The sequence below is a fragment of the Pan paniscus genome, chromosome 8 (genome assembly GCF_029289425.2).
Source record: "Pan paniscus chromosome 8, NHGRI_mPanPan1-v2.0_pri, whole genome shotgun sequence".
NCBI lineage: Eukaryota > Metazoa > Chordata > Mammalia > Primates > Hominidae > Pan > Pan paniscus.
This window is the reverse complement of record NC_073257.2, coordinates 101,556,026-101,844,383: the sequence shown is the minus strand read 5'-3', so window position 1 is coordinate 101,844,383 and position 288,358 is coordinate 101,556,026. Positions and strand designations below refer to the sequence as shown.

The following is a 288,358-nucleotide window of genomic DNA, read 5'->3' as shown; positions in this document are numbered from 1 at the left end:
TTTCTGTATTTCAAGATGTACGTCAAAGAAACATTTAACGGCAACTCAAACACTGCATTTTTCAATACTGGGTTAAATTCTTTTTTTTTTTTACAATCAGTAATTCATTTACTTCACCTGTATACCTATCACAACAGTCAATCCACTGTCTCATAATTCCTTGTTTGATCATCTGATGCTCCTACTAGCCTGTGAGCTGGGGGGCCGGGAGAGAGTCTGCCTTGCTCAGTGCTTTACATCTGCAGCCCAGCACAGTGCCTGATGGCAAAAGCACAAAGTATAAGTGATCAAATAAATATTCAATTATAATTGATTACTTGAAATTGTGAAAAACAAAATTCACCAGACAATTAAGGAGATGATTTTATTTAGGCTGTTGCAATGAGGAGAATGTTCATTTTGTGAAAGAAAGGGAAGGGGTTCTGGGCTTTTATAGAGTTGGGTAGACAAAGAAGCTATCCTTGAATCATGAGGAGGGATGGAGACAGTTCCTACCTTGGCAAGATGCGAGGACAAGGTATTCTTTTGCAGTTAACCATTTCCCGGGATACAAAAGAATGGGCAAAATTCTCAACAGGTGCTGCTTTCCAGAAACACAAGGCTCAGATAAAGTGCAACATTATCCAAATTAAATATGTAAAGCATAAAGCACAGAGACTAAGAGCACGCAATAGCATGATAGGCACTTCTAGCTGGCTAAAATGGTTTAGAATAAACAGAAAAGGCAACCTTTCCCTGGACACAATCACTAGAAGTTTCCTGGTGGCAGCTGCTCCCAGGAGTGTCTGAGATCCTTGCCCACTTCTCACTCCAGGCTGACCGCTAGGTTCCCAAATGTCAAAGATCCTCACTTGTCTCCTCCCATCACTCTCACTGCCTACTTCTCAGGTCATGTCCCTTGGAGGCTTCTTCAGTATCTAGCACAGTGCCCAAGCTGTCCTGTATAGTAGGTGCTCTCCAAACATATAAATTATATGAACTTACTTATATTATATATTTATTTAGTTATATAAATTTTAATTATATGAGTTTAATTTAATAAACATATAAATTATATGAATTTAATTTAATTCAATTATATGAATTTAATGAATGCATGGCCAAGAGCTGAAGTTTTGGAAAATCTAATGTCATACTGATTATCATGGTTTTCTGTCTTCACAGAGAAAACAATTACATTGGTGAATCTCTGTGACGGCAGATTTGCTCCACCCTGGAGTCTTTTTCCTGTGTCATATTTTAGAATCACCCTTTTAAAATATTTTGAATTTTTCTGTTCTAAATGCATTACACTGCACATGTCCACACTTAAGAGGTCCATGTCGTCCAGGCACAGTGACTCATGCCTGTAATCCCAGCACTTTGGGATGCCCAGGCAGCAGATCACCTGAGGTCAGGAGTTCGAGACCAGCCTGGCCAACATGGTAAAATCCCGTCTCTACTAAAAATACAAAAATTAGCCAGGAGTGGTGGCACGTGCCTGTATTTCTAGCTACTTGGGAGACTGAGGAATCAGAATCACTTGAACCCGGGAGGTGGAGGTTGCAGTGAGTAAAGACTGCGCCATTGCACTCCAGCCTGGGTGACAGAGTGAAACTCCTCTAAAGAAAAATAAAAGTCTATGTCTACTGCTTTCCTACATATTAGAACAGCCTCCTAAATTTTCCCTGCATTGGTACTCATCCACTTAGCTTTTCCATATCCAGAGTAGTTCAGCATTAGCTGCAGACTTTGGAGATTTCACTGTGTGAGCCCTTCTCTGGATCATTTATAAATGTTTTAAATAAGATTGAGCCAGACCAATGCCTGAGGAACCCCACTGTGTTTACCCTTTTCCTTCCAAACAAATGTGCATTTCTACTGATTCACTTTGTTTCCTGTCTCTAAGCCAGTTCTAAATCCGTGACAAAATACCTTTACCCATCCTATGGTGACAACAATTGCCATTAAGCAATACTTCAGAGGTCTCACAAAGAACAAAATGTCACCGGGGATACAGAGGCACTTTGTAGTGTGCTGATGTGACACTACCCTCCTCACAGTGCCATTTAAGAACCACTTAACACAAAGGTTAAATATTGTCCCTACAGAAATTCAGGCACAACAGATGATCAACAGATCTGGGATGCAACAGAATATTTCAAACCCAAGTTTCAACAAGAGTATTTATTTCAAATAATGTCAGCTTTTAGTTTAGTAGATGAGGTTTCAGAATTCTGAAGACTTCAGCATGAAGATATGTCCATTTAAGAATGTTGCCTCTTTTGGAATGAGGTTTCAAGCATTGTTTTATAGAAACTTTGGGAGGCTTTGCATGAACTTAAGACTTTTAATATACATGAATGGAAACAAACACTCTTTGGCTCAGTTTCTACCTGTGCTAAATTTGGTGTTCGTTAATTCTTCAGTATTCACTAAGGAATACTCAAGAGCTACTCTTGTACAGAGCCTTTTCTGCTATCTCCACTACAATGGAAACTTCTCAGACTCTAATTACCTGTTCAGAGTTTTTTGTTTGTTTGTTTGTTTTTTAAACAAGGTCTCACTCTGTTGCCCAGGCTGATGTACAGTGATGTGATCTCAGCTCACTGCTACCTCCACCTCCCAGGTTCAAGTGATTCTCCTGCCTCACCCACCCAAGCAGCTGGGACTACAGGCAGGCACCACCACACCTGGCTAATTTTTGTACTTTTACTAGAGATGGGGTTTTGCCACGTTGACCAGGTGGTCTTGAACTCCTGGCTTCATGTGATCCCCTGCCTCAGCCTCCCAAAGTGCTGGGATTACAGGCATGAGCCACCGCACCCAGACCACACATTTTTCTTTTTCTTTTTCTTTTTTTTTAAGAGAGACAGGATCTGTCACCCTGGCTGCCAGGCTGGAGTACAGTGGCGTGATCATGGCTCATTGCAGCCTTGACCTCCTAGGCTCAAGTGATCCTCCCACCTCAGCCTCCCAAGTAGCTGGACTATAGGCATAGGCCACCATGCCTGCCTGATTCTTTTATTAGTTTTTGTAGAGATGGAGTCTCACTATGTTGCCGAGGCTGATCTCAAACTCCTGGGCTCAAGTTATCCTCCTGCCTTAGCCTCCCAAAGTGCTGGGATTACAGGAATGAGCCACCACCCACGGCCTGTTTATATACTTCTTAACAACCAGAATAAAACTTTTTTTACGATAGGAATCACAATGTATTCATCTCTATATCACTAGAGCCTGACTAGTAGGTACCTACTACATATTTGAAAAATGTGTGAATGAATGAACGTATAATGTAAAATGTGTGAATGTGAATGAATGAATGACTATCCCCAGTAACCACCCCACTTGAAATAGGAGCCATGAAATGATATATGTTAAAAATATTTAGGTGTTCTGGAAAAAACAAAAAACAAAAAGCAAGGGAGATTAAAGGTGGGGTGTTGATATGGCTTGGCAGTGTCCCCACTCAAATCTCATCTTGAATTGTAGCTTCCATAATTTCCACATGTTGTGGGAGGGACCCAGTGGGAGGTAATTGAATCATGGGGTCAGGTCTTTCCCTTGCTGTTCTCATGACAGTGAATAAGTCTCACGAGATCTGATAATTTTGTAAAGAAGAGTTCCCCTGCACAAATTCTCTCTCTTCTCTGCCGCCATGTAAGATGTGCCTTTCACCTTCTGCCATGATTTTGAGGCCTCCCCAGCCACATGGAACTGTGAGCGAATTGAGCCTCTTCCCTTTATAAATTACCCAGTCTGTGGTATGTCTCTATTAGCAGCATGAGAACAGACTAATACAGTAAATTGCTACCAGGTAGTGGGGTACTGCTGTAAAGATACCCCAAAATGTGGAAGTGACTTTGGAACTGGGTAACAGGCAGAGGTTGGAACAGTTTGGAGGGCTCAGAAGAAGACAGGAAAATGTGGGAACGTTTGGAACTTCCTAGAGACTTTTTGAATGGCTTTGACCAAAATGCTGATAATGATATAGTCAATGAAATCTAGGCTGAGGTGGTCTCAGATGGAGGTGAGGAACTTGTTGGGAACTGGAGTAAAGGTAACTCTTGCTATGTTTTATCAAAGAGACTGGTGGAATTTTGCCCCTGCCCTAGAGATCTGTGGAACTTTGAATTTAAGAGAGATAATTTAGGGTATCTGGTGGAAGAAATTTCTAAGCGGCAAAGAATTCAAGAGGTGACTTGGGTGCTATTTAAAGCATTCAGTTTTAAAAGAAACACAGAGCATAAAAGTTTGGAAAAGTTGCAGCCTGATGATGTGATAGAAAAAAAAAATTTTTCTGAGGAGAAATTCAAGCCAGCTGCAGAAATTTGCATAAGTAACTAGGAGCCAAATGTTAATCACCAAGACAATGGGGAAAATGTCTCCAGGGCACGTCAGACACCTTTGTGGCAGCCCTTCCCATCACAGGTCCAGAGGCCTAGGAGGAAAAAATGGTTTCGGGGGCCAGGCCGAGGACCCCCTGCTGTGTGCAGCCTAGGGACTTGGTGCCCTGCATCCAAGCTGCTCTAGCCATGGCTAAAAGGGGCCATGGCCTTCAGAGGGTGAAAGCCCCAAGCCTTGGCAGCTTCCATGTGGTGTTGAGCCTGTGGGCACACAGAAGTCAAGAATTGAAGTTTGGGAACTTCCGCCTAGATTTCAGAAGATGTATGGAAATGCCTAGATGCCAAGGCAGAAGTTTGCTGCAGGGTGGGGCCCTCACAGAGAACCTTTGCTAGGGCAGTGCAGAAAAGAAATGTGGGGTTGGAGCCCCCACACAGAATCCCCAGTGGGGCACTGTCTAGTGGAGCTGTGAGAAGAGGGCCACGGTCCTTCAGACCCAAGAATGGTAGATCCATCAACAGCTTGCACCATGCCCAGGGAAAAGTTGCAGACAACATCAGCCTGTGAAAGCAGCCAGGAGGGAGGCTATAACCTGCAAAGCCACGAAGGCAGAGGTGCCCAAGACTATGGAAGTCCACCTCTTGCATCAGCATGACCTGGATGTGAGACATGGAGTCAAAGGAGATCATTTTGGAGCTTTAAGATTTGACTGCCCTGCTGTATTTCAGATCTGCATGGGGCCAGTAACCACTTCATTTTGGCCAGTTTCTCCCATTTGGAACAGCTATATTTACCCAATGCCTGTACCCCCTTGTATCTAGGAAGTAACTAACTTGCTGTTGATGTTACAGGCTCATAAGTGGAAGGGACTTGCCTTGTCTCAGATGAGACTTTGGACTTTTGAGTTAATGCTGAAATGTGTTAAGACTTTGGGGGACTGTTGGGAAGGCATAATTGGTTTTGAAATGCGAGGACATGAGATTTGGGAGGGGCCAGGGCAGAATGATATGGTTTGGCTGTGTCTCCATCTAAATCTCATCTTGAATTGTAGCTCTGATAATTCCACGTGTCATTTGAGGGACCCTATGGGAGGTAATTGAATCATAAGATCATGTCTTTCCCATGCTATTCTTGTGACAGTGAATAAGTCTTACAAGATCTGATGGTTTTATAAAGGGGAGTTCCCCTGCACATATTCTCTCTCTTCCCTGCCACCATGTAAGATGTGCCTTTCACCTTCTGCCATGATTGTGAGGCCTCCCCAGCCACGTGGAACTGTGGGTCCATCAAACCTCTTTTTCTTTATAAATTACACAATCTTGAGTATGTCTTTATCAGCAGCATGAAAACGGATTAATGCAGGTGTGAAGGTAGTTGGCAAAATTAAGTGGGTGGTCCCAGTAAGCCTTATTGAGAAAGTAACATTCTAGAAAAGTTACAAAGAAGGTGGGAGATTGGGCCAGGTATACATGTTGGGTGTAAAGAAATGCAAAGGATATGGTGAGGGTAAAGACTCACGGCCAGGGCACTACTGGCACTGGGGAAGAAGCGAGAGGCCCGTGTAGCTGGGAAAGAGATGGGGACACTAGAAGATGAGGTCAGGGAGGTAAGGAGAACAATGAGGATGGGTGTCAGTGGGCCATTGTAAGCCCCTTAGCTTTTACTTTTAGTGTAACTGGATTTTGAACAGAGAAACGACATGCTCTGACTTATATTTTAAAAGATCACTCTTGCTACTGTGTTCAGAAAACTTTATGGAGTTTTGAGTGGTGAGCTAAGGGGAGAACATTTAGAAAACTATCTTCTCCTAACCCATGTGAGACATAATTGCAGCTTAGCAGCAGAGAAGTAATGGGAAGTGATCAGATTCTTTAGCATTTCCTAGTGAATTAGATGAGAGGTGCAGAAGAAAGAGTAGAGTTGAGAAAGACTGCAGGAATTGGGGAGTCAGCAAAGGAGCAGTTTTTCTTTGTCCAGGGCTAGGGGCAGGGAGCAGGAGGTGGAATCAGAAATTCAGCTTTGAACATGTTGTAACTGAGATGGCTATTAGACATCTGGGGGGAGATGTGTACCAGGCAGTTGGTTATATGTGTCACGATTCAGGAAAGACATTGGGGCTGGAAACATAAATTCTATAGACAAATGGTGGGGTTTTTTGTTTTGTTTTGTTTTGTTTTTGTTGTTTTTTGTTTGTTTGTTTTTGAGATGGAGTCTCGCTCTGTCACCCAGGCTAGAGTGCAGTGGGGCAATCTCAGCTCACTGCAAGCTCCACCTCCTGGGTTCATGCCATTCTCCTACCTCAGCCTCCCGAGTAGCTGGGACCACAGACACCCACCACCACACCCGGCTATTTTTTTGTATTTTTAGTAGAGACGGGGTTTCACCGTGTTAGCCTGGATGGTCTCGATCTCCTGACCTCATGATCTGCCTGCCTCGACCTCCCAAAGTGCTGGGATTACAGGCGTGAGCCACCGCAGCTGGCCAGACAAATGGTGTTTATTAAAGGCATAAGGTAAACTGAAATCCCCAAGTGAGTGAGCAAGCAAGGAGACGACCAAGGACAGGGCCCAGGGCCCTCCAGCAGTAGGACAGGGGAGAAGATGGGGCCAGCAAGTCGGCAAAGAAGTGACAATGAAGGAGGCGAAAAAAGGCATGCACACTTCAAGTAGAGAAAGTATTAAGAGGAGGGAACCATCAATGTTTCTAAATGCAAATGGGTCAAATAAGTTGAGATGAAGCATTGGTAGTTGGATTTAGCAACACGAAAGTCATCCCACACTCAATGAAGACTAGTAGGCCCTCTCAGACTACACCCTTCCCTTGGGTATTCGCTTAATGCAGTTGAATTCCTAATTAGTGACACTTTGGGCATTTACTCATGTCTTCTGTGTGGGTCAAGCAGCAAGCTAAGTTCTGGAGATTCAAAGATAGTGAACATGGTTTCTAACCTTAGAGATCTGGTCTTGTGTTGACTGCAACTACTAGGTTACAATGTAGAGTGATGCAGAAGCCACAGTGGGTCCATGTAGCACAGAGAAAAAGCAGTCTGTGTCTTCTGGAGTCAGATTAGCCTGGGTTTGAATCCTAGATCTACTGCTTACTGGCTGGGTAACCTCAGACAAACTGACCTTCCTGAGGCTGTGTCCTCACCTGAAAAATCACATCACCTCAGAGCATTCTGGAGTTGATGAAATGAGATTATGCATGTAAGCACCGGGAAGATGCCTGACACAGAGGATGTGACCAATAAGTGTGACTATTCCTTCTATAGAGAACGAGCAGTGCACTAAGGATGCCCGGAAAAAAACAGAACGATCCTCGCCTTGTAACCCTGCCAGTGGAAATGGCAAAAATGTCATGAGGAAGGTAACACCTGAGCTGGGTCATGAAGGATAAATAAAAGTTTACCAGGTAGAGGAAAACAAGCTGCTCCAGAGAGGGTTTTCCTGAATAGAATGTGTTGTTTTTTGACTCTTGCCCAGTCTGGCCCCTCAAACAGCTTTGGACGGTGTCCCTGGGGTTCAGAAAGAAACCCCACTTCAGGGATCAAGAGAGCTAAGACAGGGCTGGGCACAGTGGCTCACGCCTATACTCCTAGCACTTTTAGGAGGCCAAGGCAGGAGGATCATCTGAGGCCAGGAGTTTGAGACCAGCCTGGGCAACACAGGGAGACCCCTTCTCTACAGAAAAATTTAAAAATTAGCCAGGCATGGTGGGGCATGGTGGTGCACTAGCTACTCCTGAGGCTGAGGTGGGAGGATCGCTTGAGCCAGGAGTTCAAGGCTGCATAGTGAACTACAGTTGCACCACTACACTCCAGCCTGGGTGACAAAAAAAAAAAAGAGACAGAGAGAGAAAGCTATGACAGCACAGGCCTCTCCACATACTCCTGACTATGCAGGAAACACACCCAGTGGCTAGAGGAGAGGAAAGTTCAAGCAGCCTTTGAAAGGAAAGAGAAGGATGTCAACCTGGCCAGGAACAGCTCCCAGGGAAGGGAGGGGCAGCATCCAGGTGTATTCTAAGTGCACAGCATCCTCTTAAGCCCTTGAGCACTGTAGAGGGCATGGTCCCTGGGGCTGAGCAGCATAGCAGCCCTGCAGAGGAGTACTCACTGCCTCCACATATCAGAAAAGCCAAGGCATGGGCTCCTACCCAAGAAGTGCCGTGACCCTGATCAGCAGATTCAAGGAGCTTGAGAATAGCTTTGGAGAAGCCACTGACTCTCCACCACCAGGAGCTGAGCATCATTCACAGGCCTATAGGTACAAAGGTAGACTGGATATACACCAGTGCATGGGCAAAAATCGGATGTTATAGATTTCTCTAGGTTGAAGTTAAATTTTCAGTAAGAATACTGCAAAAATATTTAAAAACCATTTTCTGTTACTCCCTTCAAACATTTCTCCTTCCAATTCCCTTGAGGTGACCACCTTTGTGGAGCTCTCTCCCCACTTTGCCTCAATTTTATTCACTGATTTGTTTTTGAAGTGGACTGCGCTTGATAATAAAGCTAGACCAGAAGAATGAGCTACCTTCAGTGGAACTTCAAGCATCCGTGGCTTGTCCGTGGCTGGAAATTTTTGAAAAAGGGGTTCTCCCAATGTATCCCAGTGAAGGAAATCAGACTATTTTACCTCAAAATATACTTCTTTGGCATATTTTTAGATAGCTAGTCAGAGAGGCTGCAGACCACAGGAACAGCTTTGAACAGCTGTCCTGTTCAAAGATCTGCAGAGAAAATCTACATTAGTGAAACAAACAGCAGAAGCAAACAGGCTTTCTCTGAGGCCCCTTTCATCTCCCTTATCTAGGTCTAGTGAAGATTAACTCAGAAGGTCTGACACTTTTAAAGGTCTGACAGAGAAACAGTGGCTCTGTCTATTCCATCTGAGGGCAGCTCCAAGATTACAAGAGAGATTTTTATCTGCGTAACAAGACAGCTTTGGCTTGTCACGCTCTGCTGCCTCACTCTCCCATAGCCTGGGATAAAGAACATGATGAATGTTAGTGCAAGGGCCAAGAGAAAACTTCCCCTTTGTCCTGTGAAGTTTCTCTGAAAATCACTGACGAATGGAGATTAATGGGAGGAAAGACATACCATTATTTGATTATAATTTTATGTGACACAATAGCCTTCAGAAAGAAGACCCAAAGATACAAAGTAACTTTCCATTTTTATGCTTAGGTTCGACAAAGTACAGACAGCAGGTAGAAATTATGATTGAACAAAGACAGTATAATCTAATGCTAGAAAACTGAGCGGGGAAACCCAGCAAGACCTGTCTGTTTACATGCTTCATGGCCTCTCTGTACAGCATTCCTCCCTTCTGGGTGTGGGGTAGAACCCTTTCTGGAATGGGGGTCTTATGACCCACAGGCAAACAAGGTAGTTCAGATGATTTCTCTATGCCAATTTTTATACAAAAATACAGGAAGGAAGTTAGAGCAATATTTTTAGGTTTTATGGCTGGCTTTGGGGGCAAAGAGTTCTGGTTTCTATGACTCACCTTAAGGAAGAGGGATTCTAGTTTCTATGGTTAGCCTCGGGGGAGAATGAGAGACCAGAGACAGGTGGGCAGGAGGTCAGAGAGAGCTGCTTCTGAGGTCTTCATTTTGGGGTTTCGTTTTCTGAGACCCTACATCAGCAATGGTTTTTCACTAGTGAGATAAATGGTCTTCAAGATGTGTGCATTGGCTAAAGTATTTAAAGGCTCTTTCTGTTCTTTGCACAAGTAGGATAAAACCAAAAATCTAGCACGAGCACTAGTCTGTATCTTTTGGAATGTGCCCCATGCTTGACTGCAGACAGAACAGCTACTGATTCAGGGGATTCTTGCTGTCTCTATCCAACTATAAGGTTAGCTGAATCCACCCATTTACAGACAATTTATTTTTGACAAAGGTACCAAGAACACACAATGGGGAAAAGACCGTCTCTTCAATAAATGACGTTGGGACAACTAGATATCCACAAGCAGAGAATAAAATTAGACCCTTATCTCACACCATATACAAAAATCAACTCAAAATGGATTGCAGACTCAAACATAAGACCTAAAATTGTAAAACTACTGGAAGAAAACATAGGCACCTCTAAGACACTGGCCTTGGCAGTGATTTTTTGGATATGACCCCCAAAAAACAGCCAACAAAAGTGAAAATGACAAATGGAATTTCGTCAAAGTAAAATGCTTCTGCACATCCAAGGAAACAATCAACAGCATGAAAAGACAACCTATGAAATGGGGGGAAAAATTGCAAACCATATATCTGATAAGGGGTTAATATACAAAATACATAAGGAACTCAATAGCAAGGAAACAACTGGCTAAAAGTAGGTAAAGGAACTGAATAAACATTTCTTAAACAAAGACATACAAATGTCCAATGGCCAATGGTATATGAAAAGGTACTCAACATCACTAATCATCGCAAAATACAAATTAAAAACCACAATGAAATATGATCTCACACCTGTTAAAATGGCTAATATCAATAAGACAAAAGATAACAAGCGTTGGTGAGGATGTGGAGAAAAGGGAACCCTTTGTGCTGTTGGTGGGAATGTAAATTGATACAGCAATTATGGAAACTAGTATGAACGTTCCTCAAAAAATTAAAAATAGTACTAATAGTATGATCCAGCAATCCCACTACTGGGTATATATCCATGGAATATGAAATCAATACATCAGAGAGATATCTGTACTCCCATGTTCATTGCAGCACTATTCATAATAGCCAAGATATGGATTCAACCTAAATGCCCATTAATAAATAAATGGATAAAGAAAATGTGGTACATATACACAATGGAATTCAGCCTTTAAAAAGAAAGAAATCCAGTCATTTGCAACAACATCGGTGAACCTGAGGACATCATGTTAAGTGAAATAAGCTAGGAATAGAGAGATAAATACATTATCTCACTTACATGTGGAATCTAAAAAAGACGGAGAGAACAGAATGGTGGTTATTGAGGAAAGGGAGGGTTTGATTGGGAATATATTGGTCAAAGGGTACAAAATTGCAGTTAGGAGGAATAAGTTCAAGAGATCTATCATATACATGGAGACTATAGTTAATAACAATGTATTATATTCTTGAAAATTGCTAAGACAGTAGATTTAAGTATTCTCACCATTTAAAAATGATGTCTGTGATGTAATGCATATGTTAATTAGTCTGATTTAGCCATTCCACAATATATACATGTTTGAAAACATCATATTACACATAATAAATATATATAATTTTTATTTTTCAAAAAATAACTATGCAAGTTACAAATTAAAAAATTTTTTAAAAAATAACATTAGCTACACATTGCCACATTTTCCTCTCATGGACCTTGCATACCAAATATAGTCAGAGAACCTCAAAGATCAGAGCTGATCATCTGGGGGCCTGCTTGCTACTAAATGTCACTATATATGGCAAAATTTGGCCTGAAACTTACTTCCATCATAACCTAGTAGAAAGTTGTGAGCAGAAGGCCCATAACCTTCACCAGCCTCTAATCCTTAGAGACGACAGACATTTCCCAAAAAGGACCTAACAGTTGTACATGAGGAAATTAGCTTGGTCATTTCACAACACCTGCCTCCATGATGCAGACTGGGGGTCACAATCTTGAGGATCTCTTCAGCTGCAACATCCCACAGCTTTTCAATTTACCTAAAATGTGTACAGCATCTACCTCTCATGCCTGGAAGCAGTTATATAACCATGAAACTGCTCCTGGACTTATAATCTTCATTTTAGTGTTGATCTTTTCCACCAACAGGAGATAAAGAAAGCTCCAGGGTTTTTCCAAAGCCAGCAATCCCTGTTTTCAAAGGTGCTATTAAGTAGTTACAGCATAATTGATGTTAGCAATCGCTGGAACTCAACAATAAGGCCCCAGGGAGCATGAAGTGGATTTGTTCTCTCCCTCCCTGGCCAAAGAGGCTTCCCTCAAGATCATGCCACCTGAGGGGAGGTATTGTTTGATGCATGAAGCTGCTCCACTCTTTTTCTCCTTGCTTGTCTAGATTGAAAGCCTCTTAGTGACAGCTCCCGCTGCTCTTTCAATGGAGGGTCCTTTCTCCTGCAGCAGAAGTTCTGGCACTGCAGGAGAAAACCAACTGGAGACCAGGAAATGGGATTTTAAACTCTCTTTGGGTACCTGGCACTGACAGGTAGTGGTGCCTACATGAACTGCTGGTTCTGTTTCCATGGAAACGTGAAACAGTTTGGACAAACAATGCCAGCATTAACCAGGACTGCCCCAGACAACAAGCTACCTCTCATTTAAAGAGGAATCCTAAATTCAATTCACACCAATATTTTATTGGGCCAAGCATTTTGCTGTTATGAATACAAAGGTAAATGAAACAGACACAGTCCTTGCCCTCAGGAAACTCCAGTCTAGCAGATTGGAGTGTATTCTGAAAAGAAAGATTCAAAGTACAGTAAGATAAACCAAGCAGATTTTACCATGTCTAAAAGGTGTTAAATGAAAAACCTAAAGGGTGAGTAAGAGTAATATAGATAGATAGATAGATAGATAGATAGATAGATAGATAGATAGATAGATGATAGATAGATAGATAGATAGATAAGTACATATACATATGTTAAAGATCTTTTTTTTAATTTTTTACTGCTAGGGCTCAATAATCAAAAGTGTTTGAGGATCACCATCCTAGAGCAAAAAATTTCACATTAGAGTCACCCAAGATGCCTTTTAAAAGGACATATTCCCAGTCCTCTCCTCTAGCAATCATGTTTGGTAGATTGGGGTGAGTTACAGAAAATTATTTAATAAACACTCCAGGTAATTTTGATGAATACTGCTCTGCAGATTGGTTCCTTAGAGGGTAATTTATTTACTCTGCCACCAGTCCCAAGGGAGATCTTTGATCCTAGTCCACATTAAACTTAGGATGGGGAGTGAATTTTGTTTGATTGTTTATGTGTTTTTGTGGCATTTGAATATTTTGCTTATTGGTTATTGAAAGTGGCCTAAGTGACCTCTCCATATTCTGGATTTCTCCAATAATTGAAGATTTCTACTTTGTGACTCTGGAGATCCACTTCTGCTATCTAAACCCTTACCTGGGCTTCCCTCAGCCTTGTCCCTGGCTTGTAGCTTCAGAGTTCATCAAAGTTGTGTCTTCCTTTACAATTTGTCTTGGCCCTTTCCAGTAGGGCAGCCAACTATCCCCGTGAGTCTGAAACAGAGAGATTTACTGCAACTTTGGACTTTCAATGCCAACTCCAGGAAAACTCCAGGTGGACCAGAATGAGCGTGTCATCCTAGCAAGAAGCGTGGCTTTCAATAAACAGCTGTGTATTTGATGTTAGAATAGTGGATCAGGGCCAAAAACAAAAATTGTTCATCCTTCCTAGAGGTCTGGTTTCTTCTACTCAATCATTTCTAAGCCTTCTTTGTGTTCATCCATCCAACTTCCACCCAGATCCATGGAAACAAGAACAGTCACAAGGCTATTAAATAAAATTTGAAAGTCTCTTGTCAATTTAACTGACTGACTGCAGTGACTTAGAAATGCTAAGTTATACATGACTCTAATGCTGTTTGGAGGTAGAGAATAATTAATAAACCAGTGTCCACATTCCTAAGCATTGTCCATTAACTCAATCAGCTCTTTCTTTTTCTGGCTTTAGATAATTAAGAATAATGTGTCTTCAGTCCTGTGGCTTGAAAGGTTGTAGCTGATCCAAATAGTAGGCCTCCTGCAAAGAACTGCTCTGTTCCTTGTAATCTGTGTTACAGCAAGTATTTTATAAAAGGTTATGTGTGAAATCCCTTCCCCTCCAAGTTGAGTCCAATTTCCCCATTCTTGATGGTTGCCTAGTGAGAAAGTGTCACTTTCTGCTCAGGCAAGAAGAAATGAACCAACATTCATTGAGAACCATCTATGCGTTAGGACCTGTCATAGCTATTTTATAAGCCCAATCTCCCTTTATCCTCAAATCAAACCTAGAAAGAAGGAATGTACAATTCCTTTTTACAAATGAGGAACTCAATGCGCAGAGCATTCAAGGCTACACAGTTAAAAGATGTGAGCAGAGCTCCAACCCCTAGAAACAGTCTGCACTGACTAAGCAACAGCTTCTCCTCCACCGGGCATGCTCTGAGTCTCCCCACAGGGTCCCAGCACCTTGCTCATGTTCAGTTTAATTAACATGAAGCAGGAAAGGGGGTATATTTTTAAAACCCAGTCTCAGTCACAGGAACTCTCAGGATCTCTCACTTCCTCTGAGCAGCATCTGGATTCTCAGACAGCTGGACAGCATGCAGGCACTCTCTCCACTTTGTCTCCCAGAAGCAGCTCATTTTTATCCTGCTGGTTTCTGACTCTGGTAGGGACTCAATACTGCCTTTCTCATGGGCAATCTTCCTTTTGCCAATGCCAGGCTCCTCTCATCAGTCCCAGCTGCCCTCCTAGCTATTTCGGCTGCTGGGCATTTCCAGGGGGTTCTGAAATATTTCCTCAGCACCTGAGGTTATTTCCTTAAAGAGTCCCCCACCCATTATTCCCCTGCTTTTGATAAATAAGGCTTATGAAGAAAGGGTGCTTCTTTATAAACTGACTGATGTATGGAGAAGTAGGCTGGTCTGCCTGTGGTTCTCAAGCTATATATTGTTCACTGGGGTCCTAGAGCTTACCCAGGAATTAGCCTATACCAACCCACAAAACACCACATCCACAAGCTTTCCCTAGTTTTTCTGTATGGCAGGCTTTTGGTCCTCCAACTCTGAAACTTAGGGTTTACTAACATCGCCTCCAAGGAGCTCATTCTCCTCCAGCCAAACTCAAATACCAACTAAGGAACCTGGAAAAAGTCTCCATGTCCTCTTGCGATGTTTCGTATTCCTCTTCCCCATAGAGCTGAGGTATAGTGCAAATGGCCTTTCCAAGAGGAGCCCTGCGTGCCCTCTTACTATCCCCAGTAGAAAACATAAACCTTTTTTTTGAGAACATGTCTCTCTGTCACCCAGGCTGGCGTGCAATGGGGTGATCCTGGCTCACTGCAGCCTTCCCCTCAGGTTTAGGTGATCCTCCCACCTCAGCCTCCTGAGTAGCTGGAACCACGGGCGCACACTGCGAAGTCTGGCTAACTTTTAAAATGTCTGGTCAAGACAAGGTCTCACTATGTTGCCCAGGCTGGACTCAAACTCCTGGGCTCAAGTGATACACCCACCTCGACCTCCCAAAGTGCTGGGATTGCAGGCACCAGCCACTGCGCCTGGCCAAAAAACCTAAATCTTAATTATAACCATGATTATAATAAAAATAAAATGTAAGTACAAGCCCTTTATTTCAACAGTCTCTTTTCAGTGCAGGCTAGGTCCTGGACTCTATAATCTGATAGGGAGCAGAGATTGTCAGGTTTTTATATTTTAAGGGCCATGGAGAAGAAAGGCAGAAAACATCTCCATTGGCAAAATAGAGGAAAAACAAGTAGTTTGGATCTCTTGGTTTTGGATAGTTTACTCTCTGTGATGACATATTAAGGTTGGAGGCTAGATGTCAAACCTAATTCTTAATTTAAACATTGTTCAAATTTCTAAAATGCATCCCAGCCTCTCCTCCCAAAATGAGGAGAAACCATGACATCAAATTACATCTGCTGTAAATTATCTGCTGTTCTTTTTAACTTGGGTGTATTTGATTCAAGCTGATTGCTTGTGTTAGCAGAAGATGCCCCAAAGTATATTTGATCTGTAAGTTGCTTCCTGAGCTACATCATCTGCTGTCTTTGACAGCAATGTCTTATTTCAGATAGCATCCAATTAAGAGCAAAGCCCCACTCCCTTGAACTTGCCTCAAATCACTCACAAGCCCAATACCTGTTAAGTCCACTCTACAGCATTTCTTTCCTCTGCCGTGTTTCTCCATGGTGTTCATTCTCCCTCACTGTAAGTCAATAAATCCAATTCTGTTTGGCTTCAGGTGTGTTCCTGGTGGCTGCCCACTGAAGGCACTGATGGAGTGAATGAGTAAATAAGTTCCAGAAACAACTCTGCTGCTCAGTAACACTAAATCCTTGAATAAACCACCCTTCTATAAAAGAAATCATTCTCCTTTTTTGGGCACCATTTATCATCCAAAAAATAGAATAGCAGATGTGACTTGGATAATCATAAATAGTCTACATGCAAGCATAACATTCACTTTATTTTTATAAATATTTTGATTTCTCTTTTACAAGTACTCGTTCATTCTTAGCAATGACAAAACTAAATATAAGCCAATGTGGAAAACTCTGCCCAGCCTAGTAATTCTCCTTCTATCATTTCAAGTTTAAATGTCATTTTCTTCAGTATTGTCATCCTTGTTATGAGTCACCATGCAGTCCCAAGTTTTCCACTTGACCCACCTGAGCCCTAACCATTTGTTTATAAACGTCCAGGAAACCTTATACTTCACTGCAGTGCCACAAGTCTATAGTGTTGTGGAGAAAAATCCAAACATCTGGAGGCACGGAGGTGATAGAGCATTATTCATCAAATTCTTGTTTGTTCCTCTGCTAATTGTCTCTCACTCAACGAGCTGTCATGGATGACCTCCAGAGGCAGCCCTGTTTCCTCCCCTATCAAAGTCAGAGTAGCCCGGCTTGCCCCACGGACAGCACAGGCCTCTGGCAGTGGTAACGGGACAAGACAGTCCCCACTCTCTACTCACTTTACAGTTCATTCTGGGACTGACACAAGCTCATGTGTCTCCACTATGGGCTGCAGTCTTTTCTCCCTCTTGCATCTTCTCAAGTGCACCCCTCTGCAGTCCTCCATGCTCAGTACTCACAAGGTTCCAGATGCCAGGCAGAATCAATCCAAACCTCCAAATTCATGCACAGCCTCGTGGCAGATTCCCTTGGGCCCCTGCCAGGTCCAGGTCCCCTGATCCCCTCAGAAAAGGGAAAAGGAGAGAGAGACTAGAGGCCTGCGCTCACCTCAGAAGGCCCCTCGCTTCCTCCTGGCACTCTTCATATCTTCTTTTCTAGCCCGCAGAAAAGATGATCCAGCTCAATTTCCCTCAGGCATCATTGCCTGCTGCTCTCCACAAGGAATAACCCCTGAGATAATGAGGTAGAATCCTAGGGTTTCACAGAGTCCATTCTGAAAATTCAGTTTCTTCTTCCTCCACTAAAGAATTTTTACATCATAACATAAAATGAGCCTTGAGACTTCCTGAAGTGACACTGCTCAGTGCCCAGCTTTCTTCTCACAGCCAGAGACAGGAACTAGCCTCCTCATAGGGCTTGATCTAGACTCAACTCCATATGGAAGCATCATTGGCAACTTGGAGCTGGGGTGTGAGTGGAGCTGAGGTGTGAGTGTGAGTGGGATTGGGCCATGTAAATAGTAACAATCATCACACAGACATTTTCTCAGTCTTTTCTCCTTCCTTTAGTTCTGTATGTGACTGTGTGAGAGTCTCTGTGGGGTGTGTGTGTGGGTGGGTGTATAGTCAGTTATATAATGGTTGCAGAGGTTTCAACCTCCATGAACTGCTGTGATGCTCAGGTTAGTTTCATCCTCTTCTGCTCTTAAGAGAGAGACTGAAGTAACACTAACATAGGAAAGAGAAAGGAATGAATAGCTCTTCTTTCCTTTCACGTATAGAATTGAAAAAATGAGTCATATTCGTCAAGTAAAATCTGCTAGCACAGCTGTGGTTTAAAAGTGAGAAAAGTGGGACTGCCATGGAGATAAAGCAGGTCTTAGATGGTTAACAGGGAGAGAACAAGGAATTGATTAGTTTTAGCATGAGAAACATTGAACAAAACACAGAGTAAAGCCTGGCTATAAAAGTGGGTTTATAAATAAATGTAAAGATTTTCTCTATTAATTAAGTCTAAGGGGAAAAGCACTGATGTGTGTTAATCTGTGGCTCCAATGCTGTTCAGTAGAGGGTTGTTTTTAATAGGGTAAACCTGGGAAACCTAGATGACCAAAAAATGTGGCGGGGTAAATAAATTATATAGTACATCTCTATGATGGAAGAGTACATAGTTATTAAAGACTATGTGGGAATACATGTAATAAAATGGAAAGATAATCACTATTTATTGTTAAATTAAAATGTAAGCTGCAAACTGGTATGTACATTTGCTTCTATTTTTGTTGAAGGAAAAAATATATATTCAGGTATAGGAAAAGTTTCAAGAGGATATACCTTAAATGTTCTACTTCTCTTCTGCCCCCCTGGTGAGGTAGGATTACAGATTACTTTCTTTTACTTTTTAAAAAATTAATATATATTTAAATTTCTATAATTAATATATTATTTTGTAATACATGAAAAAATAAAAATTTTTAAATTTTTTTCAGCTCTATTGAGGTATAATTGGAAAATTAAAATTGTACATGTACTTATTTAAGGTGCACAATATGATGTTTTGATACACAAAAACATAGCGAAGTTTACTACAACCAAGCTAATTAACATATCCATCATCTCACATAGTTACCTTTCTTCTTTTTTTCTAGTGAAAACAATTATCTACTCTCTTAGGAAATTTCAAGGACACAATACAATATTATTAACTATAGTCACCACACTGTATCTAGGTCTTTAGAATTTATTCATCCTGCATACCTGAAATTTTGTATCCTTTGACCAACATTTCCCCAATCCCCTCTGCTCCATCGCCTGCCCTTGTAACCCACCATTCTACTCTGTAACTGTAAGAGTTCAACTTTTTTATATTTCACTTATAAGTGAGATCATATGGTATTTGTCTTTTTGTGTCTGGCTTATTTCACTTAGTCTAATGTCCTTCAAGTTCATCCATGCTGTCGCAAATGACAAGATTTCCTTCTTTTTTAAGGATGAATACATTCTTAATAAATAGTGTCTGTATGTGTGTGTACACATATACAGGTATATCTTGTTTTATTGTGCATTGCTTTATTGTGCTTCACAGATACTGCATTTTTTTACAAATTGAAGATTTGTGGCAACCATGAGTTGAGGAAATTTATTGGCAACATTTTCCAAGCAGCATATGCTCACTTCATGTCTCTATGTCACGTTTTGGCAATTCTCACGATATTTCAAACCTCTTCATTATTATTATAATATCTGTTGTGCTAATCTATGATCAGTGATCTTTGATGTTACTGTTGCTTTTATTTTGGGGCGACACAAACTACATCCACATAAGACGGTGAAGTTAATCAATAAATGTTGTATGCATTCTGACTGCTCCACCAACTGACCGTTACTCCATCTCTCTCCCTCTCCTCAGACCTCCCTATTCCCTGAGATACATCAATATTGAAATTAGGCCAATTAATAAAATTACAATGGCCTATAAGTGTTCAAGTGAAAGGGAGAGACACACATCTCTCACTTTAAATCAAAAGGTAGAAATGGTTAAGCTTAGTGAGGAAGGCATGTCAAAAGTCCAGATAGGCCAAAATATAGATCTCTTGGGCTATATTTAGTTAGCTAAGTTGTGAATGTAGAGGAAAAGTAGTTTAAGGAAATTAAAAGTGCTACTCTAGTGAACACACAAATAAGAAAGTGAAACAGCCTTACTGCACATATGAAGAAAGCTTTAGTGTTCTAGATAGCAGATCAAACCATCCACAACTCTCCCTTAAACTAAACCCTAATCCAGAGCAAGAACTTAACTCTCTTCAATTCTGTGAAGGCTAAGAGAGGTAAGGATGCTTCAGAAGAAAAGTTTGAAGGTAGCTGAAGTTAGTTCATGAGACTTAAAGAAAAAGTTATCTCCCTAACGTAAAAATAAAAGGTGAAGCAGCAAGTCCTGACATGGGAGCTCAGCAGGTTATCCCGAAGATCTAGTTAAGATAATTGAAGATGTCTACACTAAACAACATATTATCAGTATAGATGAAACCGCCTTCTATTGGAAGAAGATGCCATCTAGGACTTTCACAGCTAGAGAGGAGAAGACAATTCCTGGCTTCAAAGCTTCAAAGGAAAGACTGACTCTCTTGTTAGAGGCTAATGCAGCTGGTGACTTTAAGTTGAATCCAGTGCTCATTTATCATTCTGAAAATCCTAGTGCCCTTAAACTTAAATTATGCTAAACCTGCTCTGCCTCTATAAATGGGATAACAAAGCCTGGATAATGGCTCACCTGTTTACAGCATGGTTTACTGAATATTTTAAGCTAACCATCGTGACCTGCTTCTCAGAAAAAAGATTCATGTCAACATATTACTGTTCATTGACAATGCACCTGGTCACCCAAGAGTTCTGGCAGAGATGTACAAAAAGACTAATGTTGTTTTTGTGCCTGCTAGCAAAACATCCGTTCTGCAACCCATGGATAAAGGAGTAATTTTGACTTTCAAGTCTTAATATTTAAGAAATACATTTAGTAGGATTGCAGGTGCCCCAAATGGTGATCCCTCTAATGGGTCTGGGCAAAGTAAATTGAAAACATTCTAGAAAAGATTCACCATTCTAAATGACATTAAGAATATTCACAGCTGGGTGCAGTGGTTCACGCCTGCAATCCTAGCACTTTGGAAGGCCAAGGTGGGCAGATAACTTGCGCTTAGGTGTTTGGGAGCAAGCAGCCTGGGCAACATGGTGAAACCCCTTCTCTACAAAAGATACAAAAATTAGCTGGGTGTGGTTGTGTGTGCCTGTAGTCACAGCTACTCAGGAGGCTGAGGTGGGAGGATCACCTGAGCCTGGGGGGTTGAGGTTGCAGTGAGCTGAGATCACGCCACTGCACTCCAGCACCAGCAACAGAGTGCGACCCTGTCTCAAAATAACAATAATAATTTTCATGATTCATTGGAGGAGGTCAAAATACCAAAATAAATGAGTTTGAAAGAAGTAAATTCCCACCCTCATGGATCATCTTGACAGGTTCAAGACTTCAGTGGAGAAAGTAACTGCAGATGTGGCAGAAATAGCAAGAGAACTAGAATTAAAAGTGGGTCCTGAAGATGTGACTGAATTGCTACAATCTCATGATAAAATTTAAACAGAGAAAGAGTTACCTCTTATGAATAAGCAAAGAAAGCAATTTATCGAGATAAAATCTACTCCTGGTAAAGATGCCAGGAACATTGTTAAAGTGACAGCACAGGATTTAGAATATTACATAAACTTAGTCAATGAAGCAAGCAGCTGGTTTGGAGAGGATTGACTTCAATTTGGGAAGCAGTTTTGTAGGTATAATACTATTAAACAGTATTGCATGCTACAGGGAAATCTTTCATGAAAGGAAGAGTCAACTGATGCAGTAGAATTCATCGCTGTCTTATTTTAAGAAATTTCCACAGCCACCACAACCTTCAGCAATCACCACCCTGATCTATCAGCAACCATCAAAATCCAGGCAAGACCCTCCACCAGCAAAGAAATGACAACTCATTGAAGGCTCAGATAATCATTAGCAATTTTTGGCAATAAATTATTTTAATTAGAGTATACACATTTTTTTGACATAATGCTGCTGTATATTTAATATACTACAGTATAGTGTAAACATAATTTTTATATGCACTGGGAAAATGAAAAATTTGTATAACTTTTTTTATTACAATATTCACCTCTTGTGATAGTTTGGAACCAAACCTGCAATATCTCCAACGTATGCCTGTGTGTGTTTATTTATTTATTTTTTTGACACAGAGTCTCGCTCTGTCGCTCAGGCTGGAGTGCAGTGGCACAATCTCGGCTCACTGCAAGCTCTTCTTCCTGGGTTCATGCCATTCTCCTGCCTCAGCCTCCCAAGTAGCTGGGACTACAGGCGCCCGCCACCATGCCTGGCTAATTTTTTGTATTTTTAGTAGAGACGGGGTTTCACCGTGTTAGCCAGGATGGTCTCGATCTCCTGACCTCGTGATCTGCCCACCTCGGCCTCCCAAGGTGCTGGGATTACAGGCGTGAGCCATTGTGCCCAGCCATGTGTGTGTATTTTTATATACATATGTATACACATATATACAATAAAATTCAGGATTTTCAGCCATTATTCCTTTGGACAGGTTTTTTTCCCCTTTCTCTCTTCACCCTCTAGGACTCTCTTAATACTCATATTGGTTCACCTGATGGTATCCCATAAGTCTCTTTGGCTTTCTTCACTCTTTTTCTTTTTGCTCCTCTGACTGGATAATTTCAAATGACCTGTCTTGTTCACTGATTATTTCTTCTGCTTGATCAAGTCTGCTTTTGAATCTCACTAGTGAATTTTTAGTTCAGTCATTGTCTTCAGCTGCAGAATTTCTGTTTGGTTCTTTGCATTGTTTCTATCTTTTCTCTTGAACTTCTTCTTTTGTTTATTACTTGTTTTCCTGATTTCATTTAGTAGTTTATCTGTGTTCTCTTGTAACTCACTGACCTTCTGTAAGATGAGTATTTTTGAATTATTTATCATGTAATTCACAGATCTCCATTTCTTTTGGATTGGTTACTAGAGATTCACTTTGTTCCTTTGATTGTCATATTTTCCTGATTCTTCACATTTCTTATAGGTTTGCATTGTTGTCTAAACATTTGAAGAAGCAGATACTTCTCTCAGTCTTTATGGACAAATTTTGATCGGGCGAGAGCTTAATTTGAGTGCTTAATTTGAAGCAACATGGTGACTGACCACTGAGGGAGTGCATTGCAAGACTAAAGCAAGGGTCTCTTCACTCCCTTCCCTCCCACCTAAAGGAAAAGCCTCGTTTATGGTTTTTCCCAATAAACAGAATAGTTCTGGCTTTAAGAGATGCCAGCCCCTTTTCTTAGTTACTAATTGTCCCAGGAGGCTGAGATCTGTCACATTCAGGATTTGCTATGAAGAGATGGAAACCAGCTCCATAGAGGGCAACCTGAGATGCTGCAGATAGACCCCCTTCACTTCCTTCCCTCCTTTGTGGAGGAAAAATATCAGTTCTGTGCCTATTCCTAATCTTAAAGAGCAGTATCAGGTGTAAAGGGCTCACTCTCTCAGGGAACCAGGCTCTACAGATCATCCAGTGCTTACTCTGATGCAAAATGAAAACTGGCCTTATAGAGGGTGCTCTGAGAGGCCAGAAGGCCAAACAGCCAGGCTCACCCTCCAAACAAATCCCCTGCCCCACAGGAGAAATCTTGGGCTGAGGTATCTTCTCAGTGTTTAGCTAAGGCAGTTTGCAGAAGTAACTGATGTGGGTAACGTGAAATTGCTCTTCTTAACCAGATAAATGTTACTGCTCTCTGTTTATGCTCCTGTCGAGTGCTTCTGCTTTTTAGTTGGGTTATGAATTTCTTCAAGGTATTTTTGTATCAACATCATTCTTTTATCAGTGTTTCTGTGGAGGAATGTGTGGTTCAGCTTCCTATGCCATCATCTGTCTGACATCTTCAGAAAAACCTTTTTTAAAAACCAAAAGAGAATGAAAAATAACTGATCTTTTAAAGCTGTGTCAAAATGTTGATATTTGTTCAAACGTGCACCTCAGAATTGTCAGTGGCAGGAACACAAAGACAAAGCAGTGGGTTCAAACAGCTTTGCTATGAGTCTAGGGGTTCCTAAGGAGAACCTATGCTGAGTCATGTAAAATATTAAAGGGAAGGATAAAAGAAAATAGCAATAAGGTAGGTGTTAAACAACCAGAACTTAGATGAGAAATTAGGCATGGCAGAAGAAGAAAGGAGAAAATATGGGGACTCCTGCAGAGCAAGAAATGGCAGGCCTGGTAACAGCCTCAGCATGTGATTGGGTGAAAATAAGAGTGATGTTTAAAATTACCTCTTGGACTGCCAACCTGAGGACACATCACACTGTTGGAGGAGATTGAGTCTCAGTAATGCATATTTGAGAAAAACTTGTTATGACTTCATCATCCTAAAGTTGAACAAAGACAGGGCTTCTAATAAAGAGAAATGTCCTATATCACCAAGACAGATTCAGAGATAAAAATGAGATGTAGAGGAATTGTTTCCTTGTAAGTTTTAGGAAAAAAAATCTGAAAGGAAGTAAGGCTTCAATGAGAACAAATGCAAAGGAACAGGAACTGTGAGTGGGACCAATGTTCAGGCAAATATTTTATAACGTTGTAAGCAGTAAAATACCCAGTACATAGTAAACCTCACAAAATAGCAGATACAATTACCTGTGCACAAATTTTAGCTCACCAACTAAATTAAGAGGTCATTCTAAAAATTGCTATTAATATTCTCTCTTCAAAGTACATAGTATATTACCTTGTCTTTAGAGACTGCTCAACAAATGTCTGTTGAATAAATGAAGATAGTTAGTAAGTCCATTTTATCCTTCCTAAATGCCACCTTCATTGGTAATAATACTTTTCTTTCCTTCTCTCTCTAGCCTTTTCAACTATAAATAGGAAAGAACAGGCTATGACTAACCACAAACTAGATTATTTCTCCCTATGAAATGAGTTCATTTGGACTCACAGACTGTTACAAGTAGAAGGAATTTTAGAAATCATGAAATCTAGGAGTTTTTAGGTCGTGCTCCATTATTCGACGTTGGGGTGGGGAAGGACCTATACTCAACTTTAATAAGTAACTCAGCTCTTATCTGTTTTATATATTGGTCTTTCTCGTAAAATTTTATTTGCTCAAAGCTTGTGAAGCTGAGCAAAATCTAAAAATAAAAATGATCGAATCTGAAACTCTCACTTCATAAAGAGATAGCAGCTAAGAGAGATGCATAGCTGTAACTAAAAAAGTTTTTCTGTATTAAAAACAGTATTTATTCCTAGCACATCAAGCAGCCCCTAATTTGGGATATGTTTTTTCAAGTCAATTTTATGTAGACTTGCCAGATAAAACACCAGATGTCCAATTAAATTTGAATTTCAGATAAACAACAAAAAATGTTTCATATAGGTATGTCTCAAATACAGCTGCACTTATCCCACTGTCCAAACACCTGGGTCCATAAACACTCCATCTTAGAAGCTGTTGTAGCATCTATGCTTTCAGTGTATTGCTATCAAGAGACTATTTCTCACTCTCAGTTTGAACTGTAAAAACTCAGCCCATAAATCATACTCTCAGGTGTGCTATCATGGACTGACTCAGGATCAAACAGCCATTACCACAATAATCCTGATCACACATTAGGGTAAAATGAGTGATTTCCTTTTGAAATTGGAAGGTATAACTGATCAGTGTTACCTTAAATATAATACTCTGCACATGTTCACAATTTAGTGGATCAGGTGGATGTGCGCTGATGAGAATGTACGTCTGTTTAAGGAAGTTGTAACATTTGTGCTGTTAACTTTTGGTGCCAACTGGACAATCAAACTTTAAATCACCCATTGCTTTCTTGTCATAGGCATCAAAATACTTTCCTTTCCAAGTAAACTATCTCTTCACTTCCAATTCCATTCAATAATGGGCTTCATTACAAATTCCATTTGCCAAGCATAGTGCTGGACATAAAGGTCTCCCTCCTTAATGTGCACTCATTCAGAAAAGGAGTCAAATGTGAAATATACAAATATAGTGTAATGTGCTATTCTGTGCAGGAGATGCGTGAAGAGAAAAGAAAAGGCACACACACAATACCTTTGAGGGTAAACAACCTTTATCCCACATAAATGGCAATGCAGATACAATAAGCAAATGATATAATAAGCAAATTGATATAATAAGCTAATTGCAATGGGAAGGGGAGAAGGGAAAACATATAGATACACATTCACCAGACTATGGAGGAATCATCACCAGACTGGGAAGCAACAGCCTGGGCTCCAGAGTCAGCCACCCATCCATGCACAGACGAGGAGAGGTCTCATGAAGATTCAGCATGGTCTGGGACCCTAGCTCTTTTTGTAATGAGTTGTTTGGCATGAGGCCCAGTCATGAGGGCCCTTCACGACTTGGCTCAAGGAGCACAAAAAGGTCAACTTGTTTTTGCGATTGTTTGTTGTTTTTCGATAACTAACATATAGGAATAGATTGAAATAGAGATTTCTCTGAAACAGTGCTGAATGAATGCCTCAAGGGGCTCACACAACCTGTTCCAGGACTTGGTGACTACTATTTGTGTCCACGTTCAATTGAGTTCAAATTTAATATTTAACTTTTCCTCCACATGTGCTGAGTGCTATAATGGGGTAAATAAGAACCACTATGAGCACAGAAAAGGCATGTGAGACAGAAGTAAAGTGGGAGTTAAACAAAGATGAAAGAAGAAAGTGGATCTACAGGGACCGTACAGAATAATCAAAGGCTCAGAATCATGAAATGCCATAGCGTGCTCAAGAAACTATGAATAGGTTGATGTTGCTCAAATGTAAAGTTCAAGAGGAAGAAGAAAACGACAACTAAGCTAAAAATCTAGAGTAACTTTACAACATAAAACACTAAATCACTAGAAAAGCTTTAGCCAGGAAAGTGAAATGGTTCTTTTCCTTATTAAATTACCCAGTCTCAGATATTCCCTTATGGCAATGCAAATGCACTAAGATAGTTTGGATATAAAAATTTGAGACATGGCCAGAAGCGGTGGCTCATGCCTGTAATCCCAGCATTTTGGGAGGCCGAGGTAGGTGGATGACTTGAGGTCAGGAGTTCAAGGCCAGCCTGGCCAACCCTGTCTCTACTAAGAATACAGAAATTAGCTGGACATGGTGGCACACGCTTATAATCCCAGCTACTGGGGAGTCTGAGGTGGGACGATCGCTTGAACCCGGTAGGCAGAAGTTGCAGTAAGCCGAGATCGCACCACTGCACTCCAGCCTAGGTGACGAAGAGTTGAAGAGTGAGACTCCATTTCAAAAAAAAAAAAATTGAGACATGAGTTTTGGATAAAGCTGCCTGGAAGCAGTATGGAAAAGGATGGAGGTTGGAGTAAAGGAAAGAGGGGAAAGTATATGAGGCTTGGCATCGAAGAGTAATGCATGGTCCATGTAGAAGATGGTGACAGTCTCAACTAAGATAATGAGGAAAGGAAAGGGAAGATAGGTTTGAAAAATATTTAGGAGGTCAATTAGGCAATATGTGGTGGTTGGTTTTATGTGACTGCTAAGAGAGAGAGAAAGGAAAGGATGACACCCAGTTTTCTAGTATGGGTGACTAGGTAGATAAAAAGTCTGCCAAATTAAAACATGAAGTTTCCCTGTTGACTCTCAGCTCAAGTCTGTTCCTTCATTATCACACATCAAAATACGTTAATATTTGTGTGCTTACTTGTTTAGCAGCAGTCTACTCCTCTAGACCAAAAACACGGTGGGGTAGAACTGTGTCTGGTCTTGCTCACCCTTGTATCCCCAGCCCTAGCACACTGAGTGGCACAGTGTAGGCACTCAATAAATAGTTGTCAAAAATACAGAATGAGAAACATAATGTACAGGAAGAAAAGACACTTTAATGAGTTTATTTGCAGATATGGTGAATTAGAAGTAACTGCAAAAATCCAGGGAGAGAACGCTGGAAAATTTGGAAGATTAGGTTTGTGCTACGGTTTGGATATTTGACTTCTCCAAACTTCATGTTGAAATTTGATCCCCAATGTTGGAGGAGAGGCCATTAATGGGAGGTGTTTGGGTCATGGGCAGATCCCTCAATAATGTCTTGCAGCCTGTCCTCACAGTAATGAGTGAGTTCTAGTGCTAGCTCTATTAGTTCCTGCCAGTGCTGGTTGTTAAAAAGAGTCTGGCACCTCCCCACTCTCTCTCTCGCTTCCTTTTTCACCATGTTATCTCTGCACACAGAAGCTCCCCTTCACCTTCTGCCTTGGTTGGAAGCAGCCTGAAGCCCTTACCAGAAGTAGATGCAGGTACTATGCTTCTTGTACAGCCTGAAGAACCACAAGCCAAGTAAAGCTCTTTCCTTTATAAATGACCCAGTCTCAGATATTCCTCTACAGCAACAGACTAAGACAGTTTAGAAATAAAAATCTGAAAGTTATCCAGCACATAGTTAAAGGCATAAAAGTAAGAAGTGTGTCAGAAACAGACCCCAATGAAATTCAACATTTAATGAGATTTACTTCCTTCTACTTCTCAGTCAATCACTTTTGCCTTACCTAAGTAGACCATCACTGTCCCCCATGCTGCTTACAGGACTGGCATATGACACGGCCCCAGGGGACATATTTCTATGTTTTGCTCCAGGGAAGGCCAACCTTTTTCTTTATGACCTTCCAAGGCAGAATCACGTGCCTATAACATATTGCAAGTAAAGGCAAAAACTGCAATTACTTTTGCACCAACCTAATATTTTCCCCCATTTGCCAATTCAGTTCTCTCCAGTTCTTTAAACAGCCTGTGAGCTCATGGAAATCCTCTTCCATGAAATTCTCCTGCTGTGAACCACAGAATAGCAACATTCCTGAATATCCTCACCATCAAATAACAAATTACCAATCTTCTTTTCAAAATGTGAAACTCTTACCCTTTCTCAGTTCTTTTTCCAATTAGATACCTTTGTTTGTTGTTTACCCTTTGGATCAAATTTGGCCTGTCATAATGCAAACACCTTGTTGTCTGTTGCTATTTCATTTATTGTTTCTAGTGATGTATTTGCTCTGACCTGGTGCCTACCCTGAAGAAATCACAGCCTGCGTCAAGTAGAACAACAGACAGCCTGGATTTTCTAGCACAATTCTGTTGAAAATATTCACCCCATAATCAGGTGTTATGTCAAACTGTGCCTTTGGCTCAGGAAATGTTGTTAGGGCATGAACACTTGGCAGATTGCCTGGTATTGACAATTTAGGCACTTAATACATGCTTTTTAGAAATAACAACAAAGAAGCTTAAACTTCTAAAGTCTTAGCTTTGTCTAAAGCCCACAGGGCTTCTTTAGAAAGGATAATGTCTAAAGTCAACATTATAAATATATTTATGGTCTATATGCCAATATAGTAACTTCTCAGTGATGGATCAGTTAGGAATAAAATTTATCTGAGAACAGTAGGAAGCCTGATCAACAGTTGCTTTTCCCCTCATAGCAAGTGCAAACATAGACAGTCCCCCGTCAGCATAGCAACTGCTCAGAGTTGCCATAAAAGAGGGACCCAGGCTGCTCTCACCTGTCCATTCTGCCCTTCTTTGTTACACTGGCTTTTGTCCTCACACTTGTCATCCCATGGACAGTGGTGGCTGCTCCACTTCTAAGTTTCATGTCTTCGGGAAGATAGTAGCAAGAGGTCGGGAGTGGAGGGACAAGGGAAAAAGACATTTCTTGTACTGAGGTATTGTCATTTTATTCAGGAAGGGAAGTCCTCTTTAGTGATTTCACTTACATCTCATTGACCATCTCTCCCTACAAGGGAACAGAGAGACGGAGTTTGTAGTTTTACAGCTTCTATGACAGAGCTAGACAAATGAGATGAAAGAAATGAAAGTGGGAGTTGCCAATCAAGTACTTCAGACTTAAGAAAAAATCAAAACCACATTATTGCATCTGCAGATTTCCTAAAATCCTGTGAGCAACACATCTTACGCTAATTTACTTGTGCTGACGTTGATTTCCATTTGCATAATTCTTGGAGTGATCTTATTTCAAAATTTTCCACTCTATAATATATGAACAATATTACACTTCTCATTTATATGGTCTATTTTATCAAAGTAAACTAGGAAAAGGTTTGAAAATATTTGTACATGCTAATTCAGGTAACTGGATGAAAAAATATATTTTTGGCCATGTGTTATTTTTTAATTAGTTCCTGGAATCTTCCCCACTGGTGGCAAGAATTTATTTGGTTGGCAAGCAACAGTACCAAAGACAATTTTACCTATCTTTCCACATTTTTGCCCTGTTTAGTATATTACATAAATTGGAGTTGCATATGTAAGGCCGGAGAATGGGTTTTGTCTGGGGTCTTTTTCATTGAGAAGTGCTTTGTCTCCATCTGGTGGACAATCATAACTTCACAATGTTAGCAGTTGGCGAATGCTCTGAAGCCTGGAGGCACATTAGGATCAGAGTGGTGCTTGTAAATAATCTAATACCTACCCCCTCCCCAGACCAACTGAGTCAGAGGGTGTAGGATAGATTCAGGCTTAGTATTTTTTTTAAGACTTGTAGGCAACTTTATTGTGTAAGTAAGATTAAGAACCACTGAGTTAGAAAAAGCTCCAGATTAGTGATGAATATTGGACAATTCCTTGTGTAAGACTGCTATAAAGTAAAAAGAGCAATCTATATAGGTAAACTACATAATCTTCCAAAGGCCCTTTTACATCTTCCAGAGCAGAAATCACCAATGAGCGGCTAGCAATGTAAGAATTCTAAATCTAAATCCAAATTTCTTCCTGTGCAACTCTCCCTATAATGAGGCAGAAAGTGCTGTCAGAGACATACAAATACACACACAATCAGACTTGTCCCTAGGCCAAACTGTCAAGTACAGTCCATCTTTCATGTCCTCGGGTTCCACATCCATACATCCAACCAACCACGGATCAAAAATATTTTTTAAATAAACTACGTAAATTTTAAAACAACACAGCATTAACAACTACACGTCGCATTTATATTGTATTTGGTGTTGTAAATAATCGAGAGATGAATTAAAGTATATAACGGGATGTGTGTAGGTTATGTCCAAATACTATATACCCTCTTATATGAGACTTGAGCATCCACAGGTTTTGGCATTTGCTGGAGTCCTGGAACCAGTGCACCAAGGAAACCAAGAGATGACTGCAGTTTCCATCTGATTTTGATACTTTACGTGTTAACAGGCAACTTTCTTATGTATATTCTCATCTAACCCTCCTTTCTTCCCGTGAATGCCAATACTTGCCAAAGAGCACAGGGCCCTCGAGTGCCTTCGGTGCCCGCTCAGGCACTGCTTTTTCCTCCATCTTCTCTTCATTAAAACTGATTTTGCCAGGATCTGCTTCTTTCTGAGCTGAACTTTAAAAAAAAAAAAGGTCACAGATTTACTTAATATTCACTTGTCAAACACACAGTTGATAATCTTGAGGGAAAATACATCCAAGGCAAACATACAACTATAGGAGTTATACATGTAGCGTGAAAGGTCCATTTTATTATTTATTACATATTCTGGAAGACACACAAATAAATAGATGGAAAAAGGTCGTTATCCTTTTTAAAAGTTTGTCAAACCAATTTCGATGGATAATGGCTCAATCTTCAAGATATATTTGTTCCTCTGCTTATCCATGGTTCCACTTTCTGTAGGTTCAGTTACCCGTGGTAAACCATGGTTTAATACAGTCTGAAAATATTAAATAGAAAGTTCTAGAAATAAACAATGTATAAGTTTTAAGTTGTGCCCCATTTGAATAGTGTGTTGAAATCCTACGCCATCCAACCCAGGATGTGAATCATCCATACTATGAACACTTCCCATTAGTTCCTTAGTAGCCCTCTGGACTATCAGATTGACCATCAGTTATCACAGTGCTTACTTAATAAAGGTCCCAAAGTGCCACAGTAATGATGCTGGCATATTGTTATAATTGTTCTATTTTATTATTATTGTTAATCTCTTACTGTGCCTAATTTATAAATTAAAATTTATCATTGGTATGTTTGTATAGGAAAAATGTAATATACATAGGTTTCAGTATCTGCAATTTCAGGCATCCATTAGAGGTCTTGGGATTTATCCCCCAAGGGTAAGAAAGGACTACTGAATAGCAGGAAAGCAACCATAGGTAACATGTAAGTGGATGGACATGGCTGTGGTCTAATAAACAGACCCCTGGTCTACTGGATCATCGGTCATAGATAAGTACCTTGTCTTAAAATTTCCACAAAACACTTGAGAAACACTTGAGATTTAAAATCTACTTTTCTTTTCCCTTAAAAATTTCAAAAATGAGTTTTAACTTTAGCTGACTAATAACCGATATATACATTACATCTGAAGTATGACTTTTTGGTGTTCTGATACTCATAGTCAATTTTTTATGAACATTTTAATAGCATATTGAAAAAGTCTTCTAAAGTAATGGTAAGAATTTATATTTTTCATGAAGAATCAATATGTCTGTCAAGACTAAGAGTAATAAAATTACTTGATGTAGGACTGAAACACCTGTTTTATTTTCCCAATCTAAACAAAATTTCCTTGACGTTAGAGTTGTCACTAGCAACAATTCTTTTTTTAATTGTTTTTGTTATTTATAACATGTAGCTAAAAGTATTCACAGATACATAGTTTAAAAAACAAAAAAAAAAGCCCGCAGAAGATATCTGCTTTTAGAAAATGCAGTTTGAAAAACATCAGGCAAATTTGGAGGATCATGTATTATTGTTATAAGTGAAGCAATGTAGGAAATAAAAACACAAAACTGGCATCTTGGTTCTGCATCAGTTTCTCTGACAAACTCTCAAAATAGATACTGTTTAGTAGAAAATGCACGTTTTACAACATTGAGTAACACATATGGGCTAAAGTGGGCTTAACATGCCACTGATGGACACACAAATTCAAGCCCTTTGTGTGACATAAATACAAATACCAATTAAAGAAATGACAAATAATTTTTTAAATTGTCATCTTAGGGCAAGAACAGTCCCAAAATAAATGACGTATAGAGTGATGATACAAGTGGGCTAAGTCTTAGGATAAAATTTTCCTTCTTAAACTATATACCGCTAGGACATATACCACCTAACTACTACTGTTTCACAGGACTCGCAACCATCAATCATCTTCTTGCTAATTGGTATACAAACTGCACAGAAATTATGTATCTGAAATTGGGCCTCTAAATTTGTCTCAAGATTCTATATAGAACTTAATCATGCTGAATCAACACCATGGGTCCACTTGTTATTTTACTTGGATTTATGCCCTTAATCTACATGGAATGTATAATAAGAGAAAATTTAAAATGTGTATTAGAACGAAAATACTTAACTAACGAAATTTTAGCTAACTACAGCCAAAAAGCAATCATTTTTATTGTATGTACTATTAATTAGAAAAGGCTATGCTAGTTCAAGACTTAGGTTCAGGAAGTCAAAATGGGCACCAAGTACTCTGTAGGCTGAGCAAGTCAGCAGGCAGCTGTTCTCCTTACAGTGCCTCAGTACACAGGTGCCACCGTCTCAATGCAAGAGCTCAGAAAAGAAGCTGCAAGGTCAGAAGGAGTCTACTCCTCAGGTTGAAGAGACATGTAAATGATGCCTCATTCCACTCAGAAGTTACTAGCCAGGACACTAGAAAAAGAAATGGTGGATAGGAGGCAGGACTAACCTGCAGCTCCCACTCAGACAGAGCAGCATGTGGAGATTCACCTAATGAATTTTTGCTCCAAGAACTACCACAGGAACATACCAGGAAAGCCCAGAGGATCCACGGATCCTTTGAAGGAAGCAGATTGCTGCTGCAGACGCCTGGAGACAGCCAAAACACTGTGAGTGCCCAAAGTGTGAAAGAAGGATCATCTGCCCCCAAACACACACCCTCAATGGGGAACCTGAAGGTCCAGATCACAGAAGAAGGATTTGACCTTACCTGGAGCTGAGACAAATTTAGAGAGCCAAGTGAAATACAGGTGTAGAAGAGGCAGCAGGAAGAGCCCTGTGGGCACGCTTGGTCCCCAGGGAAGCCATTTCTGCTTGGTCTCACAGGAGTCCTTGGGGAGGGCTGCCAGAGGAACTGGGAAAAGCCCACAGGGAGAAGGAAACTTCCCGCTGAACTCTGTAACTATTTTGACCAAACACAAAGTTTCCTGGACAGAACTTGGCATAGGAGGGTGAATAGGGAGTGCAGACACAGCACAGAAGCTGCGGCAGGTGGGGAAGCACAAAACATGGAAGCCCTGCTTGCTTTCTCAGCTGGGAGGCTGGTAGCCTGGGGCAAGTTCTCAGCCCTGTTCACTTGCTGACTGGAAATAAACTCAGTGCTATTGAGAGGGCACAGTAGGAGTGAGACTGGCCTTTTGGGCTGCGTGGGAGCTGGGTAAGGCCTAAAACTGCTGGCTCTCTCCCACTTCCCTGGAGACCTGCATGACAGCAGAGGCAGCCATAATATCTCTGGAAACATAACTCCATTGGCCTGAGAATCACACCCACATACCCGACAGCAGCCACAGCAAGCCCCACCCAAGGAAAGTCTGAGCTCAGATAGACCTAACCTTTCCCCAACCTGATGGTCTTTCTCTACCTACCCTGGTAGCTGACGACAAAAGACATAATATCCTGGGAGCTCTTTGGCCCCACCCACCGCCTGATCCTTCCTATACTACCAGAGCTGATGCTCTCTTGCAAGTGCCACCTCCCGGCTGGAGGCCAACCAACATAAAACGCACAATAAACAAAACCACAACCAAGAACTCTCACAGACTTCACTTCACTCCCCTGCCACCTCCACCGTAGGTGGCTGGTATCCATGCCTGAGAGACCTAAAGATGGTTCACATCACAGGACATTGTGCAGACACTCTCCAGTAGCAGCCTGGAGCCCAGCAGCTCTGCTGGGTGGTTAGATCCAGAAGAGAAATAACAACCACTGCAGTTCGGCTCTCAGGAAACCACATCCCAAGGGGAAGGAGGAGAGCACCACATTAAGGGAGCATCCCCGTGAGACAAAAGATCTGAAGAGCAGCCCTTGAGCCCCTGATCTTCCCTCTGACATAGTCTACTCAAAGGAGAAGGAACCAGAAAAAAACAATCCTGGTAATATGACAAAACAAGATTAACACCCCACAAAACATCGCACTAGCTCATCAGCAATGGGTCCAAACCAAGAAGAAATCTCTGAATTGCCAGAAAAAGAATTCAGAAGGTCAACTATTAAACTAGTTAAGGAAGCACCAGAGAAAGGTGAAGTCCAACTTAATGAAATAAAAAAAAATGATATATGATAGGAAAAGAAAAAAACTTCTGTGAAATAGATAGAATAAATAAAAGACAATAACAACTTCTGGAAATGAAGGACACACAGAAATGCAAAATGCACTGAAAAGTCTCAGCAACAGAATCCACAAGTAGAAGAAAAAATTTCAGACCTTGAAAACAAGGCTTTCAAATTAACCCAATCTGAAAAAGACAAAGAAAAAAGAATATATATTATATACATAATTATATATTATATAGTATATTATATATTATTATATATTATATAGAATATATGTTATATATTCTATATAATATATAATATATAATTATATTTATTATATATTATATTATATATTATTATATAATATATAAAATATATTATATAATATACGAAATAATATCTAATATATAAATATATTAAATTATAATTATATAATTATAATATATATAATTATATATAAATATATAATTATATATAAAGTTATAAAATATAATATATAATTATATATAATAATATATACTATATATTCTTTTTTCTCTTTTTATATATAATATAATAATATAGTTCAATATATTATATATTATAAAAAATATATATGATGGAATACTATGCAGCAATAAAAAGGAATGAATTAACAGTATTTGCAGCGACCTCTATGAGACTGGAGACTATTATTCTAAGTGAAGTAACTCAGGAATGGAAAATCAAACATCCTATGTTCTCACTGATATGTAGGAGCTAAGCTATGAGGACTCAAAGGCATAAGAATGATACAATGGACTTTAGGGACTTGGGGGAAAGGGTGGGAGAGGGGTGAGGGATAGAAGACTACAAATAGGCTGCAGTGTATACTGCTTAGGTTATGGGTGCACCAAAAGCTTACAAATCACCACTAAAGAACTTACTCATATAACCAAACACCACCTGTGTCCCAATAACCTATAGAAAAATAAAGTTTAAAAAAAAGAATAGAAAACATTTGCCTTGTTACCTACTACCCCCCAAAAAAAACTGGGCTAAGGACATGAATAGACAACTCTCAAAAGAAGATATACAAATGGGCAACAAACATATTAAAAATGCTCAACATCACTAATTATCAGGGAAATGCAAATCAAAACCACAATGCAATGCTATCTTACTCCTGCAAGAATGGCCATAATTTAAAAATCAAAAAATAAGAGATGTTGGTGTGTACGTGGTGGAAAGGGAACACTTTTACTCTGCTGGTGGGAATGTAAACTAGTACAGCCACTATGGAAAACAGTGTGGAGATTCCTTAAGGAACTAAAAGTAGATCTACCATTTGATCCAGCAACTCCACTACTGGGTATCCCTGAGGAAAAGAAGTCACTATATGAAAAAGACACTTGCACACGTATGTTTATAGCGGCACGATTCACAATTGCACGATTCACAATTAGCCTTCTGCTAAGAGAAGGCTAATTAATGGAAGGGAGTCGGGGGTAGGATTTAGAATAAATGCTTGTTGAAGCTCTCATGTGTTGGGATAAGAGGAACCATGCTATCGCTAAAATAAAGCCAATATCTCTGATGTGGTTTTGCAGAACTGCTTGGAGGGCTGCTGTATTAGCATCTGCTCAGCCATACCATCAGGTAATTAGTAAAAAAGACATGATTCCTATACCCTCTCACCCGATAAAGAATTGAAAGAGGTTGTTGGCGGTAATCAGAATTAATATTGTGATGAGGAAAATAAGTAAATATTTGAAAAATTGATTAATGTTACAGTCTGAGTTTATGTATCATATTGATAATTTCACAATATATCAGGTGACAAATAGTGCTACTGGGATAAATATTGCGAAGAAGTAGTCTAGTTTGAAGCTTAGTGAGAGTTTAAGAGTTTGGACTGTCATTCAATGTCAGTTTGAGATAATGACTTCTTGGTCTGTACATATAAACAGTTTTTTAGTGAATTCAATATTTGGGGAAACCAGGAACTTTAATGTGTATGCAAAACTCTGACAGAGGCCAAATATTTTTTCAAAGGTGTTAGTCACCTATAATAAACGAAGGACTTTGAGGAATCAAATCAGCAAGTAAGAAAAATTCCCATGGAATGTCCCAGCTGGTCACACTTTGGGATTTGGTCAAAGCAACCTATATGCTCATGCATAAGCATATTGCAGCCTATCTGCTTTACAAAGTATATGGAGAGGAAAGAAAATGCCCATTTTGATTAAACTGCAATCGCTGCAATTACAGCTGTAGTGATGGCTGAAAGCAGAGGTGAAGTAATATCTAAAGCACTTCTATCTTGATCCAATGTAGTGAAGGGAAGATCAAGATTAGGAAGGCCAGGCAGTCAGGAGGTGAAGTGCAATTTCATATAATAGATTAGGGTAACCAGGACATCTCATTTATTGTTTCTCCTTCGGGCTGTGATAATAGGAGACTCAGGTCAGTGAGAATATTCAGTATATTGGACTGTGACTTTACAAAAACCAATTGGACCAAGTGATGAACAAACTTTCTGAAAAACCATTGTGATAAAACATAATTTAACATGCCCACCAATAAATCATATTTTCCTGAATTTCTTTGAAGTTATTCTCTTGACTTTAATATTCTTAATCTCTCTTGAATGCTACTGAAGACTAAAAAATCATAATGAAAGAAGAATGCAGTAGCACATATCTTATTTCCATTTTTAGATATAAAATAAATGGCTTTCTTCTCTTGTGTTTTTAGATAGTGCTTATCAATTTTTGGTAAACATTTGCTAAATGACTTGTAATCATATACAGACATAACCTTCTGTAAGAAAAAAATAAAGTTTTAAACTTGTAAAACAGATTAGAAAGTGATTCTACTAATAATTAAAATTTATTTCCTTTACAAAAGGCTTCACAACAGGATTCCTCTAATGATCTTCCCCACGGCATTTAGAATTAATTCAACTTATACACCATTTCCAGTATCATCTATTGAGGTAGAATAGGGTCTGGAGGCAGGGAACCTAAGGTCGATTCAGACTTCCTAGAACTAAATCAAAAGTAAAACCCCAACTTTCCAAGCCCAAGTAACAAAGGGATCAGAGGCTACTCCTTCTGCAACCCCCGCCACTTTTTCTGTGTGGCAGATAAAAAATTGAAAGTACCTCTGATTGGTTCCCTTCTGCAACCAATCAGGCTTGTGGCAGGCCAAGTCTTCATTTGCATAGAGTGTAACTTTGTAACTTCACTTCAGCCTCTGATTGGTCATTCTCCACAACCAATCAGACGTTTGCATATGGTGTAACTTTGTCACTTCACTTCAGCCTCTGATTGGTCCCCTCCCTCAATCAATCAGACTGATTGTGGGCCACTACTTCATTTACATAGGGTGTACACCAAGTAATCAATGGGAAACCTCTAGAGAGTAAACTCCAGAAAATTCTGTAACTGGTCTCTTGGGCTGCTTGCTTGGGCCTGCTCACATCCTGTGGAGTGTACTTTTGTTTTCAATAAATCTCTGCTTTTGTTGCTTCATTCTTTCCTCACTTTTTGTTTTGTCCAATTCTTTGTTTGATATGCCAGGAACCTGGACACCCTCCACCCGTAACACTATGGAATTTCAAATTGTCCCAAAATCTGCTTCTCATCAATTGAAATTATTAAAACTTGTATTCTAAAGTGAACTTTAATAAAATGCTTCAATTATAAATTGTATTTCTAACTCACCACATCTTATAATTCTTTGTCAAAATATGTGCCTAAAAGTTTATCCACAACATGATCTCTTTTTATAATAAACATTAACTCTATAGCAAGGGGAAAAATATGTGCTACAAGCCAGAAAGTTTTACTTGGTAATGCCAGTTTTCTAATTTTAGCTTCTAGTCTCCAAGGAATAGTATCATGAGAGTGTGTGTGTGTGAGAGAGAGAGAAAATATTACCTTTTTCGGCTTTCTATTGAGGTAAAATGTCATACAATAAAATTCCCTCAATTCAAAAGGACAGCTTAATTTTTATTAACTGTATACACAACAATCAAAGTATAGGATAGATCCATTTCCCTAAAGGTTCTCATGTCCTTTGATCCCACATCCTGACCCCAGCCTCCAGGAAATTCCTAATCTTCCTTTTCTCCCTATAGATTTGCCTCGCCTTATGGCTTTAATTTGCATTTCCCTGATAACTAATGACTTCCAGTATCTTTTCATATGCATGCTGACCATTGCCTGTATCTTCTTTAGTGAAGCACCTATTCAAGTCTTTTACGAGATTTTCGTTGGACTATGTTCTCATTACAATTTTAGGAGTTCCTTATGTATTCCTATACATAAATCTTTTGATAATGTATTGCAAAAAATATTTCCTTCCAGTCAGCAGCTTGTATGCAATGTGTTGTGTTTTTTTCAGGTTGCTGGAGATATACCTAATGCTAAATGACGAGTTAATGGTGCAGCACACCAACATGGCACATGTATACATATGTAACAAACCTGCACGTTGTGCACATGTACCCTAAAAGTATAATAATAATAAAATTCAAAAAAAAAAGATATTCTCTTTATGGGGTTTTTAGCAGTTTGACAATAATCTTCCTAAATGCAGTTTTATTTGGATTTATCCTAGTTGGGATTTGCAGGGCTTCTAAGTCAATACATCCTCATAGGAGCTGGAAAAACTGTGGGCCATTATTTCTTCAAATAGTTTATCCTGCCTTATTTTCATTATTTTATCCTTCTGAATCTCCAACTACAAGTGTTAGCTCTTTTGATATTGTTCCACAGGACCCCAAGGCTCTTGTTTTTTCCCTTCAATCTCCTTTATTCAGATTGTATCAGTTGATCTGTCTTCAAGGTCACTGACACTTTCTTGTGACACCTCCAATGTGTGGTTAATTTTATCTAGTGGATTTTCCATTTCATTATTTTACCATTCTATTGTACAATTCCATTTGTTTTTATCTTTGTACTTTCCATTTCTCTTTCCTTATTGCTTTACTCATTAAGATGGCATTTCCTTTATATCCCTGAACATGTGCATAATAGCTCCTTTAAAGATTTTGCAAAATTCAACATTTAAGCAATGTTAAGGTTTTTTCTTGACTGCCTTCTGTCTTTACTGTGGGATTTTCCTGTTTCTTTCCATACCTAGTAATTTTTGACTATATACCATACATTTTAAAAGACAGTTGTCGGCCGAGCACTGTGGCTCACATCTGTAATCTCAGCACTTTGGGAGGTCGTGGCAGGCGGATCGCCTGAGGTCAAGGGTTCGAGATCAGCCTGGCCAACATGGTAAAACCCCATCTCTACTAAAAATACAAAAATTAGCCGAGTATGATGGTGCACATCTGTACTCCCAGCTACTTGGGAGGCTGGGGCAGGAGAATCACTTGAACCCAGGAGGCGGAGGTTGCAGTGAGCCAAGATTGCGCCACTGCACACTAGCCTGGGTGACAAGAGTGAAACTCCATCTCCAGAAAAAAAAAAAAGATATGTTGTCAAAAATCTGCTTTGTATCTTCCTCTAAAAGTGCTGGTTTTTTGTTCCAGCAGGCATTTTTACTACTAGCTGGTTGCTTTCAACTTAAGTAGGCTTAGTTTTATGCTTTGTTAGTGTAGATCTGTGAAAAGCTCAAGGTGTTTCACAAGTCCTTTTAATTTGGCAGGACTCACTCTGTAAATTCTGACTCCCTTGTGGATCAAGGCTTGATTTTAACGCATATTCTAGAAAGGGACACTTATTTACAGTATAATAGCTGAAACAAGAAGGTAGAGTGTTTATCTTATTCAATCTCAGCTGGGAATGTGCATATTGGGAACCTCAAATTTTTGCCACTGTGCACATATCCACAACTACAAAAGCACTGCATTAATTTAGGGGTTACAAATAGATTTTAGCAGGTCAGCAAATTTACAAATATAGAATCTATGAATAATGAAGACCAACTATGTTTTTCTAGATAGCATAATGAAAACATTTTAATGCTTTTAAAAGGCTGTGTTGATATAATGACTTTAATGGAAAATTTCCCTAAATATAATGTGTAGAGCTCCTAAACAAGAATCGAAGATAACTTGCCTTACTGACTCAGGGTCATCATTTTAATAATCAAGTCAACAATGCTAAAATTCAATAAAACCTTTGTTTTAGATGTATAAATGTATGTTCTTAAATTTAAAAGCCCCAGTTGGCAACAATTCTTAAGGTTTCTGCTTTATTTACCTTGTGTTTTTTGTCTCTTATTGGTGTTTTTTTAAACCAACAGCTCAATACATCTTGTTTGTATGACCTTGCAGAATTAAGTAAAGTTTACGGCTCTGGGTTTTCTCATCTGCAAAATGAAGAAACTGTATTTCTAATGTCCCCCTAGGTCTAAATTCTATTTCTTTTCTAACTGTCACTGTTTTGGCTTCTAGATGCTCTCTCTTCTTCCTAATTTTCTATGTCTAATCTTCTGTGTCCTGAAAAAAAAATCAGAAAGCCAACTGTATTATTAAAAAATAAAAGACAAGAGGGGGTGGAGCAAGATGGCGAAATAGAAAGCCCCACCAATCGACCCCCGACAAGGATACCAAGTTAACAATTATCAACTATCTACTCAGAAAAAAACACCTTCATTAGAACCAAAAATCAGGTGAGAACTCATAATAACTGGTTTTTAACTTCATATAGCTGAAAGACGCAGTGAAGAGACAAAAAAAAAAGTAATCCTGAATCACCTATGCCACCCTTCCCCCACCCCCACCAGCAGCATGGTGTTGAGAGCTTCTCTGGGCACTGAGGAAGGGAGAACGCAGAAAATTATGAGGCACTGAACTCAGTGCTGTCCTGTTAGAGCAGAAAGGAAAGCTGAGCCAAACTCCACTGACAACCACCCATGGAGAAAGCAATCAAACCAGCCCTAGCCAGAGGGGAACCACCAACATCAGCAGTCAGAACTTGAGTTCCTGCAAACCTCACCAATGCCAGCTACAGGACTCTGTGATTCCAAGTAAACCTGAAAGGCAGTCTAGGCCATAAGGACAGCAACTCCTGGGAGAGTCTTAGTGCCAAATTAGGCCCAGAGACACTGGACAGAAGGGGCACGTGACATCTGGGGCAGCCAAGGGGATGCTAGCATAACCCCTCCCCTAACACCAGGCTACACAGCTCATGGCTCCAAAACAGACCCCTTTCTGCCACTTGAGTAGAAGTGAGAAAAGAGTGAGGAGGACTTTGTCTTGAATCTTGGATAGCAGCTCAGCCACAGCAGGACAGGGCCCTAGTCAGAGTCATGAGGCACCCATTCCAGGCCCTAGCTCCCAGAAGATATTTCTAGACACACCAAGGGACAGAAGAGAACCCGATGCCTTCAAAGAAAGGACCTATCCCAGCCAACATTCATCACCTGCTAACTGAAGAGCCCTTGGGCCCTGAATAACCAGTGCAATACCCAGATACCACAAGAAGACCCTGGGTGAATCTCTTGAGGCTTGCTGGCTTCAAGTTGAGACTCAGCACATAACCAGCTTTGGTGGGTATGGGGTAAAACTTCTGCTTGAGAAAGCACAGGGGAAAGTAAAGGGGACTTTGTCCTGCACCTTAGGTACCAGCATGGCCACAGTGGGATACAGCATTAAGTGGACCCTTGGGGTCCCCAATTCCAGGATTTGGATGGAATTTCTGGAACTGCCCTGGGCCAGAGGGGAGCCCACTGCCTTCAAGGGTGGCTCCCAGGCCAGGCAGCGTTCAAGACAAGCTGACTTAAGCGACCCTAAGCCTTAAGGGAACATCCGTGATACTCTGGCAGTACTCCTTGTGGCAGGGGGTGGTGAGGCTATGGGGTGAGGCTCCGCTCCCTTTGGAAAGGGGACAAAAGAGTGAGAAAGATTGCATCATGTAGTTTGAATGCTGGCTCAGCCACAATACAACAGAATACCTTGTAAATTTCTAAGGTTTTTGACTCTAGTCCCTGATTCCCAGACAATACTTCTGGGCCCATCCAGGGTTTAGGAGCCCTCACCGCCTTCATGGGAAGGACGCAGGCCTGGCTGGCTTTGCCACTTGATGATTGTAGAATGCTGGGGTCTTGAGCGAACATAGGCAGTAACCAGGGAGAGGTTACAGCAGGCCTTGGGCAAGACCCAGTGCTGTGCTGGCTTCGGGTATGACCCAGTACAATCACAGTGGTGGTAGCCACACGGGTGCTTCTGTCATCCACTCCCAGCTCTAAGTGGTTCAGAATAGAGACAGACTCTGTATGTTTGGGAGAAAATAAGAAAAGGGAACAAGAATCTCTGCCTAGTAATCCAAAGAATTCTCCCAGGGCTTGTCCAAGACCAGCAAGGCTATACTGCTATAAGCCTGGAAGAACCACAGTGTTAGTGGGCTTTGGGTGCCCCCTAAAGTAGATACAGCTTAGATCACAACATCCAAGCCTTTTCAAATATCTGAAAAGCATTACCAAAGGACAGATACAAATGAGCCCAGACAGTGAATACTACAATAAATACCTAACTCTTCAAGGCCCAGACACCAAAGAATATCTACTAGCATCAACACCATCCAGGAAAGCATGACGTCAACAAATGAACTAAATAAGGCACCTGGGACCAATCCTGGAGAAACAGAGATATGTGACCTTTCAGACAGAGAATTCAAAATAACTGTGTTGAGAAAACTCAAAGAAATTCCAGGTAACACAGAGAAGGAATTCAGATAAATTCTGTAAGATAAATTTAACAAAGGGATTAAAATAACTTTTAAAAATCAAGTAGAAACTCTGAAGCTGAAAAATGTAACTGGCATAGTGAAGAATGCATCCAAGTTCTTTAATAGCAGAACTCATCAAGCAGAAGAATTAGTGAGCTTGAGGACAAACATTTAAAATACAGTCAGAGGAGACAAAAGAAAAAATAAAAAACAATGAAGCATGGCAACAGGATCTAGAAGACAGCCTCAAAAAGACAAATCTAAGAGTTACTGGCCTTAAAGAAGAGGCAGAGGGATAGAAATTCAAAGGGATAATAACAGAGAACTTCCTAAACCTAGAGAAAGATATCAATATCCAAGTACAAAAAGGTTATGGAATATCAAGCAGATTTAACTCAAAGAAGACTACCTCAAGGCGTTTAATAATTAAACTCCCAAAGGTAAAGGATAAAGAAAGGATTCTAAAAGCAGCAAGAAAAAAGAAACAAATAATATACAAAGGAGCTCCAATATGTCTGGCAGTAGACTTCTCAGTGGAAATCATACAAGCCAGGAGAGAGTGGCAAGACATATTTAAAGTGCTGAAGAGAAAAAACTTTTATACTGGATAGTATATCCAGCAAAAATATCCTTCACACATGAAGAAGAAATAAAGACTTTCCCAGACAAACAAGAGCTGAGGGATTTCATCAATACCAGACCTGTCCAACTAGAAATGCTAAAGGGAGTACTTCAATCAGAAAGAAAAGGAGATTAATGAGTAATAAACAATCCCCTGCAAAAACAAATCTCACTGGTAATAATAAGTACACAGAAAAACATAGAACATTATAACTCTGTACCTATGGTGTGTAAACTACTCTTATCCTAAGTAGAAAGACTAAATGACAAACCAATCAAAAATAACAACTACAACAACTCAAGACATAGTCAATACAATAAGATATGAATAGAAACAACAAAAAGTTAATAAGCAGGGGTATGAAGTTAAAAAGTAGAGTTTTTATTAGTTTTATTTTTGCTTGTTTATGTAAATAAATAATGCTGTTATCAGGTTAAAATAATGGGTTATAAGATAGTATTTGCAAGCTTCATGGTAACCTCAAACCAAAAAAAAAACATACAATGAATACACAAAAAATAAAAACGAAGAAATTAAATATTATCACCAGAGAAAAATCACCTTCACTAGAGGAGGTCAGAAAGACAGAAGACCAGAAAACAAACAACAAAATGACAGTAGTGAGCCCTTACTTATCAATAACAACATGAAATGTAAATGAACTAAACTCTCCAATCTAAAATACAGACTGACTGGATGAAAAAACAAGACCCATTGATATGTTACCTACAAGAAACACACTTCACCTACAAAGACACACACAGACTGAAAGAAAGAGAGGGAAAAATATATTCCATGCCAATGGAAACCAAAAGAGCAGGAGTCACTACAGTTATATCATACGAAATCAATTTCAACAAAATAACTATAAAAAAGAACAAAGTCATTATATAATGAAAAAGAGATCAACTAAGCAAGAGGATATAACAATGGTAAATATATATGAATCCAAACTGGCACATCAGATATATAAAGCAAGTATCATTAGAAGTAAAGAGCAAGATAGGCCCCAATACAATAATAGCTGGAGACTTCAACACCCCACTTGCAGCATTGGACAGATCTTCAAAGAAAATCAAAAAAGAAACATCAGACTTAATCTGTACTACAGACCACAAGGATCTAATATTAAACAGATATTTACAGAACATTTCATCCAAGAGCTGCAGAATACATATTTTTTTCTTCGGCACATGGAGCATTCTCAAAGACCACATTTTAGCTCACAAAATAAGCCTTAACACATTCAAAAAAATTGAAACATCATCAAGCATCCTCTCTGACTAAAATGGAATAAAACTAGAGATTAATAACAAATTTTGGAAGCTGTAAAAATACATGGAAATTAATATGCTCCTGAATGACCAGTGGGTCAATAAAGAAATTAAGAAAGAAACTGAACAATTTCTTGAAACAAATAATAGGAACACAACATACCAAAACCTAGGGGATATAGAAAAAGCAGTTCTCACAGGGAATTTATAGTTATAAGTGCCTACATCAAAAAAAACAGGAAAAACTTCAAATAAACAATTTAACAATGCACCTTAAAGAACGAGAAAAGCAAGAGCAAACCACACCCAAAATTAGTAGAAAAGAAATAATAAAGATCAGAGCAGAAATAAACAAAATTGAAATTAAAAATACAAAAGATCAATGAAACAAAAAGTTGGTTTTTGAAAAGTTAAACAAAATTGACAAACCTTAAGCCAGACTAAGAAAAAAAGAGAGAAGATTCAAATAAAATCAGAAATGAAAAAGGAGATAATACAACTGATACCACAGAAATTAGAGGCTACTATGAGCAACTACATGTCAGTAAATTGAAAAATCTAGAAGAAATGGACAAAATTCCTAGATAAAAAAAACCTACCCAAGATTGAATCAGGAAGAAATCCAAAATCTGAACAGACCAATAAGTAACGAGATCAAAGTCGTAATAAAAAGCCTCCCAGTAAAGAAAACCCCGGGATCCAATGGATTCACAGCTGAATTCTACCAAACATTTAAAGAAGAACTAATGCCAATCCTACTCAAACTATTCCAAAATACAGAGGAGGAGGGAATACTTCCAAATGCATTCTACAAGGCCAGTATTACCCTGATACCAAGAATAGACAAAGACACACCAAAAAGAAAACTGCAGGCCAATGTCTCTGATGAATATTGATGCAAAATGACCTCAACAAAGTACTAGCAAACTGAATTCAACAATACATTAGAAAGATCATTCATCATGACCAAGTGGGATTCATTGCTGGGATGTAAGGATGGTTCAACATACACAAATCAATGAACATGCTATATCACATCAACAGAATGAAGAATAAAAACCATATGATCATTTCAATTCATGTTGAAAGGGCATTTCAACATCCCTTCATGATAAAAGCCCTCAAAAAAAATTCAACATCCCTTCATGATAAAAGCCCTCAAAAAGCTAGATATAGATGGAACATACTTCAACATAATAAAAGCCATATATGACAGACCAACAGCTAGTATCATACTGAATGGGGAAAAACTGAAAGCCTTTCCTCTAAGATTTGGAACAAAAGGATGCCCACTTTCACCACTGCTATTCAACATAGTACTGGAAGTCCTAGCTAGAACAATCCAAGAAGAAAAAGATACAAAGGGCATCCTTGAAAAGGAAGAAGTCAAATTATCCTTGTTTGCTGATGATATAATCTTATATTCGGAAAAACCTAGAGACCACAAGAAAATTATTAGAACTGATAAATTTAGTAAAGTTGCAGGATACAAAATCAATGTACAAAAATCAGTAGCATTTCTATATGCCAACAGCAAACAATTTGAAAAAGAAATTTAAAAAGTAATCTCATTTACAACAGCCACACATAAAATTAAATACCTAGAAATTAACCAAAGAAGTGAAAGATATCTATAATGAAAACTATAAAACACTGATGAAGAAAATTGAAGAGGACCCCAAAACATGGAACAAATATTCCATGTTCATGGATTGGACAAATCAGTATTGTTAAAATGTCCATACTGCCCAAAGCAATCTACAGTTACAAGGCAATCCCTATCAAAATACCAATTACATTCTTCACAGAAATAGAAAAAATAATCCTATAATTTATATGGAACCACTAAAGACCCAGAACAGCCAAAACTATCCTAAGCTAAAAGGACAAACCTGGAGGAATCACATTACCTGACTTCAGATTATAACATAGAGCTATAGTAACCAAAACAGCCTGGTACTGACATAAAAGCAGACACATAGACCAATGGGACAGAATAACCCAGAAACAAATCCACACAACTACAGTGAACTCATTTTTCACAAAGGTGCCAAAAACTAACAATGGGGAAAAGACAGTCTCTTTAATAAATGGTGCTGAGAAAACTGAATATCCCCACGTAAAAGAATGAAACTAGACCCCTATCTCTTGACATATACAAAAAAACAAATCAAAATGGATTAAGATGTAGATCTAAGACCTCAAGCTATGAAACTACTATAAGAAATCATTGAGGAAAATCTCCAGAACATTGGCCTAGGCAAAGACTTCTACTAGAGCAATACCCCACAAGCACAGGAAACCAAAGCAAAAATGGACAAATGGGATCACCTCAAGTTTAAAGCTTTTGCACAGCAAAGAACACAAACAACAAAGTGAAGAAACAACTCACAGAATGAGAGAAAACATTTGCAAACTATCCTTCTAACAAGGGATTAATAACCAGAATACGTAAAGCGTTCAAACAGCTCTATAGGAAAACATCTAATAAACTGACTAAAAAAAAAACATGGGCAAAAGATTTAAATAGACATTTCTCAAAAGAAGACATAAAAATGGCAAATAGGCATGTGAAAAGGTGATCAACATCACAGATCATCAGAGGAACACAAATCAAAACTACAATGAGATATCATCTCACCCCAGTTAAAATGGCTTATATCCAAAAGATAGGCAATAACAAATGCTGATGAGGATATAGAGAAAAGGGAACACTTGTACACTGTTGGTAGGAATGTAAATTAGTACAAACACTATGAAAAACAGTTTGGAGCTTCCTCAAAAAACTACCATATGGTCCAGCAATCCCACTGCTGGGTATGTACCCAAAAGAAAGGAAATAGAAAGATATCTGCACACCTATGTTTGTTACAGCGCTGTTTACCATAGCTAAGATTTGGAAGCAAGTTAAGTGTCCATCAACAGATGACTAGATAAAAAAATGTGGGACATAAACATTCAGCTATAAAAAAAGAATGAAATCCTGTCATTTGCAACAACATGGATGGAACTGGATATTACTATGTTAATAAGCCAGGCACAGAAAGACAAAGACTGCATGTTCTCATTTATTTATGGGATCTAAAAATAAAATCAATTGACCTCATGGGCATACAGAGTAGAAGAATGGTTACCAGTGGCTGGTAAGGGTACTGACGGTTGCAGGGGGAGGTGGGGATGGTTAATGGGTACTAAGATAAAAAGAATGATTTACTATCTGATAGCACAATAGAGTGACTATAATCAATAACTTACTTGTATATTTTTAAATGATCTAAAGAATGTAACTGGATTATTTGTAATTCAAAGGAAAAATGCTTGAGGGGATGGATACCTCATTCTCCATGATACACATATTTCACATTGCATGCCTGTGTCAAAACATCTCACATACCCCGTAAATATATACATGTACTATGTACCCACAAAATGTTTACAAAATAAGTGAGACATTCTAATTAAAGACTTGAGATCTTTTCTAAATAATGTATATACATGTTTTGTGATCTGTACACACTTATTCTCCAAATCCTAGCTATGATCCAAACAGATATGTAAAATCAGTTGTATAACAGATAAAGTAAAAAAAAATTCATAAGACATTGTTAAATATAAGTAAACCAAATACCTGACCTATTACATCCTGTATAGCAAAATAAATGAGAATAACAGCCTCTTTCCTAGGATCTTCACTGATCCAATGTCTGAGATAATAGGGAAATACAGTTTGAAAGAAGCTATTATAAAAAAGCCTTATAAAAATATACAAATTTTGACTCATTTATTGAATTAAAATTATACTATGTATAAAACAGCAATCTATATGCAGAGTGATTTAATGCATAATATATACATTTATATTTACAATACAGGATGCAAGTTCCAATGAATATGACTATAAAATTTATATTAAACATTTCCATAAGTGATTTATTTGGCTGTTTTTGTTCGAAGTCGTCGTTTGATAATCTGGTGATCACTCTCCTTCATTTTCTGGTCCATTAAAATCTGAAATTAAAAATTTCATAGTTTTTCAAAGCTTGTAAGTGAAAATAAAAATAAAAGCTTGTTTATAATGAGTAAGACATGTTCATGTGCTTAGTAACTGAAATGATACATTGGAGAATTTTTTTACTTAGACTACAGATATGCCATCTTCTATAAAAATTTATTTAAAAAACAGACTTTGTAAAAGATTCAACACTATCAAATTCTAGAAGTAAAATAACCTAGACTCCATATTGAATTCAAGGCAGATATAACTTAAAATAATTACTAAAATATTTGGAGACAAGTGCCTCAAATAATTTTTAAGAAATGATCTTTCGTGGCAACAAATGTATAACTTAGAAAGTAGAAAGCACATTATATAGTAACTAAGAAAACAATTTTCAGCCAAGGGAAGAAATCAGGTACTAATCAAACAGATGCTCAAAAATGACTGACAGAATGGTACTTACAACACCATGCCCTAATTTACCCTAACTCTTTACATCTTGCATTCAAGTATCAATCTCATATCTGAAAGCTCTTGTGGCAAAAAAGGTTTCTCCTGATTTTTCTTGGCCACTTCTTTTTAATTTTTTTAATTTCTTTTAATTATTTTTTTACCTTCACTTTCATCCACTAAGCAAATGCAAGCATGACAGAAAATTTGAGCTTTCCCTGTGACAGCACATACTGTTCTGAATCAGGAGAATGAATCATAGAGTCAGGGTGATAACTACAGTCTCTTCCTAATAGATCCTCAAAGGCTTAGGGGAAAGGTGGGAGGAAATGGCTGAATGTCAGTTTTATATTTTTACCAGGAACACTTGGGCCCAGATTTGTGCAACTCCCGTGATTTAAAAAAGAGAAAGAAAAAGAAAAAAAGATTGTGGAGGCAAATAAGTTACTAAATGGTGACAATTCTATTATTGGAAATAAATTCCTCTGATGCATTTTCAAATGCAAATGCATGACGCTTATATACATTTAATACAGTATTTATATTTAATTAGTATAAACTTAACACATGTGAGACTAAAAGCATGACCTTTATAGCATGTGTTTTCAGAGATCTAAAGAATCGAAATTCAAACCACTGTAAAAAATTAAAAAGAACATGAACAGTTCTACATTGATGAAAACAGAAATACTAGCTTACCACTTGGCCTGATATATCAATAGGAGATGAAATTTCACTTGTGTATAATTTCCGTTTGGCTCGTTTTGGTTGAGAAACATTTTCTTTACTTGCTTCTACATTTGAGAGCTTTGAAGAGCTCATTGTTTCAATTATCTTCTTTGCTATAAAATAAAAATGTTAATTAGTTCCTGAAATAATTTTCTAATTGCAAAGGTGATTTGAAATCCTTAATAAAGATGGTTTGAAATCCTTAATAAAGAATGAACATACACAAACTAAAAACACTGCAATATATATATGGTGAAAGGGCATGAATAGACAAATCACAAAGAAAAAAAGTAAATGTCAAGAGAACATGAAATAATGATCGACAGCAAAAAAAAAAAGCAAATAAAGTATCATTTGATTAATGTTCAATGTAGTAAAAAATCTCAGGCATCTTTAATGACTTGGAAAATGTTTATGCTATGTTAAGCAAAAGAGCAGGATATATACATAGTGGATCATGCAGCATTAAAAATAAGGTGGTAGATGATCTAGTTCAATGCTCATGCATAAAGTTATGCACAATGAATGCTGCATGAAAATACTTTGTAAACCCTTTACTTCAAGTCCACACACAAACGGAGAGAAACCAAACTGTTAACAGCTGATTGCTTTTAGGGAAGTAGAATAGGAATTTTTAAATTCCTTACTATGTACATAGTACATAGTACTTTTTTTTAATAGAAAACATATTTCCATGTGGGAAAATTCCTGGATAGAAATTCACACACATGTGATATCAAATATTTTTTTTTAAAATAGAAAAAACATTTAAGGCATTAGACTAAATTGAGAAGACTACTTGTTAAGGGCTGAGCTGGGCTTGAGAGAGCTGAAAGTCCAGGTATCGGAGAAGCCAGTTAAGACAACAAGCCAAAATGAAAGTAACAACCCAGCTTTTTAACCACTTATTTCAACAGTATATGCAAGAGGCTAAACCTGAGAAAGCACCAGCTCCTACCCACCCTCTTCTATAGTCCACCACAGAATAATACAGATCAGCATAGAAGTGGTGGTCATTTTACCACCCAGGCAGCCCCAAACAAAAGGCTCTCGCAGTTTTATAGACCTCAGGGCTGGAGGTTGGAGGGAGCTATACGTGGAAAAGTACCGAGTTACAGTGGAGAAAAGCGTCTTCAAGGTTCCCCCTCCTGTTCCCCTCCATAAGAAGGCCTCCACCAAAGGCCTCAATAAAGAGGCTCTGAATGGAGGCACTCAGGCTAAATATGCAAATATGAGTAAGAGCATGACTAGCTTGGGGGATGCTGGATCCTTGACTATAACTCCCTTAAGAGATTATAATGCATTGGCTATGCATCAAGTCTGGTGTAGGAAGGGAAGCTTGTCAGGTAAGTCTTTGTAATTGCCTATGGTACAGCCTAAAAAAAATAGAAATGTTTAAAAATCATACATATGTTGGCCTAGAGCCAAACTCATCACTACTATGTGCTAGCCACTATACTAAGAGCTGACAGTATGAACTAGACAGACATTTTGTCCTGTGCAGATTATATTCTAGTGTAAAAGATAATAAGAAAGCAAAGAATTACAGTTTAAAAAGTGCTAAGACAAAAAATAGGATTGAATAATAAAGATTAAGTGATGCTGGGGATGAGGGGTAGTGACAGGGTGATGAAGGAAGGTGTCTCCCTAATAACGTTCCATCAGCTATGAGGGCTCAAGGGTAAGGGGCCAGCTAAGACAAAAGCCAGGGTGTGTTCCAGATAAAAGAAAGCACAGGAAAAAGCAAAAGAAATCAATGATATGAAGGTAAGAAAGGAGCTGGCAAATTCTAGGAACTGTCAGAAGTTAGCAGGATTGAAGCTGGCTAGTTATCAAACCGTAGAATAATAAGAGATAGATTGGAGAGAGTCAGAAATCAGGTCATTCAGAAGAATGAGAAATCATTAAAGGATCAGAGGAGTAATATAATTCAATCTGCACTTTGAAAAGAACATTCTGTCATGTATGAATGGATGGGAGATGACAAGAGGGGCAAGCTGGGAGACCAGTGATACTAAGTGATGGATTAACAGTGGTTATCAGAGCAGCAGAATTTTAAAAACTAATCTCCATTTTTTCTTTTCTCTCTATATTTCCAAGTGACCCAAAACAACAAATATGTATTACAGTTACAGTTCAAAATAGGGATATCTTATATTTCTAGAAATAAGTAAAAACAAAAAGAAAAAAGGAAAAAAAAATGTATGTCAAGTGCATTGGTAGGGAAGCTGTTAAGGAACCAAGTCAATGAAGTAAGAAAATCATTACCCTTATCTGATTACGTACTTATTATAGGTACCTACCTCTCCTTGAAAATATATTTCTTTTTAATATAAAAGTGGTAGTCAGTAAGCCTAAAGGACTCTAAAGAAAGATGTCCCTCCTCTCCAAATTTAGATATTTAACAGTTTGCTGTTTGTCCCTCCAGATATTTTCTGTTTATACAAACACATTTTTTAAATGTACATATTTTTTTAAATGTATGTAAATATACAAATGGGTCTGATAGGTCACAAGTTCCCAAACTGTGTACTAAGGCATGCTGCAGCAAACTTACAGAAGCACCTCAGGATATTTTCAATCTTCAGGGAAAATAGTGATGCTCAATAGCCCAAGGTAGTTCAATTTCAAAACGATACTGAATTACATTTCTTTTCATTATGACATTATCTTTGCAATCTGGATTTTCAGAAGCTGAATTTTCAGTGGTTGGTCTTAAGTTCTAATGCATGAGACTACTAGTGGTTCTTTGGGTGCAGAGGCAAAATGGAAATTAATTACTGAGACATTAAGGGCACTGTGAACCAACAAAGTTTGGAAACGTCTGTGGTAAGCTTTCGACAAAAAGTATTTTCACACAACATATTTGATTCAATTTAACTGCCCCCTGCTTCTAGTTCCTTTCCTTCCCTATACCCCTCACTCTGGTCTCTAATTCATCCTATTGCTGTCATTCAGGTAACCTCACAAAAACCCACTACTCCATCTCACCCCTAAGATAGTCCTTCCACATTCTACATGCCAGATGTGTATTGCTGCCTGTAATTGCATGAACATTTCCTACATTTTTCTGATACTCCACCTGTGTTAAAACCATTCCTTCTGCATATGTGCACACATGTGTATATATCTTAACATATACACAAGTATCAATATGACATTATATTATCAAGAAAAAAAGCACTAAGCATACTGTTTCTGCAGCTAAACTCAATAGGTATTTATGAAAATAATGTGTTTTTGACATATTGTACATAAACAGATAATGTTTACATATGCACAGAAAAAAAAACACTAGGAGGATATATACCATAATACTAATACTGGCAAACTTGTCCAACCCACCTTATTTTGTTGTTGTTTTTGTTCTGTTTTGTTTTGTTTTGTTTTAGGCTTTTAGCGGCCTGAAGCCATGGTTTTTAGTTTCTGTCTCTAGTGATAAGCAGAAAACAGGGATGAGGAAGGGGATTTCCTGCCCCAACCAAAAACAGAAACTAAGAACCCATGACTGTATTCTCACCCTTGGACACCCTAGAGAGTGTAATCCTGCCCACATTTCAATACACAGGATAAATCCCATCTCTCCCATAAAAACCTTCCCAAAGCCCCCTAATCAGAGTAGCTCTTTTCCCTCCAATACTATCATACCTTTGCTTATACCCCTTTTACTATATTAAGTAGCCTGCTCTGGATCAGTTACTTAAATATAAGCCTTTCTCTTCTACTACATAGCGAACACCTAGATCTATCATCCTTTTACATGTTTCTTCCCACAGTATCTAGTATATCTAGTATAGGACAATGCCTATTTGAAGTATAATATTCCCTGAACAGCTGTTGAGTTTATATATCAATTAGGTATTAAAATATACCCAACATCTAACAAAAAAGGTCATTTAATTAATTTTCTGCAAACCTTTTGATTGAAGAATTGAGGGAGAATGTTGTAAGAAGTCTCCAAATTTCTGTAGTGTTCCTTCTTTTTTCTTAGTGGCCAGGTTTACACCAATTATGGATGCCTGACTCCGTAAAGAATATGTTTTCTTAGATGATGGACGTATGGCAACCTAATAAACAAAACATTTTTTGTTATTGTTGATGAGAAGTGTTAGAAGGAAATAGTTATGGCCACAGCTGAATTAAAGAGGCCAGAGACAGGTTATGAATTCTCAGGTAGGAAACTTTAAGTATATAAGGACAGGGATAAAAGGGTCAGACAATGGCAAAAAGAGTTTGACAGGCAGAGTGTTAAAGTCAGAAGTAAACACATAAAGTAGATGCTACTGGCCAAATGCTAAAGGTTACATTTCAACTGAATCAGATGTATAGGAAAGAGAAGATAAATGAGTTACAATTGAACACAACTGGATTTCTGGATAATTGCTACAATTTTGGACAAATTAAAAGACATACCTTTTGTTCCTTTTTGACAGAAGAATTTCTATCATCTGAAATAGGAAATTTCACATTAGTTCTGGGTGTAGCATTCTTCTTATTTTCACATTTCACCAAGTCCTAAAAATAATGAATTTTAGCACCAGTTAATTTCTTGACAATATTTTATTTCTCTAGACTCAAAAAAGGAAATATGTAAAAAGCTACATTATCACTTAAAACAGTGACTCTTAACCGAGGGCAATTTTGAACTCAGAGGACAATGGCAATGTCTGAAGATATTTTTGGTTGTCTTTGCCAGGGAGAAGGGGATATTATTGGCCACGAGTGGGTAGAGGTCAGGAATGCTGTTAAACATCCCTACAATGCACAGGATAGATAGCCCTTAAAACAAAGAGGTATACAGACCAAAATGTCAACTGTGCTGGAGTTGAGAAACCCTGACTGAAGGTGTGAATTTTTCAAACATATCACAAGTAATGAAATTACATAAGCTAAATGAAAAACATGGAAGGAATATCTTTTATTTGAAACTGAGCTTTAAAATACAGCATAGCAATATACCTACCTATTGCCTAACTCCCAAATAATACAAGCATCTATGTCTAAGTTCTCTCATTGACATTTGACAATATCAAAAATAAAATAAAAACAAAACTTCAAATAACCAAAGGTAAAATGTTAAAACTTTTAAAATATTATCTTTCTTCTCTACAACATGGGTATGGCATCTTACTCTTCTTTTCCCCAAATAACCTCACATAGGACAAAGCCCTTTACAGATATACTCACTGACTTGAACTGCTGCAAATCCTAGTTGTACCAAAGATAAAAGTTCGGGAAAAAGGGGGCAAGAAGAGAAGCAGAGAAAACATCATGACTGAACCTCAGAATCCAAATTACAAAGCAGAAGTTATAAGGGTCATAAGAAGCAGACACCATGACAGGGAAAAGACAGACGGTAATCATAGGATGCAAGTGAAAAGAGACCATGAGGCTACCTCCACACATAGTGGTCAGTAAGGAGCTCTTTGGAGTCTTCACTGGATTAGAATATAGCCTGTCGGTGGGTGGGGGGCTAGGGGAGGGATAGCATTAGGAGAAATACCTAATGTAGGTGACAGATTGATGGGTGCAGCAAACCACCATAGCATGTGTATACCTATGTAACAAAACTGCACATTCTGCACACATACCACAGAACTTAGTAATTAAAAAAAAAAAAAGAGTATGTGGAAGAAAAAAAGAAAATAGGATTGCATAAATGATTTTCATGGGGGCCCATGTACTTAGTTTATTATAGCAGTGAAGATCGAGTAAAATCAGTTAGAAAATTTAAAGTTTCTACATGATGTATCTACAACAATCTGTAAATCTTTTCTGAAATATACATGAGGGATATATGCCAATAGTAAAATTAATAAAATATTTATATTTTAACCTTCTTGAGAACTACACTCGGTGTTTCCTTCTTCGTTGAAAAAAAAAATGGATCAAGAAAAAGCCAACTAGATGATGAAACTCAGTGTTTTAATGTTATTTTTAAAAATTAAATAAATATAAAACAAAAGTTAACTAGTAAGACTCCATAAAACAATCTCTAAAGGTGTTACATGTGTAGCAGAAAAACTATGCTAAATAATATTCACTCAGCAAAATTATTACCTGACAGAGAGCCTCAGGAGTATAGTTAATACTATTTCTGCTCTTGCACCAGCTTGAAAATATACTACTCTTCAAAGAAGTAAAAGAAAGTTGAAGAAAAATTATTTTGCTAAAGAGTTTGTAATTAGTTTTAAGCTTACAACAAGTTACTTTAAAAATAAGTATTACTGATACTCTTTCTCCCAGTTGACTGCATCGGCTCCTGAGGCTTCTGCACTCTTCACGTAGTTCTTGAGCCTTGGCTTTCAGCTCCATCAGATCCTTTAAGCACTTCTCTGTATTGGTTTTTCTAGTTATACATTCGTCTAAATTTTTTTCAAAGTTTTCAACTTCTTTGCCTTTGGTTTGAATTTCCTCCTGTAGCTCGGAGTAGTTTGATCGTCTGAAGCCTTCTTCTCTCAACTCGTCAAAGTCATTCTCCGTCCAGCTTTGTTCCGTTGCTGGTGAGGAACTGCATTCCTTTGGAGGAGGAGAGGCGCTCTGCTTTTTAGATGAAATGAATGAAATGAAGCAAGAAGGGAAGTTTAGAGAAAAAAGAATAAAAAGAAACAAACAAAGCCTCTGAGAAATATGGGACTATGTGAAAAGACCAAATCTATGTCTGATTGGTGTACCTGAAAGTGACGGGGAGAATGGAACCAAGTTGGAAAACATTCTGCAGGATATTATCCAGGAGAACTTCCCCAATCTAGCAAGGCAGGCCAACATTCAGATTCAGGAAATACAGAGAATGCCACAAAGATACTCCTCGAGAAGAGCAACTCCAAGACACATAATTGTCAGATTCAGCAAAGTCGAAATGAAGGAAAAAATGTTAAGGGGAGCCAAAGAGAAAGGTCGGGTTACCCACAAAGGGAAGCCCATCAGACTAACAGCGGATCTCTCGGCAGAAACTCTACAAGCCAGAAGAGAGTGGGGGCCAATATTCAACATTCTTAAAGAAAAGAATTTTCAACCCAGAATTTCATATCCAGCCAAACTAAGCTTCATAAGTGAAGGAGAAATAAAATACTTAACAGACGTTATTTCTGAGGGCTGTGTTCTGTTCCATTGATCTATATCTCTGTTTTGGTACCAGTACCATGCTGTTTTAGTTACTGTAGCCTTGTAGTATAGTTTGAAAGTCAGGTAGCGTGATGCCTCCAGCTTTGTTCTTTTGGCTTAGGATTGACTTGGCGATGTGGGCTCTTTTTTGGTTCCATATGAACTTTAAAGTAGTTTTTTCCAATTCTGTGAAGAAAGTCATTGGTAGCTTGATGGGGATGGCATTGAATCTATAAATTAGCTTGGGCAGTATGGCCATTTTCACGATATTGATTCTTCCTACACATGAGCATGGAATGTTCTTCCATTTGTTTGTATCCTCTTTTATTTCATTGAGCAGTGGTTTGTAGTTCTTCTTGAAGAGGTCCTTCAAGTCCCTTGTAAGTTGGATTCCTAGGTATTTTATTCTCTTTGAAGCAATTGTGAATGGGAGTTCACTCATGATTTGGCTCTCTGTTTGTCTGTTATTGGTGTATAAGAATGCTTGTGAAATAACGCCACATATCTACAACTATCTGATCTTTGACAAACCTGAGAAAAGCAATGGGGAAAGGATTCCCTATTTAATAAATGGTGCTGGGAAAACTGGCTAGCCATATGTAGAAAGCTGAAACTGGATCCCTTCCTTACACCTTATACGAAAATTAATTCAAGATGGATTAAAGACTTAAACGTTAGACCTAAAACCATAAGAACCCTAGAAGAAAACCTGGGCATTACCATTCAGGACATAGGCATGGGCAAGGACTTCATGTCTAAAACACCAAAAGCAATGGCAACAAAAGCCAAAATTGACAAATGGGATCTAATTAAACTAAAGAGCTTCTGCACAGCAAAAGAAACTACCATCAGAGTGAACAGGTGACCTACAAAATGGGAGAAAATTTTCGCAACCTACTCATCTGATAAAGGGCTAATATCCAGAATCTACAATGAACTCAAACAAATTTACAAGAAAAAAACAAACAACCCCATCAAAAAGTGGGCGAAGGACATGAACAGACACTTCTCAAAAGAAGACATTTATGCAGCCAAAAAACACATGAAAAAATGCTCACCATCACTGGCCATCAGAGAAATGCAAAGCAAAACCACAATGAGATACCATCTCACACCAGTTAGAATGGCCATCATTAAAAAGTCAGGGAACAACAGGTGCTGGAGAGGATGTGGAGAAATAGGAACACTTTTACACTGTTGGTCGGACTGTAAACTAGTTCAACCATTGTGGAAGTCAGTGTGGCGATTCCCAGGGATCTAGAACTAGAAATACCATTTGACTCAGCCATCCCATTACTGGGTATATACCCAAAGGACTATAAATCATGCTGCTATAAAGACACATGCACACGTATGTTTATTGTGGCACTATTCACAATAGCAAAGACTTGGAACCAATCCAAATGTCCAACAATGATAGACTGGATTAAGAAAATGTGGCACATATACACCATGGAATACTATGCAGCCATAAAAAATGATGAGTTCATGTCCTTTGTAGGGACATGGATGAAATTGGAAATCATCATTCTCAGTAAACTATCACAAGGACAAAAAACCAAACACCGCATGTTCTCACTCATAGGTGGGAATTGAACAATGGGAACACATGGACACAGGAAGGGGAACATCACACTCTGGGGACTGTTGTGGGGTGGGGGGAGGGGGGAGGGATGGCATTAGGAGATATACCTAATGCTAAATGACGAGTTGATGGGTGCAGCACACCAGCATGGCACATATATACATATGTAACTAAACTGCACATTGTGCACATGTACCCTAAAACTTAAAGTATAATAATAAAAAAATAAATAAAAATATATAAATAAATAATACTATTAATATTAATAAATAGTAACTATTAATAAATAGTAATAATAGTTACATTAATAAATGTAACTGCCACTTGCAGAGCAAAAGCGAAGCATTTTCAACACATTAATCCATTGTTCCAAAAAGGAGAAAACAGGATCAGAAACCTCATCTGACTTGCCAAATCTCCACATCTAGGACATGGTAGGTTTGGCAACCCTTCAATCAAGAAACTGCAGTAAGAAGAGGTTAATAGCTTTTAGCCTACCACTACATAGAGGCCCAAATTTTAACACTGGCTGATGAAAAAAGAATTTCTCTTTTAAAACTTGCTAGGACCATACAGACAAGATTTTAGTTAAATGACAAAGATTATACACAAGCAAGTTAGCTATTTCAGTTTCTCTGATTTCTACATAACCCTCTTTTCTCTTCCAATACAGGGAAAGTGACTAAGTATGAACAGGACTGGTATACTGAAATGGCTCTCCAGTAAAATCCACCATCATTTGATGTATTATAGTTTAACTGAAGCAAGGACGCTATATCTTTTAATATACATAGCTTTTTATCTGAAGACCATTAAACCACAGTAATATTCTTTATTTTTCTGAGACAGTCTCGCTCTATCACCCAGGCTGGAGTGCAGTGGTGCCATCTCATCTCATTGCAACCTCCACTTCCTGGGTTCAAGTTGTTCTCCTGCCTCAGCCTCCTGAGTAGCTGAGATTACAGGTGTGCACCACCACTCCTGGCTAATTTTTGTATTTTTAGTAGAGACGGGTTTTACCATGTTGACCAGGTTAGTCTTGAATTCGTGACCTCAAGTGATTCGCCAGCCCCAGCCTCCCAAAGTGCTGGGATTACAGGCATGAGTCACCACGCCTGGCCCACAGTGATATCCTTAAAGGGTATAAAATATAGCATAAATTGTGATTTTGGTCTCTAACAGCAGTGCCTATGAACAGGAGGGCAATGTAGCAGTTTAACTCTATACTATAACAGCTTTATAATAAGATTTGTTCATTAAATTTACTCATCAGTTAAGTATTTACCTCCTCCATTTCATTACTCTTCCTCTTCCGAGCCTTGGGAATCTTAACTGTCACTGGTGTGGTACAACCAGGGTGTTTCACTGCCATTTTGTTTGGCTGTAAAGGTGTAAATTGAATCTCTAACTCAGGTTTTGGAAATCGAGTGCTTTGATCATTTTCTGTTGACACTTCACAAGAGTCAAGGACTACAGATCCATCCTACAACAGAATTTAAAAGGAAAAATATTATTTGTAGAGTATACATTTATAAGCCACAAAGAATTAATTCTCTCAAATGCCTATTCAAGACAATGCATTGGGAAAGACAAAAAGCATGCTAGATCACAGCAAGAACAGAAAGATTGAGCGATCATCTACTTTCTTCAGGCTCACACATGGTATGTTAAAATTAGGGGTAACATCGCTATTTCCCAAACTTGTATGATCATAAGAATTACTTACAGAATTTGTTTAAAAGACTCCTGGACTCTACCACAAACCCAGTAAATCAGAAATCTCCAAGGGAGGAGGCTGAGATCTTTGACAAACAGCCTGGTTATATTAAAGAAGTAGGCTGCAAATACTTTGCTACTCTTCCCATTGAGAGATGGAGTCTCTCATTCCCCTCTATTTGAATTTGGGCCTTATAGCCAATAGGATGTGGTAGAAATAACATTATGGTCCTCTAAGGCTCAATCATAAGAAGCATTACAACTTCTGTCCTGTCCTCTTAGAACACTTTCAGGACACTCACCCTCAAAATGCCCCATCTCAGACCAGCTACCATGCCATGAGAGGTCCAATCCACAGGGAGAGACCACAAATTAAGTCCAGCAGAATTCCCAGAATCAACTACCAGTTAACTGAATTAATCATTTTGGACTTTCAGCCCAGTTAAGTATATCGATTACATGAAGGCAAGAACATACAAAATAGCCTAACAATATGATTCCCCAAATTGTGGAATATACAATAACTGCTGGAATTAGAAAATTGGAACCAGGAGGTTTTAGGACAACATACATAAATTTATGGAGAAAGAAATGTTCCATTATATGTGTTTGTCCATGCAATCAAGAATTAAGCCTTGTTTATGGATAAACTTCAAACTTTTCTGTGAAATTTATGATTTGTATTAGTCCCCAAGGTTAGTGTTAATTATTTGAAACTACTAAGAACTGTCAAGGAAAAACCAAGAGAAAATGAATGGCTCATGTTATTTTCCCAGATTAAAATGTCCTTCTCAGTTGGCCATGGTGGCACATGCCTGTAGTCCCAGCTACTCAGGAGGCTGAGGCAGGAGGACTGCTTGAGCCTGGGAGTTCAAGTTCAGCTGCCAGAGAAACATAGTGAAACCCCATTTCTTTTTTTTTTTTAAGACTTTTTCTTCCCATTGTCTGCTTAATAAGCTTCCATTCATAAGATACAATATGGTATCACCTTCTTTAATCCATTTCCACAACCACTCAGGCAAAATTCATTTCATCTTCCTCAGTGTTCCTTGTAGTACTCACTTTATATTTCTACTATAACACTTAGCCCATGAAGTAAAATCAAACAAGTCATTCACTTATGTATCTACCTTACTAGATTCTTCACTCCTTGAGGATGACAATCATGTCTTATTGATGTTCGTATCCTCAGTGCTTAAAAAGGTTCCCAACTCTGAATGCTCCCAATAAATGTGTTTTAAAAAGAAATTTAAAAAGTAATTTTATCTTCAAAAATTTTAAGTAACACAGAATTTTTATCTATTTCATATCCAACCTAAGAATCTCTATATTATCCAAAGTTATTCACAGAACCCTAAGCCCAATACAAATTAAGGAAACTCACGAGTTGTTATTGAAGACTGGTGACAAAGCTACTAAATGGATACAATTCCAAAAAATACTATTTAACACAATGTTTATTAAAGCAACCTTTTATGAGAGCAAATTATCCCTATTTTCTCTTTAATAGGATTTCCTATTTCTGACCATCAAGTTTGTTTCTATTAACAGATCTACTGCTTTTAAGATGAGATTAACATCATTTGGGGATATAATCTCCCAAAAGAATTTCACCTCTCCTCAAAAGCCTCTAGTTTCTTTCACACAGCCCAGAGCACATACAGCTAATTGTGCAGTAAGGTATCTTCAGCAACTGACTTGTACGTGTTATTTAGTAATAGTGGATAAAGAGAATAAATAAGTGGACTGTGCTGCCAAATACCCACCTCTACTTTATTTCTGGAAATTTCAAAACTTGTCGATAGAGGTTCAGTTTGAAGTTTGTCAGGATCTGCTGAACTAATACGTTTGGGCTTGATATCCATGATTTGTGTTTCCTAAAGTAAGGAAATATTAAAGCAACAGGGCATTGTAACCTGAAAATATATTGAAGAAAACTTCACATAAAGAATATAAAATCAAGATTTGTGTGAAACTAAACAATGGAAATAAGTAAAGACACCTTTAATTACCACCTAGCCCTCCTATTTCTCTTTCAACCTCAGATAGGAAAGGCTGGGTCACTTTCCAGTTTATTGACTCTGATCTAAGGAGAAATTTGAAAGATTGCTTGCAACTTCCAAGTGTTCTGCCCACATTCTCTTGCTTTACTTTCATCGCAACTCTGCAGGTAGGTCTGGCAAAAATCATTATTCCTACTTTCCAGATGAGGAAATAGAGAACGACACACGTTAAATGGCATGGTCAAGGTCTGTACTGAGTTAGAATTGCTCAGTATCCCAACAGTTGCTTTTGATAACACAATTTTGAAAAACTGGAGGCTTCTCAGGAATGCAACTATAGCATTACAGTACAAAAGACCATAAGGAAAACTAAATCTTTTCTTGCAGCACATTCTTCCTCCTATTTTCTCAGTCATAAAGTTCTATTTCTAAACTCTACTTAGGCGATTTATAAAGAAATATATTACATTTTTAAACTTAATAAACTGTAACACAGACCTCCTCATCACAGCCATCAAAATCAAAAGTCAAGTAAACCTCTTATGTCACCTCCCCATTACTGCCAAATAAGAAAGACTCTACTGAATTCATAAAAGAGAAAGTAACTAGCATATATTGATTTCCACTGGAGTAAGAACTGTGCTACTTGTTTTACAATCTTCATTAATTTCACAACTCTGTTAGGAAAACACTATTACCTGTTTTAGATAAAGATCAGAAATGTTAAGTAATTCTTCTCAAAGGTCCCAAAACCACAGCGACAGCAGTTGATACCTAGTTTTTCTGACTTTCTAGGATATATTATTAAACAACACAATACTACCTCTTTTTAAAGCAAGTAATCTCTCTTACAATAATAGTCTTTTGATGTGACACACACATACATATTTTTCCTATTGTCTGAAGGCTTTAAAGCAGAAGATTTTTAAGTACAGATTATTCCAGAAAGACTAGCTTCAGATGTACCCAGATTCTATTTACTGGGAAGCAGCTATCTGTAAAAGGCAATTCTCTCCTCTTTCAGGATTTCCAGTCTCAAGGTAATATAAAAGTAACAGCTGAATGACTCATAATGTCTCTCTACCATTAGGCTCACTTTCAAAATAATTTGTATCTTTATAAAATAAAGTTAAGGATGGGCCCAAGTATTCAAAATCACCAAGAGTTCATGTTGAATCACATTTCCATATTTTAAACGTAGACTGGGGACTAAACCATAATTGTTGATTTTCTAATTACTCTACCAAAGTAATTAGAAATACTAATATTTTCTAATCACTGAGAGATATAACCAAAATATTGGAGAAAATGCTACATCTCAGTCATTGATTGACAAATCAATCTTAATGATAAATTTCAAAACTCTAAATCATGAAAAATTTCCACATTTTAAATACTCTGATTCCTTTTTGGTCTATTGAGACTTACACTTTTTTATTCTTTAAGAGTTAGTCAATTAAGTAATTACTATGTTCAATTAAAAAGGCATAGCAAAAAAGACTACTGACTATTTTAGAAGTCTCTGATATGATCCTTTTTAGTTGTTCAATTTCATTATCTTTCTGTACATTACTGGATATCAGTGCTTTTAGCTGTATTTCTAAAGCTGCAACCAGTTGATCTCGTTCTTCTCGCCACTTTTGAAGGTCACTATCTTTCTCTGTCAGCTGGGCTGTCAGTATTTCCTAATCAGGAAATAAAGAAAATATTAAAATCAACCTTGATATATTATGAATCTAAGAATGTTTAGAAATTATTACATGTAACACCATAAATATAGCTGCAAACAAGATTACAAGACAAATTAAGTAGTCTAGATAAAATATTTAACTATAAAACAATACATATCATTTTATAAATTAAATGTCCATGTTATTTTTATCCATATCCCATCTCATTCCAAAAATCAGCTTACTGGTAACTTCTTTCAATACACAATTACAGCTATAGCTTTCAAACTAGTATCAACATTTCTGCCAACGTTTGGAAAATTAGTGGGTAAAATTACAGTAACAGCAACAAACAACAGAAAAATGAAAACAGAAAACAAGACCATTTACAATAGGTTCAAAAATCATGAAATACTGATAAAGAAAATGTATAAAACCATAAAATACTGCTGAAAGAGATTAAAGAACACCTAAATAAATAGATTGGTCTGTGTTGAAGGATCAAAATACTCAATATTGTTAAGATGTCTCCCCCAAATAGATCTAGAGAGTAAAAGCAGTTTTCATCAAAATCCAGGTATGTGTGAATGTGTGTGGAAATGGAAAAGGTGACTCTAAAAATTATATGGAGATGCAAATCATCTAGAATACTCAAAATTATTTTGAAAATGAAGAACAAAATGGCAGCAATTATCTATAATTTCAAGTTAGCACAATAATCAAGACAGCATGTAAAGACAGATAGAGAAATCAATGGGACAGAAGAGACGATCTACAAATGCATGGTCAACTGACTTAAAAAAGTGGCAAAAAAAATTAAATAAAAGGAAGGACAATCTTCCCAATAAATGGGGCTGGAACAACAGAATAACCAAATGAAAAAAAAAAGAACCCCAACCCTAATCTTACAACACATACAAAATTAACCCGTGGGCAAATGATTTACGACAAAAGTGGCACAGCAGTGAGAAAGAAACAGTCTTTTCAATAAATATTTCCACGTCAATTGGTAATTCACATTAAAACAAACATCAAGAGCTTTGACCACTATCTCACACCAACACAAAAATCAATTCTAGTATTTAAATATGAAAGATAAAAAACTTCAAAGCTTTCAGGAAATAATATAACACACCATCTTCAAGTCCTTGGGCTTCATAAAGAAAAATATTGGGACAATTATCTACAATAATACTAATAAAATTATCTACAATAATTGTAATATCTACCATATCTACAATAATAATTTATGAGAACTCCTACTCATAAAAAGGCAGTAAGAAAGAAAAAGCAAACTGGAGATAGAAAGAAGGTACTTGCAACACATTACAAAAAGGGCTTCTATCCCGAAAAGTATGAAGAATTCCTACAAATAAGAAGCTAGATAATCCAACAGAGAAACAGGTAAGGGAACTTGTATAGGCACAGCCAATAAACAAATGAAACAATCTTCAACTTCATTAGTAATTAGGGAAAAGCACATTAAAACCATTTTAAAAACTGACTGACAATATCATACCTTGGTGGGACTATACAGCTACTGCAACACTAGTTGGGGTATAAATGGGTACAACTGCTTCGAAAATCAGTGCAGCATTCTACTAGAATTTCACATATATATACCCTATCATCTAGCAATTGTCATGTATATATATATATATATATATACACACACACACACACACACAACAGAGATATATGCAAATGTCACCAAAATAAATGTATAAAAATGTTTATAGGAAAATTTATTCATAACAGCCAAAACCAGAAAACAATCCAAATATCTTCAACATTAAAATGAATTAGCAGTGGTTTTTTCATACACTTAAATATTCTGAAATGAAAGTGGACTAACTCCAGATACATGCATGGAAACATGGATGATTCTCACAAACATAAAATAGTGAATGAAAAGAAGTCAGGTACAATCAAATGTATTCATATATTTCAATTTACATAAAACCCAAAAACAGACAAAACTGAAGTGTAACACTGAAGGACAGATTAGTTATTACCACTGGAAAAGAGGCAGAAGAAGAGCTTCTGGGGTGGAACAGTGTTCTCTTCTTGAAATAGGTATTAGTTAAGTGGGTACTGGCTTCACAATAACTCACTGAACTATGTTCTATTTCCTTTCCATGTTATATGTTACAATTTTACATCAAAAATTAACATTACATCAAAAATGTGTTTCTTAAGTATGGCAGACACATACACAACCTAAGTATGATTATAAAGAAACATATGAGAGAAAAGAGTAAACTAGCTTTCCCTAGGATTAAAAATTCAAAGTGGGATTACTTGCTGGCATTGCTACCAGAGAAATCACTGGTTTGGAATTGGAGCAACTGTGACAGCCTTCTGTTTTGATTTTACTTATTGCCTCTTACTACTGGGTCAGGAAGGTTGGGTGATAGGTATAGAGGAATTCTATGTGCTAGTTCTGTAACTTTTCTGTAAATAAAATGATTTCAAAAAATTTATTCTGTAAATAAAATGATTTCATGAAAAAGTAAACTTTTTTATGGGAGCAAATTTACACCATGTGACATGAGGACAGAGCATTCAATGGTAGACTCTCTAGCTTCAGAAAGGACACACACTTCAACCAAGGGCTTGATTTCTGGAGTAGAATACATGTATCGTCTGGAGTTTAGCAAGCATGCTGGAAAGTTTAGCTCACAACAGCCTCATTTTAATAAAAACTGGCCAACTCTGTTCAATATTCAATGTTAAAAGCAGCTTTAAAGCTAGGGAAGAAAAAAAGTGGAAAAACCGTCCTTACCTTATTGAAAATTAACATTTCAGGCCGGGTACAATGCACAGTGGCTCACACCCATAATCCCAACACTTGGGGGAAGCTGAGGCAGGAGGACTGCTTGAGACCAGGAGTTTGAGACCAGCCTGGGCAACATAGCAAGTCTCTGTCCCTACAAAAAAAAAAAAATTTACCTAGGTGTGGTGGCATGTGCCTGTAGTCCCAGTTACTTGGGAGGCTGAGCTGGAAAGATTGCTTTTGCCCTGAAGTCTGAGGCGGCAGTGAGCCATGACTGCACCACTGCATTCCAGCCTGGGTGACAGAACAAGACCTTGTCTCTTTAAAAGAGGAAAGAAAAGGGAAAGGGAAAGGGAAGGGGAAGGGGACAGGGAAGGGGATGGGCACGGGGAAGGGAAAGGAAAAAGGAAGGAAAGGAAAGAGGAGGACAGGATGAAGAAAAGGAAGAAGGAAAGGAAAAAGGAAAGGGGAGGGAGGGGAGGGGAGGCAAGGAAGGGGGGAGGGAAGGAAAGGGGGGAGGGAAGGAAAGGAGGGAGGGAGGGAGCAAGGAAGGAAGGAAGGAAGGAAGGAAAGAAGGAAGGAAATCTTCCAGTTTTTATAGGAAAGTTTAACTGTTTTTAGTCAAATGCAGTCATAAAAAAAGGAAATGCCAACAGATGACAATATAATACTGCGAAGTTACTATTTTTATAGACACTGGTTTTTCATTTTAAAATATTTGTTGCTCAATAGCTTTCCTCGGATTAACGATAACGTTTAGCTTCTTTTTTCTGATTGCCAACATTGCATGTTAGACTAAGTGCCAATTAGAAAAAAAGAACAGGCTAAGACAATCATTACAAGACCTACAGCTAGTAAATGTAAAACTGAAGGTCATTTCTACTATATATATAGTCTTTTACAAACTATTTAGGTGACTTTATGTGATAAAATGTACACAGTATTAGAATCTACAGTTCAAAATGCAGAAAGTTTTAAAATATAATAGGGAATACTCTGTAACGGTCAAAAGGAAGAGATTTTTTACTTCAGTATCTAGACAGTAAGAAGCAATAAGGTATTCTCCCAACATGCTAAATCAACTGAAACAAGTTAAAACAAGAACATTAGTGAATGTCAAGATAAATTGGCTCAGAAGTTATCTTATAAAGATGACAACCTGCCTTTAAAAAACCAAAAACAGAAAACCATGTAGAAACTGTTAATTCCAGCAATACATTTAACACACCAAGGAAAGTAGGTGAAATACATCAAAGATACAATTGTTACTAACCATTTCATTCTGTTGCTTAAAAAAACGCTCCCTGTCCTCAGCATATTTTTTCATCTCTTTATTTCGTATATTCTCTGCTTCTTTCGCTTGAGTTATAAGCATCATTTTTTCTTCTAACCATTTCTTTCTATCAGCATTATATTTCTGTTCAGACTCCTGTATATATAAATGGTATAAGTTATTATCGCATGCCTACAAAGTAGTCAATACATGTTTCTATAACATTTTCATACAATCCATTACTTTTCACCTCTATACAAACTTTAATGTTTCACTTTAAACAATGACAAGATCAAAGCTTCAGATTATTTCAAAAATAATAAAATAACTGGTTTGCTTTCCTAAACGCATTTCATTTATAAGTTTATTTTGCTATGAAGTCCATTTAAATACTTTTATCAGTGACCTTAAGAAAAAATAAATAATTCAAATTTCTGAAACAGTTAAACTGACTCAAATCTTCCTAAATGCCAAGAGAATAAAAAAGACTTTGTTTGTGGTGGTCATTTCTAACTGGATGGTTCTAAAAATAAAATATTCCTGGGCCTACGAGATGCCAAATAAAAAATAACTTGTGCAACAGGATATTTATTAAAAGAACATCCAGAAGAGCTGGACAGAGAATACTGCTGATCAGTAATTTTCAAACTGGTACCACAGATTCTTTGGGTTCAGAGGCATTTAATAATATATATAAAAAACCCAAGTAGAACTTCATTTGAAATAAAAATAATAATACCACTTAAAAAACTTCTAGGCTGGGTGCGGTGGCTCACGCCCGTAATTCCAGCAGTTTGGGAGGCCAAGGTGGGCGGATCACGAGGTCAGGAGATCAAGACCACCCTGGCCAACATGGTGAAACCCCATCTCTACTAAAATACAAAAAAATTAGCCGGGCGAGCTGGCGTGTACCTGTAGTCCCAGCTACTCGGGAGGCTGAGGCAGGAGAATCGCTTGAACCCAGGGGGTGGAGGCTGCAGTGAGCCGAGATCACGTCACTGCACTCCAGCCTGGCAACAGAGCAAGATTCCGTCTCAAAAAAACGAAAAGAAAACTTCTAAAATCACTATATTACAAAGTATGGCAGTCCATTCCAGGATTACAAAGTTTATAATCTACACTAATGTGATTATATCATCTTAGAACAATGCAAAATACACAAATACTTTTTAATGCAAACATTCTCAATACGGTTGATATACTTTTTTCATAATATTTATTTTGTTCTAACTGCTTTTGGAATTTCACAATGAAAAGGGTAAATTCTAGAATATATAATATGTAACAAAAAAAGTAGTTTTTGTATTTGTTTTCAGCATATGTTTAATATACAGCCAGAATTTTAAAAAATTTAGAGGCAGACAATCTCCCAAAACTATTATGTTTCCTTCAATCCTACAGCTTCTGTTATGAATGCCACTTCTAATAAAATGTACAAAATAAAATAGTATTTGGTAAATCCTATGAAAAAAAAAGTTTCCCCCATATGTTGTATGTTAAAGCTGAACAAGAAAAAAACACACACACACAAAATAGAATACCTTCTATATAGTATAGTTTTATATGTGTTCAGATATACAATTCTATTCCAATAATTAAACTTTGAAGAGATTTAAAGTAATCAAAATAATTCTCCTGATGGTCATTTTCTCCACAGCAGTATTTGATGAGTAAGAAGTTTAAGGAGTAGAAAAATGGGCACAAGGACATTAGAAGCAGTGGTTTACGAATTAAATATGTGAAACATAAAACTAAGGACCCAATCACTATATTTCACTGGCACTTAATAGGCTGTATCTTGGAATTTCTTCCCCATGTCATTTCAATGTGCACTGAAAAGTTACATTTACATATTAACATTTGCCAGGTATTATTTCACCCATATCTAAGTTAATTACTAAATATAAAATACTGAATTCTCCTCTTATTAGAAATATAATGAAGACAGATACATTCATACATAAAAACATACATAAAGTCATACCTGTAACTCATCTTGAAGATTAGTGAGCTTTCCAAGCACATCTGTGTTGTTCTCATGTTCTTTATTTGACCTTTGATTGTTTTTGGTTTCCAAATCATTGCATTTTTCCTTCCATTTTTCCAATTCTGATTTGAAGACATAAAATTATGTTTTAAAGCATATGCAAAAGTTATACCATGTAGAGATACACTTGACATGGGCTATAGACACAAATCAGTAGAGCCCAGATAAAGAACACAGACCAAGATGGAACTGAGGCTATTCTATAGTTTAACTTTTAGGAGTTCTTACTAAATTCTTAGTGAAGAGGAACTACAGGGACTTCTCAGGAATCCAATGAATAGTATTCACAGTATAGTATAATAAATTCATTGTCAACCTTATTATATAGAAAACTTCATGCAGTCCTCAAGAAAAAAGTTTTCTATGTCCATGAAAGTGGCTAGAAAAGTATGAAGTCACACAGACTCACTGTCCTCATTCTCATCATAATTTCATCCACCAAAATACAGTTATAATAGAGTTTTAGGGTTTACAAAGTACTATTACATTTTTTCATCTCATCTGATCTTGATAAGAATAATGTACAATATGAATCTTCAAGTCAGATGATTTTAAAAAAAAGAATAATGTGCAATAGTATATATGGCATTATCATCATCAGCCACATTTTACAAATGAGGAAAATTAGGCTGAGTAAGCACAAGTACCCTGCCAAGGTTATATATAAAATGGCATAGACAATTTCTTAATTCTAAATTTCTTGCCCTTTCTACAAGAATCACACATAACATTTTTATTAGTAAATGTTATATTTTTCCATATACTCTAGAAAAACTCTGATGGTATTCTGAAAGCAATGAAATCAAAGTATTTATTGAGATCAACATACAAGATAATACTAAAAGCCTGACAAAGGTGAAACTCAGTTGAAAACTTACTCTTAACATCTAGGGAACACTGCAAGTTATCATCCATAACTTGCAATATATAATTCGTAAGTTATCATGCAGTGTCCTTACTCCTTCTTTACTGCATATAATTTTAGTGAAACAATTTTCATCACAGTGGAAAATGACAAGTAATAGGACATTCAAAAAACACCAAATACTTTTCCATTATCAATCACTGAAAATACGTACTACTTTAACAAGGGAAGAAATCTAGGAAAATTTTTTTTTTAAATGAAAAAGTATATTTAGAGAAATGTAAGCAATCTTGTTTTACCTGTGGCCAGCCTTTCAACTTCCTCTAATTTAGCCTCAAGCACTTGATCCTGTTCTACCTGAGTTTGTTCCTGTTCTTCTAGTGTCATTCGCATGTCTTCAATTATTTTCTCTTTAACATTTAGATCTAAAAATCAGGGGAGAACATTTTAGAAATTAATAGCCTCTAGATATCCAATTTTTCTTAAGTTCTTCTAAAATTAAAATACATTTTTATTAACTGTAATAGAATATTAGTTCCATATAGGCAGAAACTTTGTCTTATTCATCGCAATATCCTCAATGTCTACAACAGTACTGGTATATATGACATACTAAATATATATTTGGTGTAAAGATGGATGCTTGGATGATCGCAAGAGTGGATGAATGGAAAAAAGTTTTTTCAGGTAAAATTAACAATTTCTAATACAATTAAACTATTCCAATACAACTAACTATTACTATGAACATAAATCTTAGGATTTAGGGGGAAAAACCATTATTTGGCAAAATACTTATTTTCAGTGTTAATATTCTCCAATCAAACTAAAACCTTTACCTCCTAAAACTAAAAAAGCTCAATCCCAATTTGAACTATTTTTTTTTAACATCAAGTAGTTACTTTTTCTAGAAAAATATTCAGTCAAATATTTATTTCTATTTTAAATTTTTATTTAAAACCAGCTCCTCAGAAATGGCTTTTGAAAAGCTAGTAATAACAGCCTTCCTAAAATTGTTTCTGGCCCTTGAAGAATGACTACAGCAATTACTTGTAAGCAACTATATATTAACCCTGTCTGCAGGAAACGGATAAAGAGAGAAGATCAGTTTGTTGCCTCTGGTGATGGCACCTAGTAGCAGGGCTCATTTCAGAGAACTCTTACCAACTATTACTGATGTCAGAGGTGATAAAGCTATAAATGCATAGCTCAATCGCAGGCTGCTTTTAGTAACACAAATACCCAAAGATGGCTCCCTCAAAGTGCACATAAAACAAAGGTAAAACAAACTAAACAGTAAGAGAAAACTGTATGAGCAGTTTCTAGTATTTTTCCATTGATGCAGGCTTTCAGGTGTGCTAGTAAAACAGAATTCCTCCTAGGATTAAAGTCACCTTCATATTATCATATAAATCTCTTTCAAAAAGCATGATTTTCAAATATATTCATATTACACAATTAATTATAATTTTATTCAAAGAATTCCCTCCCTCTTACACTTTGCATTTTTGACTCTAAACTGAGGACTAGAAAAAGAATTTACAAATCTAATTATCAATTAAAAAATTTCCAGAACACCAATGATAACCTCACTAATGGCTACTCACCTATTATTTGAAAGCTAGCAAACTAGAGCAGTAAAGGCAAAAAGATAATTATTTAATCAGTCATTGACTCCAGTAATTTACATTTTATTTCAGGAAAGAACCCCAAAATACACACCAAAATGATAAAATGGAAAATAAAGCAAAGAAGTCTGAGACAGATATCTCATCATAGCTATCTAAAGATATTATCTAAGGATAGTTATGAGCAATCATAGTGAAATAAATGACTATTAAATGAACAAGCAATCAAGTGCTGCATATTCAGCACTTGCTTACCATCCCCAAGAAAATTAAAACTATAAGTTTACCCAAAAACTTGCATATAAATGTTCATAAAAGCCAAAAGTGGAAACAACCCAAATGTCTATCAACTGATACATAAAATGCGGAATATTATTCAGCCATAGCAAGGAATAAAGTACTGATACATACACAATATGGATGAAACTTGGAAACATTATTCTAAGAAGAGTCAAACACAAAAGGCCGTATATTGTATGAACTGACTTAACATGAAATGTTCATAATAGGCAAATTCATACAGACAGAAAGTAGATTAGTGGCTGATAGGAGCTGGAGGGAAGGGGTGAATGGGGTATGATTGCTGATGGGTACAGGGTTTCTTTTTGAAGTGACAAAAATGTTCACTTGTCACTTTACGTTACTATAAACACACAGTAATTAGATAGTGGTGATGGTTGTACAATTTTGTGAATAGAAAGTACTAAAGCCCACTAAACTGTACACTTTTAAAAGGTAAATTTTATGTTACATATATTAGATCTCCATTGTTTAATAATTCAATATTAAAGATAGGTAAGTGAAAGGCATTCCGTGAATAAATAGAAATTTAGGAGCCAGGGAAAGCCTTAAGAGTTAAAGATATAGTTTTGTTTGTTGTCTATTTGTAGGGAAATGTCTCATACACAACTAAAATCACAAGAGCATTTTCTCTCTAAAGGAAAAAATAATTTTAAAATAAGATAACGACATCTTAATCAGGCAAGTTACCAAAGTGGCTGAGACTCATTCTGAGAGAAAAGTGGTAACTAGTACAGAATAGATCATAAAAGCTGAGACAAGAGAGTTTCAAAAGGTGGGAGGAGCTATAGATTACCTTTATATTTAGAAAAAATACACATACAATAAATACTACTTTATAAATATAACTGAGGAAAAGAAGAGTGTACAATAACACCAAAATAATAAAAAATAAAAAGCAGGGATTGCAAAATGCTGACAGATTTTAACATATGTAGGTTACAAGTGACTTAGAAGCATAGAAAAGGTGGAAGTCAGATTAAAATAGTCACGGTGGGCCTATGCCATACTTCTCCATATTTGGCAAAGAAAACAAAAATTAAAATATGATAAAAACTATAGGGCAACCTGGTCCAAGGGTAGACTTTTCCAGAATATCTAAGATGTGTCCACATTCACCAAGAGGGACAAAGGAGCCAAAGTAAAGGGGAATCCTAAAAGATAGCTATGAACTATTTCCTATGAAATAGGAGATGTTAGGGTGACAAGGCCTAAGAAAGGCAGAAGAAAACAGTACTGTGTGCAGAGAGATATTTTCACATCCAAGTTACCCATCCAAGTTAACCCCACCAATGTATAAGTCAGCTAAATAAGTAATAATCTGGTTGTCTTACCCTTTCTTTTGTTGGCCAAGTACAAATAACATGGATTAGTAAAGAGAGTCTGAGACTTAAGAGTGAAGCACACCTGGGTTCAAATCCTAGTTCTGTCACTCACAGAACAAAGAAGTTAAGGGGTAATGAGGAGGAGAGGAGTCTGTATCATTTTAAAAACAGAAATATGTATCATCTATAAAAGAAATTTTGTGGCCAGGCACGGTGGCTCAAGCCTGTAATCCCACCACTTTGGGAGGCCAAGGCGGGTGGATCACCTGAGGTCAGGAGTTCAAGACTAGCCTGGCCAACATGGCAAAACCCCGTCTCTACTAAAAATACAAAAATTAGCCAGGCATGGTGGCTGGTGCTTGTAATCCCAGCTACTCAGGAGGCTGAGGCAGGAGAATCACTTGAACCAGGAAGGCGGAGGTTGCAGTGAGCTGAGATTGTGCCACTGCACTCCAGCCTGGACGACAAGAGCGAATCTCCGTCTCAAAAAGAAAAAAGTAATTTTGTAATATTTCAAACAACAAATCAATACAATCTGAGTAAGAAAAGCATAATTCATAATTCAGCACCTAGGATTTGAATCTAAATTATTAAGCAGCTTTTTAAAAATTTTTTTATTATTATTATACTTTAAGTTTTAGGGTACATGTGCACAATGTGCAGGTTAGTTACATATGTATACATGTGACATGCTGGTGTGCTGCACCCACTAACTCGTCATCTAGCATTAGGTATATCTCCCAATGCTATCCCTCCCCGCTCCCCCCACCCCACAACAGTCCCCACAGTGTGATGTTCCCCTGCCTGTGTCCATGTGCTCTCATTGTTCAATTCCCACCTATGAGTGAGAACATGCGGTGTTTGGTTTTTTGTTCTTGCGATAGTTTACTGAGAATGATGATTTCCAACTTCATCCATGTCCCTACAAAGGACATGAACTCATCATTTTTTATGGCTGCATAGTATTCCATGGTGTATATGTGCCACATTTTCTTAATCCAGTCTATCATTGTTGGACATTTGGATTGGTTCCAAGTCTTTGCTATTGTGAATAGTGCTGCTATAAACATACATGTGCATGTGTCTTTATAGCAGCATGATTTATAGTCCTTTGGGTATATACCCAGTAATGGAATGGCTGGGTCAAATGGTATTTCTAGTTCTAGATCCCTGAGGAATCGCCACACTGACTTCCACAATGGTTGAACTAGTTTACAGTCCCACCAACAGTGTAAAAGTGTTCCTATTTCTCCACATCCTCTCCAGCACCTGTTGTTTCCTGACTTTTTAATGATTGCCATTCTAACTGGTGTGAGATGGTATCTCATCGTGGTTTTGCTTTGCATTTCTCTGATGGCCAGTGATGATGAGCATTTTTTCATGTGTTTTTTGGCTGCATAAATGTCTTCTTTTGAGAAGTGTCCGTTCAGAATACACATTTTAATTTTAAAGATATTTTATTTGAAGTTTATTCTTTACACAATTTCGTCCAGAAATCTATGCCATTCATTGTGACCTACATAAAACTTTGACTGGCTTTATTTTTCACGAAATACTGGCCGTTACAAGAAATCAATGTTGCTTTGACTACTTATTTTATTTTTCTAAGAATAAGCTTTAAGTTAACAAATTATTCATTAGAATCACTACTTTTCACTTTTGATAAAGCTGCATCTTATGTTGCCCCCACTTCCCTTCAGAATTTTCAAAGGAAATGTTAACCAGTTGTTATTGCAACTACCTGTTTTGTAATTTTAGTACTGGAAGTGATATGGGAGGCAGGCAGGGAAGTGCTGGGTACAGAAAGGCAGGGTCCCTGGTGAAGGCTCCACCCTCGGGCCTGTGCCCACAGACCTAAGTGAGGACAGGCACTCCTGTTTTCACACCAAAATGTTGCATTTTTCAAGACCACCCTGGCCTGCCACGCCCCCATCCTGTGCCTATAAAAACCCTGAGACCCTGGCAGGCACACACACAAGCAGCTGAACATCTAGAGGAACACACTGGAAGAACACACCAGCAGATACCAGCAGATGCTGGCAGGCCATCTACTGTGAGATGACACGGAATTCGGTTGCGGGCAGTCAGAGGAGAGTCCGGCTGCCCAGGGCAAGACCACCTTCCCGCTCCATCCCCTTCTGGCTCCCCATACATCTGCAGAGAGCTAACTCCACTCAATAAAACCTTCTCCACGCCCATGTGTGATCCGATTTTTCCAGTACACTAGAGCAAGAATCCCGGGATACAGAAAGCCCTCTGTCCTTGCAATAAGGCAGAGGGTCTAATTGAGCTGATTAACACAAGCCGCCTGTGGACGGCTAGGCTGAAAAAACACCCTGTAGAACACGCCCACTGGGGCCTTCAGGAGCTGTAAACACTCAACCCTAGATGCTGCCACGGGGTCAGAGCCCACACTCAAGACCTGCCCGTCTGCATGCTCCCCCTAGGGGTTTGAGCTGCAGGGCACCAATGAAGCAAGCCATACCCCCATCGCATGCCCTGCGAGGGGAATAAGAGAACTTTTCTGGTTCCAGAAGTACAAACTTGTTCCTGACCTTTGCATGCTCTCTCATACTGTTGTATAGCTTCTTCCACTTTCTGATTATTTAACTGCTCCTACAAATTGAAAGAATATAAATTAAATGCAAATTAACTTAAAAACACAATATTTAACAGTGGATCTTGAAAACAGGGCTCAATATTAAGTTTGAAATCAGTCTCCTATATAGCTGGTATACCAGCTGGTACCAGTCTCAAGCTTCCAGCTGTCTTTCATCTTGGAGAAAAGGGTAGGGTGAGAGCAGGGGAAAGAAGAAGTAGAGATTGCAGTGAGCCAAGATTGCAGTGAGCCAAGATCGCACCACTGTACTCCAGCCTGGCGACAAAGCGAGACTCCATCTCAAAAAATAAAAATTAAAATTAAAATTTTTAAAAATTAAAAAAAACACTTTATATGTCTTTATTTATTTATTTATTTATTTATTTTTGAGATGGAGTCTCCCTCTGCCACCCAGGATGGAGCGCATTGGCGCAATCTTGGCTCACTGCAACCTCCACCTCCCGGGTTCAAGCGATTCTCCTGCCTCAGCCTCCTGAGTAACTGGGATTATAGGCGTGTGCCACCACGCCTGGCTAATTTTTGTATTTTTAGTAGAGACGGGGTTTCACCGTGTTGGTCAGGCTAGTCTCGATCTCCTGACCTTGTGATCCGTCTGCCTCGGCTTCCCAAAGTGCTAGGATTACATGCGTGAGCGACTGTGCCTGGCCTATACCTTTAATCTACGTTATGACCCGGTTATTTTACTTACTCAACATTTTAGATAAATGTTTTCTTACAAACCACAAAAAGCAGAAACAAGGGAAAATGAAGTTCTACTGTGTATTTAACATAGAAGGAACAAGAAAAACCATTAAAAGCTTCCTCACTGGTAAACTTAAACTCAAAATGAGGGAAAAAAGAGCTCTCCACCCCTTTTACCTAGAAAGTAGCTGCAAGATTGGAAAAAAATAAGCCTTAAGAGGCAAGATTAAATTATGGGGACCAGATATCCTACAGTTCTAATTTTAACTTATCATGTAATCCAAACTTCACCCCCAATCTCATCTAATGTCACCACTATCTCATCACTTTGTAAGTCTTAAGAGTGAATCATTATAGAACATGGAGATCTCGAATCCTATTGTTATAGAATGCTTTATTATGATTACATTAAGTTAAGAATTAAAATCATGTATTTATACCTGAATATTCATTAGTTTGCTTCATTTAAAAGCAAACATGAAAATAATATACCAAATGCATTTTTTTTTATTGTTGCCTCTTCCATTTGGTTGATATCAAGCAAAAAATAACCATATACAATAAAGGGATTTTGCCTTTTAAATATCATTTTTAAAAGGAATTTGCTGTAAGACCTCAACTCTTTTTGTTTTTTTGCATTTTATTTCAAAATAATTTTAGCTTTGCAAGAGTTCCAAAGAATTTAGCTTCCCCTAATGTTATCATATTACACTACCATGGTACATTTATCAAAAATCAAGAAATTAACATTGGTATACTACTATTAATTACACTCCAGACTTCACCATCATTCACCAGTCTTTACTTGTCTTTAATGACCCTGACACTTTATACTTCATACTGGTCAAGCAGTAAGTATAACATCCTCCATTTGGGTTTGTCTAATGTTTTTTCGTGAAGAGACTGAGGTTATAAATTTAGGGAAAGAATACCAAAGAGGGTATGTGCCTTTCTGGTCACATCAAACCAGGAAGCACACAGCATCAATATGACTAATGGTAATGTTATTCTTAAACACTTGGTTAAAGTGGTATCTGCTAGGTTTCTTCACTATAAAGTTATTATTTTTTCTTTTCCATAGTCTATTCGTTAGAAGAGAGTCACTACTGGCCTACTTAATTTTATCTTTTTTTTTTCTTTTTTGCCTATTTAATTTTAAATAATTTATTTCTAGATTCTAGAAAAAGTCAAAACAGGATGTTATTAAAAACAAACTTGTACATTTTTGTACACTAAAATATACCAAGAGAATGCATTTAAATCATCTTTAAAAACAAAACTGTTTACCTTGAGTTGCTGAATGGTTCGCTGTTTCATATCTAATTCCTGAGAACACTGGTTTTTCTTTTTCTCCAGTTCATTAATTTTAATCCTCAGTAATTTATCCTCATCACGCATTACAGATACCTACAAAATAATGTTTATAAAACAAATGGAATATTTTAAAAATACTAACTGCTTTTTGTTATTTAAGATTCATGGCAACTATGTTCAAAGATTCACATCCTTTACAGCCTAAAAGAAAAATGACAGATTTTAATATACTACAAATCAAACACACTATAGCTTCAAATTATTAGAAAATGTTTTAATACTCTAATGAAGAATGCATATGAAAAACTCAATTTCTTGTTCCATTATTTTAAGAATCTCAAACTTTTTAAGTTCTCTCAAAAAAGAATTATCATAACATCTATACATAATAGGGAAATAATTACCAAGGAAAAATCAATAAAGATATTGAGAGAAAAATACTGATTCAAATTTCCAAAGTTTATTGAGTAATATAATCCAGGAATACAAGAAAAACTTTAAAAGCTAATAATGATATGCAAGGAAGAAAATGGAACAATCACAAAATCAAAAGGTACCCACGCAAGTGAAGGTCAATTGATTTCTGCTGTTGCCGGTAATCTAATGCCATAAACGTAGGGAAATCGAGGTACTATGGACTAATATATATATTAATTTCTCACCCAAAAAAGCTAATATAGGTACATCCTTATACTAGTTTCCATCATACCAACCCCCTCTGAAACCTTTCAGTACATCTTGCCAGGATTTCCAGAGGGAAGTTATCTAACTGGCAGCAGAGCCTTCTCTTCTATTCCCTTGTGGAGCTTTACTGCCAAAACTCCATTTTCACACTCGCTAGAGAGCTCAAAAACGGAAGGAAATTAAATGAAAAGATGCCCCATAAAAAGCATAGAGAAGGCCGGGCATGGTGGCTCATGCCTGTAACACCAGCACTCTGGGAGGCGGAGGCAAGCGGATCACGAGGTCAGGAGATCGAGACCATCCTGGCTAACACAGTGAAACCCCATCTCTACTAAAAATACAAAAAACATTAGCCGGGCATGGTGGCACGTGCCCGTAGTCCCAGCTACTCGGGAGACTGAGGCAGAAGAATTGCTTGAACCCGGGAGGTGGAGGTTGCAGTGAGCCGAGATCACGCCACTGCACTCCAGCCTGGGCAACAGAGTGAGACTCTGCCCCAAAAAAAAAAAAAAAAAAAAAGGCTTGAAGATGCCCTTATTATAGTAGCTCAGAGTGGTATGGTTTCAGAGGATTCTTACATTGTTTTAAGCTTTATGTTCCAATAATACATACATGATAATCACATATTCATAATATTTGCTTATTTTGTTTAAAAAAATGAGGCTTCAAGTAATAAACACCATCTTCATCAACTATATAACTAACAATAATAGAGGCTATGTGCTGCACAAAGATGCATGTAAGGACTGCCTCAGTTTCCATTCTGGCTCTAGCACTTACTACTGAGTGAACTTAGACAAGTCTTATTAAAACTAAGACAAGTGAACTTAGACAAGGACAAGTTCCCCCTTATCCACAGGGGATATGTTTCAAGATCGCCAGTGGATACCTGAAACATTGGATAGTATTTCAAGATCCCCAGTGGACAGTATTGAACCCAGACGCCATCAATCGAAACACACTTCTGTTTGCATCCTCCACCCACAAATTTAATGCTTTTTCCATCTTAGCTAAGCAATTATCATGAATTGTGGCCATAACTTTTGCAGTGAGGTGCACCAGCAAAACTAACATAAATTTCTTTTTTCTTCTTCGCAATTTCACAGATGGAAGATTTGTTCTTACCATAGATCTTAGCAACCTCAGATTACAATTTTTTTCTTTATTTATTAAGTTAAGAACTTTTACCTTTTCATTTAAAGGAAGCCCTTTACAACAACATTTTGGCTTATCTGAATTGCCAGCATCACTACTTTTGCATGTTGAGACCATTATTAAGTAAAATAAAAGTTACTTGAACACAAACACTGTCCCTGATACCATGACAGGTGATCTGATAATTGAGATGACTAAGTGATTAATAGGTAGCACTAACAATGTGGATATGCTAGGCAAAGGGATAATTCTAACTCCAGGCAGGACAGGATGGCACAAGCTTTTGACCCACTACTCAGAATGACCTGCAATTGAACTGTTTATTCCTGGAATTTCTATTTAGTATTTTCAGCTCATGGTTGGCCACAGGTAACTGAAACCACAGAAAGCAAAACTGCCAGTAAAGGGAGACTACTGTATCTCTCAATGTCTGTTTTCTTATCAACAAAATGGAAGTTAAAAACAGTGTCTATACCCGATATTGTGTGAGGATTAAGATAATATGTCAACTCAGCATAGCAGCTGGCCTAGACTAAATTGCTACAATTATTATTATTTGCTTTAAAACTACACATTTGAGAAATAGAAAATACTTTTAATACCCATCATTAGAGTAATGTTAAATAGTCATCTATATGAGGAGGGAGCCTCAACCACCTGGCCACAGACAAGTACTGATCCATAGCTTGTTAGGAACTGGGCCACACAGCAGGAGGTGAGCGGCAGACAAGGGAGTGAAGCTTCATCTGTATTTACAGCCACTCCCCATCACTCACATTACCGCCTGAGCTCTGCCTGTCAGATCAACAGAGGCATTAGATTCTCATAGGAGTGCAAACCCTATTGTGAACTCTGCATGCAATGAACCTAGGTTGCGCATTCCTTATGAGAATCTAATGCCTGCTGATCTGCCACTGTCTCCCATCACCCCCAGATGGGACCGTTTAGTTGTAGGAAAACAAGCTCAGGGCTCCCACTGATTCTACATTATGGTGAATTGTATAATTGCTTCATTATATATTACAATGTAATAATAATATAAGGTGCACAATAACTGTAATGTGTTTGAATCATCCTTAAAGCAGACAGCCCCTACCCTGGTCCATGGAAAAATTGTCTTCCACAAAACCAATCATTGGTACCAAAAAGGCTGAGGACTGCTATCTATACTTGAAAAGAGATACCTCTATAAGTAGCAATAAAAAAGACTTTAACAATACAATAAATTTAAAAGGAGCTAGGGCATGGTGGCACACCTGTAGTCCCAGCTACTAGGGAGGCTGAGATGGGAGGATCACTTGAGCCCAGGAGTTCAAAGTTACAGTGAGCTATGATCACGCCACTGCACTCCAGATTGGGTGACAGAGTAAGACCCTGTCCCAAAACAAAATAAATAAACTTAGAAAAAAGAGCCCCCTTTTAATCACACCTGAATTTATGTTAATGAAATAGCTTTGAGTGGAGGCTCCTTTGAAATAGCTTAAGGGTAGGGCTACTCACCAAAAGACCAAAAATGATTAGAGTTGGAAATTTCAGTCCCACCCACCAAACTCTGTGGAAGAGAGGAGGGTTGGAGATTGAGTCATGAGAACTATTGTACAGTGAGGTTCAGAGAGTGTCCCACTTGGTGAGCACACTGAGGTCTTAGGAGGGTGGTACACCCAGAGAGGGCACAGAAGCTCTGCACCACCCTCTGTCCCCCTTAATCTGTCCTGTGTATCCCTTCTATTTGTCTGTTCTTGAGTTGTATCCTTTATAATAAACCAGTAAATGTTTTTTTAAATAAATAACAATAAAAACTACATACTCTTTTAAAAAAAAAAAAAGACAGCACAATTAAAATGAACAAATGACTTCAACAGAGCAGAAACTGGGATAGACAAATAGAAATAAAAATATGAATAGAAGCTGTACTTCATTAGCAATCAAAAGAATGCAAATTAAAACTACCATGAGATAACACTTCATATCCTCTAACACAGTAATTCCCCACTTGGTATATAAACTTTTGCATATGTGTGCCAAGAGCATATAGAAGATATTTGCATTATGGCTATGGGCAAAAAATAATAAACAATCTAAATGGTCATCAACAAGAGACTAAATAAATTGCGCTAAGTCACACAACAGAATACTATACAGAGGTGAAAATGATTAATTACGACTGTACAAAATCAATCTCAGAAATATGATATGAAAAATAAAAGTTTGAGAAGAAAATACTGCTTAGAGATTAAAAAATATGGTTAAATTATATTTTTTAAAGTTTAGATAAACACAAAATTCAGTAGTCACTTTTATAGTGGTAGAAACAGCATTTGTTGTATTAATATTTGTCAGACCTTACACATTTAAGTATTATTTGGTAACTACCTCAAAGTTTAAAAAAAAAAAAAAAAAAGTGCTCCAATCTTTAGAGAAGGTCTAAGTACGACAGAAAATGAAGTGGTCATACAAGAAAATGGGAAGGAGGGAGAAGTGCAGAAAAAGAAAGAAATTGGTAACATTTGATGCTGTGAAGGTAAACTTGACAGCTCGAAGGAGTGGGAAGTATTTCCTTCTCATTGTATACATCTATTATATTTCAAATTTGGAATAATGTGATTGCATTCCCTTTTAAAAATTAAGTTATAATAAAAACTAAAAAATCATACTGCACATTCTCCTAAGTACTATCTGTAAACAAGTTGCTTTCCACTTTTTTGTAAGGACTTACATTTAGCAATTCTTAAAGAAGAAAAAGACTAATCTTTCATAAGGCACATATTTCTCTTAATGTTGGACATTCTTCAGCTTGTTTAAATCAGCTAAATTTTCCCTCGTGAAGTAACTGTTCTTGTAATTTTAAGAAAAATTATAAAGTGGATAAATGTTCTATTCAATCCTAAGATTAATGTCTAAGTTTGATATATAAGGAAAACAATCTTTATCATAAACTGGCCACATAACTTTTCAAATAACCTACCTCTTTCTGTACTTGCTCAATCTGCTTTTTGGCATCAGTCAGTTTCTCTTTCAGGTCAGCATAATCTTCTTCCTTCCTCTGAAGATCTGCTTTCAGATTCTGGGTACGAGCAGAGCTTGCAGAGAGTTCCTCTTTCAATCTAAAAAACATAAACCACTTTTCTATGGTAATGCATCATTAACTGCTTAGGACCATACATGTGAAATGGTAACTATCTTTACAAAATTATATCTTTTCACAAATTTGGAATATCCAAACTATGAATGAGTTCTGCAGAAAAGATTTCATATGATTTTTATAAGCTGATCTTTTCACATAACCTATGGTCCAAAGGTTTATATGGACAAAGTTCAAGTTCTTCACTCATCATACATGCTACGCTTTACCAGATTAAGTATGACTATCTAATTTTTTTAAAGCTGCATAGCAAAATGAATGCTTTGTGTATTTTAAAATATTTTGAATAACATTTAGCTTACTTTTCTGTTTCTTGCCTGTTGGTTTCTTCTTCTTCTTCTTTTAATTGAAGTAAATGCTTCATATCTTGCAAATTATTTGTTAATTGTGTGATTTCTTCTTTCAGCTTGAGTTCCTTTACACTTAAATCTTTGGTGTTTTTGACAGAATCCTGAAGATGTTCTTGAAATTCCTTCAAATTTCTTTCTAGCTTTAAGATGATAGATTCCTTTTCCAAAATGTCTTGTTCTAACTTGGCTGAATGACTACGTTCAACTTTCTGAGTCTCTAAAATTGTTTCAAGTTCCTTTATTTTTGCCTTATAGCAAGTAACACCTTGTGTAAGTTCTGAAAGCGCTCTCTTTCCTTCAACTACATGCTGTATTTGAACATCAAGAGTAACATTTTTTTCTTGCAATTCTTCTTTCAGCTGCTGTATAAGAGTTTCTTTTTCTTTTAGTAGGTCATCTTGGTTTTTATGCTCCTTCTCCTTTACTTTTAGTCTATTGTTTTCATCCTTATAGCCTTTTACTTCTGCCTGCAATTTTTCAATTTGTTGTTCCAGTTCCTCAATCTGATGACTTTTTTTGGAAGAGGCCTTCACAATCTCTTTACATTCTTCCCAAATAGCTTCAATACTAGAGTGGAAAGAATTTTCCCTATTGGGTTCTTGAATTCGATATTCTTTAACTTGCTTACTTACCAAATAATCATTACCTAAAAGGTGTAACTGTGTATTTGGCAAATTATCCTCCTCAGAACCATTTGACAGATCCCTGAGATTGAGCAAATCTATGTTTGAAATCTGAGAAACTGAATCAAGAGTACGTAGTTCGTCTATTTTCGTGTGCATTAATTTTATTTGTGAAACATTATTTGTAATGCTTCTTGTAGCAGTTTCTATCTCATTTGACAATTTCATGATCTTTTCCTCCTGTTCTTGATTTTTACTTTTCTGCACATGTAATTCAGCAATTGCAATATCATAATTTGACTGAATTTGTTGGACCTCTTTACTTAAAGTTAAATTCTTTTTTTCAGAAAGAGAAAGTTCCTGCTGAAAACGAACAATCTGTTTATTTAATTCTGCTTTTTCTTCCTTTTCATTTTTAAGTTCATTCTCAATAGTGAGTAAAAATGCTCTCAGTCCTTCATTATTTTCTTGTAAAACTCTGATGTCTTCAATTTCTGCAATGTTCGGTCGCACTTCTTCACTTTTCTTTTGGTCTTCAGTGATAGCTGAACTAACATGGATAGACCCTTTAAAAATAAGAAAATTGTTATTAATCTGGCAAACCTTAATAAAACCAAAAAGTCACCATATAAGCCAATATTCAAACATACAAAACATGTAAAAGTAAACTTCTAATTTAAAAAAAAAATGAAATAAGCTGTTGAGAAAAAAAGAAAAAACAGGTTATAAAACGTGTGGTATGAGCCCATTTATGTAAAAATTATTATTTCACAAGGTAATACAAAGTTAGCAAAGGAAGTACACCAAAATGATGGCAGCTACCTACCTCTGAGTAGCATTACCAGCTATTTCTAACTTTCAGTATTATTTAAATTTTGTACCACAAATCTTTATTGTCATTTCAATATGGGACAGAGAGGAGGAGATGACGAGAAACCCTAGGCAGACATTCCATATCCTAACGAACAGTTTTAAACTACAATTATATTGTGGCTTTTACTATATTAGCAATAGGCAAATGGAGTATCTTAAATTTTCATAGCTAAAATTAGAAGGGACATGTTAAAACTTTGGGAATTCATATAATATAGCCTTACTAGCTGTAACCATTAATAAACTGCTTCATACTACGACTGTTTCCTCAAATGTGATATAGGAATAATACCACCTATCTCAAAGTTGTGAAGATCAAGATGACAAATGGGTTGACGACACTGTGCATTGGATAGATTTAACTATTAATAGAACCTGAAAATCTGTACAGAAGGATTCAACTAATTGAAAATGCATAAAAGTTTGCCTTTTTCAGGCTTAATATGTATATTGCTAGAATAAAGATACCCTTACCTGCCCAACTTACTCTACAGAATAATGCTAAGAGACTAAAATGAGTTAATACGTAATGTAAGTTAAATGACTACGTAAATGTTGTATACATGTAAGAACTTTAGCCATTATAATCAGTACAGATCAAATTATACCCAGAACAGATACACTATTAGCTACAATTTAATTCATAAGTTCACTCTGACAAATAAACTCACCCCACGTAAGTGCCCAGTATAAATTATATTCTTTTAAACTTTCCTCATAGATTCCATGATTAAATCTTGAAATATAATTAACAATCTTCTAGATATATAAATTTATATCTACATATCTTTTTATATTTCATACAATTTCCATTAAGGGTCAGATGAGTGTCTCAGATCCTCGAAACCTTACTTCAAAACAGGCCAGAATCTGACTCTTCGTTTTTAGAAATTTTTTCCTGTTTTGTTATACTTCATGGTTTGATGTTTATATCATGTTTGCAAGTGGACTTTACAACATTGTTCTGGTACAATTTTTATGTGAATTTTCTACACGACTTTGCTCTAATACAATCAATTCCATATGTTCTTCTGACCGCCATTCACTCCCTCACTGACCATTTTTGTTTAATTAACCTGTATTTTTATGTGATATCCTCACTATGTAAGAATCAAACTCTTCTTGTTTAATGATCCCAGATATAATATGAAGTACAAGGGTTACTAATCTATAAGAGCAGAAGACAATTATAATGTAGGTTTGGCTTGAAATCCTTCTAGTTAAGAAACCTACTACTTTCTGGCCGGGGACGGTGGCTCACGCCTGTAATCCCAGCACTTTGGGAGGCAGAGGCGGGTGGATCACGAGGTCAGGAGATCGAGACCATCCTGGCCAACATGGTGAAACCCTGTCTCTACTAAAAATACAAAAAAATTAGATGGGTGTGGTGGTAGGCGCCTGTAATCCCGGCTACTCGGGAGGCTGAGCCAGGAGAATGGCTTGAACCCAGGAGACGGAGGTTACAGTGAGCCAAGATCATGCCACTGCACTCCAACCTGGTGACAGAGGAAGACTCTGTCTCAAAAAAAAAAAAAAAAAAAAAAGACACTTACTACTTTCCATTGGTATCTAATTGACTCTAAAAAGTATATTGTACATTTTTCTTTTTAATGAATCCCGAATATTATCCTATGCATCTCAGCTCTTTATATTTTATTGAAATATGTTTGTCTCTCTCATCTACTAGATTTTAAGCTCCTTGATGGCAGACTCCCTGTATCTCACTCATCACGAACAATAAACCTAAATAGAATAATAATCCTAAATGTAATATTTTTGAAACTTAACTATACCACATATGTTCTTCTTTTCTATCTCTAAGACATATCATGGTATAGAAAACAAATAATCTTTGTGATTTTTGCAATAATAATTTATTCTGCTTCTAGATATATGTAAATTCATGAATCTGACATATTCCAGTTACATTAATTTTGTTACTTTATGGTAACTTTATGTTTAAAATTTTAATGTTCTCTCTTTAACACTGAAAAACATTTATTTACACAAGAGTGATTTTCTAGTTTTATTGGGAGGAATTATCCAGGGACCTTATTAAAATGCAGATTCCTGGCACCAAATACCAAAGATAGTGATTTGGTAAGTCTGGGATGTATTTTACATGCAACGTTTTGAGAATTAGTGTTCTGGGGTATTATTTTTGAAAATTTCTAGAAGTTGACAGTGACTTCTGTAATACCTTTGGGATCTTAACATATCACTTTGTTACATTACAAAGCCCTTAATTGACAGCACTGCTGCATGTAATTGTTCCTTAAGAGCCAAACGTCAAACCTCTTGTAGTTATGAAATTCAAACCCATTAAGTTTTAGCCTGCCTCTCACAGGCTCTTGTGCATCCTAGTTGTGAGATGATAGTAGCCCATGGGATGATGCACATGTAATGAATCTGTTCGATGAAGAAGGCAGCACTTTTGAGATCATTACAAAGCTCATTAAATTGAAATCTGCCATGCCATATACAAATGAGTTTCTATACTCATTTCCGTATATACTAATCACAGTTGAAGTTATGAGCAAAATAAAGGAAAAGCCAAAGCATTTATGAAAGGTCCCTCAGGTACTACCATAATGTGGAGAAGAAAAAACTTATGTGATTGTTTGTTCTCAAGGTTTTTTAATACTATGACCCCCCACCACCACTTTCATTTTTTTAGACACAGTTTCACTCTTGTTGCCCCGGCTGGAGTGCAATGGCACAATCTTGGCTCACTGCAATCTTCGCCTCCCAGATTCAAGTAATTCTCCTGCCTCAGCTTCCCAAGTAGCTGGTATTACAGGCATGCACCACCACACCAGGCTAATTTTTTGTAATTTTAGTAGAGATGGGGTTTCATCATGTTGGTCAGGCTGGTCACGAACTCCTGACCTCAGGGAATCCACCCACCTCGGCCTCCCAAAGTGCTAGAATTACAGGCATGAGCCACCACGCCCGGCCTATGATCCCTTTTGATAAATTAAAATCCCCTAGCTCTCTCAAGATACTGATTTCCCCCAGTGAGAATATGCCCCCACCCAAGAATCACTATATAATATGGGAATCTTACCTCCTTGTCCCATCTAGAATTTATCTAGTTTTGCCTTCGATACTGTATATACAAAAAACCACCTGTATTTGTTAAGTCTTCATTTTTCAAATGCAATGCATGTTCTTTTTTGTTTCACTCAATTGTCTAAATGTTCTTGGGAAGCTGTAATTGTGCAATTTCATTACAGGATTCCAAGATCTCTTTTCTTCAATACAGATTAATTTTAAAAGCTCCGTGGACAAGGTTTTATTATGTATAATTTACACTGTCCAGCCTCAAAGAGGAAGGGGTAAAATAAGGCATTATGCCTGCTGTATTTTCTTAAAAGCTGCTGAGTTTCTTTTTGAAGCGTTTCTTATGTTTGCAATTTACATTTTCCTATTTATTTCCTCAAGATTTTCAGTTTATTCTAAAGAGTCTACCTCCTCTAAAATTCAAAGGTTTGCCCTTCTTTATATTTACAACAAACTTGCCCAGTTACTCTTAAAGATTTTTTAAAAAATAATCTTCAACATGTATTATTTTTCATCAGACTGTCTCCTGGTATCACAAATACAGCTTGAATACATTTATTATTAGTAATATTTAGCTCAAAGTCTTACTGTAAAATATCCTTTTCTCCAAATGAATAAAGAATGCAAACAAAGAAAACAAAATAATGTGCTGGGATTTAGGCAGAAAATACTATATTTATAAAATCAAAGTAATGAGTTTTAACTATTATAAGCACAGAAATTATTACATAGACATGCGAAAGAAATAATAAAAGCACAATTTCTAAAAGCATATTTATTAAGATAAAAGCTTTAACTATGCCCATCCCTAGACAATTTATAACTTTCCAGAATAAAAATTCAAGATGTTTAGATTTTCTCAAGATTTTTCCTTAGACAAGTGAATGCCCCTCTGTTTGCCTTGTTCTATTTACTGGTTTAGAAATTAGCTTTCTTAAACGCCTGCTGCTGGCAGCTGAAGTAGTACCTTTCTTTGCTGGTGGTTCATCTTGCTGAAGTTCATTTTCATTTACTCTTCTTCTTTCTGAACAGATTTTAGTTTTGCTGTCCTTAGGTACTTCAACTGTTTCATTACAAATCAATTTATTGTTTATTATTAAAGAAGATGTATCAGCCTTGTCCTAAAGCAAAATAAGTTAAAAATAATTCACATATAGAAAGCTACAAAAAATGTACAAATCACATAAATTACTTTCAATGGTGTACCATAAAAATTTTATTTTCAAATTTGTTGAGACATTTTCTAAGTTATTTCTTAAGTTTCGTCCTAAAATAACTGATGGCTCTAGCAAATAAGTAACATTTGGGGATAACTGGAGAATCTTAAGAAGATAAATCTCTGAAGTCACATGAGAAATGTGCTTTGAAAAGAAAAATATGAGACTCAACTATTTATTTTGTTTTGTAGCCAAAGCCTCTTAAAGATTAGTATTGTCTTAAACATTAACAACTCCTAGAAAAATAGTTTTGCCCTTAGCTTTAAGTCGATATATATTCAAAGATATACAGCCTACAGACAGCTTTGAAACTGAGCTTCTAGATACGTCATTTAGACTTTTTTTTTTTTTTAAGGCAGACTGCCTCCCTTAAAAAGGCTAGTAGCAACCAAGCACAGGGGCTCGTGCCTGTAATCCCAGCACTTTGGGAGGCTGAGGCCGGAGGATTACTCAAGCCCAGGAGTTTGAGACCAGCCTGGGCCACACAGTGAGAACCCGTCTCTACAAAAAATTAAAATTCCAGGTGTTGTGGTCCATGCCTGCAGTCCCAGCTACTCGGAAGGCTAAGGCAACGGGATCTCTTGAGCCCAGCAGTTCAAGGCTGCAGTGAGCCATGGTCACATCACTGCACTTCAGCCTGGGCAACAGAGTGATGAGACCCTACCTCTAAAAAGAAAGAAAGGGGGGGAGCTGAGAGAAGGGGGGAACTTCCAAAAAAAGGGTATAATATGGATTTAGAAGAAGGGTAAAACTCAGCATTTAAGCGCAAGTCTATAGAGTAATCAAATGTATGGTGAAGGCAGAAACTTGTAGCAATCAATTTGAAAAAACAAAGTGTATGATAGAGCGCCGCTTAATCAGCAAACATTGTATTAGCAGGAGATACAGATAAAAATAACCTTTTAAAGTCATAAAGTAATGGGTTATTTAAGAAAAAAGGCAAAGTTTTTCTAGCATCTCTAAACAAAGGATGTCATAAAGAACAATCTCCACGCTTTCTCACAATTAGTCCCTTAGTGTCACTGATAAATGACAAAATCATGGGACAGGCAGATCACACCTCTGACACAGCTCCATAACAAGTCCAAGTTGTTCCTTCCCCGATCCTTGGTACCTATCAGAATGATCCCGTCATTTTTCCCTGCTTCAAAATATACAATCCTCACCAAAAATCTATCCTTCAGAAGTCATAGTTATTGAAAGGAGGGTTTTCTGCTCCCAGGGTATGCTTGGGTAGAAAAAGCAAAGAATTCAAACTAAATTTTTTCATTATTGGAAAGAGTTTGCGCTCAAGACAAGATGTGGAACAGTGACCCTAGATCAACTGTTAATCAGGACAATTAGGTAAGTTCCAAACTACTTTTATATTTGTATGTATTTAAGTGAACAATTTAAATTTAGCACACTGTATTAAGTTAGTTGATAAAACAAGATCTAGAATCTATAAAGTTTATTTACAAGCAAGGACTAACTAATTTACAAATATTGATTTTTTTACTATCACTTCCTTAAATATTGCTAATATATTATGGTATGCAAACACACTACAGCAATAAATATAATCCCATGTGAAATTTCCAACTATTTTCTTTGAAGTTGTAGTCACCAGAAATGACCTGTCTCTGACTTTCCTTTTTGTTTTTATTTACCAAATCAAAGAACAGACTTAAAATCCAGATCAAGAGATGAGAGCAAAAAGCATGTGATGACTAACCAAATAAAAGTTTCGAGAGCCAGGAGGCCCAGCAATTAATTTACTGCCCCAAGTCTCAAAAGTTTTACATCCCCTTACTTCACAAATCAATTTCCTCTTCCTTAATCTCTACTACTACTACCGTAAATCGAAGTCCTCATCAACTATTAGCTGAACTCTTCCAAGAGGTAGCTATCTGGTCTCTCTGCCTGTAGTCTAATTCCATCTCAATCCTATCTTCCAAGTTTCCAACAATATCTACTCAAATGAAAAACTCCTCTTTGCTATTCCTCTGGTGAAAATGACTCCCCCACTGACTCCCCAAACTCTTTAATGCGGTATTCAAGGTCTTTCATCTTATCCTATTCTACTACTCCTAGCCTCATTTCTCACCTCTCCTTGCTTCAAACTTTCTTCCTAAACAACAAATTGTTTGTATTTTCCTGCACTCACTGAAAGATTTCTCATTTCCACGACTTTGTGCACTCTGATTCTGGTACATGGAAGGCCAATGTACCTTCTTGTCTCTCATGACTACCACTGTCCCCTTCCTCTACCTTCAAAAGGCTAAATTTTACTCACCCTTTAAGGCTCAACTTAATCATTTTCATCTCCACAAAGTATTCCTAACTCCCCACCCACTCACAGCTTCACACATTGACTACGACTGCACATTGTATTATAACTATATTTATGCTGTTTTTTTCTTATTGGGGGATTGTTAGGGTAGTAGATTTTATTAATCTGTATAATTCCAATAATCTAGCATAGTACCTGGCACACGTTGGACACTCCACAAGTGTTTCTTGCTCCTCCACCTTATTAAATACTAATTATTACTAAATAGTTTATTATTAACATATTAAATATTAGGATATTTCTCCCAGTTCAGGTACAGAAAAACCAGAGAATGAATCATGTATCTAATAAATACCAAAAGAAAGGCCTACTATAGGAGATTAGACAGAGTGCTCTTCTAGAATGCTCCTCATTTACCCCTGTGGTATCAAATGCCCATCTAAAGTTCAGATGAATCAGGGAATGTTGGTGGCTATTAGAGTTTGACTATCAAGATACAAAGGAAACTCAACAGTCACTTTTTATAAGATACCACGCCTGCTTCTTTTGGTCATAGAAAAGACATAAAAAAGCACCTTTCAACAAAGCAAGATGTTTGGCTCTAAGTTTACTCAGCTTACTACATTATTACCATATATTTTACCATTTCTAAATAAAAGAATAATTTGAAGGAGCTTACCCCAAAAAAAGAAAACCAAAAGCCATTTTAAAAGACATGGATTAAAAGACAAGCTGATCATTCTAAGCTGAACTGAATATGAAATTATCTAAATTTGTATGAAAGACAAGCCTTTAAGTCTTTACATGTCACAGTGTATAACTTTTTAGAAAAATTATCCTTGCTATTAAGCATATAAACAATAGCAACAATACATATAATAAAAACAAGCTTCTAGGGAAAAACCTAATTTTACTGAATTTCATGTTATAGTTCCCTGAAACATTATAATCTGGTTTTCTAAGTACACCCAAATTCCTTTCTCCTCAAAGCTCCCCTTCCAACTAGCTGAGGCTTAAATGTCCAAAGGCTACATATTCTCCTCCTTTTTACATGCAAAGCACTGCCAGCGTATCTTGTGGAAAAGTATGTTCAAAGAAGTCAAACACCCTCGTCTAAGTTCTCAAAAATTCAGATTTGGAAAACAGTAAATTGAGTTCAATGTTGCATAAGCAATTCAACATTCTCAATAAATTAGTCTTAGTTGCATAAGCTATTTTAAATTATTTCCTTTCAACCAAAACATATGCTTATCTAATTAATATAACACAAGGTTAAATTCTTACATTGCATTTAAATGTGTTTTCCATATGAGACTTTAGGTTCTGAAATTCGTTGATAGTATCTTCTTTTTGATCAATTATATTTATCAATTCTTTAATTCTTTGATTCTGTGTAATTATTTTCTTTGGAAAGAAGAAAAAGCAATGTTTCATGAATATACTTTAGGATAACTAGAATGCAAACATGATTAATAATGCAAACAGTTTTATAATTCCTTCAAATTTTAAAGTTAAATAAAGCTAATCAGTGGCAACATACTATGCACAGCATGATCTTATTTTTGCCTTTAAAAAAATTACATACACACACACACACACACACACACACACACACAAAGAAAAAAGAAGCTATATAGCATATAAGAGGAATTTGGAGCCAGACTGCCTGGGCTCAAATCCTAGCTGCTATCCCTTTTAATATGTCACCCTGGGCCAGGCACAGTGGCTCATGCCTGTAATCCCAGCACTTTGGGAGGCCAAATTACCTGGTGGGGAGATTACCTGAAGTCAGGAGTTTGAGACCAGCCTGGCCAACATCGTGAAAGCCCGTCTCCACTAAAAAATACAAAAATCAGCCGGGGGTGGTGGCCACCTGTAACCCTAGCTACTTGGGAGGGTGAGGCAGGAGAATCACTTGAACCCAGGAAACGTAGGCTGCAGTGAGCCATGCCACTGCACTCCAGCCTGGGCAACAGAGTGAGACTCCATTTCAAAAATAATAAATAAATAAAACTAAAAAAACTATGTCACCCTGGGCAAGTTACATCATAAAGTTGCTCTAACATTTAAATGAGTTAATAAAAAGCACTTAAAGGAGTATCTGGTAAATGGTAAGTGTTCTATAAATACACACATAAAGTAACAGTCTAAAGAGCTTCCAAATAAGTTGGGTTGGTTTTGTTTTAAATTTAGGAAGAACATTATGGGAAATTTTTTATTTTCTATTTATATAGCTTAAGGTAATTGGTACAACTAGTGTCTACTATTTTCATAAGTAGAAAAAATACAAGAAAAGATAGGAATTGTATAAACAGTAGGTGTAATGTCTTCTAAGTACATTTTTGTTCTTTAAATACTGGATATTAGATACCAAGATCTTGAATTATTTATATCTGATCATATTTTAAAATATTCAGCTTTTTGAAAGGATAAATATAAGTTGAAATAAGAAGACTCAAGCCAAAGAAGAACAGAAAAAATAACAGAATAAAACCAATCCCCCATGCATACCAAGAGACTATATTACTGTTTCTTTAATTATTTTTTAAAATAAACAAATCTAGTCATCATTCATACCCCTTTGTTAATTAAATACCTTATCAAGACAAAATAAAACTTAAAGCATTACCTTATTAGATGTCTCAAGCTCTTGAATCAATGAATCTGATTCTGAAAAAATAAAGAACATTGAAAATAAATATCTAAGCATCTAAAAATATGTATCACTGAATAACTATGAAACATATGCTGCTCTAGTGACACTTTACTGTTACATTCAATAAAAAGGATTTTGATAGCACTAGAAGCACACCCTACTCATTAAAAAAAAATCTGCTAATTCAACCACAACAGGGTAATGTTTCAGAAAAAGCCACTTCTAAAACTCAGGATAAAAATAGGTGGCATATGCTAAATAGTAAAGAACTGGCATAGCATCAGAGAAGAAAAGGAGCTAGTGCTTTTTAAGTACATTTCATAATGCAAAGGCACCACTTACATGTTATTTTCTACCCATCTTGTTTCACACAAAAAAGGGCAGAGCAGTTATTGCAACTAATTCTTAAAATGCAGATATTACAAACAATTCTATTTATGTATATAAAATGCCCTCAGCATGGTGGCACATGTCTGTAGTCCAAGCTACTCAGGAGACTAAGGTGGAAGGATCACTTGAGCCCAGGAGGTGGAAAACTGCAGTGAGCCATGATCATGCCTCTGCGCTCCAGCCTGGGTGACAGAGTGAGACCCTGTCTTTAAAAAAAAAAAAGGGGGGGAAGACAGAAAAAGAAAATGCCCTCCTAGTTAGAATGAAGCATCAAACTAACAAATTACTTTAAACCACTCCACAGTAGTCACTCTATCCCAACAGTGCATCTTCTATACTGCAAGAATTTATAAAGAATATAGAACAAGGCCAGGCACAGCATGGCTCATGCCTGTAATCCCAGCACTTTGGGAGGCCGAGGCAGGCAGTATCACTTGAGCCTAGGAGTTCAAGACCAATCTGGGCAGCATAGCAAGATCCCATCTCTACAAAAAAGAAAAAAAAAATGCAGCCGCTGTGGTAGTGCACACTTGTGGTCCCAAGTATTCAGGAAGCTGAGGCAAGAGGAGTAATTGAGCCCAGGAGGAGAAGGCTGCAGTGAGCTGTGATGCCACTACTGCACTCCAGCCTTGGTGACAGAGCGAGACGCTGTCATAAAAAATATATATATATAACAAAATTTACAGCTTTACTCATAAAGTTGACACTTGTTTTGATTTTTTTTGTTGAGAAGCTCATTTTCTAATAATATTGGTCTAAAATAAATGGAAGTCAAAAAATATTTTTAGTAGTAAATTACTACAAAGTCATACAAATGGTAAAATATTAAAATATGTTACCTAGATGAAAGAATTTTCTGGTCACTACGGTAAATGAGCTACATAAATCTCTTATACTTACCAAGAGTACTTTTTATGTGTTTACAATATCTAAATAAAAGTAAAATGTATCCACTTACCATCTTCTCTCTTTTTTAACTCTTCTTTGGTTTTGATTAATTCTCCTTTGGTTTTAGCTAATTCAGCTTTAATTTGATTAAACTTTAGTTCTAAACAAGCAGTAGCTTCCTGGGGGTCAGGAAGAGATGCAATATATAAGTGAGCAATTTCAGCCTGTTTCTTAATATCAGCAACATTATCTTGAAGAGAATCAATAATATCTTCAAATCCTACATAATTATGTGTTTCCTAAAAATAGCAAAAACCACATGCCTAATATTAACAGTAGGGTTCACCCTTTACATGTGGTACCATCTAATTTAGACAGTTTTTAAAAAAGCAAAAAATTCATCACTTGAAATTCTTTAAAATAAATTATATAGAAGCAACTCCAATTACGAAAAACCTGTGTTCCATTATTTATTTTCTGCTGTATGGACCATGAGGCATATTTTCGCATAAAAACAATGTTATAAACTGTGACAAGTCATTATAGAACAATTATGATTACCTAGTTCAGGTATACTTTCAATTATATAATGAGACTTAAAAGGTTTTGTTGGGATAGTGCATGAAACAAACCTACATTTTCACAACTCAGTCAATCCCAAACCACGTCAAGGATACATAAGGTTTGCTAGACAGCAGACGTCTGGACATCACTGTCACAGGCACTTGAACTGAGTGATTAAAAAAACTAAACAAAAACAAAAAAAAACCAACTCCCCCAAAAAACTGATCAATTTCAGCTTCAGTGGAAGCAGCAGAAAAGGATAATTTTTCTTATATTACAAGTAGAGAATAAGCTGAGCACAGTGGCATGCACCTGTAATCTCAGCCACCTGGGAGGCTGGGCAGGAGGACTGCTTGAAGCCAGGAATTCAAGATCAGCCTGGGTAACACAGCAAGACCCTAACTCTAAAACTATAATAAATAAATAAACAAATAAAATTTTAAAAGAGGAAGAAACGGTAGTTGCCCGGCAAGGGCAACTCTTTTTATACATAAACATTTTTGTTTTAATCAGAACAGCAAGTAAATGACGTCTTAGGTCTCTTACACCTTTAAAATTCTTTTTATTTAAAAATGTTAAGTAAGACAAATCTCAAAAAAGAATCTATCTGCCTACAACACAATGATTCAAGCAATACCAAAATAAGATATATATATATATAACAGAGGTATAAATTTTTCAAAACCAATCATTATATTTAAATTCTTGGTGCCTTACACTTCTAAAAAAACATGCCTAATTATAATAAAGCTACACACAAAGCATTGTTTTAATTCTAAACTATCTTGGTGTTTCTCATCATTGATGTGGTACACTAAACCCTGGTACCAAAACCTCACTGGATATTTTTAAATACTTCAATTAACATACTTCAGTTTCAACTTTTGTGGCACAAATGTCTTTCGCTGGTTCTTCTCCAGTGTCACATTTACCAACCAAATCCTTGAAGATAGCCAAACGACGTTCAGCATTTTCTTCTAATATCTCTCGTTCTTGAAGCAGAGTTTCCCTTCAAAATACAAATTAATCCCATTAAGAAACAGAAAATGAACTACTTTTTGTTTTTGTTTTAAACATCTAAGTTTAAGTATATTCTAGATTAAAAGAAAATTTAGTCCAGGTACAGGGGTTCACGCCTGTAATCCCAGCAATTTGGGAGGCGGAGGCGGGTGGATCACTTCAGGCCAGGAATTTGAAACCAGCCTGGCCAACACAGCAACACCGTCTCTACTAAAAACACAAAAATTAGCTGGACGTGGTGGTGTGTGCCTGTAATCCCAGCTACTCAGGAGGCTAAGGCAGGAGAGGCTAAGGCAGAAGAATTGCTTGAACCCAGGAGGTGCAGGTTGCCGTAAGCCAAGATCGCACCACTCAATACCAGCCTGGGTGACAGCACAAGACTCCAACTCAAAAAATTAAAATTTAAATTTAAAAAAGAGAGAAAATTTAAATAACCATGCATGGGATTAGTTACAGCTATATTCTTTTTTTTCTTCTCTGAGACAAGAGTCTCACTCTGTCGCCCAGGCTGGAGTGCAGTGACACAATCTCAGCTCACTGCAACCTACACCTCCCAGGTTCAAGAGATTCTCGTGCCTCAGCCTCCTGAAAGCAGCTGGGACTTCAGGAACATGCCAGTACGCCCAGCTAATTTTTCTATTTTTAGTACAGACGAGGTTTCACCATGTTGGCCAGGCTGATCTCGACCTCCTGACCTTGAGTGATCCGCCTGCCTAGGCCTCCCAAAATGCTGGGATTACAGGCGTGAGCCACCGCACCAGACCAGTAACAGCTATTTTCAAGCTTGTATAAAGAGATCAGAATTCAGAAGCCACCTAATATAAAAAGTAAATTAAGTAAAAAAAAAAACTAAAAAAGTAAATAAAATTCTCAATTTTTACCTGGACATGAAATAAATAACTTACTTAAAGTCAGCTTCCCGTTGAGCCCAATACTGAGTAAACTCCTGTGTAACTTCTTCTCGAATTTTAAATTCCAAGGTTAATTTTTCCTTTTTTTCATTTATCAGTTTTTTTTTCAAGTCTTCTATTAAGTCCAACAGTTTCTATTACATGTAAATGATAAAATTCTTATAAAAGAATAAATATATCCCAAGAGAAATACCGTCCAACTGTTCAAAAAATAAAACTTTACATTTAGTCAATTAGAATTCTGTGTCCTTTTTAATAGTGATAATGTTCTCACTGAAAATTATATGTTTGCAAAGATTTGTTAACTGAAAAATCAGGTTGGCCTTTCCACATTTTAGAAATACACCTTTGGTAACTCGTCTCACTGTCTAGCTATACTAAGAAAATAAGTAAAGTTAATTAGTGCATTTATTATCTATCAAGAACTACTCTGGGGAGTTCCATATTTGCTTCATTTAATCCACAACTTTCTGTGAGCTTGGTATCATCCATATTTCATAGGTGGGAAGCATAAGGATCAGATCTCTGGTAAATGCTAAAGGTTGAGTTTAAAAGTGGCCTGTAAAAGTCTAAAGCCCAAGGATTGCATACACCAGAGAAGTTGCTAAGAACACCCACTTACTAATCTGTCAAATAAAGATGTTACATAAACTTATATTAGGCTTTTATAACTATCCAGATGTCAACAGCAATTCTATAGCCTTTGAAACACATACATAATCATGAAAAATGTGCAATATATAAATAAAGCAATAAATAAAACACTTAACATGACCATTATACATTCATAACATAAATTGTAGCATTAAGGAAACAGCTACATATTCTTTTTAATGTTTCTATTTAAAGTTACTCAACAACAAATTAAACAATAAACTCTAAGCTACAGATCTTCCAATGTCTCAACTTTATATTTGAAAATAGTTCTACAGCTATCCAGACTTTGAAACTCTGCCTCCAAGAATTTATACTGAAAATAATTATAATATAACCCCATGTTCTGGTTGTATGAATGCTGATCACAGTGTTGTTGTTTTGTGATGGTAGTTGTGTTTAAATAATGAAAAAGTGAACCCAACTCAACCAACGTTAAAGGATTGGTTTAATTATGGTACTACCATACAGTAAACTACCGTAATCAATAATGATAACCTATATTAATAATTCATACTTTTCACAATTTATTTTTATATAAAGAATACCAGGTTACAAAACAGTAATATATAATAAAAATCCATTAACATTCGTGGTAGATTTGAGAGATCTTTATATTTAAATTTTCTTTTTCACTCTCCTATAAATATATAATACTATTTTAATAATTTTAAACTACATACTTTCTAACTGTGTAAAACAATAAATAATAACTATTGAAGGAGACATCAGAATGAATGTGGAAAAACCTTGGGAAGTTTGTTTATTTTATTTATTTATTTTTTTTGAGACGGAGTCTCACTCTGTCGCCCAGGCTGGAGTGCAGTGGCTCGATCTCGGCTCACTGCAACCTCTGCCCCCCGGGTTCATGCCATTCTCCTGCCTCAACCTCCCGAGTAGCTGGGACTACAGGCACCAGACACCACGCCTGGCTAATTTTTTGTATTTTTAGTAGAGACGGGGTTTCACTGTGTTAGCCAGGATGGTCTCAATCTCTCAACCTCATGATCCACCCACCTTGGCCTCCCAAAGTGCCGGGATTACAGGCATGAGCCACCGCGCCTGGCGGGAAGTTTAATAGTTTTCACTAATTAGGTTTTATCATTGTTAGCATCTGATAAAGTTTTTGCTGAAAAAATTTAGGCTGGCTATTATAGCTAAACGAATTTAAGTATATGTATGCTAATACCAAGGTATTTTATAATGGTTTTTAAAAGTCCCAATCCTTTAATTAAAATGTCAATAAAGGGCTGGGCACATTGACTCACATCTGTAATCCCAGCGCTTTGCAAGGCAGGAGGATTGCCTGAGCCCAAGGGTTCAAGATCAGCCTGGGCAATAGAGCAAGGCCTCATGTCTACAAAACATTTTTAAAAATTAGTTAGGGGTGGTATGCATCTGTGGTCCCAGCTACTCAGGAGACTGAGGCAAGAGGATCACTTGAGCCCAGGATTTCGAAGCTGCAGTGAGCCATAACTATACTATTGCACTCCAGCCTAGGTAACAGAGCAAGACTTTGTCTCTAGAAGAAAAAAATTAAGCATGCCAACACCTAATCATATTGATTTTTATATGTCAAATATTAGACATTTTGATGAATTTCCTTAAAATATTTAGTCAATCTTATATGATAAGCATTTACACTATATAATCCATCATAAACTATAGCATTAAATATTTTTCTCTAGTAATTTCAGAAATTTTACTAACCAACATTATACAAAAATTTCAACTTTGAAATGAAAAAAAAAAAAACTGGGTTTTTTGGTTTGTTTCTTTGTTTTAAGACAAGGTCTCACTCTGTCACCCAGGCCAGAGTGCAGTAGTGCAGTGATGGCTCACTGCTGCCTAGAAATCCTGGGCTCAAGCAATCTTCCCACTGCAGCCTCCCAAGTAGCTGGGACTACACCTGTGCATCATCATGCCTAACTAATTTTACTTTTTTGTAGAGATGGGGTCTCACTATGTTGCCCAGGCTAGTTTTGAACTCCTGAGCTCAAGCAATCCTCCTACCTCAGCTTCCCAAAGTGCTCGAATTACAGGTGTGAGCCACTGCACCAGCCAAACTAGACTATTAAAGGCTCCTTTCGTCACTGAGGAGGTACTATTTAATACATTACAGAAGCCCAAGTAACACGGTCTAATCACATAGTGACCAGATAAAATGGGACTTGTACTACATCTGAAGCTATCATTCTTGTTTCCAAACATATGTTCAATAATTGCTTTCAGGGACATGAAGGTAAATTATTAAAATGAGAGTATTTAGCCTAATACATCATCGATCTACTTATACTTCTGCAATCCAAAAGAGTACTGTGATGTGTGATGTGTCAACACCATTAAAGCACACCCATGAACACAGGTCTACTAGTGTTTGTAGGACACTGGTAAGAGGACTCCATCTATACTCACGGAGTTATGGCCAATTAAAGATGGGAATAGGTGGCCAGGTAAGGTGGCTCACGCCTGTAATCCCAGCACTTTGGGAGGCCGAGGCGGGCAATCGCAAGGTCAGGAGTTCGAGACCAGCCTGGCCAACATGGTGAAACCCCATCTCTGCTAAAGATACAAAAAAAACTTAACTGGGTATGGTTACGCATGCCTATACTCCCAGCTACTCAGGAGGCTGAGGCAGGAGAATCGCTTGAACCCAGGAGGCAGAGGTTGCAGTAAGCCGAGATCGTGCCATTGCACTCTAGCCTGGGCAACAGCGCAAGACCCTCTCTCAAAAATAAATAAATAAATAAATAAATAAATAAATACTATAATTGGACAGAAGCTAAAAAAACAACTGTTAAATCTTATTTATTTATCATAATAACAAGACGACAAACAATTAGTGTTTTTGAAGATATGGGATCATAGGTACTTGGTAGATATTTTTAGCACTTGTACTTGAGACTGCAAAATAAAAGTCTGATGGAATACATAAAATCACTTAGTGAAAGGATACTCACATGGTCTATAAGTAACACCCCACAGATAATATGGTTTTGCAATACAGATCTGAAATACTGTTATCTTAACCAAGTGAGCAAAACTTAGCATCTCTAAGAATGGAAAAATCAGACATCATGTGGCTCTTGGTGTGATGCAATGGAAAATTTACAACTTAACCTACATAAAAAGCTTCCCTAATATATTAAACCTAAATCATGAAGAAATAATCAAACAAATCTAGATTGCAGGTATTCTATGAGAAAACTAGGATCCACTTTTCAAAAATGTCAGTGCTAGATTAGAAATGATTAAAGAAACACAACAATCAAAAGCAATGTGTTAACTCTGGCTGTAGACAAAAACAAAGTGGCTATAAAGAACATATTGGGAACACTGGGGAAATCTCAATACAAACAGTATACGAGGTTATATTAGTGTATCAATATTAAATTTTTTGGGTATGAAAATTTCATGGTCTTGTGATCATGATGAAAATGCCCATGTTCTTAGAAAAATATGTTCAAATATTTAGATGTAAGGTGTCATTACGTCTGGATCTTATTTTCAAATCGTACAGACCAAAAGATGTGTATTCACATACTCATAAAATGGTAACTGGAGAATCCAGGTGAAGGATAAATGAGTATTCATTGTACTAGTCTTTCTATAGGTTTGTAATTTTTCAAAATATAAAGTTGAACACAAAAACTTCAGTGTACTGTTGAAAAAAACTGAAGAGAGAGAGCCTTAAGATTTAACCTTAACTTCAGAATAAGAAGACAAGCATAGAAGTATGAGTTCTTAATACATACTCTTTTCTCCTCGTGGCTAATGAAAGCCTTATTTTCCTCTAATGTTTTATCTAGATCTTCATCAAGAAGTTTAGTTTCCACATTTTGAGTTTCTTCAGTGTTTTCTAGCTCCTCAACCAAATCCTCGTCTTCCATCAAATCTTCTAGACTATTTTCCCATGAAATGGTGGCTCTTTTTACATTTAATATTTTACTGTTTGAATTACTGTCTAGTGATACATCTTGAGAAGATTTGACAGGTCCAAATAATTTCTCTTGAGAGGAATTTAAAGTGTCTGGGACACAAACCTGTTAAAATATTCAATGTGACTTTTAAAACAGAAAAGACAAGAACTGTCCACTAGAAAATGATTATTTTATAAATTTAAGTCAAATGAAAACTCAAGTGTTAAGGAAAAACTATTCAAACAAACATACAAACAGGAATCACCATCCCTAAAAGAACATTCTGATAGGAAAAAAGCTACTTACATATGTAAACTAGAGGAAAAATCTATCTTCCTGGGCTAAGTGTTCAGTATTAATCTTAGCAGAGGGTTTTCCAATCACCCAGAAGTACCAAATGAACAAGATGAATGGCAGAGCAGACAATTCATTCCAAAAATACTCATTAATTTATAACTGATGTTTACTACTAACTATTATTACTAAAGGTCATTTTAATCCTAGCATGGGCAACTTTCAATCCTTTCTCATGTCTTCCTACTTGGTTAAATATTTACCTTTTTAATTTTCAATTATTTCCTAGGCTTACAGTATTAAGTACAAAATATTTATTTCAAGAAAAACTGTTAATATTCTAATAAGAGGCTTAATAAAATAAATATTTACTTTTTGTGCAATGGCGGAGAACTTCAATACATTGAGTGTTTCATCATAGGCTAAATAACATTGGCTGATATTGACAATCATACAAATTTTCCCTTTACCATTAAAAAAACTTTGAAAATAGTGAGTCAGTTTACTTTCCCGGAAAGGCACATGCTGTTGAAACCTACAGAAAAAATTTTCAGAAAACATTGTAAGTTAAAAAACATCTCATGAAATCAGGGTGCTGAGACATTTTACAAAGAAATAATTAAGCCACCTATCATGAAATTAAACTTTAGGGTAGTGATTAGTTTCAGATGTAATAGTCCTTCTCAGTTTTCTTTTTATCTTTTCTTGTTTGTTTTTGTTTTTGTTTCTGTTTTGAGACAGGGTCTAGCTCGGTTGCCCAGACTGGAGTACAGTGGCACAATCATAGCTCACTGCAGCCTCAACCTCTTAGGCTCAAGCGATCCTCTCGCCTCTGCCTCCAGGGTAGCAGGGATTACAGGTGCCTGCCACCACACCTGGTTAATTTTTTTATTTTTATTTTTAGTAGAGATGAGGCTGGTCTTGAACTCCTGGGCTCAAGCAATCCTCCTGCCTCGGCCTCCAAAAGTGCTGGGATTACAGGCATAAGCCACCATGCCTGGCTGTTTGTTTTAACTGCTGCTACTTACTAACAATAACCCACTATGTAAATTATAAAGAAAACCACATTTAACTGGGTTATGTTCCCTAGTATAGAGCAAGTATATAAGAGATGTCATGAAACACCCTAAATAGAAATGGTGAAGGCTGATTTATATTTACTCAGCCTAAAATGCTAATTAATGTAAAAATCTATTGCATCTAGAACCACACACAATGCATTAATAAGAATAAAGTGGTTTTAGATCCTAAACCAGCATTAGAAGCTTCTCATTTACAGTGTCTATTGGTATAGATTTGCCATGGAAAATACTGACTTTACCTGATGAGTTACTGGCATCAACTGACATTTCTATCATTGTCTTTAATCCAAGATCTCTTAAGTACTTGAATCACAATCTATACACAGTCATTACATAAGAAGCAGTTTAAAAATCAAAAAAGAACGTTCTAAAAACAAAAAAGTTGAAAGTTTAAATACTGTAATATTTAATATGCTAATAACACTTTCAGAAACACTTACTTTGACTTTTCACTATTCTTCAAGACGTTAATACACTTTCCCAGAGTCAATAAAGAAGTGTTGATATTCCCAGTCTCTCTTAACCTTTCACCTTCATTCTGTGTCTTCATAGTTCGTTCTGAACCAGCAAGATCACATAAAGATAATCTGAATTAAGAAAAAAAAAGTACTTTAAAAGTTCTTCAAAACAATTACAAATAATTAAATTTAAAGAATATTCAACTTACTCACTGACTCGAATTACACGAGACATTTCAGAATCTTCAATCTGTAATATTTTAACAGTGAATATGCTGTGACTGAAATACAAAGATCAAATGTTATCTTATCATTTTTAATTTCTGCATTCTAAATAGGAGAGACAAGTATTCAAATCAATCTTATTTATACCCTAGTATAACTACAGTCCACCATTGCATTTTCCAATTAGCTGTTAAATATTTCAAGCCAGTGTTCTACTGTCACTTACATACCCAAATGCCTAAAATCATCTTTTGCCTAGCTCTAAATCCCTCAAATTATCTCCTGACAGTTCAACTTCTATTAATAGTATCATTTATAATAAAGCGACATTTTGTTTGAAAAGATAATATTAGTTAAAATGATATTATGTACAGCTAGCCAATACTCTGACTACATACCTAAAGCAAAGCATACATTTGACCTATAGATCCGGATCTTGTATTGTCCCATGCCCAACTGACTACGGAAACAGGGCTCCTTCTCTAAGAAAAAGCCTGCTTTAATTATCTCACTGCTTAAACTTATTTCCTTTGCCTCTCATCCCCCAATCCCATCAAAACTTCCTTCCTTAACCCCTTGAGATTATACCCTCACTGAGTATATTTATATAGTATTCAGGGGATAAGTGAGAAAGACCCAGAGAAAAGGCCACCATTATTACTAACTCCAAAAATACTGAGCTTAGATACTGACATAAAGAAAGAGTAAAAATACCTCAGAGATTTCCTATAAATTAATAAATCTACTGTCAGGACAGCAAACAGTATTGATAAACGTGTTTAGTGTTATTCTGTATACCAAATGTTTTTTATGCCTTATGAATTTATTTAACACGAGAGAACCTACTGCCCACTTTAATGTAAAATTAGCTGTGTTTAAATTAACATAGAATACTATCGGTGATTCGAGTTTACTCTTACAGAGTTTATTCTTTACCTTCTACTGGAAGCATTATTCAATTTTGTGAAGGCAACACTCTGGTGCTTTATTCCTAGTTTTAAAAGTCTATAGGCTTCTTTGGAATCAGATACTTGAATCCATTGTAGATCTTTAAAAAATAAACAGGATATATATTAATTTATTGAGACAAAGAATGTGTTCTACAATGTAATCTCTTTGAAAGTCTTTTCCTAGTGACATATAATGAAATCTTTCTTCTAACAACACATCCTAGCTGGAGTCAACTCAGCTATTTCAGGTTACACCAGAGAAGATTGTAACAATGTTCTAGAATGTAAATTACACAAACACACAAAATAAATGTTTGTCAACAGAGTCTGCCAAACGGAAAATTAAATACAGTAACAATTCCTTGGAATTAGACACTCAGGGAAAAAAAGAGAGGCAAAGTACAGTACAGATTAAACCTGTAAAATTACCTAGCTATTAAACACTGAAGATTGTAATTTATTAGTGAATCATAAAATCAGATTTATTGAATCATGACCAGTATTTTAATTTTTATTTATTTATTTATTTATTTATTTATTTTTTTGGAGACAGGGTTTCACTCTGTTGCCCAGCCTGGAGTGCAAAGGCCTGATCATGGCTCTCTACAGCCTTGACCTCCTAGGCTCAAGTGATCCTCCTGCCTCAGCCTCCAGAGTAGCTGGGACTACAGATGCATACGATCATGCCAGGCTAATTTTTGTATTTTTTGTAGAGATGGCGTTTTGCCATGTTGCCCAAGCTCGTTTTGAATTCCTGAGCTCAAGTGATCCACCCACCTCAGCCTCTCAAAGTGCTGGGATTACAGGTGCGAGCCACTGCATCTGGCCAGCATTTTGTAGAAATGACAAAGAATACAGAAAATATTACAGTGCATTCCTTGTAGTAAAAGTATAATTAACGAAACTTTTGAGTTGTAAATATTACATATGTATATATATACATGCATGTAGGTACTGAGTCATGATGTTATTAATATGTGTTTCCTACTGTGAATAATTGTTTTAAAAGGTTAGAAAAACCACTCCGGAAGAATAGTAACATTTCATAGCTCCAAAATTTGGACACTCTTACAAAGCAGGAGAATAACGTGAACATAACCATACACAGCTTTTCCCATCACCACAAATCCAATTAATGATACTCAAGCAAATACAATACCAAAATAGACCCTTTTATATTCAAGTTTAATAAATATACCAAAACATACTTCTAAAGCACAAAATTATCTTCTTCTCTTAATGTTAATAATTAGCATTACAATTTTCAATTTTCTATTTGCTTTAGTCTTACAGCTATCACAAAGCCCAGGAAGAGAACTTTGGAGCAATAAGATAAAAATATTCATTAGTATACCTTTTATAAAAGAATAGCCCTTTACGTCTTGGGAAAGGCGCAGCATCTTTCTCTTTTGGAATTTAGATGATACAGGAACAAATAAGTCATAAATATATTCATTGTAAATTTCAAAGAAAGAAACCCACACAGAAAATTTTATACTATTAGCCATATTCAAGTTGGCTTGTTCATAATCTTTTATGGATTCTTCAAACTCTGAGATATTCAAAGAGTTAGTTAAACTTCCTACAAAAAAAAAAGAAAAAGAAAAAACAATCACGAAAGTAAGCAACTGACTAAAAACGTGACAAAAGTACAAATCGATTCTCACACTTGAAAAACCAAGTATGCTTAATCTTTTGACCATCTATGTTAAACACTTTTTGGAACAAAGGAAGATGTAAATAATATGTGGATTAACCAAAGTTAGACAACTTCTTATAATTCCTTTCTTTTTGAAAATATGTTAATGAACCAATAGATATCAAATGTAAAGGACAAAGAAAAACAAGTGTCTTTCAAATTCAATATTAAAATTGTTACCAGTAAAAGGGATATCTGTAATATTTAATACAAACGAAACATTACAATGACTGACATTTCATATAAATATGTATCATTTTCCAGGTATCACCGACTATGTCATTATAGAAATTAAATCCTTAGTAACCAAAGAAGAGGTCTATAGAAAAAAAATAAATAAATACAATGTGAAAAATTTTTTTTTTTTTTGAGACAGTTTCACTCTGTTGTCAGGCTGGAGTGCAGTGGCGCGATCTCGGCTCATGGCAACCTCCACCTCCCGAGTTCAAGGATTCTCCTGCTTCAGCCTCCCAGGTAGCTAGGAGTACAGGCCCGCGCCACCATGCCCAGGTAATTTTTTTATTTTTAGTAGAGACGGGGTTTCATCATGTTGGCCAGGATGGTCTCAATCTCGACCTCATGATCCACCCACCTCAGCCTCCCAAAGTGCTGGGATTACAGGCGTGAGCCACCATGCCCAGCCTAAAAATTTTTTAATAATAAAAATAAAACATTAGAAGTGATTTAAAAATTAAAAGCTTTTCAAGTGTACTTCATATAATCGATACATCAAAGATAAGTGAGCAACAAAACCTTACCATAAAGAGTATCATCACTATCATTACGCACAGTAACCTAAAAAAAAGATTGTTTTAAAAAATTAAAAAAACATTTTCATTAAGGTTAAATAATCAAGATATTAATTACCTATCCAAATAAGTCACTACCAAATCACAACCTTTCATCTACTCAATTCAGTGAATTCTTTAATTTTTCCTAGTTAAATAATATAGTTTCATGGAAAAATACAGAGAACTATGAAAAAGAATATTATCATGTATAATCCTGCCACTCTGGTTGGTTACTATTAATATTTTAAAATATTTCCCTTCTATTCTTTTCCCCACACTTACGTTGTAAGCTTTTTCTCCCCATAATTAAAAATTGTTTACAACATTTGATGGCTATATAACACATGTGAAATGACTTAATTATTCCCTTACTATTAAACATTTAAATTATTCACCAAGTTTTGCCAAACATCTTTACATATTTTCTTCTGCATTCTTACTATTTCCTTAGAAATAGAAATAAACCCATTTCCTTGGAGTATACACCTAAAAGTGAATTGGTGGATGAAAAGATATAAAATATTTTAATGTTCTCACTCTTAACACACTATTGCCAATTTGCTTTCTAGAACCATTTACAATGTATGAAAGCACATTATCTCATTTTTTTTAACATTTTAATCATTTCATAGGCAAAACAGTATCATGTTTTAACTGGATAACTTGTTAGAATTTTTTTTTTTTTTTTTGAGAGAGTCTTGCTCTGTCACCCAGGCTGGAATGTAGTGGCGCAATCTCGGCTCACTGTAACCTCCACCTCCCGGGTTCAAGCAATTCTTGTGCCTCAGCCTCCCAAGCAGCTGGGACTACAGGTGTGAGTCACCATGCCCAGCTAATTTTTTGTATTTTTAATAGAGACGGGGTTTCGCCATGTTGGCCAGGCTAGTCTCCAACTCCTGGCCTCAAGTGATCAGCCTGCTTCAGTCTCCCAAAGTTCTGAGATTACAGGCATGAACCACCATGCCCAGTGAAAAATTTTTTTCATTATTAATGATTTTAATTTCCTCTATGAATTGGCTATGGAGTTATCCACCAATCCCCATAAATTTTGTTAAAACACTATTCTACTTTCAGAGACCATAGTCACAGACTCAACTTTGAACTCCACTGGTAACACACTTTTTACTGCCTTAAAACCCTGGTTTCTAAATGTTTTAAAAAAGAAAAATTTGCATTAATAATAATAGGGTAAAAATATTTACAAAAACAATTAGTAGTTTTTAACAGCCTTGAATAGAATAATGTCTGAAAATATACTACAAAATCCAGAAGGCACAAGAGGAATAAACAGACAAGTATAACTTCATTTTTAAAAGTTTATATGGTACCACCTTATATAAAATAATACCTCCTCACAGTATATTACATATTTATTTATTGTCAGTCTCCATGAGGGCAGTACCATTTGTCCTCAAAACTGAAAATATTGCCCGGAAAAAAAACAGATGACTTAATAAAATTTGCTGAGTAGATGAATACTGAAAAACACAATGGGCCAGGCTTGGCAGCTCAAACATGTAATCTCAACACTTTGGAAGGCCAAGGGAAGAGGATCTCTTGAGGCCAAGAGTTTAAGTCCAGCCTAGGCAACATACCAAGACCCCATTTCTACAAAAAAAATCAAAACAGCCAGGAGCGGTGGCATGTCCCTGTAGTTCCAGCTATTCAGAGGAGGTCGAGGCAGGAGAACCACTTGTGACCAGGAGTTCAAGACAGCAGTGAGCTATGATCATACCGCTATACTCCAGCCTGGATGACAAAGCAAGATCCTGTCTCTAAAAACTAAAAAAAGGAAGAAAAAAAAGAAAAACACAATGGGGGCAGGGGAGAAGCAAACAATAAGCCAGAAAATTTGCAACCCATACACTCATACATTAATAATGTATTCATTTTTTTAAATACATTTTAATAAATCAGTAAACAAGAAAAGTCATACAATACTAGATAAATGGACAAAGAACATATGTGACAATTCACAGGAAAAAATTCTAAGATGTACTAATCAACTAATTTACAATTAAAAAAATATAAAGTAAGCTCAAGTGAGCCATTTTTCACCTATCAAACCAGACATTATTAAATATCCAATCTTGGCCTGAGTTTGGGAAAATTAGCACCAAATATATTTGCAATGGAATGTTTCTTTACTGAAACACTGTTCAAAATAGTAAAACACAGAAACAATACAAATGTCCATCAATGGAGACTTAGTTTTAAAAGCTGATTTAAAATTTAAAAAAACAAGTTAAAGACATAACAGATAAAAGGCACATGATTTAAGGTAGGAAGAGATTTAAGATACGCTAAATGAAATACCAAGTCATAGAATGGTAAGCATAGTAAGATCTCTTTTTTGTTTAAAAAAAAAAATTATATCATACATATAAAAACAAAGGTATGAAGATATACACATCATATATATGACCATGTTTGTGTATATACAGATAGAAAGCTCTGTGTATGGATTTTATAGAGAGAGAGAAAAGGTCCAAAAACAATACTTCCCAATCTATTAATAATTTTTTCTTTAGGAATGAAATTAAAGGAAACTTTTACTTTTTACTTCTCACATTCCCTATTTTAAATTTTGGGTACATATTACTTTCACAATTAAAAAACAGAATTTTTAAAAATCATTACATAAAAAGCACAATGCTGGCTCTACAACAATCAAAAAAGATTTCAGAACCATTTACATTTGTATTGTTTAAACATTCTTGCTGTTGGTATAATATAAATACAAAAGATGTCTTCACACTTTAAGCTTTATTTTTCTCGAAAACATAAATAATAATAAAAAACACTACCACCACAAACCAGATTCCAATATATGGTGAAACAATCTAAAGGGTTTATAAGAAGTCAGGAATTATACATATTTTACATACTAAAATATTTCCATACCTCTTTAATTTGCCGAAGCAATGCACTTTTGCTAGCAATTTCTTCTTTCTCTTGTTCTGATGATAACCGTAAGTATTCTCTGGATCTATGTGGTTTAAGGTTCATCTTTGTATACAGTCTGTCTTGAAGACTATCAAATAATACATTCAAAGTTCGAGGCAGAATGCCAATATTTTCTTCTGTGCCTGCAAAAGGAATTTTTGTGTTATACTCTCTCAGTCTACTAGGAAAGAGGAAACTTTTCTTGTTTATTAAAGCTCCTTTTATACTACCAATAGGCAAGAGTCAACAACTGAAACGGAAATGATAGCTGAGGATTACTCAGCTTTCCATCACTTTGTTATTCACAGTATTACCAACATTTTATTGACTATTATTCTGATGTAAACATGAAACTTTACATTCAGATAATGCAACCATATTAAGATTTGTAACCACCCATAATCACAAACTATAAAAGTAAAATGAAATATAAAATTTCTTCTGGTCATTTATGCTTAATTCTCTGTATCACATCAATACTTTTTCTGGATTTTAATCATCATCTAAATCTCTATCAATGGGTAAAGTATTTTTACAAATGAATTAAATAAATTTGAATTAAAAGCCAATAGCAAGGCCAGGCATGGTGGCTCTTGCCTGTAATCCAAGCACTTTGGAAGGCCAAGGTGGGCATATCACCTGAGGTCAGGAGTTCGAGACTAGCCTGGCCAAAATGGTGAACCCCCATTTCTACAAAAATATAAAAATTAGCTTGGCATGGTGGCGCACGCCTGTAGTCCCAGCTACTTGGGAAGCTGAGTAGCTCAGGCAGGAGAGTCATCTGAACCCAGGAGGCAGAGGTTGTAGTGAGCTGAGATCACACCACTGCACTCCAGCCTGGGCAACAGAGTGAGACTCTGTCCCTCCCCCGCCAAAAAAAAAAAAAAAAAAACAGCAATACGTAATAATATGCTAGTACTATTAAAAATAGAGCAAACGCATACTAGGTAATAGCAACATAACTACATGTATGTATTATAAAAACACTGAGTGATTATTATTGCTTCCTTATCCTTTCCAACCAAAATAAAACAATATTTACCTTGAAATGTATATGTTTTTCCTGAATTGGTTAGCCCGTAAGTAAAAATCAGACGACTCTGTCCTTCCAAGAGGTCTTTTACTGGTTGCATAATGCAACCCTGAAAGAATTCCTTCTGTGTAGTTGCTGGGCCAAAAACCTAAGCAAACATTTTTTAAAAACTCTTTTTAGAAAATTCAAGTTAATAGTAATAGTGTGTTCCATCCCAACACTACTGTTTAAAAATTTAAAAGATTCATTCTTAAAATAGGTGCCACATCCCCACTCCCACAAATACATTTGATAGTTTTACTACCAGAAAGTTTTCAAGATAGAAATCTGTACCAGGGAATCAAGTATTCACCTAAGTTTTGAAAAGAATATTTCTTAAAAATATATTAATAATAACTTTAATAACACTACAGTGATCTCTTTACATCCAATTATATATTTCCAGACCTGAGATTTGAGTCTTATCCTTAAAATCTAAGTTGCATAAGCATAAAATGTATAGTTCATTATATACAATTATATAGCAATTTAGCCTAAGCCAAGTCTCTTTATCTTTAAAACAAAAAACAAAAACACTTCAGTTTTACCTTGGAAAAACTGAATTTCTGTGCCATCTGCCCTGAGCTTTTTTCACTTAACCGACCAAGGATGCATTGAGGCTCTTTCAGCACAACAGTCTGTGAATCCAGAATATGCACACAGCCCTAGAAAACATACCCCCAATAAATAAAAACTAGTATTTTGCCATTTTAAATGAAAGTAAAATATTAAAATTCTATTAAATTCAACACAAACCTCAGACTCAAGTTCTTTTTCTGACTGTGTAAATGGTCTTATTCGAAGACAAACCTGGAGATAATCTTTAGATTCGAAACTGTTTGCCTTAAAAAATAAAGGAGAAAAACATTGTGTTTTTGAAAGATACAGCTTTTCAGAGACCATTTTTCCTTAACATGGCTACTTTTTACATAATAATCTGAGATGATAAAGAATTTCTAAGCAGTCACTATCCTGCTTTTAATAATGTTAGAAAAACTCAATAAATCTATTTAAATAAAAACAAAATACACCAAAAAAGATCCAATTTCCTCCATCTCCTGTATTTATACTTGAAGTTTATAAAAAGCCTTTATTCCACAAAAGCCTAATATAATTAATGAGGCCCTAAGTCATTGGAAAATATAACTCTAGAATAAATCAAAAGTAACTAGAATATTCTATTATTCAAATGCTCAGTATTCAGAATTTTTTTACTATGTACCATTCTCCTTGTTACTTTTTCTGAGGAAAAAATGTGCATAGAAAATGTAATTTTAAAGAAATGTTTTAATGTTTTTTTAAAAAAGTAAAAAGGAAACAACTTGATAAATGCAACTTAATCAAAACAGACATAACTAGAAAATCTGAATAACCCAATTTCTATGAAGCAAACTGAATCCATTTTCAAACAAAATAATGCCACAAAAAAAAAATTCAGGCCCTAGTAGTTTAACGGTAAATTCTATCAAACATTTAAGAAAATGATCAGGCCAGGAGCGGTGGCTCATGCCTGTAATCCCAACACTTTGGGAGGCCGAGGCGGGTGGATGACCTGAGGTCGGGAGTTCGAGACCAGCCTGACTAACATGGAGAAACCCCATCTCAACTAAAAATACAAAATTAGCCAGGCATGGTGGTGCATGCCTGTAATCCCAGCTACTTGGGAGGCTAAGGCAGGAGAATCGCTTGAACCTGGGAGGCAGAGATTGCCGTGAGCCAAGATGGCGCCATTGCACTCCAGCCTGGGCAACAAGAGCAGAACTCCGTCTCAAAAAAAAATACAAATTGTACATAAACTCTTTAAGAAAATATAGGAAGAGAAAATACCTTAACTAATTTTGAGTTTGACATAAGCTGAATAACACAATTGACAAAGATATCCTCAGGAAAAAATTAGAAAACAAAATACCACATTAAGATATACGCAAAATTTCCCACACAAAATACTAACCAATATATAAAACAGGATAATACATCTGACCAAGAATGGTTTATTCTAGGAATATAAAGTCTGTTTAGCATTCAAAAATCAATCCAGGCAATTAACCATATTAAAAGAATAAATGAAGAGAAACTTTTATCCTACAGATGGGAAAACAGCATTTGACAAAATCCAACTTCCATCTGTAATAAAAATTCTCAGCAAAGTGTAATGAATGCAAACTTCCTCATCCTGATAAAGGGCACTTACAAAAAATCTATCGCTAACAACAAACTTAACAGGAAAGACTCAATTTAAGATGAGCAGCAAAATGAGTAATAAGAAGAGGATTTCTGCTTCCCCACTTCTAGTAACATTGTATTAAAAGTTCTAGCTGGTGTAATTGGGTGTGAAGGGGGAAAGGGGATGGGGGAAGAAAAAAGGAGGGGTAAGGGAAAGAAAAAGGGAAGAGAAAAGGAAAGGAAAAAGAAAGGTAAAAGGGAACGGAAGAAGGGAAAGAAAGAAGTGGAGGGGAGAGGAGGGGAAAGAAAAGGAAAAAAAATGGAAAGAAAAAAAGGAAATGAAAAGACAAAAGTCATCCAAATTGGGAAGGAAGAAATAAAATTTTCTTTATTTAGAAACAACATGAACATACGCATACAAAATCCAACAAATCTACAAAAAATTAACGTATACTAACAAAATGCTAATCAGAGGTTACCTGGAGGTGTGATGGGAGGGAGGACTTACAAGGAGCCTCAAGGAAACTTTTGAGGGTAATGGTTATACTCACTATCTTGACTGTAGTGACAGTTACATAAGTGTATGCACATGTCAAAACTTATCAAACTGCGTATCTGAAATATATGCAGTGTTTCATTATGCTTAAATAAAGCAACTAAAAATATTATTTACAATAGCATCAAATAACATAAAATGTTTATAAATATATTTGACAAAAGACGCAAAAGGCCTCTACATTGACAAGTATAAAATACTGCTAAGACATTAAAGACCTAAATAAAATGAAGAATACTGTGTTCATGGATTAAGACTCAATATTGTCAAGATGTCAATTCTCTCCAAACTGATCCACAGATTTAATGCAATCCCAGTCAAAATCCCAAGATGCTGTCTTGTAGAAACTGGCAAGCTGATTCTAAAATTTATGAATATGCAAAGGACCTAGAAAAGCCAAAATTTTCCTAGAAAAGCAAAACTGGAGAATTCACACTACCTAATTTCAAGAATCATTATAAAGCTACAGAAATAGAGAGTATTGTGTTGGAATAAGGACAAATAGGTCAAAGGAAGAGAATAAAATCCAGAAATAGATCCACATATACACAGCCGTTTGTAAAGCACCAAAACAACAGGGAAAGGAAAGTCTTTTCGATAGATAATGCTGAAATAACTATTTATGTAGTTAAAAAAAAAAATGTATGGAAGCTAAAAAGAAAAAGAAAAAAGTTAACCTGGGTCCCTATATCAACTGCACACAAAAACTGTTCAAAATGGACCACAGATATAACTACTCAAATGAAAACTAAAATTTCTAGAAAAAGTAAGACAAAAACTTTGGGGAAGGCGAAAGTTTCTTAAAGAGAACACACACACACAAAAATTCACCAAAAAAGAAAAGAAAATGTTAAATTGAATGTCTTTAAATTTTAAAATGTCTGATCTTCAAGACACTATTAATCTGATAAAGGATTTGTATACATAAAGATTTCTCACAAAACACTAATGAAACAACCTAATTTAAATGGGAAAAAGATCTGAAGAGACACTTTACAAAGAAAGTAGAAAAATGGCCAAGAATACTTGAAAGAGTGCTCATTAGAAAGGGCAAACTAAAACCACAACAGGATACCATTACACATCCACTAGAAATAAAAAGTTCCATTATCAAGTGTTAGCAAAGAGGTAGAAGCACTGGAACCTACATACATTGCCACTGCTGGGATAGCCACTTTGAAAAACAGTTTAGTAGTTACTTATAAAGTTAAACTTACACAGTTTGTATTCCTAGGTATTTACCAAAGAAAAATGAAAACACAAGTTCACAAAAAGGCTTGCACATGAATGTTCAAAGCAGCATTATTTATAATGACCTCAAACTGTAAACTACCTAAATGTCCATCAAACGACAAATGGAAATGTGGCAGATCTGCACAACAGACAACTATTTAGCAATAAAAAGGGAAAAACTACTGATGTATGACACACGACAAATCTCAAAAACATCATGCCAATCCAGGAGTCAATAAATTTTCTCTGTAAAGAGCTAGACAGCTAATATTTTAGGTTCTAGAGACCCTATAGTCTCCTCACAACTACTCAACTCTGCCATTATAGTGCCACAACGGATGTAGTAAATAAATAAACCAATAAGCACGATTGTGATGCAATAAAACTTTATGGACAGTGATGTTTGAAATTCATATAATTTTTATGTTATGTGACATTATTCCTATTTTGATTTTTCTTCCACTATTTAAAAATATAAAAACAATTCTTAGCTTGTATCTAAGTACAAAAACAGGTAATACAAAAACAGGCCATTGTTTGCCAACCCTTGCATTAGAAGGAGGCATGATAATCAACACAATACTTTTCTTGTACTTACCTCAGTGTTTGGAGCAACTAAGGAAAATTCATGAGACAGATCAAGCTTAATGCCATCGAAATTTATTTCTGAAGGCCTTGCAATTGGGTCAGCACTAAAAACATAAGATGGTCGAGGTACTCCCTCTTGATTAAAATTAGATTCCATTCTGCAAGAATAACAGCAACTTCTTTAACAACCTTAATAAGTCAGCATGTAAGCCACCCACACTTTCAAAAGTCTAGCCCACTACTTCCCTCCAAATAACTAGATTTTAGAAGAGAAACGCATTACATTGCTTCATTTATAACACAATGCCCTACAGGAAAGACTAAAGATCAAATTATATTTACAGACTCTGACAGCCTACTATTTTCATATAATATCCATTCAAAGAGGTTTCGTGAGTACAGGTAATCTGTAAAGATGGTATAAAATGTTTACTCTCTCCGTGAAATCCTCTCAAAACTCAAATAGTAAGGAGATCACAGGGTAAATTATAACCTTGTGTCATCTACTTAGTGACTCCTGTAGAATGTTACTTACAGACTTTGTTTTAGCATTTAAAAGTTAAAACTCAGTTATCTGGGTCTGGTGCGGTGGCTCACGCCTGTAATCCCAGCACTTTGGGAGGCCAAGGCGGGTCGATCACGAGGCCAGGAGTTCAAGACCAGCCTGGCCAAGATAGTGAAACCCCGTCTCTACTAAAAATACAAAAAAAATTAGCCAGGCGTGGTGCCAGGCACCTGTAATCCCAGCTACTCGGGAGGCTGAAGCAGAGAATTGCTTGAACCCGGGAGGCAGAGGTTGCAGTGAATCGCGATCGCGCCACTGCACTCAAGCCTGGGTGACAGAGTGAGATTCCGTCAAAAAAAAAAAAACAAAAAAAACAAAAAAAAACTCAGTTATCTGAAAAATTGCTTTCAATTTCAAATTCAAGTAAAAAGTAAAATAATATATGTAAACACATTCAAAACAGTACCTGACACATCACAGGTTTTAAGCTAAATAGGAATAATGCATCAGTAAACTATTACCATTGAATTAAACATCAAATCACTAAACTAAAAGGTAAACTTAAGGATAACCTTAACTAAAAAATACTAACATTCTAATATTTACTGAGAATCTACTAGATGTACAATACCAGAGAGAGGAGGAGGACTCTGTGCTGTTTTTTGACAAGATTAAAAAATATACAGATCAGTGACTCCCAAACTAAGGTTCCTAGCTCAAGAAAGTAGTAACGACCATCACCCACAGGTATTATATAAAATGAACCAAAGATGGCCCTTGCATAATAGCTCTACAGTGTAAACTTCTTCACAGTTGGTAGGGATCTTAGCTCAAAAGCCCACTGGATCAAGGACCATGAATGTTTAAAATAAAAATTAAAAAGCCTACGGCCGGGCGCAGTGGCTCACACCTGTAATCCCAGCACTTTGGGAGGCCGAGGTGGGTGGATCACGAGGTCAGGAGATCGAGACCCTCCTGGCCAACATGGTGAAACCCCGTCTCTACTGAAAATACAAAAATTAGCCGGGTGTGGTGGCGTGCGCCTGTAGTCCCAGCTACTAAGGAGGCTGAGGTAGGAGAATCGCTTGAACCCAGGAGGCAGAGGCTGCAGTGAGCCGAGACTGCGCCACTGCGCCACTGCGCTCCAGCCTGAACACAGAGCAAGACTGCGTCAAAAAAAAAAAAAAAAAAAAAAAGGGAAAAGCCTGCTGGGGCGCCAAAGTCAAATTCTGAAGCATCCATTTACTTTCAATATGGCCCAAAATAAGCATATTTTTAGCCATTTAGAGCCTGCCAGGTTTGAATGCCCCATGAAACTGCACCCAACATTTGCCAGACACATAAAACCCGGGATTATCAAGACCCCCAAGCCACTGCTGCCCTTGAGAGTTTCTATGATCCAGAGACTCTCCACTGTGCAACATCATTTAGGCATGTAAGCCCCTCTATGATTCTTTCCTCCCCGACTCCCCATTCCCCTTGCCCTCTTTCCCCTCTAGATGGTGGCCCCTCACCCTGGTCTAGAAAAGGTCCCAAACTGAGACGGATTTCCTTTGCCTACAATCCTGTCAAAATCCTTGTTTATTCCTGCCATCTTGTTGTCAATCTTTTTCCTTGATCAGGCTGAAATTCCTAAACGTATCACAAGAACATAGTTGACTTTTTTCCCCTAAATTGCAAAAAGACTAAGGAAAGCACTGATCTAGATCATGGGTAAGGGGGTGCAGAGGGGGGAGCATCTGCAAAACGTTAAAGTACTGGCTTGACATTTCATAACACAGAGTTCATGGAAATGCCCAGAAAACTAAAAAACACCTGTGGCTTCAAATAATAATTTTTGGTTTAAAGAAAAGTGTTGATAAATCTTTTAAATTGCTGAATTAAAAAGAATATTCCTATGTACTAAAAGCAGTTATAAGTATTTGTTCATATGCTCATTTTTCAATGAACAAACTACTTCCTAGCATTTCTAAAAGTGTTCAGACTTACTGTAACTTCTTGCGATTTTAGATGACTTCTACTTATACATGGGCTTCCCAACTAAACTGGAAACTTCTTGATGGCAAGAACCTTGCCTTATACCACTCTGTATCCCCTATAACAAATTCAGCGACTTATGCAGGGATAAAGACTACCTAATGACTTAAAATAATGGTTATAAAGAAAATACTCTTCCAAAAAAAAAAAAAAGTCGGTCCTAGTCTGTAATATTATCTTTCGTGACAGCAGGCTTCAAGACCTCATTTTTCATTTCAAAAGGCTGCTCTGACTGGAAAACTGCATATTTACCCTCTCTCCAATAAGAATCCACAATTGGAGACTTTGGTGAAAAATAGCAGAATCTGTTACTGAATGAGGTTTCTGAATGTGGTCTACAACACACAGCCTCAAAAAAAGTCTTCACAACTAATCGATGAGTATTTTATGTTATTTTTACAATTTAAAATCTGGAGTCTTGGGCATGTAATAAGATAAATACACTGTTACACTACCTAACCCATAAGGCGTGAACTTCTGTAAACTAGTAGTTTAGCAAGAAATATAAGAGAACTGTGCCAGACATGCATCACTGAACCAGCGAGCGAATCGAGATGGAGAAAGCCTTCTAAACTGGGGAATGACAGCAGGCACTGTGCCACAAACTCTTCAGCCTGGCACTGCAAAACCCTAGAAGGGCAAGCCCCAAGGACCAGTAGGAGTAGTCTGGAAATAAGTGCACAGAGGCTACCACAGGGCTCCCCCCGCAAAAAGGCCGTGTTACCTACCAGCCGAGCAAACTGCTCACCTCAGAGCTTCAGAAAACTAGGTGTGGCAAAACAGGCCTGTTCCTCAACAACAACAGAAGCAACAACAATAATAATAACTGCAAACATTTAGTACCTACTGTGTGCCAGCACTAACAACTTTACACATTACCATTTAATCTTCACAAAAGCCGAAAGAAATAGACACTTCATTGCAGCCTTTTAACTGATAAGAAAACTAAGGTACAGAGAGAGATTAAATGAATTGTCTTGCGTCACTCAGCTAATTAGCAGTGGAGGCGAGATTTAAACCCTAACCGAATTAGTATGACTCATTCCTCGCTGCGTACCCCGTGTTCGCATCGCTCCGCAACCCAGTTCCTGACAGTAACCTCCACTGGGGTACGAGCCCTGTCGGAACATGTCCACATTGCCAAAGCCGTTTCCCCACCTTAGGCCCCATACATGCGCAGTCACCCACCTCCTTCCCCACACCTTCCCGCGGGTCACCTCCTCACCTGCAAACGTCGCCTAACTAGCCGGACCCGCGAGCAGCACTGCGATGTTACCGTTTTCAAATTCAAACAATGGCGGCCAGGGCACCGCACTGAACGCTGGGAGTAGGTGGGGCGTCCAGAGCTCCGCCAGGGAGCGTAGCCGGCTCGCGCTGCGGGCTTTCCAGCAGCTACCGGAAGAAGCTCTCCAATATGGGGGCGGGTCTTGAAACGCGGGCAGCCAATGGGCGGAAGCAGGCGTGGGCCGCCCTGGTGCTGACGGTCTCGTTTGCCTCCCAGCTCTGCTAGCCGGGCTTTAGTAGTGCGCTTTCTCGCGGCTGTCATAAGTACCAAGCTGTTGACTGGGACACCGATCTCCAATTCTGTCCTCGAGGCAATAAAGATGTGGCGAAGGCCCGAGGTGAGGCCACTGCCACTGCACTTAGTCCTGCGACTCCCCTAAGGACGGGCCGAGGAATGGCGGACTAGCCACTTCCCAGTCCTGTCCCTACGGGGCAGAAAAAGGCTCGGCATCCCGGGATCCGGAGGGTCACTTCCCTCGCTGCATCCCCATTGTGCAACTGCCAGTGTAAAAATTGATATAGGTAAGCTTATGAATGCTAAAACTAATGAATGCAAGATGCTAAAACAAACAATTAACTGAAAGGTTGTTGGGAAGAGGATGTTAGTATCTCAAAGAATCACCCTACAGATCATTTCTTATTATAAAGGGAAAATAGAATTTTACACTGAAGAGATTTATTAGACATACCTTAACCAAGTGAAGATACTTAGCATCGCTAATATCACCCGATAGTATTTGTGCTAGAAATGTTTGACATTAATCATGAGGAAACAATCAGAAAAAAACAATGTAGAATATTCTACAAGACAACAGGCCTAGGCTCTTCAAAAATGTCAGTGTCATGACAGGAAAAAGAAAAAAACGAAGTGGAAAATTGCTTTAGTCGAGAGTCAAAAGAAACCAAATGAAATTTGTGAATCTTGGCTGGTTCATAGATTTAAAAAAAAAAAAAAAACTTCGAAAGACATTTGTGGACAACTGGGGAAATTTAAATATGAACTACATATTAGATGATATTGAATCAGTTTTAAATTGATTGCATGTGAGAATTAATTTGTGATTAAGTGGAAGAATGCCTTTGTTTTTGGAAGGCGCTTGCTAAAGTAATTAGCAGCAAAGTGTCACAGTGTTTGCGGCTTACCTTCAAAAGATATGGCAAAAAAATAGAGAAAGCAAATGTGGCAAAATATTAGTAATTGGTGAATCTAGTTGAAGGGTATAATGGTGTACATCGTACCAGTCTTGCAACTTTCTAAAATAACAGATTTTCTAAAATAAAAAGAGGAGGGGAGAAAAGGAATAGAATTCTGATCTTTACCATGGCCTCCCAGGTCCTGCACAATCAAGTGTCGGCCGACCTCACTCCCCACTACCTGTACAGTAAGTTGATCTGCTCTGGATACCTCAAACACCAACTTCTTTCCAGCATGCATGAACCTTTGCATGGGTTGTTCCCTGTACCTGAATTCTCTCTTCCCCATTCAACACGTGGCACTTCCCTTCATCATTTAGGTTACGTCTAAAATAGTACCTTCTTAAAGAAGACTTTCCTGACTACTGTATCTCAAGTGAGCACTCTTTTTTTATTTGCAGGTTCAATTTCATTTTTATACTTTTTACAACTAGCAATTGTTGTTGTTCCCCTACCCTGTAAAATGTAAGTTCTGTGAGTAGAATAACTGTGTTTTGTTTGGTCGCTAATGTATCCTCAATGACTCTCTAACACAAGACAAGCAAATCAATATTTGTTGAACAATGAATGAAAGCTGATGTGGCTAGGTAGAGACCATGGGGAGGAGTCAGGGGAGTGAATCTGTAGGCATGGGGCAAGGCCAGACCCTGTAAGCCTTAGCCAAGTTACTGACTTGAGTATTACGAAATGCTTACTGGATAACCAGTTTTAAGCATGGTCATGGTACACTCCAATGTGCATCTATCTTTTGAAAAGGTTAATCTCCTGGAGAAACTAGAGGCAGCCAGGGAGGATGCTGTTGAACCAGTTAGGAGGCTGTTGCAAGAGATTCCAGGAAAAGATAATGATAATGTGGACTTGGAAGATGGCAAAGGAGTTGCAGAAAAGTATCCAGATTTTAAAGGTACTTTTTCCGACGTTTTTCATTTCAGCACCAGCTGCTGGGTTTTTCCCTTAGGGAGATGCAGAGCCAGCTTGATTGGGAAGTGCTTAAGATTTAGTACCCATTCCAAAGAATTCCATCTGTGCCCTTGAAATGAATATTAACGTAAAATGAAAAATTTTGTAAGTTACATCAAGCTGATTTTTCTGCCCTGGCCACAGTCTCTACTGTTAGTAATAGCTAACTTTCTTTATGCCAGGTAGTATTCTTAGCACTTTATACTCATTTAATCCTAACAGTAACTCTGTAAGGCAATTTGTTGTTGTTACAGCCAATTAATAGAAGAGGAAACCGAGGCATGGAGCTAGTAAGGAAATAGTAAAGGTATCTACTAAATAGAAGTGTTGAAGATTAAATCAGATAGTAGTGTAAAGTATTTATAAAAGTATCTGGCATATGTTAAATAATAACTTGCTTCAATTTATATAACAAACAGAGAGACTGGAATTTGAATCTGGCTGATCCGGCTTCAGAGTCTGTGCATTCTTTGGCCTCTCAAAGTTTGGATCCAACACCCCTGGAATTCTCTTAAGAAAATACTAAGTGCTTAACTCCACCTGCAAAGCCATCTCTAGAAGCAAGACTGAAGCAGCTGACTTTTCAACCCCAAAATAATACTTTTGAGTGTGTATTAATTGCAAAGGTTTAAATAATAAGTTCAACAAAAATTTATCAGCCACCCACTAAGTGACAGATGTCTCTACCCTTGAGAGGCCCTTAAGAGGCCTTCATCTAAAGTAGCCCTTCTCAACCTGGGATTTCAAGAGACAATTAATCCCTAAATGCCTTTAGGCACCCATTGTATATAATGTATTAACTTCTTTCATATACATCTAGAATGGCACTGGTTCTACACCATCCTGAAAATAATTTTTTTTATCTCCTGTGGTTCATATGGGGAAATCCATATGCAAAGTATTTCAAAACATGACAAATGTTGTAATAGAAATGAACAAGGAATAATGGGAGCAGAGTGAGCATAGCTTAAAAGTAATGGCTGTGAAGTCAGACTTGAGATTGAGTATAAGCCCAGCCACTTATAGGGCTCATAAAATTGTTGTAAGGATTAAAATAGCATATGTAAGTTATTTAGTATAATCCTGGCACATAGTAGGTTTCATAATGGTAGGAATATTTATTAAATCTGTTTATTAGGTCATTAGAATGCAAACTCGTTACTATCTTGGTCCTCTATAGCCCCAACATCTAAAACCGTACCTTGCACAAAAACAAGTACTCAATAAATACTTTTTGATGTAATAAGGGGTGTCTACTAGGGAAGATTTCGTAATGTAGCATGTAGGCTGAAGAAAATGATTGGGATTTGCCAGTGAATTACAGGAGGAGGCCATTCCAGGCCATGGAAAGCTGTGAGACAATGATAAAAAGAACAAGAGTTCACAAAAGATTCCAAAAACTAAATACCTACCTCAGCATGACTGTGAACATTAGCTGAAGTGGATAATGGCAGGAGATAAGAAAAGTAGGCAGAGGCTAGATCATAAAGGGCCCTATATGACATGCTAAAGAAGAGCTAGAATTATATTCTGTAAGGCCTAGGTTTTGCTCAGCAGAGGTATGGAAGGAAGAGTGTAGGAAGAGAAGAAAGAAAAGGATTGAGTCTTATGTCTATAATACCAAAATCTTAACAAAGTGCAAATCAAGAAATGAGACAACAGGATGTAGAAGTTTAAGCATATTATTTCAGTGTGCAAAGGTAACCAGTACAGGAAAAAATATATGTAACTATCTAGAGCTAAGTGCTTGTCTGTCTTTGTAGGAAGTAAATAGATATCTATAATTGATACATGAAGAAATAATATTAGGAGGAGCATATCATTTAAAGATATGGTATTTATAGTATTTGGTATAGTAATTGCCAAAAATACTAAAAACAAATTATAAGAATAGTTGCCCCTGGAAAGCAGGCCTGGAGATGTGAAAGGGTGAGTTTTTTTATTATAAGATCTTTTTGAATTTGTAATAAACATTTTTTAAAATTTAATGTGTCCTAGCTGGGCTTGGTGGCTCATGCCTGTAATCCCGGTGTTTTGGGAGGCTGAGGTAGTAAGATTGCTTGAGCCCAGGAGTTCAAGACCAGCCTGGAAAACATGGTGAAGCCACGTCTCTACCAAAAATCAAGAGTTATCCAGGTGTAGTGGTGTGCACCTGTAGTCCCAGCTCCTTGGGAGGGTGAGGTGGGAGGATGGTTTGAGCCTGGGAGGCGAAGGTTGCAGTGAGCCAAGATCATGCCATTGCACTCCACCCTGGGCAACATAGGCAGAGCCTGTCTCAAAAAAAAAAAAACAAAAAACAAGAAAATTTAATGTGTCAGAAAAAAAAGCATTTCTTTGCTAATCATTTACTGTGTATTAGGCTATGAGATCCCATTACCTCCTTAGTGAAGGAATCTGACATATTTTTCTAGTTTGTAGTTTGCATGTGCAAAGTTTTTCCAAATGTAAGCTGTCGTGGTGATTTTTCTTCAGAGTCGACTTGACTAGCTTTAGCCTCAGGAAAAAGGCAGTTGGAAAAAAAAAAAAAGGTTAGCTGTAAAACAGCCTTAAACAGGTCCTTTAGGAGTTATTCCAGAAGAAGGCATTGTTACCATAGAAGAAGATAGTTTCAAGTGTGTTATTACCCCTGAAAACATTCCAGTAGAACAAAATGTGAATGTGGAAGATGGTGATATTGATGATCCTAACCCTGTGTAGGCCTAGGCCAATGTGTGTACATCTTAGTTTTTAACAAAAAAGTTTAAAAAAAAAATAAAAAAAATTTAAAATTAAAAAAAGTTCATAGAATAAGGATATAAGGGAGGAAAATATTTTACCCAGCTGTACAGTGTGTTTGTATTTTAAACTAAGTGTTATTACAGAGTCAAAAAGTTAAAAGTAAAAGAAATATAAAAGTTTACAGAGTAAAATTATATATATTATTATATATAAAATATATAATATGATAATATATAATGTATTCTCAATATTATACATTTCTCATATTTACTAGAATTTTTTTTTCTTTCCAACTTGTATTTTAGGCTCAAGGGGTACATGTGCAGATTTCTTACATGAGTAAATTGCATGTCACAGGTGTTGTACAGATAATTTTGTCACCCAGGTATTCCACGTAATACCCAATTATTTACTAGAATTGAAACACTTCTGAATTATACTAACTGTTAATGAAAAAGAGCCAAATTCTGGAAAATATTTGAGGGGATTTATTATGAGCTAAATATGAGTGACCAAGGCCTGAGGCACAGTCTCAAGAGATCCTGAGAACATGTGCCCAAGGTGGTTGGGTTACAACTTGATTTTACACATTTTTGAGGGGCAGAAGTTACAGGCAGACATCAATACATGTAAGGTGTCCATTAGTTCAGTCTGAAAAGGCAGAACAACTCGAATTGGGGGTGGGCAGTGCAGGGAGACTTCCAGGTCATAGGTGGATTCAAATGGTTTCTAATTGGCAATAGGTTGAAAGAGTTAAGTTATCATCTAAAGACCTGGAATCAATGGAAAGGAATGTCTGTGTTAAAATAAGGGGTTGTGGAGACCAAGGTTCTTATTACGCAGATGAAGCCTCCAAGTAGCAGGCTTCGGAGAGAATAGATGGCAAATGTCTCTGATCAGGCCTGAAAAGGTATTATGTAAGACCTTTAGTTAGTCTCTCCTGGATCAGGAAAAGATCTGGAAAAGAAAAAGGATTATCTATAGAATCCTTTTCCCCACAGGAGACAGCTTTGCAGAGCCATTTCAAAATATGTCAAAGAAATATATTTTGGGGTAAAATACTTCAGTTTCTTTCAGGGCCTGCTGTCATGTGATGCTGTGCAGGAGTCAGGTTAGAGTTTGGTATCTTATTGCTACAAAGTGTCTGTTTTGCCAGTCTTAAGATCTCTGTTTTATTGTTAACGCTGATCACTTGTGCCTGAATTCCAAAGGGAGGAGGGTACAATGAGATATGCCCAACCACCGCCCTTCCCATCATGGCCCAAACTAGTTTTTCAGGTTTATTTTGGAATGCCCTTGGCCAAGAGAGGGGTCCATTCAGTCAGTTGGGGGGGTTAGAATTTTGTCTTATAGAACTGTGCTTTACTCATTTTTGTAACAGTCCAGCCAAAAGGACTGCTCTTAAACCCAATAGAAAAAGAAAGAAAGACTTAGGAGTGAATCAGTAAACTTCAGGCATTTGTAGCAGTTCATATTAGACATTTGAGGAAGATCTAAACATATCTGGGGAAGATGAGAATGAGGAAGAAAAGCTGGCCTTCCAATAGGAACTTATAAAAGAGTACATGAAATAAGGCTCAAACCACAGAAGCTTAAAAGTCATGAAAAATGCTAATGAATTCTTTCTAAATTCTAAATTAAAAGAAACATTTTATTGGAATGTCTAAAATGTGTTTTAATTCTGAACTTGATTAACAATTCTGAGTCACAGTTGGGATGTACAATTTTCAGAACAGTTTAGAAACAAGCAAACAAAAAAGCCTTTTAAATGAGTGGATATTTAGGGAAAACTTGTGGGAGTGTTTGGGACATTTGCAGTGAGCTCTTTCATTTTTCCTGATTGCTCATTGTGAAGCAGTAACAGGCAGTAAGTACCAAACAGATCATTTGGTACAAAAAGAAAAATCTATATTCAATAACTGTAAATTTAGGAACTCTAACCTCTTGCCACAGCATCTCCATGTTATTCAGCATTGGGGCTCAACTACCGACTGTGTCAATCAAATAAGAGTATCAGGTTCCTGTGCTAAAAATATTCCAGCTCAAATCATCTTGGCAGACAATACCAGAAAAAACAAACATTTTTCTGTCTATTAAAGTGACCAAATGTTAGGAGACTAAATATAAGCAGAAAAGACAAGTAATAGCTGCATAACCTTGAGCAAGATACTGACTGAGCCTCAGTCTTTTCATCATTAAAATGATATTTTTAATGCAGGTCTACAGTCTTTACTCTGCAATTCCAAAACAGGACAAAAAACAAAACACTGTGAAACCCAAAGTGTTTTTGTAAGTTTGGCACCAGGATTATATGCCAAAGAAAACCTACTTTGAACAAATATGAAGCCTCTATTGTCTCAGCACTTGTATCCGTAAGTCACACATGCCTCTGCTATTTGCTGATATTTTCTGACTTGGGGATTAATTCCATGGAAAATGTCGAAAAGGGCTAAAGATATACCTATGGGTAACAGTGAGAAGAAGAAAAGGAAGCATCTGTCTTTATCAATATCTTAGAAAGTGGAGTTATTGCAGAAACTTGATGGTGGTATGTCTGTGAGGTGTCTTACTGAAGAATATGGTATGGGAACCACCACGATATATAACTTAAAGAAACAGACAAGTTGTTGAAATTTTATAGTGACAGCGATAACCAGGAACTAATGAAAAATAGAAAAACATTGCATAGAGCCAAAAATGAAGACCTTGACCCTGTGTTGATTGAATGGGTTCGACAACAAAGAAGTAAAGATACACCACTGACTGGTTTGTTGGTCGTGAAACAAGCTAGAATATACCATGAAGAACTGAACTTTGAAGGAGAGTGTGAATATTCAGGAGGCTGTCTGCAGAAATTTAAAAAGTGTCTTGGAATCAAGTATCTTCAAATCTGTGGTGAAAAAGCTTCTCCTGATGATGAAGCTACTGAAAATTACATTGATGAATTTGCTAAGGTAATATCTGATGAAAATCTTAGCCCTGAACAAATTTACAGTGCTGATGAAACAGCTTTGTACTGGTGCTATGTTCCTAGAAAAACTTTAACAATGGCTAACAAAAGAGCAACAACAGATGTCAAAGATACTAAGCAAAAGTTAACTGTTCTTGAGTGTGCTAATGCTGCAGGCACACACAAGATAAAATTGGCAGTGATTGGAAATAGCCGATATCCAAGGTGTTTAAAAGGTGTGCATAATTTACCTGTACATTATTATGCACACAAGAAAGCATCAGTAACGGGAAATCTTTTCCAACTGGTTTGATAGGCACTTTGTGCCAGCAGCATGAGCTCATTGCAAACTGGACTGGAAGACAATTGCAAAATTTTGTTGTTTCTAGATAACTGTTCTGCACAACCCCCTCCTGAACATCTTGCGAAGAGCAATGCTTTTGGCATTGACTTTCCCCCCAGTGTGACGTCTGTAATAGAACCTTGTGACCAAGGAATTCTACACGCCGTGAAGAGCAAGTATAAACAGTTTTTTGAAAAGCATCCTTGCTTCAGTTAACAGAGGCCTGAAAATCCAGGACATCCTTAAAGAATTTAATCTTAAGGATGCCATCTTCACAGTTGCTAATGCTTGGAACGACGTTGATAAGTCAACATTAACAAATGCTTGGCACAGACTTTGGGCTACAATTATGTTTGAAAGTGACCTAGCTGATGAAGATTTTGAAAGATTTCATGACTCTAATGAGAAAACAATGGTAGCATAATTCATTACCTATGCCAAAAGTTTATCAACCAAAAGTGTAAATAAGTTAGAAGAAGCTAACATTGAAGAAAGGGTTAACATTGATAATGATGAACCCATTGTGCATCCTAAGAGTGATGGGGAAATTGCTGAGATGGTGTTAAATGCAGATCAATATGAAGATGGTAGTAGTAATGATGATGACATGAATTTGGGTGAAAAAAATCTCCATAGATCATATGGTGAAAATGTGTGACCGATTAATTGCTGGCCTTGAACGATGTACATTTATCAGTGAGCAAGAGCTGATGACAATTTACTCAATTAAAGAGAAACTGCTTAGACAGAAACCTGTGTTAAGGAAGCAGGTGAAACTGGGAAAAGTCTTTAATAAAGCTCTCTGTGGTAATGCTGCTTCATCTCTTGACAATCCTGTTTCTGGCTCATCAGATGTCCAGCTCCAACCTGGTTTCATAGGCAGTGGTAATACTGGAACAACCTCTTCTCCAAGATTCTCAGGCAATCAAAGGTAATGAACATTCATTGCATGTATATGTGTTATGGGTTAGTTTTCATCAGTATAAGTTTTAAATTTTATTTAAAATTTCCTTAGAAATAAGAAGCTTTTTCACAAGTGACAAAACACATTAAAAGCTTATGGTATGTGTGGTCTATATTTAGCTTCCTATTTCATTTACCAATAAACGTATTTATTTAAAAATGTTATTTACCAATGAATTTACTAATATATTTTTGTAAATAAATTGTAATATTATTTATGGTTTTGTTTCACTTAGTGTGAATTTTCACACATTTATTCGCAGAAATAGTAAGATTAATGTGTTTCATTACATAGTACTGTCCTGTACCCATTTGGAATGTTACAAAATGTATGCAATTTATGTAGTATATTCCAAAGGATTCCAATTTCATCCTGAATTCCAAAAAATTCTCATTTCCGAAACACATTTGGTCCCCAGAGTTTTAGATAAGAGATTATAGACCTGTGATTCTTTTTTGTTGTGAATGATCCAGTGAAATGATCGATGTAAAATGTCTCGCACAAAGTAAATGCCCATTAAGTGTAGTTGCTATTATTAATATTGCGTTACTCTACTTTAAAAATGTAAGACAAGCTTTTTCTGACATTGAAGTTAGCAATAGCATAGGTAATGATATGCATTCTTCAAGTTTTATTACTCTAAGAGATGCTTTGGCAATGTGCTGCTGATAAAGTGTATTAGAGTATCTCCTAAATCTTCATCCAAGAATGGAAACATTTTGCAAATCAGAGGATAGAAAATGTTACGCTACATCAAATTAAATTGCATGTTGATAAAATATGAACACATCTAGTTAGCCCTTATTAATCAAAGAAATATAATATTTTTATCTGCTGCTAACTATCCCCTCAGCTCCGTGTGCCATAAGCACCACACAAACAATAATTTAATCTCCCTTGTGAGCAAAGATTGATTTTTAACCCTCTTCATATAATTTCAGCTACTATTATAAGACCTTGAACATAGCTGAATACATAAAATTGGTATTCTGTTTTGTAAAGAAAGCTGTTATTAGCCTGATGAATGTGAATTGATTCCTGTGGCCTTGTCTTCTTTGTTTTGTTTTTTTGTAATGTTTGTTCATTTAAAATATAAGATGTGTTGCTTTTCTCTCATTATAAAAGGCATACATCATTCTTGTAGAAAACATGGAAAATACAATTTATAAAGAAGAAAATAAACTCATCCCTAATGTGACAACCAGTGATACAATCACTCTTAACATTTGTTTACTTTCAAAGCTATCTATTGCATTAAAGTGTAAGCCTTATGGGGGCAGAAACCATGTCCATGCATTCCTGTTCTCCACCCTGTCCTTGCTATCTTACCGTAGTAGGCATATAACACATTTAAAGGAAACACACATTCACACACTTAGGGACCAAACTATATTCACAGGATTTTTGGCCACATTACTTTTAGTGAACACTATATTGTGAGAATTTTTCCGTATGAATTCTATTTGATTTGACAAAGCCAGATTTTCTACACTGCATTCAGCTTATCCTCTTTTCTTCTGGGACTTTCTACTCACAGGCCCAAGGGTAAGCATTATTCTGCAGTCCCTCTGCCAGAGTACCTACCTTCTTTATTGTTCTCACTATTTTTCCATCATAGTTGCCCCTCTTATTTCCCATTAGCTCATGCTGCAGCTTTCTGCTAGCTACTCTTACCAGGTATAAGAAACCTTCACCATCATGTAAACTCATATACAACCTGACTGGTGATTGGCTCCCATTCTCTACTCAACATATTTCTTCAATTGGGGTGAGCTAAATTTGCACAGGAGAGGCTTGACATGGAAGGTAGAGAGAATCCCAGACAGGATGGAACAGCAACTTCATCTTGTTAAGTAGGAATGTGGAGGGTAGGTCCTGCGTCCACAATATTATCCATTCCATTATCTTAGGATCAGTCATAGAAACAAGTCCCATTCAATTGGAAGATGCCTGGAATCACTATGCTGACCTGGAAATCTCAGCTACACACATGATTAACAGTCTGTCCCACCGATACCTAAACTAAAATGAAGAACCGGCCACCAGATGATACGAAACCTTATATCATGAGCCAAAATCTAGGAACTGGCCTCATGTCGTTGAATTTTTGAACATCATTGACCATGTTATGTCAGGCTTTTTCTGTAACTTGTGCAAAATCTAACAATGGATAATGTTCTCCCTCCTCTCCCAACTAATATGGTTTACATTAGCTGTTCATTTGTTTAACCTAGGGATAGGAGTCATCTACAGTGTGAATTCCAGTTGCTTAGTAGTGGCTGCCTGAAATGCATGTCTGCAAATTTGAAGCTATGTTTTTGCTTAGTCAGTGTGTAGTGGTCATGTGTTGATATCTGCCATTGGTACAGAAAGTAGAAATGGCATAGCATATGCCATCTGTCACTTATGGGGGCCTTAAATTTTCCTATTTACATTTGGTTCAGACCTTTTGCTTTGCTCAGCTAGTGTAATTTATAAGTCATCTCACAATCTCATATTCTTATTCTGCATTATATTGCTCTAGCCATGGACAGGGACCCCTTTTCCTTGACATACATACAAGCCATTTGTGTGTATGTTGGTCACAATTAAAAGGCTATAGTGATGGAAAGAGTACTTTCACATAAACCAGACATTTAACTTTGGACACTCCTGTCTTTAAAAGTCTTTCAAATGAACCCTCTGATATTGAATTGGAATCTGATGTATTAGTATGAACTCATAATTTTTATTATTTTAGGACCAGAGTCTCACTGTGTCACCCAGGCTGGAGTGCAAGTGGCATGATGATAGCTCACTGCAGCCTCAAATTACTGGGCTCAAGCGAGCCTACCACCTCAGCCTCCCAAATAGCTGGTACTACAGGTGTGTGCCACCATGCCAGGTGAATTTTTTGTATTTTTTTATAGAGACAGGTTCTCACTATGTACCCAGGCTGTTCTCAAACTCTTGGCCTTGAGAGATCCTCCCACTTCAGCCTCCCAAAATTCTCGGGTTACCGGCATAAGCCACTGTACCTGGCAACTCATCATTTTTAGTACATATACATGGTTAGATACAGAAATATAGAAGTGTATACACACAAGGATATGTACACAGGTCAGTGTATACTAACAGGGGTTAGTATACATGCAAATATGCCCAGTGATAGGGCCTAAAAGCAATGATACTCCAGTAATAATGAGCATGCCTAGTACCCAGATTTGATTTTTAAATACCATTCTTAAATAAAAGGAACTAGGGTTCCTTCAAGAACTTGTTGGTCCTAGGCAGGTCAGGGAAATTACAAAATGAGCCTGTACTATCTCATGGTGCCAGAAAGTAAAGAAATGCTTTAAAATAAAGTAAGATGTGTCAAAGGTACATAGGCATCAACCTAAAGAATCTCCAAAAGACCAAAGCTGGAACAATTTGAACAACAAGCTAAATAATAACCATATTAACCATAGTGGATTATAACCCACGTGGTAAAATAAATATTCCTGTGACGATATATTGAAGTAATTGATTAAATAAAGAAGTAGGGGAGAAGAGACAGCTCTTCCTTAGAGTAGAATTCTGTGGTGGCTAAAGCAGCTCCATCTTGGATGATGCTCTGCCATGTTGGCTTCTGATTAACCCCTGTTCTGGGAAGGCCACCAAGATTTCTAGTTTATCTGTTGCTTTTTGTGTAAGAGCAGGCACTTACCTTAAATCCTGACCTTAGGCTAAACAACCTTGATGTTATCATACTTCAATTACCCTACACATCCTTTCTGAACTACCCCTCCTTTATGGTGTATAAGACCTAGGTCTTGGGGGTAATGGCGTGGGGACCTACCGTCTCGTCTTGTGCCCATCTGAGACACAGACATGGCTTCTGTTCATTTAATGTTTCTAAGAAACTGGATGTTTTATTAACTGTTTCTTTCTAAGAAGAAACTGGATTTGTCAGCATCTTTGGCCTCTCAGCTTCCTCGGACTTGGGGGCAGGTTTGCCCAGACCTGGCCACTGCAGAAAAAAATCTAACTAATAAAGGTAGAAGGATAGAGAGAAATAGAAAATGACCACTAGGCAGACACCACAATGATAATTATAGCAGAAAGGATATATAGATGGATGCTAAAATCTGAGTGAAAGTTTGAGTTGAAACAGACTGCATAGTCTCTAAGCATTTTCTCCAGACATTTATTAACTATCCAGAGAAAAATAAGAACATTACAATGGAGAAACTCAGCAAAAACCTCCTTAATCAAGTGGTAGGTCAACATCACTAGTAATACAAGAATCATGAATCGCATTATATGATGCACACATCCCATTACATGAGAACGCAGTATCATTTCTGTGGCATTCTTGTCAAAAATGCATAACCTCAGTCCAATCAGAAGAAAACTTGTCGGGCACAGTTGTGCATGCCTGTAATCCAGTACTTTGGGAGGCTGAGGCAGGAGGATCACTTGAGGCCAGGAATTTGAGACCAGCCTGGGTAATGTGGCAAGACCTCATCTCTACTAAAAATAAAAATAACTAGCAGGGAGTGATAATGCATTCCTGTAGTCCCAGCTACTCAGGAGGCTGAAGTGGGAGGATCACTTGAGCCCAGGAGTTCGAGGTTACAATGAACTATAATCACATCACTGCACCCATCCTGGGTGACAGAGCAAGACCCTGTCTCTAAAAAATAAAGAAAAGGAAAGAAAATACAATTTGAGGGATGTTCAACAAAATAACTGATCAGTACTCTTCAGATGTATCAAGGTCGTGAAAGAGCAGGAAGGACTAAGAAGCTGTTACAGTCTACAGAAGACTGAGAAGAAATAACTAAATGCAATGTAGGATTCTGGAACAGAAAAGGGACACTGGTGGAAAAACCGACAAAATTCAAATAAGGGCTTATAGTATAATAAGTAATATTATACCACTGTGTATTTCCTGGTTCTAATAATAGTACTGTGGTTATGTAACATGCTAACATTTAGGGGAGCTGTGTGCAGGGTGTATGGAAACCCACTAAACTATTTTTGCATCTTTTTCATAAACTTAAAGATTGTTCACAGTAAAAAATTAAATGATGTTTTGAAAATAAAGAGCCCTTCAGCCACCCCATCTGAAGGGAATGCCTCCTTCCAAGCCACTGTTTTCTACAGGTTCAGGGTCCAGCCGTGATATGCAAGCCCATCTCACTCCACACCTCTCATCCTCCAGCCTTCCCTAGGGTCATCCTTCTCAATTTATTAGCAGAATGACTTGTCTCTCCACCACTAACTAACAAAGGCCAACCTTTGTACGTCAAAAACTCATTAATATGTTGAAACACGGGATGGTGTAGTCCAGGTCTTTCCTTTAGCAGCCCAGAGGAACCAGCAGAGGCTTCATAATTTTAGGCTTTCCTTTCTCCATTTCCCAGGCCCTGAGAAGAGAAGATCAGAATAAAGATTGGTTTCCTCATTGATGTGAATTTTGTCACAACCGCCATCTTTGGAATTCAGATGTTACTATGGTCAGTTTGGGTTTAAATAACACTTCTGTTTTCTCTATGTTATACTCCTAAGGTTGTTAGGATCCTATGAGCCTATTTAATTGTTTTCTTTAAATGATGGCATATCTAAAAATTATCTTTATACTTTGAGAATATTGTTGGATTATCTTAAAAGCCTCCATTCCTTTGTTAAGTAATCCATTTTTGTTTTACTTTGTTTTCTTTTCAGAAGTATTAAGATATTTCTCTTTAGTTTTCTGAAACTTTACCATGAACTGTCAAGGTATGATCTGGAGTCTTTCAGTTTGTGTTTGTATTTATTTTAAATAGCTCATGGGCCCTTTCACTGGCAGTTTTATTTCTTTGATTGATAATAAGATATTTTAAGGCTGGGCACAGTGGCTCACACCTGTAATCCCAGCAGTTTGGGAGGCCGAGGCGGGCGGATCATGCGGTCAGGAGTTGGTGACCAGCCTGGCCAACATGGTGAAACCCTGTCTCTACTAAAAATATAAAAATTAGCTGGGCATGGTGGTGCGTGCCTATAATCCCAGCTACTGGAGAGTGGGGCAGAAGAATGGCTTGAACCCAGGAGGCGGAGGTTGCAGTGAGCCGAGATTGTGCCACTGCACTCCAGCCTGGGTGACAAGTAAGACTCTGTGTCAAAAAAAAAAAAGTATTTTATTCTGTTATTCTTCGTATATTCCCTCTCTTGTCCATTCCCACCATTCTCTCCTTCTGGAACTCCTCTGCAATTTTCCTCAAATTTGTGGTGATTCTTGGTTGCGTCCTTAGGTTTACATTTTTAGTACCTGCTGATCTGCCTGTCTGTCTGTCTGTGAGTGCTTATCTGTGTATTGTGTTCTGCTTCCTGTGGTTACAGAGGCAAGGTAGGACATACCACCAAGCTAAGGGGGTCATCAGCTCATCTTCTGGGCATGGGAACCCCCACTTTCTTTTGGTGGTATATGCCCACTGAGTACTCCCGGCTTGTAATACACAAGTGTTCTCATTCACCGGGTATTGCTTTTGCTGCTTGCTGCATAGCACAAGTGGAAGGATGAAGGGAGGAACAGCCTAATTGTTCCTACTATTGTAACATTACAAAAATCACACTGAATATTGATTCGGGACTGCCTCTTGGTCCCCATATCTGCTTTGCCCAAGCTTGGAAAGGAAGAAGCCTGGGCAAATATGTATTTGTTTATATTATCAACTTGATCCAATACTTCTGTAGAAGTGTTCAAACATTTTTAACAGATACACTACTTTTCAAACAAAATGTTATGTAGAGGATCAATATATTAGGTAAGAGCAAAACTGATCTGCTTGAAGCAGAGGAGGCAGCCCTGAACGTGAACCGCTGGTCTCCCCTCTGTTCACTGCAGCTCCTGAGACCCTCCATGGAATCCTAGAACTCTGCAGGGCAGTTTAAAAACCACTGATAGGTTCTTAAGAAGTGGTAGTTATCATTATTATTACTATGAAAATGTTGCCCCTCATCCTTCCCTAGCCCAAGGCCAGCTATAAGCCCCGATACCAGCTTCTGCCGTTTGTCCTGCCAGTCCCATCTTGCAGAGAGAATGATAGAAAAGCCTGGGCACAGTGGCTCATGCCTGTAATCCCAACACTTTGGGAGGCCAAGGCAGGTGGATCACTTGAGGTCAGGAGTTCAAGACCAGCCTGGCCAACATGGTGAGACCCCGTCTCTACTAAAAATACAAAAATTAGTCGGGCGAGGTGGCGGGCACCTGTAATCCCAGCTACTCTGGAGGATGGAGCACCAGAAACGCTTAAACCCAGGAGGCAGAGGTTGCAGTGAGCTGAGATCGTGCCACTGCACTCTTGCGTGGGCAACAGAGCGAGACTCTGTCTCTCAAAAAAAAAAAAAAAAAAAAGAATAAACACCTGAGCTTCCACTAAATATGCCTAAGCACCATCCCAGGAACTTAACATGCTACCTCACTTAAGCCTCACAATGACCTATGAGGCAAGTGTTTTTATCTACAGGATAAGATGAAAAAATAGAGGCTCAAACAAGCATAGCAGGAATACATACAAATTCAAATGTGTAAGAAATGTACAGATATTTTATTTTCTTAAGTTTAATTAAAATCAACTACTAGCATGATTACATTGGAATGGCAGGAAATGACATCTCAGCCATTTGAGGGCTTCCCTCACAAGATGACTCAGGATTCTAGGATCTTGCCCAATGTGCCAAAGCATGGAGAATGCCTGTCCTGTCATCTGTCTTCCGTCTGCATGAGTATCTGCGGGATGTCCAGAAAAGCTTACTCTAGATGGGGCTGCTCCATGGCTTCTGTCTGACCTACAATGCCAAAAATATTTGAGAGGTTAGGAGAACACAGTATCTCAAGCTATACCTCAACACATAGCCCTCCTGTCTGAGCTTTCTCTTCTGGCCACTATACCAAGGGTATTCAAGATCACAGGAATCCTGTCATCCTCACACACCCCCTTTTTAGTGATAGGGAGGTATTTGTCTCATCCTTCTTGTTGCTCTCAACGTGTCTTTCTCCTCTTCTGGGAACACCTAGCCGAATCTAGAAGAGTTTGAACCATTACATAATAAAAGCTTCTCCATGATAACTTGTGCTTTCCTTGTGCAAAAAAACCTTGGGGGAAGAAAATACCAAGAGTCTCGCTTAGAAAAAAGATAGTGAGCACAGGATATGGAGAATATGAAGAATTATTTATCTCAATACACCTTCCTGCCACAAAAATTAATCCAATGCCCCCACAGTAGTATGAGGCAGAACTAAAATTCAAAATCACTCCTTCAGTTATGCACACCACCTAAATAGAAAACTCATGTGAAGGTTGAGCTCCAGCTGTCACTGGGCAGGTGCTCCTAGACAGGGAAAAGCAGCAGCTGCAGATTCTAGCTGAGAGCTGCCCTGTGACCACTCTGATTGAGATCACAGTTGGGCAAGATACACACACTTGAGTCTTAGGGTTTGCAATTCAAACCTAGAGCTGTCTCATCTACAGCAGGACATTCAATCATCTTACACGAGATAAATGCAGTGTTTCCGAAGGACAGAATCTAAATTATTCTGATCTTGGAATTTCCACATAGTTCATGGTTATGTAAAGATGTGCTTGCCAGAAGCAGAATGACAGCACTATTAAAGAGCACTTAAATGGAAGAAGTTTAGGCACCTTCTCAAATTGTAATATTAATACTTGCACAGGGGTTAGGGGCACCAACCCCCTACACAGTCAAAAATCCACACAAAACTTTTGACTCCCCCAAAATTTAACTACTAATAGCCTACTGTTGACTGCCTTACTGATAACATAAACACTTGATTAATACATATCTTGTATGTTGTATATATACAAACATACAAAATATATACTGTATTCTTAAAGTAAGCTAGAGAAAATAAAATATTAAGAAAATCACAAGGAAGAAATATATTTACTATTTATTAAGTGGAACTGGATCATCATAAAGGTCTTCACCTTCATTATCTTTACACCAAGTAGGCTGAAGAGGAGGAGGAGGAGGAGGAGGAGAGGTTGGTCTTGCTGTCCCAGGGGCAGCAGAGATGGAATAAAATCCACATATAAGTGGACCCAAACAATTCAAACTCATGTTGTTTAAGCGTCTACTGTATATCCCTTTGAACAATAATTTTCATATTTCCAGGTAGAAGACTTATTTTAATACTGTTTCAAACAATCAAGAAGCTCATTTTGTTCTAAATTAACTTTTTTGCAGTATAATATGAATTTGTTCTTACTCAGAAACAAAATTTTAAATAGCAAAGGAGTCAAGTCATTGAGAAAACAGAGCCACTTAATTTTAAATCTGTCTTTATTTTTGTTTACAGTAGTATTTTTATATTGACCTCAACTAATAAAAACACGTTAAAAATAAAAAATGCAGGATGGAGGAGGTGATGTGGATCCTCTGAACAGCCAAAAGAGAAGTAATAAAGTTGAGGTTTTCATAAGTGAGCCTTTGGACCCACAGTATTTTGTTTACCCCAGTCCATTTTTTTCTCTCAGTAAACATTTTAGATGTGTTACGGGGTATGACAAAAAACAAAGCAAAGGTAGAAAGAATAACTCTCCAAAGATACACCACCCAAAGACTACCACTGTTAATATTTTGATCTATTAAATATATTTCTTTTGGAGTCTTTTCCTACTTTTTTTTTTTTTTTTTTTTTTTGTCTTTTTGAGACAGAGTCTCGCTCTGTCACCAAGGCTGGAGTGCAGTGGTGCAATCTCAACTCACTGCAACCTCCACCTCCTGGGTTCAAGCGATTCTCCTGCCTCAGCCTCCCAAGTAGCTAGTATTACTAATTTTTTGTATTTTTAGTAGAGAAGGGGTTTCACCGTGTTAGCCAGGATGGTCTTGATCTCCTGACCTCATGGTCTGCCAGCCTCGGCCTCCCAAAGTGCTGGGATTACAGGTGTAAGCCACCGCATTGGTCCCTCCTATATATATTTTCAAATATTGACTATTGTTAATATTGTCTGTTTCCTTTTTTCTTCTTCTTTTTTAAGATGAAGTCTCCCTCTGTTGCCCAGGCCAGAGTGCAGTGGCATGATCTCAGCTCACTGCAACCTCTGCCTCCCAGGTTCAAGTGATTCTCATGCCTCAGCCTCCCCAGTAGCTGAGATGACAGGTGGGCACCACCATGCCTGGCTAATTTTTGTATTTTTAGTAGAGACAGTGTTTCACCATGTTGGTCAGGCTGGTCTGGAACTCCTGACCTTAGGTGATCCACCCACCTTGACCTCCCAAAGTACGAGATTATAGGCATTAGCCATGGCACCCGGCCTGTTTCTTTTATAGTCATGTTCAAACAGTATTTATGTAGTATTCTGTTTCTTCCTTTTTACTTATTTCCCCCATTTAATAAATAGACTCTTCATAATCCTTTTTAATGGGTAATAATCGTTCATGTGGCTACATTATTTACTTAACCAGTTCCCTATTGTTGTATATAGAAAGAATTGTCTTCCAGAAAATTCATTCCTGTGCTTTGCCTCTCAAATTAGCATTGGTGTATGTGGCTAAGTGCCAGGAGTTTCTGGATACAAGATAATAAGTATCTTCTTGCTGGGCGCAGTGGCTCACGCCTGTAATCCCAGCACTTTGGGAGGCCGAGGCAGGCGGATCACGAGGTCAGGAGATCAAGACCATCCTGGCTAATACAGTGAAACCCTGTCTCTACTAAAAATACAAAAAATTAGCCAGGCGTGGTGGCGGGAGCCTGTAGTCCCAGTTACTTGGGAGGCTGAGGCAGGAGAATGGCAGGAACCCGGGAGGCGGAGCTTGCAGTAAGCCGAGATCACGCCACTGCACTCCAGCCTGGGTGACAGAGCGAAACTCCGTCTCAAAAAATAAATAAATAAATATCTTCTCAGGCTCACAAATTTTTCACAAAATTGGAAGCAGAGATTCATCTAAAATAGACCCAATTCTGATATATTATGAAATAGAATTAGAAATGTGTATGAATTTTTATGATAAACCAGGAAAATAATTTTAAAAATTAAATGTGGTTGAAAACTATTTTGTGGATATATTTGTGAATTATAGATACAACCTGTGTGGAGAGAACTGTGTAGGGTCTTTTGTGATACTTAATTTTACATCTTTTGTAGGTATACAAAAGAAAGCAGTGTCTGTATGATTACATAAGAAAACAAACAAAACCTTGCCTTGCTTTCACTGAAGGATTCTAGAACTGTGTACCTTCACTCCTGCTCTATTTTGTCTATCCTTCAATTGTATTTTAGATAATAAAACAAGAAACTCTTTCTTGTTCAATATTTTGGCATTGTTTTCCTTATTTTTTCTCTTTTTGCATTATTTGAAATGAGTTTTATTCCTTTTCTGTATCGTTTTCTTTTTTATTGGAAACATTTTTTAGGTTTAAAATTGATTTATAAAGGGGCTTTTATAACTTCTTTTTCCATATTAAAATTTCATTGTGATTAAGAAGACACAACATAAAATTTACCACCTTAACCATTTTTAAGTGTACAGTTCAGTAGTGTTAAGCACATACACATCATTGTAGAACAGATCTCCAGAACTTTTTCATCTTGCAAATCCATTATACCCATGAAATAATAAGTCTCCACTTCCACTTCTCCACCTACCAGCCACTTCCCTGGCTGGCCTCTGGTAATAACCATTCTACTTTCTGCTTCTGTGAGTGTACTTCATATAAATGGACTCACAATGATTGTCTTCTTAAATCACTTAGCTTAATTCACTTAGCAAAATTACCTCTGGACTCATCCATGTTGTAGCACATGACAAGATTTCCTTCTGTTTTATAATATTCCACTGTGTGTATCTTCCACATTTTTCTATCCATTCACCTGTTGTACAGTTGGGCTGCTTCCACCTCTTCACTGTCATGAATAATGCTGTTATGAACATGAGTGTGGAAATATCTCTGAAATTCTGCTTTTAATTATTTTGGATATATATTCGGAGATGGAATTACTCAATCATATGGTGGTTCTATTTTTAATTTTTTGAGGAAACTACATACTGTTTCCCACAGTGGTATAACCCTTTTTTAAAAAGAGAGATATCAAAGGAATAATTCTGCTGGTAGAGGGTTCTGTTGGACCAACACTCCAGATTGACAGGGGTGGGAATTCACTTCCTCAGCTTCCATTGCTCTCATTCCTTTCCCTGACAAAGCCCTGGTTTTCTTTAGGTGTCCACTCTTCCTTCACAAGGCCCGTGACTCAAAAGAATTTAACCTCATCGCCAGCTTTAGGAATGTATCTTGCTTACTCTTAACCACTCATGGTAATCCCACCACCTTACCAGTGACTGGTTTTGAAACTCAGACTTCATTTATTTCATATGTGAGTTTCCCCTGGGCAGTGTTATTGGTAGAGGCGTGGGCATGTGACTTAAGTTGACCCAGTCAGACTGAAGGGAAAGGTTTCTGTAGTATGGTTAGGTAAAAGGTTTTTTCTTCTGTAGTATATGAACAAAGAAACGTGTGTACCTATTTGCTGCTGAAAGCCCTTGCTTACCAGTTAGGGCCTTAATGTGGAGACAAACCTGATACACCCAAGAGAATATCAAAGAAATGGAATGGAGCCCTTATAGCATTGGGCCTGGAACCCTTCTGAGCTCTGGATGGTCTGTTAGTAAACTTCATTGTTTAAGCTAGTTTGAGCTGAGTTTTCTGTTACTTGCAGCCCAAAGCATCCTACCTGATATAATTCTCCCCTGCTGTTCAGGACACTTGGGGGAAAGTTTTAGAATTATTTATATTACAACTCTGAGGTCTAACAATAGCTACTGCTGCATTTCCTCTTTACATATTGGCTGGTCAATGTTGTCTTTCAACAGCCAACCTGGGGATGTAACTCCTCAGGATATTTTAAAATCCTGAGAGAAGGTTTCCATTCCGTTGCTGAAGGAGGGATGAGGAAATTTCTTCTTGCCAGGAGATAGTATGTGACTAGATCTAATCTAGAGGAGTAGAGGTTGTACCTTGGTGGTGGCTTTGGAAGGGATAGAATGCAGGGCCACTGCTAGCCCATACAATTCTTTTATGTAAATTTTTTAAAGCTTCTTCCCAAGACATTACTTTCACATGACAGCAAACTGTCATAATATATTAATTTTATTAGAACAAAACATTTTTCTTTCATTTTCCAGAAACTTTGCATAATGAACATACAAATGTATGCTATCTAGGGTGTAAATAGCTCTCTCTCAGATCTGCCACCATTGAACATGGCACCCTATTAGAGGGAGATAGAACACAAAATGCAGAGCAGATGAGAAAGCTGCTGGAGATACACTTAGAGTCCATTTACTTTTAGTTCAGACATAATTTTAATAAGTAAACAAGTCAACTAGGAGATAAGTTTTTTTAACTTTTTATTTTGAAATAATTTCAGACTTACAAAAAAGATGCAAAAAAACCCATCAGCAAAGAAAGCATAAAACAGTTATCATATATTTTTCACCCTACGTAATAGTACAATTATAAAAACCAGGAAGTTAACTTCGATATCACACTATTAACTAATATACAGGCTTACTAAAATTTTACTAATTGTCACACTAGTGTTCTTTTTATGGACCTAGATCCAATCCAGGATTATGTATTGCACTTAGTGGTCACATTTTCTTAGTCTCTTTCTAAGACATTCCCTCATTTATTCTCTGCCTTTCATGACACTGACCCTTGAAGACAGACCTAACTAGTTGTTTTGTAGAATGTCCCTTAAGGTGGGTGTGTCTGGTGTCCTCACAATTAAATTCAGGTTACACATTTTCTATAAGAATACCATGTTAAGTGATGCCGTGCCCTTCTCAGCGCATCATTTCCGGAATCACATGATGTTGGTATGTCTCATTACTAGTGATGTTAAGGTTCATTACTTGGTTATGGTGATGTGTGCCTGATTTCTCCACTGTAAAGTTACTCTTATTCTCTTTGTAATTAATAAGTATCATGTGTGGAGATACTTTGAAAATATGCATATATTCTGTTTCTCATCCTACTTTTCCCACTAGTTTTAGAATTCGTTGATGATTCTTATCTACAACAATTATTATTGTGGTATAGGTCAAATAGTGAGACCAAGATTTGAAATTTAGAATAAAGTGTGGAAAGAGTCCTCAGAAGTAGGTGTTAGGCATCTTGCAAGCTGTTGGTATAATATGGTGACCAAGAGCGGGAGTTTTGCTATCAGACAGATCCAAATTCAAATATTGGCTGCACTGTATAGTTGCTATGTAATCTTAAGTACATTAACTTCTCTGAGCATCAGTTCCCTATTAGTAGGGTAGGGATTATGAGTCTACATTATGGAGTTTTCATGATGAACATAGTGAATATTTTGTACAATGTCTGGCACATAGTAAATTATCAGTAAATTTTTAGTTATTATGATATGAAAATGATTGTTGTTATTGTAGCAATCTTCAGCAAAAAGAAAACCCAAAATTACTTTCTTAGCATATCATATAAAAAATATCCTTTCTCTTTTTTTTTTAATTTTTAACTTTTTATGAAGATTACCTAGGAAGAATATACTTCTGATATACCAGCTAAATGGGCAAGAAACCAGATTGGATGTGCATGCATGTGCGCACACACACACACACACACACACACACACACACACACAAATTATATGCCCAGCATTTTGAATATTATGACAAGGGAGAGAGACTAGCTGAGATAGAAGTCATCATATAAATAATATTTTGGATTATTGAGCCCTGTGACAGATACTGCTGGTTGTTTTTCTTTGTTTTTTGCCCAGTAGCCAATTTCTCATTGATAGTATTAAAACTCTGCCATCCAGGTGAATGGAAGTGTACCCAGCTAAAAAAAAATCCTAATTTCCCAAGTTCCCTTGCAACCAATGATGGATAGCATGGCTGATAAGCAGAAGTCTACTAGGTGTGACTTCTAAGAAAGCTACTGAATTTTGATAAGGAAAGCACACTCACCTGACCTATGTCATTTAACCTTCACTCTTCTCCCTTCTTCCTGCCTAGAGCTCAGAAGCAATGCTTGTAGATGCAACAGCCACCTTCTTATCAAAGAGCTGGAAGTTCCACATTAAAGATGGCAGAGCAGGAAGATAAAAGCAGGTTGATTCCTTGAGCAGCTGTTAATTCTCTTTTTATAAGTGAGGAAACTGAGGATCAGGGACATTGATTATCCCTGGTCAGTTACTGCTTAAACAACAGAAGTTACTGCTTAAACAACAGAGTACTGGGGTTCAAATCCATATGTATATTACTTCAAAGTTATTTATTTTTTACTATATTTCAAAGTTTCCTAAAAGGATGGACATATTTAGAACCCTTTCTCACCACATTTACAGATTGTGATGGCAAAGCAACCTGTGATGGACAAAACAAAGTATCAATGTCTTTGACTCAGAACTACAAATATTTCTTACATGTTCTCTTTATTAAATACTAACAACTCCAGCCAGATTAACAAAAATGACCACACAGTTCTCTGGCATTCATCTTCTATTCATGCCAGTAAAAAATGGCTTCAGTGATAAGCAACTCGTGATGAGTGTCACCAACAAGTAGTTGCCACCCAAAGAACATATACAAGAAAATGGCCTAAGAGAGAGGTCACAAAGGGATGATAAATGTGGATTGGTTACCATGTATGTTTACTAACTTGCTTGAGCTCATATAAATATCACTAATAATTAAGGTTTCTTGCTGCTCTTTTAAAATTCTGGACCTGAATTCTTAGGTGGCAACAATTAACCAGAGCTGCTCCCTCCCAGTACACCATCCCATTCTATGCTCCTTCTCTGATTCTAGGCTAGAGTATTTGTTTCATCTATCATCATATTTTTCTATTGTTTTTCTTGTAATAGAAAAATATTCTATCTCTATCAAGTATTTGATCTCTACCTAAAATAAAAATAGATGGCTAGAGCTGCCTGTTTCTTATACCTGGCCCACTAAGGCATTTCAGCCACCTGCCAGAAGGCATAGAATTTAAACAGACACTCAGATGTATGCTTCCTAAATCTGTTTGGAGGACAATAATTCTTCCAGCTCATTCACAGACCCCCATTTCACATACCTTACTTCAGCAAGCCTCCGAAGCAACTACTGAAGTGAATATTATTATTCTCATTGGGATCCAAGAGGTTAGCTGATTTTTCTGAGATCTTGTTCTTGTGTAATAGCTGTGTTGTTAGAATTTTGATTGCTGTTCTGTTGATTAACAAAACTTTTCTCTGAATATCTGTTTTGGGAAAACAGGAATGAGTAAGATAGGTAGACTAATGGACCTTTCTCTTACCTAACTTGTCTTACCTAACATTATCACTTCTTCATTACCTTCTTCCTTTCTTATAAGTTAGCTAACATTATTGAACACTATGTACCAGGCACTGTATTAATTGCTTTACATACATTGATTAATTTAATCATAATAACACTCTGAGGTATGTTGAAGGATAAGTTTTTTAAGAGGAATCTTGATTCACACACAAATATAAAATAAGCATGTGTCTATGATTTTATGTCAATGACTAAATCAGTAAGATATTACAGTCAGTTTAAATGAGGATCCAAAGAGCAGACAAATAAAGTAACCCATCAGGAATGCTAAAATGAATTTACTTTATAGTTACAAAACTGATAGCCATAGGACAATAATCAATGGTATACCACTAGTTCTTTGTGGGTTATTTTGATTTGTTTTAGAGATGAGGTCTCTCACCCTGTTGCCCAGGCTGCTCTCTAACACCTGGATTTAAGGAATCCACCCACCTAAGCCTCCTGAGTGACTGGGATTACAGGGTCGGGCCCCCACAATTTGCATTCCTTTGAAAAAGAATTATTTGTATTACTCTGTTTTTTGCAATTTATAGAGTCATAAAGTAGCTCAAAGACAATGCAATGCAGAGAAAATCCAGAAGTATAAGCTAGATAGGACATCCACTAATCTTTTTTTCGTTCTCTTTTCAAAGTATTTCACAGATTTTCCTGAGTACTTTTATTGTTATTCCCCTTTTACAGGTGAGGAAATTGTTAAGTAAATTTTCCAAGGTCCCAAAACCAGTAAGTGGTAGAGACATATGTGAACACAAGTCTAACTGAATCTGGAAAAATAATTCAGTTTATTGAATCAGTTTTCCTCTTGGAGGTGGAGCTTGCAGTGAGCCAAGATCGCACCACTGCACTCCAGCCTGGGCGACAGAGCGAGACTCTGTGTCAAAAAAAAAAAAAAAAAAATTCAATTCAAAGCAAGTTTAGGTAAGAAAAAAACCCTTTTTTCCTTTACAATTTTAGGTTCATTGGCTGGGGCCCTGCAAATTAGACTGACAAAAGACAGATTAACAAGAGAAAAACAAATTTATTTACACATTTATTTATTAACACTCATCAGTGATGAGTAACTCAAAGGGGTGGTTAGAACTTGGTGCTTATCTAGCATCTTCACAAAAGAACAATAAACCTATAGAGAAGTGACAAGACAAAGGAAAGGGGCTTGCAGTTCCTAGGGGAACAAATTGTGCGAAGGAGAATATATGGGAAAACTAATGGAAGATAAATGCTGTTGTAGCAAGGTTTGTAATATAGATTTCTCTGGTGCCATTCTGGGCTGCTAAGAGTCTAGAGTTTGGTGATTAAGTATATCCTGCCCTGCTTGGTAGAGCAGGTCAGGGCAGAGAGTTTTTCTTGTCTGCTTTTTTTCTCAACTGCCTGCAGCTCAAAATGAATCCCTATACCACAGTAGCATACTTTGGGTGGCATTCTCTCTATAGATATTATAAACTGGCAACCTGAATTCAGGCCAAGGAAATTTTTTTTTACCAGCACAATGTTTAAGTGGTATAAATTAGTTATGAACTTTTATCAATACCTACTGCTGTGCAACAAATTACCTATAAACTTAGTGGTTTCACCAGCCTGGAAACATAGCAAGACCCTATCTCTACAAAAAATAAAATATTAGCCAGGTGTGGACACACTTATGGTTCCAGGTACTTGTGGGGCTGAGTTGGGAGGATCACTTGAGCCCGGGAGATAGGAGGCTGCAGTGAGCTATGAACACACCACTGCATTCCAGCCTGGGTGAGAGAGTGAGACCCTGTCTCTAAAAAAAAATAATAATTTATAAACAAATAAAAATAAAAAACTTCGTGGTTTAACATGACAATAAAAATCAATTATTTCACAGTGTTGTAACTGGGTGGTGCTGGCTCAGGGTGTCCCATGAGGTTGCAGACGTGAAATTGGCTCAGAACTGAATAATACAGCAAATCTGTGAGTGAGACTGCCTTGAGTTTCAGTTCTGGCTCTGCCACTTACTAGCCATGTGACCTTATACAAGTACCTTAACCATTTTAAGCTCTTAATTTTCTCATTTGTAAAATAAGGATAACAGTAGAACTTACCTCGTAAGACTGTTGTGATCATTAAACGAAATAACATCATTAAATACGTAACATAGTGTGTTGCAGAGAGAAGGCACGCAGTATATATTTTCATTGTTCACAGAGATTCTATCCTGTACAATGATTTGTTTATTTCCTTATACACCTCACAGGTAGGGAGGGTACTTGTGTTTTTCTTCAACTTAAAAATCAGGAAACTGGCTGGGTGCAATGCCCCATGCCTGTAATACCAGCACTGTGGGAGGCCGAGGTGGGTGGATCACTTGAGGCCAGGAGTTCCAGAGCAGCCTGACCAACATGGCGAAACCCTTCTCTACTAAAAATACAAAAATTAGTTGGGTGTGGTGGTGCATGCCTGTAATCCCAGCACTTTGGGAGGTCGAGGTGGGTAGATTACTTGAGGCCAGGAGTTCCAGATCAGCCTGACCAACATGGCAAAACCCCTTTTCCACTAAAAGTACAAAAATTAGCCAGGTGTGGTGGTGCATGCCTGTAATCCCAGCTACTTGGGAGGCTGAGGCAGGAGAATCTCTTCAACCTGGGAGGCGGAGGTTGCAGTGAGCCGAGATCACACCACTGCACTTTAGTCTGGGTGACAGAGCGAGACTCTGTCTCAAAAAAAAAAAAAAAGAAATCAGGAAACTGAGACTCAGGGCAGTTAAGGTACTTGCCCAAAGCAGCCACTTTTTAAGTGACTAAGGTAAGGCATGTCATCTGCACCAAGCTTAGAGTTCTTGCCATTTCTGTCAGTCAGGGATCAGGAAGTAGAGACCACTGCAGATATTAACACATTGAATTATTACATTGACTTAATATATTGAATTATTTGCATACAATTCCTCTTATTAAGGTTGGGGGAATTCTGCTTTCAATATTTTGAGTAACTAGGAGCAATGTGTGGACACTGGCACCCCACAACAACTAGATCCCAGATACAACACACTGTGTGAAGAATTTCTTATCTCAAGAAAGGTTGGAAAGGTCTCTAGCAATGCTCCTAAGTTAACAAATGAAAGCTGACCCCACAGCAGGTAGGGGGCAGCAACTGAGATATCTAGCAGTGGAGTTCTGGCAGAGTGAGATTGTAAAATTCATTTTAGAAATCATTTGACATGATCTTTTTTTTTTTGGAGGCAGAGTCTTGCTCTGTCTCACAGGCTGGAGTGCAGTGGCACAATCTCGGCTCACTGCAAACCTCTGCCTCCTGGGTTCAAGAAATTCTCCTGCCTCAGCATCCTGAGTAACTGGGATTACAGGCATGCACCACCATGCCCAGCTAATTTTTGTATTTTTAGTAGAGACGGGGTTTCACCATGTTAGTCAGGCTGGTCTTGAACTTCTGATCTCATGATCCGCCCGCCTCGGCCTCCCAAACTGCTGGGATTACAGGTGTAAGCCACCATGCCTGGCGACATGAGCTTATAATATTGAACTTTCACATATCTTGGGATACAGCAGCTGCACTCCTGTATACCAAAAGTGACTTTTATACATGCATAGAACCTATTTCCAATAATGTTCACAGAAGCATTGTTGATAACACAACACTCGGATAAATGCTGATTAACCATATATTGGGGTAAGAATTATGGTTTGTTTGTGTAATGGAATATTATACTGTAGTAAAAATAAATGAATTTCAGCTATATGCAACACCATGGACACAAGAATGGATCTGAATAATAGTGAATGAAAAAGACAAATCCCAGAAGATGGCATAGTATGATACCGTCTTTGTAAAGTACAGAAACAAAATTTAAACAATATTTTGTTTAGGATTACATACATATAAGATAAAACTGTAGAGTAAAAGAAAGGGAACTCAATATTGGCTTATCTTTGAGGTAGGGTAGGGAGATGGGCTGAAGGAAGAGCACATAGACAGGACATACATAAGTTATTGGCCATGTTTTGGTTATTGAGTTCAAGGTGGGTTCATGGATGTTAATTATGGATGTTAATTGCATCATTATAAACACAGAAATAAAAATAAATACATAAATAGAAGTAGGAAATAAAAAATATATATTTTATTAGAAGGACTGAAAGACTAGGCTCTCAGTGGAGTTTCCAGAAATCACTTCCAGAGCCCTTACCTAATTGACCACATGGGGGATCTCTACATGGGAGGCCAAGACAACTGAATTCAAGAACACTCCATTGTATCTGTGAGCTAAATATTGGAAATCACAAAGCCACTGCAATTGCCACTAAATCTTGATACCCAGAAAGCTGAAAAATGGACACTGGAGGTTGTGCTGCAGAAAAAATTATCTGCTTTTTATAATGCATTTACCAGTAGAAAGCAGCCAGAGGGTAAGATGGCCTTTGCCTCATTTCCTCCCTCCAGATTTCATTTGGGTAACTGGCAGAACCGAATTAGCAGACCCAACTTAGCCCCCAGAACTCTAGTGGCAAGGAGCCTAATAGTAAGTTTTAGCTTCCCAGCCTTGGAAGTATAGAAATGAATACTAGAAAGGTGAAATGGAAATTGAGCAAGCCAATTAATAGTATCTGTGGCAGAGACTGCTGTGTTTTCATCAAACCTATTTCATTTTCTTCTCAGACATACAATTAAATTTCCCATTCTCCCATGATGTTAGTAGTGCCATGTGATAGACTCTAGCAAGTATACAGAAGTGATATGCTACTCACAGGCCTGGCTCCTGAAACATGCCATGTGATCATGTTCTCTGTCCTCTCCCAGCTGCTGGCTGCATGTTGGTGAACCTTAGGAGTCATGCATTAAAGATGGTGGGGCCTCTGTTAGCTTAGTCTCTGCTTGACTGCAGGGAGCAGAGGTCCCTCTCTCCACCCCACCCCCCTACATTGGACAGTAGAGTGGGAACTGAACTTTATGTGTGTATTGTGTTAAGCCACTGAGATATGGAGATTGTTTTTATACAACTAGCACTACTATTATGACTAAAACCACAAATGGGACCTTGAAGTAGGTTGCTCCTAAAACAAAAACCTAAAATAGATGCCACTGGCTTAGCATACCAGTTGTGGGAAGAAAGGAACTAATGCCAGAGGCAGAAAAGGCAGCAATCCATGCTATGCAGCAGTAAAACATTTGGCAAAAATTCTCGCTTATAGTAACTTAATAGATGGGCCATATGTTTACTAATGTCAGCTCCAAGAGAAGCAGTTGGAAAGAACCAAACTGTTAGTGTGTATTGGCTACTACTGGCTGGCCAGTATAGGCAGTGTACAAAGAGAAATGAAAGAAAATAAGAAAATTACATAAATTTGGAGTCTTAAAGTAGACTACTACTTCTAGATCCCAAATAGAAGGAAATAAGATTGGGCAAACTCTGAGAAACCAAGGTCTGCTAGGTCACTGCCTTAGGGCAAAGATCACATTAAAGTTGTGGCCTTCCCACTCAGTCCTAACAGAATCAAGGTGGCTGCCAGTAGGTAGGCTGTCTCTTGGGAGAGGCATGGGAAAAAAGACATAAAGAAGATGAAGAGCTATGTCAGGAAAGTATTTGGGATGTTGTTTGTGGCACAGGATGTCTAGAAAAAAGTCAATGAGAAGCCTGTTAAGTTTCTGAGGAAATTTTATTTCCAAAGAAAATGTAAGTCTGGGACAAAGAATAGTCAAGGCATAAAACAACCACCACCCTTGGGCTCTCAGCTTTCCATGAGAAGGAAGTTGACTCCAAAATCTACATATCCCATAGATAGCTTACTCCCTATCACCCACTTCGGATATCACCACAGAGGATAATGGCAATGAAGAGAATTCCCAAAGAGTGGAGCCAGGGACCACAGAAAAATGGGCAAAATAATTTCTGCCATAGAACAGAAACAGTCCAAGTAAATTTCCTAATGCTTCTTGGTCAAGGAAACTTCACAGTGCCTACCAGACTGCTCTAGACAAGTGATGGCTTTGTGTCTTTGATCTTTCCCCTTTCCAAATGAGACACTGCAGTTCTTTGTCTCTGCTTACCATTGTATATTTGGTGATGGGAAAGGAGCAGGAGGTAGAAAGCTCTTCTTTTTAGTTTATAAATTACTCAACCAGAAAGAACCACATCTATACCAGATGGACATGCATCCCAGGGCTTTTAGCTGAACACAACAACTGGGAATAATCTCCAGGGGAGTTTGGTGGGGGAGTGTACTCTATTTATGAGAGGAAGAATAAAATAAGAATTTATTGACCAAAAGGGCAAGCTGTGGTAGAGACTGGCCATATGTTTTCCAAAATCATTTCTTTTCCCTCCTAGGCATTTGAACTACATTTTTCAGCCTCTCCTACAATTAAGGACCATGTGATTGAGTTCTGGCCAATTAGATGTGGGAAAGGTTGATGTATGATACTTCCAGACCTGGTCCCAAAAACATCCCACACAATCCTCTGTGCTCTCTTTTGCTCCTCATCTGCTAGCTAGATGTCAACACATAAGGTCCCTAAATAACTGCATGGTGCAGAAACCCTCAGCTGACCACACTGAACAGTTTGTGAGCAACTAATAAATCTCTTACTATACTAATTTAACATGACAAATTATACAAGAGAAAATGGCCAGCTAAATACTTATTTAAGTTTCCAGACCTATAAATGTCTTATTTCAGCTATTAGATGATTGCACTTCAGCCTATTTGAAAAATACATTTTCATTTTCTAACAGTTGCATTTCTGACACAAATATACCCATTCATATTAGAATAATGGATGTCATATCTAAATGTGCCTAAGGGTTAGACCAGAAAGGGATGCCAAGTGACGTGGTTAAAGCCTTAAAACTATCTTCAGGTATGTTCGTAGGTTTAACCTTGATATTTGGATCTGTGGCTCCACCCAAATCTCATACGGAATTGTAATCCCCAATGTTGGAGGTGGGGCCTGGTGGGAGGTGATTGGATCACGGAGGTGGATCCGTCGTGAATGGTTTAGCACCATCACCTTGGTGTTGCTGTCATGATAGTGAGTTCTCACGATAGCTGGTTGTTTGAAAGTGTGTAGCACCTTCCCCTTCTCTCTGTCTTCCTCCTTTTCTGGCCATGTGAAGTGCTGGCTCTCCCTTCACCTTCCGCCATGACTAAGTTCCCTAAGGCTTCCCCAGAAGCTGATGCCACCGTGCTTCCTGTACAGCCTGTGAAACCATGAATCAGTTAAACCTCTTTTCTTTATAAATTACCCAGTCTCAGGTATTTCTTTATAGCAGTGTGAGAACAGACTAATAAACATCCTGAGTCAACATTATAAATGGTCTGTCGTTCAAGGTCCAGCCAGGAAAACAGAAACCACCCTGGGTATTCAGGGGACAGGGAATGTGATGTAGGAAGAAGCAGACAAGCTAATTAGATGACAGCAACCCAGACATTAGCAACAGCAGGAAGCTGTTGGTCTGGCAAGGCAAGGGGTAAAGGTGATATAATCAGAGCCCAGGAGTTAGGAAGGCAGAGTCAGAGCAGACATGTCCTGTAGGTGCTAGAGACTCCAGAAGAAGGGCAGCAGCTGTTGGAGATGCTGTCCAAAGCAGTGAGGGAAGGAGAGAAAAACTTTGCTGTTCTCTCACCAATGCTCTTCTCTCACTGGCTAACGCCAACTGGAAGACAGCTGGCACTGGACCCTGAAAAACACAGCCTGCAAGAGTCAGCTCTCCTTCCTTACAGAGCAGGGTACAGTAAGGACGGGCAAAGGGTCTGAGCACACATCAGCTTAGGACCAGCAGAAACTGGTAAAGACAGTAAGACACTCTATTAAGTAATATCAAAGCTCAAGTATTAGAGCAACTTAAAAGAGTATTACAATCAAAAGTGGGGTATTTTACATTTTTCTTGCATTTTAGAGGTCCTGTTCTAGTTTGGGGATTTAAGTTATCACTTTTTTTCATTTTTATTCTAGGCCATGGAAGAGCCAGCATGTGGGGAAACTTCTTTATTCTGCTATCCAAATATAAAATATATACAGAAGTAGCTCCTTTGTCCCTTAACCTTAGTAAGCAAATTTGATTAAGCATTTGAACGCTATAGAGGTGCAAGGTGGGAGAAATTCTGCCTCTGCTACTTGGCAGCTCTATGATATTGGGCAAGCCATTCATACCACATTTATATTCCTTATATCCAAAATGGACATAATAATACCTTCTTACTTATCTCACTGGGTTATTAGAATGATCATAGTGTTTAGGTGGTTGGTTGTTTCAAGGAGGTAATAATGTATGTGAAAATAATTGGTATATGGAAAAGCATTAAATAATAGTGCTGAAACATTATACATATTAACATGCCTTTAAATCTGTCTCCCTACCATTCCATCATTTATTTTGGGGGTCGGTTTTACTGAGATACAATTAATGTATTAATATAAGTGTACAGCTTAATGAGTTTTGACAAATGTATACAGATATATGACTACTACCATAATCATGATATAGAATATATCAATGGCTCCCCAAATTTCCTCATGCCCCTTTGCATTTTTATACTTTAAAAGTCAATATATACCCAAGAGTGGTTAAAACATACCTTCCCAAAAACTTGTGCGTAAATATTCTTAGTAGCATTATGTATGATAGCCCCAAAGTGGAAACAACCCAAATAGCCATCAACTGATAAATGGATAAATAAAATATATATTCATGCAGTGGAATATAATTCAGCCACGAAAGGAATGAAGTACCAATGTCTGCTACAACATGGATGAACCTTGAAAACACTATGTTAAGTAAAAGAAGCCAGTCACAAAAGACCACACATTGTATGACTCCATTTTTATGAAAGGTCTGGAATAGGCAAATCTATAGAGACAGAAAGTAGTGTTTGCTTCACATTGGGGGCTAGGGAATAATGATGAATGACTGCTAATGGATGTGGAATTTCTTTTGGGGGTAATGAAAATGTTCTAAAATTGATTGTGGTGATGGTTGCAAAACTCTGTGAATATAATAAAACCATTGAGTTAATACCATTTAAATGTGTGAATTGTATGTTACATGGATTATATCTCCATTAAGCTGTTAATTTAAAAAGTTAAACAAAGAAAATCTAAAACAAAGGCAAAATTTCAAACAATATTTCATTGTAATTTTGCTATGCTAGTTTTCTCTTCAAAGTTATAAGATATAGTCATGAAGATTTTTATCTACAATCTTAATATCCTAAGAATCAAACTATTTTGATTATTTTTTGTCCCTTCCTCACCTCATCTTTGAATATATTTGCTTGGTTTGTAGTCATAATGGTGCAAACATGATTAGGGTGCTTTCATTAGTTAACATTAGATCATGAACATTTTCCCATAGTGTTATGAAGCCTTTATAATAATCATTTTAGAGATCATATGACATTCCCTCTAACTCCCAAGCCAGAAACCTGAGTTATGCCTAAGTTTCTCCTGCCACTGATTTACTTCAGAACAACATACTCTTTCACCTAGATTACTGCAAATGTTTCCTTACTGGTGCCCTTGCTTTTTGGTGGTCTTCTATCAATCTGTCAAACAGCATGCAGCAGCTACACATCATATAGCAGCCAGGCCTAAAACATGTTTCTTCAATGACTCCCAACCAACTACCCATTAGAGGCCAAACCGCTTCTAATGGTTCACACAGCCCTTTGGATATGGGCTCTTGCCTACACTTTCAGTCTCATCACTGTCCTCCACATTCCCTCCCCAGTGTATATTTCTTGTGTTCCCTGAAAAGCACACAGTGTAGTGTATTCTCTGCCCAGAATAACTCTCCCACTCCTCCTTCTGCTATTTAGTTGGCAAACTCCTACTTACCCTTTAACATTTAGTGTAAACATCACCTCCTATGGGAAGCATCTCCTCTCCTCCACAGAAAAAGGGAGGTGCTCCCACATCCACACTCCTAGATACCTTTGTACATGTCTCCATTTTGTTCTGTACTTCCCATGCATGCTCCATGCTTATCTTTCTCACCACAGTAGAAATTATGGTCTATTCAACTTGTTATTTCCAGCACTTCAGCATCTGGCACATAGTAGGTCCCAGTAAATGTTATTTCAATAATTTAATGACTACCACTAATTCAGCATTGTTTTCTAGCCACTGTTCACATTGCTTTTCACAGATTATCTCACTTAGTCTTCTAAACAATCCCATAAGGTAGATACTGTTATCATCACTATTTTAAAGATGAGGAAACTGAGGCACAGATTAGGTAACTTGCCCCAAATCATTGCACAGCTAGGAAGTGAGTGGCACAACCAGGATGTGAACTCATGCAGGGTGATTCTAACTCTGGAGTTCATGTTCATAATCACTACACTACATAAAAAAACTTGAATGTATAACCCATTATCTTATTGCCTAATACATAAGCTACTTGTACTCTCTCTCTCCTCCCAACCACCCCACTTTTCTTCTTTTGAATTTTTTTGAATTTGGCTTAAGATAAATTCCCAGGAGTAGAGCTTAAAGATGTATTTACAAGATGAGGACATTTTTCTGGATCTTCATAGGTCCAATGAGAACTTTACTTAACAAAATGTAGTGCATGCCAAAGAAGTGAAAGTTTCAAGGCCATCACCCATCCCAGGCTGATATGGTATGATCGGGCAAGTTGGATCAAGAACTCTGAAGACAGCTGCAGAACTAGTGCAAGAAGGTACAGACTGCTGTAAACTAGGCTTGGCCAGCAGTTGGCCTAGCTTCACAATACAGCTTTTAATCTAATTTTAGGATGAAAGAATGGAAAGCCCTTCTATGTTGCTGCTTCTTAAAAATCCCCAAATATTAATTTAGTGGCTAAACTGCAGCACCAGTTTTCACAGTAACATTTTTTATGCCATAAAATAGGTTAATCTAAACAGTATGACTATACATTTTTGAAGCCGCCCACCATGTAATTCTGGCTATCCTGAAATTGCTATGCTATGAGGAAGCCCAAGCTACCTGAGCAGAGATACCATGTGGAGAGAATGATGACCAGCTAGCCTAAGCTGCCCAGCCATTTCAACCTAGATGCCAGGCATGGAAATCATGAAGCCACCTTGTACATTTCAGCTTCAGTATCTATGACGTGAAGAAAACTGTGAAACCTAACTGATAGCCAGAATTAAGGCCTCCGTATTTGCCTTAGTTCATTCGGAGTGCTATAACAAAATACCATAGATTGGGTGGCTTAAAAGCTCACAGTTCCAGAGGCTGAAAGTCGAAGATCAGGTTGCCAGCATAATCAGGTTTTGATGACAGCCCTCTTCTTTCTAAGCTGCAGATTGCTGACTTCTCCCTGTGTCCTCACATGGTGGAAGGAGCAGGATCTCTCTGGGGTTTCTTCTATAAGGACACTAATCCCATTCACAAGGGCTCCACCCTTATGACCTAATCACCTCCCAAATGCTCTATATCCTAATACCATTACGTTGGGGGTTAGGATTTCAACATGAGAATATTGGGGGGCACATTCAAACCATAGCAGATATATGGTCCCAGTTAAACCATTCCAACCATTTATATCCTTTTGAGCCATCTCAGTCATCCCAGTCATCATGGAACAGACATGGGCTATTCCTTCTGAGCCCTGTTTGAATTCCAGACCGATAAAGTAGGGAGTGTAATAAACGTTGTTTAATGCCACTAAAAAATAAAATAAGTTCTTCTCCTACCCTAGCAACATAATTTGTTACTATGTTACAAAACAGTTGCTCACCAGTGGCACTGACTTTGATGCAGTCACGTGTATGACCTCTCCAGAGCCGCAGCAAGGATGGCAGCTGAAGGCTTATCCTGGCAGAGTTTTCTTCAGCTGCTTCAACCCAGAGGACCACAAGTGATCTATGAAAGCTGGTGTTTCTCCAACTGCCAGAGGGTGCTCTAGCCATTCAGGATGTTTGCCTGATACCCCCAACTACCAGCATGTCTAGGATGGTGATGAGAGCTCTGGCTCTAATAGTAGCTTAATCTGGGTTCAAATCCCAGCTCTACCACCTAAATTAGTTGCATGATTCCAGGCAGCTTAGTGAACTTGGGGTACCTGAATTTCGTCATCTTTAAAATGAGGATAACAACATCTAACATTGTAAGTTTGTAATTAGGATTAAATGAGCCTTACTTACTTAGCATTTTAAAATAATGATAGAGTGCCTGTAGTCCCAGCCACCTGACATGCTGAGGCAGGAGGATCTCTTGGGCCCAGGAGTTCGAGGCTGCAGTGGCACCACTGCACCCCAGTGTGAGCAACAGAGTGAGACCCTGTCTCTAAAAAAAAAAAAATAATGATAGCTAATGTTTTCTGAGTATCTCACGAATGACTTTATATTCCTTATCACTATCATCAATACAATATTATGCTGATGGCTTCCAAATGTATACTGATTGTTCAGGCCTCTCATTATCTCCAGTTTCACATAATTAATTGTCTAATTGACATAGTCACTGGGATATCCAATTGACACTTGATGGTTACCTTTTCTATTTTGTTGCTAAAACCTGAAAACAAGAAATCATCCTTGACTTTTCCGTTTTCTTAATCTTCCACATTCATTTAATAATTTGTTAATTTTACTTCCAAAATAGATTTCAAAACTGTTCACTTCTGTGCATCTCCCATCATCTCTCCTCTGAACAGCTGCCTCCTCTCTGGTCTCTCTATGCTTTCCCTTTAGCCCCTGCCCCAGTCCATTCTCTATGGAGCAGCCAGAGTTATTTTTCTAAACATAAATAAATCAATTCCTGTCATCTGTCTACTTCATAACTGTCAGCAGTTTCTTGTAACGCTTTGGATAAAATCCAAACTGCTTACCATGGACCACAATGTCCCAAGCCTTCAAGCCTCTGCCTATGCCTTAACCTGATCTCACCCCACTCATCTTCCTCATGATGCTCCAGTCACATGGGCCTTCTGCACGTTCCCAGCTCATTCCTATCCCTTTTGACTGTGGTGTCATCTAGCTTGCTCTTCACCTCGATAGCTCCTTTTCATATTTTGGATCTTAGCTCTATCACTTATGAACAGCCTTACCTGCAAATAAACCCCATCTAAGAGTGGCTTAAACACAGGAAAGTTTGTCTGTCTCTTATAAAATTTCCAGTAGGCATCCTAGGGCTGGCACAGCAGCTCCATGAGACCATAGGGACTTAGCTTCTTCCCACCTTTCAGTTCTATCATCCTTCAGGTATTGACCTCATGTCGTAGTCTGTTTTCTGCTGGTATAACAGACTACCACAGACTGGGTAATTTATAAAGTAAGGAAATTTATTTCTCACAGTTACAGAGGCTAGGAATTCCAAGAGCATACACCAGCATCTGGTGAGGGCCTTTGTGCTGTGTCATAACATGGCAGAAGGGCAAATGAGCACATGAGACAGAGCACGAGCGGTGGACTCCCTTTTATGACAACCCTCTGTCATAACTAAGCTACTTCCATGATAATATTAATCCATTCATGAGAGCAGTAGGCCCCATCTCCCAACACTGTTGCATTGGGGATTAAGATTTCAACACATAAACTTTTAGGGGATGCAGTCAACTCATATAGCCTCATATGCCTGACTTCATACTTGCTGCCTTATGATCACAAGACGGCTACTGCACTGTTAAAGCAGAAGGGGGAGAGCAGAGGGATAAAACCCACTTTTTATTTAACTTTGTATTATGCAGGATTTCAAATATTAAAAAATAGAATAGTATAGAGAGCCCCCCATGGATACACCACACAACTACAATAATTATCAACTTGTGGCCAATCTTGCTTTATCTATTATCCACCCCCACTTGACTCTCCCTCTCTTCTCATTATTATGAAGGAAGATCTAGACATTCTATCATTGTTTTCCAAAGTGTTTCACTACCTATTCTAAAAGATAAAGCTTTCCCTTTTTCAACATACTATTATCACACAAAAAATAGCAATTCCTGGCTGGGCGCAGTGGCTCATGCCTGTAATCCCAGGTGGGAGGCCAAGGTGGGTGGATCACCTGAGGTCAGGAGTTCGACACCAGCCTGGCCAACATGGTGAAACCGCATCTCTACTGAAAATACAGAAATTACCCCGACGTGGTGGTGCACACCCATAGTCCCAGCTACTTGGGAGGCTGAGGCAGCAGAATCGCTTCAACCCAGGAGGTGGAGGTTGCAGTGAGCCGAGATAAGTGCTACTGCACTCCAGCCTAGGTGAGAGAATGAGTCTCTGTCTCAAAAAAAAAAAAAAAATAGCAATTTCTTAATATCATCATATTTCCAATTATTCCACAATAATTCAAATTTCTAATTATTCAATAAAAGCAATATTTTTTTACAGTTTAAAGTATCCAAATACTTGCAAATAAGACACTTGCAATGGACATGTCCTTGAAGTCCCTTTTAATCCATAGGATCCCCCTTCATCTCTTTTCCTTTCCTCTTATTTTTTGAAGAAACTAGGTCATTTGTCCTGTAGAGTTTCCCACAATCTGGATTTTTCTGATTGCATCCCTATGGTGTCCTCTGTGTATCTTGTAAGTTAATAGTTGGATCTACAAGTTTGATTAGATTCAGATGTTTTATTGTTCCTTTTTTCTTCTTGGCAAGACTACTTCGTAGGAGGTATTATGTTCTGCTATCCAGAGGTGCCTAATGAGTGGTTGTCTCTCTTTTTGTGACATTAACAGCTTTTGATGATTAATGTCTAAATCCATTAATTCCTTATGTTATAAAATGATAATGTTTTAAGTCTATCATTCCTTCTTCAGTTGTTAGCTGGAATACTTTTATAAAGAGAAACTTTCCCATTCTATTTTTAAGTTACCCAATAGGTACAAACAATAAAGGAAAGATTAATGCTTCATACTTTCCCTTAGTTTACCAGTTTTCTTTGAGACAGAGTTTCGCCCTTGTTGCTCAGGCTAGAATGCAATGTTGTGATCTTGGCTCACCACAACCTCTGCCTCCTGGGTTCAAGCAATTCTCCTGCCTCAGCCTCTTGAGTAGCAGGGATTACAGGCAGGTATCACCATGCCCAGCTAATTTTGTATTTTTAGTGGAGACGGAGTTTCTCCATGTTGGTCAGGCTGGTCCCAAACTCCCAACCTCAGGTGATCCACCCGACTCAGCCTCTCAAAGTGCTGGGATTACAGGCATGAGCCACCGCGCCCAGCCACCAGTTTTGAAAACAGTGAATGGATTCACTAGCATCCTCCAGTGGTAACCAATCAGACTTTTAAAAAATTATCTTTGTGAACTCATTGATTTAAACATATTTGATGTGTTTTAATGCACTGCAGTTATTAGCCTTATTGATATTCAAATAGTCCAATTTTGGCCATTGGGAGTGTCCTCAAGTTGATTTATCAGTTCCTTTTTTATGAGAAAACCCAAAACTTTCCGGAAACATCACTTGGACAGTTTCTTCTCTTATCTCACTGGCCTGAGTTGTGTCAAATGGCCACCCTGAGCTGGAAGATGGCAATGGATGGAGTTTGGATCATTCATACTCTCCTCAAAGAAGTTTTCTCCTGATGCCCCACCTAAAGAATGCACCCCCTATTATTCTGCAGAATGATATCCTGTTTATTTGCTTTATACTACTAATCATAAACTGTAGTTACTGTATTTGTTCATTTGTTAAGGGTCTGACTCTCTCAGTGGGTTGTAAGCTTCATGATGTTTTCCCTAGCACAACATTCACAGGTGCTCATAAAATTTACTTAATAAATATATGTCGAATTAATAAAAGAAATAAGGTAGAGACCATTTTATTCCTATTGTGTCCACTCTCCAATACAGCATCCATTATTTACATGTTGCTATTTAAATTTAAATGTAAATTCATTAAAATAAAAAATTAAAAATCCAGTTCATTACTCCCATTAGCTATATTTCAAGTACTTGAAAGCTATGTGTGGCTAGTGACTATCACATTGCACAGTATAGATATAATGTATTTCCCCCATCACAGAATACTATTGGATAATGCTGGAGAGAAGAAACTGGCTATTAGATAAATCAACTTAATCAAGGTCATAGTTACTAAGATTACACAGCTACTAAGAGAAGGAGCTGGATTCAAACCTACGTCTGAATGACTTCAGAAATAGAACTCATAACACCATAACATAGTTATCACTGTTGTTATTACTTGATTAGTCCTGCTTTCAATTTCAGCCTCTCTAGGGGAATTTATAGAGAGATTCAAGCCTCATTACCACATAGGTTAACTGACTATCTCAGTTTGCCTGGGTTGAGGAAGTTTCCAGGATGCAGAAAAGTCTCAGCAAACCATGCTACCTAATTATCAAAATCTTTATTGAGGTTTGTGGCAGGTAAATAGATGGGTTCACTCAACTCCATTTCGACCACTTTCAATATGCCCTGTTGCATGCTAGAAGTGAGAAAGTTGAAGTCTTTCCCCAGATTTCCTTACAGCTTCGGTCCTGTACATGGGCTAGCTCTGCCAAGCAGATGCACTTGGGCAACATCTGGAAGGCCTGATTGAGGAGGAGGCTGCACTTCTGCTGCTTTGTCTGGGAGGCAGTGCAGTGGCAGCAGAGGTCTCAGTGTCCTGTCCTTAATATCATGGACTTGGAGAGGCAGAATATGGGGCATGCGTTTTGCGTGTATAGATTTGACCCGAGATGGTCAGTCCTGAAGCCAGCAACAGGAGCAGTGACTCCCTGATTTCTTGTTTTATGACTGGAACAGAAGTAGCTACTCCCTTAGTAAGATGATTCTGTTGTGGAAAGAATACCACCCAAGAGAGTCATTACTGGGAGCCAAGCCAGTAATGGCTGTTTTTAGCTTTTCCAGCGATTTTACTCACCCAATTTCCCATATTGATTCATTTTATGCTAAAACGAGTTAAAGTGGTGAGATATAGTGATATAAGAAATGTGTATTTGGTTTCTTCTCCCAGTTCCTGACACAGAGCTCCTAATCCTTTGGAATTTCCCGAGTGATAGGAGTGTCTTTTGTTCTAATGGAGCGAGTCTTGGATGGAGACTGGTCACCAGAAAGACTAAGCCATAATTAGAAACTTTGAACTTTCCAACTCACCCCCCATCCTTTGGGGAAAGCTGGAGATTGGGTTAATTGATCATGTCTACCTGATGAAGTTTGGCGAGCTTCCAGGTTGCTGAACATGTGGAGATGTCTAGATGGTGGTAAACCTGAAGAGATCATAGGAGCTTTGCTTTCCTTCCCATATACTTTGCCCAGTGTATCTCTTCATCGGGCTGTCCATCTGTATTCTTTATAATGTCCTTTAAAATGACTGGTAAGTATAAATAAATTGCTTTCCTGAGTTCTGAAAGCCATCCTAGCAATCAGACCTGAGGAATTTGTAGCTGGTTGGCCAGAAGTACAAGTCACAACCTGGGACTTATGATTGGCATTTGAAGTGGGGCACAATCTTGTGGGCCTGAGCCCTTAACCTGTCGGATCTGATGTTATCTCCAGGTAGCCAGTGTAAGAACTGAATTGTAGGACACCCAGTTGGTGTCGACTGGAGAATTGCTTGGTGTGTGGGGAAAAGTCCCCACATATATTAGTCACAGGATTGTTCTATGTTGTGTTGTGTATGAGAGGAGAAGGAGGAAGTTTGTTTTTTCCCTTACAAGTGGGTTTTTATTATTATATGCAGCTGATGACCCCTTACTATTCAGAGGGCATTTCATCTGGGAAACAAGACAGCTATAAGAAACCTGAATGAAATCTGAATATCTAGCATACTAGGCCCCTAATACAAGATTCTCCTTATCACTGCTATCATTCTTTAAGAACTGTGCATACATCCTATTCACCAGAATCCTGAAAATACTTGAAATTTGATTTCAGAAAGTTGACTATATGTGTATACACACACAAATACACACAAATACTCCTCGACTTGCAGTGGGGTCATGTCCCAATAAACCCATCATAAGTTGAAAATATCATAAGTGAAAAACGTATTTGCCACCTAACCTACCGAACATCATAGCTTAACCTAGTCTACCTTACGTGTGCTCAGAACACTTACATGAGCCTATAGTTGGGCAAAATCATCTAACACAAAGCCTATTTTGTACTAAAGTGTTGAATATCCCACGTAATTTATAGAACATTGTACTAAAAGTAAAAAACAATGGTTGTATGAGTACTTGAAATATAGTTTCTACTGAATGCCTACCACTTTTTCAGCATTGTAAAGTTGAAAAATTGTAAGTTGAATTATTGGAAGTTAGGAACTATGTATACAAAATAGAAAACATTATATTAATAGTTGGAAAACAATTTTAAGGGCAAAAAGTCTCTTTCAGAAACAAAAATAAGATAATAGGTTGAAGAATATCAATAAGAAATAAAGGAACCCAGTAATTTTTATGAAAGGTAATGCTATGCAGGCAATGGAATATTATACCAGGCACTTGCAACCATGGTGTAAAGTCTGCAGGTAAAGGGAGATACACCGTCTTTTGGGAGGTACTACAGCTGAGTTATGGAATGTATAGGTGTAAAGGGGAAAAAACTCTGATTTTCTCTCTACTCTCATACTCACCACACAGAACACGTTTGTGACCAGATGTGTGGGAGTTTTCCCCACATACCAAGCAATTCTCCAGTAGATACCAACTGAGAGTCCTACATTTCTACGTAGAGATAGTGTCAGATTCCAAAGGTTGAAGACTCAGTCCCATAGGACTACTCCCACTTCAGATAGCCATTGCAAGTCAAGTCCTAAGTTGTGACTTGTGCTTCTGAATAAGCATCTGTATTAGTCTGTTCTTACATTGCTATAAAGACATACCTGAGACTGGGTAATTTATAAAGAAAAGAGGTTTAGTTGGCTCACAGTTCTGTGGGCTGTACAAGCTTTCTGGGGAAGCGTCAGGAAACTTACAATCAGGCAGAGGGTGAAGGGGAACCAGGCACATATTTACGTGGCTGGAAAAAAGGGGAGTGCTACATATTTTTAAACAAGCAGCACCAGGGGGATGGTGCTAAACCCATAGATCCAATTACCTCCCACCAAGTCTCTCCTCCAACACTGAGGATTACAATTCAACATGAGATTTGGGTGGGGGCACAAAGCCAAACCATATCATTCCACCCCTGCCCCTCCCAAATCTCATGTCCTTCTCACATTTCAAAACACAATTATGCCTTCCCAATAGACCCTCGAAATCTTAACTCATTCCAACATTATCTCAAAAGTCCAAGTCCAAAGTTTCATCTGAGATTAGGCAAGTCCCTTCTGCCTATGAGCCTGTAAAATCAAAAACAAGTTAGTTATTTCCAAGATACAATGGCAGTACAGGCATTAGGTAAATGTTCCCATTCCAAAAAGGAGAAATTGGCCAAAACAAGGGAGCTGCAGGCTCCGTGCAAGTCCAGAATCCTGCAGGGTAGTCATTAAATCTCAAAGCTCCAAAATAATCTCCTTTGACTCCATGTCTCACATCCAGGACACACTGATGCATGGGATGGGCTCCCAAGGCCTTGGGCAGCTCTGTCCCTTTGGCTTTGCAGGGTACAGCCCTTGTGGCTGCTTTCACAGACTGGCAATGAGTGCCTGTGCCTTTTCGAGTTGCACAGTGCAAGCTGTTGGTGGATCTACCATTCTGGGGTCTGGAGGATGGTGGCCCTCTTCTCACAGCTCCACTAGGCAGTGCCCCAGTGGGGACTCTATATGGGGACTCCAACCCCACATCTCCCCTCTGCACTGCCCTAGTCGAGGTTCTCCATGAGGGCTCCACCTCTGCACCAGACTTCTTCTGCTTGGACATCCAGGCATTTCCAAACATCCTCTGAAATCTAGGCAGAGGTTTCCAGGCATCAATTCTTGCCCTCTGTGCTTAATAACACATAGAAGACACCAAGACTTGCAGCTTGCACCCTTTGGAGAAGTGGCCTGAGCTGTACCTTGGCCTCTTTTAGCCATGGCTGGAGCTGGAGCAGCTGTGATGGAGGATACCATGTGCCGAGGCTGCATAGAGCACTGGGACCCTGGGCCTGGCCCATGAAACCACTCTTCCCTACTAGGCCTCCAGGCCTGTGATGGAAGGGGCTGCCTTGAAGGTCTCTGAAATGCCATGGAGGCATTATCCCCTTTGTCTTGGCTATTAACATTCAGTTCCTCTTTACTTATGCAAATTTCTGCAGCTGGCTTGAATTCCTCCCCAGAAAATGGGGTTTTTTTTCTACCACATGATCAGGCTGCAAATTTTCCAAAATTTGCATGAATATAAGCTTATGCTGTTAGAAGCAGCCAGGCCACATGTTAAACACATTGCCGTTTAGAAATTTCTTCCACCAGATAACCTAAATCATCTCTCTCAAGTTCAAAGTTCCACAGATCTTTAGGGCAGGGCACAATACCTCCAACCTCTTTGTTAATGAGTAACAAAATGACCTTTACTCCAAATAAGTTCCCAATAAATTCCTCATCTCCATCTGAGACCATCTCAGCCTGGACTTCACTGTCCATATCACTATCAATATTTTGGTCACAACTTAACAAGTCTCTAAGGAGTTCCAAACCTTCCCTCATCTTCCTGTCTTCTTCTGAGCACTCCAAACTGTTTCAACCTCTGCCCGCTACCCAGTTCCAAAGTTGCTTCCACATTTTCAGGTATCTTTATACCAATTCCCCTCTTCTCTGGTACCAATTTTCTGTATTAGTTCATTCTCACATTGCTATAAAGACATACTGGAGACTGAGTAATTTATTTTAAAAAGAGGCTTAATCAGCTCATGGTTCTAAGGCTTCTGCTTCTAGGGAGGCCTCAGGAAATTTACAACCATGGCAAAAAGTGAAGGGGAAGCAGGCATAGCTACACATGGCTGGCAGGTTGCAGGGGAGGTGCTACATACTTTTAAACAAGCAGCACTAGGGGGATGATCCTAAACCATTGGAAACTGACCCCATGATCCAACCACCTCTCACCAGGCCCCTCCACCAACACTGGGGATTACAATTTGACATGAGATTTGGGTGAGGACACAAAGCCAAACCATATCACCAGCTATATATTAAGGTTCCCATGACTCCTCACCTTGGGTTCAGTAATTTGCTAGGAGAGCTCACAGAACGTAGAGAAATACTTTACTTACATTTACCAGTTGATTACAAAGGATATTACAAAGGATACAGATGAACAACCTGATGAAGGGATATCTTGATACAGTTAGGATATTTGTCCCTGCCCAAATCTCATCTTGAATTGTAATCCCCAGTGCTGGAGATGGGGCCTGATAGGAGGTGTTTGTATCCTGGGGGTGGATCCCTCATGGTTTGGTGCTGTCTTCATGACAGTGAGTTCTCGTGAGATCTGGTCATTTAAAAGTTTGTAGCACCTCCCTCCCAACTCTCTCTCTCCTGCTTGCTCCTGCTGTTGCCATGATGTGCCTGAGCCCCCTTTACCTTCTGCCATGATTGAAAGCTTCCTCAGGCCTCCCCAGATGCCGAGCAGATGCCAGCACCATGCTTCCTGTAAAGCCTGCAGAACCATGAACCAATTAAAACTCTTTCCTTTATAAATTACCCAGTCTCAAGTGTTTCCTTATAGCAATGCAAGAATGAACTAATACATACATAGAGCAAGGCATGGATGGGCGACTACCCTCCCAGCACCTTTATGTGTTCAGCAACCTGGGAGTTCATTAAATTGCATTATTCAAGAGTTCTAGACAGCTTAATCTCTAGCCCCCACCCCTTTCCTGGAGGTTGGTGGGTGAGGCTGAAATTTCCAACGCTCTAATTCCCTAATCACTTGATTTTTCTGATGTCTGGCCCTATCCTGAGTCTATCACAGGGGGCCCACCACAAGTCAACTTATTAGCATAAAGTCAGGTATGATAAAAAGAGACCATTATGAATAACAAAACACTCCTTTTTTTCCCCACACTCCGGGAAATTTTGAGTGTTTTAGGATCTCTGACAGGAATTGGGACAAAGACCAAATATATTTTGTTTTATACCACAGTAAGTTCTGGAGCCATCCAGACCTGTGTTCAAATGTCAGTGACACTATTATCCACTGTGTGAACTTGGATAAGCTAATGAGCCTCTATAAGCTCCAGTTCCCTAATCTGGAATATGAGGATAATAATAGTACCCAATTCACATGGCTATTGTGATAATTATTTTAAAAGAATGATATTTATAGTGTGCTTAGGACAGTATATGGCACATGAGGATTTAATACATGTTAGATAATATGACTGTTATAATTTTGCTAAACTCAGCTCCATTCTTGAAATTATGTCCAATACTTGGGGTCATTCTGATTACAGCCTATCAAATTTCTAGGCAGCCATGCACCATCCCCCTCCATATCATAATTAGTAGGTGCTCAAAATTATTAGTGCCTAACAGGAAGTTTATTCACGTGGGGTGCGTTTCACTCCTGCACACACAGTTATTACTGGTAGTGGCAGCTGCTGATGCTATATTTTCCCCTCTTTGTTGACCAAAATAAAACAAACAAAAAAATAGACAACAAGAGTATCTTGGGTATGTGTTTGAAGAAAGTACTCCATCACGAGAGAGAAAGAATTGTAAAGAGAAAGGGATTACTCTCATGTAGTCAATTTGAGAAAGCGCAAGAACTGGGCTTGGCTTCAGCTTGCCCCCAGTAGAGCATTCTTTCATACATTCCCACTGACCACAAAACCCACACCACTACCTCGCTGATGCTATACCTGCTAACTCCAAGGCTTTAGTCACACAAAGAACATAGCCATTCTTCTTTGCTCTCATAAGGTTTAACCATGTCTTTTACTTACAGAATTTCAGAAACTGGCTTTGGGGGATCCAAAATCAAACCAAGGTTGCAGAGTGTCCTACCTGGGAAGGAATGCTGAAAATCTGATTTAAACCCTCTTTGCTGCTCCCAGATAACCAGTTGGCCCATTACTCAAGAAAAACATAGCAACGCACTATGCTACATACCCTACCCCTCACATGCTTTGTCCAGCCCAGCCTGCATATCTTACCCCTATTGTCAATTCCAGCACTTTGTCTCATAAAAAATCCCTACCAGCTCTTTTTCAGAGAGTCACCAGAAGGTCCTTGTGCCTCTGCTGTCTCCCTTGCACTCAAGCACAAACACCAGATAAAAGCCTTGTCTGAGGAATCTGCTTGGCTCCATGTTAATTTTTATTACATGGGGAGCCTCTGGTCTGTAACAAATTATTGTGAAAGACTGATGATTAGACAAACTGGCCTAAACCTTCTCCAATGGTTTGTTCCAGTGAATAATTTTCCTTACACTTGATTTGCCCTATTGGGGGGATAGGTTCAATTCATTCTTGCAATCAACAAGTATTTATGAATTACCTACCACATTTATGATATGAGATACACTGTGAATACCTCTTCTACATCTACTCCAACCTTAGTTAACTTCTATTCAATATTCAGAACTCAGTTTAAATACCACTTCCTCTGATGAAACTTATATCTAGGCCAGGTCAGCGTGGTATGTACTCTCATGGCACTAGGGGGTCTTATATTTTATGCATTTTGAAGTATGCACTAATGTCTTTGCTTTTTTGGTGAGTGGGTGCTTAAGGCCTGTCTTTTCTGTAACACAGATGAAGACAGGGACTTTGCTTTTGCTCAAGATTGTAACTCTGGTACTTATCTTCATACTTAAGCGAGAGGCTCTGATGAATGAGTTATCAGAATCTCACTATAACACTACTCACCAAAGTACTTTTTGTTTGTGGTAACCTCTGACTGCCTGGGGCACCTACAGAAAGTACGGTGATGAAAATCTGTACCTGAAGGTAGTCTCTTGTATGAGGTAACCCCATGGTGAATCTCTGAGGAAGTTATAAACACCAATAACAAAAAAGCAGAAATGAAAAAATAAAAAAAGAAGTTCATCCTGGGTCAATATTATTCTGGTAGTCAACATTCTAATAATTCTTTTAAAACTATGTCTTGATGTGTGCCCTTTTTCCATGATCACACCATAGCTAATGTGGTTAAGCAGATAAAGACTTAGGCATGTTTGACTTTATTTTCACTTTAGCAAATAATTAGAATTTGTACCGTGAAAACATGCAATGATGTCATGGTAGAGAGGTTTTATCAGTGTGTCTTCAGAAAGTAACAATAAATTACAAGTCTGATGTAAAGTTATTAAAAACTAGGTTACAAACCCACATTGCAGACTTCCTTCTTTAATCAAGAGGAAACTATAAACCAAAAATAAAATTCTAAGCCCCTCAGCTGACTGAATGGATCCCCCTTGGCCAAAGGGATTCAAAAAACACCTGAAAAACTAGTTCAGGCCATGATGGGAAAGAGGGGGTGAAACATGCCTCATTATACCCTCCTTCCTTTTGAGTTTAGACACAACTGACCAGCACTGACATTAAAACAGGAATCTTAAGACTGTCAAGACAAAATCTTTGTAGCAGTAAGACAACAGATTCCAATCTGACTCTGGTATAACATCACGTGACAGCCAGTGGGCCCTGAAGGAAATCAAATTATTTTACCTCAAATTATATTTCTTTACATATTTTGAAATGGCCCTGCCAAGCTGTCACTTGTGGGTGAAAAAATTATGTTCTGTAAAGATTCCCTTATTAGGTCTTTTCCAGAAAGTCTGACAATTTTTAAGGTCCAATAAAAGACATTCACACCTATTCTCGCTGAAGCCTGGAGGCTTCATATACATGATAAGAACGTTGGTTTCCACAAAGCACCCCCTTACCTTAATTTAAGCTGACATCAACTCTTGGGGCAGAGCTTAACTCTGTCAACAAACTGCCAATCAGGAAATATTTGAATCCACTTATGACCTGGAAGCTCCTGCTTCTAGATGTTCCACTTCTCTGGGCCAAACCAATGTATACCTTGCATGTATTGATTTATGTCTTTGCCTGTAACTTCTGACTCCCTAAAATGTATAAAATGAAGCTGAACCCCAACCACCTTGGGTATATGTTCTCAGGGCCTCCTGAGGCTGTACCATGGGCAATGGTCCTTAACCTTGGCAAAATAATCCTCTAAAATTGAGACATGTCTCAAATACTTTTGGTTTACAAAACCTTTCCCAGAATCCCCCAGGCTTTCCCTCATATTTCATTGACCAGACAGTTCCTAAGTCAATCACAAACTTAGACCAATCAAAACTGCTCTCCTGAGACTGGGCCCACTTCCGCAGGGAGTTTTACTGTCCATGGTCAACAAAAACTGGGACCTCTGAGCCAGGAACTAGGAACCTACTTTGAAGACAGTCCCCACTGTCTGCTCCTGTGCTACTCTGCAGCCTCAGCTTCTTCATCTCTACAATGGGGGGAAATTGCATCCTTCATTGACTCCACACACACTTTTTCAGCTCCCATTTTGTGTCCAGTACTGCGTTGAGTCCTGGGGATTCAAAGATTCCCTTCTTCTTGTTTGGGTAGCTGAGACCTATCAGAAGTGCTTCAGGGGCCAGGTATTTAAATTTATACATCTAAGTGTATAAATTTATCCTACTTGCTTTCTAATTCAAACTTTTAATTTAAAACACACACACAGCTGGTCAAAATGAACACATTTTGGCTGGGGGGAGTGGGGGGATTTGGTTTCTTGTTTGCAGGTCCTTGAGGATCCCCCTGCCAAAAAAATTGCAATGAAACGTGTTAAGTGTAGCATTAGACTGAGATAGGCAAAGAGTGATATGGCTTACACCAGAGAGGCACCCAACCCAGCCTGGGAGTGATGCAGCTCAGGATGGAATGGGGATCTGCTTAGATCTGCATGTTGAAACCACATCCCCAGCTGCACGACCTGGAAACATAGAAATCAGCCCAGCCACACCTCTCCCTTACCCTCCCATTGACCAAGTCCTATAGATTCTATCCTTAAATAATTCTTGAATCCACCCAGTGCTCTTATTCCAACTGCTGTGTCCTTTACTCAGTCCCTTATCACTTCTTACCTGTTTTTTTCCAGTAGTCTTCTTGGTCTCCTTGACTAGGGATCTCCTTCCCCAATCTCCTTTCTGAGGCTGCTGCTGAGGATCCTCCCACAATGAAAATCTAGTAGTTCTTATGCTGCCTAAAACTCTTCAGTAGTTTCCCATGGCCCTCAGTTAAAAGCCCAAACTCGTTCCTATGGGATAGAAAGCCATTTGAGATTTGGATCCCATTCAATTGAAACCACCTTTGCAAGAAATATAACAGTGAGAAAATTATGACAGTTAAAGAGATCTGATCTAACCAACCGCCATCTTGCCTTTACCCTCCAAACTGCCTTTAATGATTCCTGGGCTTGAGCCAAGCTAACTTTGGGAGACGTTTAGTTTATAGTTTAAATGATAGTAGCCCTTCCCCAAAACTAAACCATCTTTATAGGTTAGGCAGGTAAGAGGAGCCTGAATTCTGGTAAAGTGTAGACATAAATGATTACTAGTCATTATTCCAGAAGTCACTAGATTTACAACTTTCTCAAATACTCCTGCAGATAACATTACTATTGTAGAACCTAAGATTGGCCTTTTGAGATGTCTTTTCAGGGTTTTACATTTTTGACAACCAGTGGCTCCACCTGGACCTGCCAACCCGTCCTGTGGCCCCTCCCAGAGGCAGACTCAGCACATATGCAGGAGGACCATTTTCCACACTCCTATGATTGCATCCCCAGCCAATCAGCAGCACTCCATTCCCTGGACTGCCAAACTATCCTTGAAAAACCACAGCCTCTGAATTTTCAGGGTGACTGATTTGAGTAATAAAACCCCAGTCTCCTGTTCAGCTGGCTCTGCATGAATTAACTCTTTCTCTTTTGCAATTCTCCTGTCTTGATAAATCAGCTGTATCTGGGCAGCAGGTAAAATGAGCCTGTTGGTTGGTTACACAAACTTTTCAGCCATTACTGCTCACCTTCTCCCTTCTCAGGCTGCTCTTCAGCCTTGTGGAACTCCTGGCAGTTTCCCAAAAATGCCAGGTTGTTTCAAATGCACCCACAGAGTCTTGGCTCCTTCAGTTCTGAGTAGATTCTTTCAAACCTTCCCTCCCTATTCACCTGAAGAAAGGCCAATATTATTCAAAATTCAGTTTAAGGGTCATTTCCTCCCTGAACCCTGTTTTAGCTTCCACCTCAGCACCACTCCCCCATAATCCCCCACCCCTGACTCTGTCATTGCTCACTCTGGGGTCTTCTGGAGTTACCTCCCGCAGCATAGATGGCATACTTTGCTTCCTTCATTGTTTCTCCAAGCCATGATGATCATCTGCATCAAATCCCCTGTTTTTGAAAAAGTTATTTTTTTAATTTTAAAAATATTTATTATCATCTTCGTTATCATCATCATCACCTACTGATGAATCAGTCTATGGGAACTGGACCCAGAATCTGTGCTTACAAAATATCCTGGGTTGCAAGTTACACTGCATGTTCATTTTTTGCAAAATACCTTGAGCTTTATGAGATATGCATACTTTTCTGTATGTATGTTAGTTTTAATACAAATTTAAAAAGGAAAAATTGCCTAGGTTATTCTTACATAATACTGATGCTGGAGAATCACTGACTTTTCTCTCTCTACTGAATTGTAAGCCCTTTGAGGGCAGTGAAGCCATCTATTTTGTCTTTGTATTCCCAGCATGCTTTAGTGCCTACAACATAGTACACACAATAAATGATTATTAAATAAATGAATAAGACCCAAGGGAGTGCACTGGTTTGTGGGTTCCCTTCTCCCTCACTCTCTTCCAAACATTTGTTGCATGCCCCTCCTGGAGGACATGACAGCTCACGCCTCAAAGTTACACCTCCTACACACACCCCTGAATAAACCTGTGAGATGCCACCTGGCTTCTTCCCTACCATACGCTGGGTGTAACTGATCCAAGCACCCAGCCTGACAAGGGTAGGAGAAAGGAAGCAGGTGGAGGACGTTCTGTCCCAGTACCAGTACTTTTGCCCTGCCTGGGTCTCAGCCACCTGGCTCAGGCCTTCCTCAGCAGGCCTGGGAATCCAGCTAGAAAAAATATGTCCTTGGAGATATTGCAATGCTAAAGCTTCTATTTGCATCTCTGATGTAATTTGCTTCCTAAGCCACTCAGCTCAATTATGTGGGAATTTGAAAATGATACATTTGAATATTTAGGAGTGGCTGGTGATTTTTAGCAAATTTACAGTAGAAAGTGAGGGGGACTCTGTGTGAAATATCATCTAAGTCAGGGGTGTCCAATCTTTTGGCTTCCATGAGCCACACTGGAAGAGGAAGAATTGTCTTGGGCCACACATAAAATACACTAACACAAATGATAGCTAATGAGCTAAAAAAAAAAAAAAAGTCACAAAAGTAAATCTCATGTTTATGAATTTGTGTTGGGCCGTATTCAAAGCCGTCCTGAGCCGCATGCAGGCTGTGGGCCACGGGCTAGACAAGCTTGATATAAGTCATTTATCCAGTCACAAATAATTACCAAGTGCCTCCTAGGGATAGAGTGATGAACAAGTCATCTGCCTTAAAGATGCTTACAGTGAAGTGGGGTACGATGGGCAATCAAATAATAATAATGTCTTTTTCTAGCACTTACAATGTGCTGGACACTTTACATATGTTAACCTTAAATAATGAGATTTAGAGAATATGATTAAGTATGAAGTTTGAGTGCAAAGCTTGAGGATAGCCACCTGGAAACACTAACTCCAAATGAGTGGGATCAGTGCTCCAAAGTGGAGAAGTTAAGATTTCACTTATACTGGCAGAGATGGAGAAGTTCCAGCAGAATTACATTTTCCATACAAGACCAATGCATATGCCACAGCGATTTGATTGGTTGCAGACTGCTGCATTCCAAGGAAGATTATTACTCTGTGAGGAGAGGCAGTGATCCAAGGGATTAGTATCTCTGGCCCTGCTCGGTCTTCCTAATTATTTACAAGGTTAAAAGGCAAGCCCAGGCATGGTGGCTCATTCCTATAATTCCAATACTTTGGGAGGCCAAGGTGGGAGGATCGCTTGAGCCCAGGAGTTGGAGGCTACAGTAAGCTACGACTGTGCCACTGCACTCCAGCCTGGGTGAAGGAGTGAGATCTTGTCTCAAAAAAAAAAAAAAAAAAAAAAAAGCAGAAGTTGTAGCTGCATAGCCACATTTCTCTCAAGTCTCACAATAAAGTTCCAATAGCTTGAAGTTTGAATTAATTTTACGCATGTGTTATGCATTTCATCAGTCTAACAACTCAGTGATGTCCTATTATTCTCAAGTTACAAATGAGGGAACAGATGCATGGTATAGTTACAAACTGATAAGGAGTCATAAACAGAGTACAAGGAGTAGGAAGAGGGTATGGCAGGGAGACCTAATGTAGCCCTAAGGGTCAGGGAACATTTCTCTAAATATGAGAAGTTAAAGAGGAGATCTAAAGTTGGAGTCTAGTAGACAAAAGAGGTCTTAGAGAAGAGACTTCTCTTCTCTAAGGCAATGGAAACAGCAGAATGTTGTTTAAGGAATTGAAGGCAGCACAGGGAGCCCCTGATGAGGCAGGAGAGGTAGGGAGGGGCCAGATCACCTGGGTTTTTTTCTTTGTCTTTAAATAGCATAAGGTTAGGGAAGCCAAGAGAGTTGAGATTTGGGGTTTAGTCCCACCTTTCCTCTTAATAACCTCAGCCATCTGTCTGCAGCTCAGTTTCCTGATACGAAAAAAGTGTGCAAGAGTGGATAGACCAGAGTGCTCCAGTGGCCCCCATGGTTCTCAAGCTCTGATTCTAGGTAAGGCTCTGCTGGAAGGAATTGCCAGATGCAAGCCCTAGATGCTGCTGAATGCACTGAAGCCCAGGGGCCCAGCAACCCAGTAGCCAGCCAGCACCTGCCAGACTCTGACTCCTCTGTAGATTAATTGCAAATCACGGAGAATATCACAAAATAAATCACACAATAAATACGGCTGTAAGCATGGTTTGTTCCCCTGTCGAAACAAAGGGTGAACTGCTAATCATAATAGCGTAATAAGGAAAACTAGCTTTCTGAGCATTTACTGTGTGCCAGGATTGTACCAGGTACTTTTAGTAGATTTTCTCACAACAGCCCCATTATGGATAGGAAAGTGAGGCCTCAAGAGATTGCATAACTTTGGGAAGGTATTCACCATCCAAATTAGTCCTGCATAGTGAGCATGGACAGTCCCGTTTCCTATTGCCAGAAGTGTTACCTTGAGCATTAACGTTATCTGGGTTTGCTCAGTGGCTGGGTTGGAATTTGAACCCAGTGCTAACTCCAAAGCTCATAGTGCTGGTCACCACGTGATGCCGCCTTCCCTTCTTAGAAGAGGCAACTCCTTACTCTATAAATAACATGACATTGTCTTTTGAAGTCCTTTCTGGGTGAGGAAAATGCTTTTTATAGCATGGAATTGCTCCTGTTTACTTGGTCTCTTTCAGCACCGATTAATCCTGCCTACAGTTTTGTCCTTCACTGTCCTTACACTGTATTCCTAGGTTTCCTCCCTGCAAAAGACAACTCTATGAGACCACATGGTGTTTGAGTGTGTGTGCGTGCCAGCAAAGAAATTTCACTCCCCTCCCTCCCCAAGTCTGCCAACTTTTCTATAAATAATTGTTCTCCTCCCTCCCCTCAGGCCTCTAAGTAGTTTGGTCACTTAACCAAACGCACAGGCACACACGCGCGCGCGCGCGTAAGCACACACTCACAAAGCGGGGAGGGTAACGTGAATGACCTTGCAAAGGTATCTTGCTCACTGGGGAAAGGATTAGCAAACCTGACACCTCTGCAAATAATTGTCTTCCTCCCGTATTCCTCCTGAAGCGGTTCGCTCCTTTCGCTGTCTCTCCCAGACCCATCTGGTTTTCACATCGCCATACAAAGCCCAACCCGCCCATCTCCTCTCTGCAAGCCCAGAGAACTTGATTCCCCATGTTGAAACTCGTCGGTGGCGGTGGCGGGCAGGACTGGGCATGCTCAGTGGCGGGGACCAGTCTGGGAGGCGAGGAAGCCGCGTTTGAAGTCGCGCGGCCTGGGGATCGGGGGAAGGCGGGCGGCGGGAGCCCCGGCTGGGGGTGCGCGGGGATCCCCGATTCCGCGCCCGGGGCTGGCGTGCTCCAGGCCGGCGCCGTGGGGCCGGCGCGCGGGGGGCAGGGCGCGGAGGAGGTGGGGGAGTCGGCAGGAGGAGGGGTGGAGCGCCGGGTTCGCCATCCCCAGGCGCCGGCTCTGCGGCTGCTGAATCGGAAGCCGCAGGGAGGATCCGGGGAAATAAAGACGCCGGAGAATGACCTCCAGCGAGGCCGCCTGAGCCGGGGCCCGCGCGCAGCCCCGCCAGCCCCCGGCATGGGCGACCGCAGCGGGCAGCAGGAGCGCTCGGTCCCGCACTCTCCAGGGGCCCCCGTGGGCACCAGCGCCGCCGCTGTGAACGGGCTGCTGCACAACGGCTTCCATCCGCCGCCAGTCCAGCCGCCGCACGTCTGCAGCCGGGGTCCCGTGGGCGGCAGCGACGCGGCGCCCCAGCGCCTCCCGCTCCTGCCGGAGCTCCAGCCGCAGCCACTGCTCCCTCAGCATGACTCCCCGGCCAAGAAATGCCGGCTGCGGAGGAGGATGGACTCGGGGAGAAAGAACAGGCCGCGTAAGTCCCGCTGGGAGGGGAGCGCGGGCGCAAGGCAGACGCAGCGTGCGGGGCCCGGGACTGGGAACGGCTGAGGCAGGCGCCGCAGCACGCCCCGTGCGCCCCCGCGTCTGCGGTCGAGGGACTGCAGAGTAGGTTCCCGGGACTGATTCTTTTCCCAGGGGACATCAAGCACTACAGGTCTTTGCCTGAGCCTGCCCTTTGCTCGCTTCTATCAGTAGAACGAGGATTGGACACGAAGCTTGAGCGGGTCCCTAGGTCAAGGATATATAATAAGCGAACGCTCTGTCCGCTCTTCTAATTGGTGGCTGGGAAAATGCAGGTGTGTGAACATTTGCTGGGGTCCAGGAGTGAGGATAAAGTGGGCGGCACACTGAGGGTGCTCTCTCCTTTCTCACCCCTCTCGCTTCTCTGAGCGCGTCCTACTGTGGTTGCCTGCCCTTTGAATCACAGAGTAGCCGGCAGCGTCTCGGGTCTATTGGAGAGCGCAAGTCTGGAGGCGTGGAGTTTAACTACCCCCCAAAATCACAGCCTATTAGACGCTGTTTCTTCACAGCCAATGAGAGGGTTTTTTGGGAGGGACACACCCACTGATACCATGTGGGCCGGAACTATGTGGACCAATGAGGATTGGAGGTGGATTTTTTTTTTTCAACGAGGGGGGAGGTTGAGTTGAGGGTTTGTAATTGTAATGTACACCGGAGAAAGCCGAAGTGCATTATTTCACAATCTAAAGCTTGTATATATAATGGTAGTTTGTAAAGTGTACCTTCCCCACAGGACGCTGTGGGATGTAAATTTGTAGGTCGAGTTTACGGCTGGTTTTTCTTGGCTGAACCTCATTCAACTGGTTACTTCTTTGTGGGTGTCTTTAATGAAGCTTATAAATGGCAAAAAGCAAAGTAAGTACAGTAAATGCTAATAAATGACTGCATTTGAACACTTACCATTTGCATAGAGGTTATGCTGTTCGATACAGGGAAATTGTTAAGTAGGTTTTGGATTTCTGTGAAAGTTTAATGTTTGGCAAATAACACCTTCACTTTTCCCTGTTTCTATGTCTTTTTGACTCTTAGCTTTTCTGTATTGGATTAAGGTTTCTAAGACCTTGGAAAGCCCTTTGACATGACTGGGTGACTCTGGTACTTGTATTTTGTGGGTTTGAAATGTTAAGTTTGTAGGTTAAGATTTTGTGTGGAACTTTAAAGCCAAACAGCAGATTTGGCTACAGTTGTAAGGTGTAAGGTTGTAATCTAGCACCTGAATTTTTATTTGCTTTTGTTTTTGATACTTGTTAGAAAATGACTTTCATTAGTATTAATATTTTAAAAGTCAGGACTTAATATTGATTACCTGTGATTTATAAACCTGTTTCACTTATTTTGAAGCTATATTTCAGTTATTTCTCTTATCTACATTGACAGATTGTACTAGAGTTTGCAATGAAAATAGCTAAAATATAATGAAAGGGAGCTTCTAGCTTAATCTTCTATGTTTAATTGAGGATATAACACCTCTTGAAATAACTTCTGAGGAATTGAAAATACACCCTCTAAGAATATCTTGAAGACAGAGAAAAACTAACCTGAGCCTTAACTTGTGCTTGCAAACCCACAGAAATTATTTTAAAATACAAGAAAGTGTAACTATCTGCCTGTGTGCTTTGTGTCAGAAATTAAAGTGGTTTATGTTTCTTACAGAATAAAAATCCTAGTTGTTTTAAGTTTCATGACCACGATTGTTACTTATAATTTTTAAAAAACGGTTCGTCAAAATTGGATTTACATTATTTACCATGTTTTCTTCTCTCAGATTTGAACAATCATTTCTGAAATAAATTTTACATGTTCCTAGGAGTCACATCTGGCCTTTTCACTACCAAAATTTCTTAGTTAAAAATGGCTTAACTTAATATCTTTGTGCCTTGCCTATTGACATTCACATATCTTTATAAAAAGAATATTGTCCAATCAGTTGATATTTAGTTACTCTAAGAGGAATTAGGTACTCTAAGAGGAATATTTAGGTACTCTGTGAGTATTTACATACTCTAAGCTTATTCCTATTTGCTGATGACTGACAGATTTTACAGGAACGAATTTTGCAAAGAGTAGTTGTGTGCTTTAAACGCAAACTTTAGTGTGTGCCGGTGGCGAAGCATCAAGCTAGACAAATAATTATTTCCTCCTGGTCAGTTACAACAATTTGGCCTCTGTCCCAACAAGATGTATGTTAAGATAGCCAGTGTTAACACTTGTAAATGCACCTGGAATGCATGTGTGGATAGGTGTGTTTCTATTTTGTAGTATTGTAGGTAAAGGACAATACACATTAAAATACTTCATGTTTGAAAATGATGGATGGAATAAAACAGATCAGTATTTTTAGATTACTTAACAAATTTTAATCTGACCTCTCAGTGCTGAGACTATTCACCATCCTGCAATCTAAAAGTCAGACCAGTGGCAGGTTAATTTTGCTAAACCAGGAAAGGAGATTGTTGTCCACTCTTTTCATCTAAAGTGCCATCACCTCACTCTACTTATTCTTGGAAGGCTTTTCTTAGACTATCTACTTAATATCAGGTTTCCTTAGGTACTTTACCCACCTCTGCTACTTAGCAGCAGTGTGATCTTAACCAAGTTACCAAGTCACATCTTGAACTGCTGGAGCTAGGCTAGGTGATCTCCAAGTGCTGTTTCCTGTACCTTCAGAATTCTATGACACTTCAGAGCTGACAGTTCTTCCTACTAGTTGATACTAGTTATCTGCTCTGCCACTGACTTAACATTTAATTGTGAATGGACTTTTTTGCCTTGTGCTGATTTTTTATTTTATTTTATTTTATTTATTTATTTATTTTGAGACGGATTGTCGCTCTGTCGCTGAGGCTGGAGTGCAGTGGCACGATCTTGGCTCACTGCAAGCTCCACCTCCTGGCTTCACGCCATTCTCCTGCCTCAGCCTCCCAAGTAGCTGGGACTACAGGCGCCCACCACCACACCCAGCTAATTTTTTGTATTTTTAGTAGAGACGGGGTTTCACCATGTTAGCCAAGATAGTCTCGATCTCCTGACCTTGTGATCTGCCTACCTCGGCCTCCCAAAGTGCTGGGATTACAGACGTGAGCCACCGCGCCTGGCAGCCTTGTGCTGATTTTATCATGTGTGTTATATGTGTTACTTGTCTCCCCAATTAAATTGAATGTCTGATTATAGACGATGCATTTTTTTTCTCATATGCCTTGCACCTTGGGTACAAGAATATATGACTCATGTCACAGAAAAAAGGGTACAAGTAACCCTATCACTACCTCGTTAAGGAAGCCATCTCCACCTCCACAACAGACTTTGATAAAAGTCCTTCAGTGGAGTTTCTTTGAGGTATCAGTAGGGAGATTCCTTTGGTCTGCTCCTTGGCATGCTGATTCTTTGAAGTACACTTAAGTAGCACCTCATAGGGTCACGTCATTTAACAAATATTTTGAAACTAATGATAGTTCTGAGGTGCCGTGAATGCCGTGTGTTGTAAATGGTGTGCTCATTCAACAGCTTGAATCCCAGCTGGATGATCTTAGCCAGTTACTTTACCTGTATGTTTCAGTTTCATATCAATAAAATGGAGATAATCTTACTACCTTGTGGGGTTGATATGAGGATTAAATGAGATAATATATATAAAGAATCCTGTTTGGCACATAGCACTTATTTATAAATGGCAGCTGTCATCATCAGTGTCACACTAAACATTGTCCACCATTAATCCATAGGACAATGCAATTAAGGTGGCACATACAACCTCAGGCTGACTTTCTTCATTTTAGAAAAATACAAGCCAGATGCAGTGGCTCATGCCTATAATCCCAGTACTTTGAGAGGCCAAGGGAGGAGGATCTCTTGAGCCCAGAGGTTCAAGACCAGACTGGACAACATAGGGAGAGCCCATCTCTACAAAAACTAAAAGTAAAAAAGTTTAGCTGAGCATGATGGCATGTGCCTGTGGTACCAGCCACCTAGGAGGCTGAGGCAGGAGGCTTGCTCGAGCTCCCAAGGTAGAGGCTGCAGTGAGCCATGATTGTGCCACTGCACTCCAGCCTGGGACACAGAGCAAGACCCTGTCTCTAAACAAATAAACAAACAAATACAGGCTTAGAATAAGAAAGACCAAAGAGTTGTATTTGATCAGCTATGATACTACTCCTATCCCACAATTCTTTTTTTTTTTCTTTTTTTTCCTTCCTTTCTCTTTTTTTTTTTTTGGCCTTTTTTCCCCCTGAATATAGCTAAAAATATTGGATAGCACAAAAAATGTAGGAAGAAAGCAGGAAAAAGTACTTGTGATCCCACCACTTAGAGAAAACAACTGTTTAAAATGTGCCATATTCTAATGCTAATTTTGGATCATACTAAGATAAGATGATAACCTTTTTATTAAAAATTTTAGTATAAGCATTTTCTTATGGCATCTAAACATCATCCTTAATGGTTGTATTATATTTCTGATATTCCATTATATAGATATTCCAAAATTTATTTAACCTATCTCTTGCAGGTTTAGGCTACACACAGGGTCTTTATATCACAAAGCACACACACACAAACACAAACTTTGAATCACTAATTCAAACATTGTAGTCTTGATTAGAACTTGGAGTATTTTGCTGTATTAGAAAGCAGAAGTATGGCAGCAACAACTTTTTACATAACTCTTTTTCCGTAAAGTTATTTTCAATAATATTGGTGAATATATACTTTTTAGAGGAGGAATAGAAATGACACAAAGTGGTATATAGATGTTGTCTGGAAAACTTGGATATTTTAGACACCAAGGACACTGTTTTAGAAAAGCCATAACACTAGGGGAGAGAGGAGAAGAATGCAAAGGAAATAATTGAGTCACTGAACACTACACTGCAGAAAGGCAAACATGTGAGTATCATCTGAAGGGCTCAAGGGCATGTGCTACCTTATGTGTGGCAACAGGCAGGAATAATGAGTAGATGCATGCAGTCAGCCTTCTGGTCGGAGGTTCTGACTTCTCAAATCATCCAGATAGCAGAAAATGAGTGAGAGTTCATTATGCAGGTAGCATACTGGTGGGTACAGACTGAAAAACCCCAAATCTGTTACCAGTTTTAGCCATCATTGTGAAAGTATAAGGCTTTAATTTCCTAAATATTGGGATGTTTAGCTTTGGAACTTGGACTTTACATTACCCTTGAATTGGGCTAATTAGAAAAACCAGTATAAAAAAGATAAATAAGGAAAATTGTCTGGTTGTATCTGCATAGAGTATGGATGCATACACTATTTTTAACAATTAATTTTAACATAATCAATACTTCTAGATGGATAAGAGACTTTGCAAGTTCAAAAACAAAAGACTAAAAGGGAAAGCAGGAGCACACTCTAGTATTGCTACCTTCTAGAGTGTGGTCAAATTCCCAAGTTTGTCAATTAAGCTATGAATTGTACAATACACATTTGAATTGATGATTAATAATTTAAGGCCCAAGTGTCCAGTGTCCAACTGGGTAAGGATCAGGATTCTATTAAGCATACAAACACTGCTTTTCCTCCAAAAGACCAGTAAGTGAATTTCAACATTAATATAATACACAGCATATTTTATTTGGCATGGTGACCAAAGACAGAAACAGTGTTGTTGGTTCTTGATATGTGAGACATTTAACAAGTGACTAAAAACCTTTCATGGTTTTGGAGACAGAATAAGTAGGGGAAACAAAGGAGTATTGGTTTTAACTGACAGGCTGTTTTGTGTGTGTGTGATAGCCTGCGTTTTAATATTTTGTGTGTATATATGTTAAGTATGAGTCAATTATCATGAAAATTAATCAGGGCTTGACTTCTAATATATTTAATTACATATGCTTTAGGTTTAATAGGTAAACCAGTATTCATCTTGGGACCTTGGGATGACAAGTATTTAGTGTATCCACTGTGGCATACAGAATTTCTAAGTAGACCTTTTCTCTAGATAATGCAGCTGTCAAGCTTGGTATCTCTTTACTTAATTTATAACACCTTTTAAATGCCTAGAGTTGTTGGGTAATCGTGTGTGTGTTTGTGTGTGTGTGTGTGTGTGTGTGTGTGTGTATTCTCTCCTTGAGAGTATATTTGAGAGTAGTAGATGATTCAAAGGGGCAAAGAAATATTATTTAAAGAGAATTACATCAAAACAATGACCTGAACCTCTAACAGATTTCTCTGTTGTTAGGAAAGAAGGTGGAAAAAGTCATGACAGTAGCTTCGATTTACCCAGTAATGAAAGTAGCTATTATTGAGTGACATCTCTGTGTCCATTGTTCTGTATGTGCTTTTACAAAAGCATGCAGTTCCCACTCCTACTCTCTATTTTAAAGATGGGCAAAGAGAGGCTCAAAGAAGTAAAGCAACCTGTCCAAAGACCTGTTATCAGTGAATGACAGGGCCAAAATTGTAACCCAAGTCTATCTTCCTTGCCAACTGGCTTTGTTTTCTATCACAATAAGCCTATTATTTATGTTGGGAAAAGAAAGTGTGTTCTGTAAAACTTTCGGAAAAGATAGGTGCATGTAATCTGTACACCTTTGGCAAAATGCTCATCCATGTGTCTGTGGAGGTAACAGTGGCCGACATTGAGGAGCACTTACTATGTGCTAGGCACTAAGTTAGACACATGGATTCTCTCATCAAATACTCCCAGCAGCCTGTGAGATAGGGGCTGTCATTCTCTTCCTTTTACAAATGAGGAAACTGAGGGCTCAGGACTCAGGGTAAAACTATTTAAGATTTTGACTTTGCTGGGCAGGGCCCTAGTGGGTTCCATGAAGCAAGTGTGGGTAGGGTTCTGTGGTGTAAAGAGCTTTGTTGCCACCAGGCCTGGATTCAGGTCCACATTTCCTACTTACTAGCAATGAAGCCTTAGGTGAGATTCTTAACTTCCTCAAGGCTCACTGTTGAATAGAGATAATGGTGGCCATCTTATCAGTTGTAGTAAGAACCCAATGTGGAAAATGTATATCAAGTATAGTACCATGCCTGGACCCTAGTACATGCATAGTAAAAGATATCTTACTATTTACCACGGTTTGAATGTGTCCCCCAGAACTCATGTGTTGGAAATGTAATCTCCAATGCAACAGTGTTAGAAGGTGGGGCTTAATGGGGGATGTTTAGGTCATGAGGGCTTCACCCTCATGTATGGGTTAATGCCAATTGTAAAAGGACTTGAGGCTGCAAGTTCAATCTCTTGCCCTTTCTCAAGCATGCTCTTTTGCCTTTCTGCCATGGGATGATGCAGCAAGAAGGCCTTCACCAGATGCAGTCCCTCGATCTTGGACTTCTCAGCCTCCAGAACTGTAAGCCAAATAAATTTCTGTTCATTATTAATTACCCAGTCACAGGTATTCTATTATAGCAACACAAACTGGACAAAGACAGAAAACTGGTACTGAGAAATGGGGCTGTTGCTATAACAAATACCTGAAAATGTGAAAGCGGTTTTGGAACTGGGTAACAGGTAGAGGCTGGAAGAATGTGGGGAAGCAGGCTATGAAAAGCCTATGTTGCTATGAACAGAGCATTAAATGTGGTTCTGGTGAAGGCTGAGAAGAGGAGGAGAGCTGTAGTAAAAGTCTAAATCTGCTTAGAGATTACTTATGTGATGGTGATGAGAATGTTGGTAGAAATAAGAGCAATAAAGGCAATTCTGATGAGATCTCAGATGGAAAAGAGGAATAAGGTATTGGAAGGTGGAGTAAAGACCAGCCTTGTTATGAAGTGGCAAGGAATTTGGCTGAATTGTGTCTACACCCTAGGCTTTATGGAAGGCAGAATGTAAGAGCAATAAACTACGATATTTGATGGAAGAAATTTCTAAGCAAAATATTAACTGCATACAGGAAAATAAGAGAGAAATGACTTAAAGATAAAATTTATAATTAAAAAGGAAACAGAATTTAGGGATTTGAAGGATTCTCATCCTGGCCATGTGGTAGAGAATGAAAGAACATTTTCAGGAGAGAAGACCAAGGGTGTGGGCAAGCAACCAGTTGATAAGAAGATCAGTAGGGATAGAAGGAAGCCAGAGGCTGTTCATTAGGACAATGGAAGAATGACTCTGAAGGCATTTTGGAAATTACTGGTGCTGTCCCTCCCATCACAGGCACAGGGTGCCATGACCTCGGAGAAGGAAATACAGTCATGCCCCACATATAGACCTTTTCACCAAGGAAGGAGCATATATACAAAGGTAGTCCTATAAGATTATAATGGAACTGAAAAATTCTTATTGCCCAGTGGTATCATAACCATTGAACATCATAATTCAATGTGTTGCTCATCTGTTTTTGATGATGATGGTATAAACCTACTGGCTGCTAGTCATATAAAAATATAGCACACACAATTATGTATAATACATAATACCTTCTAGTGGGACAAGATGTGGGTGTGGAAGACAGTGATATTGATGACCCTGACTTTGTGTAGACCTAGGTTAATGTAGACCTAGGTTAATGTGTGTGTTTGCGTCTTTGTTTTTAACAAATAAGTTTAAAAAGTAAAAAAAAAATTAAAAAATTTTAAAAATAGAAAAAAGCTTGTAGAATGAGAATATAAAGAAAATATTTTTGTACACCTATACAATATGTTTGTGTTTTAAGCCAAGTGTTATTACAAGAGTCAAAAAATTTTTTAAATTAGAAAGTTTATAAAGTAAAAATGTTATAGTAAGCTAAGTATAATTGATTACTGAAGAAATAAATTTCTTTTTATAAATTTAGAGTAGCCTAAGTGAACAATGTTTGTAAAGTCTACAGTGTGTACAGTGATGTCCTAGGCCTTCACATTTACTCACCACTCACTCACCCAGAGCAACTGTCAGTCCTGGAAGCTCTTGTATGTGCCCTATACAGGTATGCCACGTTTTGTCTTTTAGACTGTACTTTTACTGTACCTTTTCTATGTTTAGGTATGTTTAGATACACAAATACTAACCATTGTTACAATTGCCTGTAGTACTAAGCACAGTAACATGCTGTACAGGTTTACAGCTTAGGAACAATAGGGTTTACCATATAGCCTAGGTCTGTAGTAGGCTATAGCGTCTAGGGTTGTGTAAGTACACTCTATGCTGTTTGCACAATGACAAAATTGCCTAATGACACTTCTTTTCTCTGAAAATACCCGTCATTAAGTGACGTATGACTGTATATCAAAAGAGAGAACTAGTGTGCCCTCTGGATCTTGGAGTTCACTTCTCAGGGCTGCCTGAAGTCTCTGCTCGCCACATTTCATTACAGTGCTTCTTGCTCACCCCACCTGTGGCTCAACGGTGCTCAGGTGGGCTGGCTGCAGTGGCTGACGCCTGTAATCCCAGCACTTTGGGAGGCCGAGGCTGGTGGATCAGAAGGTCAGGAGATCGAGACCATCCTGGCTAACACGGTGGAACCCCGTCTCTACTAAAAATACAAAATAGCCAGGTGTGGTGGCGGGCGCCTGTAGTCCCAGGTACTCGGGAGGCTGAGGCAGGAGAATGGCATGAACCCGGGAGGCGGAGCTTGCAGTGAGTCGAGATCGCGCCACTGCACTGCAGCCTGGGCGACAGAGAGAGACTCCGTCTCAAAAAAAAAAAAAAAAAGGGGGGTGCTCTGGTGTGGCTCAGGCCACAGCTTTGGAATGTGCAAGCAGCAAATCTTGGTGGCATCCATGTGGTGTTAAGTCTACAGACATGCAGAGTACACGACTTGTGGAGGCAGGCTGGGTGCGGTGGCTCATGCCTGTAATCCCAGCACTTTGGGAGGCCAAGGCAGGCGGATCACGAGGTCAGGAGATCGAGACCATCCTGGCTAACACTGTGAAACACCGTCTCTACTAAAAATACAAAAAATTAGCCGGGCATGGTGGCATGCGCCTGTAGTCCCAGCTACTCGGGAGGCTGAGGCAGCAGAATCGCTTGAACCCACGAGGTGGAGGTTGCAGTGAGCCAAGATCGCACCACTGCACTCCAGCCTGGGTGACAGAGTAAGACTCCATCTCAAAAAATAATAATATGAGGCAGGAGAATGGCGTGCACCCCGGGGGGCCGAGCCTGCAGTGAGCTGAGATCGCGCCACTGCAAGCCAACCTGCACTCCAACTCCATCTCAAAAAAAATAAAAATTAAAATAATAATAATAATAATAATAATAACAATAACTGTGGATGCATGGCTTTCTCCAGCTAGATTCCAAAGGATGTCATAGACAGCCTGATGGCCCAGGCAGACACGTGTTGCAAGGGTGGAGCCACCCAGAGGGCCCTTACTAGGGCAGTGTGCAGCATAACTTTAGGGTAGGAGCTACCGCAGAGAGTCTCCTAGAGCAATGCCTAGTAAAGCCTAAGGAGTGGGCTCACACCAACACCCCAGAACTCTAGACCTACCAGCATGAAATATTAGCCAGGAGAGCCACAGGCACCTGACACCAACCTGTGAGAGCTGCTGCATGGGTAGCACCAAACAAAGCTGTAGGGGTAGGCCTGCCTACCTGAGGCCTTGGGGGCCCAACTGCTGCTCCAGTGTTCCCAGATGGTAGGATGTGGAGTCAAGGAAGATTACTCTGGAGCCTTAAGATTTAGTGTTGTTTGCCCTGTTGGGTTTTGGATTGACTTAAGACTATCCCTTTCTTCTTGCCTATTTGTGTCTTTTGGAATGGGAATGTCTATCCTTTGCCTATTCCACCATTGTATTTTGGAAGTAAGTAACTTGTTTGATTTCACAGGCTTACAGCTAGAGGGAAGTGTGCCTCAAGATGAATCCTGCCTTGAATCTCATCCATATCTGATTCAGATGAGACTGTGTACATTGAACTTCTGAGCTGATGCTGGAAAGTTATGACTTTTGGGGCTATTGCATGACATGAATGTGTCTTTTATGTGAGAAGAACATGAATTTGGGGAGCCAGGGTGGAATGCTGTGGTTTAAATGTGTCCCCCAGAAAGCACGTGTTGAAAATCCCCAGTGTAACAGTGTTGGGAGATGAGGCCTAATGGGAGGCATTTAGGTCATGAGGGCACCATCCCCATGAATGATTAATGCCATTATAAAAGGGTTTGAGGCTGTGAGTTCACTCTTTTGCTCTCTTGTGCACATATGCTCTTTTGCCCTTTTACGCTTCTATCATGGGATGATGCAGCAGGAAGGTCCTTGCCATATGCAGCCCCCCAATCTTGGCCTTACTAGCCTCTAGAATTGTGAGCCAGATAAATTTCTATTCATTACAAATTACCTAGTCTGAAGTGTTCTGTTATAGCAGCACAAAATGGACTAAGACACTATTAATACCAGTCTTATTTATATTAATAGAGGACATTTTATCTCTCTCTCTCTATATATATATATATATTTGCTAAATGATCAACCATGTAGACATTTAATATTAATATCATTGCTGTTATTTAATTACAGAGGCTTCCAAGACTCTGAAATACCAGGATTTCCACAAACTCATCTTGCCCTGACTGGGAATCTTTCGGAGATTGGATTTCAGAGTATTCCCCAACCTGATCGGATATCACCTCCTCAATGGAAGCTTCCCTAATACCCTCTGATGTTTCTAGAAGCAGGACACATGGCTTGTGTCATAAGTCTTGACCTGATTATCATAGATTGCCTCACCAAGTTTAGCATACCCTGTCTGAGAGTGATGCTGGCAAATTAGTGAATAAGAGGACTGTGGAATTTATTTGATTGCTAATCTTGTGTCAGGACATGGTTATTTTTAAAAAAAGAAGAGTCCTCTTTTGATCTTAACTGTTTGATATCTCAGCCCTTGAGTGAGGCAGTTATATGCAAAGGAGATGAGAAGGATGAGAAAAGTGAGTACTTTTCCTTTATAAAAGCCACATGAATTGAACAAGACTTCAGAATTCAGAAGAGCTACATCAAGTTCTTGGGTCATTTTTTTAACCCATTCTCCAAGAATTGAAAAAATGACCTTGCAAATATGTGCAAGACTCTGGAATCTTCCTCTGGCAGATGATGAATGAGATGAATATTTCCAGGTGCTTGCCTTCAGCACCAGCACATGCACATTCTAGTACTCTTGGCCTTGATCCTACCCTGAATCTGAGGGTGCAAGGACTTTAGATAGAGGCTCAGGACAGACTGGACCTGCATGAACCTCTGAATTGTAGCTAGCCTGGGCAGCCAGTTACTTGGATCCCTCTGGGGCTTCTGGACAAACAACTCTTTTATAGCCCAAGGTAGATGGTCAGGGGCGACCAGAGATAGCAATAGATTCGTTGACTTCAAGCTTAACATGAGTTAGCAGTATGGTGAGGCTTCCAGCAAAATGTAAGCACTCAATAAATGTTAGCTATTATTACTGTGGTGGTGTTAGATGTTCTTCCTTATACTAACTCAAAATCTGTCTCCCTATAACTTCTACCCCATGGTCCTTGACAATTCAGTATATCTAATTCATCTTCTACATAACAGCTCACGAGGTATTTAAAGATAGCTATGTTATCTTGACTCTTTTTTTGGGTTCTCCTCTTTGAAGAACCAAGACCAATATTCTTGCCTGCCAGATTCTACCCATGTGACCCAGTGCAGGTTGTATTGGGGTGCTGACAAGTATTTAAGCAAGATTGGAGGATGACTTCTTAGGGTAGTCATAAAGGAGATCAAGTAAGTATTGACCTGGGTTGCCTTGAACTCTGAGATTTAATGATTCCCATTAAACCTACAGGGACTAACCAGTTTTTAATTTATTTGGGCTAGGCACTGTGCTAGACTCTGCATGTGATATTTGGTTTCATGTGACTTTAAGCTAGAGTGTAACCTGAAGCCAGCTGTGTGGCTTGATTTCTTCACTCAGATGCTGTAATAGCTCCAGAAATCACTAAACCCTGTGTGTGAGTCAGTACCTGAACATTAGTGGAATCTGTTTACTATTCATACTCTCCCAACTACCTATGTTTGATTTAAAAAAAAAAAAATTAAAGGGCTGTTAATGTTTTTAGGGTGTTCCATACTAGGAAGTTAGTGTACATTTGACTAAGGAGATAATCAGATCTTCTTACCTTTTATGGAAGGTCTTATCCTTTTTTGTGGAAGGTTTTTAATTTGAGAAAGGGTCCCAAAGTGATTTATTCTTTGGGGTGATCATGTAATATTTCATTAACACTTTTAAAGAGTGGTAGGGGTACCATTAATTATGCTAGGACCACAGATATAGGCTGGGATTATCCTAGCAAACCAGGCATCTCAGTGTTGTGCTAAAGCCAACTTATACAGGCTATGGGTGTTGTTTATACACATGACTTCCCAACTCTGCATTTCAATATCCTTATGCTGATAACTTGAAACTGGCCATCATGGATATATATATATATATATACACCGTGGAAACTGGCAAACACTGAAAATCAGGGCTTTATTTTCAGAGAACCAGTTGTTAAACATTTACCAGCACACAGTGACTGGGACACAGTTCACAGAAGAAGCTCAGAGAAAAGTCCCAGCGGGTATCAGTAATACTAATTGAATTATTGATGCATTTGAGGTAGAGAAGGGGAGTAAAGGTCAACATGTCCTTTGCTAAGTAGGACAATGTCTGAAGATGAGAAGTTTGATGAGGGAGGCTTATTCTCAGGAAAGAAAGTATTCTACAAATACTTCAGGGGTCACTGTGGTTGGTATGAGGGTAGAATTTCTTTGGAATCACATCTTTATTTTCCTCCCTTCCGCCCTCCTAAATTCCTACTGTAAATGTAGTTGCGCTTAGTGCTGAATTACCCAGCAGGTAGACCAAGCAGGTGTTAACAATTCCATCAATGCTAGCAGAAGAAAATAATACATGTGCTTTTATGTGTATGGATATGTAGACATGCATGCACTTATGTATTAATCATGGGAAAATTATAAATTTGGACTTACACTTATTTCATAATTCATTATTGTTTTTGTTTTTTAATGACTTCAATTATTTTGAGTTATTTGTTCATTGTGGATTGAGGAACACCAAATTTTTTTTTTCTTAAATAGATATAAACCTGGCCTTAGTTGAGGCTTGTACCTTTCTAGGGTGATTTATAATTTATTTATTGCTGCTGAAATGTCAGGGTGGAGTTGCCAGAATATTTTCATTATATGTTTATGGTTAGGATAAGTAGACTGAAGTTTGTCCTAGCTAAAGGGAAAACAGTTTGATATATTTGGTTCCATAAGCAGGATCTGTGTGGCAAAAAAGGGACTTCCCCAATTCAGACTTGTGGTTTTTATTCCAAAAGTCACTGTGTTCCACTTGTCCTCTTATTGTCCTGAGTGAGCGTTTTGGAAAGTGTTGGGATTTTAACAACTTTTTCTGCATTTTAAACATTATACAAAACTAGAGAATATAGCATAATGAACTGCCAAGTACTTATCACTCAGCTTCTATAATTATCAAATCATGTCCAATTTTATAATATTGAAGCAGACCTCAGAAATCATATGTTTAGTATTAAATGTTACTGTCTTTATTTCCAAAAGAAAAGAACCCTTTTTAAAAAAAAAAACACACACACACACACAATCTGTTATTTGCTGTAAAAGTTAGCAGTGTATTATATCCAGTTGAGACTATTGTGTTTTATGATGCACAATTAGATAAATTCAGTTATCTAACCACAATTAAAATTGTTACATCTCATTTGTAGGTGGATAATTGAAAACCTGATTTGTGTTGCCCCTGGAGAATCCTTTCATTTGCCCATACCTGTTATTGTTTGTTTATGATTAATTTTTTACCATTTCTTCATGGTCTGAGATTTGAAACCTCATTCTTGAAATAGTCCTGTGCCAAAAAGCTGCTTTGGAATCACCCAGTATCACTGGACTAAGAGTGATTAGTATCTCCTACATAATTTTTGTCTCGAAATATAGATTAAGAACTAAAGAACAGTATTAAAAGAATTCCACCCCTCTCCTTTCCTCTGAAGTCATTTGGATGGTGCCAGTGGGAGCAGGCAAGCTAGCTCTCCTGAAGACAATTAGGGTGTAGGACTGGCCTCAGGCCTAGGAATCTGGAGTTGCTGGATTCAGGATTGAACCAAGGGTTTAAAGAAGGGGTGTTGCTAAAATTTGTAATTTCAGGCAATCTTTAGACCTAGGACTCTGTATTTTAATTTAGCCACAAGAGGAAAGAAAAAGATCCTGAATCCGTATCACTCAATTTATTAACATTCCTGGGATCAAACTAGTTAAACATCAGTGAATTTCTGTCTGTGTAAACTGCCAGAACTGGTTTACTTTTGTCAGCTTTATGAAAATGTGCTTCAGATTCATTTTATACATCGTTGCCTTCTTTGACAAGGGAGTCTCATTTAACATATTCTAATAATTTAGGGACATCATTAATATCAACTTTTATACTGGGTTGTAATACAGGAAAGTCTTAGGTAATGGTGTACAAGCATTTGGGTTTGTTCATTCATGGATATGTGTTGTGTAACAGCTATATACAGCATGTAAAAAGAAATGTTTAGAGATGCAGTTTTGCTGTGTTCCCCAGGCTAATCTCCAACTCTTGGGCTCAAGCAAACCTCCTGCCTCAGCTTCCTGAGTAGTTGAGACTACAGGGATGCGCCAGCCTATCCAGCTTGGGTGTAACTTTTAGAGGGTCCAAATGTTTAATTCAAAAATCTTAATTTTTTTTAACTATTTAAGAGCTATAATTTACAAAGCACATTAGAGCCCGGGCGCAGTGGCTCAGGCCTGTAATTCCAGCACTTCGGAAGGCAGAGGCGGGCGGATCACGAGGTCAGGAGATCGAGACCATCCTGGCTAACACAGTGAAACTCAGTCTCTACTAAAAATACAAAAAATTAGCCGGGCGAGGTGACGGGTGCCTGTAGTCCCAGCTACTCAGGAGGCTGAGGCAGGAGAAAGGTGTGAACCCGGGAGGCAGAGCTTGCAGTACACCAAGATCGCGCCGCTGCACTCCAGCCTGGGTGACAGAGCGAGACTCCGTCTCAAAAAAAAAAACAAAAACAAAAAAAAAAAAACTGCACATTAGAGATCACCTAATGTTTGAGGGAGTTCTCTGAGCCTCAATTTTGTAATCTGTAAAATGGGAATAATAATAGTGCCAACTTCATTGGGTTATGGGAACTGAATTAAATAATGCATGGAAAGCTGCTAGCACAGAGCCTGACACATAGTATGTCCTAAATGTTAATTGATATAATGTTGCTGCTGCTGCTGGATTAACTCATTTTTCACAGTCGTTGGAATAAACTTCTTCTGAATTCTTATAAATAAACTATTTATTGGCAAGTTTGTAGCTCTAAAGTCTTAACGTTTGGCCGGTATATATCTGTCCACATCAGATTGCATAAGCTAATATATACCACTTCAGCACACGTGTACCACACTCAATTAAATTTTAGTCAAGGCTTAGACATATTTTCTTGGCAAACCCTCTCACCCTGGCTTAGGTCAGTTACATAACAAGTAAATGGGTAACCTGTCAAGTCCTGGTAATGCTGTCTTAGAGTTTTAGCACTAATTAAAAGGTTTGGATGTTTTTTGTTTGATTTTTATATGTGTTGCAAGCAAAGTGAGTTGTTAGATATTTTTAGTATTCAGCAAGAAGCTGAAACATTTTCAGTAAATCTTTTCAAACTACTGAATCAGTTTTGATTCAAGAAATCCCTGAGTTTGCAAGGGAAGCTGTTCAAAAGAACAGTTATGATTTGCAGCTGCTGTCTCTGAATCAAACTTTTCTTCAAATTGTGTAATCCAAATAAAGTACAGAAATAAATGGGTGAAGTTCGTGAAGCTGCAGCTATCATCCGTAAGGGACAGTTTCCAGCCTTTATGTTGAACAAGCATCACTGTTCTCATTAATTAACTTTACATTAGATGTGATGTGATTTGTAAAATGAGACAGTGCAAATAAGACGTCACTTTTATCTCTTTCATATCTGGGATTCAGAATTAAGATGGAACTTTTAAAAGTTCCAGTGCTAAAGAATTTGAAAAAATCTCACTGTTCATGGTGTGGAAGAACACTATGCCCCCAAACTAAATGATCCCAGGCGAATAAAATATTTTGAATGTTCATATTTATATTTTATAAAGTTTTAATCCCTTTTCTCAGTCAGATATTACATCTAGCTGTGCCTTTGATAAAAATTATTATAGTAAAAAAAAATTCACTTGTAACTACAATGCCTGTCACTTCTAACTACAATGTCTATAACCTCAGGGGATGCCAGTGATAACCCCGAAGGCAGCTGAGCACTGGAAGGAAGCAAACACTTCTGAGCAATCAAAATCAGTGTTGGGAAGTAGATAAAGTCAGAGATGCTCATGCATCTTACACTTGAGAGTACTTCCTGTGATCTCCCTCAGAATCTATGTACTCTTCTTTTTTAATTTTATTTTTTAAATTGACAAATAATAACTATACATGCAGTTTTAATAGACTTGCTTTCCTGGTTTCTCTGCATTCAGACACAGCAGGTTCTGGATAGATATATTGCAGTAACACTGACAGCAGTGAGAAATTAACAGCTTTAGCCCAAAAGCAAGACATAGAAAACTATAATAGAGACAAAAGAAGATTCAAACCATAGCAGCCTGGGAAGCGCATGTTTACATGATTCCTGAGGACATCAATGTACAGTAAGCACAATAATTGATTCTCATTTGACTGTGAATCATCAAGAAGACCTCAAATTTCATTCAGTCTGTTTTGTTTAAGAGTATGGAGAAGTGGGTTGTGCATTTTAGAAAGATTATCTTTAAAACCAACCCAAATGTCCAACAATGATAGACTGGATTAAGAAAATGTGGCACATATACACCATGGAATACTATGCAGCCATAAAAAATGATGAGTTCATATCCTTTGTAGGGACATGGATGAAATTGGAAACCATCATTCTCAGTAAACTATCGCAAGAACAAAAAACCAAACACCGCATATTCTCACTCATAGTTGGGAATTGAACAATGAGATCACATGGACACAGGAAGGGGAATATCATACTCTGGGGACTGTGGTGGGGAGGGGGGAGGTGGGAGGGATAGCATTGAGAGATATACCTAATGCTAGATGACGAGTTAGTGGGTGCAGCGCACCAGCATGGCACATGTATACATATGTAACTAACCTGCACAATGTGCACATGTACCCTAAAACTTAAAGTATACTTAAAAAAAAAAAAAGAAAGATTATCTTTAAGAACTGGTATAATTGGCATTTATGTTTTAAAAATGCATCTTGAAATGAGAAAATTAAGATATAATTCACATTCACCATGTATTTCATCCATTTAGAGTATGCAATTCTATGGTTTTTAGTGTATTCATAGAGTTGTACAACTATCACAATTAACTTTATAATATTTTATCCCCTCCCAGAAAATTATTAGCAGTCACTCCTCTTTTTCCCCTACAATCCCCAACCCTAGACAACTAATCTATTTTCTGTCTCTAGAGTTTTGCTTATTCTGGACATTTCAAATGAGTGAAATCATATCATACGTGATCTTTTCTGATTGGCGGCTTTACTTAGCTAGCATAGTGTTTTCAGGATTCATCCATGTTGTAGTATGTATTAGTATTTTGTCCTTTTTTCTGGCCAGATAATATTTTATTGGGTGGATTTGTCACATTATTTATCCATGTTCATCAGTTGATTAACATTTGGGTTGTTTCTACTTTTTGGCTATTGTGAATAATGCAGCTATAAACATTCATGTAAGGTTTTTGTGTGGACATGAGTTTTCACTTCTCTTGGGTATATACACCTAGTACTAGAATTGCTAGATCATATAGTAACTCTTTGTTTAACCTCTTGCAGAACTGCCAGTTTTCCAAAGTGACGTACTATTTAGCATTTCCACTAGTGGTGTGAGGTTTCCTATTTCTCCACTTCCTCATAATACTTGTTTTCAATTTTTTAAAACTTGTAACCATCTTAGTGGGTTTTAAGTCGTATCTCATTGTGGTTTTGATGTGCATTTCCCTAATAGCCAATGATGTTGAGCATCTTTTCATTTGCCTGTTATGGGCCAGAGCTCTTATATCCTCCAACACTAATATCTTATTATTTTAAAACTTGTATAAGTTTTAGTCTCATATCTAGTGAAATTATAAGGTTCTTTGATGGCTAGGGAATGTCAGACTTGACTTTGTGATAGTTACTATGCTTAGGAGGGTGCCCTACATAGAGCTACCATTAGTAAATATTAAAGGATTGTTTTAATTAAGTCATGTCTGATTTTAGGACAATGTGGATTTCACTCACAGCAGAGTTTTCACTCCTTCCCAGACTGCTCTTAATTACTGACCAGTTTTTGTGTACTAGAATTTAAGTGCCAAGGGGGCTGGCTCATTGCCGCATCCTGACTGTTTAGCAGAGTGCCTCACACCGTCTAGGAACAAAATAAATACCTGTTCAATCAGTGAATGAATAAGCCTGTACGATTTTCCGTCAGTATCCATTGTATTGGTTCCAGGACCCCCATGGGTACCAAAATCCTCAGTTGCCCAAGTCCCTGTATAAAATGGCGTAGTATTTGCATGTAATCTACGCATATCATCCCATATACTTTAAATCATCTCTAGATGATTTAATACCTAATACAATACCTACACATCACTTTATTCACATGGATTCTTTATAGCACCAGCATGTGGCAAATTTAAGTTTTGCTTTTTGGAACTTCGTGGAATTTTTTTTTTTTTTTCAAATATTTTCAGTCTGCAGTTGGTTCAATACGTGATTGGAACCACAGATATGAAGGAGTGACTGTAGTTGGTCTCAGATTATTTAAAGCAAGTGTTTATTTCAGCTTGTGTTGCCATGTGAGCAGTTGGCATACCTTTCCTCAGTCCTCTGCCCCCCAGCTCAACTTCAAAGATTTGCCAGACTTTCATAGTTAAGAAATAAATGAACAAGGCCCATTTCTGGTAGAACTGTTGTTCCGCCTGGTTATGCCACCCAGCAATGCTGTTCTCCCTGAAGCCTCTTTAATTAACCATGCTCTGGTATTAAATTGTTAACAGTATCCTTAGAGTATGCAAGCACGCTCTGGTGACTTGTCAAGACAGAAAGCTAAACCTCTTGGTGGTTTAAATGGGGATTTGTTTAAGCAGGTAATAAGATTACCATCTTGAGCCTTAGTGCCGGGCATTAGAAGGTTGAAGGAGCCATTCCTGGGTGGATGCTGTGCTCAGCTCTGGTTGCTGAAATGATCACATTGGAGACAGCCACACAGATGCATGGTGGTCATGTCCCTTGGCACACCTGCATGGTCAAAACTGTGGACTCTTCTTTTTTGTCCAGGGACTACTTCTGATGAAGAAAGTGGCATAATTAAAGCTGAGGACCTCACGCCTGTAATCCCGCCACTTTGGGAGGCTGAGGCGGGTGGATCACGAGGTCAGGAGATCGAGACCATCCTGGCTAACACGGTGAAATCCCGTCTTTACTAAAAATACAAAATATTAGCCGGGCATGGTAGTGGGTGCCTGTAGTCCCAGCTACTCGGGAGGCTGAAGCAAGAGAATGGCATGAACCTGGGAGGCGGAGCTTGCAGTGAGCCGAGATCACGCAGCTGCACTCCAGCCTGGGCGACAGAGCAAGACTCCGTCTCAAAAAAAAAAAAAAAAAAGCTGAGGACCACACAGAAAGTTGATACTTATACTCATCTTCTATTGCCTCTAGATTGGGCAGAACTGGCAGCTTCTTGGTGAGAAATAGGAGTGATGACCATAGCTGTCTGTAAGTGTATTTTCCTCCCACCTCCTCTGCACAGCGTGAGAACTTAACTGTGGAATGGGAAACAAATTTCATCTGCCTACCATTTCCTCTCCTTAACCCCTGAAGCAGAAATACACAGCTTGACTGTAGGCATGAAGGGGAGAAGATGAGCTCACTGGTCCCTAGAGTGACGCTCATCTTTCTGTCTTGTTTTCTTGTAAGGGTGACATGGAGAGGTTTCAGGACCTTGGGAAAGAAACCACTCTCACTGAGCTACTCAGGGACTTAACGAAAAGACTGAAGGAAAAAAAAATTTTATTAACCTCATGGATTTGACATTTTTGGGTCTCCTCATCTCTAGCTTCATCTTATTCCTGCTTCCTCCTGGCCCAGATCCAAGCTAAGAATACACTTCATGGTGCTACCAGAATGACATGGCTTCCTTTGCCCCTGCAAGAGCTTTTTTTTTTCTTTTTTTTTTTATCTTAACCTACAAAATAAAATAAAAGCAACAGAGCTTTCATGTTGGTGTTTCTATTTGTTGTTCTAATTTCACATGGTTGTCTGTGTCAAGGTCAGCCACGTGGGTTGCAAATCAAAGAATGTCTGTCTGCGTGACCTAAATACATGAGTACTGTTGCTAGAGCTAACCTCTTTATGGAGGAATGCATGCTTACTTTTAAGATGGCAGTCAGGGGGAGAGAGGAGCCCATCTAGGGAATTTAATTATATGTGGAATGTTTCTAAACCACAGCCATGGGGTTTAGTCATGGCTGGATAATACCTAGTACTTCAAAAGCTGTATTTAAAATTTGAAAATCACCTATGGCACTCATGTTATAAATTGCCAATAAATAATTTCATTAACAAGCAATTAGATGTGTCTGGGAATGGGAACACCTGCCAGTTGGTGGCTGTGCATTGCCCTCAGCTGTCTGCCTCAGAGTTCTGTGCTCAGTTTCAAGCAAGAGCCACTCCTACAAACTCCAGTTTCTCACTTTTAAAACATAGTCCAAGCTGGCCGTGGTGGCTCATGCCTGTAATTCCAGCACTTTGGGAGGCTGAGGAGGAGAATCTCTTGAGCCCAGGAGTTCAAGGCCTGCCTGGGCAACATGGCTAAACCCCATCTCTACCAAAAAATGTAAAAATTAGCTGGAAGTGGTAGAGTGCACACTTATAGTCCTAGCTACTCAGGACACTGAGGTGGGAGGATCACTTGAGCCTGGGAAGTTGAGGCTGCAGTGAGCTGTGATGACACCACTACACTCCAGCCTGGGCAACAGTGAGGCCCCATCTCAAGAAAACAAAGAAATGTAGTCCAGCTACTTACAGTATTCATTTTGATTCAACTAGAATAGTAGTTCTGAACTTGACTAGTGAGAATTACAGGGACCCCTTGTTGAAAACATTTTCTGGGACGTGACTCCTATCCCACTGAATCAGAATCTCTAGGTGATGTCCTGGGAGTCTGTATTTTTAACAAGTGCCTTAGGTGATTTTTATGATTAGGCAAATTTGAGAAACCATGTTGTTAAATGTGGCCAGTCATTAAAAAAAATAAATATAACTAAAACTTTGACTTTAAAATTTAGTTGCACTAAATAGTAAAATTTAAGTTGCTTTATGGAAATGTGATTGTAAACAAGTCACAGAGACCAGGTTCACATTGCAAATGCAAAGTGGATGGTGGTATGGTATCATGTCAGTTTTAACCTGAAGATGGGTGTGGAGCAAAATGTAGAGGATACCTTTTATGGGCCTAGGTACTTTTGCCTTCATGGGCCCCCTTCCTCCATAAAAAATAAATAAAAGTTATATTTTATTATTGTTGGTGTAAAGATGAATGTATTAATATTATATAGTAAATTGTATTTTCCTTAACCTAAATGTTCATATATTTTCTTCTGATTTTAAAATAAATTATTTTCTTGGGTGCCTAAAAGTATGGCAGGCCCTAGCCACTGCGCCTCTTGCACCTAACAGATGGGTTAACCCCAAGCAGCAGAGGTGATGAAATTCAGACTTGAGTCTCTATGTGACTCCGGTGATAATACTTCTACATGCCTCAGAAGTTCTGAAAGGAATTCTTGCTGTTCTCTTTTTCCCTCTCAAATATTAGAATATGATCAGCCCATGTCTGGGCGAGAGGAGAAAGCTGATAGGAATCTGGGGCTGTGCCAGTGGAAGAAAGATTATTGTCACACAAGGTTGTGACAGTACACTGTCCCACAGCGATTCCATCCCACAAACATACATGTGTCCTCTTCAGCGTATTTTCAATTGCTAAGTTTAACATACAGTTTTTGCCCTGGCCGTGGTGCAGGTGGGTGAATCAGCCTCTTCCCACCCTGAGGGAACCCTTGTGGTATCAAACGTCTAACAGGCTGAACAACTTTGCTCTTGGGAGTTGGGCTTACTCCTGCCATTCTTGATGGCTTGCATTCAGTGGATTTTGATAATTGGTTTGATATGGGCAGGCTGTTGCATGAGAAGAGAAGGAACTGTTGTTGAGTTAGGGAATGAAAGCATATTATTTTCTATGGGCAGGACCACAGACCTGCTATCTGTTCACTGAAGCAAAGTTAAAATAATTTCATTTTATTTTGCATCATTACAGAGAAGTTTTTAAGAATTTAAAAATAGCTCTGATTATGAAGTTCAAGTGTGTTGATTATTAAAAAAAAAAAAAAATTGGGCCAGGCACGGTGGCTCATGCCTGTAATCCAGCATTTTGGGAGGCCAGGATGGGAGAATCGCGAGGTCAGAAGATCGAGACCATCCTGGCTAACATGGTGAAACCTCGTCTCCACTAAAAATACAAAAAAAAATTAGCCAGGCATGGTGGTGGGTGCCTGTAGTCCCAGCTACTCGGGAGGCTAAGGCAGGAGAATGGCGTTAACCCAGGAGGCGGAGCTTGCAGTGAGCCGAGATTGCGCCACTGCACTCCAGCCTGGGCCACAGAGCAAGTCTCCATCTCAAAAACAAAAACAAAACAAAACAAAAAAATAAGAAAAGTGTCAGAAAAGCCAGAGGAAGAAAAAAACATCACCCCAATCCATGATCCAGCTATTAACATTTTGGCCTAAAGTTTCTAGTTTTGTGTGTGTGTGTCCAAATAGCCATTTAATTTTTAGACAAAATTATAACCGCCTGAAATGTACCATTTAATCCCTGCCCTTTTCACCTAACGATAGATAATGAACATTTGTCTCACATCATTAAATGATGTCCTACAAAGTGATTTTAATGGTTAAATTAAATCACTTTGTGTTAATGAATAATTATTTGATTATTTGTTTAATTAGCCCTCTGTTGTTGGACAATAAATTAGTTTTCTTATTATAAATACAACTTCAATATTTTAAGTTTTTTTTTTTTTTTGGAATGGAGTCTCGCTCTGTCACCCAGGCTAGATTGCAGTGGCGTGACCTCAGCTCACTGCAAGCTCCGCCTCCCAGGTTCACACCATTCTCCTGCCTCAGCCTCCTGAGTAGCTGGGATTACAGGCACCAGCCACCATGCCCGGCAAATGTTTTTTGTATTTTTAGTAGAGACGGGGTTTCACCATGTTGGCCAGGCTGGTCTCGATCTCCTGACCTCATGATCCGCCCACCTCGGCCTCCTAAAGTGCTGGGATTACAGGCCTGAGCAACCACGTCCGGCCTATTTTAAGTATTTTTTTAAAGCTAAATTTTTGGATGCACACATAATTTCTTTTAGGGTAAAATGGAACCAACATATCAAAGGGTATAGGAATCTGGAGCTTTTTAATATGTATTTCCAAATAAACCCATAGAAAGATTATACCAGTTTACATTCCCAGTGGTAGCATATGAGCTTGTACCCTTGCCAACACTGGGTAATTACCTTATAACTAAAATTCAAACTAAGGAAATCTGGTACACATTAATTTGAAAGAACCCATGACTCAAATTTCTTTTCATAGAGTAATGTTCAACAGATTGCTCTGTGTGTGATAATTATGGGTTTCTTTACAGTATTAGGGAAACACTTTTATTAAATTTTATATTCACTACTTTCTTCAAGGTCCTTAAATAGTTATTAAGTTTTCAACTGTGTTTCATGCTATTAAAAGTATGGTTTTGGAGGTCTTCGCATATGATTATTTAGGATGATAGAATGTGAGAACTAGACAGAACTTTAGTGATAGGTTAACCTACCTCCATTTAAAGACTAGTAAATGGGCCAGATGCAGCGGCTCATGCCTGTAATCCCAGCACTTTGGGAGACCAAGGCAGGTGGATCACTTGAGGTCAGGAGTTCAAGACCAGTCTGGCCAACATGGCAAAATCCCATCTCTACTAAAACTACAAAAATTAGCAAGGCGTGGTGACACACCCCTGTAATCCCAGCTACTCAGGAGGCTGAGACAGGAGAATTGCTTGAATACAGGAGGTTGAGGTTGCAGTGAGCCGAGATTGTGCCACTGCACTCTAGCCTGAGCAGCAGAGTGAGGCTCCATCCCCCCAAAAGTAGAAATAAAGACAAGTAAATAGCTCAAGTAAGAAACTTGCCCACACAAATTCTGACTGTTGGGACATTCTCGGTTGTAAGCAACAGACACCTCACCTCAGACCAGCCTACCAAAATGGGGATTTATTGGTTCATGAAACTGAAAATGGCCTCAGATACCTATTGTGACTAACCTTGGACAATTCCTTGATCTTTCTAAGTCTTGGTTTTCTTATTTGTAAACAGGATGTTGGACTCGACCTAATGTTTCTTCCACCTCTTAACATTAAGTGTTTCTGTGAATATATTATCAAATAATTTTGTTATACTATCAACCAAATTTGTACATTGTGAAAGGAAGGTTCTCAGAGACAGGAAATTTTTAAAAAGATAATTCATTACACAATTGGATTTAACAAGGATTTTTTTTTTTTTTTATGAGACACAGTTTGTGCTCTTATTGCCCAGGCTGGAGTGCAATGGCACGATCTCGGCTCACTGCAACCTCCACCTCCTGGGTTCAAGCAATTCTCCTGCCTCAGCCTCCTGTGTAGCTAGGATTACAGGCATGTGCCACCACACCAGGCTAATTTTGTATTTTTAGTAGAGACAGAGTTTCTCAGTGTTGGTCAGGTTGGTCTCAAACTTCTGACCTCAGATGATCCACCCATCTCAGCCTCCCAAAGTGCTGGGATTACAGGCGTGAACCACCGCACCCGGCCTTAACAAGGAATTTTTTAAAACTTGTGGACGTCCTTAGGCAACTTGAACATAATTAATATTCATTTGGTGTAAAATATCTTTGAAGTGTATCGGGGAAACCAGCCCCAATATTTCAACGTAAGTTCTTTTCTATTTTCCCTAAGTGTTGGCCGGTCTGAGAAATAAAGAGAAAGAGTACAAAGAGACAAATTTTACAGCTGGGCCTCCGGCGGTGACATCACATATTGGCAGGTTCTGTGATGCCCCCTGAGCTACAAAACCAGCAAGTTTTTATTAGGGGTTTCAAAAGGGGAAGGGGGTACGAACAGGGAATAATTCACAAAGATCACATGCTTGAAAGGGCAATAAAAGATCACAAGGGCAGAGAGGCAAAGCAAGATCACAAGACCAGGGTGAAATTAGAATTACTGATGAGGTTCCATGTCCTGCTGGGCATGCATTGTCATTGGTAAACATCTTAACAGGAAACAGCGTTCGAGAGCAGACAACAGGTCTGACTAGAATTCGCCAGGCTGGAATTTCCTAATCCTAGCAAGCCTGAGGGCGCTGCAGGAGACCACGGTGTATTTCATCCCTTATCTTCAACTGCATAAGGCAGACACTCCCAGAGTGGCCATTTTAGAGACCTCCCCCTGGGAATGCATTCCTTTCCCAGGGTTATTCCTTGCTGGGAAAAGAATTCAGTGATATTTCTCCTATTCACTTTCTGCAAGAAGAGAAATATGACTCTGTTCTGCCCAGCCCTGCAGGCAGTTTGGCCTTATGGTTATCTCCCTTGTTCCCTGAAAATCGCTGTTATCCTGTTCCTTTTTAGGATGTCCAGATTTCATATTGTTCAAACACACATGTTTTATAAACAATTTGTGCAGTTAACGCAATCAACACAGGGTCCTGAGGGGATATACATCCTCAGTTTACGAAGATGATGGGATTAAGAGATTAAAGACACATAGGAAATTATAAGAGTATTGATTGGGGAAGTGATAAATGTCCATGAAATCTTCACAATTTATGTTCAGAGATTGCAGTAAAGACAAGCATAAGAAATTATAAAAGTACTAATTTGAGGAACTAATAAATGTCCATGAAATCTTCCCAATTTATGTTCTTCTGCTGCAGGGTCCCTCCATTCAGGGTCCCTGACTTCCCGCAACAGAAGTGTTTAAAGCTTTTTTTCTGTTGCTCACATGATCTTTAAACATTTTCCCCCTTGTTGATTTGCTTAACAAATCTTTACAAATATTGGAAAAAGAAATTTCAGTCCTGCTGCACCCTATTCATAGTAATTACACCTAACTCCAACTTGGTAGAACCTTGAGAGAATTGTTACTCTCCATGGCAGCAACTGGCTGCTGAGTCAGATCCATGCCCACAGAAGCTCATCTTGAGCCCTTGGGTGCCTGATTTACATTCAGGAAGACATTGGCATTAGGGAATCTCACCAGGAACACTCGCCAGGAACACTTGTGCCTCACCAGGAACACTTCTTAAGGCTCTGCAGCTGGTTATAGAGAAACTCAGATTTTACATTTAGTTTATACTGTGAAATCAAGAGGAGGTTGATTTTCTCATGCCATGCTCCCTTAGCTTTTTAAAATTGTTTCCTCGATTGACAGAAAATCTTTTCAGTTTTTTTCACCTCATGTCTTTGCTCATTTAGGCTATTTGGAGTTCACTGTGTACACTTGATAGCTACTGCAGGAAGCATAAATGACCCCCAGAGAGTATTCTAGAATTCTGAAAAAGCCTTCAAGAAATAGGCTTTGTTTAAAACATCAACTGCCAATAAAGTTTTAAAATGTTTTTGCCACAATATTTGAAATGCAGATTTATTTCAGTTTTAACTACTACCAGATAGACAATCTTGGTTTGTATTTTAAGAAATTTTTAGACAGAAATAAATATAACAGGACCTATATACCTTTTTAACACTCAGCTACCACATGTTTGTCTGTGATCATGACAGTTCCTATATATAGTTCTGCTAGAGAGGGAATTTTTCCAGCTTTAAAAACCGCAAAAGATTTTGATTTAGGGGTATATTAGTCAGCATAGGCAAGGTTATTCTGTAGTAACAAATAACCCTCAAATCTCTCTGGCTTAAAACAACAAAAGTTTATTTCTTACAGCACAAGTTCATTGAAAGGTGGCTGGAAGCTCCATTCTGACTCATCTTTACTTTGAGACCCAGGTGATAGAACAATTGTCTTAATTTTTGCTGGTTAAGGTAACAGAAAGAATCTGGAAGGGTCTCACACTAGCCAAGTATTCTCATTCTAGGCAAGTATTCTTGCCTGAAAGTGACGTACACCATTTCCATTCACAACTTACCAGCCAGGTTAGGAACATTGCCCAGCTCAAGTATAAAATGGCCAAGAGTTGCATTCTGACCCCATGGGCCTGGAAGAAAGAGACCAGAAATATTTGGCCAGCTGCACTAGTGACACAGGTTGCTCTTCTGGTTACCGGATATTTGTCTCACTCTCCCTCTTACAGGCAAAATACATTCATTCCTTCCCCAAAGGAGACTGCCCCAAAGTCTCACCCAGCACAGTATCTGGATGATGCCTAATTTAGGCTGTTACTCAGGGGATGATATAAAGTCATTTCTACATCAACTCTGGATGTGGTTCCTCTTGATCTAGAGACTTCTGAACTAAAAGTGGCAAGTTATCTGCTCTTCATCACCACCCCCCCACACACTGTATATTAGTATATAATGGTGAAACAAAGATTGGAAAACTTAATCTATACTCCTATTCAGAAAGGGGGTGAACGGGAGATACCCAGCAGTCACTGGTGCTCAGTCATTCTAAAATGCTGAAGCAATTCTGAAATCCCTCTGGGCCCCCTGCCTTGTAGGTGGAGAAGGGTCCTTTAGGGTCCTGATTCTTCTCCCTGGAAGAGCCTTCCCAGTCCATTGTTCTCTTCAGCCCTTGGCTCCACCCCTTGAGAGATATCTTTTATTTCCTAGTAGACTCTCTGATTGCATCTAAAGTGAACACTGAAGAATATGCCTGCGTTGGAGCCTGAACAGCCTTCTCAGCTGCTTCCTGACTTTAGAGAGTTGAGGGCTCCAGAGGTTTTTTAGGTCTTGAACAGTTTTCCCAGCTGTTTTAGGTGTGAGATTGCAGTTTCTTTGGCAGTACAATTATTTTTCAAAAGAAAATCGGTTTCTCATCTATTTTATTCCAATTTATTTCCATATACCAAGAATTAAGCCCTCAATTCCTTCTAGGCATACTTGTATTTGCTTATTCCTTTGTATTTGTGCTTCCATGCCTTTATTTATTAATGGCTTTGTTGAGACAGCTACAAGTTTAGCATGTTTTCCCTTAAGCTATTCTAATTGAAAGATTTAACCAAGAAGCCACAGTGTCAACTGTATCTTTATTGGAGACATCTTAACCCTTTCAGAGTGTTAACAGTGGGTGTGGTAGCCATTCTATTTGTTGGGAAGGAGAAGCAGCTGCTTTTTCCAGCCATACAAGTGCAACTTAATGGACTCTATTCCCTTTTCTTTAATCTATAAACCAGAGAGAGCTCATCTCTCTCTTTTTTCATTACACCTTTTAAAATGCAGTCAATAGTAATGAATACAAGCTACTAACATTAGACTTTCAAAGTCTTTCACTAGATCTGCTCATTCTTTAGGTGTATTATCTGCCTTCCAAGTTATCATACATGATCATTTTACCAAATGCTGTGCCAGTCTCCAGAATCCATTTCTTCACTCCCTGCTGCCTGGCTTCTAAGCCACTGCCACATTTTGTTGTTGTGCAGCAGCACTTCACTTTATCAGTTGGAATAGGCCAGGTTCTTTTGCAGTAACAAGCAACATCTTTTGCAGTAACAAACAACATCCAAATCTCAATGGTTGAAAAGAACAAAGGTTTCTTTTGTGCTTATGCTCTATGTTCATTGTGGGTTACCTGGAATGCTTCCCATCACAGTAGCAGAGGGAAAGCTCTGGAGGGTCTCATGCCTGTAATTAAATGCCCTGTCCTGGAAGTAACAATGTATCTATCACCTTTTTCAACCCTAAAGTTTTCCTTCAACATTGTTTTTCAGTTCCTATCCAGTAAGATACTCTTTTTTTGAGATGGAGTCTCGCTGTGTCCCCCAGGCTGGAGTGCAGTGGAGTGATCTCGGCTCACTGCAACCTCCGCCTCCTGAGTTCAAGCGATTCTCCTTCCTCAGCCTCCCAAGTAGCTGGAACTACAGGTGCCCACCAGCACGCCTGGCCAATTTTTGTATTTTTAGTAGAGATAGGGTTTCACTATGATGGCCAGGCTGGTCTCAAACTCCTGACATCAAAATCCGCCTGCCTGGGCCTCCCAAAGTGCTGGGATTACAGGCGTGAACCACCACACCTGTCTTTTTTTTTTAAGAGATGGATTTTCGCTTTGCTGCCCAGGCCAGAGTGCAGCGACTATTCACAGGCATAGTCGTAGTACACTACAACCTTGACCTCCTGGGTTCAAGAGATTCTCCTGCCTCAGCTGCTTCAGAATCTGGGACTACAGGCAAACAGCTCTAAAATGCCTTTTGAGGCATATAAATATAATTGATTCTCATAACTGTGTAGTATTCTATCATGTAAATCTGTCATATTTTATTTACATATGGATGAACATCTAGATTGTTACCATTTTTTATTATTACAGATCACTGCAGTGAACATTTTTGTGTATGTCTCCTCATGCAATGTATAGAAATTTATCTAGGAATTCCTTTTATTCTTTAAAACTTGTTGCTCAAAGATGGATGTACAGCCATTTTATCTGTAGCACTTGGTTTTATGAACATCAGTTTCACCAGAGTGAAAACCATTTTGAATGAGTGGGTCAGTTTATTTGTTTGCAAAAGTCTTCCTGTGAAGTTTGAGCCTGGTTTCCTGCTGTATGTTGTTGATGAATACTCTAGAAATATTTTAAAATGACATCTGGTTTAAGGAGGAGTAAGGGGTGAATACAGACTTCCTGTACCTAAAACCAACATCACTCCTCTTGGCAAACACAGAATAAGCTCTTATTAGTAGTTCAACTGAATTGATCAAAGCATCTGGGTATCCTGGAGTAAAGAAAACATGAGTCATGGATCATAGCTGCACTAGGATGTTCTTCCTTCCCCTTCTCTTCTGTCTCCATCCACAGCTTGTGCATGGGAAGCTTAGGTTTAGGCAGATCTTGATATCAGGAAGATGAATAAAATTGTACATTTAATATAAGACAGTGTACTGAAAAAGCAATAAATGTGACTAGAAGAGCATTAGATTTTTCATGAAGGTAAGACATAAACATAGGTAAAGAAAAGCCAATTTCTTTTGCCACTTAAACTAATACTGTAGTTCCTTTGAGAAGCTGAGGTGGGTGGATCACTTGAGTCCAGGAGTTCGAGACCAGCTTGGGCAACGTGGTGAAACCCCAGAGATAAGATAATTCTTATCTCTCCTACCTTAACCCAAACTAATGATATAACATTTAGCTGAAATTTCAAAACTCTATACTTTTTCCAATTGTTCTGTTGAGTTGCCAAGAAAAACTTTGAAACGGCTTCAGAAAGAGCAGGAGATGAAGCAGGAGGAAGGAACCAGGGTTCTGAATAACAAAAAATCTTCAGGCGTCACCTACAGTGTTTTTAAGTGAGACCTCTTTTCAATTACCTGTATTTACCAACATCCAACCACATAAAAGGTTATGTGCAGGCTCTTCCTTCCAGAAATCTGATAGCAGCTGTACCTGGGTGAATTCTGCATTTCTGGTACAGAACTAGATTGTTTTCTGGGGTTTACATAGCTTGTTTGGTTCTTGTTGTGCCGAAGTATCTCCTATTTTCCATTATTATGTAATTCTTATTTTTTTATTATCTGCTTTTACTGAAAGCTCTAAGTGTAGAATTTTCTCCATCCCTTTTCCTGGATCTCTAGCCACCAACTATACAACCTGCTCATTCTGCCACTCCTGTAAATATTAACAACTGGGGGCCTTCTATGCTTTTCTACAGGCTCATATAATCATGAACATGTTAGAAATTGTGCTTCCTACCTTTCTTCTCTTCTCCCTTCCTTCCTTCTTCCTTCCTTCCTCCCTTCCTCTCCCTAAACCAAATAGGCTTAAAAAGTTATTTACACTTCTAGGCATTTCTTGCTTTTCTTATTAACAGAAGATTGGGGAAATATTTCTAGCCTGCTGGAATACATTTCACTCTTTTTTTTTTTTGATGGGGGGTCTCACTCTGTCACCCAGGCTGGAGTGCAGTGGTGCAATCTCGGCTCGCTGCAACCTCTGCCTCCCTGGATCATGTGATCCTGCCACCTCAGCCTCTCAAGTAGCTGGGACTACAGGCGTGCACCACCACACCTGGCTAATTTTTGTATTTTGGTAGAGATGGGGTTTCGTCATGTTGCCCAGGCTGGTCTCAAACTCCTGGACTCAAGCGATCTGCCTGCCTCAGCCTCCCAAAGTGCTAGGATTACAGGTGTGAGCCACCACACCTGGCCTCACTCTCTTTTTAATAGCTGCCTAATATTCTACAGTTTGGAAGTCATCCATTTTATTGGGCAGTTTTCCTGTTAAAGGGCACTCATCTTGTTTCCAATTTGCCTTGGTTTTGTTTTTGTTTTTTGATTTGAGCATGGTAAAAGATGCTGCAGTGAACATTCTTATGCCTATCCTGGAATACTTGTGCTTTTTGTATGGCCCAGGAAAGGGCTTTGCTGAGTTAAAAATGCATGTGTACTTTCAATTGTAATAGATGTTGTCAAAATATTTCCCAGCAATGTTCCAAAATACCCTTCCCCCATCCTATCCAGTGTAGGCATCTTCGCCGCTCTGATGAGAATGGATTGCAACTGCAGCACTGGTTGCATAGCCCAGGCACTTGTTAACATGCCGTAGTATATTTCCAGGGAGTTTGAAACTCCACCGAAAAAGACTCTGGTCAGACTTTATGATTGGGGTTACTTGCAATTTTTCTTTTGTATTTCTTAAGGAATTCATGGAAAGTTGATAGTAAGGAAGAAATTCGAGATCATTTTAATGCAACCCATTCCTTTTACAGATAAGGAAATTAAAATCCAAAGAGGTAGAAGGAGTTACAGTGAGCTACTTACTGTCTGCTGCTTCAGGGAAGCAGATGTTCCGAATCCCAGTCTGGGGCTTTACCTATTACAACATGCTGCTCCTACACTGTGGCCCATGCTGACAGTGAGTTTTAGAGAATAAACCAACAGACTTCATCTGTGAGCTGAATCAACAAATGGGGATGACCAGTTTCCAGTTTTTTTCATCTCCTGCTAGGACAAGCAAGTTTCCCAACCTACACTGGTTGCAGAATTTGCTTTGTAAACATCTGCAAAGAAAACAAGACATTTGTTAACTTGGTCTTGTCAGTGAAATTTGTTGCTCTTAATCTTTTGAGGGCCTGGAATTTTATTTCTATAATGCTAGAGTTCCTGCTCAACAAGTGAGAAGCAGCTATCTTGGGTCATAACCAAAATAACAATAGTGAGGCAGAGGAAAGAAGATTTTGTTTACAGAAATGGTTTCCTGCTAGGCACTCCTCCCTCAGCCCTCCTGAATTGAAAGCTAAGTACTAGTAGGGGTGCCTAGAAAAAAGACCTTCTGCAGGGCCCACTGATGTTTCTGGCAGTGTGACAATTTGACAAGGGTTCATATTGATGTTCTCTAGGGCTGAAATAAAAGAAACTTGGAAGGAAGCCATTTTTGCACCCCGAGTCTTTAAATTCAGTTTTAATATTACAGTTTTGGGTTTTGCCAATGGATTCTGTGAGGGAAATAAAAAGGAAGACTCTAACCTTTGGGTTCCCATTTGGGTTTGCTCTGTGTTCATTGCAGAGCATTTGACAGCATGGCATTAACTTTCCAGGCTGTCTCTAAATAAAGTCAGACTGTTTAGGTAGCTCACCTCTGCTCTTGTCAGCTCTTAACAATAAAGAGCTTATATAACTATAAAAATCATCATGATGGAGATTCATTTTGTCATAGATAAGCATCACAAGCACATTAAGTATACTTTCACCTAGAGGCATGCCTTTGTGTTTCAGACCTGGCCATGGTTCCTCTGGTTTAGTAGTTTCCAAGCCTGCAGATTGCAGCCACTAGGGAACTTTTAAAAGATATTCATGTCTGGATGCCATGCCTGAATTAAACAGAATATGTGCGAGAGGAGGCCAGAAATTGAATATTAAAAGCTTCTCAGCTGATTCTAAAAGGCAGCTGGATTGAGAACTTCTGAGCAGGCTATTTGGAATAGAGAGGATGTCTCTGTTTAATGCAGAAAGAAATTAGATATAATGCGAGTTGTTCTTTTTAGAATTTCATGTCTGCTCATCATCTCTCATAGTCTACTTCCTCTCTCTTTCCCCTTTCTATACACTGTATAGATTAAAACAGTGGAACCACATCTTCTAAAGTCAGTTCATAAAGCAAAAATGGAATCATTGAAATGCGCCCTAGGTTAGAGACCGACATACCATCTCTTGGTACACCCAGCATGGTCAGTTTTTCCTCTAGGATTGAAGCAGATCCGTTTCTTTGGTAAAGATTCTGACAAAAATAGTTAGCAATTGGGATCCAGGATGTATGCAAAAATATATATATCTATCTTTAAATATTAGAATAACACTCAGCTTGGTGAGATACTTGAGCCCTAGGAAGCACACAGGAATTGAGACTGCCTTAGGGAACTGCAGAATCCTATTTCTCATCTCACTCAATTCTGAGTGGAGTGCAGTGGTGTGTGAGCAGAGCCTTGGGCACTCTTTTGATTGTAAAATTTTCTCTGTCTGTGCTGCCTTTTAGGCACATATAGTTGAATTCAAATAAATTGAATGTTAAATGCACATGTAGATATGATACCACTGCTTTTGCTTATTTAATATTCAAAAACTGAACACTTCTTTGCACGCATAGCATTCAGCAGCACTCTTTCTTTCTGTCCTTTAGCATTCCCATGGTTTGGCATGGACATCGGTGGAACACTGGTTAAATTGGTGTATTTCGAGCCGAAGGATATTACAGCCGAAGAGGAGCAAGAGGAAGTGGAGAACCTGAAGAGCATCCGGAAGTATTTGACTTCTAATACTGCTTATGGGAAAACTGGGATCCGAGACGTCCACCTGGAACTGAAAAACCTGACCATGTGTGGACGCAAAGGGAACCTGCACTTCATCCGCTTTCCCAGCTGTGCTATGCACAGGTTCATTCAGATGGGCAGCGAGAAGAACTTCTCTAGCCTTCACACCACCCTCTGTGCCACAGGAGGCGGGGCTTTCAAATTCGAAGAGGACTTCAGAATGGTAGGTCGGGTTTGTCTTTGTTAAAACATCAAAACCTCTCACATGTCCATAATCATGGCCACTCATACCGAAGAACCATACTACTAGCCTTGGGACTCTGGACAAGCTTATGTCACCGCTCTGTGCCTCAGTTTTCTCACCTATACAAGAATAAAAACAGCTTCTACCTCATAGGGTTGTTACATGTAGGATTAAATGAGATAATATGTACCTGGCACTTAGTAAGTGCTCAATATAGTTATCATCATCATTTCAATTACAATTATTGCTGGGTAATACGCTAAAGACAAGATGCTAAAATCCCTTCTGAAGTATTTCAGTTAGAATTGACCACAGACTTTTACTATATAATCGTGATGCCAACTTTATGCATATATAAACAGAGACCCATGGGAAGGCTTCTATGAATCCTACCAAAAATGATTACTTCTATCTACCCATTTGCTCTCAAGTGCCTTTTTTCAGCATATGAATGCCATTCAGAAGTTTTGCTCACAAACAAAAATGAAATCTGTAATATTACTTATCAGTGAATTCCTTCATTAATGAATACCATTTAGGGAGTATAATTTTATATAGTAAGGATAATGCTGTATCCTGACTGGCAGTACATACAAACTGTACGTTGCTCATTTAGATTTAACAAATGAAGCTAAATGGAAGATACGGATAAGTAACATGCAGTCCAATGTTTCTCTCTTTTTTTTTAGCATTCCCTTAACATCTGTGCATTCCAATTTCTTCATTTTCTACAGTCAATATAATAATCTCCGTACTGTGTAGTCTTCATTTTATAAAGTGAGAAGAAAGTGAAACAATAGATGTAGATATATCTTGGAAAGGAAGGGAAGCTAGATAAACAAAAGTGATTGAACATGGAAGAAGGAAGGGTTGGGAGATTTTAGGATTAGTTTTACTAGAAAGTTGAACATATAGTGAGGTAAGTCATAAAATACGTATTCTCAAAGCCTGTAGTACAAATTACTGCCATTTTGTGCAGAACTAACATAATCCAGTCTTGCTATAGAGTCTGTCATTAATGAATACATTAATGAATCAGTGCACATTCATGGTATTTAATAAAGCTATAAATGCAAATTTTACTTGTGCCATCAAAAGTAACCCCATTTACCTCATTGATTATAGTAAGTTTCTGTAAGGGCAGGCAACAGAGTCCTAGAATAGTATCCTAAGTGAGACTAATTATCTTCAGTTTTTGTTTTTTTTTTTCTTCTATGTCCCCTCCTATTACCCAGCAGTAGAGTTTGACTTGCCACTTACTTAAATGACCCACGGAATCCTTTTCTCACCAAAGAGGCTCATGATCAAAGAGTTTTAAAACTGAGACGTTTGAGATCCATGGGCTTGAGAACTAAGTTTCAGTCCATAATGGAAAAACCATTGAACCTGAACTCCAGTCCTGTTTCTACATTTCATCAGCTGGGTGACTAGGCAAGACCTGTCCCTTCTCTGGGCCTCATTTTGTCATCTGCAAAGAGGTGGGAGTAAGACTTCAGAACTGAAAGTGACCTCTGGAGGTGAGAATGTATAGCATTCTTGTGCTACATAGATAAGAAACTAAAGCTGCCAGAGAGATCAAAAGCTTCTAGCAGTGTCACCTAGGTAAGAGCTGGGACTTGGACTCAATTCTGATTCAGAAGGAAATGCTGATCCACTCTCATTGCTCTGAGCTCCTCAGGTCCCTCAAGGACGCCCTATCTGTCCATTTCCACTGGAGAGCCTGAAGTGAACCAAGGTGACCCAGAGGATTGATGCAACCTCTGTCAATGCCTCCATCTCTCCCCTGGGGTAATGTATACCCTGGGAGAAAGTTACTCAATATGTGTTGGCCATGAGCAGGTGTATTTCTCAAGGTTCTAAGTTGAGAAAAGTCACATCTCATTACAACCAAGATAAAGAAGCCTTTCCTCCTTTGGACAGGCTTTTGAAGCCTAATGAATAGACTGGAGTAGGGAGCAAGTATGTAACATTTGCTAAATAGTCTGGCCAGGTTGGGCATCCATCTGTGAAAGAAGAGTCTATGAACTGCCTTCTGTATCCAGGCTGAGTCTCAGCCAAAGTGAAGACAGAATTGAAACAGATAGATCTTTTCCTATAGCCCATTTGATGTTATGTTAGTGATGTGCCTGAGTCTTTCCAAAGTTATGAGGATGAATAGGTGTTATCCTCCTTCCTAAGCATTCATTCACTCACTCAGGCACTTTCAGTGCACCAAGTACTGTTATGAACAAAATAAATCCCCTGCTCACCATGAGCTTGTATTCTAGTGGGGGAAGACAATCAATAATCAATTTAAAAAGTGAATATAGAGTCAGGCGAAAGTGGCTCACACCTGTAATCCCAGCACTTTGGAAGGTCGCGGCGGGTGGATTGCTTGAGGCCAGGGGTTTGAACCAGCCTGGCCAACATGGTGTAACCCTGTCTCTACTAAAAATACAAAAATAAGCCAGGTGAGGTGGCACACGCCTGTAATCCCAGCTACTCAGGAGGCTGAGGCACGAGAATCTCTTGAACCCAGGAGATCAAGGTTACAGTGAGCCGAGATCGTGCCATTGCACTCCAGCCTGGGTGACAGAGTAAGACTCTTGTCTCAAAAAAGAAAGTGAATATGGAATATATCAGATGGTGATAATTACTATGAATGGAGGGAAAAAAACAGGGCAAAGAAGATAGGGAGTGCTGGCAGGGTCTTCGTGTGACTAGGCAATGTTGGAGCAGAGACCTGAAGAAGACAGCAAATCATGCAAAGAAAGAGTGTGTTAGGCAGATGGAGCAGTGAGTGCTAAGGCCCTTAGTGTCCTAATAATCCAAGCTCTCCTCATTTCTAGAATAGAAAATCGAAGATGCTAACTTAATTGTAAAGGATCAATATATACTACTGTACGTATTAAAACAATTTGACAAATCATACAGAAGTACATCTACATACCTATAAAGTCCTGTTATTGTTATTGTATAAAATCACTGTTTTTGGTATAACACAACTTTGCAGATAGGAGTTTGAAAAATCCATCTGTGTGATTTATTTGAGCGATTAGGGCTAGGTGAAAGATGTACAACAGACCCCGAATAGTAAGCACTTGTTATATTTGAATAGTATTTTTAAAAAATATATAGTATATGTACTTGAATCCTTAGATAATGTAACTATTCTTCATTCCATTTAAAATGTACAAGAAAGAACTATAAACCATGACACAATCATTAAATTAGACCTGTGTAGAATACTCTCAGTTGAACAGATCTGCACTTTGTTCCTCCTTTTTCTTTCCTTCTTTTTTTCTTCCCACCATCCCTCCCCTCCTTCTTTCCTTTCTTGTTTTCTTTTTTAACATTTTAGGATTGGCCAGACGCGGTGGCTCACGCCTGTAATCCCAGCACTTTGGGGGGCCGAGGTGGGTGGATCACGAGGTCAGGAGATCGAGACCATCCTGGCTAACACGGTGAAACCCCGCCTCTACTAAAAATACAAAATATCAGCCGGGCGTGGTCGCGGGCGCCTGTAGTCCCAGCTGCTTGGGAGGCTGAGGCAGGAGAATGGCGTGAACCCAGGAGGCGGAGCTTGCAGTAAGCTGAGATGGCGACACTGCACTCCAGCCGGGGCGACGAGGCCAGACTCCACCTCAAAAAAAAAAAAAAAAATTTTAGGATCATTGTCATAACCAAATTTTTGACTGGCAAAAACTAGCCTTCAAAATCAATGAGTTATCAAAATGGAACACAGAAGAAAAACTTAGCCTAACTTCAAATAGACTAAGATGTTGATAAGCCAATGAGGAATTCCCACCATTTAAAAAGTGGCTTTCAAGATGGAGAACTCTGCATGGCTGTGCACCAAGGCTCTGTAGGTTTCAGTGAATTTTGTGTTTATTCCCAGTGTCTATATTCTGTGGGTTTTGTTTTAAATAACCAAGCAGAATATTTTATGTACAGATTCTAGTATTTTTATTCCCAACCACACTTCCTAACTTCAACAACCGTATTCTCAAGAATGCAAGGTATTTTTAACATCAGAAAATTTATTTTTAAAAAGTCATTAATTCTGCCCACATAGCTTTTCATTGCAATACAGGCATACCTTGTTGTATTGCATTTTTTACAGATTGACGGTTTGTGTTAACCCTGCATTGAGCAAGTCTATTGGCACCACTTTTCCAATGGCTTGTACGCACATTTCTCTGTGTCACATGTAGGTAATTCTTGCTGTATTTCAAACTTTTTAATTATTATTGTATCTGTTATGGTGATCTGTGATCAGTGATGTCACTATTGTAATTGTTTTGGGGCACCCACCACATTATGCCCATATAAGATGGCAAACTTAATTGATAAATGTTGTGTGTTCTGACTGCTCCATTGACAGGCTGTCCCCCCATCTCTCTCCCTACCTCAGGCCTCCCTGTTCCCTGAGACACAGCAATATTGAAATTAGGCCAATTAATAGTACTACTGTTGGCCTAATTGGCCTCTAAATATTCAAGTCAAAGGAAGAGTCCCATGTCCCACACTTTAAATCAAAAGCTAGAAATCATTACGCTTAGTGAGAAAGGCATGGTGAAAACTGAGACAGACCAAAGCCTAGGCCTCTTGTGCCATATAGTTAGCCAAGCTGTGAATGCAAAGGAAAAGTTCTTGAAGGAAATTAAAAGTGCTACTCCAGTGAACACACAAATAATAAGAGAGAAAAACAGATTTATGGCTGATACAGACTTTTAGTCGTCTGGATTAAAGATCAAACCAGCCACAACATTCCCTTAAGCCAAAGTCTAATCCAGAGCAAGGCCCTAACTCTTCAATTCTCTAGAGTCTGAGAGAGGTGAGGAAGCTGCAGAAGAAAAGTTGAAAGGTAGGCGGGGTCCTGTGGCTCATGCCTGTAATCCCATCACTTTGGGAGGCTAAGGTGGGTGGATCGCTTGAACCCAGTAGTTCAAGACCCGCCTGGGCAACATGGTAAAACCCTGTCTCTACACAAAATACAAAAACTAGCCAGATGTGGTGGTGCACCCCTATAGTCCCAGTGACTCAGGAGGCTGAGATGGGAGGATCGCTTGAGCCCAGGAGGCAGAGGTTGCAGTGAGCTATGATTGTGCCACTGCACTCCAGCCTGGGTGACAGAGTGACACCCTGTCTCAAAAAAACATGAAAAGAAAAGTGGGAAGGTAGCAGAGGTTGTTGGTTTGTGAGGTTTAAGGAAAGAAGCCATGTCCATAACATTAAAGTACAAGATAAAGTACTAAGTGCAATGTAGAAGCTGCAGCAAGCTAATCAGGAAATATAGTTAAAGTCACTAATGAAGGTGATGCATTAAACAACAGATTTCCAGTATAGATGAAATAGCCTTATATTGTTTTGGAAGAAGAGGCCACCTAAGACTTTCATAGTACAGAACAGAAGTCAATGCCTGGCTTCAAAGCTTCAAGGGACAGGGTAACTCTCTTGTTAAGGGCTAATGCAGCCGGTGACTTGAAGTTGAAGCCGACGCTCATGGACCATTCGGAAAATCGTGTGGCCCTTAAGAATTATGCTACATCTACTCTACCTGTGCTTTACGAATGTAACAATAAGGCATGGATGATAGTACATCTGTTTATAACATGGTTTACTAAATATTTAAGCCCACTATTTAGACCTACTGCTCAGAAAAAAAAATCTTTTCAAAGTTTTACTGCTCATTGACAACACAACTAGTCACCCAAGAGTTCTAATGGAGATGTAAAAGGAGATTAATGTTTTCATGCCTATTAATACAATATCCATTCTGCAGCCCATAAATCAAGGAATAATTACAAGTTTCTAGTTTTATTATTTAAGGAATACTTTTTTTTTTTAAAGAAAGACTTTTCATAGGCCATAGCTGCCATAGATTACAATTCCTTTGATGGATCTGGGTAAAATCAATTAGAAACCTCTGGAAAAGATTCACTATTCTAGATGCCATTAAGAACATTTCAGATTCAAGTTGGGGGAATAAAATAGCATTAGGAGGAGTTTGGAAGAAGTGAATTTCAGCCTCGTGGACAGAGTTCAAGATGTCAGTGAAGAAAGTAACCGCAGATATGGTAGAACTAGCCAGAGAACTAGAATCAGAAGTGGATCCTGAAGATATGAGTGAATTGCTACAATCTCATGATAAAACTTGAAAGAATGAGGAGTTACCTCTTATGGATGGGCAAAGAAAATGGTTTCTTGTGATGGAATCTCCTTCTGGTGAAGATGCTGTGAACGTTGTTGAAATGACAACAAAGGATTTAGAATATTACATAAACTTAGTTGATAAAGCAGTGGCAGAGTTTGAGAGGATGGACTCCAATTTTGAAAGAATTTCTATGGTGGGTAAAATGCTATGAAACAGCATTCCATGCTATGGAGAAATCTTTTGTGAAAAGAAGAGTCAACCAATGAGGCAAACTTCATTTTTGTTTAAGAACTTTTCCACAGCCACCCCAACCCTCAGCAAACCCTGCTTTGATTAGTCAGCAGCTCTCAACATTGAGGGGAGACCCTCCACCAGCAAAAAGATTACTAATCTGAAGGCTCAGATGATTCGCATTTTTTAGCAATAAATATATTTTAAAATTCAGGTATGTCCTTTTTTTTTTTTTTTTTAGACATAATGCTAGGCTGGTCTTGGTGGCTCACACCTGTAATCCCAGCACTTTGGGAGGCCGAGGTGGGCAAATCACAAGGTCAGGAGATCGAGACCATCCTGGCTAACATGGTGAAACCCCGTCTCTACTAAAAAATACAAAAAAATAGCCAGGTGTGGTGGCGGGCACCTGTAGTCCCAGCTACTCGGGAGGCTGAGGCAGGAGAATGGCATGAACCTGGGAGACGGAGCTTGCAGCGAGCCAAGATACTGCCACTGCACTCCAGTCTGGGAGACAGTGAAAGACTCTGTCTCAAAAAAGACATAATGCTATTGCACACTCGATAGACTACAGTATAGTGTAAACAACTTTTTTTTTTTTTTTTTTTTGAGACGGAGTTTCAGTCTGTGCCCAGGCTGGAGTGCAGTGGTGCGATCTTGGCTCACTGCAACACCTGCCTCCTGGGTTCAGGCGATTCTCCTACCCCAGCCTCCCAAATAGCTGGAATTACAGACACATTGTGACCATGCCTGGCTAATTTTTGTATTTTTAGTAGAAACGAGGGTCTTACCATGTTGGCCAGGCTGGTCTCAAGCTCCTGACCTCAAGTGATCCGCCTGCCTAGGCCTCCCAAAGTGCTGGGATTACAGGCATAAGCCACCGCCCCATCAGTGTAAACAACTTTTATATGCACTAAGAAACCAAAATACTCATGTGACTTGCTTTATTGCAGTATTCACTTTACTGAGGTGGTCTGGAAATCAACCTGCAACATCTTGGAAGTATGCATGTAGACACTTGTGAGTTTTGTCCAGTCCAAAGCTAACATTGATTAGAAGTCAGAAGTAACTCTTTTAGTTACTTTAAAAGTAAAAAAATTACCTACCCTTTGAACAAATAGGATATAACAACAGTCTTATTCGGTTGACATTAAATTTAGGGCAACAGAAAGAGGTTTCTGATTGCTTTCATCACATTTTTTCAATGTGTGAGGACTTAAGAATTGGCTTTTCTTATGCCAGAAATCTCCAAGGGACCAGTCTTAAAAAGCGTATAATGATGGAAAAGCATCAGGAGCGGGTAGGGCACCTATGAATCTGTGGAATGTCTAAACCTAAGAGCATCATTTAGGAACACCTGTTACCTTGGTCCCTATTATTAATCTGAGGACTGATTTGTGATATTGCAGGAGCATAAGATTTGGTAGACACTATCATTCTCAATTTCATTCTCGCTTGAGACTTTGACCACTCATAGATGGCCCCTTTCGTCATTTGATGGAGGGTGGAAAAAGCTATCTGGGGTTGGGGCCCAGCAGCCTGCATTTTAACCAACCCTCCAGGTGATTCTGATGCACTTAAAGTTTGAGAACCCCACTGTACCCCTACTTACTTAAGTAACTTTGGTATTAGAAATAACATTGCTAGTTTTTCAGAGTTGTAGTTGGAAAATTTTCTCTACTTTACCTCTTCCCCTACTTGTTAGTCTTAGGAACAGGAGTAGGTAACTTAACCCACTGACCCACAGTGATGCATTTTATCTGCAAAATAGGTAATAGTGATAGCTTCCTTGCTTAAAGTCCCACAGGCAGGATCTATACAGTCTTTGATTAGCTTCCATTATTTACAGAGTTTGAGTCTTAGGGCAAGCTTTGTTTCGTTGTTTTTAAGTTTGAGGAGTGGCTTAAATTTAACCTAATAATTTAGGAATTGGCAGAACTGATACTCTCCAAAAGTGCTAAGGAGAGTTACAAGCAGAGGGATGCTACAGCCAGCACCTACTGGGTTAAAAGAGTCCATGTATGCATCTCTTCCCAATTATGTGTTTATTGACATCACATTGGTAGCTTGAAATTGGTCATGGTCGGGGGTGATTATACGATGGAAATTAGTAAATGCTATAAACTAGGGCTTTTAGTTTCAGAGAGCTGGTTGTTAAACATTTACCAGCATATCTTAGTTACAAAGTATGTTCAAATGACCTGAAGCTTCATTTGCATATTTGCTGGATCTAGCAGTTCAGATTTCTGATCATTTAAGGCCCATTATAGGATCAGCATTAGGATATATATAGATAAAATTGGTAATATGGGAGTCAGATTCAGCCCACAGACATGTTTGTTGGTCTGCAATGTATTTTTTTTAATGTTAAATTAGCTGTCAGCACTTAAAAATTGGAAGATTTAACATAAAAATTTGGATTTCTGGCTCTTGAAAAATAGGGTCATCTGGTAACACTGGGCCCCCAACATCACATGGAAACAGTGGACAGCAGGTGAATTTTAAATATATGCAGGTTGACTTGTTTGCTACAGTCCTTATCATTCTGTGACTCTACATCTAGTCAAGGCCTTTGCTCCTTTGTTTTCTTACAGTCTCCTTTAAGCATTTGAGTCTGTGGCCCTTGATGTAAAGAAAACTAAGCCCCGAGAAAGAGTGTTTCTCACTAGCTGAAATCTCAACATGCTGTTTTAAGCTTTCCACAAAGTTCATTCAGTTGTACTAATGGACTGCAAAGTCTGATAATTAATTCCCAACTTGTCCTGAATTTCAGATGTCCTGTTTGAAAATCCAAGTAGCAGTATGACTCACTGCCTGCATTTGGGACCCTGTCATTTTTCCCAGATGGTGAAGACTTTTGAGGGAGGTCTCTGTAGGGCTCAGTGAAAGTGACACATATTTTTGTTTCCCTGTCTGGGGATGCATGACCTCAAGCTTCAGAGATATCCACCCCTCAGTGAAATGTGTAGAAGAGATGTTTGCTGCTAGCACTTTGTTAGAAAATAATTTTTAGGGAAAAGGTGAAATAATGATGTTTCTTTTCAGGTCAAAGTAGTACGTATGTAGATTATTTGCCTTGGCAGGTTTTTCTTTTTTCCTAGTATAGTTTCAGGAGGTCCAGCAGGACAGACTTTGTGTTTGTTATGTTGGCTCTGGAATTGGCTGTCAATATTGTTGATGAACCTCTGATTAATTTTTAAGCAGTTAACCTATACTTCCAAGACTGGCTGATGAAATTGCTACTTTTCAGTGTGGGGTGATCCAAGAGATAATAACTCCCTGTTCCACATAATAAATGTTTATTAAGCAATTATTATGTGCAGGCCTTTGAGCATAGTGCTAAGGGGCAGCAAGAGACCTAGAAAACAAGCCAGAATGTGACCTGTGCTGTAAGTGCAATGGAAGGCTGTGGAATCAGGGAGAACAGAGGAAATAGTGTTTACACTGCTATGCCCTGCTATAGTCTTTCAGGTCTCCAGATAGTTTTATACCTGTAATTTTGCTTCTTAAAACATGTATAATTACATACATCTCATACAGAAGTTTCACTTGGTAAAAAAAGAAATGTTTAGAACCATTTATGAGGTAGATTTACTTAGCACCATGGGTCATTTAGAATGTTTATTTCAAGAATAATCAAGAATACATCCACTATCTGGTTGGTAACCTATTCTAACTAATTCCGTTCTGCAGGTATACAATCAGAGGATTTTGTTAAATAAGAAATTCAAATGAGTAACGTGAAGTCAAAAATGTTGTCAAATAGGAAATTCGAATGAGTAACATGAAGTCAAAAATTTTGTTTTAGCTCTTTTTTTGTTTGTTTGTTTAGACAGAATCTCAATCTGTTGTCCAGGCTGGAGTGCAGTGACACGACCATGGCTCGCTGCAGCCTTGACTTCCCAAGCCTGAGTGATCCTCCCACCTCAGCCTCCCAAGCAGCTAGGACCAGCAGCATGTACCCCACACCAGGCTTTTTTTTTTTTTTTTTTTTTTTTTTTTTTTTAAGAGATGGGTCTCCGTATATTGCCCAGGTTGGTCTCAAAATCCGTGGCTCAAGTGATCCTCTCACCTCGGTGCCCCAAAATGCTGGAATTACAGGTGTGAACTACCACACCCCAGCCCGTTTTACCTCTTAACTTTTATAATGAAGATAATATCTTTTTGACAAAATATCTGAGTCTAGTACTTGTGTAGGCTGTTTCCAGACTCCAGAAGCAGTACCCATTATGACAATGAAGACACGAGAAGTACAGCAAGTCATTGGGAGATATTTGCTAGTTGTGTCACTTAGGGAAAGTTATTTAAGTTCTGTGAATCTTAACCATAGAATAAGGTTGATAGTACCAACTTTTAGGGTTTTAGGGAGAATTAAATAATCTGGTACAAGGGTTTAGCATGTAGTAAACAGTAAATACTTGCTATTATATTTTTAAAGAGATTTTTTAAAAATTTATATTGGGTCTCTTAAATTATCTTCGTTTGTTCAGTTTCATGTTGGTGATTGTTAGATTTTTTTCTTTCTTTGGTCCATGGAAAATGATGTTTCCAGATCTCTGGGCCAGTAGTAATATATTTGAGGATCATAAATTAAACGTTTGAGAAGGCAAAATGGCTACCAGACCCTAAGCCTAGCCCTCAGCCAGGTCATTCCCCTTTACCTTTTTGCCCCTGTACATTTTTGTCTCACAGGAACATAATAGGGCACTTGGGGACCACCCCAGACATTAATAAAAGAGCCAACATTTTTTGAACGCTTTGTATTTGCCAAGGCTTATGTAAGCACTTTACCTATATTTTTAGGTAATCTTCACAGCAACAGTGTGCAATGAATGTTATTATTATCTTCCCCATTTTACACATGAGGGCACTGAGGTTTGAGAAATCATTCAGTTAAGTAAATTTTAGAGCTAGAATTCAAAGCCAGATCTAACTACAGAGCCCAAGCCTGGAAAAAGGGGAGTAGGGCTTTGTGGGCTCAAAGGTGATTCACCCCAGTTCCCAGTCCCTTGGGACTTCATGCTCTACCAAGGAAGTATAGTATTTTTGTTGCTTTCTGAATATTCTCAGTCTGCTCACCCTGTGCAAGCACCTCTTTCTTGGCAGCATTCCCTATTAGATTCCTGTCACTGCTATAACAAATAAACTTAATGATTCAAACAACAGAAATTTATTCGTTTGTAGTTCTTAATGCCAGAGGTTCAAATTCAAAGCATTAGCAGGACCGTACTTCCTTCAGTGGCTCTTGGGGAGATGCCATTCTTTGCCTCTTCCAGCTTCTGGTGGCTGTCAGCATTCATTGGCCTGTTAAGCAGCACTCCAGTCTCTGCCTTTGTCTTCACATGGCCTTCTCCTTTGCATCTTTTAAATCTCTCCTGTGTGTCTGTATGCTTGCCATTGGACTCAGGGCCCACCCCAGTAATCCAGGATGGTCACTTCTTCTCAAGATACTTAATTAGATCTGCAAAGAGCCTTTTTCCAAATAAAGTCACATTCCCAAGTGCTGAGAATTAGGACATAGTGCCATCTTTCAGGGACCACCATTCAACCCACAACACACGCTGATGGGTGCATTTCAAACAATCAGGCAAGCTCTTGTCCTTTAGCATGCACTGTGGGCAGGTATGACATCTAGCCAAGGCTACTTTTCCAGTGCAGTGGCTGATTATCTGCAAGATTTTACAACTTGTTTTAAGGGTGTCTCCATGCTTTTCGTGTGAATGACCCCATCTTAAATAAAACCTCTGGGGCTTCCCCTTAGATGGTCGCCTATCTCACAAGGTTTTATTTTGTTGTTTGTTTTGTTTTAGATTGCTGACCTGCAGCTGCATAAACTGGATGAACTGGACTGTCTGATTCAGGGCCTGCTTTATGTCGACTCTGTTGGCTTCAACGGCAAGCCAGAATGTTACTATTTTGAAAATCCCACAAATCCTGAATTGTGTCAAAAAAAGCCGTACTGCCTTGATAACCCATACCCTATGTTGCTGGTTAACATGGGCTCAGGTGTCAGCATTCTAGCTGTGTACTCCAAGGACAACTATAAAAGAGTTACAGGGACCAGGTAAACATGTTTCTGCTTGTGCTTGAACCCAGACCTCTTTCTTGATGACCAGTTTATAGTAAAAGGTTATTTATATTGAATACATTTTTAAAAGAAATATCTTGGCCTCCTTGGCCAACCAAAAAGAATTTATCAAATGGTGTGTTAAAGTGGTATGTGGGTGATTTATATAAATGTTAATAAAACAGTTCTTGCCTTGATAGAAACTTCGGTCAGGTTGAGGGAAGAAGGATCACACACACCAGAAATTTGCCAAGAAGGAGGTATACATTAAGTGCCAAATGATTGGCAGGGTCAGTAGAATTCAGATGGAAGGATACTTGGGATGGTCAGAGATGACTTCAGAAGAAACCTTCTTTTGGACCCTCATTGATGCCTAGCTCAGAGTGACTTGCTTGAAATAATATACCATTCCAAACAGCAAACCAAACTATGTCTACAAAGAATGTTTTTTTACCCTCGGCCAAATGCTCCACCTGAAAACTGGAATAGTCAGCATACCTCCTAGGGAATTTTGGAGTGGAGTAGACAGGGAAACAGCCCCATGGCCATGGTGGGGCAGAGGGCCTTGTTTTTCAGTGCACACACCCCAAGGCCCCTGTAAGAGCCAAGGGGCTCAGCTTCCTGTTAATGGGTATTCAACATGGGAAAAACATCTAGGGTCAGATCTCTCTAAGACATCACAGTGTAAACAAAACTAAATAGGTTTTCCTTAATTCTAGGAGGAGGATTTGATATGAAGCATTTCTCCAGCATGTGGAACCATAGAACCCATTTTTAGAGGAATAACTTAGGAGATTAGTGCCATGTAGAATGTGTTTTGGGACTTGATGTTGAAACCGGTGTTTTTGATAGATGCAGATATGATGTCACTTCTCTGGGTCTCAGTATCCTCATTTCTGCCATGAAGGGTGCTGTTTCTTAGATCGCTTCTACAGACTTTTCCAGTACTGAAATTCTGCAGGACTACTCACCCATTAGGAGGAGAACATTGCTTTTGCAGTACATTTCCATGACTTGTGATAAATGAGTGGTTCCCCACTGAAGAGGGGAAGATTTAACAGTGTCCCCCAGGACATGTTTGACATCTTTTTTTCTTTGGTTGTTACAACTGGCATCTAGTGGGTACAGGTCAGGGGTGCTGCTAAAATCCTATAGTACATAAGGCAACAAAAAATTATTGAGCCTCAAATATCACTAATGCTGCTGTTGAGAAACCCTGGCATGCATGTACACACACAAACACACACACACACATTCTAATTGAAACCTACTTGTGTCCAGAGTATAGGCTTTGTTTTGTAAGTTAATTGCTACCAAGTGTACATTTTCTCATTGAGAATATAGAAGTTTGCTTGCTCACACAAGAAACAAAACTGACTCCGTGATCTCATGAGGACTGTCAGGAATATCAGAGACATGAATATTTCAGCTGAGTTGGTTTTACATTAGAGAGTGATTTGATAAACATAATTTTTAAACTACTACAGACCGCCTCCCAGAAGGAGTAATTGAATTGGTAAAGCTAGTCCCAAGGTAACAGCAAGCTATACATTGTTCACCATTAGAGATATTTAGTTTTATTAACACTTAACAATTTAATGAATTACATCACAGGTACACTTTCTTAAACTTGGAGGCTCCGCGGATCTGGGTCATCTTGGATAGCTGCAAAGAAGCAAACTGTGGTGTTTGGCTTCTATTATGTGTGTAATAATGTCTATAAATATTGGTAAATGCCCATTAATGTCCAGTATTCTCCAGTCATCAACAAATTCTGTCTGGATGTTCAAGCTTCCCTATAAACTCTCTCTTCAATCAGTAGTTTTGGAAAGGTGCTACCGAAGCCTGCAGGTTAATAGAGAACCCTTTCAGGGGCTACCACGAGAGGGGAGGGGAATGAAACATCAAGTCTGTGGGGCTGTGATCCTGATCCAGAGTTGCTTTGCCAAAGGTTTCTTTTAATTCAAGTTAGGAAACCTCTGACATAAACGATTACTGTTAGCAGTGAAGTTAGTATCTATGGTTAGTATGAGTGTGTAAAACACATTTTGGGAACCACTGTTTTAGCAAATGGCTTAGCTTTAAGTTTTGCTACTCGTATTGTGAACTGATAGCTGTCACTCCAGGTTTTTTCTTATTGTATTATACCGGATTTTCCCATTAAACATTAAAGATGTTTATTTTTAAGAAGCTACACAGGATGTCAGTTTCCTTTTAAACATGATTTCAAATGGTTTATTTCAGTGTTATATATAATTTTGTTGCATCCCAGATTGGGTAGCAACATTTTTTTCCTAGTGACACAACTCCAATTATAGAAGTCAATGGAAGAAATAGTACTTCATAGCTGACAGTAGAATGTGTACTCTGTTAAAAGAGGAATGCAGATAATTTTGAAACTTTGGTGAAAGTAGCAGTACATCTCATCTCATTATTTTGGAATCTGTTTTAAGGGCATGAGCACTTAATTGAAGGTTTCTTCTGCTGTTTCCTAACATCCCCCACTATGATGTTGTTTGTTTTGTTTTATTTTTAAATGATGATAATATTCTACAGCTTTTTCTTGCATTGTTTTTCTCTCTGATATACTGAGAGTTTTTACTGTATGCCTACTGAAACAAACATATGCATCTGATTGTGAGCAAGAAAATCACTTGATTAAATAATGGTTAGCAGGTTAAGGATATTAATAAAGTGCTGGGAGACATGTGGCTCTTCTGCAGCCATGCATTCTTTCCTCCTATCTGCAGTGCACTCACTGTGCAAATGCATGCTCGCTTTACCTCATTTGCTCCAATTCTTTATGTGGAGTTGTCTGTCATTTTCCAGTCATACAAGGCACTTGCCCTTTTTCATTTATACCAACACATCAGCCAATGGGTTACCTTCTTTCTAAGTTAGCCAGTGTCTTCAGTTGCCTACCTTTGGAGTGGGTTGTTGAATGCCTCGATTAATACAAATCCTTAATGTCCAAAGAAAGATTATTCCTGGGGATGACAGATATTTAGAAGCTAGAAATGGAAGCAAAGACATCTTTCTAAAAACACACAGGGAGAAAACAAAACAAATCCAAATAGCACACAAACCAAAACATGTTCCCACAGTAGTTTTGTAGGTAGGCTGAAACCAGCAATGTAGAATGACATACTGCATTAAATGTAAATAAAGATAAACTTTCTTAGAGGAAATCCAAAGTTTGTACTGTGACTAAGTTGTGAAGGTAATAATGTACATGGACCTCTTCCTTTACTCATGGAACTGCATCTACAGTTTGGGTAGCTGCTACTGGTGGTACCTAGCTACATAATTTTCCATGAAAACCCATAATTTCAATCATATATATATGTGTGTGTGTATATATATGTATTAGTAAATGAAGTTTTATATATATATATATATATATATATATATATATATATATATATATTTTTTTTTTTTTTTTTAAGATGGAGTCCGGCTCTGTCACCCAGGCTGGAGTGCAGTGGCGCAATCTCGGCTCACTACAGCCTCCACCAGGGTACAAGTAATCCCCCCACCTCAGCATCCGGAGTAGCTAGGATTACAGGCACGTGCCACCATGGCTGGCTAATTTTTGTATTTTTAATAGAGACAGGGTTTCACCATGTTGACCAGGCTGGTCTCAAACTCCTGACCTCAGGTGATCCACCCACCTTGGCCTGCAAAAGTGCTGGGATTACAGGCATAAGCCACCACGCCTGGCCTCAATCAAGTATACTTTTATACAAATGACAATTTAAGAATATTATACATAGTTTCACTATTTCATTTTATTTTATTATTTTTTGAGATGGAGTCTCGCTGTGTCTGTCACCCAGGCTGGAGTGCAATGGCACAATCCCGGCTCACTGCAACCTCCACCTCCTGGGTTCAAGCAATTCTCCTTCCTCAGTTTTCTGAGTAGATTGGATTACAGGTGTCAGCCACCACACCTGGCTAATTTTTGTATTTTTAATGGAGACAGAGTTGCACCTTGTTGGCCAGGCTGGTCTCAAACTCCTGACCTCAAGTAATTTGCCTGTCTCAGCCTCCCAAAGTGCTGGTATTACAGGCATGAGCCACCATGCCCGGTCAGTTTCGTTTTAGATGCATCTTCAAGAACTATGTACCTATCTACAGTTTTGTACCTTCTTGTTAACAGTTATTGACATTATTAAACATAACCTTAATCCCAAATTGATTTTATTCTTAGAAGTAAAAGCCAGTGCTCAAACACAAATTGAATTTCCAAAGCTAGTAGCTCTTTGGGGCTTCAGAACAGATGGATGTGAGCAGCTCTTCTTCATTTACTCTTCTACATGGTAAAGAAATAGGAAAACCTATGTCCATTAGCTTTAGGAATCAATACTCCTTTTCCTGCTGGGAGTTCACTGGCGATACTTTACTCTGAATCTGCTTTTCTTTCCATTAGGTAACTTTGATATTAATACACAATTGAGTTCATTCTTGGCTACTGTAATTACTTTCTAATTTTGTCTAGGCTGTTTTAGAGGAAGTTTCCCCCTAAACAAGTCAAAGCTTTTTAAATGTAGTTCAACCATTGGAACCACTTTATGACCTTTGTTACTGTTTTTTACTATGGAGTGGTAAGTAATATACTAAAAACCTTCTGGAGAGTCTACTAGAAAAAAATTCAGTGTCAGATCAGTGGTTCCTTTCTAGAAATATTCAAAGAGGCTAAATGAGATTATCTCTGCTAGAGAAGCAAGGTCAGGTAAAACACAGCTTTTAAGACAGGCCACTCCTGGCACAATCCTGGGTCAGTTTTGTCATCAGAGGGTTTGGCTTCATAGCTTTGAACTATGCTTTATGTACACACAAATTCTTTTTCTAGGTATTTATATTCAGCTGCATATGGTTTTTTAATAGGAGTTATTTCTTGGTTATTTGCTGCTTTCAGACCACCCAAATAGAAGAGATCATGATTTGGCCCCATTTCATAGGTGGGAAGGCTGAACAAAGCACTCAGGTTAGTGGCTAGTTGAAGGTCTCACAACAGAAATCAGTGAGAGTCTTTCTTTGGTTTTGTTCTCAAATTTAGGGGCAAATTTTCCTTGATGTTTATTTTTAGTCTCTGCCCTCTTTTCATATCCAGTCTACCCTAAAGCTTTGTTGCACCCTAGCACTTTAATTCAAGTGCCCCTTTGTTCGTCTGCTTTTATTCACCCATATTAATAGTCTTGACGTAGTTGGGGACTTGGATGGGCATATCTTAAAGTAAAATTTAAAAATAAACCTTATTATTCCTTCAGTCTTGGAGGTGGAACATTCCTAGGCCTATGTTGCTTGCTGACTGGTTGTGAGACCTTTGAAGAAGCTCTGGAAATGGCAGCTAAAGGCGACAGCACCAATGTTGATAAACTGGTGAAGGACATTTACGGAGGAGACTATGAACGATTTGGCCTTCAAGGATCTGCTGTAGCATCAAGGTAGAGATTAAGTAGCTAGGAGCAGTAGTGATTAAACACAAGGCAGCCTCTCCACCCTGGCCATTCACTAAGTTGTTTTAAAATGTCAATCCACCAGCCTGGTGCAGATACCTGTTGTATCAGAGCTCAGACTTGATCTCCTGCCCTTGATGAAGCACTGAGATGTTTAGCTCTTGATGCTTGTTCTTAAAATAAGGCAACTTTGAAAGAAGGTTCTAGAAAACTGCAATAGTTTCACCTGTTCCATTCTTGTCCAGATATCTAGAGGCATTAATTTTTCCCCCCATTAATGGACATGCTACTTTGTCCCTATTAAGAAAAGGGCAGTCAGCCATGCATACTATAATTCTGTCTGCTTATAAACCATAGTAGCAAAATTGGATCACTTGAGTTTGAACAGTTACTCGTAGAGCCTTCCACAATACTTTGGTGGAAGGATGGGCCCTGCCTGAGGACGATTTTGAACACTCTCGCTAATATTTCCAACATAGCTTTGGCAACATGATGAGTAAAGAAAAGCGAGATTCCATCAGCAAGGAAGACCTCGCCCGGGCCACATTGGTCACCATCACCAACAACATTGGCTCCATTGCTCGGATGTGTGCGTTGAATGAGGTAAGGCCTTACTCAACCCGGTGAAAGCTGTGTGTCATTCATACACATCATCTTGGCAGTGCAACACCTGTTGACTCTTACACAACTACATATCCTTAGGAAAGCTTCCCTTTACTCTAGTCACACTTTACCGAACAGGAGGGGTGTGTGTTGGGGGAGGGGGAGGAATATATGCTTTATTTTTAAGAAGGCACTGGATGATAATGAATGATAAACCATTCACCTGTGGAAACAGGATACAATTACAACCCATGTCATAGTCTCTCTAACCATCATTATTGCCATGTGTCCACTGAAATGTGAGGAAAAGGTCTGAGCATCCTTGCACATAACTGCAGGTAAAATGCTCCACTTGCAATATTCGATATTCTCTCTGCTTTCAGCTTCTTTACAGTGTTGCCTTGTGGCATGGAGTTCAAGCAGCATTGTACAGGGCTATCAAAGCACAGAGAGCTTGCTACAGCCAAGGCCAGCCAGAGTCCCAGGCACAAAAAGGGGTGGAGCTGGTGACATACAAAGTTGTATTAACATGTTTTGAAGCATTGCAAGATTCGTTTGGAAAAAATTGAACCTTTTCTGAAATACAAGGTGTATAAAGTAGAACTCTTCACACTGAGGTATATTAGAAAGACAGGAAGGAGGAGTTGAGGCATGGAACAGGTGATAGGAGAGTATTAAAGAACCGCAGTAGATCTGTAATGGAGTTTTTATAAATACAGCTTTTAATAGAGAGGTGACATACATACAGAAGAAGGCTCAAATTATAAGCTTACAGTTTAATTTACACACACAAGCACCCCTGTATAGCCATCACCCAGATCAAGAAATAGAACATTATAGGTACTCAGAAAGCCCCTTGAGCCCCCTCTCAGTTGAATAGTTGAATGTTAGTGTATGAGGCAGTCTTTATGATACACAGGTGTTAGCCCTGCCTTTGAGTTCTGGGTTGACAAAAAACATACTCTCCTTGCATAACACTGAACAGAGTATGTTACTGGCCTGCAGATCAGCGACATACCTTTTTGGAAGCCCTCAGTTCAGACGGAGTTTAAATGGGAGGCTGATACTCAGAGAAAAGAGCATTCCAGAGATGTTTTTTCAAAGTCCACTTGAGTCATGGGACTCAACGTAACAGAGTTTATTTCTTGACATTAACCTTTAAAGGGAATTTTTCCAAGTAATGAAACAAGCCCCAAGACCAATATGTGTGTAGTTGGCTGTACTCATGGGCTCTCAAAGGTCAGCTGGTAACAACCCTTGCCCCACAGAGCAATAGATGCCCTTTCCCCTACTTTCCACAGAGCTGGCCTCTTGTGCTTTTTGCTGGAGTGAGCCAGCAGGTCAGCAGGTCTTTTCACAGGCATCAGAATCCCTTTGGGAGAGAGCAACTGACTTTACTTTTCACTTTTGATTTCAATTTCAATATTGTTGATTGGTGGAGTAGAGCGAGTGCCAATTTGAAAATGTAGCCATGTTATACACTGGTTTGAGCAACTATTTTATATGTTTCTGTGGGGCTGAATGAGTGAAGGGAATCACCAGTCGCCTTGGGGCCAAGGCTCTACCAGAGGGTGTCCAGTCAGTGCAGACTCCCAGTGGCCGCACCAGTGACTGGCAGTGTTGCATTTCCCGTGAGAGCAGCCACCAAGTCCCTCAGTCCTTGCTTTGCTCTCTGGAGTCACTGATTTGAGAACCTTTGATTGCAGCCATTTCATTGAGGGACACCACGTTTACCAAATCTAAAACATTTTTGCTGTGATTCTTGAGATGCTGTGAAATGCTTCCCCATCAGTTATAAATTTTCTGATTCAAATTTTTGGATAGATAATACAAACACATAATACAGACTTCTAAGACATTAGAAGGATACACAAGGAAGTGAGTCACCATTTCCACTTCTGTCTCTCAGTGTTAACCTCAGTAGAGGCTGCCATTGTTTTTAGGGTTTTTTTGTTTGTTTTTATTGTACGTATTACAATATATCTTTGTTTATATTGTATGTAATGTAGGATACATTTATCTTTCCAAAGGTAGCAAACTCTATATAACATTCTTTTTACAAAATAATAGCTTTATTGAAATATAATTATATGCTATACAATTCACCCTCCATATACTATTCTATATCTTGCTTTATCAGCTTTTTATTAAGAAAATTCATAAACATATGTAAAGGAGAGAGAACAGTATAAAGAACCTCCATTAATCCATCAGTGCAGATTCTGCAATCATTAAGGCTTCACAACACATGCTTTCTCTATATTTTCTTCTTCCTCCTCCTTCTGGTCCTCTCTCCTTCTTCCCTCTTTTTTGCTAAAATACTAGAAAACAAATCCCAGATATTATATCAATCTACCCTATATATTTTAATAAGCATCTCTAAAAATACTGCCTTTTGCTTTTTGACATAATAACGCATCTTGAAATTGATCATATCAGTATATTTTAAATTGCTTCATTTTTAATGGCCATATAGCATTTTAACATATAGATATGCTGTTATTGATTTGTTCAATTTCCTAATGATATTTAGGTTTTTCCAGTCTTTTACTATTATTTAAAAATTCAGTGTATTTGTATACGGTATATACACATATATGTATACACATGTATATTATTTTGCCTACATGTGAGTATATCAATAGGATAAATTCCTAGAAGGGAACCTGCTGAGTCATTGGATATGTTGATTGTAATATTAACAGATATAAAGTTCCCTCCATAAAGGTGGTTCTAATTTATATTCCCACCAAGCAGGGTTATAACGGTACAAGTTTCTCCACAGAATTATCAAACTTTTTGATTTTTTTCAATGTAATAGGTTAAAAATTATACCTTATTTTGGGATTAACTATTAATATTATTTACTCATTACTCTATTGGGTTGTTGGACTATTTTTCTTGTTGATTTATGGAACTCTTTGTTAATTAACAAATCCATTTTATGTGAAATGTACTGATAATATTTTCCATTTTTTGCTTCCCGTTTGGATTTGTTTGTGGTGATGTTTTTCCCCGAATAAATTTAACTTTTTAAAGTAAATGTAGCAATTATTTTGAGATGATTTCCTTTATTATGCATTTTCTACTTCAACTTTTTTTTTCCAATTCTTCCATATTTTTCCCTATCTCTTTTTCTTTTCTTTCTTTCTTTTTTTTTTTTTTTTTTTTTTTTTCTTTTTTAACATCTTTGACCCACCTGGAATTTATTTGAAACATGGAATGCTCTTCCAGTTTTAATGCCACTTCTACTCCTTCTGACTTTCTATTAGGGTAATGCAGGACTGGGCTTTGAGCAAATCCTCCCTTGGACTCCCTTGTTTTGGGAGAAAGGGCAAAACTCCTCAATTTCATTAAATTTCTTTTTAGTCTGAGTTTCTTAGAGTGTTCCTTGCTACCTCTTAGTTTGGGTGATTTGTGGCTAGTTTTTTTTTTTTTTAATGAAAATTTATTAAAACTACCTCCACTCCTCCACCCACGGAAAATTTTCAGTGGCTAATGGGTTAATGAACATTCATTGTTAAAACTTGAGGCAGTTAAAAGGTGATGTTCCCAGACCCTGATTACTCTTGATAGACTAAGCAGAAAATAATACCAGCTTCAAAGACTCTCTTGCCTTTGATATGAGTGACCATAGCAACTGGCTCTAAGTGAGTGAGTGAGTGGTGAGCAGTCTCTGCATGGTAGACAGGTTGAGCTCCAGTTTGAGCTTAAGAAATATCTGGGGGAGTGGGAAGTATAACGAGTGCACTGGAGCTAGAAGCTTATGGGATTTGAAGCATGTCTGCATGAACCGGATAGGAGAGGAATGTTCATAAGTGTATGTTCAGAATGCAAAGCCACATCCATGATGACAAAAATAGAGTATTTTTTGTTACCATATTTTAACTCATGTGTTGGCCAAACAGGATATTCCACCACATATCCTGAGGGCAGAGACTGAGTATTCTTTCTTCTTTGTATTTCTAGTATCCAGCAGAGAACAAATTGAGCATTATTCATTACACAAATAAACCATACCATAGCCGTTTTATTTGTGAGTTGGTTATTTTATACCTAGAAGTTGGGGGATTGAGGTATTACACATGAAAATTTAGCTGAACTTGAACTCCAGTTAAAATTGTATATATACGTATGTTTTGAGAGCTTAATGTCAGACGTAAGGCAGTCTGACATAACACCTGCAAATAAGTCCAATATCAGTTTCTGCCTTGCCCAACAAAAATCTCAGCCTCTTGTTCTTGTGGAATGCACTATAAGGTTGGTTTAACTTCATTTTGGCGATGTTGAAATAATTCCACCAAAAAAACAAGGAATATTCACTCTTCAAGGTTCTGTACAGAGACATACAGAACATTGGGTCTTTGCCAAATGCTATTTTTATGCCATGATTCAATTGTTTTCTTTAATATTTTTTCCAGAATATAGACAGAGTTGTGTTTGTTGGAAATTTTCTCAGAATCAATATGGTCTCCATGAAGCTGCTGGCATATGCCATGGATTTTTGGTCCAAAGGACAACTAAAAGCTCTGTTTTTGGAACATGAGGTAGGTTGAGCTTGCATAGACTTACTGTCATATGTGGAGTATATTTTGGTTTGGCTAACATATCAGCAGGTCTCTTAGCTTTTTAAATTGGTCAAGTAGAAAAGTTGCCATTTACACTTTGCATTTACACAAAGGATAAGAAAAAAGCATATATAAAATGGAAGCGTTCTTATCCAACAACCAGGACTGGTAGTTGGTTAATTTAATTTTTTAAAAAGTCACTGGAAATGTAAATTAGGACAGTCATTATAGAAAACTGCATGGAAGTTTCAAAAAAACTAAAAATAAAATTACCATATGATCCAGCAGTTCCACCTCTGAATACTTACCCAAAAGATTTAAAATCAGTATGTCGAAGAGATGCCTGCACTCCCATGTTTATTGCAGCACTACTCACAAGAACTAGGTTATGGAATTATCCTAAGTGTCTATCAGCAGATGAATGGATTTTTTTTTTAATGTGGTACATATACACAATGGAATACTATTCAGCACTTAAAAAGAAATTCTGTAATTTGCAACAACGTGGATGGAATTGGAAAAAATGCTAAGATAAGCCAGGCACAGAAAGACAAATACTACATGTTCTCACTTATTTGTGGAATCTAAAACAATCAAACTCATAGAAGCAGAGAGTAGAATGGTGGTTACAGAGGCTGGCGGGTAGAGGAAATGGGAACATACATTTCAAACTTGTAAATTTCAAATGTTCTCACCAAAGAAATCTAAGTATTTGAAGTTATATACATGTTAATTAGCTTCCTTTAATTATTTCACATTGTATTCATAAATCATAACCTCACTTTGTACCCCATAAATATATACGATTATAAGTTGTCAATTTATAATAACATTTTTAAAAAGTTTTAAAGTCAGATAAAATGAGTAATCATTAATAAAAGCTTTCTTCAACCATTTTATTGTACCTTAAAATGTGTAAATGTGCACTTACTTACCAATCTTTTGATGTGAGACCAACGCCTATTTTTGAGCATGGTTTCTCCGATTGGAGTCCTGTAGTTATCTTTCTTTCATAATCTACAATATTATGCACCTCCTTTGATTTCCAGTTTGTTTCCTTAAAGTGGATTAAGAAGATAAAGATACTTATGAAGTAAATTGGTTGCAGAATTTTTACAGGTTTTTTTCTCTCTCTTTCACGTTGTGGCATGCACCTAAGTAGACAGCAATTATTTCTGACTACCTTTTTCAATATTTCTCAAGAATTTAACTGAATTTTCATAGAACTGACCATTAATTTGTGCTCTTTTTATTGATTTAGGTGGTATATAGTTAAACTAGATTATTACATTACAATCAACCTGTCATAAACAAATTTAAGGATAAACACAGCTGACTCTTGGCAAGTAAGCAATTCAGCTGGTAAGAACAGAAGTGCTTGGGCTACTAAGAGTAGCTTATTGGCCTTGAGAGGTCAGTGTACCTGACCATTAGTGAACCTCTTTACAAAGGAAATGGAGAGTGTCAGTAAATTCAGAGTCCCTTATTGGAGTTTCTTTTTTTTTTTTTTGAGACAGAGTCTCCCTCTGTCGCCCAGGCTGGAGTGCAGTGGCGCAATCTCGGCTCACTGCTACCTCCGCCTCCCAGGTTCAAGCAATTCTCGAGCCTCAGCCTCCCAAGTAGCTGGGATTACAGACGTGCGCCACCACACCTGGCTAATTTTCATATTTTTAGTAGAGGGTTTCACCATGTTGGCCAGGATGGTCTCGAACTCCTGACCTCAGGTAATCCACCCGCCTCAGCCTCCCAAAGTGCTGGGATTACAGGCGTGAGCCACCCCGGCCCCCTTACTTGGAGTTTCTACCATAATATAAACCAAAAAGTGGGGGCCCTTCTCTCTTCCACCTCCTCTGTCACCTCCTTTAAAATCAATGCTGCAGTGCTGCAATGAGCTATCACTGGAGGTATCTAATCTCTTGTATACACTGCAGCAGAAAAACATTGAGAGAGCTGGTATTGTCAATTTCAATTGTAATGAATAACTACTGTGCCATTTTTTTCTCATTTTCAAACTGAGCTATTTATTTAAGAAGTTACCAATGCATTTAGAGTTATTTAGAACTCTCTATGCCTGTATTTTGTTTTATTAAAGCATATGAAACAGGTACTTAAATACAAAATAGTTAAGGCCCAATGATAGAAATTCATACTAAAGAAAGCTCTTGTTTTTAAAGCAGACTTTAGGCATTGAGTGAGGGGGAATGAGGTCCCAGAACCTCCACTCCCTACCCCCCACAGCCAGAATACCTGATTATTTATGGAGTTTCCATGTAAGGTTTTGTTTGAAAAAGAAAAAAACATCTCAGCCTTTAAAAAAAAATAATGAAAAAGGAAAAAGAAAACTCCTGTTCTAGTCCAGATAGAGTTGCCATTTTTAGCAGTAAAAAATACAGGGTGCCCAGTTATTTTATCTGCCATTTATCTGTGTCTTATCTGGTAACCATAAGTCCAGATCTTCTTGGCCTAATGCAGACAACAAAGCCTGGAAACTGTCAGGGATAAAAAGTCTTCTATAACATCAGGTGGGAAGTTAGGTGGTAAGATAGGAAATAAAAGCCAACATTTTGGGGAAACTCACTTCTGTAGGTAAAAATGTAGTTGCCTATATCACCCTGTACAATCCTAAGCCTCTGTGGACTCTGGCTTTGGTTTGTTACCCTATATCATAACTCAGTCTCTATGGCCAGTGAAAATGGAGTATTCTTGTAACCCTCATAATGCGTTCCTCAGAAGATTCTCTACATTCTTAAATTCCCTCTGGCTTACGCGGGCCTTACTAGAGAATATTATGGAGAGACAACTTTTGAGAAGCACTGGTATGGTGGCTTTCTGGTCACCTGCCCTGGCCTTAGGAGTCCTCACTAAATTTCTCATTCATTCAACTAATGTTACTGAACATCTCTTAAGAGAAGTCATCTAGCCAGGTAGTTAAGAACACTGCGTTTTACTGACTGTGAGATCTTAGACAATGACTCTGTCTCTCCATTTCTGTTTTAGCATTTGTAAAATGGGGCAATTATCATATTTGTCTCATAGAGTTATTGTGATGGGTAAATGAGTAAATCCATGTAAAGTGCTTAGAACAACTTCTAGCATTAGTGGGGCCTCAATAAATGTGAGCTGACAGCAGCAGCAGCAGCAGCAGCAGCAAAGATCCATCCACATCCTGCCACACTCACACCTACTGCTGCAGTTATAACTATTGAGTTCAGCAAGTGCCAGAAGAATGGAGCATCCTGCCTTTTGGAAACAGATTGCTGTGGACTGATTATTTGTGCTGTGACCAACTTCAAATGTCTATGTTGAAATCCTAATCTACAAAGTGATGGTATTGGGAGGTGGCCTTTGGGAGGTGATTAAGTCATGAGGGCTGAGCCTTCATGAATGGGATTAGCATCCTTATAAAAAGGTCTAAGGGAGCTCCCTTGCCCCTTCCACCACGTAATCCAGCCATGTGAGATTACAATGTGAAGACAGCTATCTATGAAGAATGGGTCCTCACCAGACACCTTGATTTTAGACTTCCCAGCCTCTAGAACTGTGAGAAACAAATTTCTATTGTTTATAAGCCACCCAGTCTAGGGTACTTTGTTATATATAGCAGCCTGAACAAACTAACACATAGTTCTCTAAAAGTTTATATTTTTTAGTTCCTTTCATTTTCATAGACGTATGGTCTTTTATTTTACAGATGGGCAAAGTAAGGCTTGGACTAATTTAAGTGCCTTTGCAAGAGCTACTGAGGGAAGTTTAGGGTTTTCTCTCATGAAATATAGCTTTAAAGTCAGACAGATTTGGTATTGAGCCCTGGTACAAGACCTGTGACCCTGCAAGGGTAATTTACTTTATTACCTTCCATTTCTCATATGTGAAATAATAGTCAGTGTTTTGCCATGACAAAGATAAAGATGAAATAGTTATAATACTAACAACCCTGGCACACACTTAGCACACATGTGCCAGACATAGTTCTAAGCATTTACATATGTGAATGTATTTAATACATATAAGTAGGTGTCCAATAAATTATAGTTGTTATTATTCTGCCATGTTTTGTGACACACAATTTAGGTTTTAAATTTCTCTTTTATCGATATTAGTGGCATTCCTAGAATTATTAAAAACAATACATATTTGGCTAAGGTTCAGAGATCATCGTTTTGTATTGTTTTCGTAGGGTTATTTTGGAGCCGTTGGGGCACTGTTGGAACTGTTCAAAATGACTGATGACAAGTAGAGACAAGCAGTGGAGGAAACAGCCTCCCAAAAGGACAGAGAACTAAAAAATTGCTGCTGGAGAAGGTGAAAGTCGCTTTGGGACGGAAGCCAAGCCATTATGGCAGATGAACCTGCTGGATTTGTAAATAATTTAAAATCCTTCCAGATGATCTTTTACTCTTAGGTTTTGAGCTAATGATTCAAAACGGGGGAATATAAAAGGTTTTTTTTCTGTATACTGTATTTTTTTAAAAAAATGGTGCAGCGTGGCCAAACCTACCAATTGTATGCATTAACTTTGAAAAGTTGTTTGATGTTTAAGAAGGACCTGATATGTAAGCGCTGTTCATTTTTCTTCTGGGGTTTACTGATCAGTGTGGTGATTTTAACTTCATTTAGTAATTACTCTAGGAGATTTTACCTTGACTCATATTTTTCATGACGTTTCATGATTTGCTGTTGGTTTCAAATGAAACTACAAATCTGGCATGTTTTACTGTGAACACTTTTGTTATTTGTTTTGTACCCTTTTTTGTCTTGTTTTTCTGTTTTAGTTGTCTTCTGAAAAAAGAGTCGTTCCCTCTGTTTCTGTCCTCAGATGATGTCCCTCCCCCTACCTGTAACCTTTCTTTGACATAATTGTTCATATCAATGAAGGTGCTGACCAGCTCAATACAAAGTTAAGCACAAGATCTAAAGCTCTTGAAAATGCCCGTGAAGAGAAGACTGAATGTGTTAATGAATTTAATGAGTCTGGCAAAAGTTGCAAATTATATGCAAGTTTGTCCTATCGCTTATAAATGTAGTGTTTCATTGGATTTATTTTATGCTAGGTTATATTAAGTTGAAATAGTCTGTGATTAAATGTCCTCATCCATGCACAGAATATGAATGGCAGCAAATCTTTGTGCAAGAAATTTGAAACTTATTGGGAAAAGCCTCCCAGTAGATTAATTGTTCATATCAGGAGATTTAGGGTAAGTCATGGGTTGAGGTGTCAGATAGTAATATCTATTTGTTTTGTACATGTATATATCTAGGAACTTTGTAACAACACATCTTTAATAATGTTAAAGGTTTTTTCATTTTTAATATTTTAAACTAAAAACTGTACTTCAATCTCAGTTTCTAAAATTTAAAATAATTTATACTGATCTATATATTTTTTCTTTTTGAAAGATTTCATTAAGACTGATGGGTAACTTTCAAATGAGGGTCATGTACAAATATTGGGATGCATGAGATCCCATGATCTTGTGTATTGAGCTTATTGTTGAAAGGGATTTTTGAAGGACAGAACAATTACTCCATGATGAATCTTCCTTTCTCTGCCTTCTGAGCACCGTCTTTAATTTCCATATCTTCAAGTCTTGAAGAAGTTGATGTTAATTGAAGAATTCACTTGTCTGGTTGAAATAAAGCCTGTTTCTGTTGTGATGTTTTTAGTGTATATGTTATTTTCATTTCTTAATTCTCATGTTTATAGTATCTGCTTTGTACCATGAAATGACTGTCTGTTGTGTTTTTGCTACTCTACATTTCAAAATTGGAGGCTTTCCCATGAGTGTGGTATGGTCCAAAACACTGTCTTCAGGTGAAGCTGTAGCCCTATGCATAGATTTTTAAAATAGAGCTTTATTGTTTCTATACAAGTGACTCCTTAATGCCAACTACCACTGCTATATTTGGTAATTCCAAAGGAGTTTCAAAATTTGGTCATCACAGATGCATTTTATCAACTTCTATCTGGCTTTAAAAAAATTCAGACAGCTAAAGTGTTCTTGAAAAGGATAAGTTAAAAATCTACATATTATTTATAATTAGTGCCTTTTGATGGCCTCTTCTATTCCTATTCTCATCTATCAGGTAACAGCAGACCTTGATTCCGCAGATCATGGTTCTACAAAGGAAATCAGGGCAAGTTAGTGTGACTGTATTTTTTTTAATTATCTGAAATCACTTGATCTCTCATTACAAACATTTAAAATATTGGTGTAGCTGAGAAAATACATTATTCCATTATACAAATATCAGTTAAATGTTGACTACATATAGCCAGCCTGTTTTTTACAAAAGAGATCTTGTAGCCTGAGGATTTTCACATTCACTTGAATTACAGAAACTTTTCTTAGAATCAACATCACAAAGAAACTGGGAAGACTAAAGAATTTTGACCTTGTGCAATATGAAGTAAGAGCATGGCTTTTTATCGTGAGGCAGCTTCAGTCTGGGTCCAGCTTAGTCAGTTACCAGTTCAAAGATATGCTAAGCCTCTTTCTAAACCATAGTTTCCTCACCTATAAAATGGGACAAATAATAGTTTTACATACATATTTAAAGAGCTCAGCACAGGGGTTGACACAAAGTAAATGCTTCATTAATGTTAGCTACAATGAAAAAATAAATTATTTAAACTAATTTATTAAATCAGTAATTCTTAACCTTCTGGATTGTGGGAAACCCATGTTAGTATGGAGATGTTTCACCAATCTCCATATGCTAATACATATCCACAGCTCCTTGTCCACACTTCCAAAATCCCATACTTAAGAAATCTATCTTGACAGCTCACTTGGCAGCAAAAGCTGACTTGAGCATTATTTCTCACATGTAGTAGGGCTCTTGTTTTGTTGCAAAGCTCTTCATGAGTTAGATAACAGGATACTGACTCTGACAGGGGTGTTAAGTAATAAATGATTTTGAATTGGCTGGGTGTGGTGGCTCACGCCTGTAATCCCAGCACTTTGGGAGGCCGAGGCAGGCGGATCATGAGGTCAGGAGATCGAGACCATTCTGGCTAATACGGTGAAACCCTGTCTCTACTGAAAATACAAAAAGCTAGGCATGGTGGTGGGCACCTGTAGTCCCAGCTACTTGGGAGGCTGAGGCGGGAGAATGGCGTGAACCTGGGAGGCAGAGCTTGCGGTGAGCCGAGATCACACCAATGCACTCCAGCCTGGGAGACAGAGCAAGACTGTCTCAAATAAATAAATAAATAAATAAATGATTCTGAATTTTGAAACACATCTGATCCCGAGTTTTAGACAAAGGGATTGTGGAAATATAGTTGTGTTCTTCACCTTATTCAGTATACATGGATTCAGAGTCTCTTTGTTGGGAACAATTGTTATAGGTAATGTATACTTGATGTCGTTCAGTCATAGAAGGAATATTAAGAAGTTACTCTGTGCCAGGAAGGAACTGGAGACTAAGATGCATAGGATACAGCCCCTGCAGAGAAAGACAGCAAAATCTCAAGCCAACATCAGTCATCAAGTGCCACAAGTGCCATTCAATCATTCATTCATTCACATTCACAGCAGTAAACAGAACAAAGATCCACCATCACAGAGCTTATATTCTAGAAGGGAAGAGAGGTACATTACTAAATATATAATGTTAGATCAGTACTACAAAGAAAAAGTAAGCTGGTGTAAAGGCAAAAGAAGGGGTAGTTCTATTCAGAAAAATGAGAAGGGGAGGAATATCTCAGGGTGGTCAAAGACAGCCTTTCCTAGGAAGTGACCTTTGAGCAGAGAGTTGAATGGAGGTGAGAACACATTGTGTAAATGTCTGAGAAAATATTTTTCACTCCTGGCAAATGAAAATAGGGATTTTAGGAACTGCAAAGAGGCCAGTGTCTGGAGTTAAAAATAGAAAGTGGTGGGAGATGCAGTGTTGGGAGTAAACTTGAGCCAGGTCCTATAAGAAATCTGTGAGGGTAGTGGCCTCTACCCAGAAGAGAGGTTGGTCATTTGTCTTCCAGAAGGTGCTAGAGAAGGTTTTGTGAAGTCTTAACCAAAGAATAGGAATCACTAAGTGGAGAGGAAGGGAGGGCTTTCCAAGCAGAGGGAGCTGGGTGAGCAGAAGCGCTGAGGGAAGAAACCACTTGGCTTATTCAGGGACTGGAAGCTCTTTGCTATAGCTGGAGCCTGGTTCATGAGACAGAAACCAGGTAGTGAGAAAGAGGAAGCTGGCCCAACTGTGGAAGGACTTGTCTTCCATGCTAACATTGCGGACTTTTCCGTAGTCACTGTGGAGTCATCAAAGAGTTTCAAGGAAAGTGAAACTAGAAATAATCAGGTTTCAAAGTGGTAAAGCAAAATGCTCTGTTGAAGTAAATGAGTAAACAAGTTACGTACTTTTGAATACCTAACATTATTCCATTTTTTTCCCTATTGTGCCAGACCTCATGCAGTAGCTACAGAGTGAACCATGCTTTTACTGTAAGTAGGATGGCTATAAAAATTCTTGAGAACTTTCTCAGAGGACACAGGCTACTAATAGCTACAGCCCCACTATGAGTCTATTCATTGAGCAAGAAGGTTTCAATACTGGGAGCGTCGTAAACTATCACTCACAAGAATTGTTAGAAAGCAGTTTTCCTCCCAGTGATCAGAAGATGACCCCACATTTGTGAAAAAGATTTCATTAGTGTACATCGTTTATTAGGTCTACCAGCTGCCCATTCTTTTGCTCATCTGTTTAATTTTTAATAAATATCAATGATCTGAGAGGCATTGGGTAGCACTGAGGATGCAATCCGATGTGAACAAGACTTCAGGAGCTCTGCTTTCATTAGGCTTACATTTGGTTAATGGAGATAAACTTGAAGCATATAAACCAATAAATAAACAAGAAAATATCAGGGAGTGATAATTGCTATTAAGGAAAGAAACAGGGTGATAGGATAGAGACGGAGGAGAGAGACTTCTTCAGTCAGATGATCATAAAATGCAAGTATGATTAAGTCATGGCCTCAACTTTTAAGGAATGATGGGCTCACCTTGCTTTCATTCTTGCCACCTCCTCAATGAAAATGAAAGATGTTTTTGGGAAACTGATAGCTAATTTTCTTTTTCTTAGAATATTTAATTTAGATAATATGTATTTAAAATAAAGTTATCACGTAAAATAATATATTGATTTAGTAATGCACCTTTTTTCCCCTGCTCATTTAATGAAAAATATTATTTGAACTGTTTACTTGAATCTTTATTGTTAATGATTTTGTCATGACCAGAGTCATTTAATAGTTTCCACAGCACAAGTTTGAAACTTAATACTTTTTAAATTTGTGATGTGTTGACCACTGGGTTTTAAAAAAACCCAGCCACAAACACCTATTCCCATGATGAGCTCAATTATTTCACATTCCAAAAGGTGTCTCTTCAGTGTAACCATTTATGTCAAGCCTTGTAAAGTCAACTTCAAAAGGCTAGTTTACAAGTATTCGTCACTTGCAATACAAAAATAAAAAGGAATTTTGTATAAAAGTCTTTGCCTCTTTTTTTAAATTATCAAGTAAATAAACATTCCAAACTAGAATTAATTGAGGTGATTTCAGTTAATGTTTTCACTAAACAGTTTTCAACCAGTCCATAAGAAGAGTTCATCTTTTTAAATTTAAATATTTTTTTAAAAAATTCAACATTTTACATGCATATAGTTTTAAAAGTCAAATACTTGCACAAGACTATGGAAAACAGCAGCACACAAGTTTTCTTTTTTCTTATTTTATTTTATCATTGTGAACACGGTGGTTTCCCAAGGGTAAGGTGATGGAGATAAAAATTTTTGAGTATTTGCATATCTAAAAATTTTTAGAAAAATTTTTATTCTATTGTCATGCCTAGTTGATAGTTTGGCAGACTACAGAACTTTATGTTAGATGCCATTTTTCTTCAGAATTTTGAAGGCATGGTTCTATTATTTTGGCAATAATAGAGAAATAGGAACCTTCATACATTAGTGTTGGGATTTCAAAATAATACACTCACTTTGAGAAACAGTCTGTCAGTTGTTCAAAAAGTTAAATATAGAATTACCATATGATCTAGCAATTCCATTCTCAGATATGTATATACGCAAAGGAAATGGAGATATACATGCACATATGACTTGTTCGAGCATATTCTTAGTAATGTTACTCATAATAACTAAAAAATTAAAATTTCCCTAACGTCTATCAACAGATGAATGTATAAATAAAATGTGTACTTCTATACAATGAAATAATATTTGGCCATAAAAGGAATTACAACACAAATGAACCTTGAAAGTATTATGCTAAGTGAAAGAAACTAGTCACAAAAGACTACGTATTGTATGATTCCATTTATATGGGGTCTCCAAAATAGCCAAGTCTATAGAGACAGAAAGTAGATTAGTGGTCTCCTAGGGCTGAGAATTTGGTAGAAATGAGGAGTACTGCTAATATGTATGAGGTTTTTTTGTGGTGATGAAAATATACTAAAATTGATTGTAATGATGGTTGCATAATTCAACTAAAAGTCATTGAATTGTACACTTTGAATGGATTAATTGAATGGTATGTGAATTATAGGCATATGTTGTTTCATTGTGCTTTGCTGATACTGTGTTTTCTACAAATTGAAGGTTGTGACAACTCTGCCTTGAGCAAATCTATTGATACTGTTTTCCCAGATTGTGCTCATTTCATGTCTGTTTGTCGCATTTTGATAATTCTTACAATATTTCAGACTTTTTCTTTATTATTATAATTGTTATGGTGATTTGTGATCGGTGATCTGTGATCAGTGATTGTTTTCTGGTGCCACAAATGTAAGACACTGAACTTAATCGATATGTGTTGCGTTTTGACTGTTCCACTGACCTGCAGTTCTCCTATCTCTCTCCCTCTCCTCAGGCCTCCCTATTCCCTGAGACACAAAAATGATGAAATTAGCCCACTTACAAACCCTACAATGGCCTCTAAGTGTCCAAGTGAAAGGAAAAAATCACACATCTCTCATTTATTAGAAACTAGAAATGATTAAGCTTAGTGAGGAAGGCATGTTGAAAGCTGAAATAGGCTAAAATCTAGGCCTCTTGTGCCAGTTAGCTAAGTTGTGAATACAAGGAAAAGTTCCTGAAGGAAATTAAAAGTACACTCTAGTGAGCACACAAATCATAAGAAAGCAAAACAGCCTTGTGGCTGATATTAAGTTTTATGTCTGGATAAAAGATCAAACCAGGCACAACATTCCCTTAAGCCAAAGCCTAATCCAAAGCCAAGCTCTAATTCTCTTCAGTTCTTTGAAGTCTGAGAGAGGTGAGAAAGTGGCAGTAGAAAAGTTGGAAGTTAGCAGAGGTTGGTTCATGAAGTTTAAGAGCAGAAGTTGTCTCCATAACGTAAAAGTACAAGGTGAAGCAGTAAGTTATCCAGAAAATGTAGCAAAGATCATTGATGAAGGTGGTTACACTAAACAACAGATTCTCAATGTAGACAAAACAGCTTTCTATTAGAAGAAAAGACGACCTCGGACTTTCCTAACTAGACATGAGAAGTCAATGTGTAGTTTCAAAATTTCAAAAGACAGGCCGACTCTCTTTTTAGAGGCTTATGCAGCTGGTGACTTGAAGGTGAGGCCAATGCTTATTAACCATTCTGAAAATGCTAGGGCCCTTAAGACTTAACTCCTCTGCCTGTGCTCTATAAACGGAACAACAAAGCTTGGATAACAGCACATCTATTTATAGCATGGTTTCCTGAATATTTTAAGCTCATTGTTGAGACCTGCTTCTCAGAAAAAAGATTCCTTTCAAAAGATTTCTTTCATTGACAATGCACCTAGTCACTCAGGAACTCTGATGTAAATGTACAAAGAGATTAATGTTTTCCTACTTGCTAATCCAATATCCATTCTACAGCCCACAGATCAGGGAGTAATTTCAATGTTCAAGTTTTATTATTTAAGAAATACATTTTGTAAGGCTATGGCTGCCATAGATACTGATTCCTCCTATGGGTCTAGGCAAAATAAGTTGAAAACTGTCTGGAAATGTTTTACTATTCTGGATGCCGTTAAGAGTATATGTGATTCATGGATGGAGGTCAAAATACCAACACTAACTGGAGTTTGGAAGAAGTGGATTCCAACCCTCACGGATGAATTTGAGGGGTTCAAGACTTCAGTGGAGAAAGTCACTGAAGATGAGGTAGAAATAGCAAGAGAACTAGAATTAGAAGTGGAACCTGAAGAGATGACTGAATTTCTGCAGTCTCATGATAGAACTTGAAAGGATGAGGAGTTGCTTCTTACGGACAAGCAAAGAAAGTGGTTTCTCGAGGTGGAATCTACCCCTGGTGAAGACACTGTAAACATTGTTGAAATGACAACAAAGGATTTAGAATATCGCATAAATTCAGATGATAAAGCATCGGCAGGGTTGGAAAGGATTGACCTCAATTTTGAAAGTCCTGTTGTGGGTAAAATGCCATCAAATGACATCACATGCTGCAGATAAATCTTTTGTGAAAGAAAGAGTCAACAAATGTGGCAAACTTCATTTTTGTCTTATTTTAAGAAATTGCCACAACCTTCAGCAACCACCACCTTGATGTCAGCAGCCAAATACATTGAGATAAGACCCTCTACCAGCAAATAATTAGTACTAGCTAAAGGCTCAGATGATTATTAGCATTTTTTGGCAGTAAAGTATTTTTGAAATTAAGGTATCTATATTTTTTAACACAATGCTATTGCAAACTTAACAGACTATAGTATATTCTAAACATAACATGTACATCTGCTGGGAAACAAATTCATGTGACTTGATTGCCTTGGTCTGAAAACAAAGTTGCAATTTCTCCAACATATGCCTATATATTAATGAAATATATAAAAAGCAATGTAAATTAGAAGACTGAAAAGAACCACTGGAATATAGCACAAAACTGAAATTATATATGTTAATTGGATGTTTTTTTTTGACCTGTGTGGTATTATTTTCAATTTTGTAAAATATTCCACTTGTTACTTTTGCTTTTCCACTAGTTTTTTTCCTTGTACATTTCTTGAATTATGACATTTCTGGAATCAACCACTAAGCACATTTAGTCAAACGTGTGTGGCCCACAGTTGGTGTGGTTAATACTAAGGGCACTGTGACATAAATTCAAGTAGCCTCAATACCATTTGCCTAATTTGTTTTAACAGATGGATTTTCTTTTTAAATTTTTTGCAGTTATGGCTTAAGGAGAGTTTAAAATTTTCTTTTAGGCTATAAGGCAACCAGAAAGAATTAGACAGTTTTTGTATTGGATTGTTCTTCTCTTTTCTCTTCCACTTCATTTTGTTCATGAAATTTGCTGTTGCTATTTTAGCAAAGTTCAACATCTAAAGAATTTATGCCATTTGGCTGCCATGACACAGATATAAATTATGTTTGTTTTACCACATTCCATAGTGAGGTAGGTGGTATATGTCTTCTCATATATCTTGAAAATATATGTAAAATTTAATTTTAAAGACAACTTAAACTTTAAAATAATTATTTTTCATTAACTACTCAAGCTTATTTATCCTGACATGAAATATTTTTTCATGATATATTCTTAAACTTTTCTAGCATTCATATTCTCTATGCATATTTGGATGTGTATGTGTTTTTGGCATATTGGGGAAGAGATAGTTAATCCTGCAAGTTGTGGATCTAGAGTTTGTATTAAAATTATTATTTAGGAAGAGTACATTTTTAAGCTTAATATTTGAACAGTTTGTCAAATGTCACTTTATTTTAAATATAGGCCAAAAGTATTTTTGAATTAAGCTCTATAAGTGGGTTGAAATTTGGTAAATTAAACATTATTGTGAATTTTAAACATTTTTAGGCATTCTCCTTTGAGATTTGTTTACTATTTATATTGGCTTTATACATTTTAAAATGAGCAGTCACTTTTCTGTCTGTCTGTTCATGTGCCAACATCAACATTGAATTTATCAAGTAGTTATTTATACAATGTTTAGACAGGCAAAATGAAATGGAGAAGTGGGGCAATTATCTGTAGATCCCACCCACACAACTTTCAGCAACTCTAGAGAAAATGGTGTGGTTGTCCAGAACAATTGAGTTTTGTTGGCTGTGCCCTGAACATTTAGTCAATTACACAATTCTTCGTGTCCTTTAGCCTGTGTTTCTACAGTCCCTGTCTGACCTCAGCTGCTCATGGTAGTCTTCTGTGGTCCTTAATTAACTATGAAGATTATCTCAGCAAAATCAAGCTGTAGGGGTCTTTGTCCATGGAATGTTAAGGACCATTTCATCTATGGCATAATCCATTTTAATGGCCATAGAGAGAGATTTTATGAAGATATAGCCACACTTAGAAATTAACTGCCTGGCGCGGTGGCTCACGCCTGTAATCCCAGCACTTTGGGAGGCCGAGGCGGGAGGATCACGAGGTCAGGAGATTGAGACCATCCTGGCTAACACGGTGAAACCCCATCTCTAACTAAAAATACAAAAAAAATTAGCCAGGTGTGGTGGCGGGCGCCTGTAGTCCCAGCTACTCAGGAGGCTGAGACAGGAGAATGGCGTGAACCCAGGAGCAGTGAGCTGAGATCGCACCACTGCACTCCAGCCTGGGTGACAGAGCAAGACTCCGTCTCAGAAAAAAGAAAAAAAAGAAAAAGAAATGAGAAATTAACACTTTTAAAAAGGTATATAGTGTTAGGATTTGAAGTTTTAAAATAAAACACCATGGCATGCATAGTTTTTGGAAGCCAAACAAATTCTAAATACACTGGTATTCAAACTTTTAAGATGTAGAGATTTAGTAATTCATTAGTATTAATTATTGAATAATTGCTACTTATGTTTTAGTGTCAGTTTTTATTCATTGATCCAGTCCTGCAGAAGAGACTTTGGAAGCATTAACTGCATCTTGCATTTCAACTCAGGAGAAGTTCATTTTAATTACTAAGGAGTAGTTGCAAAATAGGTTCAAGGCCACTCCCAAAATAAACCTACCAAGTTTGAGAAGTGAAAATTACACTTTTTGCTATTATTCTAATTTTTAAACTTCTAAATAAATGTTGAACAACTATTTGGAGAATATCAGTAAAAAAGGTGCCAAATTATTAACCTGCATTGAACTTTCACAAGTTCTGACCTGGCACTGGATGGAGAGGTAGGGCTTGGACCAGAAGTGACCTTTAATATCCTTCCCAACCCAGAGCTTCTGTGAGTCTGAGAACTGGGCCTTGACCCTGCCCTTTACAAAGCTACCATGTGGGGTCCCGGCGCAGTGACTCACGCCTGTAATCCCAGCACTTTGGGAGGCTGAGGTGGGCGGATCACGAGGTCAGGAGATTCAGACCATGCTGGCTAACACGGTGAAACCCCGTCTCTACTGAAAACACAAAAAAATTAGCCAGGCGTGGTGGCAGGTGCCTATAGTCCCAGCTACTTGCAAGGCTGAGGCAGGAGAATGGCATGAGGCCGGGAGGCAGAGCTTGCAGTGAGCCAAGATTGTGCCACTGCACTCCAGCCTGGGCGACAGAGCGAGACTCTGTCTCAAAAACAAACAAGCAAACAAACAAAAACAAAACAAAACAGAACAAAAAAAAAGCTACCATGTGGGAATAAAAGATGTTTCCAGGAAAGAGAGTCCACAACAATAATGACAGCTCTGATGGATTAAGCCTTTCATATGCTTGGCACTCCCTGTACCTAATCTCCATTAATCCACTCAGATGATGAATAACGTGGGGATTCTTATCTTCATTTTACTGGAGAAAAGACTGAAGCTTGAAGAGGCAAAGGAACATGCCAAGAGCATGCCATGAACAAATCGTCAAGAATCCTGAAGTGGCTTTCTGGGAAAAATCAAGGCTTTTTTGGGACTAAATGATCCAGAGATTTGCTTCCATTTTCTAAAAGGGATTGTGTATAGAGGCAATGTCTGAATGCGTATCTATCACCTTTATCAGTCATATTATTGAAATTTCTGCATACCCAGGCTTAAAATTTCACATTGGCTGGTCTGAAGTTCTAGCTCAAGTGCCTTCCTCCTACTGCTATTCAGTTAGTTAATATTCTTCGGCCAGGTGTGGTGGCTCACGCCTATATTCCCAGCACTTTGGGAGGCCGATACGGGTGGATCACCTGAGGTCAAGAGTTCAAGACCAGCCTGGCCAATATGGGTGAAACCTCGTCTTTACTAGAAATACAAACATTTAGCCAGGTGTGGTGGCTCACACCTGTAATCCCAGCTACTCAGGAGGCTGAGGCAGGAGAATCACTTGAACCTGGAAGGCAGAGGTTGCAGTGAGCCGAGATTGTGGCACTTCACTCCAGCCTGGATGACAGCGTAAGACTCCACCTCAAAAAAACAAAACAAAATAAAAGAAAATTCTTCCACTTGCCCATTTCTTTTTTTTTCTTCATCATACTTCCACTACACCTTACCTCTATGCAAACATTGATGCTAGACTTGTACATATGGGAGTACTTATACAACAAACAAAACCTTATTGCTAAACTTCTGTGTGGATAAAATGATATATATTCTATCTTGTCTAGGAAGAAGCACTTGAGTCTATTATGAAGACTCATGCCAAAATTATTATTGTTATTGTTTTTAGAGATGGGCTGGAGTGTAGTGGTGCAATCATAGCTCACTGCAGCCTAGAATGCCTGGGCTCAAGTGATCCTCCCACTTCAGCCTCCTGGGTAGCTGGGCCTACAGGTGCATACCACCATGCCTGGCTAATTGCTTTTATTTTTTTAGAGACAGGGACTCATTATATTGCCCAGGCTGGTCTTAGGGGATCCTCTTGTCTCAGCCTCCAAAATTATCTTTGAAAAATAGAATTATTATTGATTTCTATATAAATGTTCTCTATTATAATTTGAAATAAATATTTTCTGTTTTATTTAATAACTTGAATTTCTTAGCTGTAATTATACTTTTGAATATTAGTATCTCTCATTAAGCCAGTTCATTTCGATGTGACTTTTTTCTTATTTTTCAATTATTACATGTTAAGAGAAGGATATATAGAAATTATGGTATTTGGCTTTTAGTAAGTATTTCTTGTCAGAATAAAAATTTTTAAGGGTAGGCCAAGCACAGTGGCTCAGGCCTGTAATCCCACCAGTTTGGGAGGCTGAGGTGGGCAGATCACCTGAGGTCAGGAGTGGCCAACAGGGTGAAACCCCATCTCTACTAAAAATACAAAAATTAGCCGGGTGTGGTGGTGTACATCTGTAATCCCAGCGCTTGGGAGGCTGAGGCAGGAGAATCACCTGAACCCGGGAGGTGGAGGTTGAAGTGAGCCAAGATTGTGCCATTGCACAATGCACACTGCACACTCCAGCCTGGGTGACAGAGTGAGACTCCATCTAAAAAAAAAAAATGTAAGGGTAATACAATTTTTGGTTTCAGAACATAAACCTGCTTTCAAGAACTAATTAATATTTTAAATAACCTATCAATTTGGCCTCCTTATAACTTATATTATGAGAAACTTGTCTCCTAAATTCATTGCCATCCTTAAAGGTTGTTTTAAGAAAAGTTGGGTTGTTTTTATTCCTGCTCAATTTTTTTAATCCCTGGAAATGGTGTAAGTAAAGATAGCTTTCCTTTTTAAATAGAATCCTATGTTCCTAATAATTTAGCCCAACATGATTGCTTAACCCTAGCGTCTCAGATTCAAGTGGTGTTTATTCAGGGAGATGCTTCTAATACAGAATGTCTTAAAGTGTAGCTTAGGCCCACCTGCCTTAGAATAACCTAGAGAGTTTGTTTAAAATGCCTCTTTGGGAGCCTTTCCCCTGACTCACTGAATCCATCTCTTATAGTGGGGCCCCAAAAGCATTTTTAAATAAACCTCCCTACATAATCCTTAAACAGTTACAATTTGTCTAGGTAGAAATACTTGAGTCTATTGTGAAGACCCATGCCTATCTTAAAGGATATATCACTACCAGCGTTAAAAAGTATATACACACTTAAAATAACCCTTCCTGATTCTTTGGTAGGCCATGCCCAATTGGCAGAAACCAGCACTATGCGCTGATCAACTACTGACTAAACCACTCCAACTGCTGTCTCTAGGTTCAAAATGATTGCACCTCATAGGTGTCATTCAACTATGTGTGCAGCATGATAACTAAAGCCCCTTAAGACAATAGAGGCAAATGTGTCCCTCACATTATGTTGAAACTGATTTTGCCAGCACACTTTTGTAGTCTAGTTTTCAGTTTCTGTTCTGCTCCCACATTTTTCTAATATTCTGTACTTTCTTTGGCATGAGGAAGGCAATATGCTGAGTTTAGTTTGCAAGAGAGAAAGAATCTCGTAACGGGGCAGTTTCTCTGAGATTGTCTGGAGTTCATTTCAGGTGAGCCACTTTTCTCCTTCCAAGTATAGAAGTGACACAGGACATCTTCATAACATCAGCCTAAATTTACTGCTGCTATTATCTCTGGTTGCTGAAATAAACATTTTGCATTAATTTTTTTTTCTAGAGATAAGATCTTGCTATGTTGCCCAGACTGGCTTTGAACTCCTGGGGCTCAAGCAATCCTCCTACTTCAGTCTCCCAAGTAGCTGGGACTACAAGCACACACTACGGGCTGAATTTTTGAAGTGCCCAGCAACGACAGTAGACTTTTTTTTTTAAGAGATAAATCTCACCCTGTTGCCCAGGCTAGATGGAGTCCAGTAGTGTAATCACATCTTACTGCAGCCTCAAACTCCTGGGCTCAAGCAATTCTCCTGCTTCAGCCTCCTAAGTCGCAGGGACTCAGACACACACCATCATACCTGGCTGAATTTTTTTATTTTTATTTTTCATAGAGGTGAGGATATCACTATATTGCCCAGTCTCCAACTCCTGGCCTCAAGGAATCCTTCTGGCCTGGCCTCCCAAAATCATGGGATTACAGGCATGAGCCACTGCACCTGACCCACAGTGGAAATTTTAAGGACAATTTGAGAAGAAAATGTTACCATTTCTTCCAAATAGACGATTATATTGAATGCTGAATGGCAGAGGCAGTGTTGTATAATTATTTTGGGCTATGAGGAACCAGCAGTTGTTATCTTGCAATCATGTAACTCTTTTTCATCTAGGAATCTCCAAATTATCTCCAACAAGAACAGCAACAAAAATCTATGACCAAAAAACACAGTTTCAAAGTGTTCCCCAACCTTTTTGGCACCAGGGACCAGTTTCATGGAAGACAATTATTCCATGGATGGGGTGGATGGTGGGGGAAGATTGCTTCAGGATGAAACTGTTCCACCTCAGTTCATCATGCATTAGAGAGTCTCCATAAGGAGCGTGCAACCTAGATCCCTCACATGTGCAGTTCACAGTAGGGTTTGTGCTCCTATAAGAATGTAATGCCACTGCTGATCTGACAGGAGGCAGAGCTCAGGTGGTAATACCCACTTGCCTGCTGCTCACCTTCTGCTGTGGGGCCCAGTTCCTAACAGGCCACAGACTGTTACTGGTCCACAGCCCAGGGGTTGGGGACCTCTGTTCTAATAGGTAGAAAACATGTTTATAAAGGACTCCATGACAGAAATTAAGCTGAACCCTTGTTTGTTAATCTCCATCCAATGAAAGGCCTACTAAATTCAACAGGTATGTATTCAACAGCTCTCATGAGCCTAGCTTTGTGTTGATTCCCCAGATCTATCTCTGCGTTGGGAGAATCCAAGTCCCTCTCATTATCTTAAGAAATATTTTTACATTTCTCCAAAATTTCAAAATAAAAGTAATAGAAAAATCATTATTTCTTTTTTAAAATTATGAATTGAATTGAAAATAGGAGAGGGGTTATTTTAAATTCTCCAGGTTCTGAAATGTCGAAATACCCAGATGACTAAAAAATCACTTATTCATCTAGATATTTAGGCTTCTTTATAAAGCTCTATAAATGCACAAATATCTAGATGAATATCAGGATATATCTATATCCTGAAACCATATTACTTTGGAGGACCTGTACCATATTATATGAAAGATTATTAAATATATCTTCTTCCACTTATACCATGTAATTGCTAAAATTTTTCTCCCTATGGTCATTTTATTTATCCAGAACTAGAGACATGTTTTTTCCCTACTAAATGAGGTGATAATGTAGTGGAAATATAAATTTTTTAAGTCCACTTTTTGGTTTTGCTCTGTATACACTATATTCTGAAAGTATAAGGTTTTGAAAACTTAAGCTTTATAAATCATTTCACCAGAAAGATACATACATATGTCTATGTCTACATCGCTGTTTTGTGGACTCAGCTGCAACGTGTGTTCATAGGTTGCTATTTCTACCATATCCATCCAAATAATATGTGGATATCCACATAATAGCCACATATTATAATTAGAACTCTATTGAAAGTAAGCTTTTATTAATTATAGTATTTCCTGCAATTATGACCTCTTAACACTTCTTTGTTACACTTAAATAGTCAACATGGGGCACCCAAAAATCCTTCAATGATTTTGACATTTGAGCCAATCACATCACTTGAGCCAGGATTCAGTTCTTTTAAGTCACAGCTGGCTCTTCTAATGGCTACTTACTCATATGATCCACAGAATGAGGTATTTGTTAAGAATTTGGGGTGCATATTCTGCTTTCAGAAAGTCAACACTGCTTGGTGATTATTTATCTTTTTTTTGTTTCCTCCATGCCCCATTACTTTATTTTCAATAACTGTTGCTTTCCTGAAGATAATGATATGGGATAGGGTAGAAGACGAGGTTTTTTCTCTCAAAAGTGGAAGTTGATATTTTAATTAACAAAAGGGTGGGATTACAAACAACATTCTAATCATATGACCACACCACATTTTTCTGTTTAAATCAAGTCAAGGTTATGATCGTGATTCATAACACACATTGACTAAAAAAAGTCAATTGGCATAATTAAGAAGGGGAAAGTTTTCTGTTTTTAGTAAAGAAACAAAACAGTCCTATAACTGACCTTTACATTTCATTCTACTTTAAAAAGGCTTTCTAGCCTTTTGGAAAATCTTCATACTTCTGTTACATATCAAATTTAAAACTATATGCATTAAAAAATGTGCTATTAATAAAACCTCATCTTGGCAGCTGGTTCAAATATTTTTTTAAGAATATGTAGCCATTGTAGCACTTGTAATTTAAAACAGATGGCAGGAGCACACGGTCACTGTATATTAATGAAAAAAGTAGTCTATTTGAATTTTCTTAAAATGTTGCTGATTTGAAGTTTGAGGGGACTTAAATATAATTTGTCCTCTTTTGCCTGGTCCTTAGTGAAGCACACAGAAAGCTTGGAATGCTAATTCAGAATTAATGCTCCAAAGACATGTACAGCTCTTTAGGAGAGGGAGTGTAAGCTGCCAAATATCTAACCCCAGGCTGGAGGTCAGATGTTAGGATTCTGCTTCGTGACATTCTCTTCCAGCTTCCCACCCTCTTTCAGCTATTCTATCCTCTCATTGGGATGTTTATGTTATTTTCTCACTCTTTAGAGACAGTATTGGCGCATATTCCCATACTAAGACAATTCATTTTTCCTCATAAAAAAAGATTAGAAGAATAGGGAAATGTTTACAGGCAATATGCATGTTGCCAGTATTTCTCTCCTCAGTTGCAGCTATTAAAAACCAAAAAATGTGTGTCTTAGTGGAAACTCAATGGCTCTAGGATTTAGTACAGGGCCTGGCACATAGTAGGTACTCAGTAAATCTTGAACAAATGATGTTTCCATCAGTTAGACTTTCGTTAGCTTACTTGGGTTCCCTGGTAAATTTTTTGCTCACTTATTTATTCAACCATTCACCCAATAGATATTTCTTTAGAGCCTATTAAGCACTTGCTACAATTCAAAGGGCTTGACAAATATTTTACCTAGACACATGCTTTCTATCTACAAGATTGTATTTACTACAAAAATAAACGTTGTTGAATTTTTCAAGCAGTTATTTCCATTTGGCAATCAGTAGTTTTCTCACAACACAGGATACTTATTTTGCTAATGAGACCAAGAACCATCCAGATGGCTTCCGTCAAGTGGTAAGTTAAGCCTGCTTAAATTTTTGGTCTGTGATATGGCCTTTAAAGAGCATAGAAGCCACTTGAGGGGCTTGTGAAAATGCAGATCCCTTGACCCTACCTGCAGAGATTCCAATTAATTTGTCGAGAGAGAAGCCAGGTCGTCAGTATGTTTTTTTTGTTGTTGTTTTGTTTTTTTGTTTTTTTAAATCTCCTCAAGTGATTCTAATATGCAATCAGGGTTAAGAACCACTGGATTAATAGGCAGGAAAGAATGCTTAAGGTAAGTGCTCATAAAATTTTGGCATGCGTAAACATTAATTGAGAGTTTCTGGCTGCAGGGCACTGTGCAAGATGAAGAAAACTTTTAAAAGGTTTTTGGAGCAGAAGGATGATGTGACCCAACCACGTTTCTTTATATTTATGTTTTGCCGATGTAAACGTTGTAAAATAACGCAATATCCTTGAAACACATCAGTAATAAGATGTCAAAGGAGAGTTCCACTTTACTCATTCTACTCTCCATCTTCCCTGAAGTAAGCACTGCTGTCAGTGTAACAAATATGTTTCCAAATTTTTTCTATTCACTTGCGGTTATAGGTATTCATGGAAATATGTAATACTTTATAAAATGGTTATGGATACATACTTACATATTGGAAATATATAATATACATAGGATATATAATATACATAGGATTAATGCATATGAAGTTCAAGATAAGGTTATGAGAGGACAAAGGGTTAGGAGGTGAATACAAAGTGGTTTTATATGCCAAGAAATTAAGATGGGCTTAGGTGTATGTGTTCTTTATGTTAATTATATTTCTTTAAATGCATGGAATTTAACACAAATCTATGCTTTTATTTTGTGTTTATATATTTTTTGAAATATTGTTTATTTAAAACAGTTTTAGATTTAGAAAAGAAATGTGAAGATAGTAGAGTTCCTTAAAAGCTGCACCAGTTCCTCCGACCATCTTACATTAGCATGGTATATTTGTTGCAATTAATGGAAAAATATTAATACATTATTATTAACTAAAGTTAATTCTTTATTCAAATTTCAATAGGTTTTACCTAATGTCCTCTTTCTGTTCCAAAATCTCATCCAGGAAACCACAGTACATTTAATTATCGTGTCTTCTTAGACACCTCTTGGCTGTGAGAGTTTCTCAGAGTTTTCTTGTTTTTGATGACTTTGACAGTTTTGAGAAGTACTGAGCAAGCATTTAGTAGAATGTCCCTCAGTTGGGATTTGTCTAATGTTTTCTCATGATTAAGTTAGACTTATGAATTTTGTGGAGGAAGACCACAGAAGTGACATTCTTGTCACTTGTCAAGGGTACAAACTATCAAGCTGACTTATCACTAATGATGTTGACCTTGTCAACCTGGCAGAGTTAGTATTTATCAAGTTTCTCCAAAGTAAAGTTTCTATTTTTTCTCCTCTTTCCATACTGTGTTCTTTGGAGGGAAGTCACTACGCACAGCTTACACTTAAGGAGTAGGGAGTTAGGCGCCGACTTGCACAATTTATTTTGAATTCTTCTGCATGCAAAGACTCCACAGATTACCCCTAGCTCTCAAAGCAACATGGTGGGAATTCACTTGCAGGGATTTGCCTAGTGCCCTCGAGGTGGGTGCTGCCTCTCAGGCAGCCTGGTGCCTGGATCTCACTGCTAGAACAGGCATCAGAAAGATGCACACTGTTGTGTTTGTTGGGCTTGATGCCTCAGCATTTAAATTTAAGCTGAGATTCTCCACATGGCGTGTTGTTTACCATTAAGCTCCAGATCAGAAACCACTTCTCCTGGAATCTTTCCTGTGTGACCACCCTTCCTGAACCCCGTCTGTGAAGTGTTGTCGTCCATCTCCAGTTGACCAGAATAATTATCTTTTATCTCCTCTGTGCCACTTACCACCTTCTACCTTCTAGTACTATTATTTAAATGTACAACTTTTCACCATTCGGTTACATATTTTACAAACATAAACTGATTTTTACAGCTTTGTCTTTTTTTTTGTAGTGCCTAGAACATTGCCTTAGTTAATATATGGCAGGACAAATATGGTTTATTATATGTTTTGTGTAAATATGAATATTACAAAGTAATGTGCCTATAGAATTATTGTACTTAAACAATTCAGTGGCATCTAGTACATTCACAATCTCGTACAACATCTAGAACATTTAAAGCATCTACTTTCAAAACTTTTTTGTCACCCAAAAGAAAACATGCCCTTTAGCATTGACTCCACATTTCCCCCTTCACACAGCCCCTGGCAAGCACCAATCTGCTTTCTGTCATGGTGGATTTATCTATTCTGGATATTTCATGTAAGTGGAATCATATGTTATGTAACTTTTTGTGTCTGGCTTCTTTTGCTTATAACAATGTTTTTAAGGTTCATCCACATTGAGCAGGTGTCAGTGTTGCCTTTCTTTTTATGTCTGAATAATTGTTCTATAATTTTGTCATTTATTGCAGGTATATTACATCTGCCCTGATTTTACCGCTAGATGGCATTACTTTCCTGGGAATTTCCTGGTCGTTGCCCATACTGGTTAGTGAAATTAACCAAACTAAACTATGAAATTATATAAGTTCAATTTGAAAATTAAAAATTTTAAAATTGGGCAATTTTTAAAGTTGCCCAATAAATTAGCATCTGTAGGCATTCTTTGACAGATAAAACCAAAGAGGTGGTATTCATAATGAGGTTTACAAATAATTCAAATGATGTAAATTTCTCAAAATATAAGCAATACAGATTTCTTTGCATTGTGTAGGAAGTACTGGGACCTTGCAAGCAAAATGGTGGAGACATGGGGACACCTGGATGAAATGTTATAATGCACACAAAGTTGTCAATTCAGTACCTGGCTTGCAGCACTTTTGGGCTAATTAGGTAAAGACCAGGCAGATGCAGCCCTGTAGGCTGGCAGTTTGGCAAGCTGAGTGGGGATTAGATGTGTGTCCACACACACACTCTTGGGTGGCAACCTTGCCCAATGAACAACCTGTGGAACGATTTCTGGAGGCCCTGGAGCTAGCTGTTGTCATTAAGAGATAGCATGACACAGTAGTCAAACTGTCTTCTGGATTACAAACTGATACCTAGTAACACAGTAATCTTTCTGGACCTTGGTTCCTTACTTGTGAAATGAGATAATGTTATGTTCACCTCACTGGGTCGTTACGCAAACTAAATGGTGACTGCAAGAAAATAAATAGAACAATATATGGCAAATGTATATATTCCATAAAATATTAAGTATTATTAATATTACCCAGATAGACAAGTTCTCAATAACAGACAAGGTAAAATTGCACATTCCAACACTTTGATGGTCTTAAGGCATAGGATTTAGGGTGGTGAGGCCTTGAAGGAAAGACCGTCCTCTGCTCAAAGCTCCCTAATAGGAATGCTGTAACCAAGTGGTCTTGCAGAGAATCATGAGTAGTTAAAACCTTTTGAGAACTGTCCAAATTTAGGGATGTGTGGAATTCTTTCTTCTAACTCTGTACTCTTATTCACTATCTTCGTTCTGATGTTAAATAAAACATTTTTGGTGATCTTATGAACTGTTAAAATGAAAATAAATCTTGGAACTCCAAAATCACTTAGCCAAAGGGAAAAGTCAAGCTGGTAACTGTGTCAGGCAAAACTGCCTCCCATTTTATTCCTAAATAAGATAGCTTCAAAGATTTTTAAAAAGCTACACACCTCCCTCACAATTGGCCCACTAGGAAATTCCTTATGGGCCCCCATTTATCCTAAAATGGTTCTGTTGAATGTTACCCTGACAATGTAAATTGATAGCTTATCTTCCCAGGTGTGAAGGCTAGAACACAAAAGCTTATCTTCACAAAGGATAGAACTGTAAGTAAGTCCTCTGCTTACCTGAGACAAATGACAAATGCATATCTGATGGCTTTCTCTGGTGTAAAAATGCAGTTTCACCGAGCTAGAAAAAGGCTTAGGTGACTATTCCTCTACCCTTCTTTCACATGTAAATTGTGTATTTGGTGAAAGGCTGATCAAAGACTCAAAATAATAAAACCATTTGTCTTTTACCTACCCATACCTTTTAAAAAATATCTTCCTCTTTCCCCTTTAAATACTGAAGCCCTCAAAATCATCTTTGGAGAAAGGCACAAACCTGCTTCCAGGGCACGCGTCCTTAACCTTGGCAAAATAATCTTTCTAAATTGATTGAGACCTGTCTCCGACACTTTCTGGTTTACAGAAATAATGGGAAATGTCTATGTATCTTTGTTCTCCATCCATCCTAGCCAGCTGATTTGTTAAGATTACTAGTTTATGCTGAAGTCTGAAGTCAGATGAGGTAGTTTTCTAAATCTTTTTCTCTAAGAGGATTACTTACTTGTCCTTTCCAAATACTGAAATCCTGAAGCATACTCTCCTGCATGTCTTGAAGTTGCTGTCACCTACACATTGTTATCACGAATATTTCTGTTCCCAGAATGGTAAGGAATACAAGCAAGCATGAGAGCTCTTGGATTGCATTCTGCAGGATTTAACTACCAGACTTCTTCATCATGAACTTAAAAAACAATTAATAGATTTTTTTTAAAAGAGCATTTTAGGTCCACAGTAAAATTGAGTGCAAAGTACAAAGAATCTTGTATATTCCTTCTCCCAAGAGCCTCCCCCACCACCAGGATTCCCCACCAGAGTAGTACATTTGTTGCAATTGATGAGCCTACACTGACACATCATTATCACCCAAAGTCCACCCACCCACATTAGAGTTCCTTCTTGGTGTTGTATGTTCTATAGGTTTGGACAAATATATAATGTATCTGTATCTGTCATGTATCTGTCATTAGAGCATCATACAGAACAGTTTCCTTGCCCTAAAAATGCCCTGTGCTTCACCTATTTATCCCTCCCTCCCCTTAAGCCCTGGCAACCACTAATCTTTTTCCTCTCTTTGTAATTTCACCTTTTCCAAAATATCATGTAGTTGGAATCACACAGTATGTAGTCTTTTCTGATTGACTTTTTTTTTTTTTTTTGAGTTGGAGTCTCGCATTCTCGCCAGGCTGGAGTGCAGTGGCGCAATCTCGGCTCACTGCAACCTCTGCCTCCTGGTTTCAAGCAATTCTCTTGCCTCAGCCTCCTGAGTAGCTGGGACCACAGGCACACACCACCATGCCCAGCTAAGTTTTGTATTTTTAGTAGTGAGGGGGTTTCGCCATGTTGGCCAGGATGGTCTCGATCTCTTGACCTCATGATCCGCCCACCTGGGCCTCCCCTGATTGACTTCTTTTGCTTAGTAATGTGCATCGAGTTTCCTCCATGTCTTTTCATGACTTGACAATTTATTTATTCTTAGTGTTGAATAATATTTCATTGTCTTGATGTACCACAATTTATCCAGTCACCTATTGAAGGACATCTTGGTTGCTTCCAGGTTTGGGCAATTATGAGTAAAGTTGCTATAAACATCCATGTGCAGGATTTTGTGTGGACATAAATTTTTGATTAATTTGAGTAAATACCAGGGGGCGCAACTGCTGGATTATATGGTAAGAGTATGTTTAGTTTTGTAAGAAACTGACAAGCTATCTTCCAAAGTGGCTGTACGATTTTGCACTTTGCAATGAATGAGAGCTATTACTTCACATTTGTCAGTATTTGATGCTGTTAGAGTTTTGGATTTTAGCCATTCTAATAGGTATGTAGTGGTATCTCATTGTTTTCATATGCAATTCCCTAACAACATGTGATATCAAGCGTCTTTTCAATGGCTTATTTGCTATCTGTATATCATTTTTGGTGAAGTGTCTATTCAGATCTTCTTTTTATTTTTTAACTAGGTTCATTTTCTTGTTATAAGTTTTATCACAAACTTTTTATTTTTTTACTTTTTTAATTTTTAAAGATGGGGTCTCGCTATATTGCCCAGGCTGGCCTCAAATTCCCGGGCCAAAGTGATCATCTTTCCTCAGCCTCTCAAGTAGCTGGGACCACAGGTGTGCGCCACGACTCCCAGCTCATCATGGATTTTTTTTTTTTTAATTGTGGAGATTTTAGTAAATGTGGACAAGCACAGAAAAAAAATTATATGACTCAGAAATAACCAAAACATTTTGTTTTATACCCTTTGGACCTATTTTCAGTGTACATGTATGTAAATATTGTTCTATGTCATGTATTTAAAAATTGGGATAGCATTCAACAATGTAGAAACCCTACAGTGGTTTATAAGTGTTTTCCCAATTAGTAATATTGTATAGGTCCATGTCTTCTTTGCCACCATTTAACTCAGTTCTAGATGCTTCCCATATGTATTCCTTTGTTTCAAATTATGCTAAACTCTTCACTGTGGCTGAATGATTGAGTTGGCCTTCAATCATTCTTCCTTGAAAATCCATAATGAAGTCAAGCAATGTAAATACAGTGTGAAAAGTTTTCTGTAAATCTCTAACAGATTTTTATCAAATAATTTTTTTAAGTGTACCATAAGCTGTTCCTCATTTACATTTTTCTGACGTACAGCTTGGTGTAGTTTGGGATTTAGAGAGACTAAATTAAAATCCTGGGTCTAGGTGGTGACATATGCTATTTAACCTGCCCAATTTTATTTTTCTTACATTTAAAGATGGGAATAATAACATCTAATTTGTAGGGTTGTTGGAAGATAATGAATAGTAACCAACAACCGCCTAATTCAGTGCATTGCCTGGCATCTAGTGACCCTTCAGGATTGCTAGTAGGTATCATGTGCAAGTATGCTAAGGGGGTACTAAAATCTGACTTGGCGTTTTTATGAGTGATTGCCAATGCTATTTATTCATTCAGTAAACATTTCCTAATTATCTGTTGTGTCTATATAAGTATTTAAGTACTATGGATACCGAGACAGAAAGAAAAAGCTTTCTTGTCCTCAAGAGGCTTGCAGTCTGGTGGGCAAGGTAGAGAAGTAAAGCACCAGCTACAATGCAATGCAATAGACACTAGGATACGGTTGTGCATAGGGTGACAAGGTGCTTCGAGGGCATGCTTGTCTAATCAGGATGGGGGGCAGTTTTCCAGAGAAGGCCATAATTAAGCTTGACTTGAAGTATAAAAGGAGTCCGCTTAGGTAGACAGAGATGGCATGGAAGGGTGAAGAACACAATCTATTTGGAGAATTGTAAAAGGTTCTATATGTAGGTATTACAGGAGTTATTAAGAAATTATTTTAGGCAGCTAGAGAGGGTAAAAGAGTCCTCAGTAAGTCTTTTTCGTTTAATAAAAAAGCGGTCCCCCAAATATTTATTATCTAACAGAAAGCAGCCTGAAAAACCAGACCTGCAAGTATTGATATGCAAATGCAGATGGTTAAGAGTCAGGTCCAGCCAATATGGCGGTTCCTGCTACTTTTTCTTTGTTGCCACGTGTACAGGTGTCATGGCGACCAGCCAGGTAGCCGCATTTGCATAATAAAAGGCTAGGGTGGGAGTGCCAGTTTTTTGAGGGGGGCTACCTGAATGACACACGTGGTTAAACCAATCCCCTGTGCCCTATGCTAATTAGACACCACCTCCACCAGCCTCCCAGTATAAACCACTGCTTTCCGCTGCACGCGGGTTTTCGGTTCAGAGCCTTCCTCCCTCTGTACGGGGAGCTATTCTCTTCTTTCTTGCCTATTAAACTTTCTACCCCTTAATCCACTCCACGTGTGTCCAAGTCGCTAATTTTCACCACACGAGATCAAGGACACCGCAACTGAGCGGTGTAATAGGGAGTAACATTGCCTTGGGCAGCTGTAGGAAACGACCCCAAGAGATAGTTTCAGCAGACATCATTATCTGGGTTAGCTGTTGCCCTTGCTCTAATTCCACTTCTTTTTTTGAGCAGAATTTGAACTTCTGCCCTAGTTCATCTGTTCCAGTCGCATCAGCCTCCTTGTGTTTCCTCAAGTATACCAAGCACACTCCAAACTCAGGGTGCCTTCATTTTGCCCCTTTCTCCTTTTCCGTGCTTTCCCTCCAGATGACCACAGCCACACTCCCCTGCCTCCTTCAGGTTGCTGCGTGAATGCCACGACCCGGACCACACACTTTTTTTTTTTTTTTTGAGACAGAGTCTCGCTCTGTCGCCCAGGCTGGAGTGCAGTGGCACAATCTCAGCTCACTGCAACCTCTGCCTCCAAAATTCAAGCGATTCTCCTGCCCAGCCTCCTGAGTAGCTGGGATTACAGGCGCCTGCCACCATGCCCAGCTAATTTTTGGATTTTTCGTAGAGATGAGGTTTCACCATGTTGGCCAGACTGGTTTCAAACTCCTGACCTCAAGTGATCCGCTTGCCTCAGCCTCCCAAAGTGCTGGGATTACAGGCATGAGCCACTGTGCCTGGCCGTGGACTACATTCTTTTTTTTTTTTTTTTTTTTTTTTTTTTGAGGTGGAGTCATGCTCTGTCACCCAGGCTGGAGTGCAGTGGTATGATCTCGGCTCACTGCAACCTCCACCTCCCTAGTTCAAGTGAGTCTCCTGCCTCAGCCTCCCGAGTAGATGGGACTACAGGCATGTGCCACCACACCCAGCTAATTTTTGTATTTTTAGTAGAGATGGGGTTTCACCATGTTTTCCAGGCTGGTCTCAAACTCATGGCCTCAGGTAATCTGCCTGCCTTGGCCTCCCGAAGGGCTGGGGTTACAGAGGTGAGCCACTGCGCCCGGCCCCGGACCACACTCTTAATCACACTGCATTGTCCCTCTCCCAATCCCTGCTGTGTTTCCCCATAGCACTTATCTCCAACTGACACATAGTGTATTTCACTCCTTATTTACTTGTTGTCTGTCTCTGCCATTGCATACTCTTGATGGGAACAGGGCCTAACATACAGTGGGCAACTCATATAGACTTATTTTTAAATGAGTATATCACGTCATTGCTGTTAATTTGAATTTATTATGAAACATTTTGTTGAATGATAGTTCTATTCATATTTAACTTCTATCTTTTTGTTGCTGTTGTAAGAGCTAAAAACATTCAGAGTTCATACCTAACCTTCTTATACATGCTTAAGCAGCAAGCATTATGATCAAAATAATTTAAGTTGACCGTAGGAGGTGATGATAGCGAAATCTAAAATAAATTCTTTATTTTTTATTCACACATTCCTCATATTTAAGAAACACTGCTATAGTATTGTAGGTTGTTATTTTTGGGAAAACCCAACTCAGCCTTTTTTTCTATTCTCTCACTCACAACATCAACACAGAAGATGTCTGTGACCAAATATGTGTGAGTTTCTTCCCACACACCAAGAAGCAATCATTTCTGCAGTGGACATCAGCTGGGTATCTTCCAATTCAGTTCTGACAGTATCCACCTGGAGATAACATCAGCTCCCACAGATTGAGGGCTCAATCCCCAAGACCATCCCCTCCTCCCATCAGTTGAAAGTTCCAGCCTCCAGAACTTCTGACCAATCAGCTTCAAGTTGGGGTTTCTATGAAACCCCTCGTTGAGTTAAGTTAATTTGCTAGAGTGGCTCACAAAACGCAGGAAAAGACTTACTTACATTTGCAGGTTTAGTATAAAGGATATGAAGGATTCAGATGAAGAGATGCATAAGGCAAGGTATGGGAGAAGAGAGGCAGCCTTGATAAACCACCAGTCAGGAACTTCTATTTGTTCAGCTCCCTGGAAGCTCTCCAAACCCTGTCCTCTTGGGTCTTTATGGAGACCTCATTGGATAGGCATGACTGAAAATGGACAACCTGTTAAAATGCGATTGGACAAAGGGTATGATCTAATACTAACAGACTGAGTGGGGTAACCCAGCAGGGACTGGCTGTTCAGATTCTTCTTGGTCTCTCTGTGCACCATGCCTTCCTTCATGGTATGGGGCAGGAACCCTTCTGAAATGGAGGTGTTCTGACCTATGATCAGACAAGGTAGGTCAGAAACCAGCTCCAGAAACCAGGAAAAAGTTCCTGCCTTGGGGAGAGAAAGAAATAGGTGAAAGGAGGGCAGAAAAGGTAAGAGAGGAAAAAAAGAAATTCTGTTTTCTGAGGCCTGCTTCTGAAGCCTAAAGCACCCTAACATTGTAACAAGGGCTATGGGAGTCATGAGCTAGGAACCGTGGATAACCTAGATAGACGGACAGACAGAGAGATAGAGAGATAGATTGATTGATAGAGATAGAGATATGTATAATAATATTGCAGTCGTTTTCTTCCCCCCTTTTTGTTTCAGTTAGTAAAATGGTCAGGAGTGGTTGAGTCACACAGTTCCCTCACCTACTAGCTGTGTGATCTTCTGCAAATTATTTATCAATGGAGTACCCACCCATAGCTTTTGAGAGCATGAATTGAAAGCGAGGAAGCATAAAAAGTGCTTAGCACAGTGCCTGGGTAGAAAGCTGTCAATACATTGATCTATGTGATGCTGACCATCTTGGGAGGCCAGAGATAAAGCTGAATAATTTTCAAAGCACTAAATTTTTTCCTCCAAGTTACTGCAGCTTGAAATTCTGTGTTTGATAATTTAACTGATGGCTGTTTTATCTCCTGAGATTGCAGGAGCCCTGCCTGTTTTGCTCGTTGTTGCCTCACTAGCCCATACCAGAGTGCCGGGTGCACTGTAAGCGGTGACCGCATCACAGATCATCAGCATGCAGAGGTAATGTAAGTTCCAATAGTAAACACAAGGGGGTAGTGTTCTCCCACCTGTCCTCACACTGGTTCAATTCAGAAACTTGGTTTTTCTGGAAGTGCATTATTTAAATGTAGTCTTAGGAAAGCAGGCTCAGTCTTACTCTTTCTTCTTCCCTACTGCATGGAATATATATATATATGTATATATGTGTGTATATACGTATATATGTGTATATATACATATCTGTATATATATGTATATATGTGTATATATACATATCTGTATATATGTATATATGTATATATACATATATATATACATATACACGTATATGTATATATATACATATATACATATACACGTATATGTATATATATACATATATACATATACACGTATATGTATATACACGTATATATACGTGTATATACGTGTATATACGTATATACTTATATACGTATATATACACATATATATATTATCCTTTCTGTAGAAATAAACATGAAACCCAAAAGCCTAACTGTGTTTGTACCCAGCACGTGTTAATAGAAAGCTTAAACAACAAAACATTTAAACCAATGCAATTTAAGCTCATTATCCCTGTCTATTGGGTAACATAAGACAAAATTATATTGTAGGTAACTGTGCCTGCGTGCCTGTAGTGCCTGCTACTCAACAGGTTGAGTAGCAGGAGGATTGCTTGAGCCCAAGAATTTGAGTTCAGCCTCAGCAATATAGCAAGATCCACTATCTTGAAAAAAAAAAAGAAGATATTGTGTCCTCTTAAATACTAATTTGCTTTGTTAATCACGATGGACCCTTTCCAAAGGTAATTGCTAATCCTGAAGACTTCATTCTACAAATATTTACTGGATGCTTTCTAGGTGCTAGGGGTTTATCTGGGTGCTAGAAATTTAAGTGAGGAAGACAGACAAGGGTTAGGTATGGACAACCAGTGTTTCTACTGGGGGATATTCTGCCAGGACAGGGGTAGGAAAATACCTGCTTGTGGAGCCTCAACACCCTTGGAATATTATCTTAGAAATGTTTAGCTTTATGAAGATGAAAGGGGACTTAGACATTATCTAGTGGAAATTCAGATGGCTAGAGGGCTAGAGGGGCCAGATAGCTAACATAAATAAGTAAAGTAGGCCAGCTGGGGCCTGCTGTTAAGCAAAGAGCAGGTATCCAACGTAAAGGTTGCTCCCATCTCATCAGCTCAGGCTACGGTTTTCTTCTTTCTCTCTCTCTAACAACCAAAAGTAAGACCGTTTCCCCACAGCACACACATACATATGTCATCTAAAAGTCAACAAACAGAAAGAGCAGCTCTGGGAAAGTTGGATTCAGAGGTGGCAAAGCAAACACTTTGTCCTCCATCTCCCCACAACCTCAAATATTTTAAAAAACAAACCTGTTCAACCCAAATTGTGATAAATATTAAACAACACAAGATAATAACATGATCAACAACTAAAGTGATGATGTAGATGAGGTCTCCTGTCCTGTTTCCTCAAAGGGTTTTCTCGGCCATTAAAAGAGCTTCCCTCTCTAGATCTGGTTCCTTTAAATCTCCTGGTAGATTTCACCAGAAGCAGGGTCTTCAGGTGCTATCAGAAGGGAATTGAGGTGGGTTAGTTATGCCTTCCTGGCTTCTCATTTGTGAATGTGAGAAGAATGTGCAACTGAGGCAGGCACTCTCTGAGGCCAGATTTTTCTAGGGAAGTCAGGTGTTGATTTTTCAAGAGAAGCCAGAAATCTGGAGTTTTTTGAGAACTTTCCCATTTTCTTTCTTTCTTTCTTCCTTTCTTTCTTTCTTTCTTTCTTTCTTTCTTTCTCTCTTTCTTTCTTTTTTTTTTTTTTTTTTTGAGATGGAGTCTCGCTCTGTTGCCCAGGCTGGAGTGCAGTGGCATGATCTTGACTCACTGCAACCTCTGCCTCCCGGGTTCAAGCTATTCTCTGCCTCAGCCTCCCAAGTAGCTGGGATTACAGGCACCTGCCACCAAGCCTGGCTAATTGTTTTGTATTTTTAGTAGAGACAGGGTTTCACTGTGTTGGCCAGGCTGGTCTTGAACTCCTGACCTCCTGGTCCACCCGTCCTGGCCTCCCAAAGTGCTGAGATTACAGGCGTGAGCCACCGCACCTGGCCAATTTGTGATAATTTTCAAAGTGCTGTGAGGGCCAATCCAAGCTCATCTGAGAATTAAATTTGTCCCATTGTTGAGCAGTTCACTCCCTAACCTAATGCAATCCCCTAATTTTACAGATAAGGTAATGACTCAGAGCAGTTAACAACTTGTCCAATATTGTCACAAAGTCTGCATTCTTTTCATTGAGTCATCAAGTAGCTACAAAATGTGGAGAAAATGCCTGCGAACTATTAAGACAACTACTGTCAACTTTAAACAATTTAGTATTGAAATGAGTCATGCTAGTTGGCAATATTTGTGCTGAGATGATTTAATAGCCTGTGATTTATATGAACAAAGAGTGTAGTACCTAATGTGCAAAATGTTGATTGTCAGAGAGGGGCTAATGAGAAGACAAAAAATGTACCACTCTGACTGTAATGGATTACAAGATGGTGCTATCGAAGGTGAATAAGTAACTATAGACACAACAGTCTACTGGAAAACAGCTGCAGGGTAACACCACAAGAAATTCTGGGCAAGTCAGACATTCCGTTATTTCCCAAATCTAATAAAAGATATGCATACGGATTTTACTATTAAATTAAGAAAAAATGATTCAATATCATAGAAAACATAATAGGCATGCGGGTGTGGTGAAGGAGTAGAGACGGGGTTTCACCCTATTGTCCAGGCTGGTCTCAAACTCCTGACCTTGTGATCCACCCACCTCAGCCTCCCAAAGTGGACAGAGGGACGGAGGTACATTCAAGAGAATTCAGCTGGGGCTTCAAATTCTGAGTCCAATGCATTTCAATGGTCATTTTTTGGAACTTGGGAATAAAAACATTTTGGTAGCATTTAAGAAAGTACCATTTCTTTGATTGTTCATTACACGTGGCTAATTCCGGTGTAAAACTGACACTCCGAGAGGAAAGCCAAGTGCGGATGTCACCATCTGGTTTTGCTAAGTCTTAGTTCGCATCTCACTTACTCTCTCCAGATTCTGTTAGGGCAGGGCCGATTATCCATTTTGCTCATTATCATACTCCCAGCTTACTTCCTGGCACTCAGAAGGCTCTCAATAACTGTTTAGTTGAGTTGAATTGGCTTAGCTGGAATTGAAGAGCCAGAAGCAATTGGAAGGGACCTTAGAGCTAATTCTCATCATCCACAAGCACTCACACCCCTCCTAGTACCATACGTTTCCCCCTCTCACACGTCCACCTCAATTCATGGAGAAATGCAATGTGCTGTTGTGCCATAGTCGGCAAGCAGCCAAATCTAATTCAGTGCTACCACCCTAGATTCTCTCCAGATGATGCCTAACTCCAAAATAGATTGTCATAATGTTCTTGGCCAGAAGCCTATAATTTTTAAATGAGATTACATGGGATTTATTTAAGCTTTAATATAACTATAATAAGTATTAATAACACATGCTTTATAATCTGTTTTCTGTTTCTTATGATATCTTTGTACTTACAAATCAACATTAATAAATCTCTCTTTGGCCAGGCGTGAGTGGCTCACGCCTGTAATCCCAGGACTTTGGGAGGCCAAGGTGGGCAGATCAAAAGGTCAGGAGTTCAAGACCAGCCCGGCCAATATGGTGAAACCCTGTCTCTACTAAAAATACAAAAATTAGCCAGGTGTAGTGGCACGCACCTGTAGTCCTAGCTACTCAGGAGGCTGAGGCAGGAGAATCGCTTGAACCTGGGAAGTGGAGGTTGCAGTAAGCTGAGATCACACCACTGCGCTCCAGCCTGGACGACAGAGTGAGACTCTGTCTCAAAAAATTAAAAATAAATAAATAAATAGATCTCTCTTCAAAAGGGCAAAACAACCTTTTAGCTTTTGTATTAGTTTGTTTTCATGCTGCTGATAAAGACATACCTGAGACTGAGAAGAAAAAGAAGTTTAATTGGACTTACAGTTCCACATGGCTGAGGATGCCTCAGAATCACGGCAGAAGGCAAAAGGCACTTCTTACATGGTGGTGGCCAGAGAAAATGAAGAAGATGCAAAAGCAGAAACCCCTGATAAAACCATCAGATCTCTTAAGACTTATTCACTACCATGAGAACATTATGGGGGAAAACACCCCCATGATTCAAATGATCTTCCACTGGGTCCTCCCACAACACATGGGAATTATGGGAGTACAATTCAAGATGAGATTTGGGTGGGGACACAGAGCCAAACTATATCAGCTTTATGGAAGTTTCCCAACAACAATGTGCTCCATCGGCACTGGGTTGGAAGAACAATGAACTTGGGACTTTTTATTTATTTATTTATTTATTTATTTAGAGACAGGGTCTCACTCTATTGCCCAGGCTGGAGTGCAGTAGTGTGATCTCAGCTCACTGCAACCTCCCCCTCCCAAGTTCAAGCAATTCTCATGCCTCAGCCTCCCAAGTAGCTGGGACTACAAACACGCACCACCCTACCTAGCTAATTTTTAGTATTTTTAGTAAAGATAGGGTTTCACCATGTTGGCCAGGCTGGTCTCGAACTCCTGACCTCAAGTGATCTGCCCTCCTTGGCCTCCCAAAGTGTTAGGATTACAAGCGTGAGCCACCACGCCAGGCTGAACTTGGGGATTTTTGATCACCGGTCACCAGTATAACTCTGGAACAGAGTTTAATTCCAGAATACACACCCTCACTCCATCCAAAATGGACATTTCTAACTTGATTACATCATGGACTTCCACACCTTGAAAACTTTGGATCCTTTTATTCATTCCTCCAATAATTGAATTCCTAATATATGCCAGGTAATTTACAAGGTGCTGGAGATACAATGGTAAACATGATGGACATCTTCTTGGTTTCACTAAGCTTTTAGTTTAGTGACACACAAAATCAATGCAAACAGCAACAACAACAACAAAATGCAATTAACATGAGACCCCTGGGGGAGGTGACATTTAAGCTGAGAACTTTGCGAAAATAGTGAAGAGCTTTCTAGGCAGGAGGAAAGGCAAGCACAAAGCCTTCTGCATCCCTGGCTTGGTGCCCAGAGAAAAGCCAACATAGCTAAGTATAGCGAGATATGGGAGTGTGGCACGAGATGATGTAGAGAAAGGCGGGGGTGGGGCCATGACACATTATGGGCCATGGTCAGAGGAGTTTAGATTTTGTTTTAGTGCTTTGGGAACTACTGAAAAGTTTTAAGCTGCAAAGCAATATGGTCTAATTTTGATGTTGTTGTTGTTGTTTGTTTGTTTTGAGATGGAGTCTTGCTGTATAGCCCAGGCTGGAGTGCAGTGGCGCTATCTCAGCTCACTGCGACCTCCGCCTCCCGGATTCAAGTGATTCTCCTGTCTCAGCCTCCCAAGTAGCTGGGATTACAGGCACCTGCCACCACACCCGTCTAATTTTTGTATTTTTAGTAGAGACGGGGTTTCACCATGTTGGCCAGGCTGGTCACGAACACCTGACCTCTTGATCCTCCTGCCTCGGCCCCGCAAAGTGCTGAGATTACAGGTGTGAGCCACCGTGCTAATTTAAGTTTTAAGAAAAACATTCTTGATGTTTTATGGAGAATAGATGGGAAGAGGCTAAGAGCAGAGGGAAGGAGATCAGTTAGGAGACTTGCACTAGTGGGAGAGAGGAGATGGCAAGATGGATCAGGATGTTGTCACAGTGCAGATGGAAAAAAAGGGGTGGATTTTGATGAGATAATTGACAGGAGTTGTTGATGGATTGATGTGGGAGGTAAGTGATGACTCCTAGATTTTTGGCTTGACGAATGGAATGAATGAAAGTCCAATATAATAAAACCATAAAGTAGAGTTCTCTGCTTAAAGAGGGAGAAAGGAAAGAGGGAAGGCTGGGTCTGAGGCACTTTACTCCCTTCCAGCTACCCTGGGTCTTCCTAGACTTCTTAGGTCATGGCTCTCAAATTTTAGGATGCTGAGCCACTTGCAAAGCTTGTTACAATGCTGGCTGCTGAATATAATGCTCCTGGAGCAGAGCATGTGGGGCAGATGTAGACCAGAATGGCTAACAAAGGTGTGTCTGGTGACTAAAGAACTATAGACACACTACTTTCAGCTAACCTTAGAATTAGGTGGAAACGCCCTAAAGCAATTGGCAAGCAGTTAGCTGACAGAGTATGGCTTCTTTTTATAAACTTAAAAAAAACCCCAAAACACTAAGGTGGCTTTTTCTTTTCACTTTATGCTTCTCCATTCTTCACACGCTACTGAAAAAAACAAAAACAAAAACAAAAACTGATGCCTATTATTTATATTGCTAGAAACTCTAAGTAGTTCTCCCTGTTGTTAGGATGAATTGTAATTTCTTAATAATCTTGCTACAGCATCATCTATAACCACAAAAGCTAATTAATATGAATGTGTAAATGTGTCTCTGCTGAAAGAAGCAGCACAATAGTGCACTGTATATATAATTGGTATAGCACTTGAGATGTACACTTACTGCAAAGAAACTGAAACTGGATTTAGCCATTCTTCCTTTATCTGGATGCCTTATGTGTATTGGTTTTATCCTGATCAAATATTCCTTCAATTTGCACTTTCTGAATTTATCAAAATGAATAAAGGTGAAGCAGAAACTTGCTAATTAATTCATAAAGAAGATCAACACAGAGAGTCAGAAAGGGTAAATCAGCCCCAAACAAAGCTGGCTATGCCTGTTTTTCAAATAAGTTTAATCAGTCTTCTCTGGTGTTTCTGTTGTTAGCAGGTGACAGTCCAGCAGAACCATCCATCTCATTCAATGATTTGCAAAAGCTGCCTGATCCTGCTGCGAGCAGGTCCTGCTCATTATCACTCATTCCTCTCTTGAAAGACAGCATTTCCCCTCTGCTGGTGTACATCCCTCTCCACTCTCTAAATTGCATATCACGCTTGTGCAATTCCTGTGGCACTTGCTACATCCTGCTTAGCAATCAGTTAGTGCGTCTTTTTTTTGAGACAGAGTCTCGCTCTGTCACCCAGGTTGGAGTGCAGGGGTGCGATCTCAGCTCATTGCAACCTCTGCCTCCCGGATTCAAGCGATTCTCCTGCCTCAGCCTCCCTAGTAGCTGGGATTACAGATGGCTGGCACTGCACCCGGCTAATTTTTGTATTTTTAGTAGAGATGGGGTTTCACCATGTTGGCCAGGCTGGTCTCGAACTCCTGACCTCCAGTGATCCACCCGCCTCAGCCTCCCAAAGTCTGGGATTACAGGCATGAGCCACTCTGCCCAGTCGCGACTGCGTTTTTTTTTATTTCTCCTACTAGACATTGCAGGCATTCCCCAAGGTCTGGTCCTCGGCCTGCTGCTCTGGCTTCATCCAACCTCTTTTGCACAGAACATTTTCAAAGCATACCTCTAACCTTGACTCTTCCCCTTGGCTCCTGACCTGAATTTTCAACAGTTTGCTGGGTACTTCACTTCCAGCTCAAGATCCACGTGTTCAATATTGAACAGTTCACATGCTGCTACCTTTTCTTTCTCTGTTAATGATCACCATCCTCCTGGCTGGAGACACACAGACTTCTCATGTCTCTTTCACTTCATATCTAATCAGTCACTTTGTCCTATTGATTTTCTCCATTCTCATCAAAATGACTTATTTATCCACTGACAAATACACCTTGCACTTTTCCACTGCAAGTATTAGTACCTGCAGTTTGATTTAACAAGACTGCCTTCCTTCCTGCTTTTTGAAATTCTCCAAGAAGGTGTTCCAGCCCTACCTATAATGTCGGGCTCCACCTTGCCAGCTTCTCTCTCAAGCAGTCCATGAGACTTTTTTTTTTTTTTTTTTTTTTTTTTTTTTTTTGCCCAGGCTGGAGTGCAGTGGCTTGATCTAGGCTCACTGCAACCTCTGCCTCCTGGGTTAAAGTGATTCTCCTGCCTCAGCCTCCTGAGCACCTGGGATTACAGGCACATGCCACCATGCCTGGCTAATTTTTGTATTTTTTGTAGAGATGGGGTTTTGCCAGGCTGGTCTTGAACTTCTGACCTCAGGTGATCTGCCCACCTCAGCCTCCCAAAGTGCTGGGATTACAGGCATGAGCCACTGTGCCTGGCCTCCATCTCTTCTCTGAATTCTTCTAGCAAGTGTTGACTTCCTTTATCAAAATAATCATGTACCCTTTTCTTTTGAAACAAAATGATCACATACCTTTTCTTATTATAAGGTTGTAGTAAAGGTGTTTTTGAAATATTTGTCATTTGCATGGCTACTTATAGTTCCAACTAGATTGTAAATTCTGTGAAGGCAGGAACCATGTCTTAAAACACCAATGTACTATGCACAGGGCCTATACAGACTAGATACTCAGGAATTCTGGTTGATTTATTTGTACTGGATTTAGCTAGTATAGAGATGATAGAGAGCCATGCACTGTAGTTCAGTTTGCAATTTAGTCATTCATTAAATTGGCTCATTAAACACAAATAATTTCTTTTCTAATATATTGCTAATAAAATGTTTTTTCTCAAGTAATTGAAAAGATTGTAATAGTATGATAAAAACTATACAAAAGACTTCTGATAATGTGTTTGCAAAAACTTTTTTCCCTTATACTCTTATAAGGCATATTCAAGGTGTGTAGGCAGCATGAATTTTTTTAAATTCATTCTTCTAAAAAAAATGGGGATACATGTGCAAAACGTACAGGTTTGTTACATAGATACATGTGTGCCATAGTGGTTTGCTGCACCTATTGACCAGTCCTCTGAGTTCCCTCCCCTCACCTCCCAGCCCCCCAACAGGCTCTGGTGTGTGTTGTTCCCCTCCCTGTGTCCATGTGTTCTCACTGTTCAACTTCCACTTATGAGGGAGAATATGTGGTGTTTGGTTTGCTGTTCTTGTGTTAGTTTGTTGGGGATGATGGTTTCCAGCTTTATCCATGTCCCTGCAAGAAACATTATCTCATTCCTTTTTATGGCTGCATAGTATTCCATGGAGTATATGTACCACATTTTCTTTATCCAGTCTATCATTGATGGGCATTTGGGTTGATTTCATGTGTTTGCTATTGTAAATAGTGCTGCAATAAACATATGTGTGCATGTGTCTTTATAGTATAATGATTAATATTCCTTTGGGTATATACCCAGTAATGGGATTGCTGGGTCAAATGATATTTCTGGTTCTAGATCCTTAAGGAATCGCGATACTATCTTCCACAGTGGTTGAACTAATTTACATTCCCACCAACAGTGTAAAAGTGTTCCTATTTCTCCACAGCCTCGCCAGCATCTATTGTTTCCTGACTTTTTAATAATCGCCATTCTGACTGGCATGAAATGGTATCTCATTGTGGTTTTGATTTGCATTTCTCTGATGATCAGTGATGTTGAGCTTTTTTCATATGTTTATTGGCCACATAAATGTCTTCTTTTGAGAATTGTCTGTCCATATCCTTTGCTCACTTTTTGATGGGGTTGTTTTTTTTTTCTTGTGAACTTAATTTCCTTGTAGATGCTGGATATTAGGCCTTTGTCAGATGGGTAGATTGCAAAAATTTTCTCCCATTCTGTAGGTTGCCTGTTCCCTCTGATGATATTTCTTTTGCTGTGCAGAAGCTCTTTAGTTTAATTAGATCCCATTTGTCTATTTTGGCTTTTGTTACTATTGCTTTTGGCATTTTTGTCATGAAGTCTTTGCCCATGCCTGTGTCCTGAATGGTACTGCCTAGGTTTTCTTCTAGGGTTTTTATGGTTTTGGGTTTTACAGTTAAGTCTTTAATCCATCTTGAGTTAATTTTTGTATAAGATGTAAGGAACGGGTCCAGTTTCAGTTTTCTGCGTATGGCTAGCCAGTTTTCCCAGCACCATTTACTACTGAATAGGAGATTGTTTCCCCATTGCTTCTTTTCGTCCAGTTTATTGTAGATGTGTGGTGGTATTTCTGAGGTCTCTGTTCTGCTCCATTGGTCTATATGTCTGTTTTGGTACCAGTACCATGCTGTTTTGGTTACTGTAGCCTTGTAGTATAGTTTGAAGTCAGGTAGTATGACTTTGCTCTTTTTGCTTAGGATTGTCTTGGCTATATGAGGTTTTCTTTGATTCCATATGAAATTCAAAATAGTTTTACCTAATTCTGTGAAGAATGTCAATGGTAGTTTGATGGGAATAGCATTGAATCTATAAATTACTTTGGGCAGTATGGCCATTTTCACAATATTGATTCTTCCTATCCATGAGGATGGAATGTTTTTCCATTTGTTTGGGTCCTCTCTTATTTTCCTGAGCAGTGGTTTGTAGTTCTCCTTGAAGAGGTCTTTCACATTAGCTATATTCCTAGGTATTTTATTCTCTTTGTAGCAATTGTGAATGGGAGTTCATTCATGATTTGACTCTCTGCTTGTCTATTGTTGGTGTAAAGAAATGCTTGTGATTTTTGCACACTGATTTTGTATCCTGAGACTTTGCTGAAGTTGCTTATCAGTTTAAGGAGTTTGTTGTGTGAATTTATATTAGTTATTTCTTGATTAAATAATGCTGCATGACAATCATCATACCTCAGTGGCTATGATGATAAACATTTTTGTTTGTGCATGAGTGTGTAAGTTACCTGGGTGGTTCTGCTGATCTCAGCTGGTCTCAGTAGACTCACTTGTGCACCTACAGCCTGCTGAGGGGATAGCTTTGCTGGTCTTGGCTGGGCTCAACTGGGGTGACTCAGGTTGGCCCCAAATGTCCTGTCATCCAGCAGGCCATTTGAGGCTTGTTCTCATAGCAGTGCAGGATTCGAGAGAGAGCCAGATGGAGGTATAACCCCTTAAGGTCTAGACTCAGAATTGGCCCACTATCATTTCTCTTCCCTATTGGCTAAAGCAATCATAAGATGATGCCTGACTTAAGGAGTATGGAGATAGGCCTGGTTCTTTGTGGAATGAGCTACAAAGTCATATTGCAAAGGATATGAAAACAGGGGTGGTAGAGAAAACCCCAGCTATTTTTACAATCAATCTACCCCAGAGTTAAACAGACCTGGTTTCATAAACAGACACTGTTTACTACTTGCCTGATATTGGGCAATTCACTTAACCACTCTGAGCCATTTTTTCTCAATTGGAAACAGGTATTATGAGAACGGAATGAAATAATACATACACAGGGCCTGGTATATCATAGGAACTAAAAAATTTCAATAAATTTCCTCACAACCTTCTCTCCAAAGAATTGCTCTTAATATTATGAAAATTAAATAATTGTATTTAATTTAATTTGGAGAAACAGAATATTAAAACTGAATACATACTTCAGAAAATAATGAGATAAAAGTTTGAACAGTCATTTGAAAAGATTTTGAAAAAATTAACTGGAAAACCAAGTTCAACATTATTAAAACCAGTAGATCGAACTGATCCAATGGGATCCAAAAAGGGTAGGTCATAAAGTCTGTGGGTCAGACCATGGGGAATGTATCACCTCCTTTTCTTCATACTCCACATCTGGTTGGGAGACAGCACCAGTAACTCTTCTCTTTTGTCTATTCTCCACTTAAACATATACTTCTACTCCAAATATATTCTCAGAAGAAGGCTTAGATGGTCAGAGAACCACCAACCTGCACAGCAGCACTCAGCTAGAGAAACTTGATTTCAGGGATAAAGCGTTGGGTTAGGTGTGGGGCCATAATGGTTCTGCTCATGGCTGCTCCTTTGTTCATAGTAGATGCTTCAGAAATACCAACTGAATGAGTCTCCCAGAGGAAGAGCCACAGAGGTAAACAACAAAGGTGTTATACAGTGAACATTTACTCATTCTACAAAGCTCAAGTTTCTACTCTGTGGACATAGGGGGAATGGTAAATGAGACAGAGTTACTGCCGTCAAATAGCTTACACTCTATGCATTCAAGGGAGGAGCATTTGTATTTTCTGCTAACATATATTGGGCACTTACTAGGCTTCAGCTATTGTGCTAAGCACTTTATCCATTTATCCATTTTTTTTTTTTTTTTGACAAGGTCTTGCTGTGTTGCCCAGGCTGGAGTGCAGTGACACAATCATCATTCATTGCAGCCTTGACCTTCTGGGCTCAAGCGATCCTCCCACCTCAGCCTCCCAAGTAGCTGGGTCCACAGGCATGTGCCACCATGCCTAGCTAAGTTTTTAACTTTTTTTTGGTAGAGACAGGTTTTCACCATATTGCCTAGGCTGATCTCAAACTCTTGGGCTGAAGCAATCCTCCTGTCTTGGCCTGCCAAAGTGCTGGGTTTACAGGTATGAGCCACTGCACCCAGCCAGCTAAGCACTTTATAAGTACAAATCTCAATTAGCCTCCACAACACCTATGAAGTGTTATTATTATGTTCATTTTATAAATGAGGAAAATGAAGTTCTGAGTTATTATACAACTTGCCCCAAATCACCCAGCCAGCAAGAGGGGGAGCTAAGCCGTGAATTCAAATCTGTCTGATGTATAAACTTGGGTTCTTAATGACTATCACTAGAGTTGGATGGGAAGGCTTTGTGAATAAATTGGGATGTTTGTTTTATTTTTAAGTTTTAAATTATTTTTATTTTATTATGACAATTTGAAACAGAAAAAAAGTCAAAAAGATTATCCAGTGAACACCTATATGTTGCTACCTAGATTCTAGATTTAAAATTTACTAAATTTGCTTTATTATATAACTATCCATCTGTCCATCCTTCTCTCTAACCATTAAGCATCTTTTGTAAATGCCTTTCAAGGAAAGTTACAGATATCACTAGAAGTTGGGATTTGAATTGGACCTTCAATGATGCTGTTAGATCTCCGTAGGCAGAAGACAGAAAGGAAGGGGCAGCCCAGACATGGGAAAGAGTATGGGTGAAAGAACAGGGGTAGGAATGTGCATGGTGACTTCACAGAACAAGAATGAAGATGTGACAGAGGGTGCCCATTAGTGTTGAGAAGCATGATAATGAAGGGTGGATAGGAGGCTGTTGGAAGAGGACTTTGACCAACCAACAGGCAAAAGAGTCCCATTTCAATGAAGTAAATATGGGGAATAGGAATGGCCAGAGTTTCCAGTAGAAAGAATATAAGGCACAGTGTCAAGAAATTAGCTGTATAGTTGGGTGGGGAGAGAGGCTAAAGTAATGGAAGTATAGTGGTTCTAGTGAGCCATGCATGACGGAAGATGAGTCTGGAGATCAGTGACAATAGATAGGGAGATAAAACTATTAAGAAAATATAACAGGCCAGACACTGTGGCTCACACGTGTAATCCCAGAACTTTGGGAGGCCAAGGTGGGTGGATCTCTTGAGGCCAGGTGTTCAAGACCAGCCTGGCCAACATGGTGAAACCCTATCTCTACTGAAAAATACAAAGATTACCCAGACGTGGTGGTGCATGCCTGTAGTCCCAGTTACTCAGGAGGCTGAGGCACAAGAATCACTTGAGTCCAGGAGACGGCAGTTGCCATGAGTCGAGATCACACCACTGCACTCCAGCCTGTGGGACAGAGTGTGACTCTATCTCAAAAAAAAAAAAAGAAAAAAAAAAGAAAATATAACAGAAGAAATTTGCTTTATTGATGTTTAAATTCAAAAATAATATTTGTTAGCATATAATAATAATTCATAACAATATGATCTAAATTGAATATTTTTGTAAAAATAGTCTTCTACCTGTGATCTTCAGAGAACATCTCACCTTCACAAAGCTTCATGAATGAGTAGACATCCACATTCTTCAAACAGTGACCTGGGTCAGGCTGTGCCAGCCACTCTCGTATTTGTCATCTCATGTAATCCTCAAAGCACCCGGAGAGAAAGGCACTATCGCCCCTGGGATATCACAGGAACTAAAAAAAGTCAATAAATTTTCTCACAATCCTTCCTCCAAAGAATTGCTCTTAATATTATGAAAATTAAATAATATTAGAAAACTTAATTTGGAGACACAAAATAATAAAATCAAACACATATTTCAGAAAAAAATGACATAAAAGTTTGCACAACCTAACCTAGTGGAAATATTTGGCAATATCTGAAAAAAATTTTGATTGTCACAACTAGGGCATTACTATTGGCACCTAATGGGCAAACACAAAAGATGCTGCTAAATGTTCTACAATGCACAGGGGGGCCCCACAACAAAGAATTGTCAGGCCTAAAATATCAGTAGCGCAGACCTTGAGGGTCTAACCTAATTAGCACAGAAACTGGGATATGTAGCTGCTCAACCCTTTATTTGTTATTTTCTATTTTTAGAGACTGGGTCTAGTTCTGTCGCCCAAGCTGGAGTGCTGTAACACGATAACAGCCTCGAACTCCTGTGCTCAAGAGATCCTCCTACCTCAGCCTCCCAAGTAGCTGGGGTTACAGGTGCTCACCACCATGTCTAGCTAATTTTTAAAATTTTTTTGTAGAGACGGGGTCTCAGTGTGTTGCCTAGGCTGGTCTAGAACTCCTGGCCTCAAGTGAGCCTCTGGTCTTAGCCTCCCAAAATGTTGGATTACAGGCATGAGCCACCATACCCATCCTCAATCCATGTTTTTTGAATAGTACTGGTGATTTTATTTTATAGATGAGAAATCTGAGGCTCGAGAGGTGGGATGTTAAGAAATTTGCAGCCAGGCGCGGTGGCTCACGCCTGTAATCCCAGCACTTTGGGAGGCCGAGGCGGGCAGATCACGAGGTCAGGAGATCGAGACCATCCTGGCTAACACAGTGAAACCCCGTCTCTACTAAAAATACAAAAAAAAAATTAGCCTGGCATGGTGGTGGGCGCCTATAGTCCCAGCTACTCAGGAGGCTGAGGCAGGAGAATGTCATGAACCCAGGAGGCAGAGCTTAAATTGAGCCGAGATTGTACAACTGCACTCCAGCCTGGGCAATAGAGTGAGACTCCGTGTCAAAAAAAAAGGGGGGAAAAAAAAAAGAAATTTGCTTAGTTTGTCTTGGTAAGAAGTGGTAGAAATGAGATTTTTTACTTCGGTTTTCTGATTTCAAATTCAATGCCTTTCAGTTATACCATGACTCCAGAAAGATAAATGGGTTAAAATGATGACATAGCTTTGAGTCATAGTAAATGAGAGAATGTTAGCTCCAGAGACTAATTGACATCGGAGAAGAGAGTTGTTGGGATCTAAGAGCAGATTGTAGTGATGACTTGAGTTCCTGATATTTTAAAATCTCCAAGTGATGGTGTAGGGAGAATGCAAGTGAAAATATTCACTGGCTATCTGGCAACAAGAATTGGAGTTCAGAGGGAGGTCAGAACTGGAAAGGCACTGCCGTTGACAGCAGGTGTTAGCTACAGTCATGAGGCTGGGATGGAGATATACATTAAGAAAGGACAGTGGAAATAGGGGGTAAAGTCTAAGAAAATGCTCATAGAAAAGAGTGGACTGGTGAAAGAGGAACAAAAAAAGATGATAAAGAAAGTGGACTCTAGGCTGGGCAGGGTGGCTCACGGCTATGGTCCCAGCACTTTGGGAGGCCAAGGCGGGAGGATCGCTTGAGCCCACAAGTTTGAGACCAGCCTGGGCAACATGGCAAAACTCTGTCCCTACAAAAAATACAAAAACTAGCCAGGTGTGGTGGTGGGCGGCTGTAGTCCCAGTTACTTGGGAGGCTGAGGTGGGAGGATCTCTTGAACCTAGGTAATCAAGGCTGCAGTGAACTGTGACGATGCCACTGCACTCCAACCTGGGTGACAGAGTGAGGCTCTGTCTCAGAAGCAACAAAAGAAGAAAGAAAGAAAGAAAAAGAGGCAAAGAAAGAAGGAAAGAAAGAAAAAAGAGAGAGCCAGAGAAAAGAAAGGAAGGAAGGAAGGAAAGGTGAGAGAAAAGAAAGAAAGAAAGAAAGAAGAAAGAAAGAAAGAGAAAGAAGGAAGGAATGAAAGAAAGAAAAAGAAAGAAAGAAAGAAAGAAAGAAAGAAAGAAAGAAAGAAAGAAAGAAAGAAAGAAAAATTTGTTTCTTGGTGTCTAAGGAAGAATTTCACTATTTCCTTGTCCATGTATTGCCCTAATCTGTACAGCTGACTACGTAAAATACTTGCATCTTATTTATGCTGTTTGTATTTAGTCCTAAAATCTTAATTAGTCATGAGAAGAAAATTTCAAATTCTATTTAGGCAAAAGCCTTAAGGTTTCATCCTCAACCCCCAACCTTCCAGTAGCTTCTATCTTGACCTGGACACCCCAAATATTACTTATCTGTAGCCAATGTTCCCTTTTTTCTGTACTGAGTCCACACATTCTTGTTTGACCAAATAACAGGAACAAACAATTCTTTTCATAATGGATGTACCCTAAGGTGTCAGGCTTCTCAGAATCCTATCTGAAAATTAATTCCACTGAACCATGGTGCAATAGGATTTTAGTTAACACACGTGTTATTTATTGGCTACAAATGGTAGGGATTTGACAAAATATTCTGTGCCTCCAGGCCAGAAAAGTACAAATAGTACTCAATTCTGAGTAGGGAAGAAGAGGAAGGGAGAAAGTTAGAACACAACTATTAATGCATGTGGAGGTACCAGATCAGCTGACCACATCAGCGAAAGGTTACTTAACTAATAATGATGTACCATTAATGCCATGTCCCTGTTAAAGAAAAAAAACATTCAATGACACTTGTTACAGCATGGTAAAGAAGACTATTTAGGACCATTGAGACAGATACAGGGACCACTATAACAAAGACTTGCAGTAGGGTAGAGAGATGGGGCTCCACTATGAATACAGCAGAGGAAAATGGGAATTTATAGCCAAGAAACAGGATATGGGACTCTAGTTAAATTGACCTAACAGGATTCTTACTAAAGACAGGCCAAGGTGATTAGATATCACCTGGAGGACAGTGGAGGATGAGGAACCCTTGGGTGATCAGTTGTCAATGGGAAGGGAGGTTATTGCCAAACTGATTTTGCCGGGTTCTTTGATAAACTGGAATTTACAAGGAAATACACACATGGTCTTAGGAGAAAGTTCAGGAGCCTGACTAAAGTTTGGCCAAGGAAAAAATCTTTGTCATTCCCCAATATTTTTAAGGTAAAAGACTATTAATACTAATAAGGATTAATATTTTTTACACATGTATAATATGCAAGGCATTGAATTAAATACATTCTATAGATTAACTCATTTTGATTATCACAAAGCCTCGATGTAGGTTTAATTTTCATTCTATTACTTGCTTTTAGACAGATGAGGTTCTGACTATGACTTGGAAAAGCTGGGTATCTGGGCTCATTTCTTTACCAAAATCCTGGCCTCTAAGCGTCACTGTCCAGTAGAACTTTCTGTGATGAAGAAAACGTTTTGAGTGCTATCCAGTATGGTAGACATTAGCCACATCTTGGAATGAAGCACTTGAAAGGTGATTAGTGCAATGGACTAGTAGTAAAAAAGAAAAAAGAAAAACACACACAAGAAACCTCAATTTTAATTACGATTATAATTAATTAACTAAAATGTAAATAGCCACATTTTATAGCCATGTTGGGACTGTGCAAACATAGCACATTTCCATCACTGCAGAAAATTCTGTTGGACAGTGCTATTTGGAAGAAATGTTGCTCCTTCCCTTTCCTCCTAGGTTGGATTCTAGGGTTCCTTTGCTTTGCTTTTCTTCTGCACAGCAATAGCAGTCCAACATTCTCCACCCCCAATCCTCCAGCCTCAGTGAAAGGAGATTGCTTTGCTTTGTGCATCTCCCTTTCTCCACTTCCATGCTGCCTGTCAGCAGCTATGTCAGGTCTTGAGCGTGGAACCCCAAAGGGGTAGGCACACAGAAGTGACCTGTCTATATCCGGCGCTGCCTATACGCATTGCACTCACCATCACCATCATCAACCCACAATTACTGAACTTGTAAAGGATGAAAATCATCCTGCCAGAGATAGAATCAGACACACAAAATCTGAACTTCTAATGAAACAACAACATCAGTGACACAGCATTGAATAGAATAAACACAGTATTAGCTTTGGTCTTTGCTAGAGTCCCCTGTAAGTAGTGACTTAGACGAAAGGAAGCCTTGTGAGGTGTCCTAGTCTCCAAAACTTTAAAAACTGTTGTCCTACATTATTTAAATGGAAAATGAGACTTATTTGCCACCCAAAGCAATGTTTAACTGAAAGAAGCATTTTTCTGAAACTCAAAGGTATTCAAGCCTTTAACCTAAAGACCTTCACGGCTGAGAGGTCAGGGCTCATGCATGGCAGCCTCTACATTTACAGGTTCATTTTCAATGCTAATGAATTCTTTTACAAGCTGTATTTGTTCCTTCTTTTGTGTGTTTTGAACATTTATTCACTAATCATCACTTAAATCTAACCTAGGGTTTTTTGCAAGTGAAAA

The 288,358-nt window shown here is 38.5% G+C and overlaps 2 protein-coding genes, 1 long non-coding RNA gene and 1 other non-coding gene across 15 annotated transcripts; 2 read left to right on the top strand and 2 right to left on the bottom strand.

Annotated features, from left to right (window-relative positions):
* Nucleotides 1-48,659: 48,659 nt before the first annotated feature.
* On the bottom strand, nucleotides 48,660-122,056 carry KIF20B (kinesin family member 20B). 4 transcript variants are annotated; one of them, XM_055093117.2, is made up of 34 exons: nucleotides 121,894-122,056; nucleotides 118,137-118,284; nucleotides 114,343-114,429; nucleotides 114,135-114,251; nucleotides 113,557-113,695; nucleotides 112,473-112,657; nucleotides 109,536-109,572; nucleotides 108,433-108,660; nucleotides 107,065-107,176; nucleotides 106,113-106,184; nucleotides 105,886-106,032; nucleotides 104,736-104,898; nucleotides 103,905-104,192; nucleotides 99,490-99,629; nucleotides 98,435-98,573; nucleotides 97,071-97,299; nucleotides 95,696-95,736; nucleotides 94,351-94,470; nucleotides 90,545-90,698; nucleotides 84,971-86,207; nucleotides 84,492-84,630; nucleotides 79,661-79,780; nucleotides 77,628-77,688; nucleotides 72,119-72,244; nucleotides 70,892-71,016; nucleotides 68,908-69,063; nucleotides 64,697-64,873; nucleotides 62,952-63,062; nucleotides 60,755-60,952; nucleotides 57,015-57,320; nucleotides 55,194-55,295; nucleotides 54,697-54,847; nucleotides 50,751-50,893; nucleotides 48,660-49,612 (listed from the first exon to the last, which is right to left on the bottom strand). In XM_055093117.2, the coding sequence occupies exons 2-34, from the start codon at nucleotides 118,281-118,283 to the stop codon at nucleotides 49,535-49,537; spliced, it is 5,775 nt and encodes a 1,924-aa protein (XP_054949092.1). In that variant the 5' UTR covers nucleotide 118,284; nucleotides 121,894-122,056; the 3' UTR covers nucleotides 48,660-49,534. The 4 variants fall into 4 exon arrangements, with proteins under 4 accessions (XP_054949092.1, XP_054949093.1, XP_003825398.3 ...); XM_055093118.2 differs by having other exon boundaries at nucleotides 97,071-97,179; XM_003825350.5 differs by lacking the exon at nucleotides 57,015-57,320.
* A 287-nt stretch (nucleotides 122,057-122,343) lies between these two features.
* On the top strand, nucleotides 122,344-242,948 carry PANK1 (pantothenate kinase 1). Of its 9 annotated transcripts, none has more exons than XM_034931071.3 (9): nucleotides 123,387-123,522; nucleotides 123,903-124,050; nucleotides 130,970-131,048; nucleotides 213,856-214,208; nucleotides 226,407-226,660; nucleotides 231,934-232,110; nucleotides 232,602-232,725; nucleotides 237,147-237,272; nucleotides 241,471-242,948. In XM_034931071.3, the coding sequence occupies exons 4-9, from the start codon at nucleotides 213,873-213,875 to the stop codon at nucleotides 241,528-241,530; spliced, it is 1,077 nt and encodes a 358-aa protein (XP_034786962.1). In that variant the 5' UTR covers nucleotides 123,387-123,522; nucleotides 123,903-124,050; nucleotides 130,970-131,048; nucleotides 213,856-213,872; the 3' UTR covers nucleotides 241,531-242,948. The 9 variants fall into 9 exon arrangements, with proteins under 9 accessions (XP_034786964.1, XP_034786962.1, XP_063463873.1 ...); XM_063607803.1 differs by having other exon boundaries at nucleotides 129,043-131,048; XM_063607802.1 differs by lacking the exons at nucleotides 123,387-123,522; nucleotides 123,903-124,050; nucleotides 130,970-131,048 and adding exons at nucleotides 178,738-178,948; nucleotides 186,251-186,308.
* Nucleotides 165,919-176,989, bottom strand: LOC129393232 (uncharacterized). The gene is made up of 4 exons (XR_008619998.2): nucleotides 174,511-176,989; nucleotides 174,244-174,385; nucleotides 173,301-173,473; nucleotides 165,919-172,974 (listed from the first exon to the last, which is right to left on the bottom strand). It is a non-coding gene; the product is annotated as an uncharacterized LOC129393232 (long non-coding RNA).
* Nucleotides 233,095-233,175, top strand: MIR107 (microRNA mir-107). Its single transcript, NR_106561.1, has one exon. It is a non-coding gene; the product is annotated as a microRNA mir-107 (primary transcript).
* Nucleotides 242,949-288,358: the final 45,410 nt, after the last annotated feature.

Coding starts and splice junctions, on each gene's coding strand:
- KIF20B (XM_055093117.2), bottom strand. CDS start 118,283: ATGGAATCTAATTTTAATCAAGAGGGAGTACCTCGACCATCTTATGTT. Junction 112,658..113,556: donor AAAAACATATACATTTCAAG/GTAAATATTGTT, acceptor TTCCTTTTGCAG/GCACAGAAGAAAATATTGGC. Junction 54,848..55,193: donor CTGTCAAAAAGGAACAAAAG/GTATGTCTTTTA, acceptor TTTGTTTATTAG/GTTGCCATACGTCCATCATC.
- PANK1 (XM_003825347.6), top strand. CDS start 178,246: ATGTTGAAACTCGTCGGTGGCGGTGGCGGGCAGGACTGGGCATGCTCA. Junction 214,209..226,406: donor TCGAAGAGGACTTCAGAATG/GTAGGTCGGGTT, acceptor GTTTTGTTTTAG/ATTGCTGACCTGCAGCTGCA. Junction 232,111..232,601: donor GGATCTGCTGTAGCATCAAG/GTAGAGATTAAG, acceptor TTTCCAACATAG/CTTTGGCAACATGATGAGTA.